This window comes from Manis javanica, chromosome 3, assembly GCF_040802235.1.
Source record: "Manis javanica isolate MJ-LG chromosome 3, MJ_LKY, whole genome shotgun sequence".
NCBI lineage: Eukaryota > Metazoa > Chordata > Mammalia > Pholidota > Manidae > Manis > Manis javanica.
Genome location: NC_133158.1, coordinates 101,095,025 through 101,383,382, shown reverse-complemented (window position 1 = coordinate 101,383,382; position 288,358 = coordinate 101,095,025). Strand labels below are relative to the sequence as shown.

Sequence of the window (288,358 nt, the reverse complement as noted above, 5' to 3'; positions counted from 1 at the left end):
TCTGTACAGTATTCAAATGATACAAAGTAATTTGATGCTTTAAGGGCCTCATTTAAAAAGTAATGCAAAAATAGCTGGGGGAATGTAAATTAGTACTAGTTCAGTGGACAGCAAGTTGGCAATGCCCACCAAAACTTAAAATATATGTACAATGTGAGCCAAAAGTTATACTTCTAGGACTTTATCTTACAGATATACTCACATAGGCAAATTGGTTCTGTATAAATTTACCCAAACCAATAAAATATTGTTTGTATTAGCAATTTTTTTAAAGGATTAAAAACAAGAAAAATGACCATGAATAAGAAACTGGTTAGGTAAAGTACAGCCATGGAATACTGGGCAACCAGACAAAGAATAGGGAAGTACTCTGTGTCCTTAACCTGGAGAAAGCTCTAACATATATGTTTTTGACAAAAGGAAGGAGGCAGCACAGTGTGATCAGTATATTACTGTAAAAAATCGGGAAAAAGAATTTATATATAGCTGTTTACACACACACACACACACACACACACACACACACACACACACACAAAATATGGGTATGGAAGAAGCATAACATTAGCAACTTCCAAGGAAAGGAGCTTGGGGGCGGGGATATGGGTTGGGGAGGCTTTCCACTACATACCCTTTAGTTGCTGTTGAGTTTAGAACCACATGGATGATTTTTATCAACTACAATTAATTAATGAATTGAAATAAGAATTCTGACCAGGTTTAAAAAAATAAATAACTAAATTATTAGCCTGAAAAATAAAGTAGAAATTCTAACTTTTCTTTAAACAATCGTTCACAAACACTGTCAGTTTTGAAGCTCTTTTTTCTAAAAGCTCAACAGAACTTTTCCATTCTAAAAAAAAGATTGTTTTTCTTTATCCTGCTAAGAAAAACAGGATGAACTAACTAACCTTCTTTATGTTTACCCCCAGAAAGATGAGGCCAAAGAGATGAGCCAGGGAGGAAAAAGTCACTCTAATAGTGATCATGAAAAAGGAGGAATATAGTGAAAGTGTGAAATACATTGAGCTGAGTATCTATTTCAGTGCCCCGTGTTTCAGAAAAAGATGTTACTGGTCTTAGTAAATGGATTACCACACTCAAAAAAACACAATATACATAAAAATAAACTAATTGCTCAATAAAAATTCCCCAGTCATTCATTCACCGGGTGCACAAAGTTTTGTAACAAAACCCGAGAGAAAGTCATTGCATGTGACCTCATAAAGAAACACTATGCCATGTAACAAATAACTAACCCAACAGCCTTACAGCAGTTAACTATAAATTCACACAGCTATTATTTATAATATCTTAAATGTAAGTTGAGTCATAATAACAAAACTTAATTAAATAAAAGCCACTGTACAAGGGACAGAAACAATGGAATCTAGATAAGCAGCCCTGAGATGATCTGTTTAAATTAAGGATGGATTTCAGATCATCTGAAGAAAGGAAGAGCTGCATATTCTTCACACTATCCTCCTTAAGTAGTACTCTTCTCTGCAGGCTTTTGCTTGGCAGTGCGTCACTGTGATTTTAATGTTATACTTCCTGACAAATGCCTGGAGATACTTTCCGATCCTGCTGTAGGGACAGTATGATGGGTTTCAATCATCAGCAAAGCTAGCACTGAATTAATATCCTTTAACAAAAGATGAAGAGGCTTCCTGGCCCATGTGGACATATAGGATCTAATTACTACTGCACAGAAGTGAACCTGTAAGAGGTTCAAAATTTACCTTAAGAACATTTTAGGCCCATTGGATATGCACATGAATGGAGGTTTGGTGCTCAAAATTTCACCAAAGTTTAATATTTTTGCTTGAAACAGATAAAGACATGCATTATCAAAAGTCCATCATAGTCATGTTTTAAAATCAGAAAATTACCCAAAAAACATTTAAATTTGAGCAATGGCTTTATGGTAAAAGACCAAAAATAAACTGGCTACCAAATTATGTCTTAGTAACTAAATCAGTTTACTTGCAGTACATGGTGTAAGCAAAACAAAATAAAACAAAGAACAAACAAAAAACTGTTAAATGGCAGAGGATGCTTAAATAAAGCTGATTTGGCTAAATTTTATCTGAAGTGATTTTTTCTGGCAGTGTATCAGAATAACTGATTCAGCCTTATTTAACAGAAAAACCAACATTACAGTGGCTGAAACGACATTTAATTTCTTCTCAAGATAGGGAACTCAGAGTTGGCACAGTGGCTCCATAGTCCTTAGGAACTAAGATGCCTCCTGTCTTTACCCTCAGCTTCTGAGTCACCCTAGGGTGGTTTCCATCTTCAAGGTCACCTGCATAGTGCGAGGTGGAGGCTGAAGCCCCATGTCAGCATGCCTGAATATGAAGAGGGAGGCAGAATGGGGCACAACTCTCAACTGAGTGTAAGGAGGTATAATTAAAAACAAAATCTTCTGATTCAGAAAGCCTCTCCTCAAAGTTAGTAGAAAAAAAAACTATTTTATTACTGAATAAACATTAAACCAAAATTTGATGCACATCACAGGCAGTCTGATAAGATATTGCAAAAAGAAAAATCTTAATTTGCACCTACATAGCCTGGCAGATACAACCGATTACATACATGTTCTCAAGATAAACAACTAGTCCTTAACTTAGGAGACTTGACCACCTTGTTTCACATAGTTTATCCTAGATTTACATGGCAAGTGAGGTTCGCATCTGTGCTAGTTAACTGACTTTATACAAAGGAAAAACTAACTTCTCATTTCTTTGTGTGAGGAGGTAGTTTGTAACTTGGAGCCAGGTCAGGAAAGATAGGCTCTTACCTACTGCTGAAACTTAGAGAAAGGGCGTTATTTTCCCTGGATGTTTACATGGAAAGGAGAGGATTCCTGAGTTCTTGAGAAAGGCGCTATTGGGTTGAAAAGCTGACAAAAGGCCTATCCAGTTTTCAAAGAGAATAGAAAATACTTTCAATTACAAGTTTCAAAAGTAAATGCTGTAAGGAAAGGAGGGGAGGGAAATCTCTTTGCTTATATGCAACAGGGAAAACTAAGTCTCTTACTTTTGTTTGTCCTTACACATATCAACAGCCTTTAAGGAATCCCATTTACAGTGACAATAAAAAGTATAGAGTGCCTAGAACTTATTTTAAGAAATGAAAAAAAACTAAAGGTAGAAAATGTTGAGAACTCTCTGAAGGACACAAAAGAAGAACTAATGAAAAGGAAAGGTATTCTTTGTTTTAGGATGAGAAAAGAACTCAACATACAAAATGGTAGTTACCTCGAGGTTTTTTTATCCCTTTAATACAGAAATTAATTTTTTAACTAGACAAGATAACACTGAAGTTCATTTCAAAATAAGCAAAGCCAGAAGTGTTGGTTTCTAAGTGTTGAAATATTATAAAGCCTTAACAGTAGCAGCAGTGTTATGTGACCCATGAATAAACAGACTAAGTCACAGAATAGAATGTCTAAAAATAAACCAAATACCTAAAAGGATTAAGGATAGCAATTCAGATCAACAGGAAAAAGACAACTAGGTAGCCATCTGGGAAAAATAAAATAAATAAAACCCAAACCTCACAATGTACACCAGAAAAAAAACTTTTAATGAATCAAAAATTGAAATTAAAGAAAAAAAGCCATTAATGTGCTGGAAGAAGAAAAGGAAAGACCTTTCTGACTGACTCCAACATCCAGAAATCTTAAAAGATAAATTCAACCTAATAATTAAAACTTCTGTGTGACAAACAAAACAAACAAGAGAATCAAAAACAAAAGGCCTATATGCAAAATCAAATGACAAATGACAAATTGGTAAAGATATGTACTGTACAAAAGATCTATTATCCATAAAATATAAAGTGTTTCAACAAATATGAAAAAAGAATAAAAAAGGATAAAAGGTACAAATAGATAAATCACCAAAACAGAAATATAAATGGGTCTCACATATAGTTACCTCCCTCATAATATAAAGAATACAGATTAAAACTATCCTGTCATTTTCACCTGTCAGATGAATAAAAAGCCAACAGTTTAAAAATACATGATGTTGACCGAAATGGGGAAAAATCAGCACTCTCATAAATTTCTGGTGGGACTGTAAAATTTGGCACAACCCCTAAAGTAATATAATTGAACATCTGTAAGAATAACAAATTCATAATATACTCTTGAAATTAGCAATTCCAATTCTAACATTTTATTCTACAGAAATACACATATGTAAAATGATATGTGTACACAGTTACTGAAGCATTTTTTGTAATAGCATAAAATGGAAACAATCCAATAAAATACTATATAGCTATGAAAGAATGAGCTATTTATGTACTGTTATATGTTTGTCTGCAAAATATATTAATAACAAAAAAATGTAGAACATGTATAGTATGCTGCCTGCCATTTATGTAAAAAGGGCAGAAAATAACATTTGTATTTGTTTATATATTAATAAAGTTAATTTCTATTTCTTGCCCTCTCCTTCCTCCTCTGCCCACCTTCCTGTCCCCTCTCCCTTTTACCCAAAAATATACAATACAAATTTCAGGATTCATAAAAAAAATATGGTTACCTTACTGGCAGGAGGGTGCCAACTGGGCCAGTGAAGGAAGGAGTGAGAAGAATTCTCAGTGTACAAATATTTATAGGTATTTTTAACCAAGGATATTGGTTACTATTTTAAATGTAACAATTAAAAATTTTTTAAACAGGATGTCTTTGAAGCATATGCAAATTAGGCCATAATTGAGTCAGCTTTGCATGAAAGCTGAAAAAAGCCAGCTAAAATCATAAAATTCTATTTTTTTCCAAAACATTTCTTAACCTAATTATTTAGATGGCTAGTAGTAGAAGCCCTAGGTCTAAAGCCTTTTCATTAAATGTTTATATGGAAGCCCAGACTTGCAGTGTCTCATGAAGGCAACAGGCATATGATTTAGATGATATTTTTTTAGCTAACATCTATAAATTAGTAAGAGGGCTGCCAGGCTGCCCTTTTACCAAATGTGATAAATTACTTTCTCAAGTCAATCAGATGGCATCACTTTGGTACTGGATTGGTCCACTCCTATTAGTTTTCCATGTGACCTCTTTGAGATAATGAAATTATGCATAAAATAGGAGGGAGCATACATGAAAACTGGTTGGAAAGCAGCTTAACATCTACAGAGTTCTGGCAATTGACCCAATTATTATATTTGGTAAAAGAGAGCCTTCCAAGAACTGAGGTATTGCAGCCTCACTCACATATTTTGTAATTCAAGTAACTATTTCACAGACTTTGACCAAATACTAGATAGATCTTATCATCTTTCCACACAAACTTTATTATACCTGAGAATTTGTTTTTTAAGTCAATGCAAAGCTTCATATGAAAAAATAGGAATGCAGTAGAGTGCCTTTGCGGGCGGGCAGAGAGGGTGGTTGATGTGGTTTAAAAATAGAGAAAGTCACCCAGAAGCAAAATTATCTCTGTTTTAGGAAGCTTTTGAGTGGTCTTTCTTAGCTGAGAAATAACTAAAGGGGGAATAGGCCCACACGGGGTGTGTGACAGGCTCCAGATGGTGTAAAGGAAGCTTTTGTTTCTCAAGCAAGGTTTTATTGTTCAAGGAAACTGTGGGTAGCAAAGCTGTCACATGGGAGGAAATGAGGTTTTTACATAAAAAATTCAGAGCCTTTGGTGAGACAAAGTATCCACAGTCCAAACCTGCTCCCTAACTTGAGACTAGGCAAGTTGACCAGGTCCACTAGGGTGGACCTCGAGACAGGTACCTGGACAGGTGGGTCAGTCTGAAGAGAACCTGGGGTTTGCGAAGGAACTGGCAGGACTGCGGGAGGAGGACGTGCTGGTGGAGTGTGCAGCTGATCAGTCTGGCCTCAGCCATCATGTTTGCAAAACAAGCACTTAAGCCTGTGAGTAGGCTCCAAGAGGATTTTGTCAATTAACTCTGAGGGTGTTTGGACATTCTGGTGTTCGCAAATATGACCAACTCAGCCTGAGTCCTTAAACAGTTTGGCAGGTCTTTATGAAGGAGGTTCTAGACTTCCTACTGACAGGGCAGTTGGGTACTGAAGACACTAATTAACAAATAAGAGGATGTAGCAGCCATCTGCCCCTAGTTTTGACGCAGCAATGAAAATTTAACACTTTCTATGTGAACTTTTGAAATTTTGTTTTTTACATGAGCTCATTAACACTTTACATTACTCAGAGGACTGTGGTTCTTCGTTTCCCAGATAGTGAGAAAGGGTCAAATACAAATGCCTTCATGTAGGAGGCTGTTAAAACAATTGACATAGAATATAAGCAATGTATGTGACCATGGCAAACTGAAGGATGCATCTCTCTTCCAAGGGACTCCAACTTCAATGCTTTTTAAAAATGTGAGCTTATTAAGCCAAAGAAAAAAATATATTCCTGTAGGTTGAAATTAGCATCTCAACTGCCACTTTGAAACTCTACAAACTTCACTATACCTAAACCTGTTTTAATTTATTCAAATCTGTTTCTTACCACCCCCTATACCTGGGTCACTAAAGAAGACTTTTAAATGATCCTATAAAGGTGAGTCAACACCTTATTTGAGCCACAACATAAGCTCCAAGACCTAAGTCCTAAAGATCTACAGATGACTAAGACAGGGAAGTCCAAAATATGGTTTGATATTATCAAAACTATTTGTTCAGTTTCCTGTCTCCTGTCTCCCCTCCAATTATCAGCAATACTTCTCTGTAACATTATTGGATAAATCCAATTTTACCTTCTTTAAAGCCAAATTTCTGTGTAATATTTATAAGACATTTCTTTTATCGTAAGTAGTAGAAACCCATTCAAACAATTGCCTGTTCTTGGCTACCCACATCTCACTCTCTTTGTTCCTTCTGTCACTGAAGCCCCTGGACATGCACAAAATCTGGTTAATGTTCCTGATCTTTCTCTTTGTAGGTCTCTTGATATGGACCTGACTCTTTGGACATTCAACTGATTAAACCTAGACCTAGTTTCCTGGGCTCTGAACCTTGCCTTCTCAATAGTGCTGAAAAACAAAATCCAACTGAGTATATTTAAAGATCTAATCATCTTCATTTAATGATTCATGAATTGGACAAGATTCCATCTTGGCAGTTAGAAAGAAGCTGTGAGGAGTTGTAAAAATGGAAGATTTCTATAGGTAGAAGGAGGCAGGACAAGGAAGTTACTCTAGTAAAGAGTGGATAGTTTCAGCCTAGGACATCTTCCTTTGGGGGAAGGCAGGGTCTATCAGGCAGATTGCCTCACTAGGGCTGACCAGATAATTTCAGATGGACTGGTTGAAGTTTACATTCCTGGCAGAGGCAAAACTGTATTTAGGTTAGGTATAAAGTCTTGGTTTGCTGCCATGGCGCTTAACACAAGGGACTCTACTTGGGGTCTGTTGTTTCTTTTTTTAACACTAGTTTGGCATGACCTTTTGACTTTGACTTTCTTTTCTGCAACAAGGTGCCCTTCACCACCTTCTCTTCCCCATGACCAAATGTTCCTACATTAAGATGCAAATTACTTTCTGCACTCTCAGCTCCTCAAGCTTGCAGTTTGTCCTGGTTCTTCTCAGTTTGTCCCATCCTCTTGTTACTCATAATTCCCCTGATACTCTTACAGTATCTTTCCACAAAGCTGCTATTAGAAAGGAAAAATTGAGTGTAAAAGTAGAATAGTAAAATATACTCTGATATACTAAAAGAACTCATATTTAGAGAAAACTTAATCTGCAGCACCTCTTAGAAAAAGTGGAGCATCAATAGGAAGAGCTTGGCTGCAGAGTAAAAATCCTTCCTATATCTAACTTATTCACCCCACTCTGTTTCCCCTTGATCAATAAAAACATCTATATGATCATATGATTATGTGGTAGGCCATTTTTGGTCATTTAATCACTTAATCCTTACCTAACAAGCTGCTCTCTATTTATCTCCTCTAAAGATTTATTTCCCTGTGATTTGCACTCCAAGATTTTTCATCTTAATTAATGAAATCCATGCCCATTCTTGTAATCACAGTACCTTTCTAACCACCTGTACATTTGGTTTTACCAACACAAGCTCTTCTTTTCTTTCTTACTCATTTATTTCTCACTAAACTCCCAAAGGGCAGTCAGTAAGCTTCAACAGACAACATTTCTTTTAAGAATTTTTTTTAAGTATAAATAAGCTAATAAAACACCATTTACTTCTAAATCTGCTTTCTAAATATACATTAGCTTTTAGAGTCAGAAAAGTCAGGACAAAGAAAAGTTGTATTCAAAATTATTCCCTGTCATCTTGATTCACATAACCAGCCTTTGGTGAAATTCTAGAATTACAATATTTCATAAATATGGGAAGAAGGCCACTGTCAGAAGCCAATTTACTGAGCCTTGTCATTCACTTGTGACTTGGATGCTGTACTATGCCCACAATAATAGTCTATTCTGATTACTTCAAAACTGATACATCTCTTAAAATCACAATTCATTTTGTTACTAAATAATATATGAATACAGCTGGAAGCCCAGGCAATTTCAGTTTTCCCCAAATCAACGCTCATCCCTGACCCAAGTCAGTTGTATAACACATTTCCCACACAACCACTGCTATATGATGATGTGGTTCCAAAGCAGAGCGGAAAAGCTATTCAACCTTTGTGTGGAATTCTACCATGAGACATTTAGAGTTCCACTTTGTACTGGACCAAGTACATCCATATTCCCAGAGTTATAAAACTCAACTCTGTTCTGGCATCAAGAAGAAAGAAGTGACAAGGAAAGTAAACACTGGCAGTGGGGCTAAGGCAGGGGAAGTGCAGGCATTTGGAGGACTGGGTATTAGTGACCACAGTATTTGGTGAGCCGGACCGTCAGAATAAGGAAGTTCCTGACATTAGGGAGATAAGGAAACTCCATGGCATCCACTAAACAGTAAGTGCATGTAGAGCATGTTTATAGAATTCATACTCAAAAGCAAGAGATATACTCCTTCTTGACCTTAAATACTCTTTATGAAATATTTTGGGACTTTTCTAAGAAGAAAACTGTAATAGCGTGTTATTGCCGGGAACTGCCTTGTAGCCTGGCATTATGGGAATTTGCCTGGCTTTTTGTGGGTGCCACCCAAAACTGGTAACCACTCAGTTGAAGTTAAATATAAGCTACAATTAAATTACTTCCCTTCCTTATTTATGTATTTCTGATGAATGAGACATTTTAGCAATGATTTTATATTCATTGGGAGGATGGAATGTCACAGCAGTCAATCATAGTCATGGTGAAAACACTGAGACATTCTTGTGTTTTCCCATAATCTATTACATTCAGTTGGAATAAAATACAGGATCTCTAGAGACAACCCTATAAATAGATGTAAATGCACTTTACCTCTCAATGTGAATAGATGACAGAAATTTGTGAGTTGCATTTAATAGCTTCCAAAGAACAACATTTAAACTTTCTAGCTACCAAAGCAAAATTTTCAAGATTAAATTTAAAGCTGTTTTTTATAACTGAAAACTATTCCTCTAGAAATAAGCAAGGAAAAATACATAGTATTTTCAAAGGGAAGAGAATCATGATCAAACATATCAACATTTATAAAAATGGAGGGCAGGGGAATATGTTATATCTGGACATGTTAGAAGCTTGAACACAGGAGAAGAGCAGAAACAGACCAGTGATTCTGAATAATTTTGGATTTGCTACCTACAACCCACAATTACACTTTTTGCTTTATGATATATTCCATCCTCTGGAAGCATGCAACCTCGCCCACATTTACATTCTTGTGTTTTCCCATAATCTACTACATTCATTTGGAATGTTACATTCAGTTACAGTTTACTGTATTTAAATATCAGTTTAAGAATAATTATGTATGCAGGCATATAACAAAGTCAATTGTTACCAGGTACAGCCAGTGACTTTCTGTGAGTAATCCCAGGCACACTTAACTGTACATAAGAATCGCAACATGTTCAAGCACACTATCCAGTTCCTCCTACCACTGGCTCTCATTTAGGATTGGAAAGGAGGGTAGAGAAAATTAAATTCTGAGCATACTATCAAGGAGAAATATCCCCATAGGTTGTAGCTAATTTAGAGTGCAGTGTAGAACAGTTATCAATAATACTTGTCTAGCAAAATAACACTTTTGCATTATGAAAGAATACAAAGTATTAAACAGTTCCACCACTTAATTGCTATCTTTTTGCAAATCAGGTGAATCTCCTATTCCTCTGTAATGTGGCCCATGAGGGATTCAGGATGCATGCTTTTTCAGAATAATTAAGATATTTATTCATTTACAAAATACAAAGAAGCCCACACACAATCACAGAAGAGGATAGCTTCTTAAAGGGGAAGTCGAGGGTTCTTTAGATGCATACTAAGAGACACCCAACCTAAACTAGTGGAAGAGGAGGGCTAGGGAGACTTCCCTGGAGATTGAATGGAGGGCATTGAATCTTAAAGGGTGAGAGAAGGGATTTAGGGAGAGTTTGAGAGAAGTCATAGGGGAGAAAGAGCAAGAGCAGGGCATCTTCTAGGGAATGAAAGAAATGGCTGCAGGGTCAATGGGGGACAGAGATAGGAAGAACAGGGCAGGAAATAGGAGAGATGGGGAATAAGAACCACAGGGAGGAAATGCCAAAGATCAGACTGGGAAATAAGGGTAGAGGAGATCTGGCAGGGCTAGATCTATTACCACTGTGTTCCAGGAATTAATTTTCCCTCAGGGGAAAAAAAAATGAGGCTACCTAAAAACTTAAAGTATGTGGAAATGATACAAAGAGAATCATGTCTCAGAAATATCACTCCAGCTGCCCTTTGAGATTATGCATTAGTCCAGGAGAAAAGCAGCAGTGGAGTCAGACTAGAAAAGTGGTAGTGTCAGCCCCTGACAGTGGAGATCAGGAAGAAATTGAGATGGGATTGAGATACATTTAAGAAGCATGCTCAGGAGAATATAGCGAAGTCTGGGTTGCAAGATTGAACAAAGAGGGAGTTAGGTGGGGGAGAAAATGGAGATATAGGGAAATAGTGCTCAACAAGGAGACTAATGGTCAAAGAGAAGCCAGGTATAGTGAAAGAAAATGATGTGTTGAAAAAGATCATGTTTAAATACTCCAGATATCCTCTGAGATACTGCCTTTATGAGCCCAGACAAGATTTCCAGGGATGGACCTTAGAAGAAACATACAAACCGAGAATTATCCAAGGGCTGGATTTGATCATTTAGCCGAAAGAGCTCCTAAAAGAATGAACTTAATCAAAATTAGGTCCTTCTCAGTCATAGTTTTCTGTATTTGAATTTTTTTTTAAGTATAGATGCTTTGTGTGTTTGTGTGTTTGATGGGATTGTGTATAATCAAGATTTTGTATAGCCAGAAAATAAATTACATAGTAAATATTTATTTGTAATTCTAACTACCACTCAAGATGGATACCTTCACTTGAAATATTAAAACAATATTGTCATAATGTGGGTAACTGTTGGACCACTGTTTTGTATACTTGAAACCAATATAAGATTGTATATCAACTATACTTAAATAAACAAAACAAGACAAAATATTGTCTAGCAGGCTGTTTTCCAAGACTTGTTCAACTTGTGAAATTCAAATAAAGTCTGGATTTATAGTAATGGACCAATGGTCTTTTAATTTTGACAAATATGCCATGGGAATGTAAAATTAGCATTAAGGGAAACTGGCTAAGGGCATATTGAAATTCTGAACTTGCTTTGCTAATTTTCTGTTCATCTAAGCTTATTTCAAAATAAAAAGTTTATTTACAAAGTGAAAATAAAATCTCATCTTTTTCCCCTAGTAGTAGTAATACCCCCAAAATAAATAAAAATATAATATTATAAAGTACATTCATTTCTGGTTTTCATTATTTAATATAATACTCAGCACAACTACACACATAACCAGGCCTGGTATTAATGTCCCCATTTTTCATATAAGGAAATGGAAGTTTTAAGAGGTGGTAACTTGCTCATAGCTCACTGTGTTGGTTGAGGTACAAACTATTTTTAAATGCTATTTCTATAAGGAAATTTCAAAAATACAGTGGCTTAAGAAAATCCCACCTTTTAAAATAGTTGAGATATAATTGACATATAACACTGTGTAAGTTTAAGATATTCAGTGTTGATTTAGTACATTTATAAATCCTAATAATAGCTAACACATCTTCATAAACAACCATTTATTTATTAATTTTCCTTCTGTGTCACAGTCTAGAGGAAACACAAAATTGCCTGAGGCCCCAGGCTCCTTCTACCTGTTCCCTGCGTTGTGCCCTCTGCAGGTGTATGCAGGCTCATTAACACCGCATCTGCACCCCAGCCCAGAAGGAAAAGGAACAGGAGACAACCTCTCCTTGAAAGGATGTTTTACAGAATTTCTACATCATTTTTACTTGTAACCCACTGGCCAAAACTTCGTCAGATGGCTCCAGCAAACCCACAAGAAGGCTGGGAAATGTGGTCCAGCTGGAAGGCCGTAACTGAAGGCCTGGCATTAAATGGATGAAAAAGGGAGGGATTCTGAGGACAATTGACAAAATCTGCCTTGATCGCCAGGCTCCTTTGAAGTGGAACATGGATTTTAATCAAGGTTTCCTGTTTTCCAGTTTGGTGCTCTTCCCATTGCCTGCTGAATACACACTTGTACTCCCTATTCATCTCTTTATAAGAGGAAAGTAAGTAATAAATTTAGTTAATTTTTGTTTTACTTTTTAATATCTTTTTTTATAACTAAACTCACCACTGAATAAAATCACTGCTTTATGTCATTTCCTTCTGGTGACATCCTTCTGATGTTCTTGTGTGTTGTGACACCAGTTGGAATGTGTGTGTGTGTTCTAGAATGCATATCCAAAATAAGACTGTCTTTCACTTTTTCTCTTCAAGCTAGAGGAAGAGTGAGGTATGACAGACTGCTGAAGAGAACTTAGCTGCTCTGTGCTGCATGGCCTATTTTGCCAACCACTACGTGACCTCAGAAAAATTATTTTTTTTACAGAATAGTTGATATACAGTATTATACTAGTTTTAGGTATGCAACATAGTGATTCAACAATTCCATAATTCAGAAAACTATTTATCTGACCTTTTATCTCCAGGATCAAATCCAGATTTTGTGGAACTAAAGATCATATGTGTTTTAGAGATCCTGTTTAAGAAAACTGCAAAATTACTAACCCCCAAATTAAGTATGAAAGTGAGTACTTACTTATGAGAAATGAAACCATAACAAAATAATTTTAAAAGATGACAGATACCACAAACATCACAAAAATCATGAATAATAATATATTGTTGCTATCATGCTTTCTCCCCTACATTTTTGGCTGTATACTATTTGATAGTCTTTTCACATGAGGACAGTTTTGTAATATTTTCTAAAAGGAAAAGAAAGAAAACACATTTTCTAGTACGATTAACTGAAATTTATTTTCCTCTCATTATAGTTTGAATTCATTAAAAGAAAAACACTTCACACTCAGTTGTACTTGCTGGTTGTACTGGTTTGGGCTTACAAAGACAGCAATTAAAATGAATTCTGTTTTGTGGGATTCCCATCAAAAAGGAAGAAAAATAGTGTGCCTCTAATTACATGTACCACATTATCAAGTGTATTCCTGACAGGAAGGAATCTATTTTGATGAGGTTTCAAAAACAGCTGAATCTTCTCTGCTTACAAACATGTTTTTGCAGTTTTTGTATTTTTACTGGGTTTGATCAAATTTAGGAGGACTTTTTTTTAGTAGTTTTAGGTTTACAATAAAATTGAGGAAGGGACAGAGATTTCCCATATACCCCCTGCTCCCACACATACATAGCTTCACCCATTATCAACATTACTGCCACAATGGCACATTTTTTACCAAGGACGAATCTACATTGACACATCATAATCACCCAAAGACAGTAGTTTACTTAGGGTTCAGTCTTGGTGGTATACACTTTATGGGTTCGGGCAAATGTATGATGATTTATTATATCATATCCATTATTTGTTATATCATATCCATTAATATTATATCACATCCACCCATCAATACAGAGTATTTTTACTGTCCTAAAAATCCTCTGTGCAGTCTGACTAATCACCTCCCCTCTTACTCCTCCCACTGGCAATCACTGATTTTTTTATTGTCTCCATTTTTGCCTTTTCCAGAATGTCATATAATTATAATTATACACTATGTAGCCTTTTCAAATTGGCTTCTTTCACTTAGTAGTATGCATTTAAGTTTCCTCCATGTCTTTTCATGGTCTGCTTAGAATCTCACACATCTGATGACTGGAAAATTTCCCCAAACTAGCTTCTAACACCCTTCATTTCAAGCCTTCTTTCTTCTCTGCTGTCTAGACAGCCAGGTGCCAAGAGAATTGGGCATTGAATAGGGGGAGAGGGGCACCATAGCACATGTCTGGAAAGGTCCTCCTACCCCAGAACAGCTAGCAGTAACTTGAGCATACACAGGGGAAGTGACCTAGAACCCGCTAAACACATTGCATCACTCTCCATCTACATGCAGCCTCAATTCAACTTCCCTCAGCCTGTTGCCACCAGGGCTCTAAGGCCACCCAACATGAGTGAAACATGGCAGTGAAGTCAGAAAGGAAAAAGACAGCAGTAATCTCAAGACTGTGGTTCCTCCTGTAAAGTTTACAGAAATATGTGACCATTCACTCACATGTTAGGGCCCCTGCCAGAGCCTTGGAAGGACTCTGAGCTTAGCGAAACAACCTGAAGCTTAAGTTTTATTTGCCTCACAATAAACCTGCCTCCTTTTGTTCACATGTAAGAGAGACATAATACTGGCCTAGCTTATTAAAGGGATCGAATGAGGAAAATATATATAAACACTTTGAAAACGAAAGTCTCCTGGGCAAGTGAATATGTATACACTTGACCCAGGAACCTTCTGGAGGATTTGCTTCCAAACCTATCATCTCAGAGACTGTAAAAATGAATCTCTTTCTGGCTTATTTCTATCTGTGCTTGCTTTCATTTTCATTTTACCTTCACTTTTACATACAATTCTGGTATCTCCTCTCACTTTGATTATATATTTTTCTTTTCCCATGTTTTCTGGTCTCTCTTTTTTCTTCCTCCAGCCCCTCTCCCTTCAGCCGGCAATTCCTGTAGTTTCTATCCTCTTATGTAGCTGCAGAGTTGTTCTCTTGCCTTTTCTAAACTGCTTTCCATATTGTTAAAACCTACAGATGCTGGGATAGGCATCAATCTAGAAGCGACAGGCAGCCCCGTGATGGCTCACTCTCCAGATGGGATTTCAGGGCGACCCTGTCTGATCACCAGGCTCAACTTATGAAATACAGCCACTGATGAGACTCATGGCAGGCAGAATCTCTGCACAATGTGGGGTAACAGCATGACAGGTGGGCCAGCGGTGATGGATAGCTCCTCTCTTACCCTGAGTCCATGAATTTTGGTTCATGAGTTTCCCCCAGCAGGGACTGAGTTGTCTCAGAGATAAGATAACAACACTCATCCCGGAGCTGGGCTCCAGGCCTATTGCTTGGAAAGCTTGGAAAGCAAATTACTACTGACAATGTAAGCTTTTAGTCCATTTCAGTGGTTTTTAACTTAAACAGACGGCCTGGCATATGGATCAAGATTCCTAGCAGTGTAGAAAAATTCTCTTCTGAAGCATGGACAAACATGAAATTAAAATAAAAGGGAAGATTTATATATAGAAGCTTACTAATCCTCCTTGTCATCTGTTCTTTCTTTTGGGGAAATAACTATTAAGTATCATCTTAATCCTCCATAGTTGCTTTTATTTTTTAAATACACACTTTTTTACTATTATGAAATGAATCAGAAAACTGAACATGAGAAAAATAAGGTGACTTTAATATGTCTGCTAATATTATCTCATTAATCCTCCTGGTGCTTCTGAAAGATGTGTACAATGTATTTTTATCTCCATTTTACAGAGTGTGAAACCAAGATATCCCAAAGCTCTTTAACATATTTAACATCACACAGTGGCTCAGTACTATAGTCAGAAAGATTTACTAACAAGAGTAAATATTTGACAATTAATCAGAAGCCCAGCAAGCCTGCTCTTTCTTTGATGACTAGAAATTTCATCTGAAGCTTACTGCTGAGTTGAGCAGGAATAAAGTCATCACAGCTGGTGATTTTATATCTTTATAAGATTTTTAATCCAAAAACCTGTAACATAACATGGTCTCTGCTTAGAACTGCTAAATTACAGCAAATATATCTACCCAAAAATTTTACACAGCAAATATTATTTATCTCATTTATAAATTTATCTTATTTAACTCACTTATAACTCCCTTATTTATCTCATTTATCAAATTCAGAGGTCATTCCTGTGGAAAGCAGAATCCATTAACACCAGTTAAAAAAGAAATTGCAATGCAAAGTTCAAGATTTTGTATAAAGTCAACATCTTAGAAACTGGGCTTAGTTACTTCCTGAGGGTTTCTCATTCCTGTTCCTGGAATCAATACTGCCAGTTATAAATAATAGCAATGGCCACATCTACAGGGAACAGTTGTAGCAATGTTCACCCCGTATACAGTGCTTGGCTTAGCCTAAGGAACTGGTATTTAATACATCAGTATTGACTACAAAGAGGAGGATATGTGAATAATCAATGATATTCACATGTGCTGCTATTACTCTGCCCCAACACATTTCTATCTGTAGACAATCCTCATGTTCCTGGAGCATTTTATGTTCTTTCCACTACCTAATGCTTGTCCAACTGGGAAATCTCTTCCTCTACCTTCAACAAAAAGAATTTCCCACTATCTATGATTTCCAAGGTTTTGCATTTATAACTGCTAATGTGTCACTTTAATTAAACAGATAACCACTAATACAGTAGTGTCCCAACTTTTTTGAGCATAATAATCACCTAAGGTACATGTTAAACATAGATTCTTGGGCCTCCAGTAATACTGATTCAGATAGGAGGGCAGGACTCAGAATTTAAACTCTTTTGATTCAGGTTTTCCAAGGACCATTCTTTTAGAGAAAAAGACTCTCTATAATGGCCTATATTCCACAGATTAAAAAACAAATATGGAGGCTTGGAAAAATTTCTTGCTCAAGGCAACTCACTCATTCATTCAGTTAGTCATCTTATTCAGTCATTTGACATATACTTCTTGCGAGTATAGTATAGATGCTCAGACACTATTGATTTGTGCAGAACTGGAGCCTGCCTGGTCCCAGTCCTTCATGATTTTTACTCTTCCTGCTGCCAGATGTTATGGAAACTCCAAACCACACATGATAAGACTGGCAGGCAGCAGTCAGGAAAGGCTTCATGGAGCAGGCAGAATTTGGAATAAGCTCATGGATAGAATTCCAGCTGTCAAGATGAGGAGAGGGGAACTGAGCCAGCAAAAGTATTGATAATGTTACAATGGCTTTTGTCCAGAACCACAGGTTGTACTCAGAGGACTGGATGAGTGAAGCAGAAATGGAGCAACAGTGATATTGCTCAGGATCCCCCACTTGGCATATTTCAGGAGGCCTCAAAGGCTTACCTCCTGCATCTTCTAGGCAGTTTGGAGTACCACATTCAAGTTTGTTGGGATTCCCATTGGAACAGGAGAATCCCACCAGCAGTGACCTAAGCCCTGCCTATCCAATCACCCTCGAGTCTTCAGGGTCAGCAACCTTATCCTGCACATCTCTCTTTCTGTAGAAGGAACCTCTTCCTCACTAACATCTCAGTGATGCAGGACAATAGGGAATGAGGTGGAAGGGGCTGCATGCAAAAAACAGACAAGAAATATAAAGACCTGATATAAGTCCTTAAGATGCTGAAGCCTCATAATGGAGAAAAAAACACTAATTAGAGTTTCAGCTCAAGATGGCAGTGTGAGTAGGGCAGCAGAAATCTCCTCTCAAAACCATATATATTTTTGGAAATACAACAAATACAACTACTCCTAAAAGAGAGGGCAGAGGATACAGTACAACAGCCAGGCTACATCTACATCTGCAAGAACTCAGCATCTCATGAAGGGGGTAAGATACAAAGCCGTGACCTGGTGGGAACCGAGCACTCCCCCCACCACAGCTCACCAGCAGGAAGAAAGGGGAGGGAGTGGAAGCACAAGACTGCTAAATAACCAGCCCTAGTAATCTACACTGGGAGCACAAACACACATTGCATGGTGTGCTGGATATTAGAGAAATGGAAGGGTAGGGTCTGAGACGGCGACTGCAAGTGGGTCCCCACAGCTGGCTCCCCTGGGACAAAAGAAAAGCAGTCACTTTTTAAAAGACTTAAAGGGACAAGGGCTCAACAGCTGAACAAAATTGTCCCAGCACACTCAGCCCAGCAGGCTGGGAATCTTGAGGAACTTCAGGCCTCCTAACCCCCTGGGGGTTAAAGCAGCCCCAAAGCCCCTCACGGCAGTAAGTGACCAGCCATTCGTTCCACTGGCCAGCGTTACAAGCAAACCAGCTGACCTGCCACAGCTGTGGAGCAGCCAGAAAGTGGCCCCGCCCACAGCAACCACACAGAGTCTCCTCCCAGCATACAGCTAACCTGCACACGCAGCAGAAGCTGGAGCAAGGTCTGGAAGGCATGAAGGGGCACCATTCTCCCAGGAGAATACACCCGGCACAGCTGCAACCCCCTGCAGGCTCTAGGCTAGCATGAGGGCAGTCCCGCCTATGGCAGCTCAGAAGATTGTCCCAGAGTCTGCTCCCAGTGTGCGGGTAATAGGCACAGGCAGTGGAGAAGGGCAAGGGTACCAACAAGCAAGAAAGGACTTTGTTCTCCCAGCTGACACACATGCCACCTGCCTGCAACCACTTCTATTGCCATTAAAAGGCAGAAGAATCTGGTCCAGTCAAAAATCACTCAGACAACCCCAGAGAGAGGGCCTGGTGAGATAGATATAACCAATATTCCTGAAAAAGAATTCAAAATAAAAGTCATAACCATGCTGATGGACCTGCAGAGAAGTATGCAAGAGCTAAGGGATGAAGTACGGAGGGAGATAACAGAAATGAAACAATTGATAGAAGGGCTTAATAGCAGACTGGATGAGGTGCAAGAGACTGTTAACGGAATAGAAATCAGAGAACACAAATACAGAGAAGCTGAGGCAGAGAGAGATAAAAGGATCTCTAGGAATGAAAGAATATTAAGAGAACTGTGTAACCAATCCAAGTAGAAAAATATTCGCATTATAGGCATAAGAGAAGAAGAGAGAGAAAAAGAGAAAGAAAGTGTCTTTGAAGAAATAATTGCTGAAAACTTCTTAAAGCGAGGGAAGGAAATAGTCTCTCAGAACGTGGAAGCCCACAGATGTCCCAACACAAGGGACCCAAGGAGGACAACACGAAGACATATAATAATTAAAATGGCAAAGATCAAAGACAAGGACAGAGTATTAAAGGCTGCCAGAGAGAGAAAAAAGATTACCTACAAAGGAAAATTCATCAGGCTATCATCAGACTTCTCAACAGAAACCTTACAGGCCAGAAGAGAATGGCATGATATATATAATGCAATGAAACAGAAGGGCCTTGAACCAAGAATACTGTATCCAGCATGATTATCATTTAAATTTGATGGAGGCATTAAACAATTTTCAAACAAGCAAAAGTTGAGGGAATTTGCCTCCCACAAATGACGTCTACAGGGTATTTTAAAGGAACTGCTCTAGATGGAAGCACTCCTAAGACTAAATAGATGTCACCAGAGAAAATAAAATCACAACAAAGAAAGCAGACCAACCAAATACTAACTAAAGGCAAAAAATAAAATCAACTATCACCTAAAACAGTCAAATGAAACACAAAAGAGTACAGAATAAAACACCTAACATATAAAGAATGGAGGAGGAAGAATAAGAAGGGAGAGAAATAAAGAATCATCAGACTGTGTTTATAATAGCTTAATAAGAGAGTTAAGTTAGACAGTTAGATAGCAAAGAAGCTACCCTTGAATATTTGGTAACCACAAATTCAAAGCCTGCAATGGCAATAAGTACGTATCTATCAATAATCACCCTAAATGTACATGGACTGAATGAACCAATCAAAAGACAGAGTAATAGAATAGATAAAAAAGCAAGACCAATCTATATGCTGCCTACAAGAGACTCACTTTAAACCCAAAGACATAAACAGACTAAAAGTGAAGGGATGGAAAAAGATATTTCATGCAAACAATGTGGAGAAAAAAGCAGGTGTTGCAGTACTTATATCAGACAAAATAGACTTCAAAACAAAGAAAGTAACAAGAGATAAACAAGGACATTACATAATGATAAAGGGCTCAGTCCAACAACAGAATATAGCCATTATAAATATCTATGCACCAAACACAGGAGCACAGACATATGTGAAACAAACACTAACAGAATCAAAAGGAGGAAATAGAATGCAATGCATTTATTTTAGGATATTGCAACACACCACTCACTCAAAAGGACAGATCAACAAGACAGAAAATAAGTAAGGACACAGAGGCACTGAACAACACACTAAAACAGATGGCCCTAACAAACATCTTCAGAACTCTACACCCAAAAGCAGCAGGATACACATTCTTCTCTAGTGCACATGGAACATTTCCAGAATAAACTACATACAAGACCACAAAATGAACCTCAGTAAATTTAAAAAGATTGAAATTCTACCAACCAAATTCTCAGATCACAAAGGTATAAAACTAGAAGTAAACCATACAAAGAAAACAAAAAGGCTCACAAACATATGGAGACTTAACAACATGCTCCTAAATAATCAATGGACGAATGACCAAATTAAAACAGAGAACAAGCAATATGTGGAAACAAATGACAACAACAGCACAAAGCCCCAACTTCTGTGGGACACAGCAAAGGCAGTTCAAAGAGGAAAGTATATTGCAGTCCAGGCCTATTTAAAGAAGGAAGAACAATCCCAAAGGAATATTCTAAAGTCACAATTATTGAAATTGGAAAAAGAGGAACAAATGAGGCCCAAAGTCAGCAGAAGGAGGGACATAATAAAGATCTGAGAAGAAATAAATAAAATTAAGAAGAATAAAACAATAGAAAATGTCAATGAAACCAAGAGCTGGTTCTTTGAGAAAATAAACAAAAAAGATAAACTCCTAGCCAGACTTATTAAGAGAAAAATAGAATCTACACATATCAACAGATTCAGAAATGAGAAAGGAAAAATCATGACACACCCTACAAAAATACAAAGAATTATTAAAGAATACTATGAAAACCTATATGCTAACAAGCTGGAAAACCTAGAAAAAATGGAGAACTTCCTAGAAAAATACAACCTTCCAAGACTGACCAAGGAAGAAACAAAAAATCTAAGCAGACCAATTACTAGCAACGAAATTGAATCGGTAATCAAAAAACTACCCAAGAAAAAAATCCTGGTCCAGATGGATTCACCGCTAAATTTTATCAAACATATAGAGAAGACATAGTACCCATTCTCCTTAGAGTTTTCCAAAAAGTAGAAGAGGAGGGAATACTTCCAAACTCATTCTATGAAGCCAGCATCACTCTAATGAAGCCAGCATCACACCGAAACCAGGCAAAGACCCCACCAAGAACAGACCAATACTGGTGATTAACATAGATGCAAAAATACTCAACAAAATATTAGCAAACTGAATTCAAAAACACATCAAGAGGATCATACACCATGATCAAGTGGGATTCATCTCAGGGATGCAAGGATGGTACAGCATTCGAAAATCCATCGACATCATCCACCACAGCAACAAAAAGAAGGATAAAAACCACATGATCATCTCCATAGATACTGAAAAAGCATTTGACAAAACTCAACATCCATTCATGATAAAAACTCTTAACAAAACAGGTACAGGGGGCAAGTACCTCAACATAATAAAGGCCATATTTGATAAACCCACACCAACATCATACTTAACAGCAAGAAGCTGAAAGCTTTTCACCTAAGATTGGGTACAAGACAGGGATGCCCACTCTTTCCACTGTTATTCAACATAGTACTGGAGGTCCTAGCCATGGCAATCAGACAAAACAAAGAAATACAAGGCATCCAGATTGGTAAAGAAGAAGTCAAACTGTCACTATTTGCAGATGACCTGATATTGTACATAAAAAACCCTAAGGACTCCACTCCAAAACTACAAGAACTAGTATCTGAATTCAACAAAGTTGCAGGATACAAAATTAATACACAGAAATCTGTGGCTTTCATCTACACTAACAATGAGCTAGCAGAAAGAGAAATAAGGAAAACAAGACCACTCACAATTGCATCAAAAAGAATAATATACCTAGGAATAAACCTAACCAAGGAAGTGAAAGCCCTATACCCTGAAAATTACAAGACACTCCTAAGAGAAATTAAAGAGGACACTAACACATGGAAAGTCATCCCATGCTCTTGGCTAGGAAGAATTAATATTGTCAAAATGGCCATCCTGCCTAAAGCAATCTACAGAGTCAATGCAATCCCTATCAAAATACCAACAGCATTCTTCAATGAACTGGAACAAATAGTTCTCAAATGTATATGGAACCACAAAAGACCCTGAATAGCCAAAGCAATCCTGAGAAGGAAGAATAAAGTAGGGGGCTCTCGCTTCCCAACTTCAAGCTATACTACAAAGCCACAGTAATCAAGACAATTTGGTACTGCCACAACAACAGACCCACAGACCAGTGGAACAGAATAGAGAGTCCAGATATTAACCCAAATGTATATGGTCAATTAATATACGATAAAGGATCCATGGACATACAACAGGGAAATGAAAGCCTCTTCAACAGCTGGTGCTGGCAAAACTGGACAGCTACATGTAAAAGAAACTGGATCATTGTCTAACCCCATACACAAAAGTAAATTCAAAATGGATCAAAGACCTAAATGTAAGTCATGAAACTGTAAAACTCTTAGAAAAAAACATAGGCAAAAATCTCTTGGACATAAACATGAGCAACTTTTTCATGAACATATCTCCCCGGGCAAGGAAAACAAAAGCAAAGATGAACAAGTGGGACTATATCAAGCTGAAAAGCTTCTGCACAGCAAAGGACATCATCAATAGAACAAAAAGGCATCCTATGGTATGAAATAATATATTTATAAATGACATATCTGATAAAAGATTGACATCCAAAATACATAAAGAGCTCACGCACTTCAACAAACAAAAAGCAAATAATCCAATTAAAAAAATGGACAGAGGATCTGGACACTTCTCCAAAGAAGAAATTCAGATGGCCAACAGACACATGACAAGATGCTCCACAGCGCTAATCACCAAAGAAATGCAAATTAAAAGTGCAATGAGATATCACCTCACACCAGTAAGGATGGCCACCGTCCAAAAGACAAACAACAACAAATGCTGGCAAGGATGCAGAGAAAGGGGAACCCTCCTACACTGCTGGTGGGAATGTAAATTAGTTCAACCATTGTGGAAAACAGTATGGAGGCTCCTCAAAAAACTAAAAATAGAAATACCACTTGACTCAGGAATTCCACCCCTAAGAATTTACCCTAAGAATGCAGAAGCCCAGTTTGAAAAGGCATATGCACCCTTATGTTTATCACAGCACTATTTACAGTAGCCAAGAAATGGAAGCAACCTAAGTGTCCGTTCATAGATGAATGGATAAAGAAAATGTGGTACATATACACAATGGAATATTATTCAGCCATAAGAAGAAAAAAAAATCCTACCATTTGCAATAACATGGATGGAGCTAGAGGATATTAGGCCCAGTGAAATAAGCCAGGTGGTAAAAGACAAGTATCAAATGATTTCACTCATCTGTGGAGTATAAGAGCAAAGAAAAAAACTGAAGGAACAAAACAGCAGCAGACTCACAGAACCCAAGAATGGACTAACAGTTACCAAAGGGAAAGGGACTGGTGAGGATTGGTGGGAAGGGAGGGACAATGGGGGAAAAGGGGCATTACAATTAGCAGACATAATGTAGGGGGTAAGGGGTATGGGGAGGGCTGTACAACACAGAGAAGACAAGTAGTGATTTTACAGCATCTTACTACACTGATGGACAGTGACTGTAATGGGGTATGTGGTGGGGACTTGATGATGGGGGGAGTCTAGTAACCATAATGTCGCTCATGTAATTGTAGATTAATGATACCAAAAAAAAAATACATTGGCATCAAGTAATTGCTCAGGGTGCTTCAGTTCTCAGCCCAGGCAGCATATCAGAATCATTTAAGGAGCTTTTGAAAAAATACCAGTGGCCTGGCACACCACCAATGGAATCAGCAATTCTAGGGTGGACTCCAGCATCAGTGCATATTGAAAGCTTATTGGGTGGCTCTAATACGCAACTTGGGTTGTGAACCATTGATCTGAAGAGGCAGAGCTTTCGACGTTATTCACAATAGTCCAGACATGGGAATAACCTGAGAGTCCACAGATGGATAAATGGGTATAGAAATTATTGAGTATATTTACAATGGAATATTATTCAGCCTTAAAAAAAGAAGGAAATCCTGGCATTTGTGACAACATGGATAGACCTTGAGGGCATTATGTTAAGTGAAATAAGTCAGACAAAGAAAGACAAATACTGTATGATCCCAATTACTGGTGGAATCTAAAATACAAACAAACAAACCAAACTCATAGAAAAGAGATCAGATTTGTGGTTACCAGAGGCAGGGGGTGGGGAGTAGGGGAACTGGATGAAGGTGGTCAAAATTACAAACTTCCAGTTATAAAATACATAAGCACTGGAATGTAATGTACAGCATGATGACTACAGGTAACACTGCTGTATGGTATGTTTGAAAGCTGCTGTGAGAGTAAATCCTAAACATTCTTATCCAAGGAAAAGAACAATTTCTTTTCTTTCCTTTTTTAAATCTATGTGAGATGATTGGTATTAACTAAACTTATTGTGGTAATTATTTCACAATGTATGTAAATCTAGTCATAATACTGTATACTTTAAACTTTTACAGGGCTGTATGTCAATTATATCTCAATAAATCTGGAAAAAATAAAAATAAAAGGGTAGAGCTTGAAGATAACAAATGCAATGTAAATGTGCTGGAGTGAATGAGCTGAGATACGGGTAGCTTTGAACAGAGTGATTTCAACCTGTGACTAAGAGGTCAAGCAAGAAAGGCTAAGTAATCCAAGAAACAGGTTACAGGTGTGAGCCAGCCAGTCTGAGGGAGACACCTAGAGTTCTTGGCTGTGGGGGACCTGAGTAGTGGGCCAATGTGTACCAGGCAAGATAAATTGAATTGTTGAGCATATACATGCATACAGAAAATTTATTTCCATTTTTCAAATAAGGAAACAGAGTCATGCAGAAGTAAGACTGTCCAAAGCTCTTAATAGGGCATTTGCTCAAAAATAAGTAAGGGAATAGTAAATCAAAATGATTTTTTTATAGGCAATTGAATATGTTTGGTTGAATTATAGAACACTGCCATTTTTGTAAGTCAAAAATAGTTAAATAGGAAATTCTACATTGCTTACCCTAATACATTCCTATCCAATACTGTCTTTAGATAGGTTTCTTGTTCAATTGTTACTGTTCACATGTTTACACAGAAAGTCTCACCATATCTTGGCTTGAATTTCCTCTGCAGCCTTCTTCTAAATACTGAATCCAACATACCAGAATTCTCTATATTCATATACTAACTTACCTGCCTTTCTATTTGTCTCACACCAACAATCAGAGCTTAAACCAAGAGAGGCAGAGCAAATAAATGACTCTCCCTAACAACAAAATCAGAGTAATAAACCTTTTATAGGGCTATCAACCTTAGCTGGAAGAACTGAGATTGACTAGCCAGATTCCAGGTTTCTGTAAGAACAAGGGCAAAGCTTGGAGCAAAGTAACAGAAACAAAGCCTGTGAACTTAATCTCTAACTTCTTTAATAAAGGCAGAGAAGAGCAAACTTTTCTCCCCTTAGAAAATTCTGGGTATCAGAACATCCGATAGGAACCTATGCTGGCTCGAACATTAATTCAATAAGTAAGGCTGTGCTAAGGAAAGTTTAATTTGTTTTTCATCCTACTAACTCCACACTCCATCAAAGGTAACATTTTGTATCCAGCCTCACAAGATTGCTTTGAGTAAGCTCCTTAAACCCAAAACCACCTCTGTCTTATTCAGCTCTTGATTATCAGTGCCTGGCATAGTATGTGACATAAAGTGAAGGTCGATAAGTATTTTGAAGAGAGTAAATTTATAAAAGCAGGAGTTGATGTAGCCACAATACAAACAATGGCTGGTTTTCTAATTCCAACTTGTCAGTAACTGGCTATGTGATATTGGACAAGTCAAATTCTCTGGACCTCCCTTTTCCTCATGAGAGGAGGGAATTGGGATCAAATCCCTCTTCACATCTGTAACTCTGATGCACAGAGGACAGTGTGATTGGATTAGTCTCGAGCACATGTAGTTAATGTCTCTGCCCTGTTTGCTCAGTCCACTGACCAGCCCTCTCTGTACTTACCCAAGAGTGCAGCAGGGAAGGGGCAGGATGCAAAACTATAAACCAACTTACAAAGAATTCTCAGGAGGTCTCTTGAGGTATCTGAGTTTGCCTGAGCACATGAAATTTTCCAACAGCAGAGCCCATCAGGGCTGAGCCTCAGGATACAGAAGTTAGGTTCTCTTCTTGCATTGCAAATTCAAGTTAGGAGTTATTTCTCAATCATATTTCCTTCCACAAGGTCCACATTTTCATTGCAGTTCAGTAAAGATTCCTTTCTCTCTCATCTTAAAAACAGTTGAAATTTCTCTGTGAAAAGCCAGTTTCTTCCCAGGGGAAGGAGTCCAGATAACACCATCTTCTTAGCAAGGTCAGACTTTTGAAATTCTCTGTCCTTGTGGAGGGATTTATCCCCCAAGTGGTAAATGGCACATGTCCTAGGATTCCAATCCACTGTGAAGGAGGAAACATTCCTAGACATTATAGCTTTTAACCCTCTGTTGCCCAACCTCTTAATATTCTTTTCTATATGGTTATAGGTTAGATCAAAAGGATTGTAAGGAAAATAGGGAAAACAGGAAAAAAGGAAAGACAACATAGAGAAAAAGACCTAGAAGTCTCCTTCTAGAAATAGAAAAAGACCTATTCATCTACTAGAAAAAAAGGCCTTCAACTCCAACATACATCCCTGTTCATGTCTGGGCAGATAAGAGAAAGAGGTCTTAGACACTTAATTTCTTCATGGTGTTTGAACAACATACATAAAATATTAATACATTTCAGAACATTTAGTTGTAGCAATTATGAAACAACTATGAAGAAGATATCACTGTTCTGGTAAGAGACTGAAGACGTCACATTCCTGATGATCCTGTGATTTATTACTGTGTAATAAATCAATCCACACCTTAGCAGCTTGAAGCAATACTCATTTCATGATATCTTTAGATCGTCTGCATTTGGAATTCATGCGGGACTCAGTAAGGTGATTCCTCTGCTCCTGTGCCATTGGCCAAGGTTCCTCAGGGTATTCGGTTGGCAGATGAGTTGAACGGAGGGTCCAATGTGGCTTCATGCACACGTCTGGCACCTGGGCAGGGATGAGCTCAGCTGGGGCCCGTGCCCAGAGTGCCTGGCCAGCTTCGCCAGTACTATGGTCTCAGGTGACTGAACTTCTTACCTGGCTCTGTGCTCTTTGAAGAAAATATTCTAAAAAGCAGGAGATGGAACCTGCTAGTTTCTTAAGGGCTGGGCCAAGCAGCTGGTACAGTATCATTTCTGCATTTTCAAGACAAAGGGACATAGGAAAATGACCCCTTCTCCCCACCCTCAATGTCTTGATAGGAGGAGAGTCTAAGAACCTGTAGCCATTTTTAATGTGTCACATCTGGCAAGGTGTCCCCAAGGTAACACTTCCTGGGACGTCCATATCTGCAGTTGGGCAAGTTGACATATGCTGCTGAGGTCTACCTACAAAACAATACAAGAAGCCTGCCAGAAAAGGAGGGGTGGGAAACACTGAGACCAATGCCAGGATGGAGGCACGCGAATGTGAAGAGAAAGCAGCTGTGATGTAAACTGTGACTGTGGCTTTATGACACTCGTGTGGGAAACAGGAATCTCTCTGAGTGGAGGAGGTCAAGCAGATCTGGGGCAAATGATTAAGACAGTAAGTGTGGTACTGTGGAGGGTCAACTACATTGTCGTCTGATCCTGCTGGTGAGGAAACGGGGTCACAATTCTTTTCAGGAGATGAAAGCTCTGAAAAAATTAACAGACTATATAAAGTAAGAGTTACAACCACTAGAGATTTGTTAAAAATGAAAGCTTTCCTACTGGGAACTTGGACAACTTTAATACTCTCTAGGGAAACTGTAACAACATTTATACACATTTTTCCATCCACATGTAGTGGACGTGTATGAGCCCAGCCCAACTGCCCTTTATGGCCAGGTACTCATTCCCAACCCTGAGAGTGTAGGCAGCTAATCCACAGTTCTCAGCTGAGTTCCTGCCTGGGAATCACTCTACTCTGAAAGAGCCACCTTGTCCGAGGGGCAGCCCCCATCTGATTACCAGTCCTCATGGGATCAGCTGATGCCTTTTTGATGACTACCTGGCAGTTCAACTCATCTCTCTGTGCAGTCTTACCTCCTTTTCTTCTTTATGAGAGTTGAATTTAAGCACACTCCCTAGGATGTCTTTGCACACAAATCATCTATGTGTTTCTTTCCTGGGAAACTCAACTAAAAATATAGCAGCAGTTGGGTGACAACAATGATGAAAGGAGTCTGTGTTGAGTTTGGGATCCTGGGGGTGACCAGGTGAGCCTGAACCGGCCAAACAAGGCACCTGCCAGTGACACTGCCCCCATTAGATAAACCTCAGGAAGGTGACCACATAACAAGAGAAATGGCTCTGACGCTTCCTGGAGTGAGCCTTGTTCTCTATTCCTTCAGCCATGTGCTGGCAAACAGGCTCTGCGTGAAAAGGGGCTCTGATTTGTAATTTTTGCTGATATCTGTGGTGTAAATACTCTTACCTTGGCTGATTTCAAGCTATGTTTTAACAATTGGACTCATCAAATTCCTAAAATTTCACAATCAGCTCTTGGTTACCAGTAAGAACCACTGTATGTGAGCAGGCTATCCTGCTCAAAGCAGCTTAGACCAGTATAGGCACCAAATTCATGGCAAATCTGGTATAGGCCTGTCAGTGGCTTAGGCTTGTTGTGGCATGAGACTCAGAAAAAAATCATAGTAATTAAACAAAGCAATCAGATGCTTTCTGGATGAATATTAATCCAAGGTGTATAGAGAATATGAGCAGCAGACACCAGAGAGTGAAAACTAAGGCAGCAGATACAACTATGCCACAGGAACCAGGAAGTGTTACAAACCACAAGCAAACTGTTGATAATGAGAAGTAATCAAGTGGTGACAAGACCAGAAACTGAAAGACACTCTAAGTGATTCAGAGACAGGAAGAGTGGCTGAGCTGTCTCAGTAGTGGGGCCACGGAGCAGAGAGCAATCAACTTGCACTGCTGACAAGGTGTCTCAAGGGCTGCACGTAACCCCAGACAGCACTGTAGAGCTCTGCTGAGGGGGCTGCCTACCCAGTTGAGATCTCCATCTTCCTTATTCTCACATACATCCTCGCAATCAGCCCCTGTTATTTGAAGTATTCAGACAGAATCTCTGTTGCCTGCAAAGACACAAGTTTATTAACCCTAGGTCACCATCTGAACTGAACAGATCAAGGCAGAAACAAACTCAGAGTGTGTGCAAAGATTGTTGACATCATCAGAAGCAATCACAAACAGAAGCAGCCAAATCCCTGTGACAAGGGAAAGACAGAACCATCTTCTTCTGAGGGCTTAAATATCCTTTAGCATGATTAAGTCACCCCTTTACCCTACTAGTGAAGGGAAGGACTATTAAGGACTAGGGTACCACCATTTCGTCATTCAACAAATATTTAATGAGTGTCTATTCTAAGAGCCCTACATGGTGTTGAGCTCTGGGGATACAGTGTTAATCAGAGACAGACAGACCCTCCAGCATGGAGCCTACACCCTAGTGGGGGAGATATATTGTTGATCAGAAAATGCCCAGAGAAAACATGGAACTCAACTATGCTAATTGCTAAGAAGTAGAGACACATGGTTCCATGGAACTTCACACAAGGGTGGGAGGGGGTTTGGCTTACTTGGGGAGATCAGAGAATTCCCTGAGAAGTGATAATGTATTGAGATCTGAACAATGTGTTTAAGTGAAAAAAGAGAGGAAAACCAATAACAATATGTGCAAAAGCATGTGCAAAGAAAGCATGAGCACAGACTGACCTTAGGAGTCCAAGCAGAGTCCTGGACCAAAAGCACCAGTGTCACTTGGAAACTAGATAGAAATGCAGACTCTCTGGCCCTATCCCAGATCTACTTAAATGGAATGTGTATGTTAACAAGATTCCCAGGCAATTTGTATACATTTTAAAATTTGATAGATTGAAAGATCGGTGTGGCTAGATCTAAGAAAGTGAGGGGTAGGGCACGGTGTGAGCCAAGGCTGAATATGCAGGGAGTGCCCCAAATTCAGAGTTTCATTGACCATGTTTAGGAATTTAGCTTTATTTTAAAACTATTGGGAAAACATGAAGTATTGTAAGTGTGTGTGTGTGTGTGTGTGTGTGTGTGTGTGTGTGTGTGTGTGTTAAGGGGAGATTGAAGGGAATCTAGTTACAATGTAGAAACTGTTAAGATGGGGTAGAATTTAATGTGATTTGCAATTAGAAGGCTATTACAATAGTCCAGGCAAGAGAATATGGGGTTTGGGGCTCCAGAGATGGAGTAGAGTTGGAAAAAATCTGAAATATATTTAGGAAATACATTTTAGAATCTTCAAAATATTCAGGAAATGAAATCAACAAGATATAATAATGGTTTGGATTCAGGGAAGGGGAGATAAAATATAGGAGACTTTTAAACTTACTGAAATGATTTTCATGGTGTTTGTTGATTTCTACTATGATATTCATGGTACAAACAATTATGCCTACTGGTCTATGATACATGAGAACGGCCTTTAGAATCTTATAGATAAAGATAGAATACTTTTGATTATATATCTCTTATGCCTAGCAAGTGCTCATTATTTGTTGAATAAATGAATGAACTGAATGGAAAGTTCAAGGCATGAGTTTCAGGGAGACACTCATGAGTTTCACTTTAGAACTGCTGTTGGGGATTATTGTGGGTTAAATTGTGTCCCCCCACAAAGATATATTTCCCAGTACCTGTAAAAGTGACCTTACTTGAAAATAGGATCTTTGCCAAAATAATCAAGTAAAGATGAGGTCATATTAGATTATGGTGGGCCTGAAATCCAGTGACTGGTATCCTTCTAAGGAGAGAGAATTTGGAGACACACAGACATGCATAGGTGGAAGACACCCATATGAAGATGGAGGCAAATACTGAAGTGACGCATCCACAAGCTATATTTGTTGATTGCCAGCAACCATCAGATGCTAGAAGATAGTGGCATTGGACAGATTCTCTCTGAGAGCTTCCAGAAGGAATCAACCTTGCTGACATCTTGCTCTCAGACTTCTAGCCTCCAGAACTGTAAGAGTATAAATTTCTGGTGCCTTAAGCTTGTGGTATATTGTTATACCACAATATATATAATGTTATACCTAGGAAACTAATACAGGAATGCCTTTCCAATATTCAAGAAGAAATGTTTATAAGTGGTTTGAACAATTACGCTAATGAAGGCTCTTAGCCAGAAAAGCTTTTATTAAGATAAATACTTTTGATTATATATCTCTTAATCATTGTGCCCTAGGAAATATGGATGTGCACCTTTATTATAAAAAACAGTCACTGAGATCCCAAGTAACCTTTTAGCAATCTGAGAGTTGAGAAAAGAAAGATATAAAAAAGGAAATGTTAAAAAGAAAACAATATATGATAGAAAGCATTGAGAGAGTTGTTCCATGGGAGTGCTCCAACTTCTGTGTCAAGTTCAGAAGATGGTTTTGCTAGGTTTGAGATTGGTGTGTTATCTAACTACCTGGCTACAGTAACTGTCCAGAAGTCTTGGAGATTTACTCTAATTCAATCATCCCCTTTTAAAAAAGGGCTGAGAGGTAGCCTTTCTGGACCTTTCTTGGGATGTAAACTTCGTTATCAATTTCCTGTAAGATTCTAAAGGCCGTTCTCATGTATCATAGACCAGTTTACTTCCCAGGTGTCAAAGATGAAATTGTTGCAAGAGGCTCATCATCAATGCTGTTCTGTATCCAGCACAGCCTGTAATGTAACTGGGCCTTGAGCCCAGAGAAGACTGATTGACTGGGACATTTGGAATGCCTGGGATGAAGATCTCTTTATTCATCTTGCCTAGTTTTCCCTGAGTTTCTGTGCATAATGCATAACCTACTCCTCCAAAACTAACCAAAAGGGATTATCCTAGGTTGGTCTGAAAGGGTGTTTAGCCTTGAGCATGACAATGAGTTAATATGAGACACTATAAGGAACAACAAAGACACTTAACATACAGACAGTTTCAAATGACTTGTGCTTCAAGAGTTCACATCTAGTTTAGTCATCCAGGACTTGAAACTCTATCTTCATAGCTAGAATGCATGGGTAGTGTTAAAGTGTGCCAAGTCAGTCCACCTAATGTAACCAAACTCACTGAATGTGACTGTATCTGATAAATAATTATGGTATCTAGAAACTTTATCCAGAGCTCCCTCTTGGAATTCCTGGAACATAAGGATCTGATGGCCAAATTAAAGAGGACTTTCCATTGTCCCCCTGGTCCTACCTCCAACCACCTGCTATGCAATCAGAAGTAAATATTTCCACAACTCTAAGCCAAGCAAACAAAAATCTTCCAAACAATACACAGAGATGGACTTGAGCAACAGACAGCTCTGGGTGGTCAGAGAGAAATGGTCAAGGGATCATGGCCAGACTTCTCTCTCCCACTGAATTCTTACCTTTCTCCAAGGCTCCTGTCAACTACTTAGTGAAACTTCTGTGTTACATAGCCTAGCCATAAACCAAAACCTTTTACACCTTCCCCTGGTTAAAGCAAAAGCAGATAAACATTTTTAAAGGAGAACTTTAATAACAATAGAAAGTAAAATAAAATAAAGTGTAAAAGCATGAGTAAGTAATCAATTTACATGTCACTGCCAAAGTTGCCTGTGCACTGGGTAACAGACTGCTGTTAATATGCAGGAAGCAACCATCACTCATTTGGCCAACAGACAGCACAAGTGGTATCTCTATCCTCTTTCCTCAGCTGGGGAGGGTAAAGCTGGTCTCCTTAACCCTAGTACTTGCTACTGAATCCATACTAACCTGAGTTGGCTCAGGCAGGCTCACTCAAAGCAAGACTGTCAGGTGGACTGGAGTGGATAGAGGAGAGGAGTAAATAATTTAAGACTGTGATCTCTGATCTGATAAGAAGTTACCAAGCCAATTAAGGGAGTGATAATTTGGGAGTATTGGAAACCAGCCCTGGTGATTGCACCACACTCTACTTTCTTCTTATCTTCTTTACAGAAGCCTAAGGCTGCTGTGCACCAAGTCTCTTTTCTTATCTCTTTATATCTGGAAGGGGAGGGGGAAAGCAGGGTAAACCTCAAGCAGGCACACACTTGCTCAGCAAGCAGTGAGAGCATGGGTCCCAGCCTTTGAGATGATCTAGGTCTTTTCTTGGGAGAAGATGAAGTGAGCAAATATTCTTTAGCCAGGAGGAGTGGTGCTGTCTTTGAAAACTGCTTGGCTGCAGCCCCTCAACTCAATTGACCTGTATTGGGAAAGGGATGTGAACCTGTGGGGAACTAAGATTACAAAGATAACAAAAGTATAGCAAAGACAAATAGTCCTAGCTACTCCCCACATATGTCCTCTGTATATTGTGCCTGAAGATTTCAGAGGAGCAATACAAGCAGAGAGAGAGGGAGAGAATAGGGAAGGGAGGAGAAAGAGGAGGAGGATAAAGAGAAGGAAGGTAAAAGAGGGTGAGGTGATTGAAGAGAAAAATAGTGAGGCTTTGGGAGCTAATGCTGAACCCTTATAATGCTTCCCCAGCCCCTGGATCTCATGGTCCCTGTGGCTAAGGTCTCTGATGACTTTCTCCCAGTACAAGCTTTGCTGCTATTCCATTGTTGAAGAAAGTTATACTTAAGAATAGCCTCCCTTCTGACATGACTCAGAATTAACTCAAACTCCTAGGGCAGGGCCTGGTGACTAAGGAAGAGGAGCTATCCTCCATAGTTGCCCTCTGGCTATGATTTTTTCCTACTAAACAAACTCTGAAATTGGCATTATTTGTTTTCCTCCCAAATATTTTGATCCAGCTGTGGGTTTTTGCTTGGTTCTCCTTGTTTCTATTGGTTATTTTCCTAATACTCTTCTTTAGAATAGCCCCATCTTCTAAACCTGCCATCACCCACTCCTAACCAGAGGATAGTTCTTGCCTTGCTCCTATTTTCTATTCTGCTGTCTTGGGTCTCCAAAATATAATCTTTGATGAAATTCTAAATTTAACAGTACCTTTAAAGGATTATACATTATGACAAAGTGAGAGTTATCTCTGGGATGCAAAGATGGTTCAACTTTGAAAATCAGTGACCACACATCACATTAACAGAACAAAGGATACAAATCACATGACCTTCTCAACTGCTGTAGATAAGGCATTTAATAAAATTCACACTCTTTCATGGTAAAAATATTTGATAAACCAGGAAGAGAAGAAAATTACCTCAAAATAATAAAAGCCATATATGAAATGTCCACAGCTAACATACTCAATAGTGAAAAACTGAAAGCTATTCCTCTAAGATCAGGAACAAGACAAGGATGCCTACTCTCACTACTTTTGTTCAACATAGTACTAGAAGTCCTAGCCAGAGTACTTAGGCAATAAAAAGAGAGAAAGGGCATCTAATTTAGAAAGGAAGTAGTAAAATTATCTCTGTCCACAAGTGACATGATCTGATACATAGAAAACCCTAAAGATTCCACACACATACAAAAAATAAAAAGAAAATGTTAGAACTAATAAATGAATCCAGGAAAGTTTGCAGAATACAAATCAACATACAAAACTTAGTTGTGTTTCTATACACTAACAATGAACAAGTAAAAAAGGACGTTAAGAATGCAATCCCGTTTACAATAATATCAAGAACAATAAAATACTTGATATTTTATTAATCTTAAACAAGAAAGTGAAAGAATTATACACTGAAGACTATGAAACATTGTTGAAAGAAATAAAGAAGATGCAAATAAATGAAAAGAAATCCATGTTTATGACTTGAAAGACAATGTTGTTAAAATGTCCCTACTACCCAAAGTGATCTACAGATTCAATCCTGATCAAAACCCCAATGGTATTTTTTGCAAATTAGAAAATGAAACTATCTTAAAACCCATATGGAATCTCAAAAGACTCCAAATATCCAAAAAAATCCTGAGAAATAAGAACAAAGCTGGAGGCCTTACACTTCTTAATATCAGAACATATTACAAAGCTATAGTAATCAAAACAGTACAGTACTGGCATAAAGACAGAAAAATGGACAAATTAGATGACCCAGAAATAAACCATCATTACATGTTCAAATTATCTTTGGCAAGGGCACCAAATTTCCACAATAGGAAAAGGATAACCTTCTTCAACAAATGGTGCTGGGAAAAATGGAACTGTATCTGCAAAAGAATGAAATTGGGTCCTTACCTTATAGCATACACAAAAAAAATCAACTCAGAATGGATTAAAGACCTAACATAAGACACAGAGTTATAAAACTACTAAAATAAAATAGAGGAAAATCTTCATGCTATGTTTTGGGCAATGATTTATTAGATATGGCTCCAAAAGCATAGGCAGCAAAAACAAAAATACACAAATGTGAGTACACCAAACTGAAAAATTTCTGCACAGCAAAGTAAATAAGCAACAGAGTAAAAAGGCAAACCACAGAATGGAATAAAATATTTTCACAACATAGATCTGACATCCAGAATATATGTATATATAAACTCCTACACTTCAACAATGAAAACAAACAACCTGCTTAAAAAATAGCAAAGGACTTCAATAGACATATCTCCAAAGAAAATATGCAAATTTCCAAGAACGTATAAAAAGATACTCAACATCAGTGATTGTCAGGGAAGTGCAAACAAAAACCACAATGAGATATCACCTTATATCCATTAAGATGACCACTATATTAAAAAAAAAAGAAAAGAGGTATTGGTGAGGATGTGTAGAAATTAGAACCTCTGTGCACTATTAGTGGAAATGTAACATGGTTGCAGCTACCATCAAAAACAGTATGGAGGTTCTCCCCAAAATTGAAAAACAGAATTATCATATGCTCCAGCAATCCCACTTCTTGTTATATATCAGAGAAGAACTGAAAACAAGATCTCACAGATGTATTTGCATACCCATGTTCACTGCAGCATTAAGCCTCATATTCAAGAGATGGAAGCAACTTAAATGTCCACCAACAAATGAATGGATAAAGAAAATACACACACACAGTGGAATATTAGTCAGCCTAATGGAAGAAAATGGAAGAAAATCTGAGAATATTATGCTATGTAAAATAAACTAATCACAAAATAGAAACACCTTACGATTCCACTTATACGAGGTATCTAAAGTAGTCAAGCTTACAGAAACAAAAAATAGAATGTGATAACTAGGGACTGGAGCGGGGGGTAGTTGTTCAATGGGAAGAGTAGCTGTTATTCAAAGGAAGAGTTTCAGTTTTGCAAGATGAAAGAGTTCTAGAGACCTATTTTAGAACAATATCCATACTGTGAACACTACTGTAGTGTACATTTAAAAATGGTTAGGATGACAAATTTTATGTTATGTGTTTTTTACCACAATTTTTAAATGGGAAACATCTCAAATATCCATCAACAGATGAATAGATAAACAAACTGTGGTAGATACATACAGGGAATTCAGCTATAAAAAGGAAGGGATTATATGTTACAACCTGGAAGAACCTCAAAAACACCGTTCAAAATGTCACATATTATATCATTCAATTTACAGGAAATATGCAAAATAGGTTAATTCATAGATACAAAAAAGAAGTTAGTGGTTTCTAAGAGATGGGGAAGAATGGAGAATAACTGCTTAGTGGGTATGTGGTTTGCTCTTGGGGTTTTGAAAATATTTTATAAGTACACATATAGGTGGTGGTTGCACAATATTGTGAATGTGCTACATGCCACTGAATTGTTCACTTTTGTTATGTGAATTTCATCTCAGTAAAAAAAATCAAAACATTCACACACATACAGACATATATATAGAGCTCTTGCACCAACAACCTCTTACTATTTAACTAGATTAAATAAGACACTTGGGACCATCCGCTATAACTCTTATTATTTAACTAGATTAAATAAGACACTTGAGATCATCCACTATAAATCCCCTTAGTTTTACATCCAAACACCTTGCATACATACATCTATACTTTTACTTACCTCATTTCATGCTAAGAAAAAGAGGTGTCCTTTTCATTTAAAGATAACTCCTCCAAATCTCTCCATTCTTTCTTCCAAGCTCTTACTCCTCCAACTTTCCCTCTTCTCTTAAATATTCAATCTCTTCCTTATAGTCTTTTCTCCTATTCAGCCTATAAATAGTAAGTCTGGTCTCTTCAATACTAAAAAAAAAAAAAATTTCCACCAACCTCGTACTGCTCCCAATAATTTGCCTCCTTACACTCACTGCCAAGGTTCTCAAAGAACAGTCAACATGCACTTTTGCTTCAGTTTGCCTCCCAAGGTCATCAATGACCATGCTATCAAATCTAATGGACATTTAAGTCTTTAGTATAAAGATGATTCCTTTGACTTCTTTCCATATTTCCTTTGTTGATATTATGTCCCTCTACTCTTAAAATATTCTTGTTTCCAAGAGCCCATTGCAACTCACTCATACTGTAGATTCTCTAGGCAATTTCAGCCTCTCTTGTGGTTAACAATTACCTATGAGATGATGAAAAGTCTCTAATGTATACCTCTGACTGAGAATTCTCCCAAAGCTTCAGATATATACTCAATTTCTAACATTTTATATATATATAAAACATTTCTACCTGCATGTCCCATGGGAACCTCAGACTCAGCATGTCTAAAATAACACATCAACCTTCACACAAAGCCTTCTCCTACTATAGAATCCACACACTACTCAATTAGCTAAGCCAAAAAACTAAGTCACCTTTCAATTTTTGAAATTCCTCAAAGGAATTGAAATACACCCTCCTTTAAATATATTTTAGAAATCACCTAATTCTGCCTATAATACCTCTTAAATATTCCCCAGAATTGTAAATAAGATGATTATATCGTGTCACCCCCTGCTTAAAATTCCCCATTGGCTTTCCATTGCACTTGGCATAAAATGAAAACTCCAAGGTCCCATGTAACCTGCCCTCCCCCTCTGCCGGAGTCCAGCTCCAGCGGGGGGGGGTGTGAAGCCCAAAAGGATGAGATGGAGTCGGCGTATGGAAAGACAGGACACAGAGTCAGATGGAGGTGGTCTCTCGACAAAGTGCCGATGACAGCTTTATTTATACCATTTTGCACAAGGATATGATTATTTTTATTATTCTAATAATTAATTAGTATAGGCAGTTGGTTAATAAGTATAGGCAAGCTTTTTTCTTTCTTTTATTTTCTAATCTATTCATGGTTGGTCAAGCGTTAGACAGGTGATTGTTTTTCTTTTCCTTGACGGAAACTTTTCCTATCAACATGTGCTCTATTGTGTTTTACGTTTCTATGCAACGCAGTTTCTAAGTAGTGCATGTGACTGTAGGAGCATGCAGTATGTAGCAGCGACTATGGAGTCTATCAGCACAGGGTGTAATACAGGTTACCTAGTGCCACAGTTAGCTAGGATTCTTTCCCACAAAAATATTCTTAGAAGCTTTAATAAATTTATAAGCAATCTAAAATCATAAACTCATATCTTCACCTTACACCCCTTTATAGGGCACAGTAGGCAGCAAACTAAATTTCCCCTTTTTATCTACATTTCTCTTTCTTCTGTGTGGATACCAAAATCTCCCTGACATATGCTACACAGGTCTCCATGACTCCACTACTACAGGGACTAAACAAGTTCTTACATGGTGAACAATGCAAGAGCATTCATATCATAGAAACTGTTTCTGTTTTAACTACAAACCTTAAACTATAAACAATCATGTCAAATATAATGTATGTTTATTCATTTGATTTTTATACTTTATATGTGAATCTAATAAAATGTCAATGTAGTAGGTAAATGCAAGATATAGATAGAAAGCATGATTTAGAACTGTAAGAAGGCAGGTGTAGATGATCAGGTTTGTGCCTACAGACCAGGTCTTAATCCAAGCAGAACAAGGGCAACAAAACATCCACAGGTGTAGAAGATTTCTCTCAAAACTGGGGGTTGAGGTTCTAAGCCTCACCTCTGTTGGCCCCCTTTTTCTCACCTGATGGTTCCCCTGCGATTGTGCTTGTCTTAGGTTGTTCCTCCCTTGAGGAATCTTACCCATCTCTGGCTAACCAGCCCTCTTACGGGGCCATACAGAGAGATGTAAAGCTGGTGAGAGAGAAGTAATATTCTTTGAAAAGGTTAGTTTTTTACCTCTTTGCAGATTTATGCTCTGTGGCTTCTATGCCCAGCACTTGTTTTTGAGATATTACTTCCTGGAATATGGTACTTGGTAATTTCATGTATGAGGTACAAATTCTAGTAAAGGACTGTGATTAGGAAAAAGAAAAACAAACTATAGAAGTAGTAGAGGGAAGAAAACATGAGATGATTAATTAAGTGTCAACAGGGTTATTCTATTCAATAATCTCTCATAACTATTTCTAGAAAACTTTCCATCACTAGTTTCACTAGCATTGTAAACAAGGGGGGCATTCTCAGTGGAAATGGGGTGGTCAATGTTTGACTAACTAACAGCAGGTTTCGGTACTTTATGCCAAGATCGCCATTTGGCCCCTGCGTATTCCATTCTTTAGGAGCGCTGTCCTGAAAAGCTCCTGGGAAACTTATGTTCTCATCCTTTCCACACTGCTCAGCACAGGTTAGCTTAGCTCTTGGCAATAACGCAAGCAAAAAACAAAACCAATAGTATAATGGAGAAAAACAAAATCAAGGTGGGTAATAGAGGGAGCCAGCTGCGAAGGCCCCTGCTTTCCGGGGGTCTTCCTCCAGCCTGAGCTTTGCTACATAGCTTGAGTAGCATGGCTCCCGGCACCCCTCCACCCATATATCCTACCACTTAGTTTAGTTTCTTTGTTTACTAGGTTCTAGCTACATTGTTCCTCCTATTCCTTAAATACTCAAGTTCATTCATACTTTTAGGTTGTGCCACTCACTTGAGGTTTCCTCTTCCTGGAAATGTTTCCTGCCACCATTCTGCACAATTGGCTCTTTCCTCACTCCCTTACACAAAAGCCATCTCTGAGAGCCCTAATCTTGTTCTACCACCCTCAATAAGCAGACTCTAAGACACAGTATCACTTTTATTTTCTTCATGGCACTTACTACTATTTGAATCATCTTGTTTGTATATTTCCTCATTGTCTATTTTACTAGAATAAGCACTTATCATTTTGGAACTACTCTATCTGGCCTGTTTTTAGTCTATCTCCCCTACTGGAGTTTAAAATTTATGATAGCTGGGATCTTGTGTATATCTTATATAATATAGCCAACTCTAGCCCCCTTCTGGTAGGTCATGGATTCTTCTCTCACCCTGCTGGCCTGATTCTGCTGGTGTCCCAGAATGTTTTATGCCTGGTTTTAACTGAAATATGACAAAGAAAGCGAGAGAAACAAAAAAAAAAATCTCCATTCACCTTCTGAAAGGAGTCTGGAGCTCCCAGTTTCTGAGTGTTTCTAAGGTTCACCATAAGTGCCTTAGCCATCACAATGGCAGCACCATGTTCACATAAATGCTCCATGATTCAACATTTATTAGGCACTTTCTATCTGCTTTGTATATGAAGGGTTGTGTGGATGTGATATTGTGATTTATAATGTATGTATTTGACTCTCACTCCCATTTCTGGCACAGATTTCCTAAAACCCTTGGAATTTCTTAAGAGATGAGAGTGATTAAGGTATCTTTTGTTATGTTAGTGAGTGACTTTTGGAAAGCCCCTAGCTAACCTCTGAATGTGGGCTGTTGCCAAGGGAACCAACTAAGGGATTAGAGGGCCTGTAACTTTCAGTCACATCCCTCTAACCCCCAGGAAGGGAAAAGGGTTGGAGGTTCAATCAATCATCCATAGCCCACCATTTAACCAAACATGCCTATGTAATCAAGCCTCTCTACAAACCCAAAAGGATGGGGTTTGGAGTGCATGCAGGTTGGCAAACACATAGAGATTTGGTGGAGAGTGGCATGCCTAGAGAGGTCATGAAAGTTCCATGCCCTTTCCCCATACCTTGACTTATGTCTCTTCATCGGCTATTGATTTGTATCTTTTAATATCTTTCTTAGCTTTTTTTTAGAAAAATATATGGCAGAGAAGGAAGGCAAGGTGAAAAACTCTTGCCACACACACACCAAGGAAGCAACTACAGCAAATACAATCAAACCTGAAGACTACAGAACAGACCAACTACACTTGGTGAAGAAGAGAAAACCATGCAGAGACGGGTAAAGGAGCACAGTCACAATCAAGCAGGACCCAAGCCCTTCCCCCATCACAACAGAAGCAAGAGCACCAGAGCAGGGAGGGGATAGGTGTTCAGGTACTCTGCATCCTTGGCCCTGGAGATCTGCTCTGGGAACACAAGTACACATTGCACTGGGTTCTACTGATCACTGGGGCTAAACACCAGGGAGGGTTAGAGTACTCTGGGAGGCTGAGACTCCAGCCTCTTGAGGAGGACAGGAACACTCCATCAGTCTCACTGATACCCAAAATAGAGGCAGCAGTTTGAGATTTGCCAGAAGCAGGAGGGGAACAAGAGGGGTGAGGATTGAATGGAACAGTCTCTGCAGTAGAAATGGCATGAGGACAACATTTTCCCAGTCCTCTTACAGCCCAACAGGTTGGGAAATCTCTGGAGTCCCAAGCACTCCATCCCTCTCATCAGCAGCTCAACCCCAAGGCTCTTCCCTGCACATTGTGGTATTCCCACCCAGTCAGCCCATCAGCATCATACTTTGCAACCTACCAGGCAGAGGGAGGCTTTCCCACCTTTCTTGGCCCTGTCTCAGCCCAATTAGAGGGCATCTGCAGGAGCCAACTCCAAGCACTCCTTCCTCCTTACCAGCAACCCAGCTGGGTACTGCGAGACTCACCTTAGCATGCCTGCCCCAGAGCCCAGTAACTCCCTGGCCCAACACTTCAACCCAGCAGCCCCCACCCCCCCATCATGCAGGGTAGGCAATAGATTATCTCACTCACAGAGATCCCAGCAGAAGTGCTGCTGCTCTGATTACAAAGGGCAAGCTGAGGAAAACTGCCAGCCATAGCAGACTGAGATAAATCACGACCAGCACACAGACAAAAAGACAGCCATGCCCATTACCCACCAACAGCAACTGCGGCTCCACCACAAAGAACCAGGCACTGGAGAGTAAAGTCTTGAGTTTCTGGGCACTACAGGATGCCTTCTTCATAAAGCCATTACTCTCTAGACAAGGAAGCCTAGCAGATCTATCTGATATAAATGAAAAAACAGAAACTCTGAGAAAATGAGAAGGCAGGTGAATATGTTCCAAACAAAACTACAGGATAAGACACCAGAAAGAGGGCTAAGTGAAACAGAGATCGATCACCAATCTTCTGGATAAAGATTTCAAAGTAATATTCATAAATATGCTCACTGACTTGCAGAAAAGTATTAAAGATATCAGGAAGGACTTCAACAAAGAGATAAAAGTGCTTAAAAAGAGCTTTTCAGAGCTGAAGAATACAGCAACTGAAATGAAAAATACAATGGGAGTAATCAATAATAGATTGCTGCATGTAGAGGATACAATTGATGAGATGGAAATTAGAGAACAGGAACACAAGGAAGCTGAGGAACAGAGAGAAGTATCTCTAGGAATGAAAGGCTGCTAAGAGAGTTGTGTGACAACTCCAAGTGAAACAATATTCACATAACCAGGGTACCAGAAGGAGAACAGAGAGACAAAGGGATAAAAAGTCTCTTAAAAGGAATAATTGCTGAAAACGTCCCCAATTTGGGGAAGGAAATAAATACTCAGGTCATGAAAGAACAGAGAGCCCTTAATAAAAGGAACCCCAGGGAGACAACACCAAGACATATAATAATTAAAATGACAAAGATTAAAGATAAGGAGAGAGTATTGAAAGAAGCCAGAGAAGGAAAAAAGAGAAACCCCACAAGGCTATCAGCAGACTCCTCAGCAGAAACTTTACAGGCCAGAAGGGAGTGTCATGAAGTATTTAATGTATTGAAACAGAAGGACCTTCAACCAAGAATCCTCTACTCAGAAAGATTATCATTCAAATTTGAAGGAAAGATTAAACATTTCTCAGATAAATGATGGCTGAAATAATTTATAACTATGAAACTGACATTACAGGGTATGTTAACGGGACTTCTGTAGATGGAAATGCTTCTAAGCCAAAATAGTTTTCACTAGTGAAAATAAATCCACAGTAAAGGTAGTAGACCAATCACTTACCAAGCAAGTATGAAATTAAAACAAAACAAAACCCAACTATACACAAAATCAATAAAGGGATACACAAAAAGTGCAGATTACAATATCTAATACATAATGTATGGAGAAGTAAGAAGGAAAAAGAAGTACTCTTAGACTGTGTTGGAAATAGAGTAACCATCAACTTAGTATAGACTGTTATATGGTTAGGAAGCTATCCTTTAAACTTATGACCTAATACCCATCCTTCTCAAAGTACTCCAAAAGATAGAAAAGTAGGGAATACTTCCAAACTCATTCTATGAGGCCAGCATCACTCTAATACCAAACCAGACAAAGACACCACAACAAAAGAAAATTACAGACCAATATCCCTGATGAACATAGTTTCAAAAATCCTCAACAAAATATTAGCAAACAGATTTCAAAAATACATCAACAGGATTATCCATCATGACTAAGTAGGATTTATTCCAGGGATGTACCACAAGGATGGTACAATATTTGTAAATCAATCAGTGTGATACACCACATTAACAAAAAGGATAAAAACTATATGATCATCTCAACAGATGCTGAAAAAGCATTTGACAAAATTCAACATACATTCATTATAACAACTCTCAACAAAATGGGTATAGAGGAAGCATACCTCAATGTAATAAAAGCCATATCCCACAAACACTCTGCTAACATCATACTCAATGGTGAAAAGTTGAAAGCTTTTCCTATAAGATGAGGAACAAGACAAGGATGCCCACTCTCACCACTTTTGCTCAACATTGTACTGGAGGTCCTAGCCATGGCAATTAAACAAGATGAAGAGATAAAATTAATCTAAATTGATAAAGAAGTTAAACTGTCAGTATTTGAAAATTTCATGCCACTATACATAGAAAATACTAAAGATGCCACCAAAAATCAATTAGAACTAATAACTGGATTCAGCAAACTTGCAGGATACTAAACTAATACACAGAAATCAGTTGCATTCCTATATACTAACAATAACCTAGCAGAAAGAGAAGTAAGAAAAACAATTTCATTTACAACTGTGTCAAAAATAACACAATACCTAGGAATAAACCAAACCAAGGAGGTGATAGACCTGTACTGTGAAAATTTTATAAGACACTCATGAAAAAAATTAAAGAAGACACCAATAAATGGAAATCTATCCTGTTCTCATGGATAGGAAGAACTAAAATTGTCCAAAGTGGCCATCCTGCCCAAAGCAATTTACAGATTCAATGCAATTCCTACCAAAATAGAATGGCATTTTTCATGGAACTAGAGCAAATAATCCTAAAATTCATATGGAACCACAAAAGACTCCAAATAGCAAAAGCAGTGCTGAGAAAGAAGAACAAAACTGGGGGTACTACACTTCCTAACTTCAAGTTATACTATCAAAGCAGTATGGTACTGTCACAGAAAGGGTCCTTAGATCAATGCAACAGAATAGAGAGCCCAGATGCAAGCCCACACACATATGGTCAACTAATAAATGATAAGGGAGCCATGAATATACAATGGGGAAAAGACAGCCTTTTTAATAACTGATGTTGGGAAAACTGGACAGATACGTGTTAGAGAATGAACTGGATTATTGTCTAACTCCATATACAAAAGTAAACTCAGAATGGATCTAAGACCTAAATATAAGACATGAAACCATAAAACTCTTAGGAGAACACATAAGCAAAAATCTCTTGAACATAAGCATGAACAATTTTTTCCCAGACACATCTCCTCAGGTAAAGGAAACAAAATAAAAAATGAACAACTGGGACTATATCAAACTAAAAAGCTTCTGCACAGTAAAGGACACCATGAGCAGAACAAAAAGCCATCCTACAGTATGGGAGAATAAATTCATAAACTATTTAACTGATAAGGTGTTATCATCCACAATATATAAAGATATCATACATCTCAACACAAGAATAAATAATCCCATCAAAAAATGGATGGAAGACCTGAATAGACATTTTTCCCAAGAAGACATATAGATGGTGACCAGTCACATGAAATGATACTCCAGGACATCACTAATTATCAAGGACATGCAAGTCAAAACCACCATGAGATAGCATCTCACACCAGTTAAAATGGCCACTGTTCAAAAGACAAGAAATAGCAAGTATTGGCAAGGATGTGGAGAAAAGATAACCTTCCCACACTGTTGGAGGGAATGTCAATTGGTGCAGTTGCTGGTGAAAGTACTATGAAGGTTTCTCAAAAAACTAAAAACATAAATACCATACGACCTAGTAATTCCACTTCTAGAAATTTACCTAAAGAAAACAAAATCTCTGATTGAAAAAGATACATGCACTCCCATATGATTTATAATAGCTAAGTTATGGAAGCAACCTAAGTGTCCATCAATAGACAAATAGATAAAGAAAATGTGCTACATATACATGCTGGAAAATTATTCTGCCATAGAAAAAAAGAAATACTGACATTTGTGACAACATAGATGGATGAAAGGGTATTATTTTAAGTGAAATAAGCCAGGCAGAGAAAGATAAATACCATAGGATTTCACTTATTTGTGGAATAGAAAAAACAAAACAAAATTAACAAAATAGTAGTAAACACATAGACATCAAGAAGTGACTGGTGGTTACTATGGGAGAGCAGCTGGGTGGGTGGGGAAGTGAGGAACACAAAAATCTCAACCATAATATAAGTTGGTCATGGAGATGGTACTATAACATGGAGAATAAAGCCAATGATTTTGTAACATCTTCCTATATTGACTGATAGTTACTGCATAGTGGGGGGAGAATCTTATAATATAGGTAACTACTGAACCACTGTGTTGTATCTTGAAACTAATATAAAATTGCATATCAATTATACTTAAATTTAAAAAGAATCTTGTCTAATAAATCAATAATTTAGTTAGTACACACATTTCCTGAGTTCTGTGAGCCACCATAGCAAATTAATCAAATCCAAGGAGGGGTTCATGGGAATCTCTGATTTACATCCATTTGGTCAGAACTACAGGTAACAATCTACGACTGGTGCCTGAAATCCAAGGAGGGGGTCATGGGAAGCTCCAATCTGTAGCTGGCTGGTCAATAATAACACAGGTAATAAGTACAGACTAACATCTGATCAGAGGAAAGTCTTGTGGGACTAAGCCCTTAATCTGTGGAATCTGATGCTGTCGCAAGGTAGATAGTATCAGAATTGAGTTAAATTGTAGGACACCCAGCTGGTGTCAGAGAATTGTTTGGTGATATAGGGAAAAAAAATGCTAGAATTGGGTGTGCAGAAGCATTAGTGTATTACACTGGTGAATAAGTACTATCGCTGACCTATATGAGCTCATATTTATCAGAAAAGACACACAAGCAACTGTAATTATGGTAATCAAATATCTTAGATTGTCTGAGATGATTCTAACCACTGGATCATGTATCCTGGTTTGTAATTCAGGGTAGTTTGGCTTTGTGACTATAAAGTTAACATGATAAATATAAACAATATGAACAAGTTCTTTGGGAGCAATTAATTCTGCTGGTAGGATCAGGGGAAGTTTTACAGATTTGTTAGTTGGATCTTGCTGTAACTACAAGATTTTTCCAATTGGAGAAGATGGTGAATGGCATTCAAAGCAAAGAGAAAAATATGAGTAAATGTACAAAAGTGAGTGCGATCATCGAGTATTAAGTAAGAGGGAGAGAAAGAGAGAGAGAGAGAGAGAGAAAGAAACTCAAAGGTGAATGTCTGCAGGATGGGAACTTGGTGGTTGACAGCCTTTGATGTCATGGTGAGGAATGACATGGTAATTTTTTCCCCTCTTTAATTCACTGTTTCCCCACTCCTGTGTTCAATTGTCTATGTGTCTTTAATTACAACGATGATTTTTCATGTCATAGGTCATGGTTTGAGTCCATGTGGGAATAATGACATATGTTGTGTTTATTTTGAGTGTTATTTTTGTGATTAGTTTTTCAGGGTTTTCTTCAAAGCCCTCTCCCATCTATGGGGGGTTTAGTTTAGTTGTGGCTGGTGGTGTTGGTTGTGGGATTGTAGTTAATTTTGGTGGGTCTTACCTGGAAAATTTGGGTAAAATACATATTTCTGGTGCTCAGATCTGGATAATCTGATTCCAACCAATTGCAATGAATCCATGGACTCCTGAGAAATTCAGATTCCAAGCTCAAGTTGGGAACTGTGAGTGGACTGTAGAGAGTGGAGGATCCCTTCAGAGTTTGGCTCCACTGACACCACCATCTACAACTGGTTGGTTCTGCCTGGAGAGTTTCCAAACAGGCCAGGAAGTAGATTGGTTACCCCATATCTATTGGAGAATGGGCTCTAGGTTCAGTTCTGCTGTTACTACCCACTGCCCAGTGTGCTTGGACCCTGTGTCCTCTGGGCCTAAGCCTCATCACATCTGCATGTGTCCAGAGCATACTGATGGGCTCTGTCTCAATGTCCAGTATTCCCCTAGACTGCAGCTTCTGGGAGAACCTTGGGTTACTTGGTTGGGGCCTGACAACATGCCTCACCCTAACACTCCCTCTTCTGTGGAGCTGGATTGTTAGTGAAGGTCTCACTTCAAAGCAAAGGGAACCCCAGAGACACTGGTCCTTGCCAGGATCATCAGCTGGGGCAAACAAAGGTTTTCAGCAAGAAGATGACATAATTGGGTCTGTGTTTCAGGAGGATGGAATACAAAACATAGGAGAAAGGCAGGAAAACATTTAGGAAGTGGCTGTAATAGTACAGGGAGAGAGACAGTGAAGAACTGTGCAAAGTAGTGGCCAAGAAAAGGGAGAGGAAGAGACTGAGAACTGGTCACAGATTAGAGGTGGAGAGAAAAAAAGCAAAGATGATGCCAAGGTTTCTAGTTTTATGAATGTTTCAAATGGAGTAGGTATTTGCTTCTATGTCACTCTGTACCTATTTTTTACTCTTGCTCAAAGTTTTCATTGCATGGGGAAGCACTATTATTAAATGATGTCACATGTGTTGCAGTCCATTTGTAGAAAGCGCCATAAGGACAACAACATCAAAAGCCTTTCTCCTGGCTGAAACTAATTTTCTCTACCACAATATGAAAAGTGCCTGGCAATGTACAAATCAATCTTTTTCAACCACCAAAAGTAATTATGCTGATCCCACAGTAATCCCTGGAGGTGTTATTTTAGAAATATAAAGAGCATTAATACCTTATCTTAGAGATGAGTTTCTTTGCATTCAACATTGCTAACCTGATAATTAAAAAATTAGTGGTGGGTCACTCATCTTTTTGTGTCTTTTTCTCTCCCACATGAGTATTTCAGCTTTATTTAACAATTTTACTTCTGACTACTTTGAACAGATGTGGCCTGCTTTGGTATTTGGCTTGGAGAAGTTTTTTTGGTAAAAATAATACAAAGTTGGATTAAAGATGGTAGCATGAGAGGTGAGACAGAGGCTTCCTCCAAAAACCACATATAATATGAAAATATAATTATTACAAGTAATCCTGAAAGAGCAACAGCAAAGAGGGCTGCACCAAATTGCATACACCTGGAGAAAAGAATAAAACTCATGAAACAAGGTAACGTACCAAAGCCATGGCCCAACGGGACCCAAGCCATTCCCCTACCCCAGCTCACCAGTGCGAGCAAGGGAAACAAAGCAGGGAGAGAGTGGAGGTCTGAGACTGCGGAACACCAAGCTCTGGAGATCTTCTCTGGGAACTCAAACCTACATTACATGGTATTCTCATGATTAGGGGGTTGGAAAGCTAAGACAGGAAGAATACCTGAAGAGACTGAGATTCCAGCCACTTGTGGAGAAGAGGGATCCATCCATATATGGCTTCCCTGGGACAAAAGAAAGGCTGGCTGTCTGAGAGACTTCTTATCAGTGAGAGGGCTGCTAAAGGGGCAAGGATTGCACAGAGCTTACTGCTCAGGAGAAAGGACAGGTAGACAAAATTGTGTAGGTTCACTCTGCCCAGCAGACTGGGAACTTTCATGATCTTCAGGGGATCCATCCCCTGGCTGGCTATGCAGCTTCAAGGCCCCCCACCATGATATGCAGCTTGCTGAGCCTTCCTTCTGACCAGCCCCACCTGGCTTGAAAACTGTCAAAACCTGCCCTGGAGTTGGCCAGCCAGAGAGAAGCCCCACCTACAGCAGCTACAAATGTAAAGCATACAGGCTTATACCTGTGTGCTCGGGCCACTGATTCTGGCAGTGGAGACAGGCAAAAAAGCCAGAAAGCAGGAAAAGCTCTTTTCTCAGTCCAGGGACCAACACTGCTTCCCTGTGATGCCCGATATTGCTCCAGTGGCTGAGCAGCTCCAGAGACTAAAGATTCTGGGCACTAGAGGGTTCCACATACAAATATAAAATGTCAAAGGAACCAGGTTCAACACAAAATTATAAATGCACTAGAGAAACAGTCAAATTAAATTGACCTCATGAATCTTCCTGAAAGAGATTTCAAAATAAAAATCATAAACATGCTCATGAAGGTGTAGAAAAATATTCAAGAACTGAGGGATGAATTCTGGTTGGAGATACAATCATTACAGAACACAGTATCAGAAATGAAACATACAATGGAAGGTTTTACAAGCAGATTAGATACAGTGAAGGAGATGATAAATGAAATAGAAATTAGAGAAGAGGACTACAAAGAAACTGAGGCACAGAGAGAAAAAAGGGTCTCTAAGAATGAAGAAATATTGAGAGAACAGTGTTACTAATCCAAATGGAACAATATTTGTATTATAGGGGTACCAGAAGAAGAAGAGAGAGAAAAAGGGATAGAAAGTGTCTTTGAGGAAGTAAATGTTGAAAACTTCCCCAGTCTGGGAAAAGAGATAATCTCTTAGGCAATGGAGGTGCACAGATCTTCCACCACAAGGGACCCAAGGATGACAACAGGAAGACATATAATAATTAAAATGGCAAAGATCAAGGATAAGGACAGACTATTAAAAGCAGCCAGAGAGAGAAATAAGATCACATATAAAGGAAGGCCCATCAGGCTATCATCAGACTTCTCAGCAGAAATCTTCCAGGCCAGAAGGGAGTGGCATGATATATTTAATGCAATGAAGCAGAAGGGCCTTGAATCAAGAATACTTTATATGGCAAGATTGTCATTGAAACTTGAAGGAGGGATTAAACAACTTTCAAATAAGCAAAAGCTGAGAGAATTTACCTCCCACAAACCATCTCTACAGTCTATTTTGGAGGGACTGCTAGAGATGGAAGTGATCCTAAGGTTTAATAGCTGTAACCAGAGATAATAAAACCACACTAAATGAAGTAGAACAGTTAATTAGAAAGCAAATGCAAAATTATATCTACTACCCTCCAAGTCAATCAAGGGATAGACAAAGAGTACAGAACAGGACATCTAATATATAAGGAATTGAAAGGAAGAAAAAGGAGGAGAATAAAAGAACTTTTAGATTGGGTTTGTAATAACATAAGAAGTGAGTTAAATTAAACTATTAGTAAGGAAGCTAACCTTGAACCTTTGGTAACCATGAATCTAAAGCCTGCAAAGGCAATAGGGACATATGTATCGATATTCATCCAAAATGTAACTGGTCTGAATGCACTAATCAAAAGACATAGAGTCACTGAATGGATTAAAAAACAAGACTCATCTATATGCTGCCTACAAGAGACTCACTTTAAACCCAAAGACATACACAGACTAGAAGTGAAGGAATGGAAAAAGATATTTTATGCAACTAATAGGGATAAAAAAGGAGGAGTTGCAGTACATGTATCAGACGAAACAGACTTCAAAACAAAGAAAGTCACAAGAGACCAAGAAGGACATTACATAATGATAAAGGGGTCAATACAACAAGATATAACCATTATAAATATTTATGCACCCAACACCGGAGGACCTACATCTGTGAAACGAATACTAACAGAATTAAAAGGGAAAATATAATGCAATGTACTCATTCTAGCAGGCTTCAACACTCCACTCACTCCAAAGGACAGATCAACAAGACAGAAAATAAGTAAAAAGACAGAGGCACTAAACAACACCTTAGAACAGATGAACCTAACAGACATCTAGAGAACTCTATACCCAAAAGCAGCAGAATACATATTCTTCTGAAATACACATGGAAAATTTTCAAGAATAGATGATATACTAGGCCACAAAAAGAGTCTTGGTAAATTAAAAACCATTGAAATTGTACCAACGAGTTTCTAAGACCACAAAGGTATGAGACTAGAAATAAATTACACACAAAAAATGAAAAATCCCACAAATACATGGAGGCTTCACAAAATGTTCCTAAATAACCAATGGATCAATGACCAAATAAAAACAGAGATCAAGCAAAATATGGAGACAAATGACACTAATTCAACACCACAAAATCTGTGGGACGCCGCAAAGGCTGTGCTAAGAGGTAAGTATACTGCAATATAAGCATACCTCAGGAAAGAAGAACAATTCCATATGAGCAGTCTAAACTCACAATTAACAAAACTAGAAAAAGAACAAATGAGGCCCGAAGTCAGTAGGAGGAACATAATAAAGAATAGAGGATAAATGAATAAAATCGAGAAGAATAAAGCAATTGAAAGAATCAGTGAAAGCAAGTGCTGGTTCTTGGAGAAAATAAACAAAGTAGATAAACCCCTAGCCACACTTATCAAGAAAAAAAGAGAGTCTACACATACAAACAGAATCAGAAATGAGAAAGGAAAAATCACTAGAGAAACCACAGATATTCAAAGAATTATTAGAGAATACTATGAAAAATTATATGCTAACAAACTAGATAACCTAGAAGAAATGGACAACTTTCTAGAAAAATACAAGCTTCCAAGGCTGACACAGAAAGGAACAGAAAATCTTAACAGATCAACTACTAGCAACGAGATTGAACTGGTAGTCAAAAAACCCTAAGAACAAAAGACCTGTACCAGATGGCTTCACTGCTGAATTTTATCAAAAAATTAGTGAAGACCTAATACCCATCCTCCTTAGAGTTCTCCAAAAAGTAGAAGATGACGGAATACTCCCAAACTCATTCTATGAGCCCGGCATCACTCTAATACCAAAACCAGGCAAAAGACACCACTAAAAAAGAAAATTACAGACCAATAATCCCTGATGAACATAGATGCAAAAATACTCAGAAAAATATTAGCAAATCAAATTCAAAAATATATCAAAATAATCATCCACCATGATCAAGTAGGATTTATTCCAGGGATGCAAGGATGGTACAACATTCGAAAATCCATTAATATCATCCACCACATCAACAGAAAGAAGGACAAAAACCACATGATCATCTCCATAGGTGCCAAAAAAGCATTTGACAAAATTCAACATCCATTCATGAAAACAACTCTCAACAAAATGGGTATAGAGGGCAAACACCTCAACATAATAAAGGCCATATATGACAAACCCACAGCCAACATCATACTTAACAGTGAGAAGCTGAAAGCCTTTCTTTTAATATCAGGAACAGGACAAGGATGCCCACTCTCTCCACTGTTTTTCAACATAGTTCTGGAGGTCCTCGCCACAGCAATTAGATAACACAAAGAAATAAAGGGCATCCAGATTAGTAAGGAAGAAGTTAAACTGTTCCTGTTGGCAGATGACTTGACATTGTACATAAAAAACCCTAAAGAATCCACTTCAGAACTACTAGATCTAATATCTGAATTCAGCAAACTTGCAGGAAACAAAATTAATACACAGACATCTGTTGCATTCCTATACACTAATGAAGAACCAGCAGAGGGAGAAATCAGAAAAACAATTTCATTCACAACTGCATCAAAAAGAATAAAATACCTAGGAAGAAACCTAACCAAAGAAGTTAAAGACCTATACTCTGAAAACTACAAGACACTCATGAGAGAAATTAAAGAAGATACCAATAAATGGAAACACATCCTGTGCTCATGGATAGGAGGAATTAATATTGTCAAAATGGCCATCCTGCCTAAAGCAATCTACAGGGTCCTATCAAAATACCAAAGCATTCTTCAATGAAATAGATCAAACCATTCTAAAATTCATATGCAACCAAAAAAGACCCAGAATAAGCAAAGCAATCCTGAGAAGGAAGAATAAAGTAGGGAGGATTATGCCCCCCAACTTCAAGCTCTACTACAAAGCCATAGTAATCAAGACAATTTGGTACAGGCACAAGAACAGAACAAAATACCAATGGAACAAACTAGAGAGCCTAGATATAAACCCAACCATATATGGTCAAGTAATATACAATAAAGGAGCCATGGACATACAATGGGGAAATGACAGCCTCTTCAACAACTGGTGTTGAAAAAATTGTACAGCTACATGCAAGAGAATTAAATTGGATTATTGTTTAACCCCTACACAAAAGTAAACTCAAAATGGATCAAACACCTCTATGTAAGTCATGAAACCATAAAACTTTTAGAAGACAACATAGGCAAAAATCTCCTCAATATAAACATGAGCAACTTCTTCCTAAATGCATCCTAGAGCAAGGAAACAAAAGCAAAAATGAACACATGGGACTACATCAAACTTAAAAGCTTCTATATGACAAAGGGCACCATCAACAGAACAAAAAGGCATCCTACAGTATGGGAGAATATATTTGTAAATTACATATCCGACAAGGGGTTAATATCCAAAATATATAAAGAACTCACATGCCCTAATACCCAAGAAGCAAATAACCTGATTAAAAACTGGGCAGATGATATGAAGAGCAACTCTCCAAAGAAGAAATCCAGATGGCCAATAGACACATGAAAAGATGCTCCACCTCACTTATTATCAGGGAAATGCAAATTAAAACCACAATGAGATATCACCTCAAACCAGTAGGGATGGCCAGCATTGAAAACTAAGATCAACAAATGCTGGTGAGGATGCAGAGAAAGGGGAAGCCTCCTACCCTGCTGGTGAGAATGTAAGCTAGTTCAACCAGTGGAAAGCAGTATGGAGGTTCCTCCAAAAGCTAAAAGTAGAAATACCATTTCACCCGGGAATCCCAGTCCTTGGAAGTTACCCAAAAATACAAGTTCTCAGATGCAAAAAGACATATGCACCCCTGTTTATCGCAGCACTATTTACAATAGCCAAGATATAGAAGCAACCTAAGTGTCCATCAGTAGATGAATGGAAAGAGAAGAGGTGGTACATATACACAATGGAATACTATTCAGCCATAAGAAATAAATAAATCCTACCATTTGCAACAACATGGATGGAGCTGGAGGATATTATGCTTAGTGAATAAATCAGGCAGAGAAAGACAAGTGCCAAATGATATCCCTCATTTGTGGAGTATAACAATGAAGCAAAACTGAAGGAATAAAACAGCATCAGACTCACAGACTCCAGAAGGGACTAGCAGTTACCAAAAGGGAGGGGTGTGGGAGGGCAGGTGCGGAGGGAGGGAGAAGGGGATTGAGGGGTATTCTGTTTAGTACACATGGTGTGAGGGGTCACAGGGAAAACAGTGTAGCACAGAAAAGGCAAATAGTGACTCTGTAGCATCTTAGAACACTGATGGGCAGTGAGTGCAATGGGGTATGGGTGGGGACTTGATAATATGGGTAAATGTAGTAACCACATTGTTTTTCATGTGAAACCTTCATAAGAGTGTATATCAATAATACCTTAATAAAAAAATAGATATTAACCATCCAGGTTAATAAAGTAAAAAAATAAATAAAAATAAAAATAAAATAATACAAAGTCATTGTGGTTTTGGAATATTTATTTCTCATGAGATTATGAGAGATGTGCATGCACAACTTAAATTTAAAATTACTTTTGGGCCTGACAGCATTCAGTTTATAGAGCTATTGTCCTATAAAAAGCTCTTAATATTCAAATACTTTCTAATTGCTGTATCTGGATTCCTGGAAAGATTAAACCTGCCTACTTTATGTTGCTTGAAGCTGCTAAGTAGAACCAATAGTGAAATTAAGCAATAAACTTTCTGACATAGGAATTTTCATTCCTAATTTGGCTAATGCCCATTTCTAAATTAGAATACAACAAAACTCACAGGTTTACTTGCAAAGACACTTGACTCACCTGCTCTGTCCACAAACTCCCAAAATATAAATTTGCCTTCCTGACTTGCCAGCCACAACCATTGGAAAAGTCACCATAGACCTATAAACTAAAGCAACTCCTCTGTTAACCAGAATTTTATTTTTCCTGGCTTTCAACAAAATCACGGAATTACTGCCAAACTCCACTTCTCTTCTGCTCCACAAATACTTTCCTAACATGGAGGGAGCTTTAACAACATGCACTGTGAAAGCGTTTTCCTCTTTGAGGAGTTCATTTCGGCCTGTGTGTTCGGAAGGGAGGAACCATTCCTCTCCCCAAGAGCAGATGAATAATTGCTTACAAGTAAGAACAGCGCCCCTGGCCAGGGTAAGGGAGTGGTTAGCTCCTCTCCCATCATGCTCCCTGCCAAGTAGCAATTGGAAGGCTGCCCTGTGATTTCCCAACACTGCAGATTCCGTGGGAGTGATGTTCTTCGTTCAGATAAACCAAAGAAAAGAGAAGAGTAAATGAAGGAGCAACAGGTGTGGCCTAATTCACTGCCACCTGAACTTGTGACAAAGGAGCAAGACCTCCGACACCTGCATGTAAGGACAAAGCTCATGGCATTTGGAATTGAAAGCCCAGTTGCCAGCACTGAGTTTGGAACTGCCTTGAACCAAGTTGCAGAGAATGTCCGCACAGGCTGGGACTTGATGGCGCGCCTGAGGACTCGACATCTCCTTTCTTTGGCTTCATCCCAGCCAGGGTTTAAGAGTAGAGATGGCGAAACCTGAACCGACGCTTCTCAGGAAATTCGAGACGAATGCTTCTGTGGAGCAAAACTTAACAAATCTTTTTAAAATATGCTCTCTCATAGTAAAGTTCTGTCTACTGGTGAGTGGAGCAAATCCAGGTATATTGCCCCCATGAAGAAAGAGAAGAAAGGACATAAAAGAACTGAAAGGTTCTTACTCCATGCCTGACAGAGCCACATTAGATTTTTAATTTTTAATTCTTCCCATAGGGGCAAACACTGGCTCCATGTAACACGTACTTTAACTGCAGCATGGAAATGTTACATCACTATCACAAGGTCAAATCACTAACATAAGGCATTTGAACTCAGAATGGCGGGACTTGACACGCAGTGTTTGTTCTTTGTCTTAGTGGTTTCCAAACACCAAGCTCTGGGTTAGTGCAAGCCTGGCCATTCCTGAGACCCAGCTGGCCAGCACTGTCAAAATACCCAGGCCACAGACTTTAGAAAAGCTAGTCCAGTATGTTCAGAATGAGACCTGGGAAACTTTTTTGTTTTTTAATGTCCTTGACATATTCCTGCAGCCAGACTTCAGAACTATTGCAGTATATACTCTACTAAGCTTTTCTCCTAGCAATTAATTAACTGCTATCACAGCCATCTTGGCTCATCTCCAAAAGTAAAATGTAACTGTTGTTCTCAGAAATGTATCTGATCTTTCCAGGAACCATGAAATACATTTGCAAAATAGTCCAGTGGTACATTAGAAAATATCCTTGAGTTGGGCCTTAAGGGTGCTTCCTTATGTTCAGAAAATGAGAGTGCAAACATTGGGGTTAATTTATTGCCCACAGTTGTCTTTCTGTATAACTGTAGTTTCCTGCCGGGTTCAAGATTTTCCTTACTTCTTGGTGACTGAGAATGCCAGGGCTGCTGTGCTCAGGGCAAGCTCCCATCTCTTAGACATTATTGATTCACTACTCCTCCAGGGTTTTACCTGTTTTGGATGGGGGGCTATACATCTGTTTCAACCAACTTTCTAAAATACACTTTTTCTTAATACAGCTTTTATTTTGCCTTCTTGCTAAGGACTCTATTGAGCATCTCTTGGGACCTGAGGTGAAGCTTTTTATAGCCTTATACTCTCCAGTAAGAGATTCTTTGTGTGCCCCTATGTCCAGGCCTCCTTATTTCTCCTCCTAAATCCTCTTCTGTAGAGAGGTCCACAGCTAAACTAACTAAAGCAGGGTCCAGCAAAATGATGCAGGGGCCTAATCTAGCCTGGCACCTGTTTTTGTAAATATCCTGTTATTGGAACACAATCAGGCCCATTCATATGCTTGTCAGTGGCTACTTTCATGCTCCTATGGAAATACTGAATAACTAAAAGTAGACAGAGACCATATGGCCCGCAAAGCCAGAAGTATTCACTATCTGGCCCTTTAAGAAAAAGTTTGCTAATAGCTGGATTAAAGGAACACATCCACTGAAACTATTTATACATTATACTCCAGTAGAGAAATACTATATAGACTTCCAGAACACCTCAAACCACATATGCTGTAAGAATTTCTTGCTTGCCTATTTTTCCTTATTTTAATCCATAACTTTAGGACACAACATACATATTATTTTTTCAATCTCATGTTCAGATTTCACTGGTTATTAAAGAGGTAATACTAAGACCTAACAATGATGGACAGTCTTGTCAATAAAGCCCATTCTTTAATATATAATACATCACCTCATTACTTCTGTGAGGGGAAGGGATAAGGAGATTATTTGAATCTCTATTAATTTGTCTTAATTCCACTTGCCCTTTCTTCCATCTGCTAAATTAACCCAAATTTCATCAATTTGTAACTTGTATTGATGATAACAAAAGAAAACCATTTTTTCTTTTCATTTTCTCCAGACCATCTTGGGAACTGGTGATGATACAAAGTAAATATCTAGCAAAATATTAACCCAGGAAAATAAAGATCTAGGAAAAAAATTTCATTTCTATGAAAACCAGCAAAGTACCTTTAAAAACTCATTACTCTTTTCAAATTCCACAAAAGCTGCTAAAGAAAATCTGGATTTGATATATGATTGCAGAAAAGCAACGCTTGTAACTGAAATATGCACCTTGTCTTTAATTATGGTTGCATTTCTTGCCAAGTTATGGATATTTAAAAGTATCAGTGCGCCCTCTTGCGGTCCTTTGCAGTTACTGCTCTTTTATACTAATAATTTTAGAAGTTTGGTATGGACCCATTAAATTTTTTTGTTAAGTCACTTTACAAGAGACTACTTTATCTTACATTTCATTTGTGATCGATTTACAGTAATGAGTAATAGATCCTGGGACTTGCAGAATGAACTGCTAAATTACGCTGGGCTGTAATGAAATAGGATTTTCACTGTTTGATACCTACCTTGAGGTCCCAAGAACAGTAATAAATCTACCATCCGCTTTTGCTCCATAGGACTACTTTGCAGGAGAAAAAATATAAAGGCTAACATTACCATATTCTTACACATCATGTGTTATAAAGAAATTCTACCTAATCTGTTTTCTAATTTGAGGGTGTTGATATATATACATAAGTGTAAATATTTTTATCAAAGGGCACGAGAAAATCCCCATATGTAGAAAAATGAAAAGGCTTTATGAAAGTCAAACCTACATCCCAGTTTCTGGTTGCTTCCTTTCAAAGGGAGTTTGGAGTACTTGTTGTGGCCACTTGATTTTGTGAATTCATTGTTTTAGGCCGCAGTGCAAGCCTTAGATTACCTTTTGGCACTTGTGAGACCAACTACCCATAATATGGAATCTCCTCTGAACTGTTTGGGCTTTTTGTTGATGTTTTTAAATATATATACAAACCTCACCACTTACTAGCTATTCTGGGGTCCCTTGAGCAAGTTATTTTAATACTCTATCCTTAATTCCTCATTTACAAAATGGAAATATTAGTAATGACAACCTCATACAGCTGTCACGAGGACTAAATAGAAGAATAAAGTTAAAAGGTCTGGCCAGGGCTGGGCATATAGGAAGAGATTAGTAACTGTTATGATCAGTATTACTACTAGACTTCTGAATATATTCTAACATTAATTTCTTAAAAGTTCCCTCTCCTTTTGTCACTTCCCACTTTTCTAGTGTATTTTTGATCTATTCTATTACATTTTGTGTTTATGCTTGCCTTTGTTTATTGTATGACAATGGAAAATCTAGATTTAAAAGTGTGGGTTCTTGTTTCAGAACCCTGCCTTTCAATTGGCTTATTGCCATGGCCAACATTGGACAACTGCATGCATATTAGGGCCAATACCTAGAAATGTAAATAGTGGAATATCTCTGTGCTACTCAGGTATGAATCTTTGGATACCCTTTTTACTGGATAGCTGTAATAGGCATCCTGATCAGTTGTTTAAAAAATATAAAGAGCACTAAAATAAAATACTGCTTGCTTTTCGGTGGTCAGGAGATTCTTCTGCACTTATCTGGAAATTTCTAATACAAATAGCTTTTGTGGAAAAAAAATCTCTCTCATCATGGATCTATCCATTTTAGAAGAAAAATAAACACTGACTGTATCACTGGACAGGACAGATGCTCCAAATGTTGAGGGTTTTTTTCTGCCCACAGCTTTATCAAACATCAAGAGTAACTTTCTAGGTCAGCTCCAGCTGAAAAGTACTCATTTTAGAATCTTCATTTTTTTGTTTCCCTAGCAATGCTATGACACCATGTCAAGGTTCTTACACTCAAATTAGAGCCTAAACAAGCTTCTTGGTTTTTCCTGTACAATTTATATTTGGAGGGGTTTTAATCTCATTAGATGTTGCAAGCCTAAAATATGCTGAGAGAGAAAGAGAGAGAGATGCTTTTTAGGCAGGAAGCTCCAGATAATAAACAGATTTTACCTATGCCCACCCTAGTATCCAGGATTGTTGTCTGTTACCTAGGAATGAAATGCTAAGCTGCAATGTATGATCACTATAGTAACTAGAAGGGCACTGAAACACTGAAAATGTGAGATTTTAAATTTGGTTCCAAGTGAGTAACATTATCAATCCTATTCTTGTAGGAGCTAATTTTCTTCAACAAATCTTCCTTATACATTACATGAAAGTTCCTTTTCTTGTGCCAATTTCCAAAAACATTTAAATTAACAAATTCATTCCAGTTTTCAGAACAATTATTTTTGTTTTCTCAAACTCTAACTTAAAATGACCATGTCTTAATACTAGTTAGCTTTTACTGGATGATAAATAGAACATTGTTTTCTGGATACACACTTCTAAGTAACCTTTTTTTTTAGCACCGGAAGTGCACCATCCCACCTGCATTGTGACTGTTGGCTGTGATTCATTCAAAGCTGACATATTGTAGGATTTTAGTACCTTTTGTGATGTTAACTTCCCTACCCACAAACAGCCTTCAAACTACCCAGACAAGATAAAAAAGTTAATGGCATTTATATTTTCCTAAGCATCAGAAAAAATTCAATCCCACAGAATTAAATGCCTTTAGGAAAGAAAAAATGACCATGTGGATGTTTGAGATCAAAGACAGAAATATCTTCCTTCTCTGTTTAGTGTTCTTAAACTCCGGGAAGCCTCTTTTATTTTTTACTTTTTCTCCATTCCGTTTCCCTCTTGGTTCTCTGAATTAAAATTAGGAACCCGGAAGACAGATTTGACCTTCATTTGTGCTCTATTTCTAGTAACATACAAAGTCCAATAGAGGATTGTTCTGCTTCTTCACAAATGATTAATTCTGCTTCTTTGGTGTTCCTAACACAAACCTGCAGGGTGCTGGAAAGTATCTTATGGTAAACAAACTCCTGTAAACCCATGAAGGAGAACTGTGTTCCAAGTATTGCAAAAACATGTGTTGCTAGTTTACTATAAACCATAGACAGTACAAAGCTCGCTTTTGTCTATTGCCTATTGTTGTCTAAAAATAACAGATGCTCATGACACAACTTTTAAGAAAAAACTTTCAGAAGACGTCAACCTTCCTTGGACTATATCTCTGGAAAAGCTGGGTGGACAGATATATTTTGAAAGACTGCATTGTTTCCAACCAGACACCCTGATAGAGCAAACACCTCCCATTGGTCTGCGCTAAGGAGCAGATGGGACGTGCAGTGTTTCCATGTTCAATATCACCAGCTGGATACAGTTCATAATAATTAAAATATATCCCCCTTCTCCTTTGCTGAAGAGGCCAAAAAAAGGGAACAATCCTACTAGTAAGGTGAAATATTTATTTTTCAATAAGTTGTCAGCTGACCATCTTTTCTTTCAGAGTCTGTCTTGCATAGGTGCTGGAAATCCTTTTCCTCTGCAATCTTCTTTCTCTCCTCACTTCTCCAATGATGCTTAACCCCCCTCTCCAGGGTGCTGGCTCCATCTTGGGAATGGAGAAGGCAGTAAGATTCCTTGAGGTCATGATGATCATTTTTCCTAGACAACTCAACCTCTGTTATACTTGCATTCTCCCTCCTAAAGAGCAGCTTTAACATTTCAGAATCTTCTGATTGGAGTATTTAAAATAAAGACAAACACTTTTTCTTATAACATTGCTCATAGCATCACATGTCTAATGTGTTTAAAATTTCTTTCATTTGAATCTGTATTACGAAACTCCCCTCATCAGAAGTAAAGAAGAATATATATACATACATATGTGCATTTGTGTATTTATCTATCAGTTCAAGAAGCCCAAAGAGGATCTGTAGTAGGTTCTGGGAATACAGAAATTAATAATTCATATGCACAATGGCAGTGTGAATTCAGAGATTAACTGGGGAAGGGATAGGAGTGGTTAATAGACATACAAAAAAATTAATAGCAGTGCAATTCTGACAGCAGTGCAGGGCTGTCATCGAGATATGAACAAAGTGCTATGTTAGCTCTGAGGAAGGTTCACTCTGAACAAGTGGGAGGCAGGCATAAGAACACAATGGAAAGCATGCACCTGAACTAATTTTTCTGGACTTAGTTTCCCCCAGAGCCATTTCTGAAGTGGACCTGTGCCATTTTACACAGCGGGTTTGCATTCTATAATTGGTGCTTAACAGTGAAACAGACACAGCCACAGAACACCAAGAGTGGAGATGGCAGGAGGAAGATGTGATGGTTTGAATAGATTTCTGATGATCGGAGCACTGTACAGTATATTAGTTTGCTAGAGCTGCCATAAAAATGTACTACTGACTGGATGGCTTAAACAACAGTTTTTCCTTACAGTCTGAAGTTAGAAGCCTAAAGTCAAGACCTTGTCAGGGTTCATTTCTTCTAAAGGCATCTCTCCTTGGTCCATAGATGGCTGTCTCTTTGCATGGTCTTCCCTCTGCGTGAATGCATGTGTGTCTTGGCCTCCTCTTCTTACATGAATACCAGCTATACTGGATTAGAGTTCACTCACATGACTTCATTTTACCTTGATCACCTCTGTAAGGCTCAATCTCCAAATACAGTCATATTCTTAGGCACTGGGGGGTTAGGACTTGACCAAGATTCTCCCCATGACCAAATTTTGGTCAGACTCCTCTGAGCTTTATTTTTCACTAGGCCTGAACTTTGGTTCCCATATCCTTCCTTGTAGAGTCCATTTCTAGTAAGAATCCTGCTAAGTCAATTTAACCAGAATCCCCCATCCTCAATATCTGATCATCACCCCTCTTGATATTCATTTGGGTTCCTCATCATCTACCTTCTCCCAAGTGATACTTGATCACCCTAGTTTATCTTCAGCAAGAATCCTGTTAGGTCTGTTTAGCCAGGATCCTCCCTTGCCTGTAATATTCCTTCTTAGTAATTCTTCATCCACCTAGCTTCTTGGTTACAAATTCCCATGTATTCTCTGTATTCAGAATTTAGCCCAGTCTCTCTCCCCTACTACAAAGCCCCATTGTAGTGATACCTATACCTATTGTGATAATCCCCCTGAATTAAGTCTCATACAGTTTTTTAACAAATGTCATTAATAATTTTCTCTTTAACAGTCTCCAGTACATGAATTTGGTGCACAAAGTAGTTGTCATTCAGTAGGATAACAATTCTGTGTGGCTTAGCAAAAATACACTTAAAGAAAACACAAAATCAACAAATGTCATGACATTCTACTATATATGTCTCATGGCAATTGAAACTCCCATTACTATTCTACCAACAAAAAATCATTTTTATAATTATTACCAGGTATGGATTGCCTACTAGTTTAGTCCAGCAGAGAAGTTAAGGACCCTAGAGTCAGACAACCTTGCATTTAAGTACCAGCTCTACCACTTACCATGTGACCTTGAACAATCCAACTTCACTCCATCTCATTTTTTCACCTGGAAAATTTGAATAATGACTATGTTTTTCTTCAGAGGACTCTTGTGAGGATTATACGATACAGTAAAAATTATTGTTATCATTACTATTTTTCAGGGGTTATATATAATAGGAGTTTTATATATTTCATCTATTTTAATTTCCTACAAAAACCCTACAAGGTATATCTCATCAGTCTACAGCCTCCTAATATCACACCTACCTCTGCTATCATTGAGGACAATTTCCATGAGGAGATTTGTAAGAGCTTTTCTCCCCAAATGTGATAGAAAGAGTAGCTTCCCTCTCTCTTTTGGATGGCACATTCTAATGTGTGTATAGTTGCCCTTCTGGCACATTCCTATGACAGCCCCTCCCTGGGATATTTTTCTGCTCATCCATAGTACTCATGCTGCTTCTTGTTACCAAAATAAAAAACAAAAAACCCCATCAACTAAAGCCTAACATAAAGGATTTTGTTAATGGAAAGTGCAGAAAGGAGGCATGATGCTACATCAACAAAAGCAGTAAATTGCTTTAAACTGTTTTTATTTAAATGTTCTAAAACCCCATATGAATTCACTCTCTCCAGCACAAAAATTAGGAACATGTACAATTGGATCTCATAGTTATTAATACAATGCAAAGCTGACGTAGTTTCATTTTGATATTGGAGGTTTTAAAAAATCTTTTTCTTGATATTTCTTTTAGTTTTACCTACTGTTGTAATTTGCTTTACAATATCATGGTATGTAAACTCTTGAGAGTTTGAGAACTCTGTGTGCATAAAATTCTAACCTAACACTAGAGATCAATTAGCATATGAAATGACCTGACTGAATGAACACCCTAAGAATTAGCTAGGAGGCATTCAAAAGTATTTTTGTCAGAATCAACGTCAGAAGTTTTATTATTTAGCATGTTAGGTAAATTTTCTAACTGGCAAAATTAGTGGAGCTTAAATTCTGTGATTTTTAGAAGTTGGGCATCTCCATTACAGGAGCAACATGTAAATGAATACCTGTCTGGGCCAGTAGTTCACACCAGGGCGATAGCTGGTATGACCCTGTCCCCCTCCCGTCAGTGGACAAGTCAGTCATCTGAACGGACCAGAGTCTGGCCTCTCTCCATCAGAACATGCCTGTCTTCCTCCGGTACAAAACCTTTCATGAGGGTGTTGGTCATTGTGTCAAGGGCTGAAAACTGAAAATATTCCAAGTATACACAGGCTGCATGATTGTTTCGTGCCTGCTTGCTAGCAAAGATTTGTTTGCTCAGAATAATATAGTTTGAAATGTGGTTTTGCTACAACTGCCTGGTAGAAAGGTGCTGGGTAAGAAACAGAGCTGATGCTGATCTTCAACTGCTGGAGAGTTCTGACAAAGTCCAAAATTACCTGACATTCATGGAACAGTAAACTGGATTAAGTTGGTTTAAATTCTTACACTCTGTTCTTCAACACATACAACATAATAATCCTGTACACTGTATTTCCTCTTGCTGTACTGACATTTGTGTTCATTATCAAGTTCACTGCCTGTGAAACAAGTGCAGTCTACTGGTCAGAGTATCAACCTCAGGCAACACAGAAATGCTCTGGTTCTGTAACCATTATTCAGGTATTAAGTCATGAGTTGTCATGCAAGCTCCCAGACTCTTTTTTTTTTTTCTTCTTCTCTTAAATAGACTTTATTTGTTAGAGCAGTTTTAGGTTCAGAGCAAAACTGAATGCAAGATATTGAGATTCCACATTACCATCTGTTCTCACATACACACACAGCCCTCCCAACTATCAACATCCCCCAACCACAGTGGTACATTTGTTACAATTGGTGAAACTACCATTGAAACATCATTATCACTAGAAGTCCATAGTTTACATTACGGTTCTCTTTTGGTGTCATATAGTCTATGGAACATGACAAATGTATAATATAATCCTCTGTGTTCTGTCTATTCATTCTTTCCTCTCCCTGTCGCCTGGCAACCACTGATCTTTTTATTTTCTCCGTAGTATTGCCTTTCCAGACTGTCATACAGTTGGAATCATACAGTATGTAGGTTTCTCAAATTGGTTTCTTTCACTAAATAATATGCATTTAATATTGCTTCACATCTTTGCATATCTTGATAATGTAAGGTTGGAAGCCCCGGAGGGAGGGGTGAGCACGTCAGACACTGATGATGTGCCGAAGTCCCTGGCTGCTGCCCCCTCCCAACCTCAAAAATGTGCCTTAGGCTATCCAATCCTCGCGCCACTGTAAATCTAAGCTCTGCCTCCCCCTACCTTCTTTAAAAACTCGCTGCCTGCCCTGCTGAGCATGACTTCCCCGGCCTGTGACTAGCCAGACCGGGGAACATCGCCCATGATTGTGCTCAAATAAACTGCCTGGCCCTTTGTTGCCTCTCATTGCCTGCTTATTTCGGTTAGAATTTATCTTACAGATAGCTCATTTCATTTTAGTGCTGAATAATATTCCATTGTCTGGATGTACCACTTTGTTCATTGATTCACTTACCTAAAGATAACTTGATTGTTTCCATGTTTTGGCAATTATGAATAAAGCTTCTATAAACTTCCATGTTCAGGTTTTCATGTAGATTTAAGTTTTGAACTACCAATGAGTACAACTGCTGGATCATGCAACAAGAGTATATTTAGTTTTGTAAGACTGCCAAATTGTCTTCCAAAGTGACTAGACCATTTTGCATTTCCATCAATGAATGAGTTCCTCTCCCTGTACATCCACCAGCATTTGATGTTGTCAATATTCTGAATTTTGGCTGTTCTAATAGGTGTGTAGTAGGAGTTTTTCATTGTTTTAATTTAATTTCCCTAATGACATATAAAGTAAAGCACCTTTTCATATGCTTATTTGCTATCTGTATATCTTTAGTGAAATGTCTTTCAGGTCATTTGCCCATATTTTAATAAGGTTGTTCATTTTCTTATTGTTGATTTTTAAAAGTACTTTGTATATAAAGACTAGAAACAACAAATGCTGGCAAGGATGCAGAGAAAGGGGAACCCTCCTACACTGCTGGTAGGAATATAAGCTAGTTCAACCATTGTGGAAAGCAATATGGAGGTTCCTCAAAAAACTAAAAATAGAAATACCATTTAACTTGGGAATTCCACTCCTAGGAATTTACTCAAAGAAAGCAAGACCTCAGATTCAAAATGACATATATACCCCTATGGTTATTGCAGCACTATTTACAATAGCCAAGATATGGAAAAAACCTAAGTGTCCATCAGTAGATGAATGGATAAAGAAGATGTGGTACATATACACAATGGAATACTATTCAGCCATAAGAAAGAAACAAATCCTACCATTTGCAACAACATGGATGGAGCTGGAAGATATTATGCTCAGTGAAATAAGCCAGGTGGAGAAAGACAAGTGCCAAATGATTTCCCTCATTTGTGGAGTATAACAACTAAGCAAAACTGAAGGAACAAAATAGCAGCAGACTTACAGACTCCAAGAAGGGACTAGTGGTTACCAAAGGGGAGGGGTAGGGGAAGGCAGGTGGGGAGGGAGGGAGAAGGGGATTAAGAGGTATTATGATTGGTTCACATGGTGTGTGTTGGGGGGGTCATGGGGAAGACAATGTAGCACAGAGAAGACAAATAGTGACTCTGTTACATCTTACTACACTGATGGACAGTGACTGCAATGGGATATTTGGGGGGACTCAATAATGTGGGTAAATGTAGCAACCATATTGTTTTTCTTCAGAAACGTTCATAAGATATATATCAATAATACCTTCATAAAAAAACATTTTGTGTATTTTGTATAATAGTCAGGTAACAGTTATTCTTCTAAAATTTAGATACAATAAGGTCACATTTTTTATTAAAAAACACATATGACCTACAGCTATAGCAAGTATCAGTGTCATTCTGTAACACTGGTATGTAAGAAATATCACTTCTCTTAACTTCTCTAAAATAGTTAAATTATGCAGAGTCTTCTTCTACTTGTTTGGTGAGACAGTCAATTTCAATCTTTTTATTAGGCTCCTTCCTTCCACCAGGAAGCTCTTGAAATTTATAGGGATCTCACACAGTATTCAAGAATGGGTCCTCTCATCTCAGTCTACAATACTCACCACTAACCCTCACCTTCACTGCATCCAAGTGGTCCTATGAAAGTAGATAATGCCATATTTAGCTCTTTAGAAATACTTGGTTCCTGCTCACCTTTACAAAATTTTCTGAGACAAGGAAAATAAAAGTTAGGCTCTTTCTTTGGTGGGTGAAGATAAAAATATATAAAATAAGAAATACAAAAACACTAATTAGTATTTCAAATGATCCTGCCTCAGGGATAGAGTTCAAATTCCTGAGTGTGGCTACAAGACATATCTACACTTCCCAATTTCACCTCCATCCCATGGTGTGCTGGAGCAGATTCATGAGAGCCAAGTTAATTTTCAGGAATGTGGTGGGCCAGCTGTTAAACATAGCCATTATAAAAATTAAATTAAATAAATCTCACTCCCTTTCCCCTCCAGTCTCCCTAGAGAGTCCTCCCATTCCCATTTGAGTTTCCAAAGCACTTTGCAAATACTTGTATTGCAACAAATATTACATGACTCTTAATTTTTTTTCATTAAAACATGCACCCTACTATGAGCATGTCAATAAGATTTTTCATTCATATTTATCTCCCTTGCTCCTAGCAGAGGGCCTGCCACAAGGTAGAAATTCGATAATCATTTAGTGAGTGGTTGAAAGAATGAGCCTTGGAGGTTAAAACCTATCTGTTATCTTGGGATCACCCCTGTACCCAGCAATACTGTTTCCCAAATCAAATTCCACATACCTAGGAGCCTGAATCCTTTCATTCTTGTATCAGTCATCACAGGAAAAGCTTGGCTTCCGACCAAAAGAGATGTGACTTTCATTCTCCAAGGCTTTTACTCTGGAGGAGGGTTAAAATGTTGATCAAGTACGAGTAGTAGAGAAACAAAGCATCTTCAACAATTTCCTAGTAAAGAAAGCAAACAGGAAGTCTCCGCACCTATACACAGCACCATGTAGTACATGAGACTGAAATGGAAAGTCCATATGGCTGGTTAGTAAGCCAGTGCAGAGTTCTCCTCAGTCCAGTTGATATTTTGGAGGCAGAAAATTTATTCCCACTATGGGAATGGCTGATGTGGTTATATTTTGGGGCAGGTTGGTGGACAGACAAAACGGCCAGGAGAGTTGCTCATTGCATGGATGAACATCCTTTTCTAGGAACATCCATTGCTAGGAAACATCCTTTTCATCCTTTAGAATGTCATGAACATTTGACGTTTTGAAAAGTTCATAACAGAAATGTACCAAAGACCAAAAAAACCCATCCAGTCAAACAAACAAAAAAAAAACCCAAGGATTGAGAACCATTGCTTTGGATTTTAGACAATGCAACCCCAAATACAGAAATGTTTGACCTAATTTCTGATTCCACAAACAGCTTTGGGGAAATCATCATTGCTTTGCCCTAGTCTTCCCAGAACAAGAACCAAATGTCCTCGAGGACACCAAATGACACCACCACCCAACCGCCAAACTGGCACCAGCAGACATAGGCTATTTGCAGAGAGCACGCCGCCTCTGCTGTGAGTGGGCAGTGAACTACCAGGGAGATTCATGTTGCCTGCCTGGAGACAGGGTTGCTAGGTGCCTCTCAAGTAGTGAGATGGAGAGGTGTACGTTATTTCCCCTCCACTTCTTGTTTTATACAGTGGCAATTGTAGCCTGGAAACAAAAGCAAAGAATAGTGTCTGTGGTGTTAGGAATAATGACCAGCCAAGTGCCCTAGGGGGCAAAAGGAGCAGAGTTGAGGCTTTTATCAAGAGCAGAAGAAAAAAGTAATGGGATTTGGTTTCACCATAATTGCTTAAGCAGCCTGGGTGAGAAGTAATTATGAGTTCATCTGGCTCCAGAGAAACCCCACCTCTTCTCTTCTCCAGAATGTACTAAAATATCAACATTGCATCACCAGAAATCACTCCCATTGGTGGCCTTTCTGTAAGGAGAGCAGCATGCTCTGTCTCCCTGAAAGTCACTGGCACTTGTATAGACCCAGGAATTTATATCTTTCCAAGACACATAAAATATTCCTGGCACTCACTCTTCACTTGAAAACTCAGAGTGCTTGCCCATTATTATATCATGGAGGAAGTGTTTTTTTAAAAAATATGGGAGTGATGAAATGCAGAGAAGGAAATGAAGGAACAAGATAGGGGCTCTATGTCACTACAACAGCCCTGCCATGGTTTGACCTGGGGGAGGTCCTGGGTTTCAGAATCAGACAATTCACTGATGATATTCCACACGTTCACCAGGCTTCCGTGGCCCTAAGGTGGTCACCTAGTTCTCAAAAGAACAAACCTAACCTTGGAAGGCATCAGGTAGGACTTGAATTTTAACTAGGTTAGTAGTCCAAGTTACAATCTAGATAAAAGCCAAGCAATGCTGCTATAATACGCTTATGTGGATTTTATGTGAACTCTGAGAATGAGGTTTTTTGGTATATGATTGTAGAAAGAACATGGGTTCAAAACCTGGGTTCAGGCTGGGTTCAAATCCTGACTCTGATGCTTACTAGCTATATGTGAGTTACTCGCCTTCCCTAAGCATCACATTCAAATGAGAATGAGGTAAAAATATCAGTTCCCTTGCAGAATCTATGTAAGGATGAGAAGTAACATGTAAAATGTCTATTTGGAATAGAGGATATAGAGATAAATGGTAGGGCACATTACAATTCTGTCTCTGGATGAGAAAGGCTAATCTAATTGCCTCTATACGTGCAGCGCTGTGGAGGTCATAAAGATGTACCACACATGACTTTTGTCTCTTAACTATCACAGTTTAGTTAGATGGGGAAGAGAGTTGGGGGAGAGGGGGGAAAAGGACTCCCCCTTTGAAGTGAGGTGGGGAGGGGTTCGGGAACAGTGCAGGTGGAGCAATAGCTTTAACCGCTGAACAGAAAAACACAAGTGTGACTTGCCAACCACTAAGATTTACACAGAAGACAGATTTAACCAAAAAAGTCAAATTTTGTTTGATTAAACAAAAAAGACCAGTCCACTAAGAAGGGACCCATTTTAGTACCTAAAGAACATACTAGCAAAATAATCCAGGTCTCACTGCTCTATTTCCCAAGGGCACATTCTTGAAGAAGACTGGAGCACTTTGAAAGTTCTAAACATGGACCTTGATTAGGCTCATCTGTGGTGGATAGGTACACGAGTGATCGTCTTTATTTCACAAGAGAAGTCAGTTTACAGTTAGAAAATGAGGGATAGAAATAAATCATCCAACTTCTTACAAAGTGCAAACTAAAGTACAAGTTTCAAATGTATTACTTTATAAAGTTAAGTGGCTTACACTACCCATGACTCGGCTGTCATATATTCCTTTAAATACATATTGGGCTTATGCCTAATAAGCATGTTTAATTATGAACATGGAAGACCAAATAAATAGCATTTTATTTCCTGGAAATCATAGTTCTGCACTCCCAGGAAAATCCAACCTTCATCATTGTTGACCACCCCCTTAGTAGCAGAAGAGGAGAAAAAAACACAATAGCACTAGTTATGTATTGAAGTTACACTCATGCTTTATAGATTGTTTGGATTTGCTAAATAGTACATAATCTTGAGTACAAATGATATTTTCTCCAAAAATTATTCCATACAAATAAAAAAATTACCTTATATCTATTCAATTATTTTGAAAAGCTAATTGCATATATTTGTATAAAATGTATAGCTTTTCCCAAACTTTTTTTGGAGATAAGAAAAAAACTCACTTTATATTTGAACTCATACAAAGTTTCTCCTGTTTTATGGGAGGCCTATTCAATCATCCTGATTCAGTCTCAGTCAGTAGAAATTTAAAATGCTTATAGAAGTCAACTGATGGAGTTGATTTTTTCTGTGTCCATTCTTTTTTTTTTTTTGGTGTCATTAATATATAATCACATGAGCAATGTTGTAGTTACTAGATTCCCCCGATTATCAAGTTCCCACCACATACCCCATTATAGTCACTGTCAGTGTAGTAAGATGCTACAGAGTCACTACTTGTCTTCTCTGTGCTATACTGCCTTCCTCATGCCACCCCCCCATGTTATGTGTGCTAATTGTAATGCCCCTTATTCCCCTTATCCCTCTCTTCCCATCCACCCTCCCTGGTCCCTTTTCCTTTGGTAACTGTTAGTCCATTCGTGGGTTCTGTGAGTCTGCTGATGTTTTGTTTCTTCAGTTTTTGCTTTGTTCTTATACTCCACAAATGAGGGAAATCATTTGGTACTTGTCTTTCTCCTCCTGGCTTATTTCACTGAGCATAATACCCTCTAGCTCCATCCATGTTGTTGCAAATGGTGGGGTTTGTTTCCTTTTTATGGCTGAATAATATTCCATTGTGTATATGTACCACATCTTCTTTATCCATTCATCTACTGATGAACATTTAGGTTGCTTCCATTTCTTGGTTATTGTAAATAGTGCTGCAATAAACATAGGGGTGCATGTGTCTTTTTGAATCTGGGCTCCTGCATTCTTAGAGTAAATTCTTAGGAGTGAAATTCCTGGGTCAAATGGTATTTCTATTTTTAGTTTTCTGAGGAACCTCCATACTGCTTCCCACAATGGTTGAACTAGTTTACATTCCCACCAGCAGTGTAAGAGGGTTCCCCTTTCTTCACATCCTCGCCAGCATTTGTTGTTCCTAGTCTTTCCTATGTTGGCCATCCTAACTGGTGTGAAGTGATATCTCATTGTAGTTTTAATTTGCATTTCCCTGATAATAAGCAATGTGGAGCATCCTTTCATGTGCCTGTTGGGCATTTGAATTTCTTCTTTGGAGAAGTGTCTGTTCATATTCTCCACCCATTTTTTAATAGGGTTATTTGTTTTTTGGGTATTGAGGCATCTAAGTTCTTTATATATTTTGGATGTCAGCCCCTTATCAGATATGTCATTTACAAATATATTCTTCCATACAGTAGGATGGCTTTTTGTTCTGCCGATGGCATCCTTTGCTGTATAGAGCTTTTCAGCATGATGTAGTCCCATTTGTTCATTTTTGCTTTTGTTTGCTTTGCCCGAGGAGATACGTTCAGGAAAAAGTTGCTCATGTTTATATTCAGGAGATTTTTGCCTATGTTGTCCTCTAAGAGTTCTATAGTTTCATGACTTAAATTCAGGTCTTTGATCCATTTTGAGTTTACTTTTGTGTAAGGGGTTAGACAATAATCCAGCTTCATTCTTTTGCATGTAGCTGTCCAGTTTTGCCAACATCAGCTGTTGAAGAGGTTGTCATTTCCCCATTGTATATCCATGGCTCCTTTATCATATATTAAACTGATGGAGTTGATTTTTTAAAAAAAGAGAGAGAGGCAAAAATATTTTACACAGACCTTGGATCATTCCTGAAAGTTTGAATTCTAAATTATAACATTTGGGTGATATTGTAAATCATCCTTTTAAAGATCAACTTAAGCAATACAGTAATACTAACAATCAGTAAGTGGAAAGATCATAAATATAAAACAATGTTTGTGTCCTCCCAATATTCATATGTTGAAATCCTAACCCTCAATGTCCTGGTTTAGGAGATGGGGCCTTTGGGAGGTGATTAGATCATGAGGATGGAACCCTCAGGATGGAATCAGTGTCCCCACCAAACACCAGATCTGCCATCACCTTGATTTTGGACATCCTGGCCTCAAAAGTTGTGAGAAATAAATGTTACTAAGCGTATGGTGTTTTTGTTATTGCAGCCTGAGCTAAGAAAACCCACAAATGAAATAAACCAACTGTGGAGTCAAGATGACTGCCTGAACATGCTTACTTGTATTTTTATACATTTCTGAAACCCACTAAAACATGGAAAAGGATTTTTTTTCAGAACACCAAATTAAAGGACAAAGAATGAGGAAAGACACAACATCAAAATGTGAAAGTTGGAAAGATTAATGAAAGATCACCAGATCCAAGAGCGCTGAATCCCAAGACAGTGGTAGCAAAGCTGAGAAGCATTGATCACACAGAAGTCTTTGGGAATTGGTGGAATTGGACAGCTCTGGAAGTAGGACTAAAGGCAGAGCAAAAAATGAGAAGCAGTTAGAGACTCATATCCCCTACTTATGGCCAAAAAAAGCCTAGAAGTTTATTTTTTTTTTGTGGGGGTGAAGCTAAAACAGAGAGTGTGGGGACAGTTCGGGACTGCAGTAATGAACAGAAAATTAATAATGGCATATTTTGGTGGATATTAAGAATGGTGGATGTTGGCATATTGGAAAGGAAAACTCATCCCTGACCCCTAGTCCTCTTTTTCTACCTGGTTCTTGGAACATTAACAATCAATATTAAACCTTCCAGAACAGGGTCCAGGTCTCTTTCTCTAAAAAATCCAATCAAATTAATTAAAGAGCAAATTCAAAGAGAAAGCCTAAGACTGCATTGTCCAGTATAGTAGTCACTAGCCACTTGTAGTGATTTCCATTAAAACTTAGATTCATTAAATTAAGTAAAGTTAAAGTATCAGTTCCCTGGTAGCACTAGTTACATTTCAAGTAATCAACAAACACGTATAGGTTAGTGGTTATGGTAGTAGACATGTAGATACAAAACATGTCAATCATCACATGAATTTATTTTAGTACTGATCTAGACAGATCTTCTTATAGCAAAGTCAACAATCTCCACTCACACTCTGAGTGTACCACACTCTTAAATATGTGCAAACACAAAGGATCACCAGATATCTAAGACATCTTTTAATAAAAAAATAGAGATCTGTTACAGTTTAAGCAAACTGGGAGAACCAGGGACAATACAGAGAGAAAAAAACATTTTATCATTAATATCTTTATGGACATAAAAGAAGATATTGCTTCTATGTTAGATATTGCTTCTGAGTATTGCCTGTTGAAAAAAAATCAATCAATAAAAATATAGTAGAAATTTAAAACATACAATGGTTTAAATGAAAAACTGAATAGTTTTGGAAGATAAAATTGGAGAACTTGCTCAAAAAGCTGAGCAAAAAAAGAAGTATGGAAAAGAAGGGGGAAAAAAATCAGAAAATTAGAGGGTAAATTCAGAATTTCAATATTCAAATAAGAGTTCCTAAGAAACAGGACAGAGAATATGAGGGGAGAAAATTATTTAAGAAACACTTCAAGTGAATTTCCTAAAACACAATTGACCTAAGTTTCTAGACTGAAAGAGAATCCAGAGTGTCCAGGCAATTGCTGAGAGCAAACCACAGCAAAGTCACTCACTATGAAATCTTAAAACAATGGGACAAAGGCAGGCTTGGGGGTGGGGGTGGGGGAAAGATGGTCACCTAAAAAGATCAAGAATCTGAGTGACTTTGGGTCTTTCAACAGGATATTGGAAGTAGAAACGCAATAATTTTAAAATTCTGAAGGAAAATATTTCTCAACACAGACTTCTATATTCAGCCAACCTATCAATTAAGTATGAGGAAAGAATAAGGAGATTTTTCAGATATTCGGGTATCAAAAATTTTACATCACCTGCACCCTCTCTCAAATAGCTACTTAGAAGCTGTCCTTCACAGTCAGTAAACCAAGAAAAAGGAAGACATGAGACCTGGAGATAGAACCGTACAGGGAAGGGAGGTGGAGGGAATCAGAGAACCCTGGTTGTAGCTCTGGGAGGAGGGGGCTCCCCACCCAGGGAAATTTCTCTATGAATAGATGAGAATGAAGAAAAGCAAGGGAAAAAAGTTGGGGGTGAAGGGTGTTACCACATTTATTGTCTCTGTGGTCACGGGCAGCTTGGTACACGAGACTGGTTCAAATGTGCTCAGCAGAACCTCCCTACAGGTTCTGCTCCCCCGCATGACCTTAATCCTCTAGGCAGGAGGCCTCAGTCTTTCTTTGCTCCCTGCTATCCCCATCATGCACCAAGCTCTCTGCTTCCATGTTCAGGTTTAATTCTCAAAAGCACTGGGGCTCCACAGCTTTCTCCCTCTGCTCTCCCAGCAGCAGCCAGACTCCTGCTCCCGTGCTCTGGGAGGAGATCCCTGGGCATGTCTCTGGTGACTGGCAGACACCTGACCATGGGCATACCAGGAACATAGGCAGAAGAAAGAATGGGTGTTTCCTCTCTACCCCTCCCCTGAGCAGGTACTCCCATGACTGACCAGCAACTCTGTAGCCAGTAAACATCCCATAAATGTGCAAACATGCTCTTATTATATACACAGTAGGTTCTATCAAAGCCAGGCAGAAATCCTAGTTAGAAAGTTCCATTTTTCCCACACTGGAGAAGCGCAATTCCATGTGTGGGGGCCTTGAGGATAGCCTTTCTAGAAGAGGGCAGAGTAGGGTACATCCAGGATATGCAATGGCAGAATACTTCATGTGTCTGAACACACCAAGAAGAGACTGAAACAATGGTAGAAAGTTTCAATTAGGAATACATAGAAAACTAATCAAAAAACATTTTTAGGGACAATTATTTAATTCAGGGAAAACACAAATTGCAAAAAGGAGGGATAATCAGACTTGTATAAATCATTGTATTCTACAAGGCACAGCTGTGAGTGGCACTGACATCATCATACCAATGCAAAATTTCCTCTAACAGAAATTATGAAATAACTACACTAGAAAGATGGGGAAGAAAAAAAGAATGCATGTGGAAAGCAGTGTAGGTATGAGGACTAAAGAAAAATCATCATCCTCCAATATGGGATATATTAATAATGACTGAAACCAAAAAATCAAGACTAGAAATACTGGCATATTATTTAAATACATCAAGGTTACATAACCCAAGGAAAAAACAAAAGAAAGAAGATGAAAGTGGTTGTTTCTGAGTAAAGAGACATGGATGAGAGAGACCAAGGGTGTTGTTTTGAGTGTTTTGTGGTTTTTTTACCATTTTGTTGAGTTATTTTATTTTTTAAACTTTGTGCACCCATAACTTTGATTTTTTTTTAATTGTGGGGGAAAAAGGCATAGGCAAAAAACCCAAATCTACTGTCCAAATGTTGCATAAATAACTACTTGTGTCTGGAGAAATTTTTCCAATGACATGAAATACAAATTCTTTTCACTGTTAGCATTACCATCTTCTCTTCTAAGCTTCCTATAGGTTTTTGTTTCATGCCAAGGTTTCTGCCTTTCAATTCTTCCATTCAATTTTCTTATGGCCCCTCTGATGTTTTACCTGCCTATATTTCTTGTTTAGAGATATAAACCTAGTACTTCTAGACATACTTAATCTGCATCTACAATTACAACAAAATCCTTTAAAACTAGAAGTATGTCTTGTGTTTCTTTGAAAATCTAGCACCTGATTCCATTCTTTCAACAGTATGGACACATATAAATATTTCCTGGTGATAACTTACTGAACATATATTATGTGATGTAGTCACTTTATACATGTCATCTAATTTAATGCTAAAACAACCCAGCAAGGAGAGTTTAATAATCACCATTTTACAGAGAAGTGGGTGAAAGAGAAATGGCAGTGAAAATATCAATCTAATTCTGGGTATGAGAAATATCACATTTCTTTATTTTGTTTAAATCAAGTTGAGATTTTGCTTATCAGAAAATTCCATTTCAGTCATTTCTGGATTCTACTTCCATTTCCAGGAGATACAAAGGATTGGGGTGGTGATGTCTTCTGTAGTCCAAAATATTGAAATAAATCATTGTACTTGTGGTACTCACTGATATGCTCATTGTCCAGCTCATGTGATTTGGTCCCTGAAGGAAGTTGTACACAGAGATAAGCTTGAACAAGGGTCTCTGTCATCTCAATTTCTGAGACCATGGCTCCTAGAGTCCTTCCTCCCTAGAGTCCTGAGGCAATGCACTCAAATGGGACTTGTGGTACCTTCTTTGGAAACCACCCAAACCCACTTCCTCATGCTCATCTCAAGAATTGCTTGTCTATAGCCGGTTCTGTTTCTACCCCGCATCAGGCACTCTCTGAAGCCTTCACCTGTCTTTTCCATCCTGGGTGATGGGGCATAATCCCCACAATAGGTATAGACTTCCAAACCTAAACCAAAAAAAAGGAACAAAGCTGTCCTTTGGCAACATCTGCTTTCCATTCAACAACCCAAAGTCCCTGGGGCAAAGGAACACAATGGCTTGGCTTCTTTCTTGGAATGGGAAAGGGAAAAATACCTTTGGCAGTAGAAACAAAACATTTTTTTTAATTGCAGAAAAATAAAATAAAAATCCTACCTGCAATATAAATACATACACACATATACAATATAAACATAGAGAAGCAGGTATTTGTATATTCATAATATACACAGTTGACTGCATGCTTGTGTGAAAAGATTTTCATTGTAAAAGCAGTAACTTTTATTGCGATGACCTGTCTCATCCTCTAGTCTCCTACTATTGGTTTTGAACCACATTCCAAACCCAGGGAAATAACATGTTTATAATACTGTAAAAGTCAAGGCCAGTAATGGAAATTGATTTTACATGCTCTGAGAGTGTTTTTAAAACCATGGAACAGTCTATGGGAAAAGAAATCCATTTAATTACTCAGCAGTCTTTTGTAGTCCATTAAAAAGCCTCCACAATTGTCTACCTCTACTGAGCCAACTTAACATAAATCCCTTCCATTACAGAAGCATTTCTTAGAAATTGCATAGACTGCCTCCATCTGAAGAGGTGAAAACTCTAGAGGATGAACTCAAACTGAGAATAATGATTTCTACATGAAGACAAGCTGCTTTCTTTAGTTATTTTTAATGAGGCAGAAATTTTCTCTCAAAGCTTCTGCCTAATACCTGAGTAGCTAGTCCCTTTGAACTTGCATTTTTCTCCTTTCACTTTCTGTTTGATAAGTTGATGATGGGGAAAAAATCAATAGCCTTTGCTTCAGGAGCAATTATGGTACATTTTTGCCTTTATTCTTTTTCAATTACAGTCTACCATGGTCAACTCTAAAAATCTTTTTCCCACATATCAAAGCAAATTTATGATAATTTGAAATATGATTTTACTGTTATTAACAATTGACTGCTTTTTAAATTCTTACTATTTATATAGGAAATAAAGAAGAAGAAAATGGTATATAAATTAGATTTAGGGAGCTGGAATCTGAATAACTACTTGGTTATACAAGCAAGTGTGCTTATCTTGGTAAGTGGCACTCAAATGAGTCTTCTGGGACAACTATTCTTTAGGGAATGAAGGTCAGACTGCCAGCTCCTAAAGATCATTATAGTCTTTAGATCATTAATTTAATTAATTTCAATTAATTAAAGTTCTTGAATAAATGCAAAGTCAGGCACTATCGTGTGGAATCTTGGTAGTCTTCTATATAAACCATAACTAATTAGTTATGCATAAATCATACACTATCTATTCTAGGACAATAATTTGGAAACCATGGTCAATGGTTTATACTTACATTATTACTTTGAAACAAATTATATTTCAGAATGATTTATAGTGCTCTGTCTCCATACTAACATTACTTTACTCTATCATAACTGTTATGTCAAGGTAGGTACTCATCCAAGGTTATTTTTACCCTCTTGTCTTAGTTGAAATTTAGCCTTCTCCTGATTCCTTCCCCTGCAGCCCACTACAGTGACAGCTGTTTCCTTCTCCGGTCCTAAAACTACAGGTGAGTTGCCATTTTTCTTCTTATAGACTATGATTTTCAGCCTTTAAGAAAAACAACAACCAAAACAAAACAAAACAATGCTACATACTGGTTTCGGCCCAGTGGTACTGATTTTGAACTTCTGGCCTCCAGAACTATGAAAGACAATAAACTCCTGTTGTTTCAAGCCATCCAGTGTGTAGTATTTTGTTATAAAGCCATAGAAAACTAACATACTATCTTATTCTCTTCTTTCATTCTCTAAAACTTCATGACTTATATTATGTGAAACAGTCATATAGAAAACTAGAACATAAGGATTCATGATAGCTCATAAATAGTCTTAGGAACAAGGGAATGATTGGTATCTATAAATATAACCAAGAGTTTGAGATAAAGATGTTTAAATGTCTGTGGGGACTTGCTTAAAAATGGCAGTGTGAGAGGTGAGACAGAAAGCTCATTCAAAAACTACATACAATATGAAAATATAGCAAAAACAACTAGTCCTGAAAGAGCAACAGGAAAGAACACTGCGCAGACTATCTACACCTGGGGAACAAAGCAGAACTCATGGAAAATGATAATGTACCAAAGCTGTAATCCAGCATTACCCAAGCCCATTGCCCACCCCAGCTCACAGGCAGGAAGAAGAGAAATGGAGCAGCGTTGGGGTGGAGGCCTAAGACAGCTGAACACGCAGCCCCGGAGATCTGCTCTAGGAGCACAAACCTACATTACATGGTGCTCTGGAGATAAGTGGGGTTGGAAAGCAAAGACAGGCAGAATACTTGGATAGACTGAGATTCCAACAACATGTGGAGAACAGGTACCCACAACCGGCCACTCTAGGACAAAAGAAAGGTGGGCACTCTGAGAGACTTCCTAACAGCAGGAGGGCTGCTAAAAGGGCAAGGATTACACAGAGCTTGTTCCTCAGGAGAAAGGACAGGTGGACAAAATTTTTCTGGTGCATTCAGCTCAGTAGGTTCAGAACTTTCAGGAGCTTCAGGTGCTCCATCCCCTTGGGTGACAATGCAACTATGAGGCCCCCCACCACAATAAGCAGCCTACCGCTCCTTCCTCCAGGCCAGCACCTGCATGCAAACCTGTTGTCCCTACCATTGAGCCAGGACAGCCAGAGGGTGGCCCCACTAATTGCAGCTACAAATGCATAGCATAGAAATTCTTCCCTGTGTGCTCAACACTGACCATGGTAGTGGAGGCAGGCACTGCAGCTGGGAAGCAGTAAAGAGCACTTTGCCTCTGGCAGGCACCAGCATCACTCACCTGCAACTTCCACCATCGCTCCAGGGGCTGAGCAGCTCCATAAAGTACAGTTTCTGGGCACTAGAGGGCACCACATACAAATATGAAATGTGAAAGGAACCTGGTTCAAACCAAAAGCTCACAAACACCAGAAAGAGGGCCAAATGAAACCGAACTCACCAATACAGAGAGAAATTTCAAAATGAAAATCATAAACATCCTCATGAAGCTACAGAAAAATACACAAGATCTCAGTGAGAAACTCAAGATAGATAGAAACTTTGAAAGATACAGTATATAAAATGGAACATAAAATGGAGGGTTTTAAAAGCAGATTAGATGAAGTAGATTAGACGGTAAATGAAATAGAAATTAGAGAAGAGGAATATAAAGAATCTGAGGCATAGAGAAAAAGAAATATCTCTAAGAATGAAAGAATATTGAGAATTGTGTGACCAATCCAAATGGAAAAATATTCATATGATCAGAAGAAGAAGAGAGAGAAAAGGGGCCAGAAAGTGTCTTTGAGTACGTAATTGCTGAAAACCTTCCCAATCTTGGGAAGGAGATATTCACTCAGGCCATGGAGGTACACATATCTCCCAACAGAAGGGACCCAAGGAACAAAACGCCAAGATGTATAATAATTAAAATGGCAAAGATCAAGGATAAAGACAGAATATTAAAAGCAGGCAGAGAAAGAAAAAAGATCACCTACAAAGGAAACCCCATCAGGCTATCATCAGACTTTTCAAAAGAAATCTTACAGGCCGGAAGGAAGTAGCATGATATATTTAATGCATTGAAATAGAAGGGCCTTAAACCAAGAACAATCTACCTGGCAAGATTATCACTTAAATTTGAAGAAGGACTAAATATTTAAAGATAAGCTAAAGTTGAAGAATTTACCTCCCACAAACTGACTCTATAGTGTATTTTGGAGGGACTGCTATAGATGGAAGTGTTCCTAAGGCTAAATAGCTGTCACCAGAGAAAATAAAACCACAATAAAGAAAGTAGACCAATTACTAAGCAAATGCAAAATTAAATCAACTACCCCCAAAGTCTATGAAGGGATGAACAAAGAGTACAGAATATGGTACCTAATATGTACAGAATTGAGGAGGAAGAAGAATGAAGGGAAAAAAAGAACCTTGAGATTGTGTTTGTAATAGCATACTAAGCGAGTTATGTTAGATTGCTAGATAGTAAAGAAGTTATCCTTGAACCTTTGGCAACCATGAATCTAAAGCCTGCAATGGCAATAAGTACATATTTATCATTAATCACTGTAAATGTAAGTGGTCTAAATGCACCAATCAAAGGACATAGAGTCACTGAATGGATAAAAAAGCAAGACCCATCTTTATGCTGCCTACAAGAGACTCACTTCAAACCCAAAGAAATACACAGACTAAAAGTGAAGGCATGGAAAAATATTTCATGCAACTAATAGGAAGAAAAAAGCAGGTGTTACAGTACTAGTATCAGACAAAATAGACTTCAAAACAAAGAAAGTAACAAGAGACAAAGAAGGACATTTTATAATGATAAAGGGGTCAGTGCAACGAGAGGATATAACCATGATAAATATCTATGCACCCAACACAGGAGCACCTACATATGTGAAACCAATACTAACAGAATTAAAGGTAGATATAGAATGCAATGCACTCATTTTCAGAGACTTCAACACACCACTCACACCAAAGGACATATTAACCAGACAGAAAATAAGTAAGGTGAAAGAGGACTGAACAACACATTACAAGAGATGGACCGAACAGACATCTACAGAACACTCCACCCAAAAGTGGCAGGATTCACATTCTTCTCAAGTGCACATGGAACATTTTCAAGAATAGATCATATACTAGGCCACAAAAGGAGCCTCAGTGTGTATTCAAAAGAATTGAAATTGTACCAACTAGCTTCTCAGATCACAAAGGTATGAAACTAGAAATAACTTATGCAAAGAAAACAAAAAAGCCCACAAACACAGGAGGCTTAACAACATGCTCCTAAATAACCAATAGATTAATGATGAACTAAAAGCAGAGATCAGGCAATATATGGAGAAAAATGACAACAATAACTCAACACCACATCTGTAGGATGCAGAGAAGGCCATGCAAAGATGGAAGTATATTGTAATATAGGCTTACCTCATGAAAGAAGAACAATCCCATATGAAAAGGCTAAACTCACAATTAATGAAACTATAAGAAGAACAAATAAGGCCCAAAGTCAGTGGAAGGAGGGACATAATAAAGATTAGAGCATAAATAAATAAAATTGAGAACAATAAAACAATAGAAAGAATCAATGAAAGCAGTACCTGGTTCTTTGAGAAAATAAACAAACTAGATAAACCCATAGCCAGACTTATCAAGAAAAAAAGAGAGTCTTACACATAAACAGAATCAGAAATGAGAAAGGAAAAATCACTATGGACACCACAGGAATACAAAGAATTAATAGCGAATACTATGAAAAATTCTATGCTAACAAATGTGATAACATGGAAGAGATGAACAATTTCCTAGAAAAAAACAATCTTCCAAGACAGACTCAGGAAGAAAGAGAAAATCTGAACAGACCAATTACCAGCAATGAAGTTGAACTGGTAATAAAAAAACTACATAAGAACGCCATCCAGGATCAGATAGCTTCACTGCTGATTTTATCAAACATTTAGGGAAGACCTAATACCCATCCTCCTTAAAGTTTTCCATAAAGTAGAAGAGGATGGAATACTTCCAAACTCATTATTTAAGGCCAGCATCACTCTATTACCAAAACCAGGCAAAGACACCATAAAAAAGGAAAATGTCAGACCAATATCCCTGATGAACATAGATGCAAAAAATACTCAACAAAGTATTAGCAAACTGAATTCAAAAATACATCAAAAAGTTCATCCATCATGATCAAGTAGCATGTATTCCAGGGATGCAAGGATGGTACAATATTCAAAAATCCATCAACATCTTAATCCACACAAACAAAAAGAAGGATAAAAACCACACAATCACCTCCATAGATAGTGTAAAAGCATTCAACAAAATTCAACATCCATTCAATATAAAAACTCTCAACAAAACGGGTAAGAGGGCAAGTACCTCAACATACTTGCCATATATAATGAGCCCACCACCATCATTATTCTTAACAGCAAGAAGCTGAAAGCTTTTCCTTTAAGATCGAGAACAGGACAAGCATGCCCATTCTCCCCACACATATTCAACATAGCACTGGAGGTCCTAGCCATGGCAATCAGAAAACAAACAGAAATAAAAGGCATCCAGATTGGTAAGGAAGAAGTTAAACTATTATTGTTTGCAGATGACATGATATTGCACATAAAAGAAACTAAAGAATCCACCCCAAAACTGTTAGAATTAATTGCTAAATTCAGGAAAATTGCAGGATACAAAATTAATATGCAGAAATTTGTTGCATTCCTACATACTAATGATCAACTAGCAGAAAGAAATCAGGAAAATAATTCCATTCACAGTTGCATCAAAAAGAATAAAATACCTTGGAATAAACCTAACAGAGGAGGTGAAGGACCTACACCCTGAAAACTACAAAACACTCATGAGAGAAATAAGACACCAATAAATGGAAACACATCCCGTGCTCATAGATAGGAAGAATTAATATTGTCAAATGGCCATCTTGCCTAAAGCAATCTACAGATTCAATGCAATCCCTATCAAAATACCAACAGCATTCTTCAACAAACTAGAGCAAATAGTTCTAAAATTCATATGGAACCACAAAAGACCCCGAATAGCCAAAGCAATCCTGAGAAGGAAGAATAAAGCAGGGGGGATTATGCTCCCTGACTTCAAGCTCTACTACAAAGCCACAATAATCGAGACAAATTGGTACTGGCACAAGAACAGATCCATAGATCAATAGACCAGAATAGAGAGCCCAGATATAAACCCAAGCATATATGGCTAATTATTATATGATAAAGGAGCCATGGATATACAATGGGGAAATGACAGCCTCTTCAACAACTGGTGTTGGCAAAACTGGACAGCTACATGTAAGAGAATGAAATTGGATTATTGTCCAACTCCATACACAAAAGTAAACTCAAAATGGATCAAAGACCTGAATGTAAGTCATGAAACCATAAAACTTTTAGAAGAAAACAAGCAAAAAATCTCTTGAATATAAACATGAGCAACTTTTTCCTAAACACTCTCTTTGTGCAAGGGGTAAAAAAAAAACAAAAATGAACAAAAGGGTCTACATCAAACTAAAAAGCTTCTGTATAACAAAGGACACCATCAGCAGAACAAAAAGACATCCTACAGTATGTGAGACTATATTTGTAAATGACATATCTGACAAGGGGTTAACATCCAAAATACATAAAGAACTCACACGCCTCAACACCCAGAAAGGAAATAACCCAATTAATAAATGGGCAGAGAATATGAACAGTAACTTCTCCAAAGAAGAAATTCAGGCAGCCAACAGGCCCATGAAAAGATGCTTCTCATTGTTAATTATCAGGGCAGTGCAAATTAAAACTAGAATGAGATCACTTCACACCAGTTAGGATGGCCAACATTGAAAAGAGAAGGAAAAACAAATGCTGGAAGGATGCAGAGAAAGGGAACCCACCTACACTGCTGGTGGGAATGTAAATTAGTTCAACCATTGTGGAAAGCAATACGGAGGTGCCTCAAAAAACGAAAAATAGCAATACCATTTGACCCAGGAATTCTACTCCTAGGAATTTACACAAAAGAAACAAGATTTCAGATTCAAAAAGACATATGTACTCCTATGTTTATCGCAGCACTATTTATAATAGCCAATGTATGAAAGCAACCTATGTGTCCATCAGTAGATGAATGGATAATGAAGATACGTATGTATACACAATGGAATATTATTCAGCCATAGGAAGGAAACAAGTCCTACTATTTGTAACAACATGGATTGAGCTAGAGGGTATTATGTTCAATGTAATAAGCCAGGCAGAGACAGAGAAGTACCAAATGATTTCCCTCATTTGTGGAGTATACCACCAAAGCAAAAAGTCAGATTCCAGATTCCAAGAAGGGATTAGCAGTTACCAAAGGGAAAGGAGGGTGGGGAGGGTGTTTGGGGAGGAAGGAGAAGGGGATTAAAGGGTATTATGATTGGTACACATGGTGTAGGAGGCCCCCACAAAGGGGGAACACTCAAGGGGGACACAAAACAAAATGCAGGGACATAGTTATTCAAAATGGAAGACACAAAATGGAGGCAGGGGTCATGTAGGGGACACAGCTATTCAAGATGGTGGACACAAAATGGAGCAAAATACTGTAGCAAAATACAGGGTCTCAGTGGCCCGTCAAAACACAGGACTTGGTCTGAGACCCTGAACAAAGTTCCGTTTTTGCTTTTATACTGTAGCAAAAAAAATGGGTAAGACATGTTATGATGCACAGAGAAGACAAGTTATGACTCCATGACATCTTACTATGCTGATGGACAGTGACTTCAATGGGGTGTGGGGAGGGACTTGATAATATGGGTGTATGTACTAACCACAGTGTTTATCATGTGAAACCTTCATAAGAGTGTATATCAGGGATACCTTAAAAAAAATAATAAAATGCCTGTTATATGCGGTAATTAGGAAGCCTTTAGTAACATAAACAAGTTTGAAATAGCAGTAGAGATGGCAGTCTGTACCATGTATCCAGGGGACTGAATGGTGAATGGGGAGTCAGAAAGACTGAATCAGTAAAGAGAGACTCAATTTTCAAAATCAATGTTTGTATACAGAAAGAGGTATGTAAGGTAATTATCTGGAGTGTAATATGGAGCCAAAGACAAATTTATCATTTTTGAGGGAGACACTTGAGGATATTCATAAGGAAACAATGAGTAGAAGACTGAATACACAATAGGTGAGACACTTAATAAAATGAAATCTGATGAGGCAAGAAGGCTAAGAACAATGGCAGGAAGTCTAATGATAAAAGATCAAGTAAGAACAGATATAAGAACACTATTTTCTCTAAGATGGGAATGAAGAAAATAAAAATGGTTACAGAGGCAACTAATTTTGTTAGTGATGTGGGGGTTCTTGTTCGTGGAGTCGAAGTTCGTGAACACTCAAGATAGGAGAGCAAGGCAGAGGCTTTTATTTAGAGATAAAGCAAGAAGATAGAGCTACTGGCTCAGGCCAGAAAGGGACAAGATGGTCCCAGGGTGGTGTATTGTGTCGGGGATTCATAGTGTTGTGCCCCGTTTCCTTGAGTCCCCCCGTGTGGAGCCGCAGTCACCGGCCTCAGTCGTGAGATGTAAGAGCAAAACAGGTCTTTATTGCTAGTTCGAACTAGGGTCTGAGTGGCCTGTCAAAACACAGGACTGGGTCTGAGACCCTGAACAAAGTTCCCTTTTTGCTTTTACACTGTAGCAAAAAACAGGTAGGGGCTTTCCAAGGGGGGTGATTTATTGTGACCTTAGCTGATTGGCTGAGGAGGGTTGCTGGGCAAGGTTTCTGTGGGAATGGGCGTGGCTTGAGTAGGAAACTCAAAATGGGGGACACAAAACGAAATGGAGGGACATAGTTATTCAAAATGGAAGACACAAAATGGAGGCAGGGGTCACATAGAGGATACAGCTATTCAAAATGGCAGACACAAAATGGAGGCAGGGGTCATGTAGGGGACACAGCTATTCAAGATGGCAGACACAAAATGGAGGCACATAGTTATTTAAGTTGGGGGACACAAAATGGAGGCACATAGTTATTCAAGATGGGGGACACAAAATGGAGGCAGGGGTCAAGATAACCTTCCAGGGATCCCACACAGGCAGTTGAGGGACAAATGGCTAGAGATGCAGACCTGCTAAGTTGTCCTAAATGTTTATCTTTGAAGAGACATTAAGTTTCTTATTTGTCTTCTGGATTATTTACAAGAAATTTACTGCTCTGATTTCCTCCCAGGATAGCAGCTTCCTGGTCTGGGGGCATATCAATCAAGACTGCCTACTTTGCTCCCAAGGTGGGCTGAGTTATTGTCTGTTAAAGAGTATGTTAAGAAACTTACTTTTTCACTAATTGGGGTTTAAAATGCAATTTTATCAGATGTAATATGGCATATCAAATCTTAACCTATTTTACTCAAAAGGCCTTAATACTAAAGTTAAACTAATGCGCCAAGCAGTTATACAAAATAGAATGGCACTAGATATCTTAACAGCAGCACAGGGTGGGACCTGTACTATAATTAAAGTTTTGTATTGTGTGTATATTCCAAATTAGTCACAAAATGTCTCTATTTCTCTCCAGGACCTCCAAAGGCAAGTCTAAGCAATGTCAGGCCCAGAAGTCCCATGGACTACTACAATATGGAGCTGGTTTTCTAAATCCTTTTGAAGCCATAAAACTGCAAATGGAACTCAAGATAGAAGAGCCCATTGTCTGAGGGCCTCTCAACTGACCAGTGATGGGAACCTAACTGCACCCTTTACTGAGCCCCCTGTCAGCATGAAGCAGCCAGAGAAGTCCTTGTCCCCTTCCCCTAGCAGCAGCTAGGGTGTCAATCTGTAGAGAGGGGAATGAGACAGGGACCATGGGCTTAGACAGAGTAGAGTGAGGGCCTCCGGAAAAAAACAAAGCAAGATAATCCACTGTGGGATTTGCTTAAACTTGCTGGGGTGGCCAGCTTGTTTTTCTGACTTTACAAGTGCTGCTTTTCTTCCTCCAGACCTAAATAAATGATTTGCAACCTGGGCAATGTAGCAAACAAGCCCAAAACAATCTAGTAAAAACAGGAAGGATGCCATTTTAAAAACTGGATTACATTTAAAAACCCAATTTGTTAAAAAGTAACTTTCTTAACATACTTTTTAACAAACAGACAATAACTCAGCCCACCTTGAGAGCAAAGCAGGTAGTCTTGAGTGATATGCTCCCAGACCAGAAATCTGATACCCTGGAAAGAAACCAGAGCAATAAAATTCTTGTAAATAATCAGGAAGACTAGGAAGAAACTTAATGTTCTTCAAAGATAAACATTTTTGAGACCACTTAGCAGGTGTATATCCCTAGCCCTTTGTCTCTCAACTGCCTATAAAACCCCTAGACAATGAACCACCCCAGGACTCTCTTGTCCCCTCCTGGCCTGAGCCAGGAGTTCTGTCCTCTTGCTTTCTCTCTAAATAAAAGCCTCTGCCTTGCTATCCTAAAAAAACAAACAAACAAAAAAAAACACGCAATCTTATCTTCAAGATGGAATCCTTCCTGTTTTCACTATGTTCTTTGGGGCTTGCTTGCTAAATTGTCCAGGTTGCAAATCACTTGATTAGGGCTGAAGGAGGAAAATAGCACATGGGTGAAGGATAGAGAAGAAAATAAGAAAAAGATGCCTGAAGAGCCTGAATTCTAGACCTAAGGGTGACAGCTAAGAGAAGCATGAAGGGAATGAACAGCCAACAAAGTTCTGTGTTTTTATCAGCATCAGCTTGGGCTCAGGCCCCAAGTGACCTAATGGTGTCAGCCAGTTGCCCATTCTCAGTGCTGAGATTGCAGTGGCTAGAACCCACATGTTGTCAACTATTTGAGTATGACATTTATTCTACAAACTCTTTGCACAGTGGCCCCAGTAGAAATATAGTAAAAGTCATTTCTATGCTGCCACAAAATTCAGTCTGAGGTAGTATTGACTGCTCACATGAATGGCCTTTCCCCAACCTCATCATCAACCTGAAATTTCACTTTCTGAACTCAGTTTTCAATATTCCCAACACTCACTACAACTGAAGTTGCTTTTACCTTCACTGAGGCTTCCAGTCTTTTACCATTATCTTTCCTGGAGAACCTTAAACAAGTAGAACAGAAAATAAACTTTAGAGAGCTACCCTAGTGGCTCTCAACTCTGGCTGCTCAATTAAAATCACCTGGCATTGCAATAACATGGATGGACATTGAGGGCATTATGCTGAGGGAAATAAGTAGGACAGAGAAAGATAAATGTTGTATGATCTCACTTATATGTAGAATCTAAAAAACTCAAACTCATTGAAACAGAGAATAGATTGGTGGTTGATAAGGATGGGGAATGGGTAGAATAGGTTAAGGTGGCCAAAGGGTACAAACTTAAAGTTGTAAGATGAGTATGTACTGGGGCCTAATGCACAACCTTATGACTATAGATAACAACACTGTAATGTATATATGAAATTGGCTAAGGAGTAAAGCTTAAAAGTTCTCAAAACACACACACACAGAGGTAACTATGTGAGACAATGGATGTGTTAACAAATCTCACTGTATGATCATTTCATAATATATACATATATCAAATCATCATGTTGTACAGCTTGAATTTATACAATATTATTTATCAATTATATCTCAAAAGCTAGGAGAAGAATCACCTGGCGTGCTTAAAAAAAAAATCTAGCTTGCACCTCCCAATCTGAATTAAGTGTTCTTAAATAGGGACCAAGAATAATACTTTTTAGAACTTCCCCTGCTAAGTCTATGTATAGCCAAGTTTGAGAGCTGATTTACTTCAGCACTTTATAAAGATGAAAGAACTAAGGGAGATTATCCAAGGTCAACCAACAAGAAATTGGAGGTATGGTTGGAACCTAGGTCTTCTGTCAGTTTACTATTCATGCCACCATATAATATTGCATCAACTCATAATTCTATCCTCTCTCCTGGCTTCATTTGGCTCTTTACCCTACTTAAGGCAACTATCAAAAATACCAAAATGTAAACAGCATGACCTTCACATGAACCCACATGTCCAGCTCCCAGTACCCATGTAAGCCCCCAAATTGACTTCTGTTCCATTGTTGGCTGCTGTGCATTACTTGAGAAAGTCATTTAATGCTGCCAAAAACACTACATATTCATGCTCTCTAACCTCAGCATATCCTCATTCTGGTTGGCCATCCTTATTTCACTCTTCTTTGTTCCATGTCATGTCACCCAGCGAGACTGCTCCAAATTTCTTCTATGCCCATTGAGTTACCTCTCTTAGCTCTGAAACCCCTCAGCACATTAAGCCATCTGAAATTAATACTATCTATTCTCTGGCATTTCCTCTGCCTCATCTCTATATTTTCACCTTTCTTCTTTTCAAGTCTCAATTTTGCCTGTAATTAGATGTAAACCCTTTTGTTTTTCTCTACTACATGTTCTATCTGACCCCCATTCTTCTTTCTCCAGTCAGTCATTTCCTCCCTACTGCCCCAAATGAACTTACTCCCATGAAGCCCTTTCCCCATCAGCTACAACAGGCCAAATTAACACATGCTTTCTATCTTTACCAAATCATTCAGAGCATGATGAATCAGATCATTGCTTCTGGAGTCTGAATGCCTAGTTTCTAGTCCTGTCATTTACTACCTATGGACCTTGGGCTTCAGTTCCTATCAGTAAAATAGGAATGATAACAGTCAATAGTACCTTACTGTATTATGAGGGAATGCTAAGCATAGTTCTAGACACAGAAACGTCAGTGACCAAACTGATGGGGCTTATATAGCTGTGAAGCTTCATATCAGAGGGAAAATAAACAGTAAATGAGTAAGAATAAATGTTGGTGTATCATGCCTTAGATCATCACCTATTTAAAGGCCCTCTAAGACAGTGAAGAATGAGCAGGGATGGGTCCATTCAATGCACTGGAAGAAGAGATCACAGGTGGAGCAAACAGCATGTGCAAAAGACTAAAAGAACAAAAGAAGCCGAAATATTTGCAGAACTGACATGTTCTGTAGCAGAAGTACAGCAAGTAAAGAGAAGAGGAAAACAAGATGAAATTGGAGCAAGAAACCAGGCTCATACACCATGGTAAAAAGACTTTACTGTATTTGAGTTATAATGGAAACAATTAAAACATTTCAAGTGGATGTTGAACATTTTTAAAGAATGTTAGGAAGGAGGAAGGAAGGAAGGAAGGAAGGAAGGAAGGAAGGGAGGGAGGGAGGGAGGGAGGGACGGAGGGAAGGAGGGAGGAATAAGGATGCTTTGGCTAGTATTTGTAGAAATGAAATAATCATGCTCAGACATTAACACAGGGGAAAGCACAGTAATTAGTATTACTGGCAGATTATATCTTCCAAAGGAGCCAGCACCAATATATCCCATCCTACATGCTCTTCTTATAATATGAAGATATCAGGTCCCCTTCCTTTGAACTGAGGTGGGTCTATGACTACAGCAGTCACTAATGTAGGGAAATACATACAATGAGATTTCCCAAACCAAGTCATAAAAGGCAACACAGCTTTGTCATGAGGGCCCAGGAACCATGCTGTGAGGCAGCTAATCAGCTTCCTGGAAGAGCCACATGAAGGCATTCCAGCCAGAGCTTGGTAGAGGTACCAGGTAACAGACAGAATCAACCTCTGAACACAGGAGTGAGTGAACTAGCCCCCAGATGATGCTAGCCTTCAGCCTGAGACACTTCACAGGATGCAGAGGACCAAGAGGGAACCTATCCCTGCTGAACCCTGCAAAATGCAGACTTGAGAGCAAAGTAAATGTTGCTGCTGCTTTAAGGCCCTGGATCTTGGGGTGGGTTGCATAGCATTGGATAAAATAGAAGAAAGTTAGTATTAATATCTTGTTTGCTAATTGGTTATCCAATAGTCATCTCCCCCTCCTTCTTCAAAGCAGAATCTCAGTTTCCTTTGGAGCAGCAAAATAACCAATAATAAAAACGTATTTCCCTAGATACCTTACAGCTAGGGATTGACATGTGGTGCATATGTGGCTAATAAAATGTTAAGTGGGCATTTCCAGGAAAGCTACTGTATTCTTAACAAAAAGGGACAGACTCAATTGGTAGATGTCTTACGCCTCCACCTTTCCCATGTTATTGCCCAAAACTTGAATACAATATATGGAGCCACCTTGCAACAATGAAGATAAAGGTCCAGCCTCACACAGCCCTGTGCTGTTTCTTAATGCTCTGCAGACACCATCTTGACATTCCTAATGTTTAAACAAGGGGTCCCCCATTTCATTTTGTACTAGGTCCCACAAATTACACAGACAGTCTTGGTCCCACATTAAGAAAAGCTGAAATTTAGAGCCAATGGGAAGAAAAGTTACACAAGCCAGACTTCCACCCTTGATGCTTCTTGGTATGTTGAAAATAACTCCCTTTCTTGTGTAAGTCACTGTAGCAGAACTCAATGTTGATGATACCCTTTCTTTAGCACTCAGTGCAGCTTTCTTAGATTAGACATAACTGCATATTGACATTTCCCTTGTTAGACTGCTGTAACTACATAGAGCCAAATATTTCCTACTTATTTGTGTGTTCTCCCTGGACTTCAGAACAAACCTTTCATTCATATTAGTCAATAAGCCCACGCATCATGTTAAAGATAAGACTGCCTCAGAAACATTAAGAGGTTGTTCATACAATGCATTAATTAAAATTATAGAGGTAACACAGGCTGTAGGAAGAGTGGGTGGTAAAGGAACTCAGTCAGTAAATGTTTGACAAATGTTAACTGTTGAATGATTACTCACTGTCCATCATCAGCACAAGAATTGCACATTGGTATGTGGTTTTGTCCAATAATTTTATTAATATTATCTACAGTCTGATTATGAAACCAGATCTATGCATGCTTATGCTTTTTCCAGGTTTGGGGTCAGGATTTGCACTTGCCTTATCAGTTTTTTGCTTTCTTCTGAATAATTAGATAAAGAAAACTATAACTATGGAGGCAGTAAAAAGATCTGTGATTGCTAGAGGATGGGGGTAAGGAAGAATGAGTAGGGCAGTGAAACTACTCTGCATGATACTATAATGATAGATACATGGTATTTATGATACTCTTGTCAAAATCCTTAAGTTGGAACAAGAAAAACACCAAGAGTGAACCCTAACATAAATCATGGACTTTGAGTGATAAAGATGTGTCATGGCAGTTCCATTGATTGTCACAAATGTACCACTCTGGTGCAGGACTTTGGTAGTGTGAGAGGCTGTCTGTTTGGGGGCACAGGAGGCAAATGGGAACTCTTTACTTTCTACTCAATTTTGCTGTGAACTTAACACTGCTCTAAAAAATAAACTATGAGGTCTATTTAAAAAATAAAAAATGAGGCCTGTTAAAAAGAAAAACTATAAAAGTTATTTTCTAAAATCACAATGTATCACCTTTAAAGATATTTTTGCAACTGTATTTCTTTACCTTTGAGGGTTCTCTTGCTAGATTTGACTGCTGTGTTCTGTTTCTTGAGCATAGATAAATTACATATGATTTTAGCAGTGAGTTAATTGAGAGGGTTTAATTGCTTGGTACTTGAAGTCAGACAACCTGAGTTTGGGTCTGTGTGATACCTCTGAAACTTTGGAAAATTGGAATAATAACTGTTCCTCTGTTTTAGGGTTGTTTTGAAGAGGAATAAATGAGGAGGTTTAAGGTGCCCTGTACATATTATGTGCTGAATAAATATTAATTAGTATAGCAGACTGTTATTGATTCTGGCCAGTCATGATCCATTCCAAGTTTGGTATCCACCTTTATTTCCCTTTAGGTAGTACCTCTGGCCACTCTCACACTATGTGGTTTCGTTGGCTCTGGCCTCACCCCAAGTTGAGGTGGTACAACAGACACAGGCCTGAGCCAATCAACTCATCACACTCCTTAGGCCAGGCTAATTCATTTATGAATGGGGAAATGAACCAACCCAGGCTAAGATGCAGCAAGACTTTTGTTGAGACTTCCAGAACAGAAGCAGAACTATTTCCTGGTGGCCTTCAGGCCGAGAAAGTGTAAGGTCTGAAACTACTATAGCCCCTTTTACCATCACAAGAAGAGGATATGTAAGAACACTACCAGAAACAAGGAGAGGAGCATACATCCTGGGAGAGAGAATCTGGGCCCTGAAGGCTTTGTAAGTCCCTGTGCATGACTTTGGTACATGATCAAATAACCCCCTTTTTACTTAAGCAACTGTGTTTTTTTTTCTGTCCAAAGCAAGATAGAGTTCTAACTAACTCAGCTATGATGATTGATGTAAATTTTGTTGAAAAGATAATATACATAAAGATTGAGGAATATGATTATGATATAATATTTTATTACTCAAAATTATGACAAGTTGACAATTACTTTTGCAGTTTGCATTTTACCTCAGAAAAACAGGAATAATCTGATAGGAGGAATATATGAAAATCCTATAGTTAGTGTCATGTTAATGATGAAAGACTAAACACATCTCTCCTAAAATGGGGAACAAGGCAAGGATGTCCACTCCCACCATTTCTATTCAACATTGTACTGGAGTTTCTAACACTACAAGGCAAGAGAAAGAAATGAAAGCAAATAGATTGGAAAGGAAGACACAAATCCCTGTTCATTCACAAATGAACTATATAAAAATCCTAACGAATCTTTAATAACTACTAGAACTAAACTGAGTTTAGTAAGATGTCAAGGTTCAAAGTCAATATACAAAAAAATTATTTGTATTTCTATATATCACCAATGAAAAAATCAAAAATTGAAATTAAAATTTACCATTTTCAATAGCATCAAAATGTGAAATGCTTAAGAATAAATTTGGCAAAAGATATTTATGATTCATAAACTAAAAACTACAAACATTGCCCTGAAAAATTAAGGAATACCTAAGTGGAAAGATGTACCATGTTCATAGATTAGAAGATTCAATATTGTTAAGATGTCTGTTTGCTCTGAAACGATCTATAGATTCAAGGCACTTAGTCAGAATCCCAGCAGGCAAGCTGATTTTAAAATTTATATAAAAATGCAACAGATCCATAATAGCCAAAACAATCTGAATCGAAAAGAACAAAATTAGAGAACATTTTCAGTTTTTGAAAGTACTTTTCTAAGAAGTCATTTCTAGCAGTATAATTACTGGATAAAAGGCTAGAAACATCTTTAAGAAAAACCAATCCTATTAAAATAAATTTTGCAGCTCAAAACTGTTTTAGATTTGAAATATATAAAAAATAGATTAGTAATTGTCATGAGCTTGAGAAATACTTGTGACTCCATCCTTCAAACACAAGGTGAGAGTGGCATGGAATGAGGGTATGGCAGGGGATGATGCAGGTGAAATATATGATTGACAGGAAGAAAATATATAATTTACTAAATATATTAATATAGTGGTAAATTTAGTGCTAATAAAGACATCCTATTATATAGAATATATTTTATAAATGTTTGATATTTATAATTAAGCCTTAATAAAGCAAAGAGTAGTAACATCAATTTTTTGAAATTCTAGAAAAATCCCCTGAACTGGCTATCTGCTGATCTAAAACTTTAGTACTAGGTCTGTCAATAACCAGTCTTTAGGAAGGTAACTTTGCTTTCCTAGGCCCTGGCCCTGGCATTTTCTTTTTTCTTTCTTTTTTTTTTTAAAGACGTAATTGACTTTATTCAGTGATTCATGAATTGGGTAGTATCCCATCTAGTAAGTAGAAAGGTATTCATAGATATTGGAGGATACATAAGTAAACTAAAAGAGTTTCAGTGTTTTAAATGGAAATAACTAGTTCAAGTTCACCAACTGACCTTTCTTTAGCCACATCTGAAAAGCTCCCTCTGATATTTTTGGGTAAGTCTGATTCCTAATTTATTGGAAGAGCTATTGCGCTCATGAGATCTTTGTCCAAAGAGAGCCCTATTTAGGCTCTCTCTTTTTAGTTCATAAAGCTAGAATTCAAAAACATCAGTAACATGAATGAAATTTTGCAAAGTCTTAAAAAATACTTCGTCTTTTAGCTGTAATAGAATGACACATTATTAAGCAGCAGGCAGGGTCCAGATAGCAGACCCAACCATAAAGATTCACTATTATGACAGTTTAAGAGAGATGAAATCTGTCTCTGATGATCAGACTCCTAGGTTCTTGACCTGTAAAATTTTTCCTCTTCTGTTTACTTTATTCCAGAACATACCATTGGTCCAAAAGAACTGCTAATTTTTATTAGCATGTGAGGCATCATTCTTAGATATAAGCTTCTATAGTTAAAGAAAATTCTAGGTGTGGTCTCATGTTGTACTCATATTTTAGCACAGGTTTAAAGAATTAAACTTAAATCCTAGGACCACTTTAACCATAGCTCTTACTGGGCTATAAGTGCCCTCCTTCAAACCCTTCATACCTACAGATACAGGCTTTGACCTGGGTCTATTCCTTTTTATCATTTTTTTGGGAAAAATATCCTTAATATTAGCCTAACTTGGTGACCTCATTATGCCTTAGTGTATTTTTTACCCATTAGCTGAGATATAGATTTTTTAAATTGAAGTACTGTTGATATAAAAATCTTAAATTGGTTTCAAGTATAAAACACAATGTTTGAACAGTTACCCATATTATTTAATCTTCACACCCATTAGTGCAGTGCAATCAACATAGGAGGATGCATTATCCGTGCTGTACTACCATCCCCATGACCAACTTATGTTCTGATTGAGAATTTTTGTGCTCTTTTATCCCCTTCAGGCTTTCCCCATCCCCTCACACCAACCCCTCTCCCATAGTAACCACCAGTCATTTCTCAGTGTCTATGAATTACTGATGTTTTATTCATTTTATTTTTATATTCACAAATAAGTAAAATATATGGTATTTGTCTTTCTCTACCTGGTTTATTTCACTTAGCATAATACCCTCTAGCCCCATTCATGTTGTTGTAAATGGCAGGGTTTATTTTTTTATGGATGAATAATATTCCATTGTGTATATGTACCACCTATTCTCTATCTACTTATCCACTGATGGACACTTTGGTTGCTTCCATATCTTGGCTATTATAAATAATGTGACAATAAACGTTGGCTGCATATATCTTTTTGAATCAGGGATTTTGTTTTCTTTGGGTAAATTCCTAGAAGTGTCATTACTGGGTCATATGATATTTCTGTTTTTAGTTATTTGAGGAACATCCATACTGCCAATTTACATCCCACCAGTAGTGTAGGAGGGCTCCCTTTTCTCCGCATCCTTGCCAACACTTGTTATTTCTTGTCTTTTGGATAGTATCCATTCTAACTGGTGTGAGGTGCTCTCTTTGTGATTTTGATTTGCATTTCCCTGCTTACTTATGTGGAGCATCTTTCTATGTGCCTGTTGGCCATATGCATTTCTTCTTTGGAGAAGTGTCTGTTCAGATACTCTGCCCATTTTTTACCTGGTTATTTGTTTTTTTGGTATTGAGTCATATGGGTTCTTTATATATTTTGGATATTAATCCTTTATTGGATAAATTGTTTAAGAAAATATTCTTCCATACTGTAGGATGCCTTTTTGTTCTGCTTATGGTGTTCTTTGCTGTACAGAAGCTTTTTTTTTTATGTAAACTTGTTCATTTTTTATTTTGTTTCCCTTGCCTGAGGAGATATATCCAGGAAAAAAATTGCTCATTTTGATGTTCAATAGATTTTTGTCCATGTTTTCTTCTGAGAGTTTTATGGTCTCACATCTTATATTTAGGTCTTTAATACATTTCAAGTTTACTTTTATGTGTGGAGTTAAATAGTAGTCCAGTTTCAGGTCTCTTGCATGTATCTGTCCAGTTTTCCCAATACCACTTATTGAAGAGACTGTCTTTTCCCTATTGTGTATTCATGGTTCTCTTATCATATATTAATTTACCATATATGCATAGGTTTATATCTAGACTCTTTGTTCTTTTCAATTGATCTGCTGGTCTGTTCTTGTGCCAGTCCCATACTGTTTTGATTACTGTACGTTTGTAATAGAGCTTGAAGTCAGGGAGTATAATACCCCAGTTTTATTATTTCTTTCTCAAAACTGATGAGGATCTTTTGTGGTTCCATATGAATTTTAGAATTATTTGCTCTAGTTCTTTAAAACATGTCATTGGTATTTAGATAGGGATTGCACTGAATCTGTAAATTGCTTTGGGCAGGATGGCCACTTTAACAGTATTAATTCTTCCTATCCTTTAGCATGGGATAGATTTTGATTTATTGGTGTCTTCTTCAATTTCTCTCATGGGTGTCTTATAGTTTTCAGAGTATAGGTCTTTCACTTCGTTGGTTAGGTTTGTTCCTATATATTTTATCCTTTTTGATGCAACTGTAAATGGAATTGTCTTCCTGATTTCTCTTTCTGCCAGTTCATTGTTAGTATATAGGAACACAACACATTTCTGTGTTTTAATTTTGTATTCTGCAACTTTGCTGAATTTAGTTATTAATTCTAAGAGTTCTTCAGTGGAATCTTCAGGGTTTTCTATATACAGTAACAAATCATTCTGCAAATAGTGACAGTTTTACTTCTTCCTTACCAATTTGGATGCCTTTTATCTTTGTGTTGTCTGATTGCCTTGGCTAGGACCTCCAGTACTATGTTGAATAAAAGTGGTGAGAGTGGGCATCTTTGTCATCTTCCTTATCTTAGAGGAAAAGCTTTCAGTTTTTCACCATTGAGTTTGATGCTAGTTGATTGTTTATCATATACAGCCTTTATTATGTTGAGGTACTTACCCTTTATATCCATTTTGTTGACAGTTTTTATCATGAATGGATGTTGAATTTCATCAAATGCTTTTCCCTCATCTATTGAGATGGTCATGTGGTTTTAATCCTTTTTGTTAATGTGATGTATTACATTAATTGATTTATGAATATTGTACCATCCTTGTATCCCTGGAAAACATCACTTGATTATAATGGATGACCCTTTTGATGTATTTTTTAATTCAGTTTGCTAATGTTTTGTTGTGGATTTTTGCATCCATGTTCATCAGGGATATTGGCCTAAAATTTTCTTTTTTTGTAGTGTCTTTGTCTGGTTTGGGTATTAAAGTGATGCTGGCCTCATAGAATGAGTTTGGAAGTATTTCCTCCTCTTCTACCTTTTGGAATACTTTGAGAAGGATGGTATTAGCTCTTCTTTAAATATTTAGTAGAATTCAGCTGAGAGCCATCTGATTCTGAACTTTCTTTGGGAGTATTTTTGATTACCAGTTTAATTTTGTTACTGATTATTGGTCAGTTTTGATTTTCTATTTCTTCCTAGGACAGTCTTGGAAGGTTGTACTTTTCTAGTAATTTGACCATTTCTTCTACGTTGTCCAATTTATTGACATAATTTTTCATAGAATTCTCTAATAATTCTTTGTATTTTTGTGGTATCAGTTGTGACTCTTCCTTTTTCATTTCTGATTTTGTTTGTTTCCTGTCCCTTTTTTCATGATAAGTCTGGTTAGAGGTTTATCTATTTTGTTTATCTTCTCAAAGAACCAGCTCTTGGTTTCATTGATTTTTTTTCTATTGTTTCATTTTTTCTACTTATTTATTTCTTCTCTCACCTTTATTTTGCCCCTCCTTCTAACTTTGGGCTTCATTTGTTCTTCTTATTCTAGTTTCTTTAATTGTGAGTTTAGACTATTTCAGATTGTTCTTGTTTCTTGAGGTAGGCATGTATTGTTATATATTTCTCGCATAGAACCACTTTTGTGGTGTCCCACAAATTTTGCACTTTTGTATTTTTATTTTCATTTGTCTCCATGTATTCTTGATTTCTGTTTTAATTTCAATGACTTGTTTATTGATCAATTGCATATAGGAACATGTTGTTTAGCCTTATGGGGTTTCCCTTATAAGTAACTTTTTTTCTCTCCCACTGCTATCAGTACCCTCTCCTTATTCTTAATCTTTGTCATTTTAATTATTACATGTTTTGATGTTGTCTTCCTGGTGTTCCTTTTGTTAGGGGCTCTCTGTACTTCCACAACCTGGTTGTCTATTTTCTTCCTCAGATTGGGGAAGTTTTCAGCAATTATTTCTTCAAAGAGACTTTCTGCTTGTTTGTCTTTAGGTACCCCTCGTAAGTGAATATTATTTCATTTGGAGTTGTCATACAGCATTCTTAGCATCCTCTTGTTTCTAGAGATTCATTTTTCTTTTCATTCCTCAGCTTCATTGTTTTTCTGTTCTGTAATTTCCATCTCATTATCTCCTCTACTTGCAGGAATCTATTATTCATTACCTCCACTGTATTTTTCATTTCAGTTACTGTATTCTTTAGCTCTGAGTGGCTCTTTTTCAACTCTTCTATATCTTTGTTGAAGCCCTCCTTGAGATCGTCAATACTTTTCCACAGATCAGTAAGCATATTTATGACTGTTACTTGAAATATTTATTCAGAAGAATGGTGATCTGTGTTTCATTTAGCACTCTTTCTGATGTCTTATCTTGTAGTTTTGTTTGGAACATATTCCTCTGTCTCCTCATTTTCTCAGGGTTTCTGCTTATTTCCTTTGTGTTAGTAGATCTGCTATGCTTCCTTGTGTAGGTAGTAATGACTTTATGAAGAAAGCATCCTGTGGTACCCAGAAACTCAAGACTTTACTCTCCAGTGCCTGTTTCTTTGTGGTGGAGCCCCGGTTGCTGTTGGTGGGCTATGGATGGTGCCACCTTTCTGTCTGCCTGCTGCCAGTGGTCTGTCTCAGACCATTGGAGATGGCAGCTTGCTTCAGCTTGCCCTTTATGATCAGAGCAGCAGCACTTCTGCTGGGATCTTTATGAATGGGGCTGCCCTCTGCCTGCCCTGTCACAATGCTTTGGCTGCTGGGCTAACAAGGTGGGTGGGATAGATGTCAGCTCTGGGGTGGGCTTGAGTGATGGCAATGGGGAATGGTGCACTGGGGTGCATGGACACAAGGGCACATGGCAGCTGGGCCTGTGGGTATATAAGGGTGGGCTGTGCCTCCATGAAGTAGGAAGGAGTATTTGGAGCCAGCTCCTGAAGGTGCCTCCCTAGTTGGGCTGAAATAGGGCTGAGAAATCTGGGAAAGCCCCCCTCTGTCATCCAGGCAGCAAAGTCTCTCTCTGCCTGTCAGACAGCAAAGTCTGATGCTGGGCTGAGCAGGCTGCAAGGATGCACCTTAGGGGCTGAGCCACCAGCAAGGGGATGAAGCACTTGGGAGTCCCGTGAGTGCCTGGCCAGTTAGGCTGAGGGAGGACTTTAGTAGTGTCCTCCACCTGCCTTTCTCCTGTGGAGAGAGCTCCACACAACCCTCATCCCATGACACTCTACCCACAGCTGTTAAATCTTTCAAACTGCTGCCTGTTTTGGATGTTGGAAGGACTGATGGAGTGCTCCCTGTTGGGACCTTTTGCCTATTTTAGGCCTGTGACGGCTTCAGACTGGAGGTTTCCATCCTCCCTTGTTACTTCCGCGTTCGTGGCCTAACTAGCTTCCCGCGCGTGCTCTTGGCCCTAATTCCACCTCCCCATCTAACCCGAAACCTGCCTAAAGACCCTAGTGACAGATGAGATAATCAATTCCCATTGGTTTCTGTTACTTCCTTATCTTCCCCTATATAACTAAGCCTCTGATGGAATAAAGCTGAGTTTTTGCTGTGCTCTTGAGGCTAACACATCTCCCAGCTTGGTGTGGTTTTGTTTTTCCATGGATCTCAGGGGAGGGTGTCCAAGCCACCGACACTTGCCCTCTCGCTCAGCCCTGGGGATAACAGGCTGGTCCTGCTTGTCCCCCCGCCTTCTTGTTGCTGAAGAGCAACACTCGCTCCACAAGTAGCAGGAGTCTCAGCCTCCCAGAGTGCTCCAACTCCCTCTGTTGTTCAGCCGCATTCATTACCAAAGCCTGATGCAATGTGGACTCATGTTTCTAGAGCAGATCTCCAAGGCCAGGTGTGCGAGTTTCTGAGCACCAGGTATGCAGGGTTCCTGAATACTTATCCCTCCTTCCTGGTCTGTTCTTCTTCCTCCTGTTGTGGGCTGAACTGGGGGCTGAACTGAGGTCCTGATAGATGTGGCTCTGCCACTTTACCCTTCCCAGTGTGATCCTCTCTTCCTCACAAGGTATAGGTGGTCTGCTTTGTAGTCTTCAGTTTGTTCTCAGAATAGTTGCATTTGCTATAGTTGCCTCTTGGTGTGTGTGTGTGTGTGAGGTTTCTGCCTGGCTTTCCTACTCTTCCATCTTTTTTCCCCATCCTCAATCCCTTTTATTTTAAGTAGACGTTATATACCACTAAGGACCACCTGAACTGCCAACTTGGCTTACATCTCCTAAATATTGCCTTTTGGAAACCTTGACAAGTTTGTCCTAATCCCCTTTCAGATGAGTATCCACATTAACATGCAACTTTGTTATTCTGCATGCTTTGCTTATCTGTTCTTTTTATAGTTCTTCCCATCCTTGATCTTTCATAAGGCTGTTAACTCACAATGTATTCTCTTAAGTTTCCCTCTGAACCCTTAAACTTTGTATTTCACAGACTTTTAAACTCAGGCCCCAGTCTTAACTTACAGACTGTAAAATTCTTCACTCTTAGGAATTTTGTTACTTCATATGGTCTGCTTTGAATCTTTTAGTATGTTACTGAAACAAAATAAATAATTTATACCCAAATTCTCAACCATGTTTGCTCCTTCCTGTTGAAATTTCCCAAAATTTTTGAAATAGTGTGAAATAAATCTCTTCTTCCCTTCATTGTCCCATGATCAAGTGGCATCTAGTCTGTTGCATTTGGTGCAGCACAAAGGTCTTTAGCTTACAGTCTTAGATGGCACTAATATGAAGAAATGCATAAAATGATAATCTATAGAGAATATATAAAATGAGAAGCATATCAAGAGTGAATTAAAAAAACTAAACTAATAATGTGTTGATCTCAGCACATCTCTATGAGAATGAATATTTAATATGTTTTAGGTATTGCTTGAGCCTACACTGATTACTGTGTACTAAATTTTCAAAGGTAATTCTGGCAATGTTTCAGTGTACTTGGAATTCATAAAAATTATTTCACTAAAAAAGAATACATGTTGACATCTGTGAGTGTTATGTCACACTTGAGTAAAAGCAAAGTCAGCTGCCACCTGGGCTTGGCTTCCAAACACCTGGCTTAAAATGAAGTAGTGTGCTGGCTAACACAAAGCTAAAGAGCATGGAAAGCAGTGGGGTAATGAAATTGGGTGAGAGGAAGACATTTTAAATTTGACTGTTTTACTTTATAGTTTAAGACTATAAAAGCAACAAACTGTAAAACCATTCTAAGCTATTTACCACTGAATTCTACATGATTCTACAGTGTCATTGTCTATCCTTTCCTCAAGCAAAAACTTTCAGGTCTCTTTTAAGCTTAAGAATTTACAATGCCAATATAACAATAATCTATTTAGTGGATTTAATACATTTTACTATTTAGATTTTCATCCTCCTCCTAAAGAAATACTTATCTTTCTACAGGATAAAGACTTTATACTTAAAATCTACACTTGATGTCTCCATTTTTACAAATTTGCTTCATTTTTTTGGTATTTAGGAGGGAGCTGGGGAGAAGCCTTATGTTTCTCTGCATCATCTTTCTCTCTCTCCATTTCTGCTTCATCTTCTTGATCTGTGCTATACATTTCAACTTCTGCACTAACATTCTTTTTTCCACAATCTACCATCCTCTAGTAAAGCATCTCCACAGTTCTTCTGCTCCCATTGGAATCTCTAATTAAAAACTGAATGGGGAGCAGATTTAAAGAAAGTGTACAGCAAAAGGTAGAGGATTATTTTGTAGAATAGTAAAAAACAGAACTTAAAAATGAATATTAGGACAAACAAAAAGGAAGGAGGTCCTCTCTAGATTAAAAATATTTGCAAGTCAGAACATTCAAATGCAATATATGAACTCTGAATTATGACTCAATCAACCAAAGTGTATAAAGAAAATTTTGAGACAACCAGAAACATTTTAATGTGGACTGGGGATTTGGTGGTATCAAAATGATATCAAGGAATTATTATTAATTTTGTTAGATATGAAAATGGCATTACATTGTTTTTTAAAAAAGTCCACACTTTTTTTAGAGATGCATCTTTGAAGTATATAGAAGTGAAATGATAGGAATTCTGAGATGTTTTCAAATAACACAGACAGAGAAAAGAGATTTATCAAGTGTGGCACAGTTTTTATTCTTTCTTATTTATAACATTGGTTTCAAGTGTACAACATACTGTTCTGACAGTTTTCTACAAGTGTGGATAATTTTGATAATTGTTAAATTAAAAATGTGGGGGCTTTGTTATGCTATTCTATTTTTGTGTGTGTTTAAAATTTTCCATTTCACACAATTTCAAATTTGAAAATAAAAAATAATATATTCATGTTCTTAGGACTCCTCATTAATCCTGAGCCTTAGACATTTTCATTTGAGTGTCTTCTCCATTCATGAACCAGCCCAACATATTTTTGGGTTGCTTTGATTTCTTATAATCCAGCTCTTAATCTTCTGGTTATATCCAATCCTCAAATGAGCCTTTATTTCTCACCCACAGTGATTTGATGATATCCAGGGCTATTTTGGCAGTGCTCAGAAAGCCCGACTCCATAAGCAAAATGGCCCAACCAGGTGCTATTCTAAAGAAAGCCACTTTTCCTGTAATTTCATTGACTTCTCCATTACCTACAGACAGAATTTATTATTCTGCCATTTGTGTTTTCATAGCACTTTAAAATTACCAATATTGAAACAGTAAAACTATGTGTTGTTATTTCACTTGTTTATCTTTCCCCAATAAACTGTAAGCTCCTTGAAGATAGCAACTATGATGGTTAATTTATATCTCCATTTGACTGGACCAAGTGTTAAGAAAATATTTGGTCAAACCATATTCTGGGTATGTCTGTGAGAGTATTTTTGAATGATATTAACATTTAACTCAGTAGACTGAGTAAAGCAGATTGACTTTTATAATGTGGGTGGGCCTCATCCAATCACTTGAAGGCCTGACTAAAACAAAAAGGCTGCCGTTCCCCAGTAAGAGAGACTTCCTCCTGTCTGACTGACTTTGAACAGGGACGTTGGCTTTTTCCTGCCCTCAGACTCAGTATTTAACTTTGGCTCTTCTGCAGCTTGAGCCTGCTGACCACTGGATTAGAGATACAACATTGGCTCTCCTGGGTCTTCAGCTTTAGGACTCATACTACAGATTTTGTGACTTCTCAGCCTCCATAATCATAAGCCAATAACCAATAACTTAGACAATAAATCTCTTATATACTCATCCTATTATTTCTATTTTTTTGGAGAACTCTAATACAGAAACCATATCTTAGGCATTTCTAAGGGCCCAGAACTTGGCACAGTGGCTAACAAAAAGTAGATGCTCCTTTAAAAAGTTTGCTTAATGAATTGGCATTTTAATACAGTGCTTTTTATGGTCTCCTCAATGTAAGTCTTGTATTTGATTATTTATTTGTTCAGTTTTGAAAAAAGGAAAAATTGGGTCCATCATTGGTGTGAGAAAGAGTGAATTTCTTACCTTTCAAAAACTGCAACTAAAATGTTAGTTAATTAAAAGCAGCAACTACCAAACTGTACCAGAATTCAACTAGTTTCCATGTATTATTGATTCATTTTTAAATTTGGACATACACCCATTCTTTTATCAATTTGGGTGTGAATTTTCTTATGCACGATAAATCTGGCTCCTGGCTATCTGACTCTGGCCTTTCATCCCTCTCATCTTTCCCAGTAGCAACTATAGGTTAATCTTCCTAATCCATTGTTTTTATATTATCTCCATTTTTTCAGCAGTTCTCCACTATCTACATCCTTTACTTTGGTATTCAAAGTTGCTCACAATCTGATCCCGCGCTTTCTTTCATCAGACTCTCAAGCAAATATGATGGTCAATGCACACCTCTTTGATACACATTCTACTAAATCTACTCCAGTTCTTAAAAGGTTATCCCCCTCTTAGCCAGTCAAAATTCTTCAGAACTAATGGAAAAAGCACTAAGTCTGGAATTAGGAAACCTTGGTTCTAGTCTTTTCCAATAAAAGGATGTTTTGTGACATGGGGCAACTGATTCAGATCACTTCTCTGGAAATCAATATCCTTACCTGTATGATAATGAAGAAAGACAAGAGGATTCTAAGTTCTTTTTTGATTAAAAAAATTATGGTTTCTTTATATTTTAGGCACAGTCTGTCATTAATTGAGCAAACACTTCTTAAGTATCACTTAAAAGCAATAAATATTTGTTCTATAGAGCCAACCCAAACACACATCACCCCATTCCTAACAGCTGGATTTGCTGATTCAAGTGCACTTATTGTCTATGCTATTTATTTGCCATAGATTATATTTAGGCCTTATCATCTTAAATATAGTATTAGCTCCTTAATAGCAGGAGCTTATGCTTCTGAATATCCTTAACAAAGTTCTCAAACTTTGAAGACCATAACTTGAACTTGTAAAAAATGCTGATTCCCTATCCTCCCCTCCACTTCCCCCCAATTTTGAATCAGTAAATGGTAATCTACATTGTAATAAGTACCCCCACCCTGTCCTGTGATTCTGATTCAGGAGGTCCAGGGACCACACTTTGAGAAAAAACGGTTCCACTGTATATAGCACATTTTTTGGTGCTCAGCTATTTAGTTGGTTAGCTAAGGGTTAGTATGGGCTCAAAAAGATTTTTTGAAGATCTCTTTTAATTTGGAAAGATAGGCATGCTTGCACTGACAAAGATCTAAAATAGAAAAAAAGCTCAGGAGGGATAAATGACTCTAAAATACTGGCCCACATTATAAAAAAATAATACCCAGGAGGAAAGAAAGGGGGAAAATGCATAGGAAGCCAAAGAAATTGCACAAGGTGTGCCTGATGGATCAGCTACAAATAAAAAAGACATCAGCTGAAACCCTAAACAATGGTGAGTGGAAGGCGAAATGTCAGGAAGAGCTGATACTTCCACAAGGGATTGTTTAGCTAAATTCAAAAATATTCAGATCTTCGCTCAGTGCAGAGACAGAAAGCAAAATCTTCAAAATCTCATTTTGTGTGCGTTCTTTGCTCCAAGTAAAGAAAACTTAAACAAGAAAGAAGAAAACAAACATCATAGTGAGGGAGTTAAAGAAAAAGAAGGAATGATAACTGAGGGGATTAGTCTCTCTGATTCTAGAGTCATTTATAGATTTAGGGTACACTGTCAATAATCTTTGAGGAAATATTTAAAATAAGAGAAATAAATCAAGAATTTGTAAATGAGATATATCCTGATTTTGAAGAAGGAAAAAAGTGGATTCTGAAAACTATAGACTTGAGCTCTTTTAGAACAGAGTATTAAAACACTTGTAGCACAAAGAGATGGAAGAGACGAAAACTTTGAGCTAGCTTAGAAAGGCCAAGGAAGGAATGCCAAACTCTTTCTTTCTTTTATGATAGATCACGAGCTTCTATAAATGGCACAACTAAAGACTTCAGCAGGCATTTTGATACTCATGTGAATAAGAATTTTTTCAAACATTGTTCTATTAGGTCAATTCTGAGTTAGTTGACTCATTTTTTTCAGACATGATTAATGTAGTGAGGCCTCTGGGGCTTTTTTAGTGATTTGCATTCACTCAACAAATATTCATTGAACATTTTACCATGTGCCAGGAACTGCCATAAGTAGTGAGATTCCAGTGGTGAATAAATCAAAGTCTCTGATATCAAGAGATTTAGTAGAGGTAGACAGATAATATAGACAAGTGTGGGTAAAATTGTAACATTTCCAGAGTATCTTGCCTGGCTTTAGAGCATTTGCATATCCTCAGGGGTGGAGAGAAGTTCATCTCCATATCAGTGGGCAATTACCTGGGCAACAAAGGGCGTGTCTGAGCCTTAGAGTTTAAAGAGAGGGGTTGGCTGGCTTGCTTGCTTGCTTCTTCAGGAGCAGAGGAGAGAGATGGCCCTGGACTGCAGTTTGTAAGCAATAAACGGGTTTTAAACTTTATTTCTTCCTTTGACTGATTTCAGTTTTTAGAGGCGTTTTGCCCCAGGATTTCCTATTCCCAGACTTACATCTGGTGGCAGTCGACAGGGTGCCTCTGAATCTGAAATCTGTCATAATGGGTGCGACCTTTGGGAGGGCTGCTCCTGTGAATGGTGGGGAGGCCCAAGTGGATGTAGAGGCAGAGGGTGCCGCTTCACCTGTTATTATCCCAACTGTGGGGCTTCCAAGTTGGGATCCCCTAGAGGGGAATTGGTCTAGGGTAAAGTACCTCTTAGAGGGGTGGGGCCTTCCCTAGAACTGGGGAAGGGTGGAAACACTGAAAACTGCAGAATTAGACCTCCAAGAGTTGGAAGACTGCTTGGAGACCTTAGGGGGCCATGTAGTGGCCGGCATTGTAGGGTCTCTTTTCATCGAGATACTGGAAAATGTTCTACCAAAGAAAGAGAGGATTATCAAGGGACTTAGGCAGGAGAGAGACACACTTCAGCATTACTTGGAGGAGCTGGGCGATAACCTACAAGATGCTGTTAAAGAAGAGAGACAGTTACTAAAAAGGCAGGTCATGCTCCTAAAGATTCCTTAGCAGAGGTGAGCAGGGAAACAGCAGGAAAAGCTGTGTTGCAGGACGCTATGGGAGAGGGGGAGGAAAGAGTAGTGCCTTCAGCCCCAGAAATGGTGGAGAAGCCATTGGTGAAGCCAGAGGTAGAAGAAGAGGAGGTGGGGCCATTGGCAGATCTGCTACCCAGGCCACAGCTGGAGGTACCATCTTCTCCTGTTTTAAAGGTCTGCCCAGCTGTAATTAAGAAAATAAAAATAAAACAACCGTGGGCTCCTCAGGGGGAGGAGCAGCCTCCTTGCCAGATTGTGGAGCACTCCATGCTCTGCCCCTATACCCAGGATGAGCTGGTGGACATGAGCGTCCAGTATAGGCAGAGGCCACTGGAATCTCTGCCTACATGACTTTTACATCTCTGGGATATGGGGGTGGAGAACATTGTTGTGTCAGGTACTGAGATGAGTAGAATGGCTTCTCTGACAACTCACTCTTCCCTCCGGCAGTGGTTGCAAAATGCCTTTCGTGCCTCAGGGAATCAGACACTCCTGGAATGGCTGACAGCTGCCATCAGGATAGTTTGGACTAATCAGGGTGATTTACCATATTTTCCCAGTAGTTGGAAAATGTATGCAGAGCTCCAACAGTATTGCAGGAATTGGGTACGAAAAACGTCATCTATAATATGGACCCCCAGGGCCCTGATGAAGAGGTGTTCACTATAGGAATGAGAAACCTGGTGCTGCATACAGCCCCCACATCCCTCTTTTGGTCCCTAGTGAATATGAATACTCTTGTCCCCCCATCTAGGGCAACCCAAAAGTGAAGCTACTCGTACTTAGCAGATCTGGGGGAGGTTGAAACAATAAGGGCAGGGACGGAAATATGGGCTACGACTGAAAGAAGAGGTGCAAAAGGCCCTATGAAGGTCTCGAGAACCCAGCTGTGAGTTGACTTGATAAAGGCCAGGGTAGTGAAAGAAAAAGTCAATGGGCAGCCCAACAGAATATTGTTTGAACTATGGCACCAATTAAAGCCAGAGCAGCAGTTCCAGCCGCTGAGGTCCAGGACACAGAAACCAAAATCGAGGCCTCATGCCCAGCCAGTATCCCTGAAAAACTTCATGGGAGACAGTACTCAGGATTTGCCTGAGCCCTCACCCACACAGGACAATGACTGGGCATCGCAGTTCGATGGAGGGGTGGGTCAAAGTCCCCACCTTGGGGGACATGGTGGGGACCAGAGGCCACATGTAGAATTAGCAATTCATTGGTCCCCTGTGAACGTACAACATGTCCTGGTGCTGGTGGACACAGGAGCTGAATGTTCTCTGATTTATGGCAACCCTGAGTGATTTCCTGGGACCCCTGCTATGCTAGACGGCTATGGGAGTAAGGCAATTAAAATGAAGAAAGCCCAAATCCCCTTGGAGATAGGTCATTTACCCTCAAAGGAGTATACTGTGTACATTTCTTCCGTCCCTGAATATATTTTGGGGGTAGATATCCTGCAGGGACTGTGGTTACAGACCAGTGCAGGTGAGTTCAGACTGAGGGTATGTGTGGTAAAGGCAGTTCTGTGGGGACATACTAAGCACCCACCTGTAGCTCTGCCTGTACCTTGGTGGGTGACAAATATTAAGCAGTATAAATTGCCTGGGGGGCACAAGGAAATTGGAGAAACTCTACAGGAGTTGGAGAGGGTGTGCATCATAAAGCCCACTCATAGTCCTTTGAATTCCCCAGTATGGCCAGTGAGAAAGCCAGACAGTTCCTAGCGTATGACTGAAGACTACAGGGAATTGAATAAAGTCATACCCCCTTTGCATTCTGCTGTCCCCCCTAAAGCAGACATTCTGGACATCCTCAGCCATGAACTGGGAACGTAATATTATGTAGTAGACCTTGCTAATGCTTTCTTCTCTATTAACATAGCATAGGAAAGCCAGGAACAGTTTGCCTTCACATGGGAAGGCCGGCAGTGGACATTCACTGTCCTTCCACAGTCCCGCCATCTGTCATGGGTTGGTAGCCCAGGACTTGGCCACATGGAGGAACCGCAAACAGTGTGGTTGTATAACTACATTGACGATATTATGCTCACATCTTATTCCTTTCAGATTTAGAAGGGGAAGTTCCTAGACTGTTGCAACATCTACAGGAAAAAGGATGGACTGTGACAGCACCAAGGTTCAGGGACCTGGTTTGTCTGTGAAATTCTTGGGGGTTGTTTGGTCAGGTAAAACTAAAGTTGTTCCTGAGGCAGTTATGGACAAAGTCCAGGCTTTCCCCACCCCTACCATGGTGCAATATTAACAAGAGTTTTTGGGTGTTTTGGGCTACTGGAGAGTGTTTACCCCACATTTGGCACAAATTCTGAAGCCCTTATACCAGTTGGTACTAAAAAGCATGAGGTGGGACTGGCACGAGATGTGCAGCTGCTTTTACTGCTGCCAAGTGGGAAGCTAAGGCCGTACAAGCCTTGAATGTAATGGACTCATCAAGGCCCTGTGAACTAAATGTTCATGTAACTGAAGATGGTTATGGATGGGGTCTTTAGCAGCGGCTTGAATGGACACGCCAACCTATTGGATTCAAGTCACAACTATGGAAAGGAGCAGAGGTCTGGTACATCTGGACAGAGAAGCAACTGCCTGCTGTGTACCACACCTTGCTGGCTACAGAGTGCATTACTGGAACAGCTCCAACCAAGGTAATAACCACCTATTCCATCGTGGGTTGGGTGCAAGACTGGACCTAACAGCGACGGAGTGGCATAGCACAAACACCTACACTGGCCAAATGGGGTGCATATTTACAGCAGTGCACTGCCCTCTCTACTAGCCCCTTAAGTAGAGAACTCCAATGCTTATTGGAGCCAGTAACCTATACCAGTGAAAAGCAGGAATAAGTTGCTTTTCAGCCCTTGGTAGCTGAGACTCTTTAGGAGAGAAAAGCCCCTATAACTGAAGATGCTTGTTACACAGATGGCTCCAGTTGTGGGCAGATGCCGAAGTGGAGGGCTGTGGCTTTCCATCCTAAGACTGAGACAATATGGTTGGAAGATGGAGACGGGAAGAGCAGTCAATGGGCTGAGTTGCAGGCAGTATGGCTCGTGATTGATCACCCAGGAGCCTTCTCCCATGGTTGTCTGCACTGACAGCTGGGCTGTCTATTGGGGCTTGACCCTGTGGTTACTGACATGGCATGCCAACTGGATGGTTGCTCACCTTCCACTTTGCGAGCAAGAGTTGTAGCAAGACCTATGGGCCTCTGGTCAGACTAAGACTGTTACTATATATCAGGTGACTGGTCATTTGTCTTTGGTATCCCCCGGGAATGATGAAGTAGACACACAGGCCCAGGTGCGCTGGCTAGAAGGAAAGCCTGCCTCTGATGTGGCCCAATGACTCCACCAGAGTTTGTTGCACATGGGGAAAAAGACAATGTGGGCTGTAGCCTGTCAGTGGGGCTTGCCATTGACTTTTGAAGAAGTCAGCAGAGCCTGGAAGGAGTGGAGTGCCTTATGTACTCTAAGAGGGACTTACACCGAGTCCCACAGCAACATGGGATAATAGTAAGTGGGCCAATACCCCCGTCAGGTAGCAAATAGACTATATTGGGCCTCTGCCCATATCAGAAGGATATCAGTATGCCATGACTTGTGTGGACACGGCTCCTGGACGATTGGTTGCTGTTCTTGAATGTTGTGCAGAGGGTCCTGGAGCATGTCTTTTCAGCCTATGGCCGGCCGCAGGTGATTGAAAGCGATAAAGGCACCCACTTTACTGGACATGTGTTACAAGGATGGGTGCAGCAATTAGGAATAAAGTGGAAATTTTATGTACCACATAATCCTACTGGGGCAGGCATGATAGAGAGGTACAATGGTTTGTGGAAATCTGGCCTGAAGTCAGACACCAATAGTCTATGGGGTTGGTCAGTTCACCTATGGACGGTACTGCAGCATTTGAATGAGAAGCCACGTAAAGGAGCTTTGAGTGCTGTGGATATGCACACACCTTGCTGTCTCTCCTATACAATTGTATGTCCAAATCAAAGAAGAGCTATTGAAGCCAGGATATGGCCAGCAGAGCAACATCCTGCTGCCACCCCATACTGTATTAAGCCCTGGAGACACTGTTGAATGGACCTGGCCCTGGACATTTCGACACAGGGACCAGCGATGGCTGGCACCTTGGGGGAAAGGCCTGGAAGCTGGCCTCGTGTGTTTTGCTGGAGTAACAACTGAATGGCTCCCAAAGGTCATGGTAGTGTACCCAAAACATCCAGGAGGTAAGAGCATCTTGTGGGGAAGTTTTGTTTTATCTTTATGGCCAGTGCATGTACCTCCCATAGCCCTATATATCAACCCATCTGTAAGTCCCGCAGGGAGGAGGGGTGACAGTCTGGTATATAGGACCAGGAAGAAATCCCATTCCTGCCACTGTTTTATCACAAGACCACTCTCTTGCATTTATCCTACCTGATGGACAAGATTTGCCTATGCTGGTGTCTTTAAAACATGAATCTTATCGCCCTTAAGGTTATTTTCTCCTTGTGGCCTGAATGCGCCCCCTGGCTGCAGCTGCTGCATGATGATTGCTCTGAACCCTCAGCTACTGCCTGCCTATGGAATGGAGGAGCTATGGACTTCATCTGCATGGAACTTTGCACCTAGCTGAATCCTCCAGCTTGAGGATTGTCATAATTTTATTGCTGTTGCTGTTATGCCATTAGTCTGGTCACAGTGCTCCAGTTTTCTCACCCAGGGACCATTGCAGAAGAAGGGGAATGAGTAGATTGTAAGCCAGATTTCTGGAGGGGTGGCCTGTGGGTAAAATTGTAACATTTCCTGAGAATCTCGCCTGGCTTTAGTGCATCTGCATATCCTCAGGGGTGGAGAGAAGTTTATCTCCATGTCAATGGGTAATTACCTGGGCAACTGAGGGCATGTCTGAACCTGAGCGTTTAAGGGGAGGGTTTGGCTTGTTTGCTTGCTTGCTTCTTCAGGAGCAGAGGAGAGAGATGGCCCTGAACTGCAGTTTGTAAGCAATAAATGGGTTTTAAACTTTATTTCTCCCTTAGACAGATTTTGGTTTTTAAAGGTATTTTGTGCCCCAGGATCTCCTCTCCCCAGATTTACAAATAAATAAATATACTCTATGTTAGGTAGTAACATAGAATGAAACATGAATAAAAATAAGTTATAGGGAAAAAAAGGGGTTGGGGAGTCTTTTAAAGGCTGGTCAAACAGGTTTATAAAATCTGGTTATAACTGAGTAAACATCTGAAAGAAGTAGTGATAGAATGAGGTGTGTAATTATCCAGGGGAAGAATATTCCAGGTAGCAGGACAGCAAGCATATGGGCCCTCAGATGGAAACATGCTTGGCCAAAAGGCCCAGTGGTAGGTAGAATAATAATCCCTCAAAGATGTCCATGTCCTTATTACCAAAACCTGTGAATTTCCTATTATCTCATGGCAAAATAATTTTGCAGATGGATTTACATTTCCAGACCTTAAAATAAAATGATTATCCTAGATGGGTCCCATCTAATCACATGAACCCTTTAAGGTAAAGAACTTTCCCTGCCTGCACCAAGAGGGGTTTGGCAAAAGAAGACAACAGATAGATACCAAGTGTGAGAAGGATACCATGTACTGTTGCTGGCTCTGAGATACAGGGTCCCCTGAGCAAGGACAAGAGAAAGGTCTCTGGGAGGCCTTAGCCGATGGCCAGCAAGGAAACAGCCTCAGTCCTACAAACAATAGGTGCGACATTCTGCCAACAACCAGAGAAAACATCTCAGCCAATCCAATTTCTGACCTACAGAGGTGCAAGATAATGATTTGTATTATTTTAAGTTGGTAAATTTGTGGCAATTTTGTAGTCATTTATTATGATAGCAACAGAAAACTAACACAGACAATGACATTGGTTTGAAATAGGCGGGGAGTGTAATAGGAGATGAAACAAGAGACGTAGGGTTGATGAATTTGTGGAAGAATAAAAATGAAGGACCAGTGACCATGGGGGCCTTTTAGACCATGGCCAGGCCTTTGCCTTTTACTATGGGTGAAATGGGGGGTTTGGGGCAGGCATAACACAATCATACCTACAGTATAAAAGAGTCACTCTGAACTACCCTGTATAGAATTGAGCTGGATGAATGTTTCAATAGTTCACACAACAGTTATAAACTAGGGAAATTTTAAGGGAGAAATGAATGGTCAGATTGTGTGTATAGTAGGTTAAAGTATATAAAATTGTCATTTGAGTGGGTCAAAAACAGTTGAAAATCACAGGATGAGTCAAGAGGATTTGTACCTAGGTGGCCTATGGGGTGTTGGGGAAAGAGAGGAATCATTGTTGACTCCAAAATCATTGACCTGAGCCAAGGGTAGAAGAATTATACTGAGATAATGCAGGAGAAACAAGTTTAGTGGGAGGTGAGGGGCAGGGGCAAATAAGGGACATGTTATGTATAAAATATCTATCAGACATCCAAGTGGAGATGTTCATTAAGCTGTTAGATACACCAGTCTAGAGTTAAGGGGACCGTCTGGAGCTGAAACTACTAATTAAGCTCTCACATCAATGGTGTTCAAAGCTATGAGATGAGGAGTTTAAACATCAAGGAAATGAGTGGGTCATAGCTAGTTTATTACTTTCACCAATTTTCTTTCTGGAAAAAAGTGTTCATGAGCAATTTAGGCTAGTGTGAAAAAAAGCACATTAGAAAGTATTTCTCTCTTCATAAATTCTTCTGTGTCATGAATCTCTCATTCCCTTTCAAACAGAAAGCTTTACAGATACATATATACCTAACCTGCTGCAATAATCTCTCTAAAACACTTGTACAGGCATAATTACAAAATATTTTTGCCAACCACATCATAAACAATTATTAATGTACTAAATTTAGCTCATGGTTTGAGCTTCTCCTGACCTGGGTGTGGAGTGAGAACATGTTCTTTATGGTAACATCTCACTGGATCATGCTGACAAAGCAAATTTTTTAAGCCTACACATAATCACCCTAATTAGGCCCTCAAATGTTAGGACTTGTGTGAATTTGATTAATTCTAGTCATCTCTGTGGTGCAACTGACTTTGCCTATGTCAAAGGAGTGACTCTGCCTTGATAGCAATTTCCTTATGCTATGACCTTACCCCTCCACCTGCTGTATTGAAAAAGTATTAAGGAAGGTTTGCAATGCTGCCTTCACAAGCCTGTGAAACTTCCTTTCAACTTGGAGCCCAATCACACCCAAATCCTTTTCTATACCTAAAATGCTATTATTGCCTTATACCTTTTTTTGGCACTTAATTTATAATATAACTTGTAAGAGGTAAGGCAGATTGTTCACATGTCTTTATCTTCTACCTTATTTATTCATATTTTGATCCTCTAATGGATGCACTGTCCTCAGCTCTCTGGTACATGTATTTGACTGTTGAGCAGAAGAGGGCACCTGAAAACTAACATCCAATCCTCCCTCCCCCATCCTCCCCAATTCCCCCCACCACACAGCTGACTGAAAAGAACAAAGAAAAATAAAAATGAGGGGATTTTTTTTCTTAATGAGAGCATGCTTTATGTTCACTAAGGCATTTATACTTTTAAACCTACTTATTATTGTGCCTTTGAGGAAATACTGTTGAATGGAGGTTGTTGTGATGGTCAATCTTATGTCAACTTGGCAAGATCATGGTGCCCAGTTGTCCGGTCAAACAATAGACTAAATATTGCTGCAATGGGTATTTTGTAGCTGTGATTACCATTTATGATCAGTGGACTATAAATTAGGAGATTATTGGCAATAATGTAGGTGGGCTTCAATCAGCTGAAGGCCTTAAGATTAATAACTGAGGTTTCTCTTAGTAGAATGAATACTACTTCCTCAAGACCATATCAGAAATCCTACCTATGGATATTAGACTCAAGACGGCAACTTCAAATCTTGCCTGAGTTTCTAGCCTGCCAGCTTGCCCTACAAATTTTGGACTTGCTAGCTCCTACAAGCCCATGAGCCAATCCCTTAATATAAATGTCCCTCCCCATGTATACATCCAATTAGTTCTGTTTCTCTGGAGAACCCTAACAATTATATTTCAATGCAGTTCTTTCTTTAGTATTTCTGAACCTTTGGTAATTTAATATGTTATCCTTATTCTTAATTTTATTAACAGAATAATATACACAGGAGTTTATATACTATTTACTAATAGAGGTTAGCTTCTCTTCTGTTATGGAGAGCAAGAGAGAGTATTATCAAAGGAAGTCAACAATAATGGCACCACTCCTGGCAAACAGGGAAATTTTTTACTGAAGGTTTCCAATATGAAGCATTATGTGAACCCAGAGTGTTCAGCCTACTTAAATATTACAGCCCATACATTTTCCCAATCTAGTTCATATGAATTAACAAACCCTAACCAATTCCAATAAAACATCTGAGAAGTTTGATCAAAACAGTTTCTTCTGAAAAAGATGGGCCATGTTTGGAGCAAAGAGGAGGGTTTCAACAGTTAATGCAACTCATAATAGGAGGCTGGTGTGCCCATTTCCAGTGCATCATTCATCAAGAGAATCTGTATTGTAACTTGGAAGTCAGTTTTAGTGCATGATGTAATGGAGAAAATAATGAAGATTACAAATTTTCTTTAGGCTTATGTTGTTTTAACCACTGCCAGTTTATGGATATTTAAGAAGTTGAAACAAAGAAAGTAGATTTAGTTTCTTTTAATTTAGCCAAATATTTAAATCCTAGAAAAATCTGAAGAAATATATGGAAGTGTTTTTAGAAAGAAAAGCCTTAGATCTCACTTGGTAGATTTCCAATGGCCCCCAGAGGCTGCACACTTGCCCCTGATGTCCCCTAACAGAACTCTCTGTCCACTATAACAGTGATGGTTTTGTACTCAGATTCAAACTTGACATGTGGATTGAGAAGATGGTACCTGAGACTGTTCTAAGTGTTGAACTTCTCTGAGCTGACAGGAGTAACAGATTTTAAGAGTTACACAGTTTTTAACTGGAAAAAAAAATCCTGATTTTGAAAGCTATTCACAGATTTTGGCAATTGAGCATGAATGATCTCTGTGACTTTGGGATACAGCCACAAGATGTGTGCGAATATAGCTCTGCCCCATTAAGGTGGTTCATTTTCAAAAGAAACAGCTTGTGCAAACGACACCTACAACACACAATCTTAGTGAGCATTTAGAGCAAACTGTGAAAAGGAATAGAGTGAAAGGAAAAATGTATATATTAATGGGTAATTGTACAGTCTGCTCCCTTTTCCAGACTCTGAAAATGGAGGGTCATGCCTTACTAGACCATGCCTTTGGGCTTTTGTGATTCTGAATCAGGAGGAGAAAGATCTGGGGGAAAAGATCTGAAGCACACAGCCAGGGCTGGAGAATAGGGCAAGTTTTGAAGGAGGCATAGAGGCATCTACCTTGTGTGGAACAGTGTTATGAGAGAGAAAAGTGTTTGTTATTCATCTGTTTCACAGTGTTCAGCTACGAGAGTTTTTTAAAAGTTGTTTTGAATTAGGTTTCAAGTACTTGCCTGTGTGTTTTGAACATGTTGCTCATAGACTGGACAACATGGGTCACAGGTTATAAACCCCACACAAAATACGAATCTTGAGCTACAGAAATTTGTGGACAAATTCTGAATAATGTTTGAGTCTACCTAGCTGTCTTATGAAACTGCAGAGATAAAAGCCTTCATCAGTAAAATAACCTCATTCAGATTGTTGAGTTTAGAATGAAAACACCCTCATATTTCCTAGAATAGTCCAGTGTGTACATATAAGTATCCTCATTAAAATGACCAGTAAGTAGCCCAAGGTAAAACAGTATGATTTTTTTTTTTTTTTTACAAATAAAGCTTATTGTGCTAGTTTTGGAACTGCATATTTACTATTGCTAAAAAAAGTATCCTTTTTAATTGAGAAAGGCTATAATCACCAACATCTCTAATATAAATTTAAAATATTCATAGCACTGGGCTGAAAACATGCTTTCAGGCCCAGTGGGCAGTGAAGAATCTGGCTAATCTATAACTTGAACAATCACTTCTTGAGGAATTTACAACATGTTTTAGCTGGAAACAGTGAAGACTGGGTCTCTTTTAAGAAAAAAATAGAAGAAATATCTTGTATTTTTTTTCTGGCCTGTTTGATGCATTAAAGTGCGTTCAGAAAACTAATACCATGGTGCCAATTCAATAAAAAAGATTGGAAAAATGTTCTTCCTTCTCTTCAGAAAATTAATATACCCTACCCTTTCCCCATTTGTATTTGTTCAAAGATTGAGCTTTGTTATCTAAGAAGTCCTTGAATAGAAGTATCTTGGAAACAAAGCCTGGACTCTCAAGGTTCCATTCATTTGGCCTACATCCCTGCAACTCGTCCTTTGTGCTAGACATTGTACTCAGTGATAGGCCGGAACACAATTTCAACACACTGGCCCTACCTTGAGCGAGCCACACAGGCCTGGCCAGGGAAGGGCCCAGCTAGTTCCAAACAAACAACCTAACACAACTCAACTGGGCGGCTGCACAGTTGATGTACCCGCAATTACTACGGCAAGGAGGATCAGTCCAAAAAGGTAGTCCCCCTTCCGTCTGCTCCACTTTGTCCCCCAAGCCCTGGGTCTAGAGAAGCTCTGCAGCAGTGGGTCTAGAACTCGGCCGCCCAACCCGAGGGTATCAAGGCACAGGGTGGCAAGCAGCCCAGAGGGGGAAGCAGAGACCCAGGCAGCACAGGGAAGTGGCCCGCGCGACCCCCAAAGACGCTGCAGCAGGTAGGCTGGGCGGGCGGGGTACCCTCACCAAAAGTCTCGCCGAGGTTAGGAAAGGTATCACTGCTGGCCTCGCCGTCGGACTGCAGGGTCTGCGCGCGACGCGGGGCTGGGCTTGGGGGCGGGCTCTCGGCTAAGCCCCGCCCCTCAGGCGCTTCAGCTGGTCCCGCGCGACGCCAACTCTTTCCCGGGTCATTGCCCCTCCCCTCTTCCGGGCCGCGAGCCCCCCGCGCGCCTCCTCAGTACCGCGTTCGCTCGCGCGCGCCTTCTCCCGCCCGCCCGCCCTCTCAGCGCGCACTCGGCTGCCCGACGACGCGAGAGCCGCACGCTCCGGACCGGACTCGCTGCACTCGCTGCCGCCGAGCTCCGGCTCGCTGAGGCGGCGCGCCCTCGGATCTCGCCCCGGAGACGGCCGGGGCCGCCAAATCTGCGGTCCCAGTGGCGGTAAGGAGACCGGACCGGGAGGAGGCGAGCATCAGGGGGCTGAGGGCATCGGGAGGAGGGTGGTCCGGGCGCCCCTGCGGCCACGTCGAAGGCTCGCGCGGCGGTGTGCGATGGAACGTAGTGCGGGATGGAACCGGGTTGCAGCGGCTCCGGTTCGATGGAAAGAAGGGCTGGGTATTGAGGGGGGCGGCCCGGGAGGGATTCCACGGGACCCTCGGCGGGATTGGCGCTGAGGAGACGCTGCCTGGAGGCTGCTGCCACGTTTCCACCGCCCGTTACCGTCCTCCGGGGGTGGGCGACAGCCCTGCGCCTTCCCGCCCCCTCCGCGTCGGTGCGTTTTCCGGGGCCGGGACTCGGCTTGCTGTCTGGGGGGCAGCGCCTTGAGGGGGGAGCCGGGGCCTCGAACCCAGGCCCCCGAGACTCGAACCTGCGTGGGGACAGGGGGCCCGCGGGCGAGCGGGAAGCCGCAGCCTGCTCGGCTGCTCGGGGGAGAGGGCTCCGGGCCCTGCCCCCTTCACTCGGGGAAAACCGCGATTGCCGAAGTTGACGCGCCTGCGAGCCAGTCTCAAGAGTGGGTGGAGATATGATGCCGACTCACCTAGTACCCTTACACCCTAGCGCGAGTGCTCAGCCCCGGGTTTTGATGGTTTAAAAAGCGCCCGACCCCGTGGGAAAGCCCGTCTCCTCAGCGCCCGGAGCCCGCTCTGTGACGCCGCCGGGGCTTGTCGGGACGCCGCACCCCGCCGCCGGGATGCCCCTTCCTCAACCTTGGGGATGCCTGTCTGGGGTACTTTTTTCTAGAAACGGCCGCGATTAGCATTATTTCGTGACAACAGAAAGAAAAGTGCAAAGTTATAAACTCCTGGAAGGCAGGGCTTGGTGTTCCTTCGGGTTTTACGCACGCCGCGGGGGAGCGGAGGAGCCTGTGGAACAAAGTAGAACTTGAGGAGCCGCGGCCGCGGTGAAGACATCCCAGGATGACGTCACCGAGCGAGATTTAAAATGGGAGCTTTTTGCCCTGAGTGTGGGTGGAGGAATTGCGGCTACTCACTCGAGACGCCCAAGGTCTTGTAGGCCTTGCTTGCTTCTAGTGTCTCTTTCCATGACTTTGTACCTTTTTAATCTCCCTTTTTTTACCTTTTGGTGCAACTATAATACGGCCTGGTGGGGGCGGGTTAATTTTTCAGCTATTCCAGGCACCATTCCTTCAAACTGGGGGGGAAAAAAAATTCCATATGACTCATCTTGTGTTACAACCAAAAACAGCCACTAAATGGTCCTTTCCTTCCTTCCTTTTATTTTTGATATGAAACAAAAAATAAGAACAAAAAACCCCAAACTCAGATATGTACAGCATAGTTGGCAAATTGATGAATGAGAACAATTATGTAGTCAAGGATTCAGTACATTTCTTCAGTGTGTTGCTTTGTTTTCTTTGGTGGAATGGAGGCTAATAGAGTTCCATCAGCAGCTTTCATCCCAAACCATGTATTAAATTGCAGTGGGTTTTCTTTCCCATCTCTACTTATTGTGGAGTATAAATACAGTGTTATAAAGTGGAAATGGCTCACATTTTTTAAGGGTGAGGCTGTTACAGCAGTTGTGGAGGGCTGGGGTTGGGTTCCTGCACACTCTAATGTGCACTCAGTTCTGATGCCTAGTAGCTGGTGATAGAAAGAAGATGGATTTGGCATTCTGGGGTTCCAAGAAGGTTTGGGTGTCTTCCCATTCAGGATCAGCGGTAGCTTTGATTGCCAGCACATGTCTCAGATAACTTTATAGAATTCATTTCACAGTGAGATCCCTTGTTTTAATCTGTGCAAGGAGTAAAGGAATCTTATGAAGAGAAACTTTAAGAGGTTTGAGAAAAGGAAAAGGAAGCTTTTCTTTTTTTAATGAATGAACCTAATTTTTTTTAATGTGTGATAATGCAAATTATCAGCAAGATTAGTTGGTTTTTGTACTAAACATAGTGGATGCTGTGTGTCTTTGATAATTGGCTCTGGAAAAGGTGATACTGCTTAATAAATGCAACATCTGAATAATTACAAATTACAGCAGCCAAATGAATGAGCTCATCGTGTAAAGAAAGACTATACATCGAAACAATCCCAAGACAAGGTTTTTGCCTTTATGGATTAATCAATGGTAAATCAGAACTGCCATTTAAAGAGAGTACTTGAGGCAATTCCAAAAATGCAACTAAATCTATGATTATTTCTTTTAGCTTGATTTTCTGTGGATGACCCTGAATTTCCACTATCTTAAAAATATTTTGATAGAGCCACTATCTTTCTGTCATACCTCTTGGGTAAATATATCTCTGTTCCTGGAAGAATGTTTGCAGAAACCCAGTACTGGAGTTTTTCTTTATGTATAACAGCTTTATTGAAATATAATTCACATACCCTATACTTTACAAATTTAAGATATACAGTTCCTTTGTTTTGATATATTCACAGAGTTGTACAGTCATCACCACAATCTATTTTAGGAGATCTTCATCACCCCAAAAGGAAACCTTGTACCCATTGACATTCCCACCTTCCCATCTTCTGCCCCTAGGCTACTAATTTACTTTCTGCCCATACAGATTTGCCTATTCTTGACAATTCACATAAATGGAATCATACATACTTGGCTTTTTTCCCTTAGCATATCCTATTCAAGGTTCACCCATGTTATAGGATGCCTCAGTACTTCATTCCTTTTTTTGTTGATGAGTGATATTCCATTGCATGTGTATACCACACTTTCTCCATTCATCAGTAGATGGACATTTGAGTTTGCACTTTTTTACCTATTACGAACAATGTTGCTGTGGCATTTGTGTACAAGTTTTTGTATAGACATGTGTTGTCATTTTCCTGGGTATATAGCTAGGAGTAGATTTGCTGGGTTATATGGTAACTCTATGTCTAACTTCTTTAGGGACTGCCAAACTGTTTTCTATAGTAGTTCTAAGATGTTGAATGTACTTTTTTGTGTTTTAAAGTTCAAATTATTTCACAGAATTTTAAACTTAAATTATTGTAGCCAAATATTAACACATTTAGTAAAAACTGTATAGTGGTGTCATTGTACTGCTTCTCTGAATGATATCTCTGATTTTATTTTAACCAAAAGTAGCAGTTTGGTGTAATTTGCTCTCTCTACTGAACTTCACAAAGCTAAGTGATAAGATTCTTAAACAGTATTTTATAATAAGGTGTTTATGGCATTGTTAGTGATTGCTTATTCCCTACTCCAGATATGAGCTAATGAAACACAAGATAAAACTGGGAGGAGGAAAGGCAACTGTGAAGGGGAGTGTACTTTGCAGAGCTTTATCTTCCAGTTTTTATGTTTTGTTTTTTTTTAGAAAAACTGCTTTATCTTTGCAGGGAAAGATGAAGAATGAAATTGCTGCTGTTGTCTTCTTTTTCACAAGGCTAGTGAGAAAACATGACAAGTTGAAAAAAGAGGCGGTTGAGAGGTTTGCTGAGAAATTAACTCTGATACTTCAAGAAAAATATACAAATCACTGGTATCCGGAAAAACCATCAAAAGGACAGGCCTACAGGTAAAGAAATGGATTAGCTTGAACAGTTGATTGGACCAAGTGAAGAGGCTGGTCAGCTCCTACAATGAGTGCAAGGACAGAGGACTGAAGGGTGTCCAGTCCATTCCTTACAGTTTACCTACAAGATAGAGAAGAACTCTGGGGTGACCTAGTATTTTGTTCCCTACTCAATTCAAAATGCAAGTTTGTTACTGGCATTCCACTGCCTGGACTTAGAGGGCCAGTACTGTAGGCTCATGGGAGTTAGTCTTGTGGTTCTAGTTTGGCTCCTGACTGAATGCATTTCTTCACAGGTCCTTGTGGGTTTTCACGATTCTAAAGGACCCCTAGTAAACGGGCATGGTAAGAGTTGAGGAAAATGAGTCTCCTTATATCTAAAAGTAAATTACATGTTACATGTTTTTGGAAAAAAAGTATTATGGCAAATGGAAACTAGACACCTAATGCATTCTTGACACAGGAATAATTTGATTTATACTATGCATAATTCTTTATGGTAGAAGCCAGTGTAACTTTTATTGATGAAGGTAACCTACCTATGATCCAGTACTGGTAAATGTTAGCTTTGTGATTTGAACTTGGTCTAACTGACCCTAAATTCTTATGGGCTCTCTGTGCACCACAATGCGATCTTTGCCTTGGCTCTGTGAGGGAAGGTAATTCTCATTTGTAGGTGTCTTTTGTACTCTGGTTTATAAGTTACATTTACATTTTACAAAGAGCAGCTTTCTGTAAAACATGTCATGGCATGCTTACTTCCTGGCATATATGTGGCTGCTTGAGAACCTGGGTTGAGAATGTTCTGCTGAACTCAGCTGTCAAACCATACCCCATTTATGGATGTGGCCACAAAAACTAAAAGTGGAACAGTTGTGACTATCATTACTATAGAAATTCTTTTATTTATGCATATTGCTGCCCCCAGTTTTTCCTCCACGAGTCAGAATTCTGTGCTTAATGTAAAAGGGGACTTCCTTGCAGTCACTGAGCTCTTGTAAGTACAAACTGTTTAAGGAGTACAGAGGGAGGTGAAAATATGATTTGTTTAGCTCTCATTCTCTGAAAGCCAGTTGAGCATGTGTTCTATTGAAAAGAAAAGAATCAAAGTAATTGATGTATTTTCCTCTTCATTTTATCCAAGGAAGTTCTCTAGTAAATTGGAAAAATGGTGAATTAAAGTAGCAATATGGATGTTCTGCATAAAGCAACTTAAGTTATTAGTTTTTATGTTCACTTCATTCTCTAAATCTTTTTCTGCATGTCTTCATTTCTGATAGAGTGAACAGGTTTTGTGAGTTATAGCTGTTGAGGCTTTTTTTTAACACTGATGAAATTGATGTGAACAAAGGCTTTTGGAAGTGCCAAGCCACCATACTATTACTTGAAAAGGAGACACTGTCAAGTAAATTCTTAAAGGTCAGACAATGTATGATTTCATTTCCATTAATTCTGAAAACTTGAGGAAAAAAAGTTAGCCAAACAGGATTAAATTGGCATGTGATCAGAAGTATCTTCAAAGAGTCATTTTGAAGCTATCTTTGAAGTAGAAAACTGTTAGACTTAATGGTGAGTCCTTACTGTTATAAAAATGAATGGAATATAGGGTTAACCAAAATTAGTAGATTTTTCAATCCATAGAAAATGTTGGAAATATTCCTTTTCATCTAAAGTGTTTATAAATTAAAATTGTTTCTCTGCAGTATATATACAAAAAAGATGCTTTTGGAGGGCAATTTGTAAATATGATCAAGGTCTGTAAAAATATTCATACTCTTTGAACAGTAAGTCTCCTAAAGATCTATTCTAGAAGCATATTCAGAAGTGCAGACAAATATGTATGAATATGGATGTTTCTAACACTTTATAATTGCAAAATGGCAAGAACTAAAGTGTCAACATTAAGTAAATGATAGACTATTTTTGTTTAACTTTTAAAATCTTGTCTTTGAAGAGTGGTTAATGGATAAGTAGAGTATATAGGGAGAAAAAACAGAATAGAAATATGTAAGGAATGCAAATTTTGTTGAAGCTGTCTCTAAACATCTATATTTTTATTTATTATATAAATATATTTAAGCTTAAGCCTACATCATCATTGTAGGTAACAAAAACACACACATTTAAGATCTGTCTCCTTACCCTAAACTGCTTTCAATCCTGGGTTTCATAGGACTTTTGAATCAATCTACACAGCATTCAAATCTGAAACAGGACCACCTTATAGAAAGAAACAAACAGTATCTTAAGTTCTGTAAAATAATTTTTTTCACCTTGAATTTGCTGAATTTTTCAAAGTAATATTAAGATAGGTACAGATAGAAGAGGGTATTATTTTAAAAATGCACTTTGGAGTCTGATGGTCTGGATTTGAACACTGGGTTCACCACTTTTCTAGCTGTGTGATGATTTACTCAAACTTTCTGCCTCCTTTCCTATAATAGGGAAAATAATATCTAATTCACAGGATAATTGTGAAAATTAAAAATACATGCAAAGCATTTAGAAAACTATCCACTGCACAATAAACCTTCTAAAAGAGTTGGTGTCATTATCATTATTATTTAGAAATATCTATTAGCTGTTATATAATGAGAACTTTTTAACTCTTAAAGTGGAAATCAACTAATAATTTAAATTTTTTTAAAATAGCACATTATTCTATTGGTGTCATTGTATTTAATGATATAATTATTTGTGTCACTGAACTTGAGTTTTCTGTATTTTACAGCTTTGGCTCTGAGGAAGAGGTGAAATGATTTAATCTAAATTCACCCAACAAATAGTATGACTAGTACTAAAACTTGGGTTCTCTTGACTGATTTCTTAGTTGTAGGTAGTAAATACTTAAATTGTACCTACCATTTCTGTGTAAGCTGACTGCTTATTTTAACATGTATTTTTCATTCATATTGGGAGCCATCTTTGAGCATTCAAGTAAATGATATTTTTTAGGTTAAATGAAATGGAACCAGAGGCTCTGCAAGTTTAGAAATTTTTTTCACTTTGACAATTCTTTTATTTTTAAGATAACCTTTGGGTAACAGATTAAATGAAATAAGCCAGTAACACTTCTGAATTTTATTAATCTTAAGTATGTCGTATGAATGGTTCTGTGTCCTTGACTGATTCTATGTTTATAGAACAATTAATGTAAGGTAAAGGACAGCCTTCTTAACACTTACTTTATTATCTGAGATGTATAGGCAAGGAAAAGACAAATCAAAACGTCTCAAGAATTTTCAAATACTATTTTAAACATTAGCTGAGGTCTTTTGTTGAAGATGTTATATAGAGGAATTTGACCTATTACAACTTTTATCTTTAGAATTCTTAGTAATTTTATGCTTTCATATTCCTTGCTCATTTAATGTTCATGTGAGGTTGAGTAGCTTCTGGGTAAAGTGAAGTAGAGTGAGTTCTAGTGATTTCCCTGGATTCACAGAGATACCCTTTTCTTCCCACTAGAACTGAGTAGTCTTGATGCTACCTCTTTGCCTTTAGTTCACATTTGTTATCTGTTTAGGATATACATCCTCCTGAGTCCTCTGCTAGGGTTTTTTTTAAATTCATATTGGCAAATTCTAATATATATATATAACATACATTATATGTATATATTATAATATATATATTCTTATAAATATTAAAAGTCAATTAAAGCTATTAACATTACTCTGTTGTAGATGCATTCGCGTCAACAAGTTTCAAAGAGTTGATCCTGATGTCCTGAAAGCCTGTGAGAACAGCTGCATCTTGTACAGCGACCTGGGCTTGCCAAAGGAACTCACTCTGTGGGTGGACCCATGTGAGGTGTGCTGTCGGTGAGTTCTGAGTTTGGTGGCTAAACTGATTACTGTGCTGGAACTGATTTTATGAAATTCTCTCATGTACTGCCTACCTGTGTGCTCCTACCACCAGGAGCTGGTTGTTTGGCTTTCTCAGATGTGAATTTGTTAAATATTCTTCTGGAGGTGATAGTGAAGAACTGTGACATTCCTGTTTTACAGCTAAAGGCACTTATAAGCTGCCTGGGCAGGGGTTTTCTACAGCTTTGCCAAGTTCATTGTAGACCAAGAAGTAGAATTTAGACACTAGACACTGTAGGTCAATTACTCCCTTCTTTCGTTGGTGGTGTACTTGTCTTCCTCTCTTAATTAGGAAAGAAACTAATCTCAAATAATACTGGATAGTAACTTTTGATTGTTTTCTGTTTCTTTTTATTTCCACTCTTGCCTCCCTCCCACTTTTTGGTTTTTAAATGACTGATGTTTTCATAATGGAAATTATTTCTCATCTAATGAATAGAATTATAAAAGGTGAGTATGGTTGAACTCTGTTCATTCCGAAAACATTCATTGTGGACCAGGCATTCTTGGTATTGAGGGGTTTTCAAAAATGAAAGTGACATTGTACTTTTAAGTAGTTCAAAGTATAATAAGGGAGAAGAAAGAATAAACAGTTACAACACTGTGATTTATGGAATGATAGAAATACGTAGAAAATGCAGTGGTTGGTGGCAGAAAGAGAAAATTACTGTCCCTGCTAGGAGTCAGTAAAGACTATTGAGTAGGTGGTACTAGAGTTGAGTGGGAAAGGGTGAGTTGCAGTCAACTAGATAAGGAAATAAGCTTCCAGGCAGGAAAAATAGGGTGAACAGATGCATGGAATGCCCTGCAAGTGACTTCCTACAGCTGTTCCTTTAGGGTATTTCTCTGGTTTTGAGGTACAATTCACCTGCTGACTCTAATAGTACAGGTGTTTTTTTAATGCAACCCTAATATGTTCCAAAGGTAGTCATAGCCTTTGACCAGATCCTCTAGCAATGAAAGTGAAAGTGAAGACATGTCAATCCAAAAATATATGGTAATTCTGCTGAATTTTTCTGGACCATCCTGGAACTATTACAACTGCTTGGTATAAGCTGTTGGTGTAAGTTTATTGCTTTGAGAGACCAGGTGTAGGTAGCAGATTCTCCAACACTTCTTTCTCAGATAAAGAATAATGTTAATAGCTTTAATTGACTCTTAATATATATATTAGAATTCGCCAATATGAATTAAAAAAAAAAGCCCTAGCAGAAAACCTAGGAGCATGTTAGTTGTGTAATTTTTTAAAAATTATAAGCATTTAAAATGGGGTAGTACTCATAAAGCTACAAAATAATGTCATACAGTCTGACATAGGCACAGGTACAAAAAGCCAGAGTTGGCACAGTGTATTATTATCACACAGTCATATAATGAATATTTAATATAATTGTCTTAAATCGTTAGTAAAAGTTTTTATGTTCAACGATGTTTAAGAAGTCAGGTAATTTGTATAAACATTTTGGACATACTTTGGAGTGCTTCAATTAAACTTTGGCACCTGAAGATCAAAGCCTTAGCTTTATGGATGATTTACTTAAGTGGATACTTCATTATTTGATGATGCCAGATAATGAAAAATTGTTGTGCTTTCATCTTGTTAATATAAGGAAAATCTTTACATTCAGTAACCTTTAATAATTTTATATATTAAAATTTTACCAAAAATTAACTGTGATGTAATATTTTTTCACAGCTAATGGAAAACACCTTCAGAATGTAGGGTGCTCATTCAGTGATAACAGAACTCCCAAAAGAAAGACATTTTAGTGATTGAGTAGAGGTGTTTGCTGTAACTTAATAGAGTAGATTGAAATATTGATTAATGCTTTTAGACAAAAACTGAAAATTAAAACAAAGCTGATCTAGCAGTTAAATAATTGAACAAATGTCTGAGTTATTAAAAATAATCCACTGGTATATGTGAGACTGATTAAGGTTATGGAAAAAATTGGAATTCACTCAAAACATTTTTTTATTAAGTTATTATTGATATACACTCTTATGAAGGTGTCACAAGAAAAAACAATGTGGTCACTACATTTACCCATATTATCAAGTCCCCACCCCAATCTAGGCACTGTCCATCACTGTTGTAAGATGCCACAGATTCACTATTTGCCTTCTCTGTGCTACACTTCTTCCCGTGATCCCCCACACCATGTGTACTAAACATAATACCCCTCAATCCCCTTCTCCTGCCTTCCCCACCCCTACCCTTTAGTAACCACTAGTTCCTTCATGGAGTCTCTGAGTCTACTCCTATTTTGTTCCTTCAGTTTTGCTTCGTTGTTATACTCCACAAATGAGGGGAATCATTTGGCACTTGTCTTTCTCTGCCTGGCTTATTTCACTGAGGATAATGTCCTCCAGCTCCGTCCATGTTGTTGCAAATGGTAGGATTTGTTTCTTTCTTATGGCTAAATAGTATTCCATTGTGTATATGTACCACATCTTCTTTATCCATTCATCTACTGATGGACACTTAGGTTGCTTCCATATCTTGGCTATTGTAAAAAGTGCTGCAATAAACATAGGGGTGCAGATGTCTTTTTCAATCTGAGAAGTTGTATTCTTTGGGTAAAGTACAAGGAGTGGGATTCCCGGGTCAAATGGTATTTCTATTCTTAGTTTTTTGAGGAATCTCCATATTGCTTTCCACAATGGTTGAACTAGCTTACATTCCCACCAGCAGTGTAGGAGGGTTCCCTTTTCTCTGCAACCTCGCCAGCATTTGTTGATAGTCTTTTTGATGCTGGCCGTCCTTACTGGTGTGAGGTGATATCTCATGGTGGTTTTAATTTGCATTTCCCTGATGATTAGTGATGTGGAGCATCTTTTCATGTGTCTGCCATCTGAATTTCTTCTTTGGAGAACTGCCTCATCATGTCCTTCGCCCGTTTGTTAATCGGGTTATTTGTTCTTTGGGTGTTGAGGTGTGTAAGTTCTTTATGTATTTTGGATGTCAACCCCTTGTTGGTTATGTCATTTACAAATATATTCTCCCATACTGTAGGATGCCTTTTTGTTCTGTTGATGGTGTCCTTTGCCGTAGAGAAACCTCTTAGTTTGATGTAGTTCAATGAGTTCATTCTCGCTTTGTTTCCCTTGCTCGAGGAGATGCGTTCAGGAAGAAGTTGCTCATGCTTATATTCAGGAGAAACGCATTCTTCATAGTTCTGAATTATTCCGTCAGAATTAAATACTGGAAGATTGCAAAGAGGAAAGGTTATCACTTGAACTATTTGAAAGGATATGGAATAGATAATCTTCTCTGTAATGAGAAGGCCTGAGAATAGCTGGCAGCTTTATTATCTACTCATCATATTCTATACCTTTTTTTTGTTGTTGTTGTTTTTATGATGTTTTCCTGATAAAGAGCATTTAGATACTAGTGATTTGTTTCAAATTAGCTAAATTGGCCTTAATGTTTTAGCAGGGTCATTGAAAAATGAAAAGTTTGAAAGTTTTCATGATTAAATTCTAAGGAATTAACTGTACATTCTAATGTTACAGTATTATTATAGTAAGTAAAAAGCCTTCTTAACCAAAATAGTACAAAGGGAAAGATGCAGAACCTAATTGAAATTCCATGTCAAAGAAATCTGAGTTAATAAAAAGCTGATCCTGAAGAAAAAAAATTCCTGATTTGAAAAGATAGATGTGCACCCCTAAGATTATTGCTGCATTATTTTACAATAGCCAAGATATGGAAGCAACCTAAGTGTCCATCAGTAGATGAATGGATAAAGAAGATGTGGTACATATACACAATGGAATATTATTCAGCCATAGAAAGAAAAATCCTGCCTTTTGCAACAACATAGATGAACCTAGAGGGTATTATACTAAGTAAAATAAGCCAGGTGGAGAAAGATAAATGCCATTTGCTTTCACTTATTTGTGGACTATAAAAACAAAGTAAACAAAATAGCAGTAGACTTAGACACTGAGAAGTGATTGGCGTTACCATGGGGGAGAGGTTGGGGTGGGTGGGTACGGAGGGTGAATAGGATAAAGGGGCTCAGAAATTCTCAATCATAATATACATTGGTCACGGGGATTGTAGTACAGCATGGAGCATGCAGCCAAAGATTTCCTAACCTCTTCCCATGTTGACAGATAGTAGCTGCACTAGTTGGGGTGAGGATTTAATAATATGGGTAATTGTGTTGAACCACTCGTTGTATACTTGAAACCAACAAAAGACTGTATGTATATCAGCTACACTTCAAGAAAAAAAAAGCTGATACTTCAATCATTAGCTGTCTGCCCTTGGTTTAGGTTTCCATTTCCATAAAGGCAGAGATTTTTCTCAAATTTCCTGCCTTTTCTGTTCTCCTTAAATTTTTGACTCCATAATGGGCAAAACTGAAGGTAGGCCTAAGCCCTTTGTTAATATTGGTGGCATTAACATATGAATTAACCTTTGTTTGTATTAAAATCTGTTGAATTTTTAAAGGCTGGAAAGGACAGAAGGGTAAATTTCCATTGCTAAAAAACCCTATGCTAAATAAAAACTTGAAATTAGAGTTCATAAATTCTTTATTGTAACTTGCCCAACTCTTCAGGCATCTTAGACTAAGACTGACCAGCTAAAGATCAACTGGTATCCAGCCAGCTCCAGCTTCCTCATTCATCAGATAGGAAACTGAGGCCTAGAGAGATTAAATGACTTGTCCGAGGTCACAGAGTTATTGGGAGAGCCATAACCAGAAATACATTCAATGCTCCTTCTACCATCCTGTAGCAACTCCTTTTATTAGGTAAACTGAAAAAGAATAGAAAAGGGAGTTATGTACCATATTTAGGTAGCATTTCTGGCCACATTCAGCCTATGAGAATGGAAGACAGCACAGCTGTATAAAGACATAGAACTCACCTGTGAGACTACTTGATATCCATATAAACTTTCAAAGGTTTTATTGCAGTTAGGCCTTACAGTTTATTGTAGATGTTCTGATTTAGAAATAATTTGAAATAAGTTATCTTGAAATGAGATTGACATAGTCAAGTATAGCTAACTCTATCCAAGTTATTTTTATGATTTTTCAGCTTAGAATCACTTTGTCTTTCTAACTTTAAGTACATGTTGTGAAAGAATTGCTTAATTCATTTCCTTTGTCCTAATACTTAATAGAAATTATTTCATAGTGTTTATATTGTGCAATCTGTTTAAATAGATTTGTGGGGTTCTCCTTTGTTCTCCAAATGAAAAACTGCTAGTTTTACTGTTCATTGTGCTATTTTTCCACATTACAGAATTTATTTTCCATTTTCCAATATTCTGATAATTATTTTCCATAGATCAAGGCTTTAAAAATGTTTTGGAAGGGTAACAACTCTTGCTCATTTTAGTTTAAAAAAACAGTAAGATGAGAGATGAGCAATTATCCTAGGAATCTCCATGAGGTGAGCAATGTAATTCAAGCAAATTAGCTTTATTTCCCTCAACAGATGGATTTTTTTTTTTCTTTAACCTCAGCAGTTGCCTCAGTTCTCATTTTTGTCAGTGTGGATATAGGGAACCAGGCCCCTATTGTATTTAATCATGGTAAAAGGAAACTTCAAAGGAAATGTCTAGTTGATTTGTGAGTTGAATTACTAGGATCTACATTACAGTGGTCAGTTAAAAACAGATTAGAAAATTTTTTGTACTGCCAGTTTCAATGGTAACCCAAATAATGCATTTCTCTGATGTTTTAAACAACTGTTTTTGTTAAGAGGCAGTAGAAAAGAAAATTAGGAAAGAGAATGGGTCACTTTTATTTTAACTTAAATTGACAAGAGTAGAAAATTATGGCCTGCCTGTTGGCATAGAGCTGGTTGGGGTACTGTATATGTAGGGTCAAGTTCTGGGAGGGTTCCTCCTTTGCCTTGTATTCATGACATGTCTAGACCTATTTGTTTTTATGGATATTTCTTGCTTTGTTGATGTTACTTCAAGGTTTGTAAGGTTTTCTTGTTTTTTTTTTAGGTATGGAGAGAAAAATAATGCATTCATTGTTGCCAGCTTTGAAAGTGAGGATGAGAACAAGGATGAGATCTCCAAGAAAGTTACCAGGGCTCTTGATAAGGTTACCTCTGATTATCATTCAGGATCCTCTTCTTCAGATGAAGAGACAAATAAGGAAGTAGAAGTGAAACCCAATTCGGTGACTGTAACCCCAAGCCCTGTGTACCAGGTAACCATGAAATGACTCTGTATTGAAAAGTCAGTACCAGGGCCTGCCAGGTCATTCCAGGAAATCCTGTTCATGTTGCCCAAGGTTTCTGATTTGACATTCTAGATCATAGTTCATACTAAAGGGAAGCTCCTCTGAGGTGTAAATAGGCATCCTGAGTTATTTTATCAAAGGTCTGCTTTACTATTCAGTAATTAGGATAAATATACTTCAAAAAGTATGGCAAAAAAATAGAAAAAATATGGTAATAAAACATTCCTGATGCTTTAAATCCTTACTGTATTCAAAAACAGCAACTTATTTTTTGTAGTCTTTAACATTTCCTTTGGGTTTAACTTTTTTGTTCTCTTCTCCCTTTCCATGATTAAAGAAAAACCTCACAAAATTATATTTCAGTTAATTTCTCAAGCCAAGACAGTATCTCCTTTGCTTTAACAATTGAGGAGTCATAAAACTACCATGCGTGCACTTACAGATTTATTCACTTACTCGCTTTACTAACCTGTTGATGCACTTCACTTACAGCTAATTTTTTACAAGTTAATTGACCTTTAATTTTTAGATTTTCTTAATAATTAAATTGTACATCATTTCTCCCATGTTGAAAGGCTGTTAGGACAAAATTATAACAAAGTCATGGAAATCAAGTGTCTTTTATGTGCTTTTAAATTGAAACATTTCTTGACATTATATTACTAAGAAAACATTTTATAACAAGAAGCTGGGCTGTTTATTACATGCCATTGTGTAGAAAGTGGTACAAATGTTCCACTTTAATATTTTCTTCCTGTCCACCTCTAATCTTGAACCTGGCATTGCCAAGAGCTTTAAAAAAGAAGTTACCAAAGTTAAGGATAAGAAATTTCTAGCTTGGGGTCTTTGTTCTCTGAGAAGTCTGAATTTTCTGAAAGGTACCCTCAGGTATAACTCATCACTAAGTGAAGTGAAGATTGTATTTCTCCTGAAATAGAGCTATAGACTTAATCAAAATCCCAAAAGGCTTTTTTCTGCAAAGTGACAGATTGATTCTAAAGTTTGTTTTTTTTTCCCAATGGTACACACAGTATCCTCCCAGCTGTATTTATTTATTTATTTATTTATTTATTTATTTATTTATTTATTTATTTATTATTTTGTTAGTATTAATCTACAATTACATGAAAAACATTATGTTTACTAGGGTCTCCCCTTCACCAAGTCCCCCCCACAAACCCCATGACAGTCACTGTCCATCAGCGTAGTAAGATGTTGTAGAATCACTACTTGTCTTCTTTGTGTTGCACAGCCCTCCTCATTCCCCCCTCCACATTATACATCCTAATCGTAATAGCCCCTTTCTTCTTCCCCGCCCTTATCCCTCCCTTCCCTCCCATTCTCCCCAGTCCCTTTCCCTTTGGTAACTGTTAGTCCATTCTTGGGTTCTATGATTCTGCTGCTGTTTTGTTCCTTCAGTTTTTCTTTGTTCTTATACTCCATGTATGAGTGAAATCATTTGGTACTTGTCTTTCTCCACTTGGCTTCTTTCACTGAGCTTAATACCCTCTAGCTCCATCCATGTTGTTGCAAATTGTAGGATTTGTTTTCTAATGGCTAAATAATATTCCATTGTGTATATGTACCACATCTTCTTTATCCATTCATCTACTGATGAACACTTAGGTTGCTTCCATATCTTGGCTATTGTAAACACGGCAGTGATAAACATAGGGGTGCATCTGTCTTTTTCAAACTTGATTGCTGCATTCTTAGGGTAAATTCCTAGAAGTAGAATTCCTGGGTCAAATGGTATTTCTATTTTGAGCATTCTGAGGAACCTCCATACTGCTTTCCACAATGGTTGAACTAGTTTACATACCCACCAGCACTGTAGGAGGGTTCCCCTTTCTCCACAACCTCGCCAACATTTGTTGTTGTTTGTCTTTTGGATGGTGGCCATCCTTACTGGTGTGAGGTGATATCTCATTGTGGTTTTAATTTGCATTTCTCTGATAACTAGCAATGTGAAGCATCTTTTCACGTGTCTGTTGGCCATCTGAATTTCTTCTTTGGAGAACTGTCTGCTCAGCTCCTCTGCCCATTTTTTAATTGGATTATTTGCTTTTTGTTTGTTGAGGTGCGTGAACTCTTTATATATTTTGGATGTCAAGCCTTTATTGGATCTGTCATTCACGAATATATTCTCCCATAATGTAGGGTACCTTTTTGTTCTTTTGATGGTGTCCTTTGCTGTACAGAAGCTTTTCAGCTTCATGTAGTCCCACTTGTTCATTTTTGCTTTTGTTTTCCTTGCCTGGGGAGATATGTTCATGAAGAAGTCACTCAAGTTTATGTCCAAGAGACTTTTTGTTTTAATTGTATATATATATATATATATTTTTTTTAATTTTGGTATCATTAATCTACAATTACAGAAAGAACATTATGTTTACTAGGTTCCCCCCTTCACCTAGTTCCCCCCACATACCCCTTCACAGTAACTGTCCATCTGCGTAGTAAAATCACTACTTGTCTTCTCTGTGTTGCGCAGCCCTCCCCGTGCCCCCTACGCACTGTACATGCTAATCATAATGCCCTCTTTCTTTTTCCCCGCCCTTATCCCTCCCTTCCCACCCATCGTCCCTAGTCCATTCTTGGGTTCTGTGATTCTGCTGCTGTTTTGTTCCTTCAGTTTTTGCTTTGTTCTTATACTCCACATATGAGTGAAATCATTTGGTACTTGTCCTCCGCTTGGCTTATTTCACTGAGCATAATACCCTTTAGCTCTATCCATGTTGTTGCGAATGGTAGGATCTGTTTTTTTCTTATGGCTGTGTGATATTCCATTGTGTATATGTACCACATCTTCTTTATCCATTCATCTACTGATGAACACTTAGGTTGCTTCCATATCTTGGCTATTGTAAACACGGCAGCGATAAACATAGGGGTGCATCTCTTTTTCAAACTGGGATGCTGCATTCTTAGGGTAAATTCCTGGAAGTAGGATTCCTGGGTCAAATGGTATTTCTATTTTAAGCATTTTGAGGAATCTCCATACTGCTTTCCACAATAGTTGAACTAATTTACATTCCCACCAGCACTGTACGAGGGTTCCCCTTTCTCCACAACCTCGCCAACATTTGTTGTTGTTTGTCTTTTGGATGGTGGCAATCCTTACTTGTGTGAGGTGATATCTCATTGTGGTTTTAATTTGCATTTCTCTGATGATGAGCGACGTGGAGCATCTTTTCATGTGTCTGTTGGCCATCTGAATTTCTTCTTTAGCAAAGTGTATATTCAGCTCCTCTGCCCATTTTTTTAATTGGATTATTTGCTTTTTGTTTGTTGAGGTGTGTGAGCTCTTTATATATTTTGGATGTCAGCCCTTTATCGGATCTGTCATTTATGAATATATTCTTCCATACTGTAGGATACCTTTTTGTTCTAATGATGGTGTCCTTTGCTGTACAGAAGCTTTTCAGCTTGATATAGTCCCACTTGTTCATTTTTGCCTTTGTTTCCCTTCCCCGGGGAGATATGTTCATGAAGAAGTCACTCATGCTTATGTCCATGAGATTTTTGCCTATGTTTTTTTCTAAGAGTTTTATGGTTTCATGACTTACATTCAGGGCTTTGATCCATTTGGAGTTTACTTTTGTGTATGGGGTTAGACAGTGATCCAGTTTCATTCTCTTACATGTAGCTGACCAGTTTTGCCAGAACCATGTGTTGAAGAGACTGTAATTTCCCCATTGTATGTCCATGGCTCCTTTACAAATATTAATTGGCCATATATGTTTGGGTTAATGTCTGGAGTCTCTAATCTGTTCCACTGGTCTGTGGCTCTGTTCTTGTGCCAGTACCAAATTGTCTTGATTACTGTGGCTTTGTAGTAGAGCTTGAAGTTGGGGAGCGAGATTCCCCCCCCCCCACTTTATTCTTCCTTCTCAGGATTGCTTTGGCTATTCGAGGTCTTTGGTGTTTCCATGTGAATTTTTGAACTATTTGTTCCAGTTCGTTGAAGAATGTTGGTAATTTGATAGGGATTGCATCAAATCTGTATATTGCTTTGGGCAGGTTGTCCATTTTGACAATATTAATTCTTCCTAGCCAAGAACATGGGATGAGTTTCCATTTGTTAGTGTCCTCTTTAATTTCTCTCAAGAGTGTCTTATAGTTTTCAGGGTATAGGTCTTTCACTTCCTTGGTTAGGTTTATTCCTAGGTATTTTATTTTTTTTGATGCAATTGTGAATGGAATTGTTTTCCTGATTTCTCTTTCTATTGGTTCATTGTTAGTATATAGGACAGCCACAGATTTCTGTGTGTTAATTTTGTATCCTGCAACTTTACTATATTCCGATATCAGTTCTAGTAGTTTTGGAGTGGAGTCTTTAGGGTTTTTTTTATGCACAATATCACGTCATCTGCAAATAGTGACAGTTTAACTTCTTCTTTTCCAATCTGGATTCCTTGTATTTCTTTGTTTTGTCTAATTGCCATGGCTAGGACCTCCCGTACCATGTTAAATAACAGTGGGGAGAGTGGGCATCCCTGTCTTGTTCCTGATCTCAGAGGAAAAACTTTCTGCTTCTTGCTGTTCAGTATGATATTAGCTGTGGGTTTATCATATATGGCCTTTATTATGTTGAGGTACTTGCCCTCTATACCCATTTTGCTGAGACTATTTATCATGAATGGATGTTGAATTTTGTTGTATGCTTTTTCAGCATCTGTGGAGATGATCATGTGGTTTTTGTCCTTTTTGTTTATGTGGTGGATGATGTTGATGGATTTTCGAATGTTGTACCATCCTTGCATCCCTAGGATGAATCGCACTTGGTCATGGTGTATGATCCTTTTGATATATTTTTGAATTCAGTTTGCTAATATTTTGTTGAGTATTTTTGCATCTATGTTCATCAGGGATATTGGTCTGTAATTTTCTTTTTTGGTGGGGTGTTTGCCTGGTTTTGGTATTGGGGTGATGTTGGCTTCATAGAATGAGTTTGGGAGTATTCCCTCCTCTTCTATTTTTTGGAAAACTTTAAGGAGATGGGTATTATGTCTTCTCCGTATGTCTGATAAAATTCCAAGTTAAATCCATGGTTTTGTTCTTGGGTAGTTTTTTGATTACCGCTTCAATTTCTTTGCTTGTAATTGGTTTGTTTAAATTTTGTGTTTCTTCCTTAGTCGGTCTTGGAAGGTTGTGTTTTTCTAGGAAGTTGTCCATTTCTTCTAGGTTTTCCAGCTTGTTAACATATAGGTTTTCATAGTAGTCTCTAATAATTCTTTGCATTTCTGTGGAGTCTGTCGTGATATTTCCTTTCTTATTTCTGATTCTGTTGCTGTGTGTTGATTCTCTTTTTCTCTTAATAAGTTTGGCTAGAGGCTTATCTATTTTGTTTATTTTCTCAAAGAACCAGCTTTTGGTTTCTTTGATTTTGTCTATTGTTTTAGTCTTCTCAATTTTGTTTATTTCTTCTCTGATCTTTATTATGTCTCTCCTTCTGCTGACGTTAGGCCTCATTTGTTCTTCTTTTTCCAATTTCGAAAATTGTGACGTTAGACTATTCATTTGGGATTGTTCTTCTTTAAGTATGCCTGGATTGCTATATACTTTCCTCTTAAGACTGTTTTCACTGCATCCCACATAAGTTGGGGCTTTGTGTTATTGTTGTCATTTGTTTCCGTATATTCCTTGATCTCTATTTTAATTCGTTTGTTGATTCATTGATTATTTAGATGCATGTTGTTAAGCCTCCATGTGTTTGTGAGCCTTTCTGCTTTCTTTGTACAATTTATTTCTAGTTTTATACTTTTGTGTTCTAAGAAGTTGTTTGGTAGAATTTTCAATATTTCAGAATTTACTGAGGCTCTTTTTGTATGTGGTCTATTCTGGAGAATGTTCCATGTGCACTTGAGAAGAATGTGTATTCTGTTGCTTTTGGATATAGAGTTCTATAGATGTGTATTAGGTCCATCTGTTGTAGTGTGTTGTTCAGTGCCTCCATGTCCTTACTCATTTTCTGTCCAGTGCATCTGTCCTTTGGAGTGATGTGTTGAAGTCTCCTAAAATGAATGCATTGCAGTCTATTTCCTCCTTTAGTTCTGTTAGTATTTGTTTCACATATGCTGGTGCTCCTGTGTTGGGTGTATATATATTTATAATGGTTATATCCTCTTGTTGGACTGAGCCCTTTATCATTATGTAATGTCCTTCTTTATCTCTTGTTACTTTCTTTGTTTTGAAGTCTATTTTGTCTGATACCAGCACTGCAACTCCTGCTTTTTTCTCCCTGTTGTTTGCATGAAGTATCTTTTTCCATCCCTTGACTTTAAGTCTGTGCATGTCTTTGGGTTTGAGGTGAGTTTCTTGTAAGCAGCATATAGATGGGTCTTGTTTTTTTATCCATTCAGTGAGTCTATGTCTTTTGATTGGTGCATTCAGTCCATTTACATTTAGGGTGATTATTGAAAGATATGTACTAATTGCCATTGGAGTCTTCAGATTCGTGGTCACCAAAGGTTCAAGGTTAGCTTCTTTAGTATCTTACTGTCTAACTTAACTTGCTTATTAAGCTGTTATAAACACTGTCTGGAGATTCTTTTCTTCTCTCCCTTCTTATTCCTCCTCCTCCATTCTTTATATGTTGGTTGTTTTATTCTGTGCTCTTTTGTGTTTCCTTTAACTGCTTTTGTGGGTAGTTGATTTTATTTTTTGACTTTAGTTAGTATTTTGTTGGTCTGCTTTCTTTGCTGTGATTTTATTTTCTCTGGTGACATCTATTTATTCTTAGGAGTTCTCCCATCTGGAGCAGTCCCTCTAAAATACCCTGTAGAGGTGGTTTGTGGGAGGCAAATGCCCTCAACTTTTGCTTGTCTGGGAATTGTTTAATCCCTCCTTCATATTTAAATGATGTTCGTGCTGGATGCAGTATTCTTCGTTCAAGGCCCTTCTGTTTCATTGCATTAAATATATCATGCCATTTTCTTCTGGCCTGTAATGTTTCTGATGATAGCCGGATGGGTTTTCCTTTGTAGGTGACCTTATTCCTCTCTCTAGCTGCCTTTAAAACTCTGTCCTTGTCCTTGCTCTTTGCCATTTTAATTATTATGTGTCTTGTTATTGTCCTCTTTGGGTCCCTTCTGTTGGGAGTTCTGTGTACCTCCGTAGTCTGATCGATTATTTCCTCCCCCAGTTTGGGGAAGTTTTCAGCAATTATTTCTTCAAAGACATTTTCTATCCCTTTTTCTCTTCTTCTTCTGGTACCCGTATCATGCGGATATTGTTCCTCTTGGATTGGTCACACAGTTCTCTTAATATTGTTTCTTTTCTGGAGATCCTTTTATCTCTCTCTGCATCAGCTTCTATGCGTTCCTGTTCTCTGGTTTCTATTCCATCAATGGCCTATTGCGTCTTATCCATTCTGCTTATAAATCCTTCCAGAGATTGTTTCATTTCTGTAATCTCCCTCCGGACATCATCCCTTAGCTCTTGCATATTCCTCTGCAGCTCCGTCAGCATGGTTATGACCTTTATTTTGAATTCTTTTTCAGGAAGATTGGTTAGGCCTATCTCCTTCTCAGGGGTTGAGTCTGATTTTGGTCTGTATCAAATTCTTCTGCCTTTCCATGGCGATAAAGGTAGTTGTGCGCAGTTGGTGTGTGTGTCGGCTGGGAGAACATCCCTTCTTGCTGGTTTGTGGCTTTCCTCTCCTGGGAGAACAGCGACCTCTAGCGGCTTGTGCTGGGCAGCTGCGTGCAGACAGGCCCTCTGATTCTTTCCTGGCCACTGTGGAGTTAAGCTCCGCAGTTGCTGTGGAGTTAAGCTCCGTGGTTGCTGCAGGAGTGGCTGGCCTCAGTCTGCTGATCCAATATGGTGGAGCCATGTCAGATGGGAAACAGGTGGGAGCTGTTTATCGCTGTGAGGGGCTTCCGAGCCACGCTGCTGCCCAGGGGGATAGAGTGCCCAGAATTCCCTGGGATTCCCAGCTGCTAGATTAAGTGTCCCAGGATGCTTCTGTCCAGCTGTGGGGTCCCTGTTCCTTTAATATTTTCGAAGAGCACTCACTTTTCTTTGTCCCAGAGGCACTGGCTGCGGGGACCCACTCACAGATCTTACTGTCCTGTTTCCCTAGTATCCAGCACACCACACACTGTGTATGTGCGCTCCAGTGTGGATGGCTAGGGCTGGCTATTTAGCAGTCCTGGGCTCCTCTTCCTCCCCGCTCTGACTCCTCTTCTCCCACTGGGAACTGGGGTGAGGGGCGCTCGGTTCCTGCCGGACCGCGGCTTATATCTTACCCCCTTCGCGAGGTGCTGGGTTCTTGCAGGTGTGCTGTAGTCTGGCTGTTGTCCTGTGTCTTCTGGTCTCTCTTTTAGGAATAGTTGTATTTGTTGTATTTTCAAAAATATGTATGGTTTTGGGAGGAGATTTCTGCTGCTCTACTCACGCCGCCATCTTTGCTCCACCCCCGATTCTAAAGTTTTTAAAAAGGAGAATCAAGTTGGAGGCCTCAAGATAAAAGTCATTAAGTTTATAAAGACAGTGTGGTAATGGCCTAAAGATACACAGATACATTAATGGAATAGAATAGAGCCCACAAATAGACCTAGATTTTTTCAAAATAAAAGTACCAAAGCAATTCAGTAGGGAAAGTCTTCAAGAACTGGTGCTAGAACAATTGTGGGTACTTTGGATAGTAAAAAAATAAAAAAATAAAAATTAACGTACTACCTGACACCGTATACAAAAATGTTAATTGGAGGTGGATCAGAGACCTAAACATAAAAGCTAAATCCCTGATGCTAACATAGAATAGAAGAAAGCATAGGGAGATCATTTGTTTTTCTTTTTTTTTTGGGAGATGCCACAATTTCTTCCACAGGACACCCAAAACACCAGAAAAAAAAATGTGATAAATTTGACTGTCAAAATTAGAAGTCTTTGCTCATCGAAATAAACCATTAAGAAAATGAATGGGCAAATCATAGACTATGACAAAATATTCTCAAAATATTGTTAAATATCTTGTAGGTATTTAACATAAATGAACATGAATATTTACACAGGCTTGTATTCGGATGTTTATAGCAGCATTTTTCATAATAGTAAAAAAAAGTGGAAAATAACCCAAATGTCCATTAACAGTAGAAAGGAGAAAAGTTATGTATTCACGCAGTAGAATGATAGCAATAAAACAGAACTAATAATAGACACTATGGACAAGCCTCAAAAACATAGTTGAGCAAGAAAATTTTCCCCATACACAAGAGAATACATCCTGGATGATTCCATTTATACGAAGTTCACAAACAGAGGGAACTCTGTCTTGTGGTAGAAATCAGAACAGTGGTTGACTGTGGGTGTGAGGATTAACTGGAAAAGGGTAATTAATATAAGTTCCAGAATTTTATCTGCTTTCTGATAATTTTAATAGCTTACCAGCACCCCACTGTAGAAATGAGATCATCCCATTTTGTAGTATAGGTTAATTATTAGTTTAAACTGAATCTTTATTTCCTTATTACTGTAAATAATCACGAATTAACTGTTCTAAGGTTGTTCACCATGCATTGTTTTGTGTTGTGCATTGTTTTTTAATAGTAACAGACTGAAAATGGCCTGAATTTCCCACTAATAAGGCACTAATTTATTTAGTTACAGCATAGTCGCTGAATTACTACCTAGCTGTAAAATAGTGAAAAGGGACTTTATGTATTGATATGAATGTCTCTGAGATGTATTTATGATGTGTAAAAAGCAGTATACAAAATTGTGTATGCATGTGTTTTTAAATGTGTGTATAGATGTACACACATGTATATGCATAGAATATATCTTTAAGAACATACACAAAAAAATGTCAAGTTGCCTCTGAGAAGGCAATTGCGTAGCTGGTAATCAGATAAAGAAGAGGGACTGTCCATTGTATATACTTTTTATACCTTTTGAATTTTCTATCATATGAATGCAATACTATACAGAATATAAATTTTAAAATACCTGCACTAAAAAGCGCAGGTGAGAGATCAGAGACCCGTGAAACTCATAGTCACAGGGGGCAGCACTGAGCAGAGAGGTCCAAAATCCTGGTAACATTTGAATAAGGGAACTTGATGTCCTGTTTGACTTATGACAGTCTAAGACTGTCATAGAAGTACCTGGCCTCTGTTCCTAAGATTTTATTACTATTTATATTCAGTAGCCCAGGGTTTGGACATGAACATTTTGTGTTAAAAACTATAGGTGACTCCTTACTTAACTAGCCAGCTGTGGTACCCACTGGCCTAAAACAGGATGTGTCCTCACAAGCTTCTGTTCATTCTGTTTTAATCTTTCTTGGTTGTTACAGAGTGCTGTGTTTGAGTTTATGTTCATTCATTCAGAAAACTGATAGCCTTTTTAATATATGAGGTTTTTAACATATTTAGATGATGATAGCAATGTCAACCTACTTTTAGGGTTGCAGGCAGTTGATTTTGTTTTTCTTTAATGAGTATCCTGTGGGAGGGAGTCACCTGGTTTTCATGTACACATGATTAATTTTCCCTTTAAATTAATTTAGTGTTTTCTCTTTCCTACAGATTTCAGAATTGATATTCCCACCTCTTCCCATGTGGCATCCTTTGCCCAGGAAAAAGCCAGGAATGTACCAAGGGAATAGCCATCAGAGTCACTACCCTCCTCCTGTTCCATTTGGTTATCCAAATCCGGGAAGGAAGAATAAATCATATCGCCCAATTCCAGTAACATGGGTACCTCCTCCTGGAATGCATAGTAACCGGAACCACTGGATTAATCCTCATATGTTAGCACCTCACTAGCTGCTTTTGATTCTGTTGGTGTCTTGTTGAGAGAAGGTAGGGTAAGCCTGACTACATATTAAAAGTTAAAAGTTCATACTTTACTATAGTAAAGTTAGATGGGCTAAACCATCAATCTTATTTTTATAGAAAAGTTATTGAGAATAATCTTTCTTAAAAAATATATATGCACTTTAGATATATTGATATAGTTTGAGAAACTTTATTAAAGTTAGTCAAGTGCCTGAGTTTTTAATATTGGACTTGAGTATTTATATATTGTGGATATGAGAACACTGTAGGAGCAGATGATCTGTTCTAGCACCTTTGAGCATTTACTTTATGGAGAGTATGTAAGTTATTTATACACAAGGAAATCTATTTTATGTCATTGTTATTTAGAAGAATTGTGTGAAATCATATAGTTGAAAATAAATAGTTTGAGGCATGACAATGTGTGCTTGTGTTTTGTACATAAAAGAAAACAAAGGGGATATTTTACTTCAGTGTGTTTAAATATTTAGCAAAGAAAACAATGTAAGAATTTTTCTTTAAAAAAATCAACTTTTTTATTAACCATATATCTTTTCCAAAGGTTACAGTATCAAAATATGCATATAAAAAGACTGAAATTTGTTAGTAGTAGCAAATTGAAAATAGAAATATAATGAAACATCTTTTAACCATCAAAATCATTTATTCAGAGAATTTTCCTAGCCAAATAATTTGGCCTAATTTTGATATGACATCTGTTATGTTCAATACCATTGCATAAAGCAGAAATATCCTTACAGCCACTCTTATCTCTGTGCCTTGTGTTTTCAACACATTAAAGTGTTTATACCTCTTCACTAGAAGTGTAAAATAAAGCCAAATAGTACAGTACTTCAGGTTCTTCAGCAGTCCTTCATATTTATACCACTGTAATGCCATCAGTCTTGTAAATATACTTCAACTATAAAAAGAAAAAGATGTAAGAATTTGGATTTTTTTCAAAGGTAAATTTTTTAAAACTAACATCAGTACTTTTCCCCATCACACCCACATCTTAAATACCTAGCTTTGAATTATTTGACTTAACAGAATTCCCAGTAAAAGTTCTATTGACGTATAGAATACCAGAAAAATGAACAAATCTTAAGGATATATAGCTCAAACAAAGGTTTGAAAGTATGTGGAATTTAAAGTGTTTGGAACTTTAGCAAGTTTTTTAAAGCCTGAAGAGACTTTTCTAGTTTTAATGTTACCTTTGATAAACCATATACAACTTTTCATGTATGTCTAAACCATATTACTTTTTTTCCTGAAATAATAGTGAATTCAAACATGAGCATATTTCCTAGGCTAACCTGGCATCACAAAGGAGATTAGTTTTATTTAAGGTTGAGAATACTTTTTAACTGTTAGCTATTTCCTTAGGGGTCCTAGAGAGTTTTGTGTGATAATGGCAGATTTATGGACAATTGTAAAAGTGTCAAGTCTCAAATATTTTTGCTGTGGAGTTAGCAGATAGCATTTGTTCTGTCAGTTTGCTTGTGTCATAGTTATAAGCTTGTTGGGAAAATTAGAAGCATAACAGCCACACTGTCAGAAAGAAAATATTTTTGGCACAAACCTAGTAACCAGACCTTTCTCTCCATATTAGATTATTATAAAATCTACATCTCTTATTAGTGCTGACAACTAAGTGGCAGCCTGCCTTGGTCATTTTGCATTTGACTGCATACTAGACTGACTATTAGAAGATTCTGCTCTTCATTGACTACCCAAACAACCCCCACCTTGTTCCAAATTTTATTTAAAGTAAAAGAAAGCACTCAATATAGCTTTTCCAATCCATTCCTAATGAAATAAAACCATCTGTCTCGGCAGCTGAGTCTTAAATTCAGTTTAATAAGCATGCGACACAAAAGTTCAGCAGACTTTTAAAATGCTAATTAGGACTCTAGGGCTTGTAACATCTCCTAGTCTATGTCCTTTAGATAACTCCAGGTCTGCTCTAATGAAAACAAAACATGGCTGGATAAGTTGAGCTAGCAGTTGCAATCAGGCTGTTTAAAGCAGGCATAGTCTGTGACTCAATGATGATAATAGGTTTTAATTCTCCATTTTATATTTGTAGGCATAACTGCACAGCTCTAAATTTAGAGATCAAACTCAGACATGGTCATTTTTTAAATGAAAAATATGAATTGGTAAGTTATATTACATCAGTACTAAAGAAATACTATATTATTTCTATTTTTTTAGTTTAGTATTTATCTCAGCATATAATTTTTTTAGCAAACCTCTATGATTTCACACTAAGCATTTATATTGACTTCTATTCAGCTATCACTATTAGTGATTTCTTATTTGATGATTAGGAAGAGAAAAAAACCTTATAAACACCTTTCATGTGTATTTACCTTGCCAGAGTAGCCATCCTATCCATTTTACAAGTAACAAAATATTCTTAACATTTTTATTACTGTGTGCCAACAATGTGTTTAATCCTTAAAATAACCCCACAAGGTAGTTATCATTATTATTCCAGTGTGGTTAAGGACTCAGAGGAGTTAAAAATGCTAAAGATCACAGAAAACTAAAAAATGAAGTCCTGCCTTAAAACCAAACTGAAGCCCATGCTCCATGGTGCTTGATCCAGCTCATTACCTGTAAAATCTACCAAATCTTGAAACTTATGAGGTTCAGTATCAAGCCAAGAGAGGAGAAAAAGAATGGATGCAAATACTAGATTAAGCAAGTGAGAATACAAGACACTATATATTGATTATCAACTAGTATAGTCTTGAAGTTCCCTTTTACAGATTTCTGAAAAGTGTGTGACTAAATCATTTTATTTGCTAGAACTATAAAATTGCAAAAAGCAAACTAATGATTGGTCAAGGGTAAAATAAAGATCACAGAGAATTAGTGATATTAGTAAGGTCCAAGTTTACACAGGCTTTTTTTCTTAGTTATAAAATATTTGGTGATGTAACATGGTATACAATGTTCTCATATTCTCTGGAGTTTGTATTCCAGTTGTGAGGCAGTAACACTGGGGATCTGAGGGGGAAATAATATCCCTATATTATAGATGGAGCTTTATGGCATAGAATCATACTGGGAAATTATCACATAAACACTAGTTACAAAGGAGTCTCATGCAATTCCTGTTTGAAATGTGCACACTCTATACACTGCAGAAAGCATTTCCTGTCTCCCAATTTAATGGCATTTTCACATCATTTAAAGGATAATGGAAGGAATGAAACAGAGACACATCTAACTTACCAAAGCAAATTCACCAGCACAAACAAAAGTATGGAATTTTATTGTTTCTACAGAATAGCTTGCTACAGAAACAATTTCTGTAAATTACAAGCATAATCATAGGAACCTTGCTTGATTTCATAGGACTTGAACATACCAAGATATAGCTTGGCTCAAAATCTGTACATTATATGTATAAAATCTATAGGGAACACAGGTGGCAACCATTTCTATCCAGGCTAGAGGTTTAATGGATAGCTTCTGTATATAATTTTAGTGTCATAACTGCAAATGTATGAACTTAACTGGTAATTAAAGCAGATTTATTTTGACAATCATAAGATTAAAATTGCCCAGTATTGGTGAGAGTATGTGGAGAAGCAGTCACATACTGTTAATACAGGCTTAAATAAGTACAAACTTTTTGAAGGGCAGTTTAAAATATAAATGTGCATATCCTTTGACCAAACAACTGTAGTTCTAGAAATTTGTCTATGTAAATGAACAAGGGGGTTATTATCCATGTAAAATTGTTCATTGCAGAGTTGTGAATGGCAAAAGTAAAAATCCAAGTAGCTAGCTACCAATGAATGAACAGTTAGAATTTGAACATCTATTCATGAAAATACTGTGGAAAATACTGTGTAGCCATGCACACAGAAAATGTTTATCAACTTGTAATGACATGGACTAACATGTAAGTTGGTGAAATACTCCAAGTGGGGAAGAAAAATGTTGTCTAGGATGGTGCCAAATACTGTCTGGAAAAACAAATAACCCAATTGTTAATAATAGTGTTCTCATAGGGGAAAGGGGGCAGATACAGAGAACTTCATTTTCTACATTGTACATTTCCTTCTTTAGATTTTTAAACTGAGCATTATTACTTTGTAACTGGAGGGATAAAAAGACAAACTTTTTTTTTAAAGCACTTTAAGACAAGTTCAGACTAATTTTTAGCAAATAGAATACTGTACTTGTACTTAGCCATTAATAAACATTGCATATATGTTTCACAGGCAATCCATTACATTTATGAATTAAGGAATTGCACTGTGGTTACATTTTATTTGCTGATCAAACTGTCTAGAAATAAATATTCCAAAATAATAAATACTTGTAATAGAGTAGTAGTATTACATACTCTCTAGTGTTTCCAATTAAATATATTAATTCCACGAGAAAAATTTAGTACTTTATGGGAGAAAGTCCCTATTATTAAGAAAGAATGTTAAATACCTGGAAATTTTAACAGTAGAAAGGAGTGAGTCCTATACAAGAGATTAAATTGTAAAAATTTGCTACAATACAAAAATAATTAGAAAAATATACCATATATCTAAATTATTCTAAAAGCTTTACTTCTCAAATTATGTAAAGTCAACATAAATCATAATTAAAATCCCAATGACATTTTAATGGAACTTGAAACCCTGATTTTAAGCTTACATGGAAGAATAATTTTTAAGAATAACCAAGAATTTTCTTAATGTGCAGGGAGTGTTTTTATGAGATTTATCAATATACAAAGTGTTAGCACAGGAATGAACTAATACACCAATGAAACAATTACAAGTGAAGAGACAAGTTAAATGTATGTAGACTATGACTTATCAAATTGAAAATAATTCACTAATAAAAAATAAATAGTGAACTATTTGGCTATGCCTTTTTTAAAGTTAAATGCCTATTTCAAGTCATAAAAATATATCCCAGACAGATTAAAGATAAAATGTAAATTGTGAAACTATAAAAAGTACTAAAAGGAAACATGGAAAGAGATATTTACAAACTTTAGCTTAGGAAAATTTTCCCCACAATGACATGAAGATTGGTGGTTTGGAATTGAAAAAAAGTTTAAATTGCATATTCAAAGACAAAGTTAAAAGGGAGAAAACCACTAAATGTTTAGAAGAAATGTATCTTAATATACAAAAAACTTCTATATGTTATTATTTAGCAGATCCAAATACAGAGAAACAAATGGCTAAAAACAAAAGATGTGCTAATGGCACACTAATGATGGGGGAACTCTAAGTGGAAGCCATGAAGTGCCATTTTTCACCTAACAAATTGACACATTGAAAAGATGTGGTTTGCATTCTTGGTGGAAGGTGACTTGACAATGTCAGAAAAACTTCTAATGTGTAGTAAACGAGTAATGCAAATTCTATAAATCTAGAAAATAACCTATGGAAATATGTTTGCAAATGTACAACAATTAATGTACAACTTGTGGAGCATTATTTGCCATAATGAAAGATTATAATTCACTCATACTATGTAAGGAACATGAGGCCAGGAAAAGAATGATCTGTCTACTGATGTGGAAAGATGTCCACCATATTGTGTGAGGTGTGAAAATAGGAGCATAAGTTGATAATAACTTAATACGTTTATCATAGAATGAAATGAGATGATTAAAACACCTCAGTACCTGGTAAATACATTGCTTAATAAATTTTACAAAAGGTGTGTGAAGGGTGAGAAGAGGTACAAAAAGTGAGGACAATAGAATCTGCCTAGATTTATCACAGGATAATGTTAACCATTTTATAGTTCATATGTACGCAAACATGTATGCGCCATTTTTCTACCCAAACAGAATTCATGTGACAGGTACTGCACGTAAGTGCTTTCCACTCGCTGATGAACCTATGTATGTTCTAAATATTCTTCTCACCTTACACATGAGAAAACTAACTCAGAGTACTCAAGTCAATTGCCCCAGGTGACCCAAACTAGCAGGGCTCAAACCCAGGCAGTGTGACTCCAGACATATGCTTTAAGGAGCTATATATAGAAGATAGGAAAGATAAACTGTTAACAGTAGTGTGTAAGCATTGTTTTTGGTCATTTAGAAAGCAAAAGAATAGGTATTTTGGTTTTCTCTTGGTTTACACTGGATTTCAATGAAAAGGAATTATCATCTTGTAAAAATTATTGGCCACAAGAGGGCATTAGATATTCTTTTCCAACTTGGAAGATCCTCAAGTTTGCTTTTGCAATTAATAACTCCATTCTCCCTGAAAAACAGTAGTTGCAGTTTAAATCACAGTTATTCCTATGGACCTACAGGTAGAAATTGCCACTGGTAATGGAGAATTTTTAATTATGTCAGTTATCATACACAACAAAACATTATTCGAATTATTTTTGTTACTAAATATTGTTCATCTAAAGAGCACAGGAAAGTATCACTAATATCACCTATAATCTGTCCAGAAGGGATAACCACTGTTACTATTTTATTGGATGGAGGAATATTTAAATGAGGGACCTTTTATATACTCTCACACTACTGTTGTAGGATATGAAATATATTCATTTTATGGTCACACAATTTGAAAATGTGGAACATTTTCTTATGTCATTGATTTTTTTCTAAACCATGATTTTTAATAATTTCATTGTGTTGATACGCATGTGCCTTAATTGATTTAACTGATCTTTATCGTTAGATACTAAGCTACAGATCTCTTTTGGAAATGTCTTTTCAGTCATGTATCAAGTATCACCTTTTTTGCAGTGGGTTGAGGGGAGGGGAGCATTCCTCTGAAGTCCAGAAATAAACGGACAAGCTGATCTTGTAATAGAACTGCCAGTATTTTGAATTTACAAGTGGAAAACAAATGGATAAAATTCTTAGGCTTACATTAGTAAGTGAAGCTGTAAAATTCAACAGAAAAAATGCGATTGACTTTGTTTCACTAAATTCAGTGGAGAAAACATGGTTTTTGCATCTTACAGATCATCCATCAAAGACTTCTAAAAAACAAGTGAAATAAAATTTGATAAAGATAGTAACTGCTCTAGAGGGGGTGAGGATTTAATAATATGGATAACTTTTGAATCACTTGTATATTTGAAACCAACACAAGATTGTATATCAACGATATTTCAATTAAAAAAAGCTTAGAAAAAAATTACTGATTGAAAATGAAAGTGTACTGTCTCCAATGGAACGTAAAGCATACAATCGTTTCGTCATCTGAGTTATTACCAAGTGAAATCGACTTCATGTTTCCTAATATTGCCCAGTGATAAGACAGACCATAATTAAAATCTGATATTAATAGCTAATACAGTCCTTTGGTAAGTAACTTTGAAAATACCGTTTGTCATGCTTGATACTGTGAAATCTGGAAAGGAATGCACAGAAAGTTAAAATACAGGATCTGACAGGAATTGGCATGCGGGTTTACAATAAAATACTTCCTCCCTGACACAATTGGGAGTCCCAGTCAAAAAAGTTTAAGTGGGAAACATTTAATATGATATGTCCCTTAGATATTTTAGATGTTTATAATACATCAATATGCTTTCAGTCACCAAAATACATCAATACTCTTACAAGTCACCAAATTTTTGATGTAGAGTTAATAATTTTTCTTAGAATATGGGTCTGTTGCTATGAGTTATTTCTGTTTCTCATCTCCATAGTCTACATAATATATCTATCCTAACTTAAAGTTGGTTTCTTTGCAGTCGAGTGAAAATGTATTTTTGAAGCAATATACCAGCAGAATCATTTCCTCAGATATGTTCTCTAGTACAGTTGATATATACAATTTACTTAGACTATGTAACAAGCATAAACAAGCTCAGAACCACAGTGGACTCTGGTCAATCATACACCCTCCAGGGCCACCAGGGCCATCTGGGAGAAGAGGTGCCGCTGTTGATGTTCAGTGTGCTTTATGCATAGAAGCAGGGAGAGGGCACCAGTTAGGCCAGAGTCTGCTCCCCTCCCGGTGGCCTTCTCCCTGGCTGGTGTTGCTGGGGGAAGAAAGGTGAGCAAGAGCCACACACCCTGTAACTCTCTTCTTTCCTTTCATATGGTTCTCTCGGCCATGATACCAAAGACTCAAGATCCTAGAAAAATACCAGACCAGGAATCAGGAGACCTGGATTTCGTTCCTAACCATGTGGACTTGGGAAATCAAAACTTCTCTGGATCTTGATTTGTTCATAAAATGATACTAAACTAAATAACATGGGCTATAAGTATTTTGGGCTTTTTGTTTTGTTTCTACAAAATTGGAACTGCTATGTAAATTTTCTTCACTTAACTATTCACAAATCTTTTACCCATAATACTACAAAAAATGTTTAAATCAAACCTACATGAACATGTTCATAAAGCCCTGTTGGCTTCTATACAATCTTTTAGTTGGCAGGGTAGAGATTACATTTCCTCTCATGTAATTAATTTTACTTTGTGTTCAGTTGTTTCTGTGAACACCTAAAATGTCCTGTCCTTGTCAGCAAGACTGGTGGAGGCTGAATGTTGGAGGACTGAATTTCCAACAGGTTGTCCATCTCAACAACTGGTATCTTCTCTATCACTCTCTCCTCTCAGAATTGCAAGGTCACTCTATTGTTCCCTTGAAATATCCTCACTGTTGACGGTTCTGGGACTATGTGAGAGTAAAATGTCCTACTGAGCAAACTTGGAAGAGCACAGTGCCAGCAGCTAACGTTCGACTGAAATAGATAGTGTCTGACAGCTGACCTAACGTGATCTAGACACATCTTCATCTCAAGTGCAAGAGAACTCCTTTTCCTCATCAGTTTTGTGCTGATTTGTAAAATTGCTCTGGGCAGAAGTCCAGAAACATGAAGAAACCAAAGATAAATTAAGAAGAAACACAGTGATGATACATGGTGGTGGTGGCTTATTATCACACAGAGCTGCTACAATTATTATCACCAACAAAAATCACTGAGAATCCACTTTATGAAGAGTTCTATACAAAGATGCTCCACCTGTGAGGAGGTCTGACATCTGCTTAAGGAGGAGACAAACACATGAAAAGACAGGTAGGTGACCCTCAGCTTCCTCTGAGGGCACGATTTCAAGGTGGGAGAAGTCAGGTTGAACCAAGACACTTGAGGAAGGAATAGAGTTACATGGTCAGTCAAGGGTAAGACCACAAACAGTCGAAGAAAAAGGACAATCTGGCAAAAGAAAAAAAAAGCTGCATTTCATATAACAAATGGCTAATTCATTAATATTTAACAGCTCCTCCAAATGAGCAGAATAGTAATACAAGAGAAATGAGCAAAGCATATGAACACAGTTGTCAAAATATAATTTTTTTGACATAGGAAAAGATACTTGATTGAACAAATAGAAATAGAATTTTGAACCATGAAATAATTTTCTTCTCAGAGATGAAGAATGATTGGAAAGTTGGATAGGAGTACTGGTGAGGATTTGGGGGACAAGCACTCAATGCAAGCATAAGCTGCTATCTGCTTCAACACTGAAGAAGGTATTTTAATAACAGCTGTCAAAATACTCCCTATGCAGTACCCTCCCCTTCTAGAAATTTACCTTAAAGATGTATTTACACATATGCAAAATGAAATAAATACAAATATACTGCTTGTAGTTTTCCTTATATCAAAAAAATGGGATCAATTTAAAGGTCATCAATTGGAGACTGGTTAAATAAGTGAGTGTATTACTTTGATGTAATACATAGTTTTGAAAACAAAGTTTACATAGACAGGTAGACACATAGATAATAGATAAGTGTGTCTAAAACTTTTTTTGGAAAAAAAATACATGTATCTGCAAGTATGTAATGAAGTATGTTATAGCAAAGAGCCCTTTGTGAACGTCTACAGCCTGGCTAGAGTTTGCATAAGTTAAAAGCTGTCCAAGAAAACTTTTGAGCAAGAGATCGAACTTGTTTTAAGAAAAGTAACTCAGAAGTGGAGAATTGTAATCAGCCCTTGTCTAGAACATAGTTACAGAGCAATGGCCATCTACTTGCTTCCATGATCAAATGAGCTCTTGTTTTCTTCTAAAATGGTCCATGCCCTCTTTCTCTCTTCCTGAGGTTAGATGCTCCCAAGTCCTCTATAAGCAACAGTAAACGCATGGGAAAGGTTCTTTTTATAAAAGCAGCAGATGTGAAACATAATAAATTCATACACCTTTAATGAGCACTTATGCTTAGCTGCAATACCAGACACTAAACTGACTATGCATAAGACATTCATGATCCAAACCCCATCTGTACTCTCAGAACCATTTGCATTTGCAGTCCCATTTCTGTGTGCTTAGCCTCTTCTGTCCCCCATTCTTCACCCAAATGCCCTGAATTTTGCCTCTTCCCTGTCTTCTTCCCTTCTAGCTACCTATCCTAACCCCTCCCACTGTATGACCTCACCTCTACTTCATGGAGAAATGGGAGACCGTGGAACTACATACCCTCCACACAGCCACAAACCTCTTAAATCTGCTCCCAACCTCACTTTCCCTCCTCAGGTTCTCGAGGCCATATTCTCCTTGCCCTCCAAATTAATCCCACCACATTCCATTGGGCTCCTTCCTCTTTCCACCCCCGTCTCCACAGCCTACAGTAAGTATTCTCAAGTCTTTCCCATCTCCACAAACAAGTTAACCTTTGTTCTACTCTAGTTATGGAGCCCTCTGGCTGTCTCTTTCCTTTCATGGCCAAGAGCATTAAATAATAACCTAATATGGTTTTCAAATTAGATCTTATGAATCAGTCTTGCCAGGAGCCAATGGGGATCTGGTGGAGGCAGGAGATGGAGAGGCAAGCCATATCCACTTCATCTTTTATATAATTTGGACTCAATATTTCTTCTGAGCCAGTTTTACATACTAACTGTATTTCTGCTTCCTAACATCTCTTTCAGGCTTCAACCCCCTGAACTAGGGGTTGGTTCAGTTGTTCCCCCAGAGTTTGTCATCAGGGACCACCTCATTCCCCACATGGTTTGTTTTTGGTCTTTTGTGCCCCGAGAGGCTGATGTGGGGCCTCTTCTCATTCTCTCTTTCCCGACTGATCTCACCCTCTTTTGTACTTTTAAACTACATACATGTTTGGCTTAAAAAGGCCACATCACTTTTTTCCCCTTCCCAGTTCCTCAAATTGTGGCCTAGGGATCATAGCATCCACAATAATACCTTGTTGAAATGATCTGGTGCGTAAAAACCAACATCAGTTTCACTTAAATCCCACAATTTAACTGTCCTACTGACTTAAATGTGCTAGAAGAGAAATAGAAAGGTTTTGATAGTGATGTCATTTAGGTGAAATATTTTAAAATCCACTTACTGTTGTTACAATGCTGTACAGTTTAAAAAAAATTTTTCACTATCAAGTCAGATGAAAATCAGATTTAGAATATGCAATGAGTTAAAGACATTCTGGCTTACAGAGATGGAAATTCTTCACTGTTTCCCACTGGTATTTCCCTATTACACGTGGAATGATCCCACAATCTAGTTGTATTATATGGTTGACACATGTTTTAGACTTTTGGGGATGATCTAAACATAAGGGAAATTGAATTATATGTAACCATATTTATATTTAATTTTATGTAACTGGTGCTGCTTTTGACCAGTGACAGCGAAGGCAGACCATTTCCTTTCTTCACAGTGAGTACAGTATCACCGAGACTTTACTTCCAAACTACTCTATCTATTCAACGTCACCATTTACATACATACTGAACTTTTGAACTCAACATGTTTGAAATCGAACTCCTTAGCTTAACTTTCAAAGAATCAGGGCTCCAATGTCTACCTTTATTTCTCTCTACATTCTCTGCCATGATGAGTCCATCTATTCTTATGTCTTTAAAATATGTCTTCCTGCTTCTGACTGCCAAATCTGCATCTCCACCCCAGCTTTCAGCTTAGGTATGGGTTTGACTCACCTGCCTACAGCCAACTGGTGGAGCTGCTAACAGACACAGGACTCTCTACTTCCAAGTTTGCTTCTCCCTGTCTTTGCCAGCTCAATCTCATAATTTTCCACTCAGTTGCTCCTATCAAAAATCTAATATTCCTCACTCCACATGACCAATCCATTCACTATTAACTTTTAAAATATATATTTAGGATAAACTCATGCACACACACACGTGCCTGTATATGTATAGAGCATTTATGGAAAGATAAGAATCTGCCTATACTTCTCACTATATACTCCTATACCGTATGAATTTTGTGCCTTGTGAAAAAATTTTTTTTTAAATTAAAATTTTTAAGTTACACCTCTTGAAGAGAACAGGGGACAGAAACTGAAGAACATGAGAGAATGACTTACATATGCTACATCCTGTGATTAGATGTAAGGTAACTGTTTTATGGCCAATCCATATTTGAAATATAGTACATTCATAGGGTTGGGGAAGGGGGAGACAGAACCATGGAATAACTATGCTAACATACTTATTGAGGGGCTGATATTTGTTGTATACCACTAAAAATTAAGCAAAGAAACTCTCTGGGCATGTGTTCCACACCAACTTCCAGTCTTTTATTAGTCCTTCTCCATAATTTCTAATCATTACTATTGTTATAGGTTGAATTGTGTGCCCCAAAATTGCTATGTTGCAGCCCTAATCCCTAGTATCTCAGAATGTAACCTTATTTGGAAATAGGGTCGTTGAAAGATTCAATTAGTTAAAATGAGGTTATTAGGGTGGGCCCTAATCCATTATGACTAGTGTTCTTAAAGAGGGGAAATCAGGACACAGAAACAGACACACACAGAGGGAAGGTGATGTGAAGATGGAAGACAATCATGTACAAGCCAAGGAGAAAGGCCTGGAACAGATCCTTCCCCAACAGAATCAACCTTGTCAACACTTTCCTCAGACAGAACCAACCCTGTCAACACTTTGACCTCAGATTTCTAGTCTCCAGAGCTGTGAGACAAAAATTCCTATTGTGTGCCCAATCTGTGGTACTCACAGAAGTCCTAGCAAACTAATACAATTATACACAGAAATTAATTGTAAATGACTAGTCATTCAGAAGACTAATCATTTTTAAAAATCTGAAAATAACTGACATCTTTTTTCAAAAATGATCTTCTAAGAAATGGAGTTTTAGTTTTCCAAGTAGGTCTCCCTAAATTCTGATACCAAGAATATCATTAGTATTATCAAAATAAGGCAATTAATATTTAAGATGTGTTATTTTGGCTCACTAAAGGTGTACTCAAATATTTTTGAGTTCCTGAAGCTCAAGAATAAAATATTCTACCATGAATGATTTAGCACAGAAACTAGTCACATGTAAAGGGTTTTCCAAACAATTAAGAGGTTCCCATGTTTAAGTAGTTATTAAAATAACCTGGGAGAGAAAACAGTCAATGACTTCAGACCTAGTCAGTTAGAATTTCTGAGGAGGGTTTTAGAAATTTACTTCTAAAATGCTTCTCAACTTTTCCAGTCTTTATAATAATTAGGCTTGTTTTTGTTGAGTCAGGTCACCCCATTCCACATTTGTGCCAGTTAACTTTTTAAGTCAACTGTAGACTTTCCTCTTGCCCACACTCACTCTTTTCCTCTTGATACTGACTTTTGGGAAGAGGCCAGGCCAGTTGTCTTGCAGAACATATGACACATATGTAAGACACAACCAACCTTAGTACCATAGTTTCCTTTCTGAAAACTCATTCAACATTTACTGAGCAATATGCAAGTCAGTTAGGCACTGAGGAGAAAGAGGGGCAATCCGGCTTCAAACTTGTGAAGGGACAACTAGAACACAAAAGTTTTATGCCATAAAAGACCTGTACACACAATGTGGAGGGCCCAGACGCACCCCTAATATTGCATGTGAGGGGCAGGGGTGCGAATCAGGGAAAATGACTCAAAAGAGACAGTGTTTGGACTTTCACTTGCAGGGCACACAGTGCCTCTCTGGTTGAGGCAACAGCCTGCTCACAAAGGTGTGAAAGCATGAGCCCCTAGCTATCAAGGAGGCTATCACATCAAGGAGCACACAGAGGTGTTGAGAAAATAAACCACACAGAAATGGAATGGACCAGGAGAGACCTTCTATACCACATTAAGATGATCTGGTTTTTAACACAATCCTATTTATATTTTAAGATGACAAATCCACTAGGACTTGGGGACAAGGCCTTAGGGAGAACCCAGACCCCAGTAGTGTCTGGTACTTGGCTGGGGATTGACATCAGGTTTTACCTCTGTAGTTTCCTGTATCTTTTCCCACCTCTCTCATTCTCCATTAGAAATTTCACAGCTCAGCAGTGAAATGAGAAGCAAATTGATCAAGGACCTTGTCCTGAAATTTATTCCTTGGTTCTTCATTAACTCCACAAATCCGTCTTTTTCTGCAATGAACTTAGGACATTTTTTTCCTATGAATAGTTATCAAATTAAGAAAAAACATTTAAGTAACCAAACAACATATCACCTTTAATTTATACTTCAGAAATATCACCAAGGAAAAAAGGAAAACTGAGCTGAATTCATAGGACTGGCTTCCTGATCTTTTCTCACTGTTGCCTTTATTGCATTTAGAAATTAAATTTTACTATGCCTTAGGCTTAAAATTAGACCATTTTTATTTAATAACAAATTATTTCATACTCAATTTTATCTGTTTCATCAGTTTTGCTATTTGGCAAGATATTTGGCATTAACCAGAAATATGATACAGCTCTTACAGCTGCAAAGGTTAAAATATGGGTTGAATTGAAGGCATTAAATTATACTCAGTAGTTTCACCTACTGTATTTTATTGTAATCTTGATTCTTTGAAAATCTGTTTATCACTATCAGCATCCCAGCAACCAGGCACAAATGCAAAAAATTTTCACTATGCTATCAATTCTCTCATTAAAACCCAACATCCCCTATGACATAGGTATTTTTATTTGCATTTTTACCACTAGGAAACTGAAGCCAAACAAAGCATCTAGTAGTAAGTGGTACTAAGACATATCTGACTCCAATGCCTATGCTCTTCTTTTAATCCGTAAATAGCAAATTTCACAATACAAACCATTGGTTCTCAACTGGGGACAATCTACCCCTACGTGAGTGGATATGGGGCAATGTTTGGAGGCACTGTTGATTTGTCACATCTACAGGAAAGAAGAAGAGTGCTACTGGTATCTAGTGGGGAAAGACCAGGGATGCTGCTAAAATCCTACCATGCACAGGATGGTTCCCCTCAGCAAAGGATTATTCAGCCCAAATGTTAAAAAAGTGCAGGGGTTGAGAAACCCTAGTATAAACAAAATACTCCACAAGATGTCTTCTTACAGGAGCATTACTACCCCATACTGTTTTTTTCTGAAACCAATTTTTAAAATCAGTGAAAACAGCTTTAAACTGTTAACTAGATGTGTATGTATTTAAAACATACACATGTATTCCTTTGAGTTTATACTGTATACTGTGAAACCATCACAGAGCTTTGAATGCTTCAACCTCAAATATTATAATATTATTAGATACTGTCATATAAAGGCACAGGAGTGGGAAATATGTGTCTATATTTGACATGTTTTCATTGACATGTGCAGTTAAGATCTTCTGTTTAATAAAGGATGCAAAGAGGGAGGAAGAAAGGAAACCCTGAGTGACAGCATATTGAAGTTTTATAAAACCAACATTTTTTAAAAGGCACAATGAAGCCACACCATGAGGCAGAAAACTGCTTTCTTGATTTTATTTCAAAAGTACACAGGTCACAAAACTAGAGCAAGTTGTTGTTTTTAAAAACAAATTTTGTTCTTACAAATTTCAAAATCTGCAACATTGGATACTTAAGCTAGAAACCTTAAAAATAAAATTATTTTTGAAACTGATACTATCAATTATCTACTTGTATGTGAAGTGTCAAAATATTTTTTCTCAGTAGTATAAGTGTATTTAATACAAAAGTTCAGTTGGGACAAGAATAAGTGAATCAATGAATTGTGGTTCTTTTAACACTTGCATCATTAACTAAGTTAGCAGAAAACACAGAACTCTTCCTTGATGGGAGCTTTTAGTATTATGACCAAAACCAAACCCAACTGATACTCAACACCTTCTTAAATTACAAAACAGGGTATTTTGTAAACTTGACCTTAACTGACAGTGAGAAGCCACATGAAGAAAATTGCTTGCCGGTGTTATAATCTACAAGGTAAACAGAACCACCATTCACAAATGCATTATTCTTCTCTGCTTCTATGACTTTTATAAGTAGAATTTATGCTCAGTTATGGACCATTTTAGTGTCAAAATAGGCAATGAGTAAAAAATCCAACTGCAGAACATGTTGCCTTTATTGTAAGAATATCCAAAGGCATTTGAAATATTAAAACTTGCCCAGAACATTTATACTAGTAAACACAGACATATTATAAAGATATATGTACATATATATAATATATAATGATGTCACAAGCTACTGAAGTTAAATTGTGCCAACTCTTTCTACAAACTACTTCTAACATGACACATCAAAGTATTAACTACATAAAATATGGACTTTTCTGTTCACACTGGAAAAAGGCATCTGAAAGCCCTATTAACACTGTGGAAATGAAGAGATTAGAAAAAAACTTTAAACATTCACATAACTTCAAATTTGCATGCCACATGCATACAAAAAGACAGAACAGTTATTTTAAGAAGCAATCAATACATTAAAGAATTTGATATCCAACTTCATGCAATGAGTTTTCCTTGTAACTAATCAAAATGTTTACTTGCCCCTTTATTTGCTACAAATTTCCAGAACTCAATCTTAAAAATGATCTTTTTAATAAAAATCAGATATTTCTCCAAATCCCTAATCTAATTGTGTTTCTTCAACTAACCTCCCTCCCCCTAAGAAACAGTCAGGCTGTGTTTTCTTTATAACAACTTCATGGCAGATAGCACAAATCTAAAGAAGTTATTTGCCTGGAAAAATTTTTCAGTGTAATCAGTAAGATTTGTCTTTTTTTCCTTCTAACAGGAATATTGGTAAGATTGCTGACAAGAAAAAGAACACCTATAAACAAAACATTCAAAGCACAGAACTACAGATTCAATGGCATCCTTTTCAAGTTATCCTGTATGACTCAAAGAGATGGTGTCAAGTTTCTTAGGTGTAAAGTTGAATGAAAAGGTTTTGCTTCAAAGACAGCAGTGAGATCCTTGACTGACTGGCTTTCTAATGGCAATGAATGAATAACTATTTTTGGTTGAACTGCTTGCTTGATGATTACCAAGAGTAATTCCAGAACAAACATTGATCTCTGGTTTGACTGAATTTACCAGTAAGACTTATTTGGAAGGTTGTCAGTACTATATAAATTTTGGGTCAACTGAAATTTACACTGACAGTAAATGGAGGTACCATCTTTAACCTTACACCCAGTAGTCTCTTAGGTCACACAACTGATTTTTCACAAGCTCATATCTCAGGTCTAAATGGAAAGCACTTCTGGATGTGGTTCTGATTAACTTATAGCCAAAGCCTAGCTTAGTACACCTTTTATAGTAATTTCTGCTTAGACTGATAGCAAAGTCATTGTATGAAAGTTGGTAATAGAAAGAACCAAAATTATTTTATTATTAAAGTTGTGATCTGTTATTTATTCTTATAATATCTTATAAATTTTACTCATATAAAATAGGCCAGACATCTGGCATTCAAAAATAGCTACCACTGTAAAATCATAAACAAAGAGCATTGGTGGTTCTGAAATTTTAAAATTTTGTGTATAACACAGTCAGTCAAAATTGCATCCAAAAAGAACAGAGAAGAGGAGGCAAGAGTCAAAGTGAGGATAGAAAGGTGTCACAGTGATGTGTTTTAGGAACAGTACCTTCACCTCTAAGCACCTTTTAGGTGATAGCTAGCTCATAGGCACGAGAAATTCATAATAAAAATTAAATTACCCAGAAGGCACAGATGAAAATGTTAATGCAAGTATAAAAGCAGTATTATGTAAGGTTAAAAACCTATATAAAAAATGCTTCCAAATTAGGTGTAACTACATTACATAGATAATCCATTACACAGATATTCACCTTAAATTTACTATTAAAAAGTATACACAATACTCTTCCTAATCATAAATTCATGCCAACATTAATTTATAATGTAGCATTAACCACCACAGCACCCAAAGAGATTAACAGAAACCAGCTCCCTACTAAAATCTAGGGAAAAGGTTTTAGAGCTAGAGTAATAATTTATTGTAGACCTTATTTACTATAAAGAAACTGTCGGCTCTTTCTACTATAGCCACACTCCCTCACAATCTTAAGGGAAATACAATAAAAGTCACTTTCTTCTACTAGACAGCATTTAACACATTTGGCAGTTAGAAGTACTCCTATTCCCTTCATTTCTTTCTTTCTTTTTTTTTTTTAAAGAATAAATCACTTTCACAAAACTAATACTCAAACTCTTCAAATCTCAGCTTGATTTTTCTGTAACTACACAAAGACATGCTGGCCATACAACAGCAACGGCACATCCTCCCAGGTCTGAGGTACAGAACTGATGGAGGACACTTACTAGCTTAAAATGTATTTCCTCATGCAGAGTCTGTAAAGAACATAGCCTCCAGGAACCCGCACTCAGGACGGTAACTTTAGGATTACATGTTTCCAGAACATATATGCAACACCATCCAAAAAAAACAAAAAACAAAACCACTGAACCAGAAGGAAAAAATTTAGAACTGGTAATTAGGGAATTTCAACTGTAATTAATCAAATAATAAATTAGTTATAATTTTTCTTATTAGAAAAATACCACCTTAAGTAGAGGGCCACTGTTTAGCTGAGAACTGCAGAATACCATGTTCTCGATGTGGCTTCTCACTGTTCTGAAGACTACCACAGGTGCGGGGTCAGAGCACTCAGCAACAAAATCCATACTCATGGCTGCCCCACTGGTGATATCACTATATGTAGCCGACAGCAAGTTTTCTAAGTGAGTAAGAGAGATGCTCCTTTTTTTAGCATATAAAAGAACTTATATGTCCCTGTTGCCTGTAACAGTCTATCAGTTAAACAGTTAAGAACTCATTTCACAGACAAGGTTTATGAATGACTCAGAAGCAAAACTAAAGTTTTCCAGAACACTGTATGTAGTGTTTTCTGTATTAGAGATTCCAAAACATAAGAGTTTTCAAAGAAACTATAAAAAGAACAAACATTAATATATGTAAGTATTTTTTCCATGAATGTTTCTTTACCCATTTGGGGGAGACTGCTAGGTCATAAATTAATTGAAAAAGCAACCTAAAAATAATGGCAGAAATTTTAAGGTACTACTTTCAGATGATTCAAGTATCAACTTGGTGTGCATGAAAGTTCACCAGTTTCTTCACCTGTAACTTCATATACAAAGTGCTACATCTCAACTAAGTGTTGGTATTTAGAAACCTCTCAAACCTATCAAATCAACCTCTTCAAGGAAATCTTTTTCAGATGGTGAATTTGTCTTGAGTAACTTTAATACCTTTACTATTTCAATATAACCAAACGATACTTTTTGAAGTATAGTTGGTACAGTTTCTAGTTACCTTCTTTCTGATATTATTTTGAGGCTGGTAGCAAAATTTAGAACAGAACATGTTTTCATATTTAAGAGAAGTGTGCAGAACACAGACAGACGACTCTATACTATAGACCCATCCTTGCTTTGTGCCGGAATCATCACAGGCACCGCTCCCATCCTACTGAGGTTTGGGGCAGCTACCTTAGCAGGCGGGACAGTTGGACTCTGGGGGGCGCGTTCAAAGTCTTCGCTTGGTACTTGGTTGTACTGAGTCTTGGAATATCCATCCATGTTGGAAGGGGACAGGGATCCCAGGGATGAGTGATTGCTGCCAATGTAGCTTCTGGCAGTGGATGTACGGCTCTTTGGAGGAGGCACATCTTCCCTAAAATGCAAAGATGTCAATTCAAAATCAAAGAACAAGTTTCTAAGAAGCCTTTAATTATGTAACCTATGAATCATGGGTAGGGGTGAGAAGACCCTTTATTTAAGCATTAAGTATATAAAAGTTTGTGTGATAAAGAAAGCAGCACAATATGGCACAATGTCATGAACTGTGTATTTGTCCCAAATTTATCATTTACAGACTATGTGTCTTCACACATAATGAAATGTGGTTTTTACAAAAATTTATTATTCTACAATATCTAATACAGAACCTCAAATATTTTCATGTTTTAGTATGTTCATTCATACTATTATTCATAATATTATTCAAGATAATATAGGAGTCATTAACACTTTATAGTTGATAAAGCACTAATACCTACAGATATATTTTGCTTCCCAAAAAAAGAAAAAAAATCCTTTTTGTTATGAAATCTATCTATGACCTTAGCTGGAAACGTAGCAGATTAAGGCTGCAAAAGCTAAGAATTTAGGCACAAGAACTTTCACACCAAGCACAGACAAGGAATATACATCTGAGCTACCTCTAGTACATTTAAAAAATAAAATACAAGTGCCCAGACCCCACCCCAAATGATCCCAAATGTCAATTTCCTAGGTGCTATTTAAGTCTGATGTTTTCAAAAGTTCTGAAACCCAGTGTGCACTTCCAGTTAAGATCTACTGGTTTAGAATATTTAAAAAAAATAATAAAATCACATTACCAATAGTTCTCTAAACTACCCATGTTACTAATGATAGTCAGTTTTTTTTCCCATAACGTCAACATTTGCTCCATTTTTTGAAAACTTCTTGCCTGCACTTCATTAAGAGAAAGCAGACAACCTTGAGATAAGCATGCTGCAGTGGTTCTTAACAAAGGGTCCAAAACTGGGGTGGGGTGGGGAGGCAGGACACAAAAGAGGGTGGCTGGATCTGAACACTTGAAATTGAAAATAAAAGCTTTCAAATGTATTGAGAGATTACAACCCTTAAATAGAATTCGTGCCTCATATCGAATTTACCGAGTATCATAATTCCTCCAGGTGGTAAAGATACCTCGAGACAAGTGCTGGGCATAGAAGCCACAGGGCATGAATCTGCAAAGAAGTAAAAAGCTAACCTTTTCAAACAATATGGCTTCTCTCTCACTTAACCAACTTTACATTTCCCTGTATGGCCCTGGAAGATGACTGGTTAGGCAGAGACGGGTAAGATTCCTCAAGGGAGGAACAACCTAAAACAGGCACAGTCGCAGGGGGGCCATCAGGTGAGAAATCGGGGAACAACAGTGGTGAAACTTAGAACCTTACCCCCCCTGTGTTGAGAGAAAGCTTCTACATCCGTGGATGTTTTATTGCCCTTGTCTAGCTCGGATTAGCACATAGTCTACAGGCACACACCTGATCATCTACAATTGCTCTCTTACAACACTAAACTATGTTTTCTAACTTTATCTCGCATCTACCTACCACTTCAGCATTTTATTAAAAATAAAAATAATAATAATAATAAAGGGAGAAATGTGGGATCCACATATAAATCAAGTATAAAAATCAAACGAATATTCATATTTGACCTGATTGCTTATAGTTTATAATGCGTGATCAAAACTGAAAGTTTCTGTGATGACTGCCCTTGCACTGTTCACCATGTAAGAACTTATTCACTATGTAAGAATTCGTTCACCATGTAAGAACTTGTTCGTTATGCTTCAGAAGATTGGAGACTGACGAGAATTAGGCTTGAGATGGATTAATGATTGTTCATTGAGCATTGACCCCCCTATACAGAATTTTATTGTTGTTAACAACCATTTGATCAATAAATATGAGAGATGCCCTCTCAAAAAAATAAAACATAAAATAAAATAAAATGTATTGAGAGGACGAACTACAGGTTTTATCTAATCCTCAGAGGGGTAAGTGCTTCAGATGGTTAGCAGAACTAAGGCTTTAGAAGACATAATTAATTCAGTATACATCAGTCAACTTATGTCACTTAATTACCTGATATCATGGTGAACTTCCTTTTCATATTTTTCTTCTCTGCGCTTTTTATGACAGCAGAAGACGATAAAACCAATGAGTACTAGAGCAAGTAAAGTTCCTATAATAGCTCCTGCGATTGTTCCAGCTCTATTAGAAGCTAGAATAAGATATTAATAAGAAAATAAGTAATAGTAAAAAAAAAAAATCTGGTCATATTTAAGATAAGGAAACAAACACACTGATTGATTTCATTGCGTTTATTAACTGTAAGAGACAAATTAATTAGCTTTTTTTGGTCAAGGGTTAAACTCACTAAAAGAACTTTCTTCTGAACTGCACATTCTATTTCAAGCATAAAAATGATAACACTAAATGAAAAGATTTTAATATTTACAACTATACTGGTTGGCATATAAGAATGTTCTAAATAGCTGTGCTTAACAATGGCTAAATATGGTACAAGAGTTAATTTGACACTTATTTTCCAAATGTTGCTAAAATAATAGAAGTTTTAATTAATAAAATATAGTATTTTTCCCCTTTCCATGACTCAGAAAAGTTAATAACCAAGCCACACAGTGCTTTACTCAAAGTTAGTATCCCCTTGCTCTCAATAATACACATTTATTGATTGAACCAGAGGAAGCTGTGTAAAGATTATGGAAACAGAAAGAAAATACTTACGAGGCACAACATCCAGGCGTAGTAGGCACTGATCAGAACCCACTCTGTTTGTGACTGTACAGCTATATGTCCCAGAGTATTCAGTAGTGGCATTTTTTACAGATATAACAGGTGAAGTCATTTCTATGGGAAGAAAGGGGGTCGGAGGGTGGGGCAAAAGCAAAACCCTTTTTACAGTACTGAACTGCTGAGTTTTTAGTAAAGCCAAACCCTACTAAGTTTGACAATGCAGGTAAAAGCAAGACATACTGAAGCTGGGTGCAAACAAACTGCCAGGGAGAAACATGTATGTCTCCAGAATACAAACCATGCCTCCAGTTCACTTGTACCAAGAAGAAAGTAACCATCACTGCCTAAGCCAGGCACAGGGAGTCTCAGCTAAAGCAGACCCAAACTAATTGAAAGAAATATTCCATCCCACAAAGGCTCTTCACTGCAGCAGGATTTGCAAAACCTATTTCATTGCCCAGATGGAAGTAGCATACAAAGAAAGTCAGAAGGGGTCATATAGTATGGTCTCTTAGCTTGAAAAGAAAAACAAAAGTGGAGAGAAATCCTACTGCAGACCAGTGTGGGCAGGGTGGAACATGACAATCAGTTTGAATAACAGGTCAATTGTAAGAACACATGAGTGATCAGACTGAACAATTTGTAGCTTTTTAGATAAAGTTACACAGGTGTTTTTTGAGGTTATGTTTTACTGACATACCATGGGTAAATTTCAAACTAAATCTAGGCAAAACACTCAAGATCCAACTCTTGTTATAATTAGCCAATGTTCAATTTAGTATCATGAACATTTTCCATCACTATTATCATCAATTAAAAAATATGTGCCAAAGAAACCAATTATAATATCCTAAATGGCGAAATCAAAAAAGCCTCGTCATTCACACGACACCAAGTTGTCATTACAAGACAGTGAATAATTCCCAAAGAATCCTAACTGTTCTGTATAGAAAAGGTATTTGTGAATTAAAAATATATACATACATACACACACACACACACACACCTTACCAGATTTCAGTCTAAATCAACACACATGGTACAAATTATATAATCTGCAGTACCTGCTAACCATGAGGTGGGCAGTTTCTGTGAGTTGGACAATTTTTGCCATTCATATCGTAAAGGAAGTGAACCTTCTTTTGGTTCACATTTCAGTTTAAAGTCATTTCCAATTTCTTCTGATCCGTCAACGTAACATCTTGTACCTGAAGGCTTAACTGAGAAAAAAAAATAAAACTTTATGAGAATGGAATTCATATGCATAATTACTTAAACACCCAGCACACTGCATAATCACAGACTCATTAAGGCATCCTGGGTTCAGAGTTGACAAGACTGAAGACTAGAACTGGTTGCCAACTTCTGTCTACTCAGTTTTACCCAGAATCAAACAGGCCACAGCCACCGCATAAAGACATCTGGCAGCATCTCGGGTATGGCTCTGTGCCCTCTCATGCCAATGGGCACGCCTGAAAAAAAGGGTGATGGGGACGGCCACTTCAGACTCAAGAAGCTTCCTCCTTCCGCTCCTTGCCTGATCTGCTCTGGGCTTGGCATGTAGTCCTCTGGGGCATGTGCCCTGTCACATCCTTCCGGAGGGTCTGACCTCTCACCAATATTATAAGTGGGCTTATAATAAACAATGCTGATAACAGGGACACTTTCACTTGCTGCAGCAAAGACCAATTAACATTCATTCCATATTTACATTTACCCAAAACCATCCTGAGAGCAGTGTTATGAAAAGGTAAATCTGAGGTGATTATTCCAGGTCTCTGTGGGTAACTTGTTTAGAGCATCTGCTAACCCTATTACTTGCATCCCACCCCCACAATGGATTACTACTGTGGCATTTCATACTCTTCTGCTGAACTTTATTAAGGCATACCATATATATATAATAAAATTAACTCACTTTGTGGTGGGGGGGTGTTGATGACGTCTAGCCAATGTATATATACATATACCCACAGAACACCACTCCAACCCTCTCCCAATCAAGTTGCTTTGTGCTGGGTGCAGTCAATCTCATGCCACAATCCTGGCCCCAGGCAGTCACTGGTCAGATTTCTACCTCTGTAGACTAGTTCTGCTTCTTCTAGAGTCATATAAATGGAATAACACAGTATGTACTTTTGTCTTGCTTCTTTTATTCATTTTAAGGCTTCTGAGATTGATCCTCATGGTTGTATATATCAGTAGTCTATTCTTTTATTGCCGAGTTGTATTCCATTGCCTGATTATAATATAAATTTGCTTATTCACTCACCTACTGGTGAACACTGTTTCCAGTTTTTTGAAGCTACTGTTAAAGCCTAATTAGCTAAACTGGCCAGGACAAGCGTGTAGTCTATCAAAATCAGTTGCCTGACCAGGAAAGGAAGGCCCTAGGAGGAGCTGGGGAATGCCCGGGGCAAGGGAGGAGAGGATAAGGAGGAGAGAGACTCATAAAGATTCTGAGGAGAATCTCAGAGAGGTAGAGATCAGTTATGAATAGGATGCTATAGGATTTTGAGTGGGGCCATTTAGCAACCAAATATCCCCATAAAGGATAAGCAGTGCAAAGTGGGGCAGCCTGGGGAGTCAGCTGTGGCTTCTAGCTTATTGCTACTCCACAAGCTTGGGAGAAACATTCCCTCTCAACTCTGTAGGTGGCTTTATGTACATCTGTCTTCTCAGCCTGATACATAGCAGGATTGCTTTTTTCTTTTTCAGTCTGAGCTGATTTTCATTCTTTTAGTCCTGGAAGGACTTTTATTCCTTTCACTATTATGAATAAATGTAAATGGGTTCAGTGATTGGCACTATTATGAACAACACTGAACACTCAAGCAAATATTGTTTTCCTTTTTCTTGTTAACTGCTGGGTCTTTTATGGTATGTGTATGTTTGTAAGAAATTGTCAAACTGTTTTCCAAAGTTGGCCAATAAGATCCGTCATATCGAACAGGTCCAGTAGAACATCTTTAACTAAAGTTGCCAATTACAATCTTACTTAATATGACTGTATTTCTCCTCTTCATCCATTACTACTTGTATTTTTAAGTAAGAGTCAATGATGCACGTAACTGCATTTTTTATTTCTCTAAGCAAATCTGTTTTTTAGATTGATCAAGTGCCCAGGAGATTACATCAACTGGGCTTTTAAATCAGTTTTGCAAATTAGTTTATCCTGCAAGACTTGAATGAATTAAGCCTTGTTCTCCATTTTTTCAGACTATCAATAAACCCTGTATTACATAAACCAGCAGTGAAATATGAAAGCACTGCTTTGTACATCAAACATCTATTGGTCATACAGTATTCTAACACTCTCATTATCTCTACTGAAAATATCCCTTTCCCATATAGCAAACATATCCAATAATGAATGGGCAGTTACTTAGAGCAGCTGCTGAGGAAATTCAAGGCCCCACCAAATTTGAGATCTCAACATACCCCATCCACAACAGAATAAGATTTTTGCAGACACTGGTTTCTGAGTATTTGGAGTGGCCCATCTGCTTTCTACTGGAAGGAGAAAGCACCAATCCTAACCATTACGCCATGGGAAGGATTTACTCATAATCCATGGCACTTTGCTCGACCAAAAGAAGGAAGGATAAAACCACAAAAGGTTCACAGGTATAAAGTCTTGTTCTCTGGTGTTTCTTTAGCCTGGGGCTCCAGGATACCTGGCCATTGCCCTCAAACACTTGCGTCCATGATTATTATCACAGCCAATAGTTGTTCTCAGTTAAAGACATATGACCATCAACTTGTACTTGGCTAGTGTCCCACCTGTACATGTATTGCATCATCATCCCTCTATGCTAGCAGCCTACCTCCGTCCATAGAAAACATACTATAAACCCCTATATGGGAAAGGATATACTTTCATCATCATGTTATCCATCCAGGAATGCTATTTTTGCTTGGTTCAAAGTTCCCCAACTTCAGGTGAAATCCATGCCTAGTAGCTAAAAATCAATGGGCAAAAGTTTGAGAAACAAGATATCTGAATAACCTCAAAGTGGCTCCCCCAAGACATTTTTTAATCAGAAGGAAAAATAGTAATTTTATAGTGAAGAAACCATCAGATAACACTTAACCCAGGTGATCATGATTAACATCATATGCCCCTTGACATGACTAGAGGAGACCAAGATGTAAATGAAGTATGGATCTTGGACTTGATATTAGCACAAAACTAAAATTTGAATTAGGTCTATACTTTAGTTAATAGTATTATCCCAACATTAATTTCTTGGTTTTGATAACTGTACTATAATTTTGTAAAATGCTAACAGTAGGAGCAGTTAATTCAAGAACTCTCCAGTATTTTAGCAACCCTTCTATAAAGCTAAAAATAAAATCATTTCAAAATAAAATGTGGAAAATAAAAAAGCTCTGCTCTGTACCAATGGCTTGAAAATCCAAGTCCCCAGAGCCAGTGTTGACTGAGGCACCACACAAAATGCTGCCACCAAGTTCTGGTGGTGTGAGTGCAGTCTGAGTGTACTGAGTATGTCCAGGAAACCACTGACTGTGCATGCTCTACTCTTCAGAACCACTGAGTCTGTTTCTATCAAAAGGTGTCAATAATAGGCCTTTTCTGAGCTCCTGGGCAAGGTGCTGGTGATACTGGCCACCACATTAGCCCTCTATCAACTCCAGTTGTTTACATCACCTGCTTTCAGTTTCTTTACTGAGTTGCACCCATATGCACTTTTAATGTATCTGAAAGGCAGGGCAGATTCTGGCAATGGGGCACACTATAGTAGCATGTTACCCCTCACACTCAAGCAATTAACAGTCATCTTACAGTGCACAGTGCTCATTACTCTATGAATACCTTGGTGGCCTCACCTTTAGATTTCCCACAAATGAATCAAGGTGTTAGGCAGAGAGTCTAACAGTGAAATAGATGAGAGCTCCACTGGACCACAGTCTGGGGTCCCTAGTGGGCACTTCATTTTATTTTTCCTCTGGATTATCCAGGCAGAATTTTCACGTAAAGCTAACAGGTAAACTTTACTTTCTTCACTTTCAACCCTCAGTTTCAAGGGAAAATTCTGGTGGTTTCTCCCAGAAGCTGTCATAACTCAGATACCAGAGAGCTGCGAGAAATTCTCCTCAGCTCTGAAGCAGCTCTGCGGGATCAGAGTATGTTATCCCCATCTCATGTCAGCAATAATTTCCCCTGTCTTGTCTTACCCGCGCTTAGCCCCCTTTCCCCTCTGGTGTGAATTCCCGGCTTGTTTAGCTATGCTGGTCCTCCACAGAGCTAACAAAACGAGTTACTGTCCCAATGCTTCTCACCTACACATCTTGAGGAACTAGATGTTGGGTTATGAGGTTTCATGGAAAAGGGACATTCCTCTTACCTGGCAGTCATGGCTGCTACCAGGAGTGTGCTTAGCCACATTATGTGCTGATGCTATTGTGCAACTCGGTTCCTTCTTAGGTAAGTCTCGCTGCCTTGTGCTGTAATGATCCTTCAGTAGGGACCTGAAAATTCAATCCAGTACCTGGTCCTATGCACCACCCCCATGCTTGTCCACACTGCTTCTAGGAATATGTGCCAATTCCATTCTTCCCAGTGTACCTGCCCCATTCAGGAATTTCACAACAAACAATTGCGATAACCAGGTATTGTCTGGTTGGTACATCATGAACCAGTTAAAATTCCATATGTATCTTTATGTTTCCTGGAGAGCAGTGTTAGAAGAAGAATCATAGATTTATAATCTCAGGTATGCCTGGGTCTTGGAAAAGAGTTCATACTAGTTATTAAACTTTTACCTGCTTTCACATTATAAAAAGGAAAGGTAATTCTGTGTTTATTGAATGCAGACACAAAAGCTAGAATCCCCAACATTGCCATACTCCTTTCCCAGGCTCTCTGTTCATGTTCTGTTGCTTTCATACCTTGGGAACACTCTGAACTAGTGCCCTTTAGAATGGAATGCATTTTCCCAGGACTCCCATATGCACCTACTCAACAATGCTGCCTGTGGAAGATTACCTTCCCAACCAAGACAACCCCTGAAGTTGCCCAGGGGGTGCACAAAAATCCACATTTCTATTGTTAGTCTCTACCTGCCTTGATACTCATTCTTTACAAAAGAGTGATGTTTAGACAACACATTTTACTTCTCCATCCTCCTAAGCAGTTTTCTAAAACAAAGGAAGAATGAGTTAAAAGCTGGTGTGGGAGACAACTGTCTTGAGTAGTTATTTCCAGAGGTATGCTAAGCACATCTACAAATGTGAATTTCCTATGAAGAGTGGGTCCCCAAGTATCCTCCAGAACAGAAAACCTTAGATCACAAAACGGGAATTTCCACTAATAAAACAGAGCTAGGCAGTTGTATTTTTCTCCATGGGAGCCATTGTACTCTTGTGTAAAGTCTACCACAGTAAGACTTCAGAGGTATATTTATGAACAATAATTTTCCAGAGTTCCTCAATCTGAAGGGGTTAGCTGTACATGTGCATGACCACAGAATCTAGGGGGTAATAAACTCTGCAGTCTTTGACAGTTCACAAAGCAGTTAGCACGTTATCTCCTGAACTGTCACAGAGAGGCAACAAGACATCCTAATGAACATCTCTGTCTCATCCTCTCCCTTTAATGAAAAATAGTGTTCCTTAGGGAGGTTAAGTGATTATCTGGCATTTAATGGCTTTATCCCAATTCAATATTCCTTCCACCATATTCCATGTTCTCTATTCTAAATACTTCAGTTATTCATCACAGAAATCTCATTTATTCTTTACGTAACATAGTTGGAAGAGCTTAAAAGTTCCCGTAACAAACAATTTTGAACTGAATGACATCAGGTATTTAATGATAATTAAATCTTATGTTTCAAAAAGGCAGGCTGACCTGCAGGAGATGAAGAGGTTCTATTTAATTCTTGGCAAATCTGAGGACAATGCAAAAAACCTTGAATCTCTTAACTCTTGCCTCAGGGTTCTTCTCCCATATCACAAAACTCCTTTACTTACCTTCAAACTATTTCATGAATCTCACACAGAAGCTGATCACTTCTTATTTTTGTATTAAAAAAAGTATGCTGGCTTCATGCTTTATGTTATCAGAACATCAGAACTACTTCAAATGTTTAAAATTAGTACTCTAAAAAACTAAACATTGCCTTACATAAATGCTGCCACTACACTACTATGACTACTCACCTGATTAACAAGAAACATTAATACAAATAACTTACCAAGAACTGTCAACTGAATCTTCTTATTTCCAACACCAGGAGCTTTCTTCACTTTGCACTGATAGGTGCCAATATCTGACAACTGTAAATTTGTTACATTTATTGAGGCATCGCCAGATTTCAGATCAGTACTTGTAAAATGTACTCGTCCTTTCAGATCTGGATAGTAGTCGTCATAAATTTTGTCTCCAGAATATAAAATAATCTAAAAGAAAACCAAAATATGAGGGAAAAAAACAAGCAAATCCTGCCTCATTCAAGGAGCTCTGGATACACCATGGTACTGTGGGGCCCCAAAGAGCCAGAACACAGTATGATGAGGAAACCTACAATTATTCAAACCTCACATTAAGAAAACAGAAAGTGATCAGTAAGATCCCTGTGTATGGTTACACACTCTCATTTTAAATGGGGAAACCAAGACCCAACATGATTAAATAATATAGTCCTATTTTGGAGAATGCTTTAGTGAGACTGGACAAGAACACAGAGTTGTGAATTCCTATACACTTTATTATCTATCTGCCTCAGAGGCAGCAGTATGCCCATCAAATGTATATACTCAGGTACATAGTGCCACTAGCATTTCCCAGAAAAAGGCTTATGATAACTTACCTGTGGAATTTAATGAAAAAGACATTTTTTTTTTTGGTCTTAATACTAAGAGGCAATTGAGTGTTCTTGGTTCTAATGTAGACAAAAATCATAAAATAAACTTCTTAAGATACATGTGTCCAGGTTAACAAAATCTTCCAATTAATCTGTGAATGACAGCAAAGGCCCTTCCTAATCCCATTGAGTTTTCTAAGCCACAGTTACAGGGATCAGTAGAAATAACTATAAAGACTAAATTTACAGGGAAAATAAATTCTGTGTTAAACTTGACTTGAAAGAGAATTGTAGCAGCCATTTCTAACTATCACTAAAATTAATTTAAGACACTAAACTTTTTGGCATTTGCTAATAAAATCTTCATTTTGGTCATCTAAGACCCATGGGCCAAAGAGCAGGGGCTCCAAACTGAGATAACAGTCAGAAATATAACCTGCAAGTAGTTTTTTTAAAAATCTGAGATGTGAATTATTGACAGCACAATCCCAGTGTCTGTAGAAATTTAAGGATAAGGACTTGCGTGTTTTTCTGTATTTTCATATCCCCTGCCATGCTGATGACCCCCATTACTAATCCATAAAAGATTTTTTATTTATATATTAAATTTAATATATAAAATTTTATTTATATATTATATATATTAATATAAATTATTTATTTATATCCTCCATCTAGGATACACACAAAACCAACTTGCTAAGAAAATCAAAGCAGCAGTTGAAGTGTCCACAGCTGCCTTACCCTGTAAACACAAACCTGTTACTTTATTTCCTGCATCTTCCTGCCACACCCACTTGTCAATAGCAACACAGAGAACTCCTCAAATGTGGCTTCCATATCTTCCTTTGCAGTTAACTATCGACTCCCTTTTTTGTGCAGAGCCATGAAGTTCAATCTATTCTACTTTCCATCTCTCATTTTGCTACATACTTCAGCAGTTTTTTAAGGAGGGCCTGACATATAAGGTGTCTCCACTGTTATTCTGTAAACCATCTTAGTGCTTTCCCATAAAAACAGTGCTATAAACAGGAGTTAATGAGGAACTAACATTTACTGAAAATTTTAATTGTTTCAAAACCTATAAGGATGGTGACATTGTCCACATTTAACCTTCATTTTGAGGAAAGCAGCGGCTCTCACAGATAAATTTTTTGCAAAGTCACACAGATGGAACACCAACATCTGACTTGGAAAATTACACTGACTTTATCCACATTTCCAAATGACTTTTAAACTTACAAAACATTTATGCATATAGTATTTCAGTGAATTCTCATCACAACCCCAAGAGGTAGGTGTATTTGTTCCCGTCTTACACATGAGGAACTGGAGACTTATCAAACATGGGAGGCAGTATGCGACAGTGAGAAGGGTAATGAAGTGTGGGTCACAGTGTGTCGGGGAGACCAGGGTTCAAATCCCAACTGTGTCTGTTCCCAGCTCTGTGACCCTGCACATATTCCTTCAAATCTCTGGGCCTCCATCTCCTCTTCTTGTGTACAATAATTCTCACTTTAGGGTGTTAAGGCTTACACAGATCTATATAACTAAAGGATAGAAAACACTGCCCAGCACATAGCAAGTGCAAAGTCCATGGTAACTGCTTGCTGACTAAAATAAATCACATAATAAATAAGGATGGAAATTTTCCAGCCTAGTCCCCTACCAGCTAGCTGCCTTCTAGCTTAAATATATTAAAATAGGGCTCAGCTAATACATAATGCATTTTACATAGTAACATGTAGCTGAAATTCTATAAGCATCCTCTTCCGCATCAATCTCTCTACGTTCTATCTTCAATTTGGTTCAATTTTACTGTTTTAGGGTAGAGGCTAGGTTTTTACCCGAAAATGGACACTTAAACCCAGTTCCTAGTTCTACATGTGTCTTACAGGTTCTGTAGGCAGCGAGGCTGTGCCTCCCACTCAGCACAAAGAATTCTGGGTCGTCCTCCATGAATGGACACACAAGGCTCCAGGGCATAGCTATGATGCTTAGTCTCTAGATGCACCTGGTCATAGGACTTCACTTAAGAGTCTGCAGGTAGAAGCATTTAAGACCTGTGCTCTCCATTCATTCATTCGTCTGCACCATGGGAGCAGAAACCTGGGCTCAAAAGGGAGATGGCCACTGCAGGACAAGAGTGTGAGGGTGTGCAGGACCTCAGGAAGGAGTCTGTGCTCAGAGTTCTGGTACTGCTATGGAAAGAGGAAAGGAGAACAAGGCAGGGAGGGGACAGAGTATCTGGGCTGAGTCAAGAGAATCAGTCGATCTCAATTTATTTTGCTTAGGGGAGAGAGAAGGAAGTTCCAGTTGCAGAATCTGGGCAAAGTATGATCTTAGAGAGGGTGGCCCTAGTCATTCAGAACTTAGGAAAGAACTTCCTTCACAAATACATTATGGACAAGCTGCTGGGATTTGCCAAAACAGTAATTACCTAGCTGCACTGATTCAGCCATAAAGTGGCTGAATAAATCTTTTCATTTATATGGACCATAAATAAAATTAAAATTTCTCTTCCAAATACATACAAATGTATTACCATATTCCTCTAAATATATGGACTTGTTTTCTTCTCCCTAGTCTAATATAATTAATTTATTAACAAGGGTTTTTTTTAAATTAAATACATCAGATGAAGTTCATATACAACATTCTAAATTAAGTGAAATATTCTCGTACCATTAAAAGACAGAGTAATTATGTATGTGCAGATGAGATTATTGGGAGTATCAAAATTTTTGATGATTTTCCTCCTTGCTGCCACTTTCCAAATTTCTTACATTGGGCTCTTACTACTCTATAATTAGAAAATTTCCATAACAATATTTTGATATATCACTTTTTTAAAACTTAAGATTAAGTACTTTATAAATTGCTTTTTGGCTATGAAGATAGTGTTTTGCTCTTTTTATGAAATTCATTATGCAGGATATTTAACTTGGAGTAATACAGGAAACAGACTCTGTAATAATATGTACCTGTGTTTCACTATGTTACACTTGACAACCCTCATACTGGCAGCAGAATTCTTATGTTAAAGTTAAAAATTCTATTCCATCTAACCTGTCCAAAGTCCAGTTTACTTGCCATCTTCTAAAACATCATGCACATTCCTGCCACGCTATCATGCCTGCTCCATATACACCTCCACTACCTTGACTCTCATACACTCCCAGGGACAGATTTTCTGAACGTTCACAAGTTCTTCGTAATTAAGGAAGCCCTCTCTAAGAAATCTAGTGATCTTTTCTTGCTCTGAGATGGTATGCCATCTATTATCCATTTTACTCCATTATATGTGTGCCCTCACTTACCACTGGAGTGACTACCTTCCTCACCCAGACTACATGCTGGAGAAGTCTGGGACTTTCTTCACTTCTCCCCATGATCCCCACCTATGTGATCAGCACAGTGAGGAACACCTAAGACAAGGTCCACAGACAACTGCTGAGTAAGCAAGCCCTTAGCAAACTTACCACTTGATCCACCTTCTGATTATCAGCTGGTGACAGCAGCCATTCAATGTCCAGGGGGCCCTGGTCTTCTGGACCAAGCATAAATTTGCATGGCAAATAGGCAGTCGCCCCTTTGGCCTTCTCAATCATCTGTTCAGGAGTAGTGATACTCAAACTGTTGGTGAAATCTAAAGAAAGAAACGTTGACAGGGACTAAGCATCTGCTATGAGACTGCAGCATGCTCAGTGCACTTTGGCTTTTTAAGGCAGGATGTTGTGGAAACAGGATGCGATTTGGGACTAGAGTGATACGACTCAAACTCAGTGGTCTCCTGTTTTTAGCTTTCAGTTTGTGCCTTTCTGGAAATGGAATGGCAATATTCACATCTATCTTATTTGATTCAATTTCCTTTAAGAGCACTGTAAATTTCTCAGCATTATATGAGATACGTTTCTATGAGTAAGAGGGTGTTTGATGTCCAAGCAGACATTTAAAATTGAAATTAGCTACAGACTCTAGAAGTCAGTTATGTCATACTAATCAAGGCTACATTAATTCACACTTGCCATGGTGCCAAACACACATTTGGGACTCTGTCACTGGGGCACATGCTGACAAATTTTAACCTGTTTCTACCGAGGTTTCTTTAATGCTACATTTTTATTGAACTTGATTCTGTAACTTTTTTTGAAAGCTCAAAAATGTTTCTAAGCAATAAATTTTGAGGACAATTCAAAGAGAGGAAACTATGTCAATTAATACATTTTCAAATTTACCCAATAGTTAACCTCAGTATTATCTTTAAGGCATTACTGCTCATCCCTTCCTATTTCCCTACTGAAAAATAGTTTGACATATTTATACTGTTAAAAAGAAAGACATTTGAAAATTTCATAACTTATTCTGAAATTTATATTCTGTAAATTTTCACTTATATTACACCTAAAAAGAAAAAAATAATGCTCGACTGCAGTATTAGAAAAATACGTAAAGGCAAAATTAGATGTCAAGTCCCCCCAAAGCAAAAATTCCAACAGATTCTTCGGACTAAGTTTGTTAAAAAGCAATGATTTAAACGACACTGCAACCCTATAAGAAATGAACAGGAAGTCTCCTTGCTAACGGTTTACTATAACAGAATTTGTGTTTTTTACATGCATAAATGGTGGGAATGAACTATGAGCAAAATGCCAGTTTCCTGATCTATATAAGAGAAAAAATATTGCATATAATAAATTCATATCTTGTTTTTCAAAAGAAAAGCAATTTTGTTCATATCAATTCACACATAAATGTCCACTATTTTGTCTTAAAAGATCAAACTCTGAATAAGCCAATGTGATATAAAATGCAACTGCTATCTATAAACTATCACACAAGATTTATTACTATTTATTATTTACACTCATTGTATGCACGGCACTAGTTTGTCACATCTGCTTTCCTTGTGATAACTGAACATCTTACATACAAATTCAAAAACCTAACCTATACAGAATCAAAGTTTCGAATGAACACACCATTTCAGTTCAGCAGCTCTACGACTTGGCCCCTCCATTACTTGGTACTGACTTTCAGGTCTGGATGGTGACCTGGAAGAGGCCCTAAGCACTGTGATTATGGTACATGGGACCTGCCTCTCCCCTTTCCTTCCCCTGTTCCCACCATAAAAATAAACAGAGCAAAATTAGAAAATAAATCCAAGTCCTAATTAATTTTCCATATTGGCTATTGTGATTCAAGCAATAAATCTGAACACAAAAAGACAAAACAAAGAATTATTAGCCATCACATGTTTATTCCCATTCGCTCTAAAAGGGGCTTAATACACACTATCACTTATAATAAAAGTTAGAAGTTGAACCCAATACATTGAAAATAGAAGAAAAGCCAAGTTACATTTAAGACCATTTATAATCAGGTACCATCCTAAGCTTTTAATCACACTTAAGTACACTTCTCAAACAGATTTCTAAACTGGACGTAGACTCCCAGTTCCCTTAAATCAGAGGCTAGCCTAACCTTGACTAACAGAATATACTGGAAGTGCTGCCATGTGAGCTCTTAGGCAAGGCCACAGAGACCTTGCTGCTCCAACTCTCACCCTCTTGAACCCCTGCCACCTGCCACCAAGTCAACAAACCACAAAGGACAGCACTGAGGTGCCTGACCAACAGCTATAACTGCTCAACATGCAGTGACCCTAGAACACCCAGCCCTGGCCCACACTAGCTCTCTGCAGCCCCATGAGGGACCCAGGAACTTGCCATCTCAGTCTAGCGTGAACTGATGACCCAGAAAAGTTCACAAACTAACATTTTTATTTTAAGCCTCTAGTTTGGGTTGGTTTGCTACAGAGCAAAGATTGATGACATTATTCAAACCCACTGATTCAGCACAAATGGACTACTTAATATAGTCCCCTGAAAAGTCCATACTACTCCAACCTCCACTTCATGTCTATTTAAAATTATATATTTATGTATATAGTCTCAAGTTTTTTCTTCTGAATATTCAATCCTCCAAATAAATACTTTCTACCATTTCTAATGAACTCAGTTCCACTCCTATCTCTTTCATGAAGGCTTTCTTCTATCTCTTTAGCCTGCAATGATTTTTTCGTTCCCTTTTTTTTTAATCCTCACAGTACTTTACATTCTGCTATCTGCATTAACCATTTAGTACTAGGATATACTATTCTCGGTTTTTTCTTTTTTTTTTTCCTTTATAAACTTCATTGTGAAGCTGACTTAGGTAGGTTCCCTGATTTTGTCACATCTTCTAGATTTTGATGAGCTTATCTTCTTTCCATACTAACTTGTATCTTTAGGTGAATTTTTAAAATCCATGTACTGATTTACCATTAAATCATCAGCTCCATTAGGGCTGGGAGAAATTGTTGACCTCTATCTCCTTGCACATTAAAAAAGAATTGGTTACTGGATTATAAATCAATTTCAGAATGGTCGAAAAAGAGCAGTAATCTGCTAGAAGTCTGCTACTTGAAAATCTCCTTCTCATAGCTACTGCAATCTGCTGTCAGCATTAAATTTGTCTGGGCATTACTACATTATTTAATAAGAACAATCTAAGTATACTCCGGAATAAGAATTCCATTCCGAAATGGATCAAGACATAGCCCAAGAACATGGAGGTTAAGAATATGAGAGAATATGGACAACTTCCTAGAAAAATACAACCTCCCAAGACTGACCAAGGAAGAAACACAAAAGTTAAACAAACCAATTACGAGCAAAGAAATTGAAGCAGTAATCAAAAAACTACCCAAGAACAAAACCCCGGGGCCGGATGGATTTACCTCGGAATTTTATCAGACACACAGAGAAGACATAATACCCATTCTGCTTAAAGTGTTCCACAAAATAGAAGAAGAGGGAATACTCCCAAACTCATTCTATGAAGCCAACATCACCCTAATAGCAAAACCAGGCAAAGACCCCACCAAAAAAGAAAATTACAGACCAATATCCCTGATGAATGTAGATGCAAAAATACTCAATAAAATATTAGCAAACAGAATTCAACAGTATATCAAAAGGATCATACACCATGACCAAGTGGGGTTCATCCCAGGGATGCAAGGATGGTACAAAATTCGAAAATCCATCAAGATCATCCACCACATCAACAAAAAGAAAGACAAAAACCACATGATCATCTCCATAGATGCTGAAAAAGCATTTGACAAAATTCAACATCCATTCATGATAAAAACTCTCAGCAAAATGGGAATAGAGGGCAAGTACCTCAATATAATAAAGGCCATATATGATAAACCCACAGCCAGCATTATACTGAACAGCGAGAAGCTGAAAGCATTTCCTCTGAGATCGGGAACAAGACAGGGATGCCCACTCTCCCCACTGTTATTTAACATAGTACTGGAGGTCCTAGCCACGGCAATCAGACAAAACGAAGAAATACAAGGAATCCAGATTGGTAAAGAAGACGTTAAACTGTCACTATTTGCAGATGATATGATACTGTACATAAAAAACCCTAAAGACTCCACTCCAAAACTACTAGAACTGATATCGGAATACAGCAAAGTTGCAGGATACAAAATTAACACACAGAAATCTGTAGCTTTCCTATACACTAACAATGAATCAATAGAAAGAGAAATCAGGAAAACAACTGCATTCACCATTGCATCAAAAAGAATAAAATACCTAGGAATAAACCTAACCAAAGAAGTGAAAGACTTATACTCTGAAAACTACAAGTCACTCTTAAGAGAAATTAAAGGGGACACTAATAAATGGAAACTCATCCCATGCTCATGGCTAGGAAGAATTAATATCGTCAAAATGGCCATCCTGCCCAAAGCAATATACAGATTTGATGCAATCCCTCTCAAATTACCAGCAACATTCTTCAATGAATTGGAACAAATAATTCAAAAATTCATATGGAAACACCAAAGACCCCGAATAGCCAAAGCAATCCTGAAAAAAGAAGAATAAAGTAGGGGGGATCTCACTCCCCAACTTCAAGCTTTACTACAAAGCCATAGTAATCAAGACAATTTGGTACTGGCACAAGAACAGAGCCACAGACCAATGGAACAGATTAGAGACTCCAGACATTAACCCAAACATATATGGTCAATTAATATTTGATAAAGGAGCCATGGACATACAATGGCAAAATGACAGTCTCTTCAACAGATGGTGCTGGCAAAACTGGACAGCTACATGTAGGAGAATGAAACTGGACCATTGTCTAACCCCATATACAAAGGTAAACTCAAAATGGATCAAAGACCTGAATGTAAGTCATGAAACCATTAAACTCTTGGAAAAAAACATAGGCAAAAACCTCTTAGACATAAACATGAGTGACCTCTTCTTGAACATATCTCCCCGGGCAAGGAAAACAACAGCAAAAATGAGCAAGTGGGACTACATTAAGCTGAAAAGCTTCTGTACAGCAAAAGACACCATCAATAGAACAAAAAGGAACCCTACAGTATGGGAGAATATATTTGAAAATGACACATCCGATAAAGGCTTGACGTCCAGAATATATAAAGAGCTCACACGCCTCAACAAACAAAAAACAAATAACCCAATTAAAAAAGGGGCAGAGGAACTGAACAGACAGTTCTCTAAAAAAGAAATACAGATGGCCAACAGACACATGAAAAGATGCTCCACATCACTAATTATCAGAGAAATGCAAATTAAAACTACAATGAGGTACCACCTCACACCAGTAAGGATAGCTGCCATCCAAAAGACAAACAACAACAAATGTTGGTGAGGCTGTGGAGAAAGGGGAACCCTCCTACACTGCTGGTGGGAATGTAAATTAGTTCAACCATTGTGCAAAGCAGTATGGAGGTTCATCAAAATGCTCAAAACAGACCTACCATTTGACCCAGGAATTCCACTCCTAGGAATTTACCCTAAGAACGCAGCAATCAAGTTTGAGAAAGACAGATGCACCCCTATGTTTATCGCAGCACTATTTACAATAGCCAAGAATTGGAAGCAACCTAAATGTCCATCGGTAGATGAATGGATAAAGAAGATGTGGTACATATACACAATGGAATACTACTCAGCCATAAGAAGTGGAAAAATCCAACCATTTGCAGCAACATGGATGGAGCTGGAGAGTATTATGCTCAGTGAAATAAGCCAAGAGGAGAAAGAGAAATACCAAATGATTTCACTCATCTGAGGAGTATAGGAACAAAGGAAAAACTGAAGGAACAAAACAGCAGCAGAATTACAGAACCCAAAAATGGACTAACAGGTACCAAAGGGAAAGGAACTGGGGAGGATGGGTGGGCAGGGAGGGATAAGGTGGGGGAGGAAGGGGGGTATTAAGATTAGCATGCATGGGGGGGAGGGAGAAAGGGGAGGGTGGGCTGCACAACACAGAGAGGACAAGTAGTGACTCTACAACATTTTGCTAAGCTGATGGACAGTAACCATAATGTGGTTGTTAGGGGGGACCTGATATAGGGGAGAGCATAGTAAACATAGTATTCTTCATGTAAGTGTAGATTAAAAATTTAAAAAAAAAAAAAGAAAGAAAGAAAGAAAGAAAGAAAAGGGGGATTACTCCTTGATAGGATAAAACTATTGGTAAATCAAAGATCAACGCATGCTTTAAATATCCTTAATGTTGATCACTTAAAGGATGTCAGACGATCAGCTATGGAGGTACTCTTTTCTAATAATATTCCTTTCTCTTCATAAAAAATAAAAAAAAAAAAGCAGTTACTGTGTGCTGACCTCCAATGAGTTCTTCACAGTGGTATAGAGGGCATGTCAAAGTGTGGGCAAAGGGTCTGTTTGTTTCTATGCAGAAGATCAAGGCCTAGCTTGTATACCCAGAAAATGAACTAAGATAAGATATGAGGAGGAGCTTCTGGCATCAGCACTCTCTGGAGGACTTGTGCCGGGGGATGATCATCAAAAAGCATCCACAGGGATCCGGACGATGCTGCGGTTGTGGCTGCATCCAGCCCACCATCTCCTGGACTTGCCATAGGAATGAGGAGGGAGGTGTCTAGGCTGGCATGTGCATACAGTGAGACAATGAATTTGACCAGATCTGTACTGTTGGAACTCAACCAGGAGTTTGGAGGGGTGCAAGTTGTAGCACTCCAAAATCTCATGACTATAGACTATCTACGGTTAAAAGAACATATGGGATGTGAACAGATCCCAGAAATGGGCTGCTTTAATTTGTCTGATTGTTCAAGTACAGTTGGACAATATCCATCATATCATAGATAAATTTTCACAAATGCCTAGGGTGCCTAAATGGTTTTCTTGGCTTCACTGGAGATGGATGGTAATTATAGATTTGCTTTGTTTATGTCACCGTATTCCTATTATGTTAATATGTGTGTGCAAATTAGTTAGTAGTTTAAAACCTATACATGCTTAAGGTACTCTACAAGAAGATATGTCAAAGAAATAATCAATCCTCCCATGTTTCCTTCCATATGCTACATCTATAGCTTTTCTTCTTTCTTCCTAATTACAACCCTTAAATAGAATTTGTGCCTCATATCGAATTTACCGAGTATCATAATTCCTCCAGGTGGTAAAGATACCTTGAGACAAGTGCTGGGCATAGAAGCCACAGGGCATAAACCTGCAAAGAAGTAAAAAGCTAACCTTTTCAAACAATATGGCTTCTCTCTCACTTACCAACTTTACATTTCCCTGTATGGCCCTGGAAGATGACTGGTTAGCCAGAGACGGGTAAGATTCCTCAAGGGAGGAACCACCTAAGACAGGCACAGTCGCAGGGGGTCATCAGGTGAGAATTTGGGGATCAACAGAGGTGATGCTCAGAACCTCACCCCCCCTGCTTTGAGAGAAATCTTCTGCATCCGTGGATGTCTTGCTGCCCTTGTCTAGCCTGGATTAATACTTAGTCCATAGGCACACACCTGATCATCTGATCATCTACATTTGCCCTCTTACAGCACTAAACTATGTTTTCTACCTTTATCTTGCATCTACCTACCACTTCAGCATTTTATTAAAAATAAAAATAATAATAATAATAGAGGGAGAAATGTGGGATCAACACATAAATCAAGTACAAAAATCAAATGAATATTCATATTTAACCTGATTGTTTATAGGTCATAATGCGTGATCAAAACCGAAAGTTTCTGTTGATGAATGCCCTTGTACTGTTCACCATGTAAGAATTTATTCACTATGTAAGAATTCGTTCACCATGTAAGAACTTGTTCGTTATGCTTCAGAAGATTGGAGACTGATGAGAATTAGGCTTGAGATGGATTAATGATTGTACATTGAGCACTGACCCCCCTATACTGAATTTTATTGTTGTTAACAACCATTTGATCAATAAAGATGAGAGATGCCCTCTCAAAAAAAAAAAAAAGAATATGAGAGAATAAACATTGCATATAAAAAAATTAAAACTTTCTGGTTACTGTATGCTTTTAAAGTTTTTATTTTGTAAAAATCAAATAGTTAAATGACATCAGGCATATAAATGTATATAAATTCAAATCCTCCTAATGATGCTCTATTTCTTCTAAATAAAGTCATTAAACAAAATCCAACTTAGTTTTCATGAGACTACTTTTCTTTCTTGATACATAAAAATTACTTTTATCTTAAGAGTACCTTAATAAAGTTACATATATATAAAAATGATCTGGAAGATCTTTACCAAACTCTTAACAGCAGTTATTTTTTTGAGAAGAGGTTTTAAGAAAAGTGATTACCCATTTCTGTTTTACACTGAGATTTTCTTAATGTGAATATTGCTAAAGAAATTTTAAACAGATTTTTTTAATGACTTTCAGTATTTCTTTTTCTTAAAATGTTCAACTGATCTTAACTCTGTTGCATTAGAAATGAATTAAAATCTCAGTATCATACAAAAGATTGGGTTTCCTAGCAACACAGAAGGGGCCTTTTTGCACAGACATAGTTTTTCAAGTTTGCAACAAATCAATCCCAAACTGTATAAGACTACAGACAGACACCTGGTCTTTAGGCATCGTCTTTGGGGATTCCTTCCCAATTCTATTTATGCAGCAGATCTGAGTGATAATTTAATTTGCAAACTACATGCAGGTTCAAACACAGTCTGAAAACTGAATCACACAACAAATTTTATAATTTTATTTGAACTTACATTCAAAGTGTGATGAAATATGTATGACATTATCAACGACAAGGATTTGCAGAGTCCAGTCAGTAAGTGCTCAACACTGGATTATATAAATAAACAAACTGAATCACACCCCATTTTGAAAGTGAAGTTACAGCTCACAGGTACAAGTACTTTTATAGGTAAACAGAAAAAGCCAAGCTTAGAAGAAGTGTTGGAAACTGCAGCACACTTGGAGAGTAAATTACTACAACTTATTGTCAATGTAACAGAAAACCCGTGAAATGCAAACATGCAACAAAACAGACCTGGGAAATGGAAATGTGCAAACCTGTTTAGGAATTGGGGCTGACTCACAAGAGCTAACATGTGCAAGGCTATTATTCACTGAAACAGTCCAATAGAAAAACATCTGAAAACAACCTAAATGTACAACAGGCAGCATTTGAAAACCTAAATGCCTAATAACAGGAAATTTAGGGTAAAAAATCTGACCTCACTGACCCGAGACAAAGAGCTATGATAAATATACCAGAGACCAGAACTAGTGCACTCCAGCAAAAAGACCTTACTAAAATATGGCTTTGGGTGGTAAAATCAACTCCCATTCATAGTGATAAATATTTGACTAAATATTGCTACCTTCAGGTTTAATTCTATTTATCTGACAGCAAAGGTGTTCATCTAATCATATTAGGTCTTTCAAAAAGAACATGATCTTAAACATGTATTTTAATAATAAATATACAGATATAATCATACCTTTTTTTTGGACTATGCTATAGACTGAACTGTGTCCTACCAAAATTCATGCTGAAGTCCTAACCTCCCCCATGTGACCATGCTGGTGATAGGGCCTTTAAGGAGGTGATCATGATTCAATGAGGTCATAAGGGAAGAGCCTTTAACCTGGTAGAACTAGTACCTCCTTAATGTATCTATAATACGATGATTTATAAGAAGAAATATATATCTGGTCCTCCATCCCAGTTCCTGGAACTGAGCTCCTAAAGGTGCTTTTTGTTACATTAATGAGCTGATTTCCTTGGGGGAAAGGGAAACGACCCTAGGGTAACCACTGGATGGGCTGGTTGCCCGGAAAGTCAACCATGTGATTACAAGATTGGAATCTTTAGTCCTACCACACCTCTGGGGAGTGGAGAGGGCTGGAGATTGAGCTCAGTCTCCAGTGGCCAGTGATTTCACCAATAAATAACTGAAAGGACAGTGTTTGGAGAGTTTCTGGGTTGGTAAACGGTGAAGATGTGCAGATACTGGTATGCTCAGAGAGCATGGAAGCTGCACGCCCTTACCCTTATCTTGTCCTAAGTATCTCTTTCATCTGGTTGTTCACATTGTATCCTTTTATAAAAAACAGTGACCTAGTAAGTAAAATGTTTCTCAAGTCCTGTGAGCCACTGTAGTAAATTAATTGAATGTGAGGAGAGGTCTCAGATCTACAGCTGGTTGGTCAGAACAACAGGTGACAACCTGGAACTGCAGCTGGTGGCTGGTATGTGGGCTGGGGGTGGGGGCAGAAGTCTTGTGGGACTGAGCCCTTAACCTGTGGAATCTGATGCTATCTCCAGGTACGGACTGTTAGAATTGAACTGGACGATGCCCAGGTGGTGTTGGTGAATTGTTTGGTAGTGTGCGGAAAAAAACACATCAGAATTGGTGCCAGATTCAGAATATTAAAAATCCATCCATTTTTATCTATGTATGTTCAGGCCACTATTCTCTCTCCCTTGGACTGAGCCTACTAACTGGCTTCCTTGTATCATCCACTCTTCCACATCCTAATCGATCTCTATGCTTCACCTGTGAAGTTCTCTATACATAATTTTAAAAATTGTGTTACTGTCATGTTTGAAAACCTCTGGTGGCTCCACACTGATTCAAACACTGTAGGTCTCCTTCAAAGCCTCTATGATCAGGCTCTCCTTTACCTTTAGTATCTCGGCACTGCCCATTCTGTGTGCTTCGGCCTGCTCTTCATCCTCTTCTCCCCAATGTGCACTCCACTTTATGAAACTGCATTCCCTGCTCCAGCCCACTTTTTAAGCTAATTATTACTACTTTGGACTCATTTAAAGCATTCCTTTTGCCCAAATGTGCACTGCATCAAATGTCCTATATGTACATCTCAGGCAATTGACAGTGCCTCCATCATTAAGTACTTAACTGAAATGCTTTATTGAAAAGTAACTTTACTGCTTTACTGAAATAGTTTTACTGTATGTCCTTCTACCCAGCCCCGTCCCCGCTACTCCCTCTCCCAGTATCCCTACTAAATATTTCACATTCAGTTTTGAAGCCAAGGACCATGCTTCTTGATTGTCATTGATTTCCTTTAGCACAGCAAAATCTCACGTACTTAGATGAAAACAAAACTTAAACTCACAGGCACAAGCAATTTCGAATAGGAGAAGGGAAATAGAGGGTCCACTAGGGATGAAAGAGGGGCCTTTCCAAAATAATGGAGAAACTAAAATACTGTGACTAAAAATAGGTGAAAGACCTATCTCTATTAAAAATGGAACTACAACAGTGAAAGTGTCCTGGTCTGGACCAGTCATTGAAGGAAATCAAAGAAATGAAAGACAGCATGAAGGAGTATGTCGTATTTGTAGAGCCTGTGAGTTTGTGCCTGCTTTCCCTTGTCCAAAATGTCCACTTTCTCCCTTGCTCCATCAACTCCCAATTACAGCATCTCCAGCCCTTTATCAAAGCACCTCTTTCCTGTCACCTCCTCTAAAGTTTTTCCTGTTACCCACATGTAGTGTTAATTGCTTCCTCATCTGTATTACACATGTTTCTCTATCATAGGCAACTGTTTATATGCCTCTAACCCTTAGGCACATACTTTCAACTTACTGAACAGGATATCAGGACTTCATCTCTGGAGGGTACGTCCCAGGACTTATTTAATAAGCCCCTAGACCTGGTATTGGACACAACTGCTTAACTGCAAGTGGAGAGCAAGACCTTGGAACAGAGGGAGGGTGAGGAACTATTTCAAAGAGGAGTGGTGATGGGAGACAAAGACCATCAGACCTTGTGGGAAAAGCATGGGAAGAAGGGTCACGAGATCACCTACTATCCAGGAAAGTAAAGAACAATGAAGCCTACATAGGAGATACAGCTCAGAGCTAGCTGAGCAAGCCTGGTCAGGTGCACCTGTTGGGCACAAAGACCCACGAGGTTAGTTATTACTTTAATATCCATATTATAAGAAATGCTAGTAAATATAGTAAGAAATGAACATGAATGTAACTTTATAATAATTATGTTAAGCTGGAGAAATATGACATAAGAACTACTTTCATTTGTGAATACTCTAAAATCACAACTATGAATGAAGAATAGTTGCTTGTCCATTTTTCAACTATCTCTAGAACAACATAAAGCAAAGAGAGAAATATTACACACTGATGCATGGTTTCTCAGAACACCTGGGGTCATTCCAAAAATATTACTAGGGAAGGAAAAAAACCTAGATATAAAAATAAGAATTTAAATTTACATTCCAAACGTCTTGAACATTTATTTGTTTTCTTAGGGGTATGTTATGATGATCTTACTGTCAATTGTTAGAATTTTATTTGATACTGATTTTTGGGAAGTGTCAAATGTCATAAGGATTATTATTATTTTAAATAGAGAGGACATATTCAGTCATATTGCTAAGCTCAGATCATATAATTTAGGAACCTTATATAAAAGCACAGTAGTAATCAAAAGTGATTCAGCACAGCAATGTTAAGAAATACATTGGGCAAATTAGGAAATGGTATGTAAGTTTAAGACACTGATGAAGACAAGTATAATTTTGTTGTCTATGTTTGATTAAGAAATACTACAGATGTCTGGGTTAGCAGGCTGAAAGTTACTGGGGAGTTCCAAACCCTGTGCAAAAATGCAACTGTGATGTTTTTAGATCACTTCCTTGACCCAAACTCCAATCTGTGCCAGTTTTCCTTTTCACCAGGAAGTTGCTCTAGACCATCAATATTTAAGTCACCAAAATATTGAGTATGTCTAGAAAGAAAAAGGAAAACACTTCAAATATGTTAATACTTGTTTACTATTACAATGAGGCTTTTAAATATTGTTGGAGGAGAGAAGAAAACACAAGAATGTAGAAATTACGCTCTTTGCATTCTTAAGAGTTTTAGTTGTGTAATTCCCATGTGTGCTACTCACTACAGCATGTCAATATATATTTAAGGCTGAAAAAAAAATACAGTCAGATAAGTTAATAACAACAAGAAATGACATTAAGTATATTTATTTGCTTTTCTATGCAGTTTTAAAAGATAAATACCCAGCTCCCCATTACCAATGAGAAATCAAAAAGCAGGCAAACAAGAAATGAACTGATATGGAAATAGGGGAAGCAACATCCTAACAAAGTAACTAACAGTGACTTAGTACTTATTATGTGCCAGGAACTTTTCAGAATGTTTTATACATTTTAACTCTCTGAATAACTCCAAGGAAGGTACTACAATTATTCCCATTTTACAATGAAGAAACAGAGACATCAAGAGGTAGCTAAACTACTAAGGAAGCACGATTAAAACCCAGGCTCCGAAGCCACACTCATGCTGTAGGTAGAAGTCCAACAGTAAACAGCCCTGGATGTATAGATTTTCAAATCACTGTCAGACACAGTGAGTTATTAGACCCCATTCCAATCACTGCGGTGGAGGAGGGTTTGGAATTCACACTATTCCTCTGCTATGCTTAATTTCTAAGGAGATAAGGAGACAGCCTTTTCTGCAGCCCATAGTTCAGGAGTTTGGGTGAACATTTTTTTAACAGAGAAATAAGCACCAGACTAGGAATCTGTTGTCAAGTTTGTCACAAAAAAAGCATCTTACCATTTTGGCTTCTCCAGGGCTCAAACATAAATTAGGGGTGTTGAACTAAACCATTTCAGGTCTACACATGTCCTAATTTTAGACCATCAAGCCATCTACTAACAAGAAGCCTTCCCCTGACATCCCCACCCCTCTTCCCAAAACCCAGGAGCAGCCATTCTGGAGTTGGCCTCAAGGTGCAGACATTTGTGAAATGGCATACTGAATTATGAAAACAGTTCTGCCCATTAACAGCATGGCCTTTAGAGTCAAATCTAAATTCAAATTTCAGCCGAGGTTAGTATTTTATGATTGGCCAAAGGCAAGATATGAGCCTTTTTAAGTCTTTACGTTTTCTTCTTTAAAGTAGGAATTAAAAATAGTAATAATGCCTACTTCATTGTAGGGATTAAATACAATAATTCCTGCAAAGCTCTCAGTACAGTTCTAACACAAACTGGAATCATCCTTTCAATGAACAGTATCTAGCATCACAACTCACTGTCATCTTATAAGCCCGTCAGTCCTACTGGATATAAACTAGAGTGTGTTGGGAAGGTATCTATTAACCTTTTATCCCACACACTTTGCAGTACTTTCCATACAGGAAGAACTGAAATTTTGTTATGTAAATAAATGACATTGAAATGTATGTAAGAGGTTTGGCAACCAAAACATCACTGGTGATCTAGGACAAATCTGATTTCGTGAAGGTTTGGGGAGTCACAATGGGATATGCCCAACTACGAAAGTTGAGATATATAAGTAGAAGCAGAAGTGACTATACTGTTTTGAGGAACTTGGTTCTCAAGTGAAGGAGAAATAGAGTAGACTGTGATATGTGGTCAAGGAAAGGTTGTTTTTCAATGAGAAACTTAGAGCATGTTTGTAAGTCAAAAGGAAAGAAGAAACAGAATGAAGAAGTGAAAAATACATATAGTAGAACACTCAGAGATAAGGATCAAGATCCCAGAAAAGAATGATATCTAGAAAATAGGAAATAAGACACCTTTAAGTAACAATGGAGGGAAGGACATAAGAGGACTGGTACAATTTTAGGTAAGTTAATGCACTGAGGTATGAGAAACTAAGGGGATTTGTACCTGAGAACCTCAATTTCCTCTGTGACAAAGGAGGTATACAGCATTTACTTAGAATGAAGAGGCAGAATAAATATGGGTAGAGGGTTTTTGGAGAGTGGTTCAAGTCTGAATCTGTGAAGAGGCATGGGAAAAGATGTGAAAGATTGCAGAATGTTATCACAAGTCCAACTGTGATGAGTTATTAGTTGAAGCTGAGCAAAGATATACTGGAGTTTATCATATCACATCTTTTTGGTTCTTTTTTTTTTTTTTACCAGTTTTATATAAATTTGAGATTTTTCATAATGAAAAAATTTTAAGATAGAGAAATGTATGCACATGTGTACTAAAACATATGCACAAGAATGTCATAGCAGCATTTTTCATAAGAGCAAAAAGCTTCAGAAAAAAATGTCCATGAACAGCAGAATAGGTAAATCAATTGTAGTATAGTCAGTCACACACTGAATACCACATAGCAATGTAATGAATAAACTAGAGCTACACAACATGAATAATCTTACAAACACGATAGTGACTGAAAATTAAGAAAAAAATATGTGTATAATTCCATTTACAGAAAGCATTATTTCAGCACTAATCTATACTGTCAGAAATGAGAGTGAAGGAAGTGGTGGGGGCAGGAAGGAATGACTGCTCTATTTCTTTATCTGGGTGAGAAGAACATAGATGTGTCTGCTTGAAAATGCTCTCACCTGTACTCTTATAAATAATGTGCTACGCTTCGTGCTTTTCTTTGTATGAATGCCATACTTCAAATAAAAGGTTTATTTAAAAATAAATTTTAAGAGCCAAAGGAGTTAAAGACAAGTTATTTTTATTTTATCTTTGTCAAAAACATAATGTTCTGATGCTTTATAAATGTACCTTCTTAAAAAGCCCAGCCAAATCAGACAATAAAAACAATCTCCCCAATGTACACAGCCATGCATTTGTACTTTTTCTCCAGCTGTGCACCACAGTACATGAGCAGGAGCAAAGAAACTGTCCTGTAGGACAGATTCGCTTCAGGGATGGGAGCTGAGGTTTGACTATAGGTTCCAGGATTAGTGAAGAAACCTGGGTTTCAAAGTAGGCAGTAGCCAGGAGACCAGAAGTGGGGTATGGAAGGGGGTAAGGAGACCTGAGATCTCACTGACAGCAAGACAGTGTGATGGAAGTTTGAGAAAGCTGGGAGATAGTGAACAGAGTTCAAGATTTCAGAGGAAGATCTAAATATAAGGAGATGGTTGCCCAAGCAACATGGATAGAACATCACTATACTTGAGAGGTCAAAGAACTGTGGTGTAAGGACATTAGAAAATTGAACTGTAAAATCCAAACCCTAAAATGCCAAGATAATAGCAGGGAGGAGGGGACAGGCAGACAAGGCAAGGCACTTACTTCTTGGTCAGGGTAGAGAAGCACCCAGAAGTTTGATGACATAAGCATGTTGAGAGAGCATCCTATCTCCTGTGTAGGGAGATACACCTACACTTACTAGGTGTTATTTCCCAAAACACGTATTAAAACACCTCACCCACATGTACACATTATACTATTTATTTACCTCCCAAATTTCTTCCACAGGTTCCATATAAGAAATGCTTAATATAATTTACAAATGAGGACCAGGGAAGATGTAAATGTAATGTAAAACCAGACAGAGGGACTTAAGAATGTGAAATCCAGACAGATTTTCTGTATTTGTTGAATTGGATTGTGACCCATCCCTTCTACATGCCTCTCTCACACACAGACACTCATCTCAGGAAAACATTCACATTTGAATTCCAATCAAAATTAAGTCTCATCCTTTTTTCATCTATGTAGTCTATTACCTTCCCCAAGTTCTCTAATACACAAATGTAGAATTCTCTGACAAAACAAATGCAAATAGGGTATTTTGCATTATGGATAAAGCAGATCCATTACCTTGGTGAATATTTTCATCACCTTCATAAAATAATATGTATCACACCATTTTAAGAAATGTGCCTTTGCCTCCTTGCTCAGAAAAACCTCAGGCTCTCTTTCCTTCCTTTAATTAACTTGAATAAGGCAAAGTGACAGTACTTGGCAAAAAACAAACAGAAAACCTCAGATGGAGTGTCTTATATAAAGATGGGATCACAGAAAGTAAGAAAGCAAAAAAATAGACATATTGCAAAATGAGTGACTAATGTTATCTCCTTTTGGAAAATTCTGAAGTTGATATAGAAAGGGTTAATTACAATAAGAAAAGCATCACTGTTGTAAGCATGTCTAACTTGAATGCCTTAATCTTGGCATTAATTCCTTTCTAATATTCCAAAATGAATTCAAATTTCCTTAGCAACCATCACTAGGGACCATTCTATCCTTATTTTCCACTTCTCTGTAAATGCATTTATTCCCCCATAGTCAAATTCAAAATGTGATTTCTGTACATACATTAGTTTTTCCTGCCTTATAACTAAAATGTAAATATGTGTAACTATCAAATAAAGGACAGCTGATATAATTTCATGTATGTGTAACAAATGCTCTGATGATTACAAAAACTAAATAAGAAGCAAGAGACTTCAGCTTGTTGCCAAAAGGAATTTTATGTGATATAAAAAATTTCTGAGTAAAAATATTTTGAGTAATTCCAAAGTCATGTTCCATTTGACAAAGCTGTTTTGATGGCATACCATACCCATGCTTTTTCAGTTAGTAGGAGATACAGTGGAAACTGACTGGAACTACAGCACCAAGTCCTAGACCTGCGCTGACCAGCAGGATAGCTGTCAGCCACACACTGGTAATGAGCACCTGAAATGTGGCCAGGGCAAAATGAGATGTGCTATACGTCAAATACTAACCAGATTTTAAAGACTTGGGATGAATTTTTTAAAAATATCATTAATGTTTAATCACATGTAGAAACAATGCTTTGTACATGTTGGATTAAACAAAATACATTCTTTTTGAAGAACCAGAATATTTCACAACTCTGGACTCAATATTCCTACAAGGTACAACCTGCTGGGGCTGAGAGCTACAGTTCCATCTAAACTCACATAACATCTGCAAATGTACTTAGGCAGGCCAGAAACAAACAAATATGTATTCAAAATATACCCCCACCTTTTTCTTTTTCCTTTTAAATGTGGCTACCAGAAAACTTAAAATTACATACATGGCTTGCATTATGTTTCTACTGGCCAGCATTGTTTAGACCAATGTGACAATTTATTGGACTTAGACTGTGGCTTTAGGACTCGATTCCTATAAATGAGAACAATATGAAGTGTTCTTCCTACCCCAAGGTTGTCAGGAGAGTGGATTCAAATGTAACCATGTGAAAATGTCTTTTAAAAAAATGAGATATGATCACTTTTCTAGTCAGAGTTACCAGTTTGTTCCAAAAGTATCAGATTTCACACTGTACAACCAAGTAGGTTAAAGAGTCTTCTCAATTCTTACTGTAGAACTACCCAAGGCACAAAAACACTCCACACAGTTTTTGTCTGGTCCATTAGAGAAAACCCTCATGGGAATCGTGGGTATTCAAGAGTTCAAAGCACTCTTCACTGGGGAATCTGACAGTCTGACAGGGTCAGCTAGAGTCACTAACAACAAAGATGTGGCTCAGTGCATTTGGTTCACTGTAGCTGAATATTCCTTGAGATTCCTTAAAAGCATTTCATGTGTGTAGTCAAACCATGGTTTGGAGAATCCTATAAAACTCAAATAGCACATACATCTATACTATGGGAAGGTAAAATAGTAACCACGATTAGTTACATTGTTTCTTCTTGAAATCTAAGCAGTTTATTTCTTATAAGCAAATGAAATCAAAGTAATTTCCATTCCAACTTGTGAAATATCTTTGAAAGAATGAAAGTGATTTAATAGTTTCCAAAGAAATTTGCCTTGTCTCAGTATGTATAAACACTGGTTAATTAGACTGTTAATCCTTTCTCTTACCAACCATCAAACGACAAACCCCGGCACTGATCTCACACCTATCCTAAACATAGACTGCTTATTATCCTCCATAACCTACCTTCTCTTTGCCAGCAGTGCAGGCAATAGTCCTTTCTTCAAGGAGCACCCTGCCAATTAAAATAAACTGCAAACATTGCAGAGTCAAGTTAAGGCCTTTAAGGCTTAAACTCTAATTGGCTAACTCTTCATGAGAAACCTGAATGGGTGAGTGGAGGTGAGGGAAGAAAGGCTACCAAAACAAACAAACAAAAAAAACCCAAAACAAAAAAAAAGTGGGAAACACAAAACAGATAAATGTTTCTTGAAATCACCATTTTGCCAGTGAATGTAGAAGCATCTGCAACTTCCCTCCCATTGTCTTTTACAAGGAGACAATAATGGATTCAAAAGACTGAACGAATAACAAATACCAATAACAGAGCCCCAAGAAATCACCAAACCGAACCAAACCATGCACTCTGTACCCGGACCGAGTTCACTTCACCATGAATAAGTCACTTCCTGAAGAGCTTCCTTACATCACTTCACCATGACCAGGTAACTTTTCCTATCTCTCCTTGCACTCTACAACTTGTAATTTCAACCCCACCCCAGAAATCAAGTAGAAAATAGGGCACCAACAAATGATTTCCCTCATTTGTGGAGTAGAACAACTAAGCAAAACTGAAGGAACAAAATAGCAGCAGACTCAGAGACTCCAAGGGACTGGTGGTTACCAAAGGGGAGGGGTGTGGGAGGGCGGGTCCAGAGGGAGGGAGAAGGGGATTGAAGGGTATTAGGTTTAGTACCCATGGTGTGGGGGATCACTGGGAGAACAGTGTAGCAGAGAAGGCACATAATGGATCTGTGGCATCTTACTACACTGATGGACAGTGACTGCACTGGGGTATGGGTGGGGACTTGATAAAATGAGTAAATGTAGTAACCACATTGTTTTTTCATGTGAAACCTTCATAAGAGTGTATATCAATAATACCTTAATAAAAAATTTAAAAATAGAAAGAAAAGAAAATAATAGGGCAAAAAAGCTAGAAAAGGTTATTGTTCTTCTTAGCACTACACTCTTAATAGAAACCAATTTAATTCCAACACCAACCCAACTATTCTAAAATATTACATTTGTTTTCTTTAAAAATACAAGATAAATGAAAGACACTAAAATAAAGTCATAAGCTTATTTTAGTTAGGTTAGGCTTTCTTACTTTCTGGGTTACTTTAATAATTATTTTGAAGTTCACATCCATTACCTGCTCGGCAAGAAATGAAACAAATCAAAACTTCCCTGTCTCGATTCTTTATTTAATATTCCTGATGATTATACGATATTACATGATAAAGGAAAGGTGGGAACAAGAGGAGGGGAAAACAGGCTGCAGACAGAAGATGAAAGTGAGACTAGAGGGGTAAAATGAATTTGCTCCATTACCGAACACATGGCAAAGCAGACGCACACGAAGCTGGCCTGTGCAGCCAACAGCCCCATGTGCTGCTCACCTTTTCCTCAAGGTATCTGTTCATGATCTTCTAATTCTAATGCCTTTCCTTTCTAGGTCTTTTTCTCAAGTCAACAAACACGAATTCCTGCCTTGTACACCTTTCCTCATTCATTCAATTAAAATGCACTGTGCATAATATATCAGGAATGAAATAAAGACTAAACAGACAGTCCCTGACCTCATGAAATGTGCAGCTGGTGAGGGAAGCCAATTACAGGAAAGGCACCCTTGCTAAGTGGGAGAGCAGGCTCCAGGAACGGGATGTGCCTGGAGCAGCAGGGAAAGCTCACTCAGCTGACATCAGCCACGCAGCTATTTCAGTCCCTTCAAAGACGCTGCTGTATAACCTGGACTATATGTAGTGGCTGGAGGGACACAAGTGACTTAGAAACTGACTAGATAAAAGCAGGTGAGGGAATAGGAACAGTCAAAGTAAGGTACCCAGATTTCTGCCTGGGCATTTTGGTGGCTGAAAATGCCATTTTATGTGAAAGGAAACAGTGATCTACACAGTGATCTAGACAGGTGCCTGTGGGAAGTCTAAGCAGAGATGTCAAGTGGAAGGTTTAAAATGAAGGGTGACATTTGGGAGACAGACTATAAATAGACTGGAGGCTGTAAGGACATAAATGGTAACTGAAGCCGTAAGCTGAGGAACCCCAACATTTAAAGCACAAGGAGAAAACTGCTCACCAAGGAAAATGAGGAGCAAGGCTCTAGGTTTGGATGACTGAACACTTCAGAGAGTCCTTATCTGCTGGCTTCTACATTCTCCCCTGGACTGCTACTGTACCCCCAGAATTAAGGCTACATGTGCAATGCTTCACTATCAAGCCAACTGCAAATGCAAAGCACACTTCTCATTCTCTACTTACCTGACGGCCTCTCCGAAATCTATTAATAACTAGGATCATTCTCACCCATATAGAAACTGTCCTCCCTGTGGCATCAATAATTTCCTCAATGTTCACTACTCCCCTGACGGTAAGACCCTCTGGCCTCATGCCTGTGTCAGTTTCTGGGACATCTGCACATCCTCTAGTTCTCCCTCATTCCCAATCATGCCTTATTTGTTTATCTTCTTTCACTTATAAGATGCTGATGTTCCCCTGCATGACATTTCATGTTCTTTTCTAGTACTACCTGCTCTTCCTGGTAAATCTTACACAAAGGGCAGGGGCACTGAACCTATCAGCTGTGATTCTCAATTCTTTATCACCAATCTTGATCTCTTCCTGAGATCCAGTCCTTTGTTTAATTCTTCCTACTGGAGTATTTTTTTACCTCCATTCCCCTCAGGCACCTCAAATACAACCTGTCCAAACTTAAGCTTATTGTCACCTCTCTAAAACTTGCTCTTTTCTTTACCGCCCGTAGATTAGTGACATCACCATTCACTCAAGCCAGAAATCTTACTGCTTCTTTCCAACTTTTTCTTGAACCACCTATCAGATGCCACTGCATCTTCTTCAAAACAACTTTCCAGATCAAAGAAGAAGCCCAAAACTCCACTCTGCTGTGTTTCAACAGGAATTGCTTATGTCCAGATCATCGCAGATGGACTCCTATGTTAAATCTATCAGTTCTACCTGCCTTGAAAACAGCTGTAGAGTTCTGTATCATTCAAGAGAATAATCTCAAGCTTCTTAGTGCCACTGTGGAGGGTATATAACTTGACATATGTCTATCATTGCTCATCTCCTACTAAGCTCTTGGCACAACCTTTCCATCTATGCCCACCCAAGTGCAGTCAGCTGTGACACTATGGGGAACTTGATAAAATGCAAAATCTCAGGTTCCACCCCACATTTTCTTATAAGAACAACTCAGGTGCCCATCAAAGTTTGAGAAGTGCTGGTTAGATGCTTTATATGCACTGAATTTCTCAACTCTCAAGACACATCACACCCTTTCAAATCTCCAGGTCTTTGCAAAAGCTGTACAATCTGCTGGGAATGTCCTATCAGACCTTTCGCACCCTGGAAAGTCCTATACTACTGTTAGGGCAGCTGACACCAATATAGTAGATAGTGGGCCATAAGTATTTGAATGCTTGGTATCCAGAAACTGAATGTTAGGCTGTTGGAAATAGTAGCCCAGAATTCAAAGGAGACGTAGGATGAGCTAGCAAATCTCTGGAGTTTACACTAATGGATAGATGAGGTCACCTATATTTAAGAAAGAGATTGAATAGAGGACAACAGGCCAAATAATGGAGAGAGCTGACATTTAAGGGATCCATTATAAGCAGTGAAGAGCAGGTTACCAGGATGGGAAAGAACTAAACTAGGTGTGTAGGAGCTCCAAAAAGATAACTGTTACCTTTGGCAACTTACAAGTAGACTATAACAATGAGGTCAGGGATAAAGCAGAAGCCTAACTTCTTTAGCCTAACCACTGAGTGAGAGAAGGCTAACAGAATGATCACTACAAGGACCATCTTTACTGGATGAAAAGGGAGAGAAAAAAAGATGAAACTGATGAGAGCTGTATCACACACACAGGCCTAGTCACAAAGAGGCTGAAAAACTTCAGTCATACCACATTTGCTGAGCACTTGCAGCCAGGTTCCACAAGCTAACTAGAACCATGACAATGAACAACATAGGTAATGCCCCTGCCCACTGACCTATGAGATAAATCGAGTAATTGATGAAAACCCCACAACATGACTTGGAGAAAAAGCAACTTTTCCTCTGGTGGTTGGTATAATGGCAGGAATGTAAATATTAAGAGAAAGGTATATGGAGGGTATAATGTTCACACCCAATCTGTTTTTTTATGTAAATGAAAAGATTCAAGGAAAGAAAGATGATAACATTTCACTATGCTCCTCAACAACTCTGAAATAGTAGGATCCCCATTCTTGATGCATAAAGCAACTGAGGCACACAGAGAGGACAGGGGATTTGTCCACACTTGTTAGCCTAACAAGTGCCCCTTCCCTGTGTGTAAACAAATAGCTAACAAGTGGTTGGGAGACCAGTACTTTTTTTATCAGTTCTCCAACCAGTACTTTATCAGTTCTTCTCCTGTTGACTGCATGAAAAACAGCAGTGCACCAAACCTTAACAAGATCCCCAGATGACACTGATGCTGCTGATGCATGGACCCCATTCGTTTACATCCATCTAAGCCCTAGACCTTCATGTTCTCACAGTAGGGCCTGAAGGTACTCCACTAAGATAAAGAAACTAAAGGACTAATAAAAGTCTTCAGTACTTAGCACATAGACAAAATAGAAGCAGGTTCTTGGATGACAGATAACCAATGACAGAAATTTAGGATGCTGATTAGAGGTAAGCAAAGAGAAAAGTGATTGCTTTAGAGGCAAAATAGTATAGTAATAAGAGCAAGGATTAGGAGGAAATTTGTGAACTTGGCAAGTTATATAACCACTTTGTACTTCAGTTTGCCCACGTGTATAATAGGGACCATTATAATACATATCCTTTAGTGTTGCTAGGTAGATTAAGAGAGCATATGTGAAGCCCTTACTTAGAACAGTGCCTGCATTTAATAACTGCTCTGTCAAGGCTTTCATTTTACTATTATTGCGACAGCTTACTACTACTGCCACTATTATTACCAGCATGACTTGCTAATAGGCAGGCAATAAAATACGTCAAAAGGAGTCCCACCAGGAACTCCAACAGCAACAGAACTCTTTAAAGCGATACAGAGACAGATCTAGAGGATGACCTACCACTGGTAGCAATGCAGTTTTAATACGTAGGCCTCCACTGCCTTGTTTTGCCAGTTATAGGAACCGGTCAACTTGAGCCAACCAATCTGCCAATTGTAGTTACCACTCAACTTGAGCTCATGGCAATGAATTTCTAAAATGGCAAGAAGTATCTGAATAAATACCCCAAACCATACATCAATTGCATAGTTTTTGAGTTGTTTCCTAAACTGGAAAATCAAAATTAAAACAGTTGTTTGGTTGAAGAAAACAGTCCTTTTAATGATCACTGTACCCTAGTGTACACTTTATGAACACAATGACTCTATACACCAAAATGTCCTCAGATTGTGCCTACCAAAGTAAGGCATTGAGCAAAAATGAAAGCCAGGCAATTATCTGGATATCCTCAGGAAAAAAATTCCTCTACATGGTTACGTTCTTCCACTTTTCTGCTTTAGATGTAGCCTAAAATATTTTTTCCAGAGAACACAAACAGTTCTCCACTTCAACTTCAGTTTAGTCCTTAACAAAAAACAAAGGTGGGAATCTCCCAAGTTAACTGTTACTGAACCTTCACCTTTTCCGGAAGCTTTACTTTGGAAATTTCAGCCAAGTCTAAATGATATGTATCAAAAAGGTGGAGACAGTGCCATAGACTCAGACGGAAGATTAGACTTGTTAATAGGATCCATGAAGAATGACCACAGCTGTGGCATCCAACAATGGAATTAACATTTCAACAGAAAGCAGAGAGCCATCCCTACAGAAAGGGCCACCCAATCCTGCTGTAGAGCCCTTAAAAATATATATATTATCTTTCTGGAGGCTACACAAATTGTGCTTCGGTCTCACCTACGGATTTTTTAAAAAGTCATTCATTTGGTTCTGAACTGCAGCAAGTGCTTACTTTGAAAAATAAGATTATTTGGTTAAAACACTGACATGTAAACATAAGATTTTTTTAGGGGCCAAATGACTATGCTATTTAATGGTCCACGCATTTTTTAAATGCCTTTTTTCCCCTACCGAGAAAGGAGCAGTAGAAAAATGTACTTGGCGAATCCTTTAGGAATTACCGTGTACAAGTCAGCAGGTCTTATCTTCCAAATGCATTAATTCATTATAAACTCAAAACTGAGGTTACTAATTTCTCCTTTGCCTTTTGCAAATCAATATTGCATTTCTGCAGAACCCTACTTTTGATTTTCCACGGTGGACTCCGTCGAGCTACTGTCTAGTTAACAGCTCCTGCCTGGGCTTCCCTCTTCCACAAGACCGAGAGTGCTCAAGCTACTGTTCGCTCAGCGCCTCTTTCCTAGAGGTAGCTTGGACGATTCGAGGCACTGAGAAGCCCAGTGTCCATTTAATCATGGCGTTTGTAATTCAGCCTCCCCGCCTGGACTGCTCGACACCTGCAAACTCGCCGCCCAAGGTTTCTGAAATCGGGTAACGCTGGACAGACACGACACGACGGCTAACAAGGGAAAGGCAACTGCAAATAAAGCAAAACCCGCACCCGCGCGGCAAAGAACTGTTTGAGAGAAAAGCCAGGAACACCGGCATGCCGCGCCCACCCACTCGGGAGCCCCTCCACCAACGCCCCTCATCGCGGGCTCGGTCCTCTGCCCCGCCGACACCCCACGCCCCCACATGGCTCCCATCCAAGCAGTTTCACCTTCCCGTTTTGAGCTCCTGGGTTCCCAAAATCATCCCGATGCAATTCCGTCAGCACCGCCACTACTGCCGCAGCGCCCCCAAAACGCGCCCGCCCCCTCCCCCACGTCTCATTGTTCCTGGGTGGCCGCAGGCAGCGAGCGCCCCAGGGCTTCGCCGGCAGAGGGTACCCAGGGACAGCACTGCCCCCACTTACCCACGACACCGCACAGGAGCACGAAGCGCAGTAGAAAAGCCATGGTGGCTGCCCCGCCGTGGGCGGCGACTGCAGGTAGGCGGCTCTCACCCGGGGGTCTCAGTCGCCCGGCGCCTCGCGCGCTCCCGACTGGCTGGCGGCTGCCGCACCTCCGCACCCCCGTCCTACCCCGCCCCAGCTCGGCAGGTGAAATACGTCATTTCCGGTGATGACTGCGCCCCGCGGCGCGCGCCCGCTCCGCCAGGCGCTTGAGGTTGCCGTGGCAACCCGGCGCTGGGCGAGGGCTGCCCCGGGGAACCTCCTGAATGCGGAACTTCCCCAGCCCACAGCGCTAGGCGTTGAGGTGCGCCGGCAGCCATGCTCCCCAAGCCTAAGCTGGGGTACCCGCTTCGGTGCTTTCAGTTAAATCTCGGTTTGTGCGCGAGGGTCGAGCCAGCCCCTCCCTAGACAGCTGAAACTGCGGTCGCATCCTTGCTTAGGGGCGCGGCACCGGACAATACTTGCCAGGCAGCCCCCGTTTCCGGAAGGTCGGTCCCGCCTGCCCTCACCCTCTACCCCCTCCGGGCACTAGGAGGTGGGAGGGCCTCCGTCCCCGCGTCCCACCTCGGGTGGTTCGCTGTGGAGGCGGGGTCTCCCACCTAAAGCTCTCCGGGAGGAGAACTGAGCAACCCTGGGCATTTGTTATTGTCTCTGAGTCGGTGGGCTTGATGTAGGGAAGGCGGTTCCCGAAGGCTTTCCCCATGTCCAGTAATGACTGAACCCTTAAATTGCAACTACTCATTTGGGAAATATCCTGATTGGGTTTTCTATCCCCGTTTATTTAAAGGTTATTCTAGCCCTGAAATTGTCCAACAAATATCAGTGAGCTTGGCAAGTCGGGCTAAGAAGGGCTGATTAACGGCTTGGGTGCGGCGGTGCCGCGGCCGGGGAGTTAGAGATCTCCAATCGTTGGGTGAACCCTGGAATGTGGCTTCTGCCTCCTGGTGCCCTCCACACTTGTTCTAGTGTCATTTTGTATTCTTGGTTGCTCTTTTCAGATAACGTTTATTTATAACTGCTGAGAGGTTGGTGTTCCCAAGAATTCCTTATCAGGAGTGAATAAGAGCAGAGAAGCAGTGTAGCGCAGTGGGTAAGTTCTTGGGCCACGGAATGGGGCAGTAACTGGGCCTACCTCAGGAGTAGCTACGAAAATCAGATGAGATAATGCACAAAAGAATGCTTGGCACCGTGCCTGGCACATAGGCCTCAGTAAAATGGAAGCTAATAAAAAATATTGGAGCATTCTTATTTATTGAACCATCAAAGAGACAGTAAATCACTTATAAGGAAGACCAAGATTGTCCAACTGCAGTTTAGCCTGGGTTTGCAACCCTACCTGCACGTTAAAATTATCTGGAGAACTTTAACAAAATACCAATACCTGAGTCCAGACTCTGGTGATGCTGATTAACTTATCTCCAGTGGAATCACGGATGTAAAAAAAGTCCAGAGAAACTGCTAGGGCTTCCTATTAGTTGAAGAAAAAGGAATTCTATTGTATATAGTTGAAGGTATAAAACATTTGGAACTTTAATTTTTACTCAACACATTATACTTTGTGGAATTAGAAAAGACTGAGCATGAAAGTTGTTCATAGCTATTTCAGACTGTTTTATGAGAACTTTTCTAGCATTGATCACTTCAGAGTAGCACACATTTGTTATAAAGTTGCTACTCAGGGATCTTAATCAGTACTAGAGGAAATCTTTCAAATTACCCAAAAGGATTTTCATTTTAACCCCTTTCCTTCTGGTACTTTTTTTTTTTTTTTTTTAACAATCCTTACCTTTTGCTTTCTGTGGTAGGCATTTTCATGCCTATCAATCATTTCTCTTACTCTGAGTATTTATAGAAACCAAAAAAGGTACTGTTATTCACCTTTGTCATTCCTGGAAGCACAACCCATAATAGGTTCTCCAGTATTTGTTGAATTGAATATGTTTAATCTATATATAATTAATGACATATATTAATAAAAATATTTAAATAACCATGCAATAACTCACAAGTCACTACATCCTAATTCATCTTGTTAGAATGTACTTTTTTAAATGTAAATTTTACAAAATTAATGTTTTATACTTTAGATTACTGAACACAAGTTTTTCCAAATGTATTATCCCTACAATTTACATAACTGAAAGTAGTAGTTTATCTTATTTTACTTCTTTAAAAAATTATATTAAAGCTGGGGAAAACAGTTATGTGAAGTTCTCTTTAGACTTTGACTATATTGCAGCATATAAAGAGTAGCTAAAATTATGCAGTTATTCCAAAACTTCTTAATGACATCTTAAAAAGCCTTTGCTGCTCTTGTCAGCTTGTCTCGTGGAAGCTGTAATGAGATAATCGCAGTAGTTCTGGAACATGCAGATTATTGATTGGTGTCCTCAAACCAAGCTAACAAACAGCGTACTTTAAATAAATTGTCCTGTCTTAGTAAAGCACCAACTACTCCACACTGTATAGCCTTTAAAGCAGCAGAAAGGTAATTCCTGGTCCATCAGAAGGAGATAATTATAAAGACATAAATAACTCTGTGGTTAATATAGCATCTGTCCTTACAAAGATTTCTCTGTAGTAATGGATTTGTCAACACACTTATAGATGATTAAAATCCTATGATCACATGCTTAAGAGTTAAAAGTTCTTCCCATCCTGGAATATGAAGGCATGTGAAGCAAGAAACTTCCATACACAGCACTGCTGATTTTTACATTTTCTGGAAAATGATAGTGCTGTTTAAGAAGAAATGATGGTTTCTCACAGGTGTGTTCTACTTATATCACCAATAACATTGGTTTTATGGGTTACTGCCATCTAAATCATCTACTTACCCCTAAGCAAATGAGTTTATAAATACATACATTTTTAGTTTTATGCCATGTTTATAGTATTTATTAATCAACCTTTAGCCAGTGAACCATAATTTTTTTTTAGATTCCCAGTAACATAGATTTCATTGTAAATACAAAAAAGTGATGTTTATGCAAACCAAAACTGAGGCTTTTATTGATGGCTTTTAAAATGTTCTTATTCAAGAATAATCTTTATTTATTCCAATTGCTTTGTTTTGGTCTGTGTCATTTCATATTATATAGTTGCTTTCCTCCAATTCCTGTTAATTTGTGGTTTTCTGCTCAAAGGTTAAGTAAAGGCATGAAAAAAAATATTGAAAGTATATGGAAAGTTGTGGGCTTGTAGGTGATACTTCTTTATTGTGGTCTCAGATTGGGTCAGTCTGAGGAGACCCTCAGTAAAATTTAGAAAAGTTCTGTCACCAAAAAAAACAGGTGGCCAGCTTTCTGGAAGAATGTTTGGAAGAGCACTGGTTATATAATATAACCTTATTATATAAATCCTTGTATATATTATAGTATCCCCTCCCTAACCCAGCTTGATATCTCCTGTCGAAGACCCTCTTTTTACCCATCCAGGCTTATGCCAGGTTACAAAAGGGGTAAAGGTGGAATCTCAGTGTTTAACTCTTTTTCAACTAACTTTGAACCAATCATCCTGTTTAAGCCTCAGTCCTAACACACTGTCAAATGTGTCTGATGCCACGAAATTCTGAAACTTTGAAGGTTTATCTGAACCACTGCTGACTTAGAATTCAGCTTTCTTGAGTGCATTCAGTCAGTTAACTCACCGTCTGCTTCTTGGTTTCCAAAAATTTGCTGTTTTTATCTTCTGCCCTGTTATCTTTGTCCTTTTACCTGGAGGCCTTTTTTTAAAAAGTCCATTTACTGTAATTTTAACAAGGTATTCTTTGAGAGGAATAGAGGCAAATGCATGTGTTTAATTCTCCATCTTTATTAAAAAGTCTGACCTCAATTGGAGTGAAATACCCCCATGCATACTGAAGTTTTAAAAATCTGAAGAGAATTCACATCTTTACTCTTTTTCTGCATAATACAAGATCTTAGACTGGTTTAACTCCTATCAAATCCCCCTCCTAATTTATATTGTAACCCAGTGTTTTGTTTGGTCTACCTTATAAATTATACATTGTCATTTACAAAGCTGATGTCTAATTAGATTTGTCTACATATCTTTTGTTCATCATTTCTTCTTGTGTCTCAAACCACTCCTGGGATTTGATTCCAGAAGTATGTCCTTTACAAATTCTTATACCTAGGATCTCTTGAATATAAACTTTGTTTTTGTTTGTCTAAATATATCTATCTTTAATTTGCCCTAATTCTAAAAAAGGTAGAATATTTTTGTATAGAATTTGAGGATTATTGGTCTTTTCTGTCAATGCTTTTTTTCCCACTAGATTTTGGCTTCCTTTGCTGCACTAATGAAATGAATCTAACCAACCTTGTAGTTTATCTGGTGGTTTCTAAGATCCCTTTGATTTGTTCTTCAGTTTTATTACAATGTGTCTAATTTGGATTTTCTGGAACCTGAGAGAATTCCTATCATACCTCAATTCTGGAAGAATCTCAAATTTCAAATTCTTGTTGAATATTGCTATTCCCACATTCTCTCTATCATCATCCTTTGAGATGCCAATTAGACATATGTTTCAGTACCTTATTCTATCCTACACATATTATTCTCTTATATTTTTCATGTATTTGATATTCTGAGCTGAATTTCAGGTAATTTTTCAGTTTTATCTTCTGGTTAACAACTTAGCTCTTCAGTTACGTTGAATCTACTATTTAATTCTCCGAATGGGTATTAATTTCAATTATATTTTTCATATATATATATATATTTAATATTTTTCATATTTGTTTAGCTTCTTATTCTCCACACATATTTCCAAATATCTCTTAACATTTCTTTGAACATACTCAACACAATATATATTATGTGCAATAGTTATGTGATTTGAAATCTTTGTACATCTCATTTTGTTTTTGTTTATATAGATTCTTATGTTAGGCTTTTTTCATGTTTATGATTATTTCTTATTGTAAGCTCATGTTTGGGGAACTTTGTGTGAATGTTTGAAGATTTTAAGTGCTTTCCTTGAGAGAGGATTTGTATTAGCTTTTAGGGGCACTACCAATTCAGGAAACATTTTAAAGTAATTGTTGGCATTAAGTTTCTTAGATGACACAGTTACTGTGAATTTGATTCAGAAATCAGCTGAAGAAACTTGGTTCAGAAACCAGTGAGGGAAGAGTCACAGTTATAAATTCTCAGATGAGTCATATGACTCTCATCTCTTCAATAGCCCTTTTAAATGAAATAACACTCCCGTGCTGTGTAGATGAGCTATATAGTGAAATCAAACCATGTCTTCCTTTGTTGATAGCCCTCCAGGTTTTTTCATCTAGCTTGCTCCGTTTAGTTTGTTGAATCACTTGAAAAACATTATATTTGGTTGCTTTTGTGAGATTCTGGTTGTCTGGTTAGAATAAATAAATCCTTGTCAAGGACTTCCTCAAAAATATCCAAGTTAGGGCATTTCCAGGGCCACATTCTGACTTTCACGGGCCCTGGGTAGTTTGCTTTTCTGGACCCCTCCTACCACACACACACACACACACACACACACACACAAATTATAAAATTGTCTTTTACAATTGTGTTGGTATAAAGACAAATTTAATCAGGGCTGGATCATATTAGTATTTTTGATGAAAAAGGCTGGATTATATTAGTATTTTTTATGATTTTAAAAGAAATGCAAATATTTTCACAAACCCTGGCTGAGTTGTCTCTGGGCATTGTCTGTCTCCCTCCCTCTTGCCGCCCTTGATGTAAATTGTTCTGGTGATACCAATAATATTAAGAGCTTCCTTGGAAAGGGAAGGGAAGAAGTAAACTTATAAATTTCCCTCTTACTGTTCTTTGCCTCTGTTTCGCCTCTTTTGCCAAAAGTCTTTGTCCTGGTGTCATCTTCCCCAGTGCTTTTCCTCTGCTTTTCTTCTACTTTTCTAGTACTACATTTGCCTGTATCTAGAGATAAGAGATAAGGTATTTACCTAGGGGTAAAAGTTTATTGCTTGTTTTATTTGAGCTCTTCCTTCATCTCTGTTGAAGGGTTCCCCACCAGTAAGATGGCAATCTTCTGGCTTCTCTTCGGGGTCCTCAGTTCCCGCCGGCACCACCTGAAGCCCAGTCACCTCTCGCCCCCCTACCAATCCCAGCACCTAGCCAACAGCCACCAGCCCGGTAGAAGTGACACCTCAATCAATTCATGCCCCTTCCTATATAACCCAGCACCTTTCCCTAATAAAGGCGGAACTCTCCGGTGAATTGCTACTATGTGTCGCTCCTTTCCTTTCATTGGTGCCGAAACCCGGGAGACGGGACACCCCAACTGGGCCCCATCTTACCCTCGACACCAGCAGCAGCTTGCCCTCGTCCTCTTTTTCCGGCGCTGGCTCCTCACACTCACCACTCCTCTCTGGCCTTTAGGTAAGTTTTCCCCCCGGAGGGGGCCACTCTTCCCCGAGCTATCGCAGTGCCATTGACCGTGATCGTCTGGCAAGGCCCTGACACTCGGGGATGAGGAGGGAACTCTCCCCACCTCAGGCCTTCATGGCTGCGGCGGACCCTCAGGCCCCTCCTCCAACAGCCATAAATCCCTGCCTCAGGCCTTCACGGCTGCGGCCGACTCTCAGGCACCCCCCTCCAACAGCCATAAACGAGGTGACTCCTTTGTGGATGAGAACGCTCCCTTTTCCCCCCCTCCTCCTTCTGCTCTGTCCGCCGAAAACGCCTAGCGCTAGGTACCTCGTGACTCCGGCACTCTGCCTTCTTAGGGAAGTCTGGGTGACGACCCACACTTCCTAAGAAATTCCGACTCGTATACGAGTTTCCACAGACCACCAAGGATCATCGGGGACGCCCTTTGTCTCCTTGTGGTCTGCTTCCAGTCCGAGGATCTCTGTTCATCTTCCCCTGTTTGTCTCCTTCTCTGTCCTTTAGCCATGGGAGCCTCCTCATCCCTCCCTGAAAGTTCACCTCTTGAATGCCTGCTTAAGCATCTGGCTACCCTCTCCCTGACGCCTGATATAAAACCAAAACTTCTCCGTAAATATTGCTCCCAAAATTGGCCGACATACCCCCTAGACAATAACAACCAATGGCCTGCAGGGGGAACTCTTGATCCTAACATCACTCGCAATCTCTTTAACTACTGCCAGCGCCTGAAAAAATGGAAGGAGATTCCCTATATGGAAGCTTTTCGCCTCCTAGCTCAAAATCCCAGCCTCTGCACCACCTGCTCCCCGCCCCAAGTTCTCCTAGCCTGCAAGCCGTCTCCCTCCCCTCCACACACTCCCAGTCCCTCTTCAATTACCTTTGACCCAGCCGATGAGCCTCTGCCATACAGACTTCCCCCTTCGGCCCCTCCCCCTCCTACAACCCCTCCACCCTCCGCCGCCGCTGCCGCCTCTTTCCCCACGGGAGAAGCCTCCCGTCCTCTCCCTTCCCCTTCTTCTCCTACAACAGCCCCTCCCCCTTCCTCTACTGCCACCATCGCTGACTCTTTCCCCCACGGCAGAAGCTTCCCGTCCTCTCCCCCTTCTTCTCCTACAACAGCCCCTCCCCCTTCCTCTACCGCTGCCACCACTGCCTCTTTCCCCGCGGCAGAAGCCTCCTGTCCTCTCCCTTCCCCTTCTTCTCCTACAAAAGCCCCTCCCCCTTCCTCTGCCGCCGCCGCCTCCACCCCCCCAGAAGCCTCCCATCCTCTCCCTTCCCCCTCCTCCACCATGTCCTCCTGCACTTCCCCCCCTCCTCCTCCATCCCCCTCACCTCCCCCTCTCCCGCAAATCGAGCCTGAGCCTTTCAGCCCCCCTCTAACTAAGTTCCAAGAGCCTCGTCCATCTTTGTCCCCTCAGATTCGGTCCCAAGGGCCTCCCAAAATTATCGTGGCTTTGCCCCCATCACCTGTTTCCCCCGCACAGACTGAGCCAGAACCCTTCAGTCCCCCTCAGACTCGGTCCCGAGAGCCTCCCAAAATTATCGCCCCACTCCGGGAAGTAGCAGGATCCGAAGGCATCGTGCGCATTCACGTCCCTTTCTCCTTAAGAGATTTAGCCCAACTAGAGAAACGCCTAAGTTCCTTTTCCACTGATCCCACGACATACATCAGGGAGTTTCAATGGACCCTCCAGTCTTACAGCCTCACGCATCATGACATTTTCATGCTCCTGGTCAATACTCTCCTCCCTGAAGAGCGTAGAAGAGCTTGGGACTTCGCCCAAACGCACGCTACCGAAACCCACAGGACTGACCCCACCTATCCCCCTGGCCCCACTGCTGTCCCGGAACAAGACCCACACTGAGATTATAACACCTCCATGGGTCTCAGCTCTCGAGATATTTTTGCCTCCTGCTTAATAGCAGGTCTGAAAAAGGCAGCTCGTAAAGTAGTCAATTTTCAAAAACTCCAAGACATAATTCAAAAGAGAGACGAAACCCCCTCCGAGTTCTTAGACAGACTCACTCAAGCCCTATTACAGTATACCAGCCTGGACCCAGAAACACCTGAAGGAAGACATGTCCTTATGACATACTTCCTAGCTCAAAGCTACCCCGACATTAAAGCTAAACTCAAAAAGTTAGAACAGGGCCCCGCTACCCCACAGACTGAGATCCTAACAGTGGCCTTTAAAGTCTTCCATAACCGGGAGGAGGAGAAAGAACGCCGTAAACAAAAGGCTGACCAGGCCAATTTCCAGATGTTGGCCCAGCTGATAAAACCACAACCTGGGCCCCCCCATTACAGACAAGCCCCCCCCCAGGAGCTTGTTTCAAGTGCGGAAAAGAGGGACATTGGTGAAGGGCGTGCCCCTCCCCCAGATCTCCTACCACCCCATGCCCCAGATGCCACAAAAAGGGCCACTAGGGGTCTGATTGCCCAACCACCCGAAGGGGAGGCTGGACGAACAACCCCCGTCCTAAGCCCGCCATAGTGGGGCTGGCAGAAGAAGATTGATGGGGCCCGGGGGCTTCTCGCCCGACCATTTCCATCACCAAACAGGAGCCCAGGGTTACTTTAACAGTAGATGGTCGCCCCATCTCCTTCCTCCTAGATACAGGAGCCACCTTCTCAGTCTTGTGAGAATACCGGGGCCCTACCACGCCAGCCATTACTCCTGTAGTCGGGGTAGGAGGTAAACAGATCTTCCCATTAAAACCCCCCCCCTTTTTTATGCACAATCCTAGACAATCCCATACCTTTCTCCACTCCTTCCTGGTTATGCCCCAGTGTCCCATCCCTTTACTAGGACGAGACATCCTTTCCCTCCTCCACATTTCCATAACTATATCCACTCCCACAGCCCCCAGTACTCCCTTTCTGATGGCCCTCATAGCTGACGACCCCCCTCTACCCAATGAAAGCTCCGGTTCTGCCCTCATACACCCTGTAAATCCCAAAGTTTGGGACATTACAAGCCCCTCCATGGCCCTATGTCCCCCTGCCTCTTATCAAATTATGTGACCCCTCTCAGTATATCTGTCAGGCCCAATACCCCCTAACCACTTCAGCCCTCATAGGCCTCCAACCCATCATTCAAGCAGACCCACTCACTCCCCATTTAATACTCCCATATTAGCTGTTAAAAAAACCAACGGATCTTTCCGCCTTGTCCAAGACCTTTGCCTCATCAACATAGCCGTTGTCCCTATCCATCCCTTAGTTCCAAATCCATACAGCCTTTTATCACAGATCCCTGCCTCAGCATCCCACTTCTCAGTCCTAGATCTCAAGGACCCATTTTTCTATCCCTCTAGAACCCTGCTCCCAAGATTTTTTCATCTTCACCTGGACGGACCCATACACAAGACATTCTAAACAACTCACTTGGACAGTTTTGCCACAAAGCTTCCCAGGTAGTCCTCATATTTTTAGACAGGTCCTAGCTCAGGACCTCAAACAGTTTCATCATGATCACTCCAAGTCCACCTTATAATACATAGACAATCTTCTACTCTGCAGTCTCTCGTGGGAACAGTCTCAACTTGACACTGCCTCCCTACTTAACCTTCTAGCTTCCAGAAGTTACCGAGTATCCCCCGTCAAAGCTCAAATCTCTTCCCCTTCTGTCACTTACCTCAGATTCCTTCTATCTCAACAAAGAAAGTCCATTACCTTAGACAGAAAATAGCTCCTCTCTGACCTGCCCATTCCCAAAACCAAGACAGAAATCCTTTCCTTTCTAAGCCTGGCTAGATATTTTAGAACGTAGATCCCTAACTTCTCCCTGCTCCCTGTTGGCAAGACCCCTATGTGACCTCAGCAAGAGCCCCCCTAAAAAACCATTATCCTCCTCACCCCGACACTCCTTCATTAAGCTCCATCAAGCCCTTGTGGAAGCCCTAGCTCTCCATCTTCCTGATTTGTCGAAGCCCTTCTCATTATACATTCATGAGAGGTCCAGTCAAGCTCTAGGAGTCCTAGGCCAATATTATGGCCCATCCTTTGCCCCAGTAGCTTATCTCTCCAAGCAATTAGACCCCACAGTTTGGAGATGGGCCCCCTGCCTACGAGCATTAGCCGCTAGACAGCTCTTGCAGAAAGAAGCTCATAAACTGACATTCAGGGCGTCCCTTACCATTCTGTCCCCACATCACCTAAAAGATCTCTTAACCTACAAAAGTTTACAGACTCTCCCTCCCTCCAGACTCCTCACCTTACTGTCCTCTTTTTTCCAAAATCCCATTCACCCCCTTTGCCATCCATAACCAAATCATGACTTTTTCCTCCTTTACTGCTCTCTCGCTTTTTTCCTCATTCTTATTGTCTTCCCCGCCACCCCAGCCTCCTTTGTATGGCGATTCAAAGTCAGAGACACTTACACACAGCATCAAACAAAAGTTACTGCCCTCATTGCCACACCAGACTGCCCTCTGAGAAGCTGCTCTGAGCCTTTATACCTCCACTTTCCTCCCTCCACTGAAGTGTTCACTAGCAGCTACCCTTATTCTCCCTACCTCTGCTTCCTCTATGACCAAAAACAAGCCTATTGCAGGAGATGGCCAGACACCTACGGGGGATGTCCCTACTGGTCTTGTGCAATTCACTACATGGGTAACTTCCAGTACCCACAGTATTACTCCTCCAACTGTTTTATGAAATACCCCAACGGCTCATTCTCCTTATCAATCCCAGATCCCTGGGACTCTCGATGGGCTGCCAGAGTCACAGCCTCAGTTTACTACGGGGGGTCCTCGACCCCCCACGGTACCCTTCATATCTCTCAAAAGTATGTTCCCTCTCATTCCCAGATCTCTCAAGTTGCATCAGATAGCAGACATTCCGAAAAAGTCATTATCCAAACTCTTGATGGCACCTCTTCATCTTCTTATCCCCTCCCCTCTTCCCATTCCTCCTACTCTTCATTACAGCTCATTCAGGACACCACCATCTTTCTCAACCACACCCTTAACACAGTCAATTGTTTCTTGTGTGCATCACTACAGCGCCCACTGCTGGCCGCCGTGCCCCTTAATATTTCCAACTACTCCTTCCATGCAGGACAACCCCTCTGCCCCCTGGCAGACATACCCCTATGGGAACCAGAATACGCAGATAATCTCACCATCCACTACTGTATAAGCCCAACTCCACCCCCCTCCAGCGCACTTCACTGCCTCTCTATCTACACCCCTCTTTTGGTGTAATGGCAGTCTTTTCAACTCAGTGCCTCTCAACTCCGATACACCCTGCATTCTTGTCACCCTAATCCCACAGTTTACACTTTACAGCATGGCAGAATTTCTTGAGCTCCAACCTCCCCTGCCCTCGCACACAAAAAGAGCTGCTTTCCTTCCCGTCATGGTCAGTAGCTCTTTGATCACCTCAGCCATTGGGGCAGGGTTTTCGGGAGAAGCCTTAGGTCACTCTCTATAGGCAGTTAGAGATCTCAACACCAAACTTGAGGGAGCCCTGACATCCACTGCCGATTCCCTAGCCTCTCTCCAAAGACAGGTCACTTCGCTAGCTAAAGTCACCCTTCAAAACTGGCGGGCCCTAGATCGGCTTACAGCCGAGAAGGGTGGCACCTGCGTCTTCCTCTGAGAAGAGTGCTGCTATTACATCAACGAATCCGGCATTGTAGAAACTGAGATTACCAAACTCACTGACCTTGCCTCCAGCCTCCACTCTGCTTCCAATTCCAACCCATTCTCTTCAATACTAACAAACCCCCTCCTCACCTAGCTCTGGCCCATTGCAGGCCCCATAATAATCATTCTTCTCGCCTGTCTATTCTTACCCTGTATAATAAAGTTCATCAAATCCCAAGTCAGAAAAATCTCTAATCAAGCTTTCAACCAGCTTTTACTCAGGAACTACCAGCTTCTGGCCACAGAAGATCCCTCACCCTCACGTGACCTCCTCACCACATGCTGAGATGGACCCCTCTCTCCACTAGAAACTGTTCCTGGAAACAATGGCTGCAGATGCCTGGCTCCTGACACCCATATCCTCTTGGCACCATTGTAATCAACAGGTCCTCAACCTATGGCTACAGGGAACCTTCATTGATTTCCAACCTGAAGAAGTCCACATCTACTCATCCTTACTGTGGGGAGTCCTATCAACCCTTTCCTCCCAATCCTCAAGCCCTCACTCCCTTCTCTGCCCCTGTTCAGCAGGAAGCAACCAGAGAGAAAGCAACGTCCACAAACCCATAGAGGAGAAAGGGGGGAATGAAGGGTCCCCACCAGTAAGATGGCAATCTTCCGGCTTCTCTTCAGGGTCCTCAGTTCCCGCCGGCGCCACCTGAAGCCCAATCACCTCTCGCCCCGCTCCCAATCCCAGCACCTAGCCAACAGCCACCAGCCCCGTAGAAGTGACACCTCAATCAATTCATGCCCCTTCCTATATAACCCAGCAACTTTCCCTAATAAAGGCGGAACTCTCCGGTGAATTGCTGCTATGTGTCGCTCCTTTCCTTTCATCTGTGTTCTGTAGTTTATATTTTAATTTAAGGTGTTTTTGTTTTGCTTGTTTCTGTAAAAAGAAATTGGACTGCAGAATAAGCCAGGATCTTATATCCTCTCTCTGGAATTTTATACTAACTGTGGTGGTGACCCTTAGAAAGAAAATTAAACTCTGTGAACTCTGTAATAATCCTCAGGGAGAATTATAATGGCTGGTATTTATGGCATACACATAGGATGTTTTAAGAATATGACTTAATGTTTACGCAGTGCGCTGGGCTTTTTAGATCAAAGATGCTGAATTTACCGGCATTAAACCCATTTAATATATACCAAGATTATATATTTAAATATTACAAAAGTGGAGGGAGTCTCAAATATTTATATTTTACTAGTTTCTTTTTGGCTAGAGACAGCTTTATGTCTGATAAATAATGACAATGCTTTACATTTATAGGCTGTATAACATCTTTTATCCAAGGAGTTCAAAGAACTCAGCAATTATAACTCATTGTTCTTTAAAATAGCTCTACAAAACTTGAGATGACACACATTAGGTAAACTCATTATAGGTAAAGAAACTGAAGTCATGGAGACATTAAAGTGTTAATAAGGCATTTCAGGAGTCAGAGATGGAATTCAGCATAGGTCCCCCTTTCTTTGATTAGACCATAACCAGTAGCACATTCCTTCCCCATAAAGGTAAGCTCTTCAAGAGCTTCAGTTGTGTTTACTATAAAGGTACTCCTAAACTTTAAAGGTTTTAGCTCTTACTTCTCTCTCCAAACTCATTTTGGTTATCCCTCTCCAGCCCCTTGCAAGAGCCACTAAGCAGATGCTGTCACTTCTGTCTGGAATATGTGATCTTCTCAAGTGGTTATCTTCTAGTCATCCTTCCCATTTCAGATCAAATATCCCCTCCTAAGAGACCCCTGGTTAAATCAAATTCCAGCATTTTAGTTTCTGGAAGTACCAGGCACTTCCCTGTCAGAGCACTTGCCACAACATTCAATGTTAATTACTTGATTGTTTTATTAATGCCTATCCCACAAACCCAACTGTAGGCTCTATGAGGGCAGAGAACATGTCTGTTTTCCCTTACTATTGTAGCCCCACTGTCTAGTTTAGTGCTTGGTACTAAATATGGGCTCAAAACATATTTGTTGACTGAGTTAATTTAAATTTTTAGGAAGCGTTCTTCCAGAATTTGAACCCATATTTAGACTTCAGCTTGAAGTTATAATCTTGGAGAAAATAGTTGGCATTCTAAATTATTTTCCAACCATATTTAAATAGGAAAATATATACAGTTCCTTAGCAACTTAATTCAAACAAAAGCTATTAAAACTCTAGTAAGTTTAAAGACAAATCAAGAAAATGCTGAAAGGGTTAGAGCTCATAAAAATTGTGATTAAAGGGAGCTACCACATTTTAATACAAAATTCATCTCTGGTCTTCAAAAATTTGGAATTAGACAGGAAAGCCAATGGATTATTTCTATAGCAGGAGTCCCCACTTGAGCCCAAGAGGTGGACTTCTCTATTTCCCTTTGGCTCTTTGACTTCTATACATCTTCACATATTAATTTGAATGGTCAGGATGGGTCCACTGTAGATTTTTCTAGGGTACTCGAGGAAGACTGAGAGAAGATTAGATCCATTTGAGCAGTCTATCCCCTCACATCTGAGACTTGTAGAGAGTTGCTGCCAGCAAAAGCCATAGATGTGCTGACAAGCTGCTCAAGTGTAACCCAGAGTAAGCAAAAATCTCTTCTTCTGAAGTTAGGTTTTTTGGTTTAGCAGAAAGAGCCATCTAAGGTGGGTGTGTATGTTGTTATTGTTGTTTTATTTTTTGTTCTAAACAGGACCTGTCATAATTCTATCTATGTTCTGGCAAGAAAACTTTACAGACAGTACCAAGGGTGGATCTAAAGAAACTAGGAAGAAACAAAAGGAAAGAGGCCAGTGAAGAAATAACTGTCATAGTTACAGTAAAATCTAGTGGAGTCTGAATTCAGGTTGGGGTTAAGAGAGGTCTGGGAGGCCTTTTAGAGAAAGGATAAGCAGGATTTGAGCCCAGTTGGATGTGGGCTGTTTGGAATAGGAAACAACGCTGTCTCAGGTTTCTAGGTTTGGACAATCAGTGCATAAGGGTGCTATTAACTAAGTAGTGAATAGAGGACAAGCAGGTTCAGTGAGGTGTAAATGTTAGGTTTTTGGCATCTGGAGGACATCCAAGTGGAGATGCCAAAAAGAGGGACAACCTGGCTGGAGAACCAGATTTTGGAAACTAGATTACACTCCTTTGAGGAATTAGTTTGTTGTTTTATATTCGTTGTAAATCTTGTAGCAGCCATGGTGTAAATGTGGTTAATTTCCCAAAAAAAGCCCACAAATACCCATTGGGACTATAGTGTTCCTGATAGAGGATGAAGAAATGTCATTCATAAGATTGTTTCTGTGGGGACTCACATTCACAAGGCCAACTCAGCACTCCAATAAAGCAACTTCTTTCACTCAGACATAGATAGAACTGGGAGCTGAGATTTCTTTGCTAAACCTTATTCTGTTCCCAGGAACATTGAAGCATAGAATGTTTAAGGTCCAGTTGCATATATTACACTATGGAACTAGTATGTTTATAGTTTTATGAAGAAGAGACATTTACATTTAAATAAATGAGAGGGAGAATTGGCAGATCTTTCAGTTAGGTATAAATGATAGAGCATGGACAGATACTGAAGGGAATGCAGTAGAAAGTTGGACTGAAGGACCCTGGCTGGAGTGAAGTAACAGGGGTGGTGAGTCAGCAAGAATAGAAAGCTTGGTACCACAGATCTCAGGCAGCTTTGGTGACATTATTGATGGGTTTGGAAAGATACCAGCTGTGCTATTGTGATTTATAAGAAATACATATATATTTGGTCATTCAAGTAACCAAAATGTATTTCTCATACATTTTGTCCATAGTTCCTGGCCCACAGCTCCCAAAAGTCTTGGAATTTTCCTGAGTGATAAGAGCAATGGGAGCATCATTTTTTATATTTAATCTCTTGTCCTCAGTTCCTGAAAACATTTCAGAGCCATAAGTGTGAAATGGATGTCTTGTTATTCATAACAAGCTCCTTTCCATCACCACTGCATTTATGATATTGAGGTGATTTTTCAAAATCCCCTAAAGGTGGAAACTGACCATGTAACCAGGGGAATTGACCATGAATAGAGGGATGAAACTTTCAGTCCCTCTCCTGATTCCCCAGGAGGGAAGAGGGGCTGGAAGTTGAACCAATCATTAATGGCCAATGATCTAATCAATCATGCCTGTGTAGTGAAGCCTTCATAAAAATCCAAAAGGAGGGGTTTGGAGAGCTTCTTGGTTGGAGAAACAGTACTCCTCCATGTGCCACCGTGCCAAGCCCCAAATATCATGAACACAGAAGCTCCTTTGTTTGGGACCTTACCTTCTGTATTCAGCTGGCTGTTCATTTGGATCCTTTAATATTCTTTGTCATAAACTGGTAATCTAATGGATAAATTAGTTTTCTGAGTTCTGGGATCTGCTCTAGCAAGTTAATCTAACCCAAAAAGGAGGCTGTTGGAACCTCCAAACAAGCCAGTCGGTTAGAAGCACAGGTGACAACAAGGGCTTGTGACTGGCCTCTGACAGGGGTGCTGTCTTGTAGGACTAATCCCTCAACCTGGGAATCTGATGTGATCTCTGGGTAGAGTCACAGTTGAGTTGAATTGTAGGACACCCAGCTGGTGTTAGAGAATTTCTTGCTGGATTGGGAAAACACACACACACATTCATTGGAATTGTGGAACAGAACCTTGATTAGCCATATATATTCTGCTGAACAGTACTAAAGAAGGGAAAGATGGTGAAGTGGAGGGGATGCCCAGGGGCAGTGGGAGTAAGCAGGGAAAAGCTGTTCTTTGGAACATCAATTGACTCTTTAGCTAGGATGGCCATTCATAGGTATATTGGGTACTTCTAATGTCACATTGCTAGAAGTGAGATCTATTATCCCAACTCACAACTCAAGCTCTGAAGCACTAGAAAACATGTAAAGTTCAGACAAAGTATGAACTTTTCTGTTGTGTAGATGGATATGTTCCAGGGACAGGCTCTCTCAACTCACCCATTCCTACTTAAATAGGTTGAAAAGTCAGTTAAGTATTCTTAATTCCAAATCATTTGAATGATTTAAGAAGTCCCTCTTATCATTAAAAAAGCATTCTTGTGACTGCTGAGAATTGTGATTTTACTTTTAATAAACCTATTGCGTATACAAATAAACTGTGGCTGAATTTTGCTTTTTGTTTGTTTGTTTCTGTTTCCCTGGTGCTACTATTGCTAAGCAAGGAAGGAATATAGGGAGTATCAGTGAAAGATTACTTTCTTTTCTGTCTGTGAGTCAGACAAACTTCGGATTTGGCAGGAGATAATGGGCGAGGGTGGCACTTGACCCATTGTAGAAACTTAAGAAAACTGAGGAAAGAACACTTAAACATATTTAATATTTACTTATTTAAGAAGTATTTAGGTGGCCCCAATTTATAGCATTTTATTTTTTGTGTTATTCCAATAGACTAAGTGCACTGTGGCTTGACCAAGTAGAAATGTGTTCAGTGCATATATTAGACTCTGTTAATATGAAAGGAATTGTCCAAAGACTGTCCTGTAGAAGTGTTAGTCCAGAACTTTGAGTTCTTTACTCCAATTTTATATCTTTCCTTCTTGCTTAAGGAAAGAAATGGATTTTTGGTGAATAGCCCCACCATATCCCATATGGCTCTCAACAAATGGCTGTTGGTTTCCTGACATTCTTTTTGTGTAGATGTTCTTTCATGCACTAAAATTGCTTAATGGGCAGGAGGAGAATCAAATGGACAAACATTGGCAACTCGAATAGAAACTCAGATGACAGTTCAAAGCGCATAATTAGGTTTGGTCTGCAGAACTGCAGAAAGCCATCTGCCAAAAGATGTGCCTGCAGATTCCAGGAGCCAACTTCTTAGAACGCTACTAAGGCTTCCAATTAATCTGTTAAGAAGGATGAAAGCCAAGAATAAAAAGTTTCAATTCAAGTAAAAAAACAAACCAAAGTAGGTTTTAGTGTTCAACAGAATGAGGAAATCAACACTTAACCTCCCGATATCCTAGGTCTGCAACTTTTCCCACTGCTTTTATTTTTCCCCTCAGGCCCCAAATGGCTGCTGAAAATTTTTAAGTGTGAAGCCTAAAATATCAGGAGAAATAGTGTATTTTCTCCATAGGTTACCTCTAGTGTGGAATGGAGAATAGTGAGGTTGCATACAAGGTATGATCTATTACAGGAGGGATCAATGAAACAGAGATAGGTTTTCAAAGACAGATATAAAATTAGGCCAATGTAGCAGGCATTCTGATTTTAGTATTGGTTGGAGTACAGATGACTCAAGTGATAGCCAGAATGGATTATCTATGGGAACCAATAGGGTAGTGGTTTGACTTGGGCTGACTCTGAGCTACTGATGTGACTGTAAGTTTTTTTAGTGTTTTTATTTTTTATTTTTTATTTTTTATTTTTTATTAAGGTGTCATTGGTATACATTCTTATGAAGGTTTCACAAGAAAAACAATGTGGTTATTACATGCACCCATATTATCGAGTCCCCCCAACCTCCATACCCTATTGAAGTCACTGTCCATCAGTGTAGTAAGATGCCACAGAGTCACTACTTGTCCTTTCCATGCTACACTGTCTTCCCCGTGACCTCTCCTACACCATATGTACTAATCATAATACTGTTCATTTCCCTTCTCCCTCCCTCCTGACCAGCCCTCCCCCACCCCTACCCTTTGGTAACCACTAGTCCCTTGGAGTCTGTGAATCTGCTGCTGTTTTGTTCCTTCAGTTTTGCTTTGGTGTTATACTCCACAAATGAGGGCAATCATTTGGTATTGTCTTTCTCTGCTTGACTTATTTCACTGAGCATAATACCCTCTAACTCCATCCATGTTGTTGCACTTTATGGCTGAATATTATCCCATAGTGTATATGTACCATAACTTCTTTATCCATTCATCTACTGATGGACACTTAGGTTGCTTCCATATCTTGGCTATTGTAAATAGTGCTACAATAAACATAGGGGTGCATATGTCTTTTTGAATCTGAGAACTTACTTTCTTTGAGTAAATTTCTAGGAGTGGGATTCCTGGGTCCCACACAGTTATGGTACATATGTCAGATAACATCCAAAGTATATAAAGAACTCACACACCTTAACACCCAAAAAGCAAATAACCCAATTAAAAAGTGGGCAGAGAATATGAACAGTAACTTCTCCAAAGAAGAAATTCAGATGGCCAACAAGCACATGGAAAGATGCTCCACATCGCTAACTATCAGGGGAATGCAAATTAAAACCACAATGAAATATTACCTCACACTAGTTAAGATGGCCAACATTGAAAAGACTAGGAACAACAAATGCTGGTGAGGATGCGGAGTAAGGGGAACCCTCCTACACTGCTGGTGGGAATGTAAACTAGTTCAACCATTGTGGAAAGCAATATGGAGGTTCCTCAAAAAACTAAAAATAGACCCAGGTATTGTCTTTCTCTGCTTGACTTATTTCACCCTTTGTCAGATATGTCATTTACAAATATATTCTCACATACTGTAGGATGCCTTTTTGTTCTGCTGACAGTGTCCTTTGCTGTACAGAAGCTTTTTAGCTTGGTGTAGTCCCATTTGTTCATTTTTGCTTTTCTTTCCCATCCTGAGAGGATGTGTTCAGGAAAAAGTTGCTCATGTTTATATTCAAGAGATTTTTGCCTATGTTTTCTTCTAAGAGTTTTATGGTTTCATGACTTACATTCAGGTCTTTGATCCATTTTCAGTTTGCTTTTATGTATGGAGTTAGACAATAATCCATTTACATTTATTTAAATGTATGGGCTCTCTAGTCTGTTCCATTGGTCTATGGGTCTGTTCTTGTGCCAGTACCAAATTGTCTTGATTACTATGGCTTTATGGTAGAGCTTGAAGTTGGGGAGCGTAATATCCCCAGCTTTATTCTTCCTTCTCAAGATTGCTTTGGCTATTCGGGGTCTTCTGTGGTTCCATGTGAATTTTAGAACTATTTGCTCTAGTTCATTGAAGAATGTTGTTGGTATTTTGATAGGGATTGCATTGAATCTTGTAGATTGCTTTAGGCAGGATGAACTTTTGACAATATCAATTCTTCCTATCCATGAGCATGGGATGTATTTCCATTTATTGGTGTCTTGTTTTAATTTCTCTCATGAGTGTCTTATAGTTTTCAGGGTATAGGTCTTTCATTTCCTTTGTTAGGTTTATTCCTAGGTATTTTATTCTTTTTGATGCACTTGTGAATGGAATTGTTTTCCTGATTTCTCTTTCTGCTAGTTCATCATTAGTGTATAGGAATGCAACAGATTTCTTTGTATTAATTTAGTATCCTGAAACTTTGCTGAATTCAGATAATAGATCTAGTAGTTTGGAGTGGTTTCTTAGGGTTTTTTATGTACAATATCATGTCATCTGCAAACAGTGACAGATTAACTTCTTCCTTACCAACCTGGATGCCTTTTATTTCTTTGTGTTGTCTGATTGCTATGGCTAGGACCTCTATAACTATGTTGAATAAAAGTGGGGAGAGTGGGCATCCTTGTCTTGTTTCCATTCTTAAAGGAAATGCTTTCAGCTTCTTGTTCTTAAGTATGATGTTGGCTGTGGGTTTGTCATATATGGCCTTTATTATGTTGAGGTACTTGCCCCTCTATACTCATTCTGTTGAGAGTTTTTATCATGAATGGATGTTGAATTTTGTTGAATACCACAGGAGTCACTAGCTATCTCCTGTGGCTGGGTTATGTCTTAAAGAATGTCCTGTGACCTACTGGTAGGGATATAACAGAAAGTTCCTTGTTTTTGTCATACCCTGGCGGATTAGACAGGCAGTCTGTTTCACTGTGAGATAGAGCCTTTTTCTTAAACAGAAGATGGTCAGTACAGATACCATAAAACAACTCTCGAAGTCATAAGAATTCTGTACTTTTGTTTTCCAAGAGGACCTGCTGATCCAAAAGAAAGCAAGTGGTGGTAACGTGTTTGAACTGTGTGGTTTCCATGTGGTATCTGAGTAACTGGGGATAAGTTGTGGGGAATGGGAACTGATTTATGGGCCAGAAGCTCTAATTTTGGGTGCCAGGAATATAGATGTTTCAGCAAATTAAGCTAGAAAATACTGGGATCATTCCTACTTAAACAGATTAATTTAAATTAAATAAATAACTAATTTAAATTAATTATGGGAAGGAAGGAAAGAAAGAGAGAAAGAAAGGAAAGAAGGAAGGAAAGAAAAGGAGGGAAGAGGTGAGGGGAAGGAAGGGAAAAAAAAGATAACGAAAGAGCAGAAATAAATGTCCATGATTCAGCTTCCTGACAATCTGCCAGTGTTTGTGGTTCCTGGTAGTTTGCTTTAACCACAGCCAGACTTCCCCTAAGTAATATCACCCCATCTGATGGCCAAGGAACTTTGCCCTTTGTTTCTCAGTGTAATAGGTCTGATAATTCTGTTTGGTTTGAGTCATTCAGGGAGAAATGTGCACACAGGGATAAAAAGACAGATGACAATTTATGTTAGTTCAGATCCTTTGAGAAATAGATGTCAAGACAGGATTAGAAGTACACAAAATTTGTTGAAGGAAGTAATTTGGGGGAAAAATGGAGAGAGGGGAGTGGAGGAGGCTGAGAGAGCCTCAGACCATAGCACTGACCTGACCAAGGAAGGAAGGAAGGAAGGAAGGAAGGAAGGAAGGGAGGGAGGGAGGGTAGAAGAGTTGTACTGCAATGTGTTATAAAAGTTTAAACAAAGCCAGTGGGGAGTCCTCAAGCCAAAGTCACCTACTGAGGAATGGCTTGTCTTTGTTTCCATGACACACTTGGTCATTGGCTAGGAGCAGCTCCTGGGCAGCTTGACCCTGGAACCATGCTGTGGTGGAGTCAGAGCACAGCGCCTGAGATGTCCCCCAGCACCCATGTAGACAGGGATGTTTTCATAATTTTGAAGATACTTGCAATACATTTGTGTCGAGGTTTGGAATACTTCAGGATGGTATGGGAGGGGAGGTAACATTTCAGTGAAAATCAGCCTAAACAACCAATAGTTATATGTGCACTGAGCATTTGCCAAGCACTACACATGCATTAAATCATATAATGCTTATAATAGAACTGTGAAGTGCTGTTATTAGTTTGGACTCTTTCAGTTGGAAATGACAGAACTAAAATTAATGGGTGAAAAAAAGGAATTTATAGAATTTATCTGTTCATATAACCAGGATGTCTTAAAACTGCATAGGGAGGCAAGTGAGATAGGGTCATGCAAATTTTTATTTTAAAAGTCAATACTTTTTTCAATCATGGTTTTTAAAATTAATTTTATTTTTAAAAGATTATTTAAAATATACATTTTTTAATTACAGATATATATATATACATATATTTTGCTCCTGAGATGAGTGTCTCACTTGCCTCACCCTAGTCCAACCCTGCCTCAGGCACACCCGAATCCGGAGGTTCACATGGTCACAGCTAGCTCCTTTGGTTCTGTTTCTTCTCAGTTTGGCTTCATTTTAGGTAGGCACTTTGTCCATGTGGCTTTTAGCACTCACAGCTTCAGAGGGAGAGAGAAATTCTCTCCTACATACTCTTGGATATTTGAAAAGACTCTGCTTGAATCCCTCTGAAGCCTAGGGCATTCTGGAAGAATCTTAAATTATAAGGCACACTCTAATTCAGGAAGACGTTTAATTTCCAGATTCTTACTGCCTTCTTGAAAACTGAATCTTTTTGAAAGTCATATTTATAATTTACAAAATTCTCACTGGATGGCAAAAAATAATTTTAACTAACTTAACTAACTAATATTGACTAGGTAAGAAAGCCAAAATATGTTTCATTGAGACAGCTTTTTATGAAAGAAAGATGTAAAAACCATATCTATCATATACCACCATTGTGTGAGATATAGATGTATATGTGTGTGTGTCTGTGTATACATGTGATTATTATTTCTGCAAAGATATAGAAAAACATTGATGATAGTTATTGCTTCTTAGAAGGATAGTTAGTTGGGTGGCTGGGAGAATGTGGGAGAAAAACTGTGTTTTCCCTGTATATTCTCTTACGTCTTTTGAATTTGCATGCCTTCAAAAAATAAATAAATTTTAAAATACTCTTTTTCCTAAATACCTGATGAATACTGTTACAGACAACAGGAATGAATTAGGGAATAAGACAGATAAGTTTTCTACACTCCTGGAGTTGATTACCAGCCTTTATTCAGTAAAAAATGAAATTTATTATAAGATCCCTGGAGTGTAATACAGTAAAAATGCCATGACTGTGTCTGAATGGTCAGTATTGATGTGGAAGGCAGTTTTCATTTTTCACTCTTGACTTCTCTTACTCAAAGTGAAACACTGGCAAAGGTACAGACCAGGCATGGTAGAATTTTGACTAATGTCCTGAGGTTAAAGAGACAGAAAACCAATGTTAGTTGATAATGGCAGTCTGTCCCTAATAATAAATCCAAAGGAGAATTAGTTACTGGCCCCTGCCCATGGCTATAAATGTGTGTTGTCTTGTCAATAATATTAAGGGCTATATGAGCTTTTAATGAACATTGGCATCCAGAATTCCTGCAGCAACTATATGTGTCTGGTCAAAGGGGGACTATACTTAATTCACGAAGCCTCATGTTCTAAAGACCAAAGAATGAACAGAGTACCTCAGGTTACCATGATAGACGGTGATTCTCATAGTTACAAAAGAGCATAGGTGCACCTGTCCTTATAGGTATCTCTGCGAATTTGCAGGGTCCCTAGTTACTAGTATACTAGACAGTAGGTGGTCATGACAATGATAGCAAGAGCAAAAGTTCACAGAACGCTTTCTAGGCTATGTGATGGCAATATGTGCTCCTCCTACTAGAAGACCTCGAGAAACATTAGGAAGAATAGTGGTTCAGGAATAATGAGTAGAATTACCTCCTGTTTGTTCTTATGCTAAATGCCATTAAGTTCAGTTTCTGTGATTAAAAACTTCAGTCTCAAAATTTACTCACTGAGAAGACAAGTAGTGATCCTACAACATCTTACTATGCTGATGGACAGTGACTGTAATGGGGTGTGGGGGGGGGGACTTGGGGTAGGGGAGAGCCTAGGAAACATAATGTTCTTCATGTAATTGTAGATTAATGATAACAAAATTTAAAAAAACATTAAAAAAATTTACTCACTGAATGTGTCAATTTCTGCAGGCAGGAGCTCAAAGGCAAATGATAATTTCCAGTCTGTACCTAAATAGGTAAAAGTCTGCAATGCTTCTGAGATCAGTATCAGAATCTGATGGAGGAATATGTGGATGTGCAGGAACCATGGGGCCAAATAGATAACCCATTGCTAAAGATAGAAGGAGCCATCATGCTTCCACTTACCCACAAAATAAAGAACTTGTCTGCTGCTTATGTGGCTATTTTTGCTGCTTCTGATAATTTCTTCCCTGGATTACTGACCATACACATTCTGGAAGAAGCAGCTTTTCTACCTTCATTTTCAAGCTTCTTAAATATCTTGAACTTTAACTGTATGAACACAGTTGCCATTAATAGGTCGGTTATTCAAGTCTCTTTGGACTTGTTAGATGAAGTGCCTGGTTGGTGTATTTGATTTCAGTGTTTCTTGCTCTTAGATTTTAGATCACCAATGTTACTACATTATAGAAATTTAGACACAGAGAAAAGCCAAGAGATCAATCCATCTTGCTCATTTTGCAAATACAGAAGCTGAGGTTCAGGGAAAAAAAAGTATTGATCTATCTATATTCAAAGACAAATGATTTTGCTAAAATCAGTTGACAATTTGGAAAAATACATTTAGTTAGTTCACTTTAAAACAACATACCCAAGTGGGTCAAAAATTTAAAAATGAGTAATGTAACCAGAGGAATATATATGTGCATACATACATAAACATGTGTATGTGTGTATGGGTACATGTACACACACACACACACATATACACATATATAGGCTAGAAAAGAGCTCTACTATTTTTGGTAAATTTTATTGAAATATAACATATAGAAAAGTGCACAAGTCATAAGTGTGCTTTTCACTGAGTGAATGCTCCTGTATAATTACGTAAAACTAAAGGAAGAAAACTAAGGGAAATGATTGATGATGTTGACAACATAAAGAACTTAAAACATCTGTATGTCAAAAAAATATCAAACAAAAATACAGGGGAAAATGACAAACGGAAAATGTTTGCAAATATATGACAAAAAATATTTTTAAAAGGATAATTATTTTAATATTTTTAAGTAAAAAAATCATTAATTAATTTGAATACCCTAGTTAAAAAATTAGTACAAAATAGGTGATTAAATACAGTTGACCATTGAACAATACAAGTTTCAACTGCATGGGTCCACTTCTATGTGAATTTTTTTCAATAAATATATTGGAAAAATTGTTGGAGCTTTGCAACAATTTGAAAAAAACATTTTCTTTTCTTTAACTTACTTTATTGTAAGACTATAGTATAAAATACAAATTAACACAAAATATGTGTTAATTGTTTATGTTATCAGCAAGGCTTCTGACCAACAGTAGGTGATTAGTAATTAAGTTTTTGGTGGGTAAAGTTATCTAGATTTTTGACTGTGCGGTGGGGGGTGGTGAGAGGCTGGTGAATTGGGGTGCGGGAGCAGGGTCATTTACAGCTTGAGTTGCTATTATTGTGATCGATAAGCTGGCTTAGAATTTTGGCCCATCAAAGAATGCCCACCCTTGAGGATTTACTGAAAAATTTAAAGGGCTCTGTACCCAAATAACCTCAACGCAAGTGTTCTGGACAGGACTCTGAAGATGGGAACAATACTCATTTTCTTGCAAGAAGTTCTGCTCTTAGGCTTGGGAAAGAAAGGTCACTGGGCTGGGTCCCACGCTGTAGTGTCCCCTGCATTTCACAGAAACATCCTCAAAGTAGTTGTATTTTAGAACCCATGCTATGGACTGAATGTTTGTGTAGCTCCAGAACTGACGTGTTGAAACCCTAATCCCATGATGGTATTTGGTGGTTGGACCTTTGGGAGGTAATTAGAGTTACATTAGGTAATGAGAGTGTGACCCTAATGAGGGGATTAAAGCCCTTATAAAAAGAGGAGGAGGCACAAGATGTCTCTATGTGCATGAACAAAGAAAGGCATTGTGAGGACATAACCAGGAAGAAGGCCGTCACCGAGAACCTGACCATGCTGGCCCCTTGATCTCGGATATCCAGCCCCTAGAACGGTTTAAGCCACCCCGTTACAGTATTCTCTGACAGCAGCCCAAACTGCCTGAGATGCCTTTACATTATTATGCACATGCTGACACAGAATGATCTGTAACCCTAAAAGTTCACTCTAGTGGCTGATACCATTCAGGACCCAGGGAAATGCTTCTCTCCTCTCTTGCCCCATTTCACTGAAACTAAAGGCCACCATGACCATCATGTGAAGTTTTGAGGGTGTTCCACTGCCAATGTCAGAAAAAGACACTGTCTTACAGTGTAAGGAGGATTTGCCATGCGGGACTGCTCAGTTAAGAAAAAGGACAAATTATCATATCCTTCCCTTCAGATAGTATGAATACAATAGATCCTTGCTTAATGGAATTGTTCTTCGTTTAGTGGGGAACATCGATTTTCTTGCATTTCTTTGGTATTCATGCACATTGATCTAGTAATTCTATATGTTAGAATCTATTCTGAGGAAGTAATCAAACGTGGACATACAGACAAATTCGTGAACAAGCCTATTTCTTGAACTTACATAAAGGTAAGATTTCAGAAAAAATTTAACTGCAACAAGAGGGAAACAGATAAATGAATGACTTCGTATGATGGACTTTCAGTGTCCTTGTAATGTTTGAGAAAAGTACTTAAAGGAATAGTTTATTATATGAAATAGGGGATAAAGGGAAATACAAGTCCATAAATACTAGTTTATCACAATTAAAATGATTTGTTCATTTAAGAAGTGTTATTGAGTGTCAAATATGTGCAAGTACTGTTTGGGCACTAGAAATACAGCAGTGAGCAAACAGTCACTATCCTTCTTAAGGAGGACATTCATCCAAGTGGATTATATATATGGTAATGAACCAGAAGAAAATGCTTGTTTACAGGGGTTACCACTGTGTTTTGGAATATAGACTATAGTAATTGATTATGTGTTTTCTTTATATTAAAACATTCTTGTACATGTTTACATTTTACATTGTTTACATTTTTTAAAGAGTGATCATGCATTACTTCTATAATCAATAAGGCAATCAAATATATGTAATATATATGTCAATAATTACATGCATTTTTCTGGAAAGTCTTTTGGACACTTAATTGATCTTTAAAAAAATCACTTTTTATTCATTCACATTTTGAAGTACAGAAAAGCACAAAGAAGAAAACCAACAGCTATAAATATTCCTACCATCTAGCATAAATCACTAAACATATTGTCATATTTACTTCTAGTCTTTCATCTTAATTATTGTTACTGATTATACCATGATATAATCAGTGTATGCAGATTACAGATAATTCATGCAATTTTTTAGTAATGGAGTTTTTACCTGCATTTATCACATCTCTTACAATTTATGCAATGATAAAAAGCACAAAATGAAAGTGAAAGAAATTCTGTCATTAAGAAATAACACAGTAGGGAACCTTACATATACTACTTTTGGGTGAAAGGAAGGGAGAAAGACAAACTTCTCTACAAATGCAATAATAATATAAATCCTATTTCTAAATACAAATTAATTCAAATATACAATGTAAGAAAAGAAACAAGGGAAACTAAAGGAATTGTTGAAATTCAAAATCAGGACATAGTTCTTCACTATGTGAGATAGTATTTTTTAAAACGTTCCTCTTACCAAGGAATTTATGAAAAATGCAAAGAAGTTTATTTTTTAATAAAATCTTCACATTGTATAGTTAAACATTCCTGAAAAGATCAAGGACCTTAGCACTCCCGCAATTCTTCCCAATGTTGTTTGTTATTTACACTATTTATTACTATAGTTTATATATTATATAATTTTTTAAACATTTGTTTTCCAGTCTGTAACAAAATGTCTACAGTAACTTAATGTCATTTCTCCATTTTAACAGTCAATACTCTCCATCAGTTTTTTTTTTTACCACAATTTCTCTTCTCAATTCTTTATTTTATTCTCTTAATTGGCTGATTTTTCTAAAGTAGTTTTTTTCATTGATCTTGCATTAACAAATGTTTTTCATTTATGAAAACATTTACATGTTACCTTTATTCTTGAATAACATCTTATCTGAATAGAGTATTCTTGGGTCACATTCTGTTTCCCTGTTTGAAGATTATTTTAATTATCTTTTGCCAGGTAGCAAATTACTCTAAATTTTACCATTTGCAACAATCCTTTGTTATAACACACAGTTTCTGAGGGTCAGACATCTGGGAGCAGCTTAGCCATGCGGTCTGGCTTAGGATGTCATGATTACACATTCAAGCTGTGGGCTCGGCTGTAGTCATCTCAACGGTTGACAGGGCCGATGTCTGTTTCCAGGATGGTTCACTCATGTAGTGGAGGTTGGGACACTGTTCCTCCCTGGCTGGTGGAAAAAAGACTTCAGTTCCTCATCGCCTTGGCTTTTGCACAGGAGTTGGCTTACACCAGAATGAGTGAGCCCAAAGAAAAGGTGCAACCAGGACAGAAGCTGTAGTGCCTTTGTAACCTAATCTTGGAAGTGACTTGCTGTAACTGATGCCGGTCACACAGACCAACCTGTTAAAATGAGGGAGGGATCTTCAGGAGTATGAATACTAGGAGGTGGGGATTGTTGAAATTCCTTTGGATGTTGGCTGCTACTGCTCTTCTTCTGGTGCTGAGTATTGCCACGGAGAAGTCAGAAGCCGGCCTACATTCTCTGCCTTGCTAGTAGTTTACCTATAAAACTTAGATGCCTGAAAAAAAATATTTTTGAGCCCATTAGTTTGTGAGTTAAATGTTCTATATCACATTTTCTCAGAGGTGATATTTTGTTCTGCAGATTAAGTTTTTGGTTCATTCCAGAGCTATTTCTTAAATTATGTCTCAGAATAAAACATTTCTTAAATTTTTGGGTTCTCCTCTTCAAGAATAGAAGTTATAAGTAGATTATCATCTATATCAATTAGCCCCTCTCAGATTGCTTCAATCTTTGGCCTTTTCATTCTTTCATTGTCATTATCTTTTTTAGTAATGGAGTTTTTACCTGCATTTATCACATCTCTTACCATTTATCATCAATTCATTAGTTACATATTAACATCATTTTGGTCCTCATTTTTTCCTTTAGGACTGCAATATTTCTGTCTTTTCAAAATATCATTCCGTTATTTCATCATTTATCTAAGATTTCTTGATTTATTCAACTCAGGTTTTCATTAAGCTGTTTTATGGTATAAAACAATTTTAAGACATTTTCTTCTGTTCCATTTTTTATAATATATGGTTCTAAATATATCCTCGTGATTTGGTCAGACTAACAGAAGTGAGAGAATATAGAAAGAATATTAAGTAACTCCTGCAACTTTCAATTCTCTCAGGTCTCAATACCACAAATAAGTGATTTTTTTTCCTCAGCCCTTATGAACATGAAGAAGGAATGAATAATACTTAAATAACTACATGGCTCTACCAGTTCTGAGGTGTCAGTAGGAATCTGGAAAAGACAACCTGAGTGCAGATTTAGTAAAAGGAAATTACCATTAATGTACAGTACTTTTTTCTCACTAAACTGACATAATATTGATCCTTCTTACAAGAAACTCCTGGAGATTATCCAAATTCTTTCATTAGAATTTTGCCATCTTAAGTATTGTTTAAATTAAGTAAATGATCCTGGGGAAGATGTTTGGGTGTCATTTTGATTCCTAAATGTTATAGATATACTTGACTTGTCCTTTGTCCAGTTTATGTCCATTCACAATTCTACAGGAATCAAATTATCAAGGTGTTCAATCAAGTCATCTGAAACAGCTATTATACTGACTCCCCCATTGGTATATCTATTCCAGAATTGTTTTGTATATATAATTTTATTAATATTTTATATGTACTTCCAGAATTGCTTTATCTATATAAAGTCAAATATATATATTTTTTAAATGCTCACACATGCATATAAATAGGTACATACTAAGATATTTTTTTGTACCTACTTGTTGATATTGGAAATCTTTCCATATCAGAACATAGAGGTTTGATTCAGTTTTTAAAAAATATGTAGTTACTCTGTTCTCTGCAAATAAATACTTATTTCCTTGTATGCATTTATAAACACTGTGACAATAAGCATTTTTGTTCCTATACCTATGTGTGCATATATGAATGTATGTCTATGTGACAAATTTCCAGGAGGATTTCATGAAATACTTAAGGTAGGTTAGATATGACCTACTATGCACCATTCTGTAAGAGATACTTCACTTTACCTGTGTCTGTTGAGCCTGGGCAACTCAACTTTTAGAGTATCATATTTGGGGTCCTTCTTAACAATGCCTGAAAGTCCCTGAAAATTGTTTTTTCTCCTTTTTATCTGATAATTTTTAATTGGTACTTAAAAAACACAAAAATTATTGTTATACTGGAATTATGTAATTAATGAACTAGGTACAACTTATTAAATCTCCTGGATACATGGTTTACCCCAAGAACAAGTCACGACTGGGCCTGTGCAGTTTCTAATTATAGCACAGTGTCTGCTTTTCATGTTGTTCTGGTCCAGTTTAGGTCCTAAAGTGAGGGGCTATAATTAAAGACTATGTTAAAAATGGGCAGAGCTATTTATTGCATGGGATAATGGAGTGTGGCATCTTTCCCTTGATTTTAACCAATAATAGCAATATTAGTAAAATACTAGCTCATGTTATAGGTTGAATGCTTGTGTCTCCTCAAAATTCCTGTGTTGAAATTCTAACCCCCAATATGGTGGTATTAGAAGATGGGTCCTCTTGGAAAAGATTAGATCATGAGGGTTGAGCCTGAATGGGATTAATGCCTTTATAAAAGAGATACTAGAGAGCTCCCTTGCCCCCTTCCACCATGTGAGGATATGTTGAGAAAATGGCTCTTTGTGAACCAGGAAGCAGGCTCTCACCAGAGTCCAAATTTGCCAGCACCTTTATCTTTGGATCCCCCAGCCTTGCAAACTCTGAGAAATAAATGTGTTGCTTATAAACCACCCAATCTGTGGCATTTCTGTTATAGCAGCCCAGATGGATCAAGACAGTTTATAATAAGCAATCAGTAAATGTTAATTAAGTGCTTTATATGCATTATGCTATTTACTCATTATGACAATTCTATGAGGTAAAGTCTATTAAAATTCCCATTTGATAAGTACACAAATATATGTCAATATTAATAGGTCTAGTAAATGGCAAAGTTGGAATTTGAACCCAGACCATCTGATGTCATAGATTAGACAAAGGAGATATTGCCTTCTACATCAGGCATTGGCCCCCAAATGACACACCTCTCCATGTTTAATAGCAATAGCAGCAACTTCAGCAGATACTGGTGTCACAGTTGTTTACTATTCAGCAGATTGGGAGTGACTGGAGTAATATCTAATAATTTCAGTGAGTTGGAATAGGAGAGGAAACAAATGGTTTCAAGAAATAGACCAAGTTGCTCATGGAAAATAGTCTCTAGTTCCTCCTAGAACAATGCTAGAGGAATATGACAAAATGAGTTCACAGAAGATAAAAGGAGCAGACCTGAGAAAATACAGATTTGTGGCTGCCTTTGCCCATATTTTAACCCTAGGCCTGGATTACCTAAATATAAATATGTGTACATATACAGTTCCTGATACACATGAGAACCAAGCTATTTAGACTATACACTACTATCACAAAGTTGTTGACTCAATGCTTTCTTGTAGGGTGTTGGAAAACCCATAGCTCAAGTAAGAGAAATAGCTCCATACTGGTTCTCTTGATTTTTCTGACTCTAATTCACTTGTTGATCCTTTTGAAACTCTTATTCCAGTCTTTATCCTAGGTTGCATTGTACAGATTCATGCCAGGCTGGGAACTTCCTGGTATGGGGCAAAATATAGGAACTGTATTACATTTTTACAACTGTTCAAGGTTCAGACTAAATATGTACAACTCATATATACAGCATCTACATCTAAAAACTGAGATTTCACATCTTCAGCATGCTAATTGTTCTAGATATTTCTGTTTCTAATTGCTACAGTCAGCATTGTGTATGTGGTATGATTCTCCTTTTGCACTCTGAAAAATGTCATTTCTTTTGCTTCTAACTGCTAGGTGGGAAGGTTTTATTTATGGCCTGCTTTTAGAAGAAAATTTTAGGTGGGATGCTTTATGAGGACTCTCCCTTTACTTAAAGGGATTTGCTCTAGTTATTTGGGGCATTACTCAATGCCATTGCCTTACCCCTCTCTGTACCTGATTATTTCTAATTATTACATAGCCTGAAGCAAGAAACATTATTTGCATATGAAGAGCAAATTGTTAACAATGAGGATTTGGAGTCTGATTGCTTTATATTCTATTCTAGACCTTTTTCTTCCAAACACTGTGTCATTGGGCAAGATATTTAGCCTCTCTACTCTTAGTTTCCTTGGCTGTAAAATAGCAAATAAATGACAGTTCCAATAGGATCTCCCTCTCCTTTCTTTTGCATGTTTTAAACACAAGGAGACAGCTCTCCTTTTGGTTACTTATTTTTATAGATCTTTGTTAAATTTTGAATAAGTAGTGTTGGGAACTAACATTTTTATTTAGGGTTTTGAGAAAACTTTATCTTCTCTGAAATTTATAGTTCTGTGTTCTTTGTTTAGCAATTACTAATTACAAAATTTTAAAAAATTTAATTTGCTCAGAGATTTCACTGTCTTTATCAAGTGATTATCAGTTTGGTAATATTTTCTCAAACACAGACTTCTTAAAGGTTTTGGAGTTTTTAAAAAAATAAATGTTAATGAGAATTTATTCAAAAGGCAGAATTTGAAATAAGAACTAATGGCAGATTTGTGTATGTGTATGTGGTAAAACATACATAACATAAAATTTACCATTTTAACCATTTTTAAGTGTACACTTCAGTGGCAGAAAGGACAATCACAGTGTCATGTAACCATTGCTATCATCTGTCTCTAGAATTTTTTCATCTTCCCCAACTGACACTGCACCCATTAAACAATAACTGTCCCCCTCCACCCCACCCCTGCCACCCATGGGCAACCAGCAGGCAGCTATTTGTAAAAGTAGATATTTTTAAAGAGAAAGGTAACAGGATAATGCTAACATAGCTTTAGTAGGCATTGTATTTCTGCCCCAGGGCTGTGTCATTCCTAAACTATTCCACTGAGATTTTAATCTGGCTTCTCTGAAATGCCTGGTTTGACCAGAGCACCTGGCTCTACAGGTCCACAAGTGCCAGGCAGTCTGGGGCTGGGCGCCTGACTGCATGCAGCCCCTTCTCTTCCTGATGCTTTGAGAAGTCAGTTCTAGTTTGGATAGGACCTGCTCAGTTCCATCCTTGAATTTCAGGCCTAGGACTCCAGCTGGTTTGACGCTTGCCTGCCAATGACAGCTCAGATTCCACAGCAGGAATTTACTATTCAGCAACCCAACCTTGTTTCCTCTAGGACAAAGACTGACCTCTTAAAGGCAGGCTAGACTTTGGGTGCTTAACTGTTAATTGAATTGTGAATTTAATCTCAAAGGTACTTTGCAGCTCTAAAATTGTTACTTTCTGTTTAAGACAAATACTAGTGCTAATATGATAGGTTAGATAAGATTCTCCTATAGAAATTCCCTCTCGTACTGATACCTGTCATACTTTGATATAACCACGAATACTGAAAGCATTATGTTTGCTTTGAAAGTTCAGCTAATGCTAAGCAAAGGGTTAATGAATTTAGAAGAAAAAATATCTGTTAGTCAGAACAAAGAATTTCATATCCTGAATATAATTCCCCCAAATACTGGGGGATTTTCTAGGGGCCTTTGAAAGGGCTGTGTTGTCTTTGCAAAAAATGGTTTTGACTTTCACTCTACCACAGCTTTAGCCTAGGTGAAGACAAGTAACTGCTATTTGATAGGGCTGTTTGCATTTCAAAGTTCATCAGTATTAAATAATCATCTAGTAAAAGAAGGGTAAGAGGGTTATTGTGTGTATTTTATTATTGTGTAAACTTGGGGAAACAAGCTGAGAGGAAGAGAGCTCACTAGTATTCTAGCAGATAAGAAAGTGGCTTACATAAAAGTCTCTTAATGTGTGAGTTTCTCATTTCTTCCCATTCAGGTGACTAGTAGTCTTTATTAGGAAGTAAACAATAAACTGTGGAGAGATTATGTAACCATATGTATTTTCAGTACAGATCTGATATTGAACCACTTCTTAAAACTTTAACTTTCATTCTTCTGTAACTAGATGGTTACTTTTCAGGATTTTTAATAGTTTAAATAATTGTTATAATGTTTCATTGGACAATTCATATAAAAGTTAACTGTAACTCTAATCTGATTTAGATGATTTCCATTAGAATCATCAAAGGGAAAACAAAAATACTGATGCTGATTCCCACCCAGAGAATTGATATAATTCGTTTAGGGTGGGGCCTATTCATATATATATTTTAGTAGTTCCTAGGTAGTTCTCTTGGGTTGGAGGTTGAGAACCACTATTCTAATTTATATCCTGAGAATATTTTTATTCTCTGTAAAAATGACCTCATTGACTTTCCCAGCATCTATAGCTGTGGTCTCAATTTTTGATTGCACACATGTATTAGTTAAAAAAAAAAATAGAGCACATACCAAAGTATCTCTGTACATGTAGATACTTGTACAACAGAGAAAGGTAGCCATTTATAAAAGTATGAATAATAATAAATATTTTCATCCTGTGCCTCTGAGCATCCTTTCAGCCACTCTGCTTTGGAAGCCATTGCTCCACAAGATTAAGTCCAAATTCCTTAGCATGGAATTCAAAGTTTTCTCCAAACAGAATTTTTTCTCTCTTATCATTGCTTTATACCATACTGTCTTAGTTTTTTACTTAGTGTTATATTCCCTACTGTCTTAGGTCTACTTACTTGGGTTATAAACCCCAAGATGGAGACTTGAATGTAGAAAGTTTATCGAGGAGTGAAGGAAGTAGGATTGGACAGAAGATGGAGGAGACGCAGTTGCAACAGAGAGTTATGGATCTGAGTCAACCCTTCAGAGTTAACCCCACCTTGAGGAAAGAGGGTTAGGCTTCATATTCCCACCCTCCATCCAGCATTAAGCAGTTATCTGTGTGGGCTGCCCCTGGATAAGGTGGTTTTTTTGAGAACAAATCCTGGAGAGCCATTGCCCACCATCCTGCTGCTTGTTGGAATGAATGCCTTAATCTAGAGAGGGAATCTCGAATGCTCACCGCAGCATCCATTCTATTCCCTGCATCCTGCCTTAGCAAGGTTCTTCCTTGCACAGGAGTGTTTTACACTCAGTCTCTGCTCAGAAATCTATCATTCCCTAAAGGCCCAAATCAAAATTCCATAATCTCCTTGAAGTTTCCCCATACTCCCCTGCTGGGAGTAGGACCAGGAGCCACAGAGGAGAGAGCAAGGGCTTCAGCGTCACAGACACCTGGGCTTCAATTCTGTATTTTAGGGATCTCGTTTGGGCAAATTAGTTAACTTCTCTGAGTCTGCCTAGAGCTACTGAGACCTACTCTACAGGATTCTTGCAAGGATTAATTGAACTAACCACTCAGCCAATGGAATTTTCTTTCTAGTTTTTACTTTCTCTTCTCCCCTGATTTCTGTAGTTGACTTAAATGATTTACATGGAGAAATAAAAATAGTTAGGATGCTATGTAATTTTTCATATAAGTTTTTAAAATTTTACATCTTATTCTTAATTCTGAAATGTTCATAATTTTATGAAAAATTGTTTTTTTCAGCTTTATGAAAATCTGATAATTAACAGATTTTTTGCATAATAATTTTATTGGTATAAGTTATGAACAATGGATTTTTAAAGCAATCTTAATTAGAAAATAAACTTGTCATAACATACACACAATTATGTATTAATTTAAAATTATTGGTTCATGAAATTAAAAAATGTTCACATGTACATGCAGTGCATCTTAACATCGGCCATTATGCTAATATATAATATGTATTCAGAATATTATATGTATGTGTATATGTACATGTGTATATATATTGATTAACTTCTTTTGTAAGGGTAAATTTTTTTGTTACCTTTTGTAAAGGTAAATTTGTTGAGCATCTATAGCACCTATAATATAGAAAACATTTTAATTAGTGCTACTAGAGAAACAAAGATGAAATGAGATCCCCATTCTGAAAGAGCTTGAAATTATTTAATTGATAAAAACTGAACAATAATAAAGATTTCAAATAACATTAAAAATAAAAAAGGAGACCTATTGGAAACATTTTAGATCACTGATATGACTGGTACCTATGTTTCTGAGCATACCATAGAATTTCATGAGCTAGGCTGGTCTGGAGAAGTTCTCTCAAAGGATAGCTAGGATTTTGATAGGCTATAAATTCCCAGATAAGTGGTGACCTGATCTAGTATAACTGTATTTCACGTACTGCCAAATATGTACTATACCCTCAGTTAAAAAAAAATTAATATAAACATACATACACACACATACAAACATAATTTAAATAAATGTTGAGTGTATAAACTGGATAACTGGAGAAGAATGGGGAAGGATTCCAGGCCAGTGATAGAGTCTGAGGGAAACTACAGAGGTAATAGAGTTCAAGACACACTGGGAGATCAGAGCAAGAGCCTGTTTGGTGGGAGTGGAGTGCTCACACAGGACTGGAAGGGACAAGAGGATCTGCAACAGAAGGTAGGTTGGGGAAGGTGGTTTTAGACCTTAAATAAGACATTTTGGATTGTACCCTGTATGAAACTGAGAAAACACATAAAAGTGTGCTAAAGAAACACAAATCTGAGTATGTTATTTCCAAGTCTCAGGATTTATGTGAGTTAAGTCTGAATTCCTCCACCAGTTCTCAAGTTTCTCAAGCTGTTTGTTTCCTGTTCCTCTGACATACTCACGTGGTTGCTATATACACTTGCTAATCCCCTAGTTGGAATTAATCTTCCCATATTTGCTAAACTCTCCATTTAATCCACGGTTATTGCCCTTCTTAGTTTGCCTTTTGAGTAGAGGTGGGTGTCAGGCACCAGACTGTATGCCTATAGAAAGCTCAGATAATGTCTTGTTCATCTTTGTATCCAGCACCTCAGTACAGACTAGTACTGAGTGAAGTTTATTTGAAACAGGGATTTCTTATTATAAACTAGTGAAAATGCTTAATGTAATTTCCTCTTACAAGCTGATAGGGAAGTAGCCCCGATGTTAAAAAGCTACTTAATGGATGGTAAAAGTCACCATCATATAAATAACTCTGCTTGAAGAATTATTTCTACTTAAATCATGAATCACAAGGTGTTTCTTGATCCAGGTAACATAAGTAGTTATGTCAAGTCTTAGAAATGTTTAACAGGGGTGAAAAAGAATTACAAAGGTCAGTTACTAATAGGAAAAACATTTTCTTACTGAAAGAACATTTTTACAAATGGTAAATAAATCACTCATGACTAGATTTTATGACCTCCCATGCTTAGTTGTATTAAAAAGAGGCACTTTTTTCTGTTGTTATAGCTACATAAGAAAATAGAAAGAGTGGTCATGATAATCAAACTTGACTCCATCGTTCATGAAGGTCATGTCATCAGTTGTGTTGGGTGTCAGGGGTGGACTTTATTCCATTGGTTGATAAGAGTTATCAACATTTTACTAGACAGAAACTTTATATGAAAGCCAGTATTTTTATTGCCTAGTTCATAGTTCGTTTCAAATTTCTGTCTGTTTTGTGCTTACCTTGATTACTAAGTGTACTTTCATGTCAGCAACAAAGAGAGTCTCTGCGTATTGAAAAAGCCACCAGACAGGCCAAGAAAAACAAAACCTTGGCTATTTATTAACAGATAGCCAGCAGGTATGAGTGAGTAACACAATGAATGCATAAAAATCTACTGTTCTAAAAAATGTTAATCACTCCCAGAGTATCTGAGCTAGGGAACTGTGTCAAACATACATGTTTTTTTTCTCCTTTCAATAAATATGCAGCTGTAGAGAACTTCCCTCTGGAGTTGGGGAACATGGTAGCCTTGCCCACAGCTATACAAAGTGCTTTCTTTCCATCATTAGCTGCTTGAGGAAGACACAGCAATAACATCAATGATTCTTGAATGAAGGAATGAATGAAAAGATTAATCTCAAAATGCTGAGGCAGAAGACAGTTTAAAAGAAGCCATTTATGAAACCAGGACCATTATTATAATATTAGACTAAACAGGGTAACTCATGAATAAACATGACAGTGTCATATTAGCTATACCAGACACTTAAGAAAATGTGCCTCTCCAAGAAAATCAGCTAAAAAAGGATAAAAAAATCACTCACAGATATGTTCCCTGATATGGAAATACCAGGAAAAATTGTCCATATGAAATTTAGGAAATTTTTTCTGAATATTGGTGCCCTTCTTCACACACTGCCTTCCTCCGCAATCCCACGGGTGAGGCATATGAAACTGCCCTTTAGTTCAAGTAATAAGCAGAGTCAGTGAGTCATATTAGCTATTTTTAAGACACAGAAATGTGAAAGAGCTGTTTGGTAGAGGATTTGCTTATAAGCAATTGGGTTTGAGAAAGTCCAGGCTTTAAGCCAGATTCTGGAGTGAGGCAGAAATGGGGACTAGACAGAAAAGCTTGTAGGCTTTTCAAACTAGAGCACAGAGAAGGCAGATAGAAAACTAGAGTTTAACATGAGTAGCAATTTAGAGTAGGTGTTGATTTAAGAAGATCTAGAAGGAATAGAATTAATGGAAAGGTTAATGATGGGACTTGAAGTGAGAGAATGATGACAGATTATGGAATATGCTTAGCTCCTAATCATTATGTATTTTAATATGAAGGTGCTAAAAGGTGACAGCTAAAAATAAACAGTAGTATATTTTTAAATAGAAGATGTCTTCCTTTCCCTAATTTTCCAACCTGATTTCATAAAACATGAACCTAATTTAAAGGAACCTCATAGTAAGCAACAAAGCAGAAAAACTGTTAATTCTTCAATTTATGAATAGAGAAGTACTTATTAAGACTGGAGAATTATTATTTGTGTGCCTATTTATGGTGTTTATTTGTACATTTGTTCCCATTCCACAGATAATTTAGACAGAAATGATAGGTAACAACACCACACTGATGCAAAACTGCCTTACCTACCTGTCTCACTTATCTAGAACCCAGATGGGAAACTAGACTAGCCCCCCAAGTCTCACTGTAAATAAATAGATGTTAAAAGATTCACACATTAAGTCAGTCAGTACTTTTCAACCATAAAAAAAGGCCCTCACCCATTATGTATTTACTTTAAATTTAGACATAATTATAATAAGCTTGGTTATCTGGGTTTATCTAGCCCACAGGAGACCAGAGCAGTACATTGCTACATTGCTTTGGCATTAACAATTATACAAAGTGCTTTCCATTATTAGCTGCTTGAGGCAGACACAGCAATAACATCAAGAAGTGGCAGTTGACTGCCTGACAGTTCCACAAAGACAGAAGAATTCTAAATAGTAGGCTCATAAAGCACAAGAACACTCTAGCCTGCAGCCATGATTCAGGGAAAGAGAAAGGCATGCATCACTCTTCTTAGGATGTATTGCCACAGTCCAGACTCAGAGCTCTAATGAAGGTAGAGGTCATGCAGTCTGGCTCCCAGTCAGCACCTGGTTCACCTCTGTAACTTTCTTCCAGGGAGCTGGACAGCCTGTGCTTTGGTGTTGCCAGGGATGAGATTCTCTCCAAGTGATAAGCAATCTGTTGATGATTAATTTTATGTGACAGCTTTGACTCATTTTACTGAGATATTCACTTTATTGCTGTGATCTGGACTTGAACCTGCAGTATCTCTGATGTACAGTGAATTCGCTATTCAAGGAATTTCACGCATATTAATTTCTTTCATTCACTCAGTTCAACAATCCTTTCATTCATTCAATTGTGTATTTTATGCTGTGGTAAGTGATAGGCATTCAGCAGTAAATGAGACCAGTGGTTTTCAACATGCGGCGCTTTTGCCCCCCAGGGACATTTGGCCATGTCTGGAAACATTTTTTTGTTGTCACCAGAGTGTGTGTAGAGGGGTGTGGCTGCTGGCATCTAGTGGGTAGAGGTCAGGGATGCTGCCATATATCCTACTATGCACAAGACAATTTCCTACAACAAAGAATTATTCAACTTCAAATATTAATAGTGCAGAGATTGAGAAACCCCAGCCTTGACAAAATTCTTGCCCTCATGGAGTTGGCAAGCATTCGTTTAATTCTCTTAACACCTCTAAGAAGTAGATACTATTATTACATATTATTGCAGATGAGGAGCCTGAGCCACAGGGTTATGATACAAGCTAAATAGTTTATGCATACCTCTGGGAACTGGTAGTGAATTTTCACTTTGTCCTTATTATGTTTTATATCTTTGATTTTTTTTTTTCCAAAGAGAACAGGAGCAAGGCTGTAATAATGGTCTTGCAAGATCAGGTATCTGGTGAGCAGGCAGACTCAGGGCAGTTACAACAAGCAATTTATTCCTCAGCACACAAGTCCTTCCCCTGGTTCCTCACTGGCTGAGTACTACATGGTTCACCTTCTTTCCTGGATGTTGCCTAAGCAAATCATATCTATATTAGGCTTTTTAAACATTTGTCTTAATTTCATTGGCTGGTTTAAAACTTTTTCTGCATTTTTTTTTCAAAGAGATGCACAGCCTTCTCTTTCTTACCTTAATCTCCCTCCCCGTCCCAGCTGGAGTGATTCCCTGGTACATGTTCTGACATGTAGGCTTCTTGTTAATACCCTTTTGTTTAAACATTAATTCCTCTGGGAATAAATCACATTTAGTTTTATACCATTTCTGTCATTTCCCTCTCTTTTTATTTAAGAATTTTTAATTTTATTCCCAGTAATATACCTAAATTTATGCCCAGTTCTTTTCAAACTTTTCTAACATATTTTTGCTCTCTTCTTCATAGTCAAATTTATTTTCCAATAACATAAGTTTTGGGTGTGTGCCATAGGTATGTGTTTGTTTATGGTTGCCTTTATAAGCCTCTGGGTCAGGTCTCTCACCCAAGAGATGATATGGCATCCTACAGCAGTTAAAATTCCTGCAGCTATAAAAAGAGATGTTAAAACAGAGGGATCTATACCTTTCCATTTTCTGAACCATCCTCCTAACCAGTCTGTAAAAGGATCATCGATACTAGAATTTTTAGCTAATTAAGTAGCTAAAGTGGTGAGTCCTTTTAGAACTTTAGTAATAGTACCATGAGGGGCGGTATTATTTGGAATAAAAAGTACAACATTTTCCTCCCGACATAACAAAGACTCCTGCTTATTCTGCTAACATCCAGTCCAAAGCTATCCTACTCTCCCAGGCCATCCTGCTGGTAGCATCTAACTGGCTAGCTAGTCTGCAATGTTTTTGTTGATGGTAGACCATCAAAAGTGCTGATTAGAACCATGCAGCTATTTGGTTTCTAGCTTCTTTAAGTTCTTTAGGGACTCCCATAGGTACTCCCATTGAGTCAATGTATATACACTTGAATCAAAGGATCCTTGTAATTCTCTGAGATTTTTATGAGAAATCCTTCCCTTTGGGTGTGGAGAGAAATGCCAGGGTAACAGAATAGCTAATTGTATCAAAGCACAAGTCCCAGTCCAGTTGGATGGCAACAAGTTCTGCAGTTTCCTCTTTCCACAGTACTACCAAACATCCACTCAGGGAATACGTGAGCTCAAGAAGTTGCCCTCTTTAGAGACATTCAGGATGTGGGTACAAGCAGCCAGCTCCCCACAGGAATTGTAAAACCTTCCTCTTGCCTAGAGACAAGAGGAGTGATTCATCGTCCATACAGAAAAAGAGGGGATTGCCCTCAGGTCTGACTTCTTTAGTGGGGGGAAAGAGTAGAGATAAGCTCTTGCAAGTCTCATTTCCACAAGCATCGTCGTTCTGATGTAGGGCCAATATGCAGTTTATCGCAGTGGGGTCTGTGTCCCAGCCAAGGGAATGGATAACAATCACTTTTGTTCAAAGCTAGTGCTGAAAATTTGACCCATTTTACCCAGGCATTGTTGTCTCCATGACCTGTTGCTATTTCAAGAGTCTGTTTTAGATCACCTCTGTAACAATAACTAGTTAATATTGATCACCAATTTGACAGGATAACCAGGAGTTCCTTCCCATTCTAGGGTTCCCTGCAATATGCCTGTAAAATACAGAGTTAGAAGGATAGAGATTAACATTTTAGGTCCCTTTCAGTTTTAGCCTCAAGGGTTGGTCATCTTTGAGAATTTGTGATACCGTTTTGCCCCCAGATCTCTCAATTTTTGGATTTTTGTGTAATGAGTCCAACCCTTTTCAGCCATCCTCACTGCAGTTTCTGTGGTCAGGAGCACTTGGTAGGGGCCTTCCCAGCTGGGTTGGGCCAGGTCTCCAGGCAGGAAGCAGTGAGCAAAGAACTTAAGTGCAGGAGTCTGGGCAAGGAGTTCTTTCAGTCTGAGAGAAATAAGGTAGAAGACATTGCCAGCACATATCCCTTAGAAACTGATCTTCTGTTTCTATGGTGGGCAAGTCCTATGCTCTTCCCTAAGTATGGCGACCCATATAATAATTCACAAAGGAAAAGTCGTAAATCCTTTTAAGGAGCAGTTCTAATCCTTAGGAGTGCTATAGGATGACATTTAGTCCAAGGCAAGACCTTTACTCTCTTCAAGGGAAATTGGATATTGTCTCCTGCATATTATGTCACCTGGTTGTTTCAAAGTTGCTTTTATCAGGGAAACTCATAAACCTTTCCTATTTTCTTCCTTAACTCATACTCTACGGTCTATTTTCTTTTCTTCTTCCTCTGTGAGGTAGGCCATTAAAACCTCTATTTGGACTTTTTTATTCCTAGACCCAGGCCTAACTGAATAATTAGATCTCTTCTCAAGAGATTAGTTCCCGCTTCCAGGACATACAGGAATGATCCCCCTGTAATCTCATTTTCTAACCTGATTACAGTCCTTTGATCCCATAGACTAAAAGCTTTCGGGTCCTGAGTCTCCGTAAAAATGTGGTTGAAGTCTCTTCCTTCTCATGTTGGACCTCAAATGCCTTAGTAACATTTCAAGATGTACGGGCCAATTCTCTGATTCTCTTTACAATTAACCCTTGAACATCCTGCATTCTAGTTCTATCCCCAGGATCATTATTATCATACCCAGGATCTACATTTGGGAACTTCTGTTCTGCTGTCAGAACACCCTGGCCCAGTGGGTGTTTTCATAGGGGGTCTGGTAGGGGCCAAAAGCCCCTGGAAAGCACCCTTGGTAACTAGAGGGCATAGTTCTTTTCCTCTGGTGAACTGGAGGCTTTATCACTCTCATAAAGAACTTAAACCTGGCAAAGCCAGTTTTCATCTGATCCAAACTTCAGCCAGAAAACTGACAGTTTATGGATCAGTTCTTTAATCCAGAAGAAACAGCAAAATTTGATTATCTTCTGTTTGTCCTTAACCCTAGTTCAGGAGGTGTCCATCCAGTACCATAACATTAGCCCCAGCAGACTATGTGGAGGAATCCCAAGGGAGCTCTTGGGGTTCCCTTTCCGTGTTTCCCTAGGCCTAGAATTTCTATTTCTCATCTTTCAAGAGGTCCCTGTGTACTCAACCCCCTGTAATGGAGGTTTCTTGCACACACCCAGAGATTTGCTTCCTCTGTCTCTAGCTGTTTTCCTTGCAGGAGAATGGAACAACAGATTGGGACTCCACACTCACTTTGTAACTAGGATACAGATCAGACATGCACACCTGACCTCCCAAACATGTCAACCACCAAAGCAGTACTTGTAGCCCAACTTTCCTTGGCTCGTGCATGAGGCTGCCTGGTTGCCGCAGTGCCTGCATTTTCTTCCTCTTCATCGGTCACACTGTCTCCTCCTAATAGTCTCGGGTCTTCTCCCAGCTTCCATGTGAAAGTGAAGCACCCAGACAGAGCAGGCTGCCCAAAGCCGGGCTGAATGAGTCTTCCCACTATGCTTGGGCCCCCACCTCACACGGGCAGGAGGATCCTGGATGAGCCCCTAAATTGTGAGAAATGCGCTCACTAGTCCAAACCCAGTCAAAGAGAACAGAGGAGCAAGGCTTTAATGGTAGTTTTGCAAGATAGGGTGTCTGGTGAGCAGGTACTATCTTTGATTTTTTTAATAATAAACTTGTTTTACAGTCATTTTTCCTCATTAAAATATGAATTAAAAAGGACTCCTAATTGCCTGTTTAAAACAACCTGATATTCATAAGTTAACTTTCCAGGGTCCTCCATGGTCTGGTTCTGTGTACCTACCTAACTCTGCACCTTACACACTCTACAATCCCACTGCAGTATGTTAATACAGGTTCAGAAGGCCTGGACTGTGGTTTCTATTAGCTGTGGAACCAAATAGGATTGTGCTCATAAACTGTGAACCAAAGTGAGTTCCCTTTATACTGAACCAAAATCTGATTCCCTGTAATACTTCTACCAATTGGTCCTGGTTCTCTTATCTATATATTTACATTTGATAACTAAGGCATATTCACCTGACAACACTACCCATGTTTAAATATTTTTCTTGAGGCCTAATTCTTTCAGTCATTTGCCTGACTGAACCTTATTTCCAAATCATTTTAATATCTTAGCTGCCCTAGAATATTCTGCTGATATCTTTCCTAAAGTGTGGCATGCACATAAGAGTTCAGGGGTGAATGAGTAGTTAGGAAGCAAACAATGTCTTACTCCTTATTTTTTCTGATGTTTGTATGTATATGTAGGTTTTCATTGTGTTCACTTCCTTTTTGGTTGTGTCTCACATCATTGAATCATAGTTCACCATGATAATAGATGCTTATGGTGTTGAATCATCAATAAAGTATTAAATCATATACAGCACACTCTGCTTAAGTAGACAGGGAAGCATTTAATGCAATTTATATATTTAAATAAAATAGATATAAATTATTTTTAAAATTGGTGTTTCTTAAAGAGGTGCTCATGCAACTCTAAATTCTACAAACAAAATAGAACCAAACCCCAATTTCCCCAAAGAGCAGGAACATTTAATTATACCATGCATCAGGATGAATCAAGAGAAACCATCTTAGAGCACAAAAATAATCCTAAAGGTAAAGATAGACTGTGAGTACCAGTAATTTAACGTTTGTTTTATAATATCCTAGAAGATTTAAAATAAAAACAGTTATGGGGTTTGTCAAAGGTGACTCAAGAAGTCAGTGACATAGTCCTGAATCCCAAGTCAGGGTCTGAGATTCTCAAAATAAAATGAATGTTAAATATTTGCCTCAAAAAATTATGAGTTAAGGAAATGATGTTTTTGTGTGAGCAGATGATTGGTGTGCACTTAGTTGGGTGTTATGCTTGTGTAAACTCCTCTATTTCTTTTGTTGACTTACTGTGTAATTATTGGCTTTCCATCTCCTATTAGAAGTTATTTTTTCTATAACAGTTTGAAGTATATAATAGCTACCAGTGAACACCTGTAGCAGTAGGTTAAGTGACAAAAATTTGACCTTCTCCATCGTCTGTTCTCCTCCAAACAAGCCTTATCTTCAAGTAGTATTCTGATCACATTACTGCCTTTCTCTAAAGCCTCAGGGGCTCCCAAATGTTTTGAAATTAAATGAAGACTTAATGTAATGGATTTCAAGATCCTCTTACAAGTTGACCTTCCTTTATCATACAAGGCTTTAATTTTCCTTCCACATGGTGTTTCCACTCCAGTCAGGAGAGACTGCTTACTTTCCCCAAATAAGATTAACAACCTCTGGAGTTTGAGGATGTGCTCTCTGTGTCAGTTCATGCTTTTTAAGAACTCTCTCTAGGTTCTTTTTTGTAAAAAGAACTCCAAGGGTTTTCTTTTTTTTCTCTCTCTTTTTTTATTAAGGTGTCATTAATATACAATCTTATGAAGATTTCACATGAGCGACATTGTGATTACAACAGTCATCCATATATTATAAAGCTCCCCACACACCCCATTGCAGTCACTGTCCTTCAGCATAGTAAGATGCTATAGAGTCACTATTTGTCTTCCCCATGAGTTTTCTTGAATGGTGTAAGTTTAATAGGTCAAGTGGACTAATTTAAGCCACCTCTTCACAAACTAAAAGTGCAATGGAATCAAGGTCTGGAGAAAATGGCTTAAGGACTCGGCTTTATTAAGAAGCAAGTTCTGGAATGAATGCCTTCTGTTTTGACTACTCTTATCAACCTTCTATTTACTACTTATTCTTCATTATGTCCCCACTTTGGGCTCCTTCCTGCAAGAGACTGAATACAGGGAACATAGGGGAAAATAGTAAAAACAATAGCTAACACTTGAATGCTTCAAATATTTTGGGGCTCTTTATCTACTTTATCACTAATCTTGACAATAATTTACAGGGAAGAGATGGATACATATATTTTAAAGATGTAAAATTGGCTGAGAGAAGTTTAGTAATGACTAAGGGTCACAAAGTACCAAGTTCCTGAAAGGGGAAGCAAAAGAAAATTTGCAACTCATTGTTAGATACCACTGTACCTTGTGGGGAAGTGAAAGAATGGTATCTGTTGGGGGATATATATAGAAAAATCCAGGAGCCATCCATGTATTGTTAGGAAAGAATGGAAGAATCATGGATGAAGGTGCAAAACTGAAGGAGTGAGTGCTAGGGTTGAGTTTCCCTGAATAACACTGAATTAGATTTACTTTGAAGTGAACCACTTGAATTTCTTAAAACAACTGATCAGAAAGAGAGTAGATGGCAGAAAGGAAGCTAGAAACTCTGTTATACTTTTGTTTTGTTTTTCATATGGGCTTACCATTAAGATTATAGGAAGTGCTTGGCAGATCAGACAATGTGCAGAAGCCTGGAAGTATAGGCTATTGGTGTGGCTAATGGAACAGTTAGGGTACTGATTAAAAAGAGGCCAAAATACAAAAGCATGAAGCCAAAGAGGCAGCTTTGTTTGCACTGTTTCTTCTGGTCCTAGAATCATAGCTATCAAGCTGCACCCACCAGACATGAGGGAATACTGTTTTTAGTTCATCCCCATAGAAACTCAGACTACTCCATCTGCCTCATCTTGGACTCAGTATATTTCCTATCAGTTGTTAATTGAACTTCTGGGGTAGAAGGTCTGCTAAGAAAACCACTTTCTTGAACCAGAACTCTCCAGATGTCAAGAGAGGGACCAGCCTTAAAATCTGGTGTATGCTTTTTAGTAAATTATTATCCCTGAGATTGTCGGAAAAAGATGGCAGTGCGAAAAGTGAGGCAGAAACCTCCTCCCAAAACCACATATAGCACAAAAATACAGCAAATACAACTAATCCTGAAGGAGTGACCAGAAAGACTACAATAGATGGCCTACATCTAGGGAAAAGACTTCACAGAAAAGGGTGAAGGAGGAAAGCCATGATCTGGTGGGACCCAAGACCTCCCCTCAGACCAGCTCAAAGGCAGGAGGAAGAGAAATGGAATGGGGGGGGAGTAAAAGCCCAGGACTGCTAAATACCCACCCTAGAAATCTGCTTAATGAGCATGAACCCACATTACATGGTGCTCTGGATGTAAGTGGGACTGGAGAGCTAAGACAGGCAGAATACTCAGAGAGACTGAGATTCCAGCTGTTTGTGGAGAACAGGTATCCAAAACCAGCCACTCCAGCACAAAAGAAAGGCAGGCACTTTGAAAGACTTCCCAGTAGCAAGAGGGCTGCTTAAGGGACAAGACAGAGCTTACTGATTAGGAGAAAGGACAGGTGGACAAAATCGTCCCAGCACACTAGCCTAGCAGGTTGGGAGCCTCAGGTGCTCCATCCCCCTGGTTGACAACAAAGCCCCGAGGGACACCCCCACTGTCATATGCAGCCTGACACTTCTGCCTGGCTGGCACTGACTTGCAAACTTGCTGCCCCCACCATTGCACCAGGCTATCCAGAGGGCAGCTCTGCCAATGGAAGCTACAGGGCATAATGCGCAGGCTCCTCCCTAAGCCCTCAGCCCACTGGCGCTAGCAGTGGAGTCAGGTCTTGCAGCCAGGAAGCAGAAAAGAGCTCATTCCTCCCAACACACACCAGTGCTGCTCATCTGTGACCCCCACCATCACTCCAAGTGCTGGGCAGCTCCGAAGGGTAGGGTGTCTGGTCACTAGAGAGTGCCACCTACACAAAGTTATTATTCCAAAGTAATCAATACAAATAGGTAACAACAAAAGAACCTGGTACAAACCAAAATCCCACAAACACCAGAAAGAGGGCTAAGTGAAACAGAAATCACCAACCTTCCTGATAAAGATTTCAAAATAAAAATCATAAACATGCTCATGGAGCTACAGAAAAATATTCAAGACCTTAGCGAGGACTTCAAGAAAGAGATAGAAACTTTGAAAAATACAGCATCCAAAATAAAACACACAAAAGAGGGATTTAAAAGCAGATTAGATGTGGTAGAAGAGACAGTAAATGAAATAGAAGTTAGAGAACAGGAATACAAAGAAGATAAGGCACAGAGAGAAAATTAGGCTGTGCTTCTAATGCTACATATCTGTCACCAGAGAAAATAAAACCACAGTAAAGGAAGTAGACCAATTAATTACAAAGCAAATGCAAATTAAATAAACTCTTCTCAAAGTCAGTCAAGGAATATACAAAGAGTACAGAATATGACACCTAATATATAAAGAATGGAGGAGGAAATAAAAAAAGGGAGGAAAAAACAGAACATTTAGATTGTGTTTGAAATAACATACTGAGTTAAGTTAGATTGTTAGATAGTAAAGAAGCTGCCCTTGAACTTTTGGTAACCATGAATCTAAAGCTTGCAAAGGCAATAAGTACATATCTATCAATAATCACCCTAAATGTGAATGGTCTGAATGCACCAATCAAAAGACAAAGAGTTACAGAATGGATAAAAAACCAAGATGCATCTGTATGCTGCCTAAAAGAGACTCACTTCAAATCCAAGGACATACACAGACTGAAAGTGAAGGCATGTAAAAAGATATTTCATGCAAATAATAGGGAGAAAAAAGGAGCAGCAAAACTCATATCAGACAAAATAGATTTCAAAACAAAGAAAGTAACAAGAGAAAAAGAAGAACATTTCATAATGATAAAAGGGTCAGTCCAACAAGTAGATATAACCATTATAAATACCTATGCACCCAACACAGGAACACCCAAATATGTGAAACAAATACTAACAGAATTAAAAGGGGAAATAGAAGGCAATTCATTCATTTTAGGAGACTTTAACACATCACTTACTCCAAAGGACAGGTCAACAAGTCAGAAAATAAGTAACAAGATAGAGGCACTGAACAACACATTAGAGTAGATGGACCTAACAGACATCTACAGCACTCTACATCTAAAAGCAGCAGGATACACATTCTTATCAAGTGCACATGGAATATTTTCAAGAATAGATCATATACTAGGCCAAAAAAAGAGCCTCAGTAAATTCAGAAGGTTTGAAATTGTACCAACCAGCTTCTCAGACCGCAAAGGTATGAAACAAGAAATAAATTGTGCAAAGAAAACAGAAAAGTCCACAAACACATGGGGGCTTAACACATGCTCCTAAATAATCAATGGGTTGATGACCAAATAAAAACAGAGATCAAGCAATATATGGAGACAAATAACAACAATAACTCAACACTGCAAAATCTGTGGGACACAGCGAAGGCCATGCTAAGAGGGAATTATATTGCAATATAGGCTTACCTCAGGAAAGAATAACAATCCCATATGAACTGTCTAAACTCACAGTTAATGAAACTAGAAAAAGAAGAAAAAATTAGGCTCAAAGTCAGTAGAAGGAAAGACATAATAAAGATCTAAGCAGAAATAAATGAAACTGAGAAGAATAAAACAATAGAAAGAATCAATGAAAACAAGAGCTGGTTCTTTGAGAAAATAAATAAAATAGATAAAATCCTAGCCAGACTTATCATGAAAAAAAGACGGTCTACACACATAAACAGAATCAGAAATGAGAAAGAAAAACTAACTACAGACACCAAAGAAATACAAAGGATTATTGGAGAATACTATGAAAAACTATATGCTAACAAATTTGGATAACCTAGAAGAGATGGACAAATTTCTAGAAAAATACAACCTTCTAAGACTATCCTAAGAAAAAACAGAAAATCTGAACAGACCAATAACCAGCAATGAAATTGAATTGGTAAGCAAAAAACTATCTAAGAACAAAAGTCTGGGACCGGATGGCTTCACCACTGAGTTTTATCAAACATTTAGTGAAGACCTAATACCCATCCTCCTTAAAGCTTTCCAAAAAGTAGAAAAGGAGAGAATACTTCCAGACTCACTCTATGAAGCCAGCGTCAGTCTAATACCACAATCACACAAAGATGCAAAAATCCTCAACAAAATATTAGTAAACTGAATTCAAAAATACACCAAAAAGATCACCCATCATGATCAAGTAGGATTTATTCCAGGGATGCAAGGATGGTACAACATTCAGAAATTCATCATCATCCAGCACATCAATATAAAGAAGGACAAAAATCACAAGATCATCTCTAATGATGCTGAAAAAACATTTGACAAAATTCAACATCCATTCATGATAAATCTCTCAACAAAATGGGTATAGAGGGCAAGTACCTCAACATAACAAAGGCCATATATGACAAACAGACTGCCAATCATGCTTAACATTGAGAAGCTGAAAGCTTTTCCTCTAAGATCGTAAACAAGACAGGGATGCCCACTCCCCCCACTTATTCAACTTAGTATTGAAGGTCCTGGCCATGGCAGACAGACAACACAAAGAAATAAAAAGCATCCAGATTGGTAAGGAAGAAGATAAACCATCACTGTTTGTAGATTACATGATATTGTGTATAAAAAAAATTCTAAAGAATCCACTCCAAAACTACTGGAACCAATAATTGAATTCAGCAAAGTTGCAGCATACAAAATCAATACACAGAAATCTGTTGCAACCCTATATATTAACAAAGAACTAGCAGTATGAGAAATCAAGAAACAATTCCATTTACAATTGCATGAAAAGGAATAAAACACCTAGAAATAAATCTAACCAAGGAGGTGAAAGACCTATACCCTGAAAACCACAAGACACTCATGAGAGAAATGAAAGAAGACACGAATAAATGGAAATACATCCCATGTTCATTGATAGGAAGAATTAATACTGTCAAATGGACATCCTGCCTAAAGTAATCTACAGATTCAATGCAATCCCTATCAAAGTACCAACAGCAGTCTTCAGCGAACTAGAGCGAATAGTTCTAAAATTCATATGGAACCACAAAAGACCCTGAATAGTCAAAGAAATCCTGAGAAAGAAGAATAAAGCTGGGAGGATTATGCTTCCCAACTTGCAGCTCTTCTACAAAGCCACAATAATCAAGACGATTTTGTATTGGCACAAGAACAGACCAATGGATCAATGGAACAGAATAGAGGTCCCAGATATAAACTCACACATATATGACCAATTAATATATGATAAAAGAGCCATGGATATACAATGGAGAAATGACAGTCTCTTCAATAGCTGGTGTTGGCAAAACTGGACAACTACATGTAAGAGAATGAAACTGGATTATTCTCCAACTCCATACACAAAAGTAAACTTGAAATGGAACAAAGACCTGAACGTAAGTCATGAAACCATAAACCTCTTAGAAGAAAACATAGGCAAAAATCTCTTGAATATAAACATGAGCAACTTTTTCCTGAATGCATCTCCTCAGGCAAGTGGAACAAATGGGACTACATCAACCAAAAAGCTTCTGTACAGCAAAGGACACCATCAGTAGAACAAAAAGGCATCCTACAGTATGGGAGAATATATTTGTAAACAACATATCTGATAAGGGTTTAACATTGAAAATATACAAAGAACTTACACACCTGAACACCCAAAAAGCAAATAACCCGATTAAAAATGGGTGAAGGATCTGAACAGACACTTCTCCAAAGAAGAAATTCAGATGTCCAACAGGAACATGGAAAGGTGCTCCACATCACTAATTATCAGGGAAATGCAAATTAAAACTACAATGAGATGTCACCTCACATCTGTTAGGGTGGCCAATGTCAGCAAGACAAAGATCAACAAATGCTGGCGAGGACGTGGAGAAAGGGGAACCCTCCTACAGTGTTGGTGGGAATGTAAGTTAGTTCAACTATGTGGAAAGCAATATGGAGGTTCCTCAAACAACTAAAAGTATAAATACCATTTGACCCATGAATTCCACTCCTAGGAATTTACCTGATGAAACAAAATCCTAGATCTAAAAAGACATGTGCACCCCTATGTTTATCACAGCACTTTTTACAATAGCCAAGATACGGAAGCAACCTAAGTGTCCATCAGTAGATGAATGGATAAAGAAGAAGTGGTACATATATACAATGGAATATTATTCGCTATAAGAAGAAAAGAAATCCTACCATTTGCAACAACATGGATGGAGCTGGAGGTTATTATACTCAGTGAAATAAGCCTTGGAGAAAGACAAGTATCAAATGATTTCACTCATTTGTGGACTATAACAACAAAGCAAAACTGGAGGAAATCAGCAGTAGACTCCCAGACTCCAAGAATAGACTAGAGGTTCCCAAAGGGAAGGGGGTGGGGAGGTTTGGTGGGGATGGTGGGAGAAGGGGATGAAGGGGCATTATGATTGTTACACATAATATAGGGGGGTCACGGGGAAGGCAGTATTGCATAGAGAATACAAATGGTGACTCTATAGCGTCTTACTAAGTTGATGGACTGTGACTGCAATGGGGCGTGGTGTGGGACTTGGTAATATGGGTAAATGTAGTAACTGCAATGTTGCTCATGTAAAACCTTCATAAGATTGTATATCAATGATACCTTAATAAAAATAAAAGACTATAGGAAGTCACAGTCAGGTGGGTGTATTTCAATGTGGCTGACATTTAAGTTGTATCTATAATGGATTGTAGTTTTGAGATCTGAATTTTCAAAATATATGGTTCAATAGCATAAAATAGTCATTTTACTATTTCAGCCAACTCACAGTTATCCATTATGAGAAAACCAGGTGAATAATATTTGCAGATAATTTCTAAGTCTCAAATTATTAGAAGTCTTTCATCCAGATTGCCACAATATCTACCAAAGCATCTAAAAGGAAATGATTGAAGTTAGTTGAAGATTTACTCCCTCTTCCTTTACAGATCACTGGTATTTGTCTCATGAAGGAGCCAGTCAGAGTAGATAGATACAGAAAGTGTCTTTGCAACCTACACGTTGACCAATTAGCTTTGGTGATTACTAGAAGTTACTTTAATATAGTGAAAATGAAGGTTACAACTTATCTGTGATGTATATAACCTATTTACTAGTAACAGTCCTTAATTTACATGATTTTTTTCTATTTGTAATACCTAATATCAATGTTAACAATAATTTGAGAATATAAAAAGAATCCAATGGCATTTCTGCCCTTGCTGTCCTCCCCAGACTATAGCCACATATTTTAAGGGTTTCTTAAGTTTTACTGATTTGGGCCTTTTATGGTGTCTTCTTATACACTAAATTCAACTTGAGATGAAAAGTGGAAACTTATATATATGTGTGTGTATAAAATCTTAGAAGCTAAGACAAACCATTCTGAAAGTTTGTGTGAGTCAAAAAGTCATATTATTTGCTGTATCAACAGGATCACAAACTGATTTAGGTTGGCTATAAATTGAAAGATTAATTTTTGTATTAAAAAGGTTGAGAAATAGTATAAAATGATTACTATATGAGAATAAAAGTAAAATAATAAGACAAGCAGTTTTCATCCTGAATAAGAGTATTTCTTTGAGTCTTGGAACTGGAAAATACAGTTGACATGAAAGGAGAATGAAGAGATGGGAGCTGTTGGAAAATAAAACACCAAACTCTTCCTTTGTCCCTTGCTTCTCTGCTAATAACTCCTACTTGGCCTCCTATGTTGACCTTCCTTGTTGTCATTCCCAATTTAACTTTTTAAATATTCTAAATTTGCAAGATAAGTCTGAGAAAAATTTGACTCAAAAAAGTTGCACTGATGTAATTTCCATTCTCCATTCTCAGCTCCTATGAACATGGTAGTGCTTTTTTATTTCTCTTTCTCAGGGATAAGGCTTGCAGAAAGTTGTAAATATATACATATTACCAGCATAAGATTTATACAGATGGGAAATCAGAAGTACATAGATTTGCTATAAAGTTCAGCTTTGTCTGATTTAGAAATAATTCTCATGTTTGTATAATCTAGTTTTAGATATTTTTGTTTGTTCAGCCAAAATTGTTTCTTGCACAGATCCTGCTTTGCCTGGCAATCGGAATGATTTTTATTTATTTGTTTCACATTGCTTCTCACTGCACCTGCTTTTAAGTGCCACCACACGCAGCTTGAGATTTTTTTACTCTCAGTCCAGCTAATCTCACCCATAGTGTTCACCTTAAGTAAGCAGATTCTTCCAAATCTGTTGATTTCCTGAGCATTCCTTCTGTAATGATTCACACAGTTTGATTAGACTATAGAGGATTTATCACCTCTCATTTACAGAAATAATTTCTTCTTAAGTATGATTTGACAGAAAAAGAACAAGATTGTATGAGGAAATTTATATTCTCAGTGTGTCCCCTATAACTTCACCTGTCATGTATGCGTCATCAGCAAAAGGAAGGAGCAGGTTTATGTCAGTTGTTCTCAACTCTGAGTTCATATTAGAAGTATCTAGACAACATTAAAAAATACTACCACTTGACCATACAAGTCAAGCTAAATCAGGTTCCCCTAGGACATTACATGTTCCCTATCACCCTGTCCTCCATGTCCACCACCTAAAATGCCAGTAAAACCTGGGCACTGGCATTTTATTAAAGACTCCACCAGGTTAGAGGCTGCTGGGTGAACAGTCGTCATGGGTCTTTCCAATGTTATGATTCCCTTATCCTTAGATTTACTTACTTGGACTTCTACATGATCTTTATAAATAGTGAATGAGGAGGACTTTTTTGATTTGTATGAGTTATGTAGTCATGTGATATTTTAAACTACAGGGTTGAGAAAGATAAGTACAGTAGAGAGAAGAGTTTGTGTCCCAAATCTCTCAAGATTTTCTAAAAAGGGTTAATCATTATTTCTGTAATTTAAATTAATACCCCTCAAATGCTAATTAGTAATGTATAATTAAGATGTCTTCCATAGTGTCTCTACTGAGGGGTACAGTAAAGAAAGCCAGGGATTCAGAAAGGTATGTATAATGCAGTGGGAGTCAAGAGAAGGTCTAATTATTCTGCACTGGGTACAGGAAGACTTCCCTACAATACTGAGTCTGACCTCTGAGTACGAGTATCTACAGGAAAAGGTGGTGGACATGGAAGGCAGGATGATAGGGAACATGTAATGTCCTCTGAGAAATGCAAGAAGTTGAATGTTACGTAAGCAGTTTGGTATGATAAGGTTAAAGAGGTTATGGGGAGCATACTATGAAGGCCTTATGTGAACTTTAATCATAGAATTATTTCTCCTCACCTTCCTAGAGCTTAATGGAATTGTTCAATGTCTCATTAGTTAGATATTAATTAGATGTTTAAAAAATTTATACTATTATATGTAATTAAAACAATAAACTCTTTGGAAAAAAAATAATCAAAACATGCTTATAGAAAATTTCTGGTTTGGTGAACTTTCATTAACTTTGTAAGATTTTTTAAAATTCTTACTCATTCTTCTTTGACTCAGTACTAGTAGTGTACTATAATTTATCTCTTTACTTTAAATTAAATTCCTTAATTCTTGTTCTCATAACTATTTGGCTAAATAATAAATTGTTCATTTGTAGTTTTTTTGCACAGACATCATTTTTATAAGAAGAACAAAGGTGCTTTCCTACATATATATGTTTCAGTCTAAACTGAATAATTCTTAATCAGGATGTCTGCCTTCTGTATCACTCTGTAATTTCTCTCTCTCTTCTCCTATCTTCTTCTTTGCCTGAAAAAATTAATCTGTGAAATTTTTTGTCACTCATTAAGTTCATACTGATTTCTGCCTTCCCTGGAATTTGTGGTATTTGATTTACTGTTAATTTTTAAATCAAAGTACCCCAAATTATTTTGTATTATTTCTGTTTTATTAATTTTCACTATCTATGTCATAGTAATATAAATAATGATTAGGACATTGAGCCACATTAGACAAGAATATCTTATAAATTAGAGAAACAAAAGACTTGTATCACTAGCTGTTATGTGTCAAAATGCTTAATCAATTAACTTGTATGACACTAGTATTAGAAATGACTTATAGATCAGTGCAGCAGAATTAACAATCTATACATATGTCTAAGCATTGTTAAGTCTTTAAAAAAGGTGATAATTCAAAATTTAGTGTGAATTGATGACTGTAATCTAAAAGGTCTTTGATAAATTCTGACTTATATCTAAAACATCTTGACAAGTCCAATATTCTTTCCTAGTTAAAAAAAAAGAAGCAAAAGAAAACAAATATATCAATTAGAAACCCAAACTATCAGAGTAATAGGAAAAGATGTAAAATCTTTGACATTAAAGTTTTATGTGTGTGTGCACAATATACCAAAGCCAACATCATTTTTAATGGAAGTTTTTAAAGTTTTTGTAATGAAAGACAAAGAATCCCATCATCACTACTAGTACTTTTACATAAATAATTATCACTATTTGCAGATGATGATAATAAAGTAAGAAAAACAGATAAGTAAAAAAATGATAAGAAACAGATAAATCATTAAGGGGATTGATGTTACCCACAATTATAAATGTATTCAAGTCAATAGTTTTCCTACATAAAGAACAGTAGGCTAAATAATATAGTGGAGCAAAGTTACCAACTGCAGTAGTAGCCAAAGAAGAAAAGACACCTAGAAATAAAATTTACAAGAAATGGGCAGAAACTAGGAAAAGAAAAGGTAACACTGCTGAGAGATTTAACAGAAAAAGATCAAAAGAAATACTCTGAAAAGTAGCTGGAGTTGGGCATGATAGACCAAAGAGGATGTTCAAAATTAATGAAAGTGCTTGTTTTAACTGTCCTCTAAGGAGGACAATTTTTGGTAACTGGAGGGCCTTTATTTAGCTGAGCATCAAGACAAGTACAAGGAAGCAAGTTGAGGAAAACTGGTTTGTAAGCCACTCCCTATTTCAGCCCCAGATGTAGCAGGTAATAAGAACAGACATGTCCACTAAGGATTTTTCTGTAGGGTGTGTTTTGCAAAACCTGTTCTCCATCATCCCTATGTAAACTCCAGTTATTTTTACGTGTTTCCTATTGTTTTGCATGAGAAGATTTTTTAAAGAGCATCAAAGACACTGAGTTCACATATCCCAGTCATCTGAGGCATGGGTCAGACACAAAGGCAGCCATGTGGACACTGTGTCCTCCCTCCACCACCACCACAGCTCCCTCAAATTAAGAGACTGGGGTTATCTTGGAAAAATGTGTGTAGTATTTTTGACAAAGGTCTAATAACCTACATAATAAGAGTTCAGTTAGGAAAAGACAAAAAATGAAAGGGCAAATGTAATTCGAAAAATAAAAGGTAGAAGTGGCCAATAAGCATAAAGAAAGCATACAGTTTTATTAATAATCAAAGTAAAGCACATTAAGAATAAGGGATTTAAGTTATTACCTGTCAGACTGAAAACACTTACCTAGTTTTTATCTATCTGAAAATGATCTCTAAATGATGGCAAAATTGTAAGAAAAAGATATACATTGATGGTGGGGTATGAATTGACACTATTCTTCTACAGGGTAATTTAGAGTTCTATTCATTTTAAAAACTAAAATAAATAAATAATTACATACATACATATATATATATACATACATATGACCTGATAATACATTACCTTACCTTCTGAGAAGTTATGCTAAAATTTAATCAGAATCCATACACTGAAGTGTATATACAAGGAAGTTTATTATAGAATTGTTTGTAATTATGAAAGTTGGAAATACCTCAATCAAGCATAGGTGTATTTGTTATTTGTTAAATTACCGATGGTATAACCACATTAAAGAATACTATGCATCTGTTAACAATGATGTGGTATATATTTATTTACTACATGGTGAGATTTTTTTGTGATCTGTTGTTAGGTAGAAAAGGCAATTTATAAAACAAAATACAATTGATATTATTCGGCTAAGAAAGATTTTTCTATGTCTCTATAAGAATCTATATGTATATATGTGCCTACAAACACATTAACATAGTCTACATGTTTACATGTTTAGGAGGTAGAATTGTAGGGAATCTCATTGATATCTGTGCTTCTCTATGTTTCCTATTTTTATAAACAAACATGATTATCTTGTATAATAATGACAAAGAAAGGAAGATTTATAGCTCCATCAGATCTTTTAGTATTTTACTATTCCCTGAAAAAGTATTTTGTATTATTTCACTCTAGTTATAACTTTAAACCTTGCTCATTTAAAGTGAAGCAACAGCTTATCTCCTTCCTCAGGGAACTACATCTTTCCTTGTACTTTTTGGCAGGGAAGACCTGGAAGGAGTTTGGGTCAGTGTCTTCTCAACAGCTCAGTGGTGTTTGCATTTTGGCCACTGTTCCAACATAGTCACCCTAGGCAAGTCTACTGAATCAAGAACTTTCTTGGTGCATGTGTGTGTGTGTGTGTGTGTGTGTGTGTGTCAACTAGTAGAACAATAAATGAAGCGTTAGGTGAGACCTCCTAGGAATGTGTGTGGATACCCTTTTGGACAGAAGACCAGAAACCATACCAGTATACAGACTACATGGGCAATTGGACCATTTTTCTTGCTATTTTTCTATGTATTTTACAAACCAAACCAATGTTTGCAGATACTCTTGCCTTTAAATCCAAGTAAGATACCATTTAAGATAACTTTTGGCGTGCCTGTTGAAAAGACAGAATAAATGCTTTTGACAATATGGGGATGGGATTGAGAAAGGTAGAGTCCTTGGGTCAAAGAGGCCAGTTTCCCAGTCAAGTAATTTGATGCTTTGAATGTTTATATTTTTTAATCAGCTAAGAAATTATGGGGTAGCCTTGTAAGAGAAATCACTCAAATCTTAAATGGTAGGATACAGAGAGGATTATGGAATCTTACCTGTGAAGGATCCTAGCAGCACCTGGCTCCTCTGAGATACTTTCAGCATGCAGTGGAATTTACACTGTGAACTAATGTAACCTGCCATGAATGTTTGTTATCTCACCTGTGTACTGGTGCAGATTCTGGTAGGGTAAAGGTGTGTGTTCCTTTGAATCAGACTGTTTTTACTAAAATTAACCCTCCACTGCTAATGAACTTCATGTACTTTCCTGATTTGGTAGTAAATTATTGGGCTAAAATTTTATTTTTTAAAAAGTCTAAAGAAAGATAACATAAACTACTTGAGTTGGCTCAGCAGAATAATAATTTGCCATGTTGACTAGTTATTAGGTCAGATAGGCTTTCTAGAGAGGGTGTTACTGGGGAGGCAGGAATGGAGGATAATAAATTCCTTTATTTATGCTTTTTACCTCCACTGGAAAAAATGCTGATTACTACAAAAGTGTCTGGATATTTTAATATTTTTCTGCTAGTGTTATATTACTTATCACTAATGTGCTCTCCATTTCCTATAGAGGAAGGAAGGGACAGAGCTGAATGATAAACACTAGACAATGGGAATGGTTTAGTGGGATGTAGTGTGCTCTTTTTATGTTTCCAGAATTTGCCTACTGTTAAGGAAATTGCTGTATGTTGCATATAAATAGGGCAAAGAACTCATTACTCTGCACTTCAGTCAGCGAGTCACCGTTCTCGGCATCACTGTGGCAGCTGTAAGGAAACTCCAAAGGATTAACTGTGAGTGAGATGAGCTGAACGTATCTCCCAGCTGGATTTTACTGTTCTGTCCACATTCTGATGGTGATCCAAATGATTTTTAAGATGCTCCCAGACCATCTCAGTTTCCATAATGACTTTTGTGCTCTAAAACTACTTAAACTTATTTCATTATGATTTGTCAAAGTTTAACTGAGAGGAGTAACCAAGAACTAAGAAAACAGATACAAAATAAAAAGTGGAAAAAACACATGTATTTTGAATGGGTACAAGCTGGTGGACTAACCAGGAAGCAAAATAGCTCCAGAGTAGAATGAAAGGGATAAAAGTAGGATCACAGTTGGGTAAAGCAGAAAAAAATATTAGTGGCTAAAAGAGATGAATGTGAATATGGCTCTTGAGCCCAATATATTTCTAAAATTGAGAGTGATAAACGAATTGAATGTCCTTTATTCTAGGGACTTAAAAAAAAAACAAAATGACTTTTGATTCTCAAGGAGTGAGCTCTCTTTCTTAAAGTCTGTCCCAGTCTTTTTCACACAGTGTCAGCAGCATGCATTGAAAGTTGACAGAGTACTGTAATTCTCTACGTGAAAATGTAAAGTTAAATCCTGCTGACTAGAGCAGTTCACTTACAAAGAGCTATGATCTTCTCATAAAACAGCTGGCGTTGCCTGAAAGGGAGGTATTGTTGGTAGGTAAGCCAACATCCTAAAGGGTTGGGTCTCAGCCAACATCTCCTATAACAAACATGCTGCTGATTCACTTTTGCTTGTATTCCCAGACAAAAATGATTGCAGCACATTTCAGGGCCAGTGCAAAAACTTTGTTTTTGTAATATATTAACTTGCTCTCAATAGTGAGATGTTCTAAATAGCTAAACTGGACAGCAATATCCAACCTTAAAAAAATTTAAAAAACCAGTTAAAAGGTCAAGAGCTTATTTGCATTTTACTTTTTTGTAAAGTGATGACCAGTTTTGTTTTTTTGGTGGGTCTGAAACTTGGGGTGTTGCCAAAGGAAAAAATCCATATATCTGTTAATATTTTCTTTACTTCTTTTCACCAGACAGCTCTGATTTTAGTGGGAGACATACTAGATGAAGTTTCAAAACTCTTGGATACTAACTATGCTACTTTGAGCAAATCATTTAATCTCCCTGAGCTCCAATTCATTCTTTTGTAAAATGAGGGTAATAATACTTCTACTGACTACCTTGCAGTATGGTTTAAATGATTAAATAAGATATTGTAAAGCACTTATCAATTGCAAGGCATGATATTAGCATGAGGACTGTGAGGGGCCGTCTTGTTTCTTTGGGAACTGATGCTGGTCCTGGGGCACTGGAGAAGTAAGGGGAACTCCATCCCAGTTCCGTCCATCTCTCCAAATCTGAGACGCTGGAAGAAGAGAAGAGACTCAATCCTGGGTTGGCAACTCTCATTTCTCCATTAATATGCACAGAAAAATAATATTCAGACTCTTCCCCCTCTGAAATAGGAGTCATTTCCTCAAATTTACAGAAACTCATTAAGTAGGCTATTCCCCAATTCTGTTTCTTTCTCTATATCTGTATTGTCCAGTATAGTAGCTACTAGGTTACAGAACTCATCAAATATGGCTAGTCAAAACTGCGATATGTGTAAGTGGAAAATACATGCCATAAAAAAAGTAAAATTTTGCCATTTGGGACAACATGGATGGATGTAGAGGGCATTATGCTAAGTGAAATAAGTCAGACAAAGAAATACTATATGATTGCACTTAACATGGGATCTAAAAACAAAACTAACAAGCAAACAAAACAGAAACAGAAGCAGACTTACAAATACAGAGAACAAACTGGTGATAGCCAGAGAAGGACAGGGAATGGGCAAAATATGTGAAGGGGATCAATAAGCTTCCAGTTATAAATACAATGGGGATATAAAGTGCAACATAGGGAATATATCCAATAATATCATAATAACTTTGTATGGTGACAGATGGTAACTACACTTATTGTGGTGAGCATTTCATAATGTTAAATCATTATGTGGTATATTTGAAACTAATATATATCACCTTCAATTAAAAAAATAGTTAATTAAAGAAGCCCCTGAGATTTGGTGTATAAGTGGAAAATGCATGTCAGAGTTTGAAGACAGTAGTCCAAGAAAATAGAGGTAAATTATCTTGTTAATATTTTTACATTGATTATAATGATAACATTTTGGATATATTAGGTTAAATAAAATATATTAAAATAAGTTTTATCTGTTTCTCTTATCTTTATTCAATATAGTTACTATAAAATGTACAATTACATGTATGGTTCACTGTCTATTTCTATTGGATAACATTGCTTCAGACACTCAGAGGAAAGGAGAGGCATGAACCCTACTGGCCCAACTTACCTGCCTCTTCATTTCTCAGTGTCTGTCCATCCTAATGCAGGGCTCTTTTTCCTTATCAGACCCATTCTTGGGCAACCAGTTCATTTGAGAAGAACACGAGGAAACCAAAGAAAGATCAGTAAGGAGGCCATTTCCTTACCTAACAGCACATGGCCCAAAGGAGGTAAGACTTCAGTATTCATTTAGTTGAAGTGGGGAATGGAGAAATTTGACAATCTTATACCTTGAAAAGACATAACTGGCACAAATGATTTCTCTTTTTACTCTTATGAGTTCTAAAAATGGAGAGATAACTATGATTGGGGTTTGTACGGTACTGTGTCCAAATCATGTATTAAATCTTCTTTCATAAGAGTTATTTGCATGCATTTCTTATCTCCCTTCTGAACTAGATGTCTAGATGCCTTGAAATTAGGAAATGTAGTGTACATCTCTTGCTTTGTACACAATGTGCTCAGTAAATGTTGTTGAATATTATTGGTAAAATAAATAATATAATCAGTCTAATCTTTTTGACCAAAATTAAAATTTGAACCTAAAATGCCATAAATTTATTTGATGATGACATACACATTAAAAAAAATGTTGCTGGTAGCTTGAGACACATGGTGTTGTATTTTACATAATCTTAGGTTTAAATTCACCTCCAGAAATATTTCATTTGAGAGTAGATATATTCTTCCCAGATATCCCCTTCATCCTGGTGGACGAAGAAACTCCACCCACCTTTGTGAACTCAGCAACAACAAACTAAAAATTGTCCCAGGAGCAAACTGATAAACCCTGTATGAAATAAGAGAACAATAATCCCATTAACCTGGCAGATAGGGAATGAAAGCTCAGCTGGGGAATGAAGCAGGTTGGAGGTGGGGAATAGCTAACTGTGCAGTGAACACTCAGCAGGCTCCCAGCCCAGCAAACCCCCAGCGTCTGAACAGCCTCAACGAGTCTAGAAGGGAGGGCTTGAGGGGAGGGCCCAGTTTAGCTACAGGGATCAAAGGGAAGCAAGAGAAACAGCCAGAGTAGTGTCTGCTCTTTGAGCAAAGATAATGGAGTCCTCTTTGGGGTAAAGAGAATGAACACACAGAGAGATTTAAAAACACAACAAACCCAGAGCTGATCTGATTCCATTATTCTATATGTCAAAATCAGGTTTGTCCTCAATTCAGAATCACTCTATACTGAATTGCAGGGTTAGAAAAAAATAAAAGGGCATCCTGTTGAGTGTTTTCCAAACAATAGTTTGCAACTCTAAAGTGTGTGAAATCAATTCCGTGGGTGGAAATTTGCATTTAAAAGATGAAATAAAATAGAATGAAAGACAGCAGGATTTGCAAGTACCAGTGATAAATAATTGCTTTAGGAAGTTTTTTTGTGTGTGTGTGTGTGTGTGTGTGTGTTCATGTGCATGTGTGTGTGTTTGGAACAGGTAAAATGTGTTCCTTATTATGGGTCTCAAACTGAAACTAAGTGAAAACTGATTTAGTATATTACCCTACCTTCTATTCAAGGTATAATAAAATTCGTTCTAGAAATGAGGCCTTCAAGAATCTGGATTGCATAACCTTTGCGACTAATCCTCAGTCTAGGTCTTCCTCCCGCATTCTACAAATGTAGAAAATGTCACAGATTCAATGTAGTCCCTCAACAAAAACAGTCAAGGAGTCTAGGATCAGGCATTTCATTCTGATAAAGCTAATGCTGTTTGTCAGAAATTGTGGGCAATCGGCCTTTAAAGCCCCTAATTAAGGAGAAGGAATGAAAAACAAAATGGTAATAGCATGCTTCAAACGTGAGGCTGCCACTTGGCCCCTATTCATTCGAGAGCCCACAAAGTGTGGGCTCTATTTAAGGAGTATGGAATGATTTGAGGGAAAAATGAAATGGAACTTGAAATTTTTCTTCCTTTACTCCCAATTATGCTCTCATTTTACTTACCTCGCCTTGATCTACTTGAAAGTTTAGCCAAATTTGGGTTGCAGTTTGTTTTATGACTTAAAGAGCAGACAAGTGTGACTAGAGAAACGACCAGACATAAAAGAAAGCAGAAACTGTATAAAATATTCTGGAAGACATTTTCTGATCCACTGTAGATAACCACCAGTAACCCAGCGAATTGACTGATTTCCATTTCTAAGTCTCCAGGAAGTAAGCACAAAATTCAGGGTCGACCATTAATGACAAACTTCATTACTTTCCACAAAACATGAAAGACAAGGAAAGAACTGTGGGGTAAAAATTCCCTAAAACAAATCAGAGTAAAGTTGTGTAACAGAAAGGCAGTGTCTTCCCACCCAGACACAAAAGTATGTACCAAAGTTTACACTGTAAAGTGGCCACTAAAAATGCCATTTCAAGATGAGCAAACTTATCACCCCAAGAAATCAAAGTAAACCATCTGAAACCCAAGCTGTAGGAAATCCCGCTGCTCAGATAAAGTATCAAATTTGACACGAAACGACCGCCTATCACTTTCAGAGAGCAGGAGGCTGCCTGGCTTAACCTTGAGCGAAACCTACCCTGGCTTTCAGTTCAGAGAAACTCTCTCAGCTGTGTCAGAGTCGTGGATTTTCGCTGTAATTACGGTCTGGCAATCTGGTGTAGCCTTAGTTAAACAAACAGAATCAACACATTATCATTGGGGTGGCAACCTAGTTTCTTTCCCTTACACAGGGCATTGGGCTGGGATCGAGAAGATTAATGAGAAATTTGCCCACTGTTGCCAGCTTTGGGTCGATTTAATCTTTCAAGAGCTTGAAATGAAGTTTCTTTTAGTTTCTCCAAATGAAGAAATGTGTACTACCTCTCATTTCACAGAATTGCTGAAAAACCACAAAAACACAGTGTTTAAACATGTCATAACTGGGCACTGAATTGCCATGGATAAGTTTGAACCATTTCATCCTCTCTCTCACCCACCCTGGAAAACTGGCACAGAATGGGTCTTATTGTCTACCCTCTGCCCTTTCTTCCTGGGCCCTCTCTCTCCTCAGTTAATCTAGTCTGAAACTGTGGGAACATGTCATATTTTAGATGCAGAGGAATATTTCAAGTTAAATGGTTACTTTTTCCTGATTCTTAACCTGAAAACTTAATCTTTAATGGTAGGAATTTCAAGTTAACTGAAAGCACAAATTAGAGGTAACTGAGCAAAAAGCTTTACCAATATTTCCTTCAAATCATGCCATAACAGAGACACTTGCCTCATTTATGAGCCCCTAATATGCTCTTTGCCTTCCTACCCTCATTTCCTCTTGGCCTTTCTTCTTTCTTTTTGAAGACTTTTTTTGTAGAGCAGTTTTAGTTTTATAACAAAACTTAAAGGTACAGAGATTTCTTGTATACCCCTGCCCCCATACATACATAGCTTCCCCCATTATCAACATCATTCACTAAAATGTTACTTTTTTTTTTTAACCAACAATGAACCTCCATTGATACATCATAATCACTCAAAGTCCACAATTTACCTTAAGGTTCACTCATGGTGTTGTATATTCTATAGGTATGGACAAACATATAATGACATGTATCTATCATTATGATATCATAGAAAGTTCTTTCCCTGCCCTAAAAATCCACTGTGCTCTGCCTATTCATCTCTTCTCTGCTCCACCCCTTGGCAACCACTGATCTTTTTATTGTTTCTATTTCTGCCTTTTCAACAATGTCATATAGTTTGAATCATACAGTATATAGCCTTTCAAATTAGCTTCTTTCAGTTAGTAATATATATATAAAAGTTTTCTTTGGTCTTTTCTGGCTTGATAGCTCATTTCTTTTTAACACTGAATAAACATCCAGTGTCTGGATGTACCACTGTTTATCCATTCACCTACGGAAGGATAGCTTGGTTGGGTCTAAGTTTGAATAAAGTTATGAATAAAGCTGCTATGAACATTTTAATGTGGGCAGATTTTTGTGTGGACATGTTTGCAACTTGGATAAATACCAAAGAGTGTGATTGCTAGATTGTATGGTATAAGTATGTTTAGTTTTGTAAGAAACTGCCAAACTGTCTTCCAAAGTGGCTGTCCCATTTTGCATTCCCACCAGCAATGAATGAGAACTCCCATTTCTCTACATCCTCACCAGCATTTCTCATTGTTCTGGATTTTAGCTATTCTAATAGATGTATGGTGGTACCTTATTGTTTTAGTTTGCATTTCCCTGGTGACATATGATGACATATTAAAGTGTTTGACCCATTTTTTTTATCAGGTTGTTTCCTTGTTGATGAGTTTTAAAATTTCTTAATATATTTTGGAGAACAGTCCTTTATCAGATATACCTTCTGCAAATATTTTCTCTCATTCTGTAACTTGTCTGCCAATTCTCTTGATACTGTCTTTCACACAAAAGCAGAAGTTTTTAATCATAATGAAGTCCAGCTAATCAACGATTTCTTTCAAGATGATGTCTTTGGAGTTATATGTAAAGAATCATCACTATATTCAAGGTCATTTCATTTTTCTCCTGCTACATTCCAGAAGTTTCACAGTTTTGTGTTTTACATGTGGTTCTATTATCCATTTTCAGTTAATTTTTGTAAAGGGTGTAAGGTCTGTGTCTAGATTAATTTTTTTGCGTGTGGATATTCTAGCACCATTTGTTGAAGAAATGATCTTTGCTCCTTTGTATTTCCTTTGTTCTGTCAACAAGCAGTTGGCTATATTTACTGGGATTCATTTCCGGGCTTTCTATTCTGTTCCATTGATCTATTGCGTATTCTTTCATCAATACTACATTGTGTTGATTACTGTAGCTTTGTAGTAAATCTTGAAGTTGGGTAGCTTCAGACTTGCAACTTTGTTCTCCTTCAATATTGTGTTGGCTATTCTGGGTCTCTCATCTCTCCATATAAATTTATAATCAGTTTGTCAATATCCATACAATAACTTGCTGGAATTTTGATTGGGATTGTGTTGAATGCATAAATCAAGTTGGGAAGAACAGACATTTTAATAACAAGAATTCCTATTCACGAACATAAAATATCTCTCCACTTACTTAATTCTTTGATTTTGTTCATCAGCATTTTGTAGTTTTCCTCATATAAATCTTGTACATATTTTGTTAGATTTATACATAAGTATTCAATTTTTATTTGTGCTAATATAAGGTACTATGTTTTTAATTTCAAATTCCATTTGTTTATTGTTGGTTTGCAGGAAAAAATTGATTTTTATATATTAAGCTTATATCCTGAACTTCCCTGCCTTTATTAAATATTTATGAATGTCCACCATGTGTGCTAGGCAGTCTTTAGTATAGTCCCTCTTCCAGGAGCTAGAGTTTAGTGAGCAAGGTAGATAAATAAATATAAAAATTGAAAACATGTTATTGTAATTGGTATATGAAAAAGATCCTTCTAATTGGGCCTTGGTGGGCTAGGAAAGACTTTATGGAGTGGTATGAAGTAGTCTTAAAGGATGAGCCTTACATGAAGTGAAGAAGCAAAAGGATACTATAGACAGAAGATGACTGAATGACAAATGGTTGGGAAACAAAATGGTTTTCAGGAGTTTATGTGTGACTGAGTAGCAAGAGATGGGGCTGAAGAGATAAGTGGGGTCATGCTATTATGTCTCCTATTAAGGACTCTGCTTTTTGTTTTATAGATAAATAATTTTTTGTAAGGTACACCAATATAAAATTAGATTAAAAGTATACTTAATTAGTATACATTAATCTAATTTGATAAATTCAAAGAAATGAAAATACTGACAGTTGTTTGAATGCAAAATTGATATAGAGATTATACACAACAGTTATTCCTTACTATTAGCCTCAGCTTTGCAATTCTTTTATGTCTGAGTTTTGTTTGTTGTAAAGTGGCAAGATAATTTGGCTCATAGTTAAGTAGCAACTAAAACTGAATATACTAGAGGGTTATTTATTAAAAAAGAGTTCAGTTTTTGACATTTTGTTTTAAGGTATTTAGTATCAGAATATAGGAAACTTCCTGTAACTATGGAAATAATTGGTTCATTAAAAGTCAAACATGAAAGACACATATTTTCTAGAGTTATGTAACCTCATTTGCCTCTGACCTGTGACCTGCTTTTGATAAAATTTTAATAGTTCATCTAGGAAACTCTTCACTTCTGGAAATTCACACAGCTGCTCAGCCTGTGGTTCAGAATTCTACTACTTCATCATTTCAGATTTCTTGACTTGGCTACAGACCAATGTCATTTTATATTTAGCAAAGTTGGAATAGTTCACATACACTTGTGTCCTTTCTGATTGCAATGCATCTAAGCTACGTCATGTTACCACTCTTCTCCTTCAGTCAAGCTGAATTAAAATGTATTTATTTCATGAATGGCTTATCATAAGGCAAAATGTTCTTGCAGTTTCCCAGTACTATGGCACCATCACCATTCATTAATTCATTACTTATTTATATAGTGGAAATAGATGCTAGATTCTTCCTTGATTTTGAAGTTGAATGATCGTATTAATTTACTAGGGCTGCCCTAACAAAGTACCACAGTCTGGGTAGCAGAAATTTATTTCTCAAAGCTTCATGAATTCTTTCATTTTCATTTGTATTTTGATGGGACTCAGAACCAACCTTTCCCTCCCTCATGGGAAAAAGGGAGATTAATGTTTTCTTCTGGAAGGTGTCATACATAATGCAATATTTATCAGCCTTTTTACTGCTCCAACATACAGGAGGGATCCACAACATATGAACAGCTTACTGAGAACTTAAGCTATGGAATCCCTTATTCAAAAACTGTATGACTTTGTACAAAGTGTTACCTCTCTGAGGATACTATCTAAGATACTTTATCAGGGATCCCAACAATACCATGGCTTAAGAAGAGAGAATTTTGTTTTTCTCCTCTCTAACAGCCCACAGTAATAGAGTACAGGGTGGGATCAAAGCTCAGTCCATCCTCAAAATATAGCTTCTATCTGTGGGTCCATGATGGCTGCTCTGGCTCTTGTTATCACATCTGTTTCTGTTTATATGGAACAGAAAAAGGAATAAGCAAAATGCATCCCCATTTCTTTTAAAGGCAAGTCTTGGCAAATATGATCACTGACATCTCATTGCTAAAAGCTCATATAGACATATGTAGTTGCAAAGATGGTAGAGAAATGTAATTAATAACTAATGGGCCATCGGTACAGCTGAAAGATGGAGTTTTATTATTAGAGGAAGAAAGAATAATGAACAGTTGTATGTCTTAGTTTGGGTTCCTGCAAAAGCAGAGTCTAAGGCAAGGACTTAAATACAGGTAGTTTGTCTGTATTTCCCTAGTGAATGATGATACTGACCCCAAGAAGTAGTGAGAACGTGAGAAGAGTAATATAGAAAAAGAGTCAATGAATGTTTTTCTGCCCAGATGAAAACCACTGTGGAAAAGTGAGGGCCATTTATCTGAGAATCATCTGTCAAACTATACAGAATGAGCCTCAGAATTGCCTCAGTGAAGAACAAGGAGACTGGGACATTTAGCCATTTATTTCCAACCCTCATCATTTATTAACTTGCCTACACTTCCCTGCTATGTGCCTGCTCTGACTGTTTCTGTGGTATTAGAAGATTGCTCAGGGGTTACCATAGCACCCACTGGAGGTAGAGCATTTGCATATTGCTTGTAACTGTCCACATTAGTGGCACTAATGTCAGGTGGGCCTAGGGGATATGGCACAGGGCATCTTAGGCATCTACTCCTGGGTAGAGCTAACCATCCAGCCTTTGTCCTAAGTATGTTAGTGATGGGTGGCACTAAAAGGGGAAGGAAACACTAGCCCACACTATTTAAGGAGGAAAAAAACCTATTTTGATCTCTTAGAGGTAAGAAAATGACAGTAAAGAAACTTAGATGACTGGGGAGGAGACTTTGTGCTGGGAAATTATGGGAATTAATATGCTGGCATGAGTTATTTGGGGCCAGTCCTACAGGACCTTAAGCGCTACCCTGGGAAGCTTAAACCAGATTTAATAGACAATTGTATAGGTTCTGAATTTCTAAAAATGAGTGCTACTGTAATGTGTAGGGTAGTTGGAAGAGCCTAGAGGTGGAAGACCAGTTTTAAGGTGATTGCAGTGATCTAAGAGGGAGATGATGATGAAAGATGGGACTAAGGTGTGGAAATGGCAGGCAGGAAGAAAGGTGTCAGAAAGAGAGAAGGATATGGGGGAGAAAGGAAAGTAGGGAACCAAAGAAGGTAAAAGGAAGAAAGCAGAATGACGAAGGGAGAAAAAAGGAATTGACGACGTTGGTGTGAAACAATGACTGAATTGACTTCCATGACACTTGCTTTAAAATGTGAAAAATTAAAATGTAAAAAATTCAGATGATATGAAAATTTTAAGCCAGAAACTATCCTTGGATAAGCATAGGAAAGACTATGAATATAGTGACCATTCAAATCATCATGAAGTATTGATAAGATCGAATGTCAGGAAGATACCAAAGTCAAATTTTGACATTTTGCATGAGATAGGCCTTAGATTTGGTGATTAACTTTTTGATTTATTCTCTTGAGTCTGCTTACTTGACCAGACTTCAATATAAGTATAGGATTTAAATACAGAAATTTATATGTAGCATTTTAATCTATATTAGCCAAATTCAATTCCTTCCAGAAAATACAACATGCACAATATATTTATGCTAGCATTGGTTTATAAAGCACCCAGAAGAAAAGGCTCTCATTATTAAACAAAAACAAAAATCTTTCTTAGTAAAGAATGAAAGTGTTAGTACATTTTAAAATATTGAAATAACATTAGCTTGAGCTACATATGAATAATTGTTCCTTTTAATCACTTTAGGAAAAAACTTAAAAAAATTGCTTTCAAAGCTACAACGTTGCAAAAAAATTACAAATAACTCATAAACCCTTTATCCAGATTCACAAATTAAGAACTTGCCACATTTACCTTATTACTCCCTTTATTTGTAATTCATATTACTAATTTTTCCATTAATTATGTAAGAGTTAGTTGCAGAAATTGTTTCCTTAATTTTTAAATACTTCAATGTGTATTTCCTAAGAAAAAAGATGTTACCTTATATAACCATGATCCAGTGATCACATTCAGGAAGTTTAATGCTACGACCCAAAATACTGTCAATATTCAAATTCTGCCATTGCCCAATAATGTTCTTTATAATCCTCCTCCATTCCTGCTTCCAATATCAAATCCAGGGTCACACATTGCATTTAATTGTCATATCTCTTTCAGTCTCTGTGTCAGTTGTCTATTGCTGTATAAGAATAGCCACGAAACTTTATTTTAAAATAACAAACATTTATTGTCTCTCAGTTTCTGTTGGACAGGAATCCAGGTACAGCTTACTTGGGTGCCTCTGCCTTAAGATCCTTCTCAAGGCTGCAAATTGTCAGGTGGGGCTACAGTCTCATCTGAAGGTTTGACTGAGGAAAGATCCAAGATCACTCATGTGATTTTTGCAGTATTCAGTTGCTCATGGGTTGTTGGACTCAGAGCCTCAGTTTTTCACTGGCTGTTGTCTGGAGGCCTCTCTCTGTTCCTTGCCGTATGGACTCTGAATAGAGTAGCTCAGGTTGTGAACAGCTGGCTCACAGTAATTGACTTCCATCAGTGAGTAAGAGATTGAGCAAGACCAGAAGTAGTGTTTTTATAAACTAATATTGGAAGTGGCATCCATCACTTTTACTGTGCTATATTCATTAGAAATCAGTCAGTAGCCTTACTGACAGTCCAGGGGAGGAAACTACCAGAGTTATGAATATCAAGAGACAGGGATCATTTGGGGCCATTTTAGAGGCTGTATATCATGTACTTTAATCTAGAACAACTTTTCTTTTTCTTTCATAACATTGGAGAGTATAGGTCAGCTATTTTGTAGAATACAAATATGGATTTATCTTGTGTTCCCTCATGATTAAATTTAGGTTACACATTTTTGGTGGAAATGTTTTAAAATTAATGTTGTCTTTCTCAGGGTACCTTGTCAGAAGTCAGATGATACCAGTTTGTCCAGTACTGGTGATGTAAAATTTGATCAGTTGATTCCAATGGTGAACATCATGCATCTCAACAGCAAATTTACCATTTTTCTCTTTGTAATTTCAGATATTTTATTTTTTTCAGTTCTAAAATTTCCACTTGGTCATAAAAAATATTTTCTATTTCTTACTGAGATTCCCCTTTCTTTCTTTCATTAAGTGTATTTCCTTTACTTCACTGAGCATAGTTGTAATAGCTGTTTAAAGTCCTTGAGAATGCCAATGTCTGGATCATTTTAACATACAGACTGTTGGTTTTTTTCCCCTTGAGACTTTTCCTGGGCACATTTTCTTGGTTTTTCATATGTTGAGTAATTCTGAACTGTGTCTGAACATTATGAAGGTTATGTTTTGAAGGTTTTAGATGGCTAGAGTCTTTTGAAGAGTTGTTTTTGTTTTAGTAGAAAATTAATTTGATTAGACTCAAACTGCAAATTCTGCCTCACCTGTGAAGAGTGGAAATTAAATTCTTGGCAGTAAAAATCTCCACTTTCTTTAAACCTTAGCTGGCAAGCTTTCTAGAGTCTGAACCATATATATGTGGCTTTGAGATCACCATAAATTTAGACAGGGATAGTATCAGAATTGGGTTGCCACTCCCTGAATATCTTCCTTTTGGGATGTCCCCTCTAGGGGCTCTAGTTACCTGGATTTCACTCTTGGATCCTCAGGCCAGAAGTACCATCTGTGGTAAGATAATTTGGAATGATGTAAATAATCTCTTTCTTTTTAAATTCTACTCAAATTCTTTCCCATTGATGACCTCTTAGCCTACATTGAATGGTTCTTACATGAATCAATTATTGTAATGGTTGCAAAATGGTGATTTTCTATCTTTACTATTCTTTCAATATTTATTAGTTGTCATTCAGGTTAAAGAAGGGCTCCCTTTCACCCCCATTTATTTGTTTGTTTATTGTCAATAAGAATTCAATAAGAAATCTCACTCAAAGATGTGTATGCATACATGTATGCATTGACTGTGATCCCACAGTGGTGGGCTGGAGCTTCTGGGAGGCTGGACCCTCTTTGAGGTTCTCAGTCTCGTCACAGAGTTGCTCACTTCAAGGGACTGGGTGAATTTAGACAGTGGCCATATCTACTGTGAATGAAGGGATTTAAAGATGAGAAAAATGTTCTCTGAATGTTCTGGACTATACAAGATATCTAGGATTTTCACAGACCCCAAAGGATAACAGAGAACTTTGAGCACAAGATAAGAGATTAGATCTCACTAGATTAGAAAAAAACATTTATGCTGCAATCTTCTACCTGAGGGTCTTGTAGTAAAATTATAGCTTGATGATGACTATGTAGAAGTTATAACATATTTGCACCTGTTATTCAAGACCAACCCCCCTTCAACTTCTGAGGCCCATGATACAGTGATATAAAAAGGAGCTTGGTATACCATTGATGTAGTGGGAAGACTTGCTCTGTGTGTCTGCACCAAGTAAGCCTTGGTTAACTGAGTTAGTAAATTCTTCCCTAGTGGGCAGGAAACTTCAATTAAAAGGTAAGCTTTGGTGGATTAATACTTAGTCTATAGGCACACACCTGATCATCTACATTTGCCCTCTTACAGCATTAAACTATGTTTTCTACCTTTATCTTGTATCTACCTACCACTTCAGCATTTTATTAAAAAAATAATAATAATAATAAGGGAGAAATGTGGGATTCACATATAAATCAAGTATCAAAATCAAACGAATATTCATATTTGACCTGATTGTTTATAGTTCATAATGCGTGATCAAAACCGAAAGTTTCTGTGATGACTGCCCTTGTACTGTTCACCATGTAAGAACTTATTCACTATGTAAGAATTTGTTCACCATTTAAGAACTTGTTCGTTATGCTTCAGAAGATTGGAGACTGTTGAGAATTAGGCTTGGGGTTGATTAATGATTGTGCATTGAGTCCCCTATACAGAATTTTATTGTTGTTAACAACCATTTGATCAATAAATATGAGAGATGCCCTCTCAAAAAAAAAGTAAGCTTTGGGAAGCCTTGAAATGAATTATTAAGAGATTTAAAGCCATAGTATTAATATTTTTATCAAAAAGGAATATAACATTTGTTATTTTTTAGTTATGTATTTGTAACATTTAAGAGAACCTGAGACTCACACTATTAATAAAAAATAGATGAACAAGAATACCGTATGGAAGGTTTTGTTTAAGTCAGACAATTGAAATATTTTTGAAGGATAGTGAATGTATTAAATTTATTAATGCAGTTTAACATGTTTGAAGCTATTAATTTACTCAAGAGTATATGTAGGATCAAACATAATTCAAAAAACTCTAAAAAATCCTGTTAAAGTTTGCTAGACCTGCAAGTAGGAAATAATATTTGCAACCTGAACTTAAAAACCTACTGGAGAAGTGGGCTTTGTTAATTTGTAGCTTTAATAGATTAAACTCATTTCAGTAACCAACCATTTAGAAAATTTTTTCTATGTACAAAAATCACTCTTGAGGGTACAAAAAACCCCATAGCAATACAGAGAAAGAATTCTGGAAAATATATTGCTAGGTGAATATATTCTTTTTATGGAAGAAAAAGCTGGGTTTAATGACTTGTGTAAGGTTCTTCTGTCATTATCTGCATTCTCCTTTGAAGCTCATCCATTACCGGTACTATCTTTGGAAATGCTAATAAGCAAGATAATTAAAATAGATGAAATAGTATTTTTGATAACTGTTTCTCTCTCCAAACTTGGAAGTTTACTGAATCATGCTAGTATTCTCTCCACCTGTCAAAGTAATTTTTCAGGTTCTCTCTACCATATATACAGGCACCCTTATATTAGCTAGCCACACTACTGTATAATCCTGCTAGGTAATGGGCAAATGAGTCCCTTTTCTAGAAGATTGGGAGGTTCCCTGAGTCTGTCCTTGCTTCTTGGGGCTTTCAGCATTTGCTGGTATACTCCTCTGTGCCTTCATCTCCTGGACCCTGCCAGCTGTGTCATTTTGCTTATGGAAACCTTAAGTCATCAACTTGACACCTAACATATGAGTGAGACTGGCCCTTTTTTTAACCTACTTTTTTCCTAAATTGTTTTTGTTTGAGGGAGGACATTGCTGACTTACCATGAATAATGCAGGACTGTGAACAATAAAGCATTTAATTTTTAAATCAATAGACATTGTGCTAGTTCAGAGTTTCCTAAGTTGTCTTGGTTGGTGGTACCATTATGTCTTAATAGTTCTTCAACAGCACCCCTGGGCCACAAGAAATACCTACACTTCCATTCATTAAGTTATTAGGTTCAAGCACCTTAATAAGTATTTATATTTTAACAGCCAAGTAGCTATTTGTAAAGTAAATATATATCCATAAAGACAAAGTAATAATTAAGTTTCATTCTTGAATAAACACCCTTACTAATGGGATATGTGTGCCTGTTGGGCACTACCCACCTCCCTCAATCTTGGAATCAGTCTGAACACTACCATTCTAATTTCCTGTTTCACATTGATTTTCATGTGGTGCTTGCTTTTTATTGCATCAAATGCAGAAAAGTCCAGGGTTTCAAAGAAAGGATGTTGAAAAGAATGTAGCACGTCTAATGAAACTATGAATCACCTCAAGATAGGAGCAGTATCCAACAAATGCTCCTGTGCTGTTCTTGAATATTAAGAAATCTGTACCATGGTTCTTCAGTGGCAGAGCTCATCTTCCACTATAGAATCTGAACAGACCTGCAGCCTAGTTTCCTTCCTTGAGCAACGACCTTGGTTCTTAGGCTCAGCAATCAGACCCCTGTGTCTCAGATTTTGAGTCAGAAGCTATTGATGCAAAGGGTCAGGAACACTGGGGGCTTCTCCTGGGTGTGCAGTGTTACCTTGTGTGTACCAGAAATCAAGGCAGTGGTGGAGCCAGTGTCAGTACTGGAAGCATGGACGGTCTCAGCAGTGGCCCTAATATGTGGTTGTGTCCCCGCTGGACTGATTCTGTGGCAGGTTTGTGGCTGTGGTTTAGTAGTCTCCCTTTATCCTCGCTTATTCTGAACAAAGTTCTCTAGTCTTCCTGAGGGTGTGGACAACCAAATATACTTCCAGTAAATTTCTTTCTCTGTTAAATCAGCCCAACTACTCTTAAAAATGGGACAAATAATCAAGAATATGACCAAAGATTTCCAATACCAGAAGAGAGGGAAGATTATATAGAGTATTCTGTTCCGACTTCACAGGATGGCAAAGATCTGAGAAAATATCAAGATGTACCTTCTAAAAGCTCTGGATAGTAAATAAAAACCACTGGAGAATCAACTTTCAAAGGCTGAAAAAGGTATATACAAGGAGGTTTAGATAATGTGGACAGATTTGAACAAGTGGGAGACTTGGAATTTTAGCACAGAATGCATCAGGCCCTATTAGGTAGTTTTAAAATGACAGATTTGGGATAAATAGGAAAGTTTGTAAAGGATGTGTCATTGGAGTACATGCTCAGAATATTTGCAGGCTCCCAGGAAAGGTGTACATTACATGGTAGCTAGCTACGACAAAAAAAAGCAGTTAGTCTGTGATAAACGTTAGGCTCATGAGAGGATGAATTTTAGATAGAATTACCCAAATAAAGGAAAGAAGGATGGGCAAGATTTGTTTGAACAACATATTTTTTGGTAAATCCAGAAGTTATTAAATTTATATTCCTTACTAGCAGACACTTCAAAAGGTCAAATCTAAAAGAGTGTGTTATAGGAAATGATAGAGCTGACTCAGAAAGCACAGGGAAAGGAAAGCAGAGTCTACCTGTCTGCATCAAATTAAGAAACAGGTGAAATGTTTTGAAACTCAGATGTGCCTGCCTGAAAGAGGAAAGGCACTATATCAAGTGATGAAATCCTTAAAGTGTATCCATGAGTGAAGAAAAAGTTGTAGCAGAAATAATTGTTCTGCTGTTTTGAAGTCAAGATGAAAAGCAGATTTGGAGGTACACCAAGCAGGTCGTCTCTTTTTGCTTCAGAAGAATAGAATAGGGCATGTGTTTTTAGCCTGTGAATTCTCTGTAAAATAAACTGAATCCATATTTTTGGAATTGAGAGGCTGTTTGGCTTCTGTGAAATTAAACAATTTCAGATGTGACTCAGAGTGGATAAAATGAAGGTTCCTGTGGCCAGGATTCTCACCTGGCCCTGGCTGGCTAGCTTGCTACACATGTGTGGGCAATACGTCATTATTGCCTCTATATAAAGAGCTCCGCCCAGTGCTCTGGGTGACATGGTGGCACAGCTGCAAGGCTGCAAGAGAGCAGAGACAAGACTGGAGTGGTAGCAGCACCGAGGACAGAGACTGAGACAGCTGCGTGGGTAGAGAGGCCCAGAGGCAGAGACCGGTTAGCCTCATGCAGACTCACTCTGAATGGATGACATTCTAGTGATTGACTTGCCACCGTGGAAATAAAATTGGGTACAACCCTTTCACCCCAAGAATGTCTTACTGTTATTGCTTTGGTCACATTGAATCCATAGTGAACTTGCCTGGAGCTAAAACCCATTGACAAGACACTCAGTATATTCCTTGATAAGTGAAATCATGATGTCATGTACACATGCCATTTATAGGTACACACAGGTTCATAGAACTTTCATGCTTTTAGGAAAATTATGTGATGGGAGTATTTGGCACAAGATCCTCTCAAATATTAGGCAACATAATTTGTATTACTTATTAAAAAATAAATACTGATTATAGCAGTACTAAAGGCACATGCATATCCTTGATGTAAAATCTCATATCATTTCAAAACTCAATTTAAAAACAATTTCCCAAGTTGTTTTAATTATGACTTAGTGTTTTAACTTATCCACCCATCTTGTTGACCCGTATGCTTTACGTAAATTGTCCTAGGTATGTTTTTTCAATCAAGTCCTTGTATATTAACTTTCTCTTTATCATGGGAAGAAGGTAGTTTCACATTCCAAAAGAGGAAAGTCTTGCCTTGCTGGAATACTTAGGGAATATAATACTTTTATATCGTTGAAATTATTTGTTGTGCATTTAGATCTAGAGTCAATTATTGGACTTGTTTTTCCCTGTAGAATGGTCAGAGACAGAGAAGGAAACCAGACATCTGGAAAAGAACCTCGAAGAAAAGGGAAGTTACCTGATTAAGAGACTTACACTGATGCTGTGGGTCAGCCAACACATATGAGTCTTCTTTTGGGTACTTAGTGTAAATCATTTAAGGGAATCATCCTTATCCCTTTAGCAAATGGATGTGGGCAGAAGCCTTCCTCTGATAACAATGTGCATTCCCAGTATTATATCCTACTATGTCCTCTCACAAACTCTAAGCCACCTCCCAACAGAGTTCCTCATGATTCTTTTTCCGCATTAGGACCTTTTGTGCTTTGCCCTTTGTTCCTGCTCTTCTTTATTTAACAGTATCCTTAGTCCTCTTCCTCTTTAGTGCAAAGTTATTTGTTCTGTCATTTGTGCTTCCCACCATTTGGCCTATCATTTAATTGTGTTTCTCTAAATGACTCTCTGAAAGCATAGGGTCTGCTTTATTATCCTAGTTCTGCTATTATCTTTTATATTCACCACATGCTGAGATTCATGTGGTGAAGGTCTATCACTTAGTCATCTTTGCTTCTACCACAGTACAGGGATATGCAAATGCTCTCAAAATGTCAGATTGTATCCTATACATTAGCGTGTGTATGGTCGCATTCACTGTCTGTAGTGTTTTAAGCTTGAATTCATGTTTGTCTTGATTATCACTTCTATAGTGAGGTGTTGTGTGAGACAGCCACTTAAATTTGCTGGATGTTTTGTTTCATTTATTAAAGATTGTGTTTCTCTAAATGACTTCTAAGATGCCTCTTAGTCTTACATCCTTAGTTTGTAAGCCAGGCTTTCAGTGTGACCTTGGATTCTTTAGTCTCTATGTTAAATGAAGAAAATACTTCCAAATTCAGAGGGTGGTTGTGAGGATTAAATGAGGTAACATACGGAATGAATTTAGATTGATTTTTTTGCCTGAGGGTTTCAGCCTTGGGCAAGTTCACTATGGATTCTGTGAAGCCATGAGACTGAGAAATGGCAATGGAACATTTTTGGGGTAAAAGGGTTTATACCCAGCTTTATTCTCATTGTGGTAGGTCAAGCACTAGAATCACATCTGCATCCAGGAGTCTAAAAATCTATAGTCCATTTCTGTCTGCCTCCACCCAGAGCACTGGGCAGAGCTCTTTGTATGGTCACTTGGTTAATAACAGCTCATTGCCTACGGGTGTGGAAGCAGTAGCCTAGCAGTAGGTCAGTCACATCATCAAGTAGTTAGGGTCAGGTGAGGATCCTGGCCATAGGAACTTCCATTTTCTTTCTCCATATTGATTCAGTAAATAAATGGTTATTGACTGTCTTCCACAGGTTCCAGGAACTGTGCTGGGCACTGGGGATATAGAGATGACTCAGACTGTCCACTCTGGGGAAGTTACATCTACAAGCCTTTCCTGGTACATAATGTGGACTGAGTGCTCTTTCCCTTCCTCCTTTCTCTCCCTGGCCTATCATTTAATGCAGGGATTTGGAAGGGAGTATGGGAGACAGTTTTACATATCATATTTACCCCCACATGATATTAAAATAAGGAGATGAACCTTACTTTGGGAGCTAAAGCTAAAGCTCATATTATAGTGAAAAGGATGACATAATTTGGAAATGACAAGGCCAGACAAGAACAACTCTAGGCCAGATGAGAGTTGTGTGCTCTCAGAAGAAGTATGTTGTGGGAGTAATTGATTCAGTGTTCTTTTAGCTTGGGAAGAGCATTTAATATTTACTTACTTTATAAAGAAAATAATATCTGTTTCACTAGCAGAGCAACAGAGTAAGCACAGTGACTAATTTTCCTAATGCAGTAGTTTTACATATGTGTCACTTACAATAAAACAATTGCTTAAGAAGATTATGTTGTTAATTTCAAAACAAGCCACCCAGTGGGTTTGGCCTCCAGGAAAACTGCCTACACATTTTTAAATTGTACACTGGCTCATCAGTTTTGACACCTTCATCTTGCCCTACTGGTTTGCTTCACTTCACTTCATTTAGCACCATGTCTCTATGTCAATCATGTACATGTATCTGAAGTTGTGGCAGCATGACATGAGACTTCTTGCTGAAAATGAGCAAGCCAATGATTTAGTCACAAAGATGTACTTTTAAAATAGCAAGATGATAAAGTCAGAAATGCTGGACTTTTCTTTTGAAGCATCAACTATCTGGCTATTGTGGATTTTGGTTAAGTATGTTACTATATATAGTGAGTTATATCAGTAATGAATGATGGATAATTAGCTATCCAAGTAGGGGAAGAAGTTCTTGGTAGAGGACAAGGAATCTTCAAAAGCATAGAGATAAAAAGGAGTGTTCAGGGGTGTCCAGAATGTAATTTGAATGCAAGATAGGCAAGGAAGTTGGTACAGTTGGTTGTACCTGAGTGAAAATAGTACTTTATGCAGTTCTTAGGTATTGGGACATTGTTCTGTGTGTGGGAACCATTAGTCAGCAGCTAACTGGGTATAATGTAAGTCTTATATTTGTATTGGCATTGGTCAATCTGCCCACCTGTTTGTACACTTGCATTGCTTCTGTGCCTACTGCAGAAATCCATAAGGTCTTCAGACTTCCACACCATTCACGGTCACTAGCTTCATCATGAAGATGTAGAGGCCTAACTCTAGAGCAGTGAAACACTTAGAATGCATATGAGAAGAGTCTCTGTTGTCTTAATGTAAAGAAAGAGCATACGGACTGTCCTGGTGCCTCAGCAAGAGACCCCCAGGCTGCTGTAGTTTTATAAGATATTGAAATGTGCTTATAGCACTTGTCATCATTTGCAATTGTGAGGATTCTGTTCCCATGCAAATGTTATGGATTAAATAGTGTGTCAAGTGACACCAGTGCAAACTTGATTCTTTAATAAAAAGCTAAAACTTTGTTTATTCAGAGAATTGAACTCATTATTTGTTACCCATTCCAGACCTACCCTGTTAAGGTAAGAAGCTGAGGAAACATTGTAGCCATGGATGCATGTGAAGAGTGGAGGTTATGGTAGACTCTGCAGTAACTGTTTTCATTCTACTGAGAAGCACAGTGTAATATGGGGAGTTGACCTCAGCTAAAGACTTGGGCATGTCTTTCCTTTAGATAAGTTGGTGATTGGTTTAGAAGTGTGTGACCCAGTTCTATTCAATGCAAGTCTAGATGCAAGAAGCTGTTTCTTGGAGGTGTTTTGGAAAGTTCCCTCCTACTTTTGAAAGTACTGGCTGAGAAACCAGTCTATCTCCTGAGAATGAGACCAGGAAGCACATAGCTGTGATTGCTACTGGGAGCCAAATTAAGACTTCAAAATTAAGTTAGGCTAAAGCTCTGGGTTGACAAAAAAGACTGACTTTAGCCAAGGTCTTGATGTCATGGTTTAGCCTTTGAATCAACCACCCTTGAAACCCATTCCATCTCTGGTGTTAAAGCTATGATACTTAAAACAGTTCTTTAAAACAGTTTTAATATTTTGGGGGCTCATTTTCTACATTATTGTGTTGTGTTATGTCATCCCTTCTTTCAGAACTGTGCATCTCATCTCTACTGCTTTATTCACAATCATCCCTTTGACTCTTCGGTCACTATTCTATTCTCATTTAGGAAATTTAAACATGAATGCTACGTATCTTCTCTGCTCAAATCCCACCATCATCCTGGGTAACTCCAATATCCTTAGAATGCCCTGACCAGCATCCTTACATCAGGGACAGTGAATTCCTGCCCTGGTGACCTTTATCTCCATTCCTTCCTGGCACTCATTTCTGAGTCACATCATCTTAAAATCCACTACAACATATTCTGACCATGAAGCCCTATCACTGTCACTTCTCTCACCAGTTCCACTTGCTCCCTCTCAATAAAACCTGTTTTTCTACCACCCAGCTCTGGCTTCCTTCCTGGTTTCACATTATTCAGCTCCTTCCCAGTCTCACTTCCATACCTACTGTCTCAGAACCTATGTCTCCACATAACAGTCTTTAGCTTTTTAGTGATAGGACCATTATTTTTACAGCTAGTACCTCTGAGTGACCTGTTTCCGGAGAAAAAGCATAACCAGACTGAGTCCATTTAAGTTTGTTTTTTTCAATTCATCTGGACCTGAGTACCAGTCGGTGTTCTTTTTATTCATACTTTTCCCTGATATCAACCATTCAAAATTTTTACTTACTCTTCAAACCTACTCATTCTCTCTCTTCCTCATTCTTAGCAGATGTTCTGGCTTCCTGTTTCACATAGTAAATAGAAAATAGGTGCCACCAATATAATGTACCTCATGTATTCTTATCTCCAACCTTGCTGGCCATTTCTCCATCTTTCCAAGTTCTGCTTCTGTCTCAAGGAAAGAGATACCATCACACTTGGAGAGAGACCATTTCATGGATATTCTTGACCTTATTAAGTTTTGCCAGCTCTAGAGTTTTAACCAGTGATTAGTCAGATCCACGTGTGTTCCCTATGTTCACAAGCTCTCAGTCCCTGCTTTTTCTGGTTTTGTCCTCATGAAGACTGGCATATACTGACTTTGTTCTGACAAATTAATAGCAGCTATTTCCTGAGATACATTAGACCAGAGAAGAGGGCACACAAGGGCCCCCATCCTCATCAGCTAGTGGCCAGGAATTACCTGAGCTGTTGAAGGGTTAGTATTCATCTGCCCGAGGAGAGTCCTGAGTAACGTGTCTGACCATTGACTTTTATTTTCCCTTAACTCTCTGAGACTGAAGTTTTATTTCACACTTCTGCTTAGCTCTCAGATCCCCACTGGGATTAGAATTTCTGCAGAACTTTGCCTGCTTGGCTGATGTCATCAGTTAGGTTGCCTTTTATTGCAAAACTGCTTTTTTAGTAATCTTAAGCAAAAAGAAGTCTTGTTAGAAGGATATTGAGAGCTCCAAGAATCAGTGAGAGACTGTAGGAGAAGTCTGACAAAAGGACGAGAATCAGGGCAGCTCTAGGAGGTCAGGAGGAAGTCAACACAACAGACATCAATCGGGCTAGGAAACTGTGACTTTGCCTCAGTCACTGTCACTATTACTGTAATTGAACAGGTTTTAACTGGCCCTTTTTCTTTGGGTTGCTTATTCAGATTCAGAATCTTGAGCAAGAGCAACAGATTGCCTGAAACTGACTGAGTCACTTGCTTGTGTCATGACTGCCAGGTTAGCAGGGAAAATTATAGTAGTAGGGAGGAAAGGATCAGTCTCCTTCATGTTGCATAGTGAAAGGTAGAATGCTTCATCTAACCAATGGCTGTCCTTTTGGATTTCCAGAACCCATGCATATCTTCTTTGCATGCTTATAGTTATAAAAAAATGTTCCTGCTTGATTAAATACTTGAAAATGAACTCATCTTCTCTCTAATGGGACAAGAATTCTGATTTGCTTCAGGTGGTTACAAATTCAGTAGTTCAATTTTCACGTAATTTACTTGAAAGTGGAAATGCT

The 288,358-nt window shown here is 38.2% G+C and overlaps 2 protein-coding genes and 2 long non-coding RNA genes across 8 annotated transcripts; 2 read left to right on the top strand and 2 right to left on the bottom strand.

The window, feature by feature from the left end:
• Window positions 1-61,764: 61,764 nt before the first annotated feature.
• Window positions 61,765-120,075, bottom strand: LOC118971402 (uncharacterized). Of its 2 annotated transcripts, XR_005059817.2 has the most exons (4): window positions 119,938-120,075; window positions 68,679-68,777; window positions 63,815-63,860; window positions 61,765-61,930 (listed from the first exon to the last, which is right to left on the bottom strand). It is a non-coding gene; the product is annotated as an uncharacterized lncRNA (long non-coding RNA). The 2 variants fall into 2 exon arrangements; XR_012129261.1 differs by lacking the exon at window positions 63,815-63,860.
• A 115-nt stretch (window positions 120,076-120,190) lies between these two features.
• On the top strand, window positions 120,191-145,204 carry BTG3 (BTG anti-proliferation factor 3). Its single transcript, XM_037012647.2, has 5 exons — window positions 120,191-120,350; window positions 123,734-123,912; window positions 127,596-127,733; window positions 133,756-133,963; window positions 144,532-145,204. The coding sequence occupies exons 2-5, from the start codon at window positions 123,740-123,742 to the stop codon at window positions 144,769-144,771; spliced, it is 759 nt and encodes a 252-aa protein (XP_036868542.1). The 5' UTR covers window positions 120,191-120,350; window positions 123,734-123,739; the 3' UTR covers window positions 144,772-145,204.
• Window positions 145,205-145,313: 109 nt separating this feature from the next.
• CXADR (CXADR Ig-like cell adhesion molecule) lies at window positions 145,314-204,501 on the bottom strand. Of its 4 annotated transcripts, XM_073231838.1 has the most exons (9): window positions 204,308-204,501; window positions 178,703-178,869; window positions 174,612-174,816; window positions 168,456-168,611; window positions 167,383-167,505; window positions 166,717-166,855; window positions 164,522-164,705; window positions 159,001-159,159; window positions 145,314-145,705 (listed from the first exon to the last, which is right to left on the bottom strand). In XM_073231838.1, exons 1-8 carry the CDS (start codon window positions 204,348-204,350, stop codon window positions 159,034-159,036), a joined length of 1,143 nt encoding a protein of 380 aa, XP_073087939.1. In that variant the 5' UTR covers window positions 204,351-204,501; the 3' UTR covers window positions 145,314-145,705; window positions 159,001-159,033. The 4 variants fall into 4 exon arrangements, with proteins under 4 accessions (XP_073087939.1, XP_017497701.1, XP_017497695.1 ...); XM_017642212.3 differs by lacking the exon at window positions 159,001-159,159 and having other exon boundaries at window positions 204,308-204,500; XM_017642206.3 differs by lacking the exon at window positions 145,314-145,705 and having other exon boundaries at window positions 159,027-159,176; window positions 204,308-204,500.
• A 73-nt stretch (window positions 204,502-204,574) lies between these two features.
• On the top strand, window positions 204,575-217,194 carry LOC108384928 (uncharacterized). The gene is made up of 3 exons (XR_012129262.1): window positions 204,575-204,834; window positions 205,345-205,436; window positions 216,980-217,194. It is a non-coding gene; the product is annotated as an uncharacterized lncRNA (long non-coding RNA).
• Window positions 217,195-288,358: the final 71,164 nt, after the last annotated feature.

Coding starts and splice junctions, on each gene's coding strand:
- CXADR (XM_073231838.1), bottom strand. CDS start 204,350: ATGGCTTTTCTACTGCGCTTCGTGCTCCTGTGCGGTGTCGTGG. Junction 166,856..167,382: donor ACGCCTGGATGTTGTGCCTC/GTAAGTATTTTC, acceptor ATCTTATTCTAG/CTTCTAATAGAGCTGGAACA. Junction 159,160..164,521: donor CAACTGTCCCGCCTGCTAAG/GTAGCTGCCCCA, acceptor AAATGTCCTAAG/TTCATTGCAGAAAAAGACGG.
- BTG3 (XM_037012647.2), top strand. CDS start 123,740: ATGAAGAATGAAATTGCTGCTGTTGTCTTCTTTTTCACAAGGCTAGTG. Junction 123,913..127,595: donor TCAAAAGGACAGGCCTACAG/GTAAAGAAATGG, acceptor ACTCTGTTGTAG/ATGCATTCGCGTCAACAAGT. Junction 133,964..144,531: donor CCCCAAGCCCTGTGTACCAG/GTAACCATGAAA, acceptor TCTTTCCTACAG/ATTTCAGAATTGATATTCCC.